Genomic DNA, 278542 nt, shown 5'->3' on the forward strand with positions numbered 1-278542 from the left:
AATTCCTACTTCATAGGTTGTGAAAATGCAAGCTATTTGTGAACTCTACAAAATCATGACACATCAGATGTGGCAATCACCCCACAATAAAAACCCAGACAATGGAGGAAGATTAAGAACATGACCGCTGGTCAGGCCAGCTCCCTGCTCTGCTTGAGGAATCACCTGAGATCTTCCACTGGCATCCACCCCCAGCCACCCACCCCGCAGGCCGGAACTATAACGGAGCCTCGGTGGGGATTGAATAAAGCGCCTCTCCAGCACCCCGCCCAGCGTTCAACTGACAAAAACCAGTCTCTCCAGGTTGGACTAGTTTTACTGCCCACCTTAGGTGGGAATAACAGATTTACAGTCCTGCTCCCACTCTACTGGAAAGTGAAGAATTAATAACTTTACTCCCATCTTCCTTGGAAATCACGAAATGACAAGGTTATAATTTTACTTCCACTTTTGTCTGGAAATTCTCATCTTTATTATAAGGACGGAATCGCTGATGAGTCAGGGTGGGGCACTAGGCTAAGCAACCCGCCTCGGGTCGCCAAAACAAGCGTACTACTGCAAACCCCCGCCCTCACCCTCAGGCCGCTCCGACCCGGTCTAAACAGGATTTAAAACCAGCAGCTCCATCAGGAAGTGAGCTGCCACTGGCTCCCGCTCGAGGTGATGCTAGCTAGCATCCTCGCTCTCAGGAAAGAGCGAGCAGTCCAGGGCGGCTAGACCCCGCCCCAGTGCCTCACCCTACTGGACCCCAAAGGGGAGCCAAGTTCCGGAGGGCCGAGCACCCGTCCCGCAGCCCAGGCCGCCCGGGCAGCAGCCTCCCGAGCCGCAGCCGCAGCCGCAGCCGCAGCCCCCGCCCTCGCCTCGCCTCGCCTCGCCTCGCCACGTCACGGGGCTAGGTGCAGTGCCCCCTAGGGGCTCGGCTCCTCGGAGCAGGAAGCGCCGGTCGCTCCCGCCGCCGGCCCGTTACCGGCCCCCGCCCTCGGGAGGAGCTGGCTGCTGCGGCCCTGCGTTCTCTCCGCATCATGAGCGCGCGCCTGCCGCTCGTCCTGCGCCAGCTCGGCCGTCCTCCCCGGGCCCCGGGCCCGCCGCGCCGCCTCCGGGTGCCCTGTCGCGCCGCCAGCGGAGGTGGCGGCCGGGGTGGCGGCCAGGAGGGCCTGCGAGGGCAGCAGCGGCCGCAGGATGGCCCGGCCTGGAGCAGCCGCGGCCCGGACAACCCGGCACCTCCCGCTCGGGACTCCATCGTCAGGTGAGTGGCCGGCCGGGCTCGCGCCCGGGCCCCACCGCAGGTGGCGGCCGGAGCCCTCAGGGCTGCGGGGCTCGAGTGCTCGGTGCCGACTCCTCCGGGCGCCCGCGGCCGGCTGGGGAGCGCGGGCTGGCGCGCGGCGTGGAGGCGGGGCTCGGGGAAGCGGGCCCCAAGGGCTAGGCGGGATTCAGCATCGCGGGAGCCGCGCTTCCTGACCACGCGCCCCGCTCCACGTGCGCCCGGCCGCCGGCTCTGATGCAACCGCGCGGCGCGGAGGGGACCGGAAAGGGGCGGCGCGGGCGAGGCGGGAGGTGGGGCGCGGGGATGCGCGCCACTAGGCTGGCGGGCGCCGGGACGCCGCGGCCCCCTCGCCGGCGAGCCGCTAGAACTCATCTCATCTCCTGTTCGGTCCCCGCGTGAGCCGCAGAGGGAGCCCGAGCAATCGCGGCTGCCGGCCCTCTTGCGTCTTCGCGCGGGAGCCTGTGTATGGAAGGTTCTGTCCAGACCTGGAGGCGAACTGTGGGGGCCTCTCGATGAGCCTCCTGCGTTCCCCACACACTCATCCCGGGCGCTCCGGTCCTCACCCTTCCGCTTACGGCTGAAAAACCGAGGAGAAAGAGTCCTGCGTGCATCCTTTGTGCAGAAGCGGGTTCCCGGGACCTCAGATCCTGTGAAGCGATGCACCCACATCCGGCTGGGGGCTTTCTAGCCTGGCTCTGGGCTAGGACCGACCGAGGCACGGGATGCTGTTGGGACAGTCTGCCCCTTCCCTCGTCACCCTCCTCCACCGCCGCCACCCCTTCTCTCTTCCCTCTGGCATTCATCCTAAATTATTACCCCATCCCACTCTATGACTGGTTTTTGTTTTTATTTTTGGTTTTCTGTTGATCCGATCCCTTCCTTGCCTTTGTCCCTCTTCTTGGTAATAACTGGTGACTTTCCCAGGCTCTTTATGATGTGGCTAATGAGTCTAAGATGCCTTTTATTTAAGATTATTTTGTCTAGGACCTTGGATTTACTTTGGGTCATTGGATTTTAAACAGCGCGCTGGTGAGCTCATTTTAGTGGGTTAAGGACTGAAGACAGGACAGGAGGCAAAACAATTCCATGACAGAGCACATTCAAAATGCCCAGCCTCGGTATTGTCACACATTAAGCCCTTAACCAATGTTGTCTGTTGGTTTTTTACAATACTTTAAACCAGGGCCTGTAAAACCTTTTGTGTGATGAGCTGGATAATAAATGTAGAATTAGTGGACCAAGAGGCAAGATCAAAAGTATCCTGCAGGTATTTTGATAACAAAATTTCTATAACCTTTTAATGAAATTTGGTCCTTTTATATGGGCACTGAAATTTGAATTTCATGTAATTTTCAAATGCCATTGGTGGAGTCAAGTGCATGATCTACCAGAAGTCTCTGGCCTGAAAGTGATGCACCCAGGACTTGAAGAAAAGGAGACTCATCTGAGCAGAAGCTACCTGGAATAGATATCCAAGAGCCTGTGCCTCAGTGGCTGTACCATTGAAAACTCTGAAAGGTTCACTGTTACTGGCCTAGGAAGTTTCTGTTGATCCTCAGACACGAATAAGGAAAGTTAACAGAATAAGCTCCCCAAGAAGAAGCACAGTGACCTGTTATTCCTAGTGGTGTCAGGAGACCATAACACCTTGATGTTTCATTCAGCAGGTCATGAGAAGGTAATGATACAATTTGTGGTCACTAGGGTCTGTCAATTTTGCATCCACATCTGGTAGACCTGAGAAAGCACCGGTGTGGGAAGCTGCAGAACAGCAGGTGGTGAAAACCCCATTGCTGCAGGGTAGATGTGGACTATCCTCCAGAGTTTCGAGGCTTACAGGCTTGGTGCCCCGGGAGAAGCTGCTGGGAGCTAGGGAAATCTTCCGGAGGTGGGCCTGGTGGGTGGGTGGGTGGGTGGGTGGGGCTTAGGTAATGGGAGGATGCCCTTGGAGGGGATTGGGGAACCCCCAAATGTTTATTCTCTTATTGCTGGCTCATTCATGATATAAATGCTTTACTCTGCCACACACTCCCATGATGTTACGCAGCTCATATGTGGCCCAGAGCAACGGCCACCCAATTTTGGACTGGAACCTTTATGACTATGAGCCAAAATCGTTCTTCTTCTGTTTTTAAATTACTGGGGCATATTGTTACATAGTAACAGAAAAATAATGAGTACAGCCAACAACAAAAGTGACATGATCTTTTATTTTTGCTATCTTTTAAAATTAGGACATGTTTGTAGTACATCATGTTTACATTCCTTGTAGGGAGTTTGTACATAATTACATTTTTTTAAAATTTTATTTTGAAAGTATACAACAGAACAAGACAGAATAAAGCCAACTAAGATCGTACAGTGAAGTTAGTACAGAACTTCACAGCACGTTCATAATTACATTTTAATTCCCTTTTTTATTCATCTTTCCCTTCCCTCCCCCTCTACCCATCTTTTGATCCCTTTTTTTTTTTTTTTTAATATATTTGCAGTACTAACATTTAGATTTCTTGTGTGGAGTTGGTACTTGTACATAAAACACTTTAATTACTTTTTTTCATCTCCTTTCCCTGTTTTCTCTTTTCTCTCTCTCTATCTCCTGATCCTTTTTCACTTAAAGATCTGTCAACTACTTCTTGTGTCACTTAACATAGTCTAAAGGTGCATCCATTTTCCTATCAATGACTCGTCGTCAGTCGTCTTCTCTTATGGCACAGTGATATTCTATTGTGTGTAAATACCACATTTCTTTATCCATCTGTTTTAGATTTAGCTATTACAAATTGTGCTGCTGTAAACGTGAGTAGGCATGTATCACTGAAATATAATATCTTTAATTCTTTCAAGGAGGATACCTAGAAAGGAAATATCGAGGGTGAATGGAATTTCTAGTTTCAGTTTTTTGAGGAATTTGCAAACTGACTTCCAAAGTGATTGTACTAGTTTACATTCTTATCAACAATGTAAGGGTTGGTGAGGGTTCTTTTTTCCCCCCTCCAGCCTAACCAGCATTTGTTATTATTTGATTTCTTGATAACAGCATTCTTTCTGGGTTAGTTGGAATCTCAGTGTTGATTTAATTTGCATCTTTCTACTGATCACTGATGTTGAGCATTTCTTCATGTATTTATTGGCTGTTTATTCTTCTGTGAATTTTGTCCATTCATTTAGTCTATCTGTTTTTTTGACTAGGTCTTTTATTGAGGGCATCTAATTTTTTTTGACTTGTAGATATTTTCTAGATAGGAGTCCTTTGTCTGAGGAATAGATGGCAAAATTTTTTCCTATAGGATCTCATTAATTCTTGGTACTATTTCCTGTGCAACCAGGGTTCTGTTCAAAAAAGCCTGTGTCTGTGCCTATGATTTCAAGAGTTTTATTTATTTTGTCTTACATTAAGTTGTGTTTCTTTTAACATTTAGTTCTTTAATGCATTTTGATTTTAGTTCAGTACATGGTGAGAAATACGGGTCTAGATTCAATCTTCTGCATGTGGATAACCCATGTTCCCAACACCACTTATTAAAGAGGCTATCTTTCCTCCAATGTATGTTTTTGACCCATTTGTCAAAGATCAGATGGTTGAATGTACTTATGGTTGTTTCTGCTTCCTTTATGCTATTCCATGACATGCTGTTCATGTCTCTTTTTGTGCCAGTACCATGCTGGTTTTTTACCGTAGCTTTGAAATATAACTTCAGTGTAACTTTGGGACTGTGATTCCTCCCACTTTGTTCTTCCTACCCAGGACTGCTTTTTAGATTTTGAATGTCTTGTGGTTCCATATGAATTTTAGGTTGTTTTCCTTTGTTCTGTGAAGAATGCTGTTGGAATCTTGACTGGGATTGCATTAAGTCTGTGTACTAGTTTTGAAGATACGGCTATTTTGCGTATGTTGATTCTGCCTAACCAGGAACAAGGGAGGTCTTTCCATTTTCTGATGTCCTCTTGGAATTTTCTTTGTCAGAGTACTGTTATTTTTGTTTTAGAGGCCTTTCACCTCCTTAGGTTAATTCTTAAGTGTTTCATTTTTCTTGGTGCTGTTGTGAATGGTATTTTTTTCCTTAATTTCTTTCTCAGTGAGTTCTTTAGTAGTGTACAAAAACAGACATAACCTTTTAAGAAATAACACATCACCAACATTCTTGACAGAGGTGACAGTGAGAAAGTAAACAAAAATTGACAAGCAAAAACAAGGGTTTGTCATAGGGAAGACTCAGATTCTGAATGTGAAGTTTTAGAATGTCTCAATTTCCTGTTTCTTTTGTTATATACTTATGAGTGACTTTATAACAAGGAAGTCTAATAGGCCTTCAATAATCTGTTGGTACTTACAAAGTAAATGTTGTACATATTTTAACTCCCTGCATTTTTTCCCTTAATGATTCCTTAGATAATGATGTGTTTCTTGTCTTTCTCAGATTTGGTGGAATGCAATATATAAAATCTTTCTGTTAAGCCCTTGGTTTAGGCCTGATTGTGAAATAGGAAATGGGCCAGGCAGCTCTAATAGACATCTTAGTCCATTTTGTGTGGCTATAGAACAACACCGCAGACTGGGTAATTTATAAATGATAGAAATTTATTATCTCATAGTTGAAGCTCAATATCAAGGTGCCAGCATCTGGCAGAGGCCTTCTTGCTGCCCTGTAATGTGACAGAAGGTGGAAGGGCAGGGTGAACAAATGCATCCTTTTCATTAAGTGCCTCCTCCCACAATGCCGACACTTGCCCATTCTTGGGGCGGGGGGGCTCTCTCCTTTTGACCCAGTCACTTCCTAAAGGTCCCATCTCTCAACACTAACACTGGGGATTGCATTTCCAACACATGAACATGGACATATTTAAGCTAGAGCAATGCCCAAAGCACCACCCAGAGGAGACAGAGCCCAGGGCAGGCAAGATGACCTCTGTGATGCTGCTTGCTATTCTCTCTGTGGGTAGAAGACCTTTGCTTGGGTTTCCTCATCTCCCAGCCAGCAAAAGAATAAAGGGGCCAGTTTGCACACTTGTCCATCCTGCCCATTCCTTGCCTCTCCACTGGCTGGAAGTTGGTTACACGAACCATTGGTTACACGAGCTGCAGGTGAGTGAGCCTGGGAAATGTGCTCTCCAGCTGGGTGACCATGTGCAGCCAACACTCAGAATTTCTCATTAAAGAAAAGGAATGTTGAAGTACCGTCTAAAGGAAGTACCCAGCAGCAGCTGGTTTGAGATTATTATTCTTACTGTTAGATTGAATGTAGCTACTAATTGCCAGTGCCCTGAGTTATTAAACAGCTTGCCGCTGGTTTTAGCCTGGACTGCTCATCTGAACATCAGTGGTTACCGCGTTAGAGGAGGCTGCTTTGGAGACCTTTGCTATAGATAGAGAAGGGCACCTCTTTGGTTTTTGAAATTTCTGAGAAGTTAAAATTTACATTTTATGAGCCTAATACATAGGCTTTATGTTCAGGGGTGTGTTTACACTGGTAGTTTTCAGCGACCAGCAGCTTTCTCCCCAACTGCTAGCGATGGACACAGCTGACCGCAGGGGATCCTGGGAAATGTGGTCACTATTGCAAGGTTGCTTTGTGCCCATCAAACATACTCCTTGCACAGCCAGCCAGGGTGCTAAGTCAGTGGTGGTGGCTGTAGTAATAGTAATAGTGGTAATAGATAGATCCAGCATAAAGTAATAATAAAGCTGGTGATGATGACTTATAATAGCATTAAATTATCTTTAGCAGAACTCTGAGTTCTATCTAGCTGCAGTAACGTATTCCTCCCCACTGTTTACTGGAGTTGACAAAGTCATTCTTCTCTCCTAGGAACATAAAAACCTCTAATTAGAAACATTTATGATACTTTTTAGATTTATTGAACCTGGCGCCTTTTCCTACTTGCTTTGTTTATCAATGTAGGAATAATAAGTAACCCCAAAGAATGAAATATCACACTAAGGACAATTGTGGGAAGCAGGAGACAATTTTACTTATTAGCTTTGTGAATTACAATGGTGAATCCCTTTTATCCACCTATATTTTCTATCCCCTACACCTCAGCTGTTTTGAAAGTTAATTACAGGGGTGTGAGCACATATGTTTCTGGGGGAAATTATTACTATTGGGATGAATGTTTAGAGTGTTCCAAGGTAGTGTTGCCTTACAGAAAAATATGTCTAATAGTAAAAAGGTGGAGCACACCTTTTTTAAAATCAGGCAGCAGGGGTTCATCAAGACCAAGTAAATTGCCTGCTCTGGTCTGTGGAAGGCCTGAGTGCCAGACTTGGCTGTTTTTCTTTTTTCTTTTTTCCCACTGTCTGTTCTAGAACTTCATGGTTGTATTGTCAAAGGGACACTTTCCTGGGTGCCACCTTGACATCCTGAATCTGACTTTCTGGGAGATATATGGACACCTTCATTTTTATCAAACCTCCCTGGTAATTCCCACACCAAGGACTGCTCAGGACCCCCATCCTCCAGTGGTTTCCCAGACCAGGCAGGAAGAAGTGTGGCCCAAATTAGTCACCCCACCAGGCTGGGAGACAGTGCAGAACGTGGCCTTCAGTCACCCATCACTGGACAGTTGGATTGTGGTACCCACTTATTAGGAGATTTATAAACTTTGTTGCATGGTCTCATTTACTCAACACAATAATACTTTGCAGGGAATTAAGTTACTTTAATCCAGGTGTTTAAAAACCAAAACCTAAAGAAAATAACCCAGAACTGCTCACTGAGTCTGCCCAGAAGACAGGAGAAAGGCTGGTTCTGGTGTGAGTTTTGAAGCCGTTGAGTACACTTTACCCTCTTTTACTGGGGGAGGTGATACACAGTGTCCTTTGGTCTCAAGCCCTCAACTACCTCTGAAAACTGGGAGACTTTTTGCTCTTGAGGACCAACTACTGATGGGACTCCCGCTTACATTTTTAGCTGGAGGCTAAAAACCATGTATAAAGTTGGACTGAGCCTGGCACTGTAGCTCAGTGGTAGTGCATTACCTAGCATGTTTGAGGTCCAGAGTTCAGTCCCCAGCGCTACAAGTAGAAGTCTGCACAGAGCCTGACTCAGAAGTCTGCACTGAGCATGATCTTAACACTGAAGTGAACTGCCTTGGTTGAGTTTTGTATTGGAAAGGTGATGGGGGGACTTGACTGTGTTGTCCATTTGCTAGTAAGAACACGTGGTGCATCTGAAATCACCCATCCAGGAGGCTCCAGAAAGAGCCTTTGACCATAATTATTTAGGTCTGTGTATCTGGGCAGGTGTACTTTTTTCTCTTTCCCTTCCATCTCTCTTTTTTTCTTTATTATCTATCTTTTATTTTGCTCTTTATTTGTAATTTCTCATATAAGAGAAACCATGTGATATTGAAGTGTGTCTGATTTATTTCATTTAACATGATAGTTTCAAGATGCATCATTTTCCTATAAATTACTTAATTTTACCCTTTATGGCAAAATAGTACTCCATTGTATATAAATGCACATTTGCTTTATCCACCCATCTGTATATTGATGGATTCATAAGCCAATTCCAAGATTTAGCTATTGTGAATTGTTCTGCTATGAGTATGCATGCATGTACCATTAGTATGATGACTGTAACTCTCTCAAGAAGAGACCTAGGATGGGACTAGCCAGGTCAAATGGAACTTCCTGTTTTAGCTTTTTTTTTTTTCCCTTTTGAGACAGGGTCTCACTATGCAGTTCAGGTTGGCCTTGAGCTCGCTTTGTAGCCCAGACTGGTCTAGAACTTGCAATGATCCTCCCGCCTCAACCTGTCCAGTACTGGGATTACAGGCCTGCACTGCCATGCCCAGCTCATGTTTTAGTCTTTTGAGGAGTCTCCTTACTGATTTCCATAATGGTTGTATATTTACATTCCCACCAACAGTGAAAACAAATGTCTCTCACCCGCTCCTCCCAGCCCCAGTAGCGTGTGCTGTTATCTGATTTCTTGGTGATGGCCTGTTCTTTCTGGAGTAAGATGGAATCTCGGTGTTGTTTTAACCTGCATTTCACTGACGGCCAGAGCTGTTGCACATTTTCTTATCTGTGTACTGGGCATTTGTACTTCTGCTGGGAAGGTTCTGTTCGTTTCAGTTGCTGGGCTCTGACCTCAGGTACCTTTCACCTCCAGGGATGCCAAGGGGAGGGTGCCCGCTGCTGAGGTAGATGTGCAGACCGTGTTGTCCTGAGCAGTGAGATCTTTTCCCAGAGAGGCCTTTGGAGTGCTGTCAAACTCCCCTGCATCCCAGTTCCACAGCTCCCTTTTCCCTCGCCCACTCCTCTCCCTTGCAGCCCCCCTGGAATCTAGCCCTGTCTTCACCATCCCTCTCCCCATGTACAGCTGCTTTCTATCCCTATGCACTTTAGTCTTTTTTTGTTTTTTTTTTTTTTGAGGAAAGTGTGGTGAAGGAATAGGGTTTTTTAAAGCAGAAACCTAGATGTTTCATTATAGGAAGCTTTGAAAATACAAGAGAAAAAGTCTCCTCTAGAATATTAGCTTGTTTCTGCTATTTATCTTAAACACTGAATTGTCTTTTTTGACATTCTGTGTCCTTGTTATCCTGCTTCTCCCCATACTGTACTTTCAGAACCTCCTTTTTTAAAAAAATGTTAAAACAAAGAATAAAAATGATAATACAGATTTCAAAACAATATAATAGGAGGTTAACAATGGTGAATGTATTGTGTATTGTTATCTTAAAGTAGTAGCTCAGATTACAAGATAGAGGCATGAAAAAGTGATCGAACAATGAAAGCAGAACCCATTCTTTTGATGGATTAACCATGATTAATAGTATAATTGCCTATCTTGCACCTATATATATATTCTTCTCACTTCTTTCTTTTCTCTTTTCCCCCATCCCATTTGTTCTTTCCTTTTGAGCAGTGTCTTCCCGTTTCACTTTCACACTATCTATTGTACATTATGAATCTTATTTACTCTTTCTGTTTTTCATACTAAGGAGACAACATGGTATTTACACATAGGAGTCCGATTTATTTCGCTTATGAGTATGATCTTAAATTGCATCTTTACCTATAACAGCCTTGAGTTTATCCTTCTTTATAGCTGACCGGTACTCCATTGTATAAAAATGCCACATCTTATCTGTTCTGCAGTTGGTGGGCGTTTGGGTTGTTTCCAAAATTTAGCTATTACAAATTGTGCTGCTGTACACATGAGTGCACATATGTTGCTGCTGTATAGTGTTTTCAATTCTTCTGAGAAGATACCCAGAAGGAGAATAGCTGGTCAAATGGGAAATGCAATCTTAGTTTTTTGAGGAAACTTCACACTGATTTCCAGAGTGATTGTACGAGTCTACACTCTCAGCAACAGTGGAAAAGGGTTCCTTTTCCCCCACTGCCCCTCCAGCATTTGTTATTGGTTGATTTCTTGATAGTAGCTATTCTTTCTGGAGTAAGATGGAATCTCAGTGTTGTTTTAATTTGCATTTCTTGAATGACCAGCGATTTTGAACATTTTTTCATAAATTTATTTGCCATTTGTATTTCTTAACCTGAGAAGTGTGTGTTCATCTCAGATGCCCATTTTTGGGTTGGATCTTTGAATTTGGGGAGCCAGATCTTTTCAATTCTTTATATGTTTTGATTGAAGTCCTTTGTCTGAGGGGCAGTTGGCTAAAATTTTTTCCCATTCTGTGTATTTGCTCTTCACTTTGTTATACAAAAACTTTTTAATAAGATAAGATCCCAGTTGTTGATTCTTTGAAATATTTCCCGTGCAGTACCTCCTTTTGTTGTCTAATTATTTTTACTTCTGGTAACAAAGGTTGTAAGAAAGTGTGTTCTAGAAAGAAATGACTATGTCATTTTTCTTTCTCTCTATAGAGAGGTTATTCAGAATTCAAAAGAAGCTCTACGTTTGTTACAAGAAAAAAACCCTGCATTTAAGCCAGTTCTTGCTATTATTCAGGTAAGCTAAGTGCAGTGCGGTCCTGCCATTTGAAGATTTTCAATGTAGAAAATACTTGTAAACTAATGACCAGCTGTATTTCTTGTTAAGGAAGACTGGACTCAGAAGTGCCGTCACCTGCCTTTCTTTGGTCGTTTGCTTCTAGCTTTGCCTTGTGTGTCGTCCTGACCCTGAGGTCAGGAGGTAGGCGCCCATGGAAATCACATTACATAGAACGTACAGCAGCCCACGTGCACTTACAAAGCTTATCAAATGCGGTTTGAAGGTGATAGGATGGTAAGCTCCCCTGTGGTTCTGCTGGCGAAGACAGATGACATGTGGGCGTTTGCTAATGGTTTTACCATATCTCTTGCAACCTGTTTATCAAAAGGCATTGCTGTGTCAAAAGGCCTTTGCCTTCCCTGTACGTGTTTTGGCTGCAGCCCTTTAGTGCTAAGCTACTGTTGGCACTGTTACTGGCATCTGTGTGTCGGCAGGTGCAGGGAAGTGCTGAAGTGAGCCAAGCGTGGAGGCTGGCAGCCCATCAGTTGAATGGTTACAGCAGTGCTTGGCACACCTTCAGCGTATCAAATCAGCAGCCTCTGCACTCATTCGTGCGTTGGGTTTCAGGATTGTAGAGCTGTGCTCATGTTGCTTACATTCCTTGGGGTGTGATCTGCATCCCCTTACAGAGAAAGAACAGTTAGACAGAGAGGCGAACTGACCTGGCAGCTGGGGTTTTCTGGGAAGAGTGCATGCTCTTTGACTTTCCACTCACAGGCAAGCTGTTTATACTCCTGTCTTTAGTGTTTTAGTACTGAGGATTAAACCCAGGACCTTAGCACTAAGCTACATTCTCACCCCTTTTTAAAGTTTTGAGATACAGTCTCTTTGTGTTACTAAATTGCCCAAGCTGAGCCTAGACTTGTGATCCTCTGCCTCAGGCTCCCATGGTGCAAGGATCACAAGTGAACACCATCACACTTGGCGGGAAGTATCTTTGTTACCTATTTTTAAAAGGTGACATACTTTGAAATTAACCTTTGTTTTATATCAACTATTGATCCCCACTTCTTTTTCCAAGCAATAAGGTTTGTTTTCTGTATTTTCCATATCATCTTTGTGATTAGATAATTTGTAACTGCAAAACTCAGTCCATGTATATTTCATGCTTTTTCAAGATGTGTTCATGTTGTTACATTTTTCCTATTTCTCTTTTTCTCTAAGGCAGGTGATGAAAACTTAATGCAGGAAATAAACCAGAATCTGGCTGAGGAGGTGAGAATTGCTAACTTTCACAAATGCATTATAATTCCTACCAGTATATTCTGTGATAGTGACAGGTGGCCTTGTGTTCCTTTTCAGGCTGGTCTGAACATTACTCACGTCTGCCTTCCTCCAGATAGTGGCGAAGCTGAGGTAATGTCGCTCGGCATGCGGGCATGCACTCATCTCTCTGTAGACCTTGTTGATCTGTTAGCATCTCCCAGCTGTGGCAGAAACAGGTCTAGCCTTTCTTGTGGCTGAAATTTCAGAAGAGTTCACTTTCCCCCAGCCTCATATTCCTTGATCTCTCTGTCCCATGAAGACTTGAGCTGCAGCATCACTGTTCTGTCCTTTAGGGCTACTATTAAGTAAGGTTACTTGAACACAAGCATTGCCACATCACCACAGCTAATCCAATAACTTGATGGCTACCGAATGACTAAGGGACCAGTCACATACAATGTGGACGTACTGGGCCCAGAAAGAGATGGCACACACCCAAGCACACACTACACGGTACTAGATTTCTTTAAGCTATTCAGAGTGACATAGAAGTTAGAACTAATGAATTGCTTATTTTTGGAATTTTCCATGTAGTGTTTTTATACCATGGTTAACCAAAGAATAACTGGAACCCTGGAAAGTGAAACCACAGACTACTTGTATTGCAGCAGGGAGATGCTCGGCCTGCTGAGCCACAGTCCTCTCCACAGGTGTGCAGAGGTTTTTCTTCTAGAGGAGGAGTGAACAGGGCTAGAAATGGTTTGTGGAAGGCAGCGAAGGATCTCTGTTCCCTGAGGCCAGCAGGAGGAGCTGTCTGCTAACTCAGGCTAAGGCTGGTCCAAAGTTCAAAGACCTGCTGGAAGGAAAAAGCTTGACCAGTTTGGTTACCAAGCATTTCAATCTGTTTAGTCAGTAAGACGAGCAGCTTAGCCAAATATTTGTAAGACAGAGAGCTGGCATTTGTAGTCTGTGTTTTGCCTATGTATTGCATTGACAATGAGTTTTATCCAAACCCTATGGGTAAAGGTGATTTTAGATAGATAGACGATAGATAGATAGATAGATAGATAGATAGATATAGATATAGATATGAAACAGGTTAGGGCAGGATTCTCTTTTCTAGGATCAAATAGGGCTCAGTGAAGTTCAGCATTGTCACTAGCAAGGAGAAAAAAGGATAAATACATGCTCCCACACTCTTCCCTTTAAAGATATTTCCTGAAAGTACCAATTTGGTCCCCATTCCATTGGCTCCAACATAATTACCTGGCCACTGCAAAGGAGGCTGGGAAATGTAGTGTTTGTGCCAGGAGGTCTTAGGCCATTCATTATCCCAGATAAACCCAGTGTTTATTACTAAGGAAGAAAGAACACTAGATATTGGACTGTTTCTGCTACATTTGCTGTTTTTAGTATATAACAAATGCATTTGTTCATTTGCAGGAGACCCACTGCGTGCAATACAATTTGCATTTCTTTCTTTCTTTTTTTTTTTTTTTTTTTGAGACAAGGTCTCCAGGCTGGCCTTGAATTTGCAGCCAAGCCTCGTGGCTTTGCCTCTCAAATGTTGGGATTACAGGCTTTCACCACCACACCTAGCTGCAATTTGTATTTCTTTAGGTTGTTTTTTGCTACCGGTAGTGATAGCACTGGACTTACTTTTTTTTTTTAAGTGAAGAATCTTTCCCACCCGTTTTTCTTGGGTGAAATTCTGATAAGATATATTAGTTTGTTACTACTTGAAACAGGAGCTTAATGTAGTAAGATAGTTTTTATTTTGCTTTGCTTTGTTTTTGTCATTTCTTCCAAATCTGAAGTATAAGTAATAATGGTTCTCTCCCTTTATTTTGACCTCTGCTTAGATGTCACAACCTCTGACCCTCCCTAAGCCCCAGTGACACTTTTAGCTGTTTACCCTGTTTAACCTGCTTTGTTCATACTGACCACTTCCAGAGTTTACATTACTAGTGTTTGAGGAGTGCTCTTGCTTCTATTTTAAATAATCCAGTCTGTGAGAGCTGTAGTTCCTTTACTTAGAACTAGCACGAAGTAGGTACCCAAAACATATTTGTTGGATAAAATTATGCCAAGTGAAGGAAATAAAGTTTGGTTTCTGATTTGGTACATCATACCAACCATACCTACGTCATACCTACCATAGTGACTTTTGCTGAACAAGGAACACAAAAGGATAGCACTTTCTGTAAGTGAGACCCAGCTGCACAGGGCAGAATATTCTTACCCTTAAGGAAACAATTCTATTTAGTGAAGTGAGTGAGAATCTTATGTCCTTGCATAAAATAGAGGTCAACAGAGAGAGGAGGAAACATTGCTTTTTGAGACAATATGTTGCCATTTGTTAGTAGTTATGCATTAGCTTCCTATAGTGTGCTATGGTCTTATTTATTTATTTATTTATTTATTTATTTTTTCCTGTTTAGGCAAAACAGCCCGTAGGAGAAACAAACCCAGGTCTTTTATAAGTTGTAAACTATACTGATGTTTCCCATAACAAGGAGCTGTGTGTGCTTAGTTTTCTATTCATACGCATTTGTGAAGTCTTTCTCTGTGCCACTCAGATCCCGAGAGCCTGAGGGCCTCAGGGCTTTGTCAGAGCAGTAGTCGGAAAGCTTCCGTTGAACCCTTCAACCCTTGGCCTTTTGAGACACCCAGGCTTTGCTGGACCAGCTTGGCATACTTGAGATTCATGCTTCCTGGCCTTCCTGAAAATTTACTGGCAGCATACTTGGGATAAAATGTGTCAGGGAATTATCTTTTGTCTAGCTGAACTATAGTAACAGTTGAGCTCTAGTTTTGTTTTGTTGTTTTCTTGCACAGAGTTAAAGCGGCAAGTATGAAGTCACTAAAAAATCAGTCCAACTTGTTTGGGGTTTTTATGAAAATGAGGAAATAGACTTCATTGTGCTTTGCACTAAGAGATTCAACAAAGAGTAAAAAAAAAAAGTAACATCCATTGTTATGAATCTAGTTTTTAATATAAAGCATTTCTTGTAGGATCTTATTTTCACAAAACTAATTTTTTTCTCTGTAGATTATAGATGAAATCTTAAAGATGAATGAAGATACCAGAGTACATGGCCTTGCCCTTCAGATCTCTGAGGACTTGTTTAGCAACAAAGTGCTTAATGCCTTGAAACCAGAAAAAGATGTGGATGGGTAAGGAAATGTGAAAGAAAACAGTCAAGCTTTGTTACAAAATCACTTTTCCTACTGTGTTTTTTCCTGAATTTTTTTTTACAATATGTTAATTAGGAAATGAAAGAAGTTTAAGAACTTCTAAAGTTCTGTATATAAAAGTTGCTATCTTGGAAAATACATAAGCCCTTTTGCAGGAGTTGCGTGCCATTTTGGGAAATTTTTTTGTTATACTGTTGACCTCATTTAACACATTCTTGTCTCACGGAGTTCTTGGCCTGCTCTCCTTTTCCAACAGTTTTTCTCTGGTAGTGTTACCAGACCAGAGAAGAAGCCTGAGACCTGATTTCCCCAACAGCACCATATTCTGCTTTAGATCCAGGCCAGTTGAGAAAAATCAAATGAATATCCTTAATGACGCAAGGCTTTGTTTGAAACTGGAGGCAGGCATGGGGCAGAGACCATAAATAGCAGGTGATCTGTCTCATGTTGGTCTCTGAGTCACATCATGGTGTGAAGATAGTAAGCTTCAAAGGACAAAAAATACTGTTGGTCTGCAATGAGAGATCAGCAGGTTTCCGGGGGATTAAAGACCCAATTTTCCTACTTAGAAATAATAGTAAATATTTTATACTGTGGCTAAAAGGAACACAAATATATTTTTGGTTATAAACTAAGCAAATTTATAATGACTCCCAATCTGGTATACCCTTCAGGGACTGGTTTGAGAAGCTGCACCCCCCTGAGACACCCAGTCTTCTTCGATCCGATTCTTTTATTATAGTTTGGTAGTCCCAAGTGTAGGTTAAAAAGTTGTTACAAGAACTGAGCGTGTAGTTCATGGTATTGTATGTGTTTAACATGTACAAGGCCCTGCGTTCAATTTGTAGTACTGCACAAAGAAGTGGTCAAAAATCTCTAATCTTGTAGTAGACTCACTTTAAAAAGAGAAGAAGCCCTAATCAATGAGAAAACTGAGCATATGAAGTTACAGCTTTTTAGTTTTCATAAAAAGAGAAAAGGGCTGAAAGCTTTTCTAAATGTCTTTACTTGGTTACTGATCTAGATTGAGACTATCAGTTGAGGCAACTTAATTATCAAATGTTTTGTGTTGCCTAGGAACAAGGAAAGGCACAGAGGCCATCCAAAGTATAGGATCACTCATTTCTTTTCCCCGTTAATTTCCCAAGAAAATGCATACTGAGGTCAAGTGGGATTCCAACGTGTGAACCCTAAGTTTTTCTGGGTCTTTCCAAATTTGCAGGATGGGTTCCGGGTTTTGGAAGTGGACTGCCTGGTTACAGGGTGCCTTTCCTTTGCAGTGCTTCAGGGGTGCTCCCTGGAATGGTGACGCAGAGCCTGAGGCACCTTCAGCGATGCTGTGGTGTGGGGTAGAAGCAGCCCACCCGCAGTGGGGACCAAAGTGAAGTTCCCTGAAGGGCTGCTCTCAAGCTAATCACATTGACTTCCTGCTTTGTTCTTTAACTATTTTTTAATATAGTCTATCAAGCGTTATTTAGGATTGATACGTGTGAATTCCTCTAGATGATTTTTGACTGGGTTTTCACTTACTTGCTCCCTTCTCTGCTGATTCAGAGTGACAGATATAAACCTGGGGAAGCTGGTGCGTGGCGATGCCCATGAATGTTTTGTTTCACCTGTTGCCAGAGCCATAATTGAACTTCTTGAAAAATCAGGTATGACACTCCTTTGCAAATGCTGTTTTCTGTTTATTGATATTTATGTGTCTGTGGGTTTGTTTTGGTTTTGTTTTGTTTCTGTGGATACTACGAATCGAACTCAGGACCTTGTGCTTGCCAGGCAGGCACTGCAGCACTGAGCTATATCCCTGGCTGTTGATATTTACATAATTTTTAAAATAAAGTTTTGAGCTTGGTGTGGTGGCACATGCCTGTAATCCCAGCACTTGGGAGGCTGAGGCAGGAGGATCCTTGCCAGTTTGGGACAAGCCTGAGCTACAAAGTGAGCTCAAGGCTAGCCTAAACTGCATAGCAAGACCTTGTCTCAAAAAGACAAGAAAAATAATAAAATGAAATAAAGTTTTGTTTCTGGAAGAGTTAATTAAAAGCACAGAACTAATGTTGAGCTGTTGACTTTGTTTTCCTCAAATCTTATGGAAGATGCAAATATTGACTGGAAGCTTTTTCCAGAAGGTGCACTGTTATAATTTAAAAGCGAATTTGTAAAGGTGAACGTTAGCCTGTTTTAAGCATTTTCAAAGTCCCCTGTGAAACAGTCAGAATAACCACAGTGAAAAATGTCTCCAGCTTCAACTTCTCAGATGTGTCAATGTGTAAGTCTAGGTAAGACTTACATTTTAGGGGCCAGGATTTAGCTCCGCAGTGTAAGTGCCTGCCTGGCAGGCGCAAGGTCCTGAGGTTGTGAGTTTGATCCCTGGTACCAAAAATTTAGGCTGAAAGGCTGTGGCTGTTAGATGTTACAGTTGGCAGAATCTGTTTTCATTTGTCACTATTCAATTTCCATTCTTCTCCTTTGACCTTGCATTTTCATGCCAGTGAAAGTAGAAATGAATAAAAATTTCTTTCTTGCTTATGAAATCTAATGAATAAATTTGTACTGAATATCTCATATTTAAGGAATTTTTAGTTGATGACATAAAAGTTATTTGCATAAAAGAGGCAAATGCCCCTCCCCTCCACCTGAATATGCAACAAACAAAAATTTTAAAAATAGCAACATTTTATAAAATCATTCAGCTAAAATCTCTTGAGATAATCCATATGTAGAGTGTTTCTGTTATCAAGACCATGGTTTTGAGCTACTTCATCAGAATGTAGTAATGTGTTGTAGAAGGAAACTCAGCAAAAAGATCAAAACCCAGAGATTTGAAAATTAATTATCATACCCAGCTCTTAGCTGATAGCCACCATAGGCTGATGCTAAAAACATCAAGCCTGAAAAGAGTATTTTTTCCTTAAATTAAAACTGAGTGGAAGGAAGGACCTAAAGCTTTGATTGTAACGTGGAATGTTTTTTGGTGGTTAGGTGTCAGCCTAGATGGGAAGAAGATCTTGGTAGTAGGAGCTCATGGATCCTTAGAAGCTGCCCTGCAGTGCCTGTTCCAGAGAAGAGGGTCCATGACAATGATCTCCCAGTGGAAAACACATCGGCTTCAAAGCAAGGTAAAGCATATATGGGAAACATGCGACCTTGAATGTGCTTGGGGCAGAAATGAAGAAGCACCAGAAATGTGTAAGCTAAGGATTTAATTTAACTGTTAGAGAAAGAACAACAGAAAATCTCTAAGAAGGAAAAGAATAAAAAGCAGATATTAATGCAATAGAAAGCAAATATATGCGAACAATTCTCAATAAATCCAAAAGTTGACTCTTGAAAAGGATTTGGAAAATAAACACACTATTAGCCAAAATAAGACAAAAGAGAGCAACAGGAATAGGGGTGAACAAGGAGGTACACCCACAAAAATCATTTTTTATAAAGGAATATATGTGTATTATTCTTCCAGACTTGAAAGTTTGTATGAAATGAAGACTTTCCTTGAAACATGTTGTATGAAATGAAGACTTTCCTTGAAACATGTTGGCTCACCATGTGGATTTAGATAAAACTTAATAGACAAATCCACTTTAAGACAGTGAATCAATCTGCTTATTATCCAATCAATAAACTGTGTATTTGGACACAGTGGATGTGGATGGAGATGGAACAGAGGGAAAAACTTTCATGTCTTTTTTCCTTTTTATAACAGAGTTATTTATTCTGTTTTTCTAATTAAAGGTCTAGCTGGATACCAGTGAGAGGAGAGGGGTGGAGTAACTGCTGGCATGGGGACTGCATGTAACGGGATATGACTTGAGGGGTGGGGGAGGGAAGAGTGCCTCTCCCTGAAGGGAGGCCAGTGGTCAGACCTGTCCTTTTCCTTCCTCATCCGAGATCTCTTATCCTCCTCTGTTCTCTTGTCTTGATCTCTGTCTCAATCTCCATCTATCTTGTGCTCTCTCCCTGAACCACATCCTTGGGTAGCAGTTGTAACTTGGCCATTAACCCAACTCCAATAAGACCTTTAGCTGTCACTGTGCAGTGAAGGCCTTTGTGATGTAGGTCCATGGAGAGCACTTAGCAGACTGCGCTTTGTCACAGGGCATGGTGAAATTAAGTCGATCTTTACGTTGATGTGTGTCTTTTCCCTCTCTTTCTTAAATTTCATTTTAATATTTAATGCATTGTGGTTTGTATTTATACTTACTGAAAGAAAATGCTCCACATTTTTGTTTGGTTTTCTAGGGTATTGCTTTGAGTGACCATTAGTGAAATAATAGCTTATTTTGAAGGAGAAATAAAGCATTGCTGCTCTTGAACATCTGAAGTGTGAACAAGGATGCATAAAATTGCAGACTATCAGCACTTCAGTTAATGCATACTGATTTAGCAAAGGCGAAGTCCTAGATCAAAATAGTCTTGGTAGGAGTTAGCCACCTACAGTTGAGAAAGAAAATTATTTTAGAAATATATGGGAAAACAAGGAATTAATACTTTTGGGTAGTCATTGATACACACAGTTTTGTAAATAAGGTCATTTTAAAGTGTTATTTTTTTCTCTATGGTGCTGGAGATCAGACTCAGAGCCTTGAGCTTCTTAGGCAAGTGCTCTCTCTACTGCTGAGCCCTAAAATTTTAAAGCTTTTTTGAGTTGTTTTCTAACACTGTTGGAGTTCATTATCTTAAGAGAGAAGGTATTGGTCTGTGACTTCTGGGATTTACTCAGGATTGGGAGGTGTGGAGCCTTGGGCCTTTTGTCTTAAACTGGGCAATGAGTGTCCAGGTGTCTTAAATTCTTTTATAGTTTCACATCCGAAATGGTTCACACAGTTTTCCATTTCAGAAAATCACAATGCAAGTCACACATCTTGAGCAAAGTGAATTTAAATAAAATGTGCACATTGGGTATGATAAATTACAGTAGGCTGTGCCTGTTTGCAGTTGTTCTGTCCTTGATTTCAGTTATATGGTGTCAACTGGGGTCTGAACAAATAGAAATAGAAAATTCCCAAATAAGCAATTCATAAGTTTTCGATTTCATGCTTTTCTGGGTGGTGTGACAAGATCATGGGCAGCATGGCAGGCACCCCTTTCTCTCGTGTGTTTGCTCTCCACCCATTATCAACAAGTGACCTTCCTGGGTATCTGAACAGGGGTGACTGCATCACAGTGCTATGTTCAACTCACCTTTATTTTACATTATGAGGGCTCCAAAGAGTAATTGTGATTCCGGCAAATCAGATACGCCACAGAAGCTGTAAAAGGAGCTGGATACTGCTCTCTTTAAGTACAAAAGGTGAAAGTTGATCATGGGTGTGTATGTATATGAATAATCAATATATTTAGGGTTCAATGCTATGATTCAGGTATTCATGGGAGGTCTTGGAATGTATCTGATTGTAAAGCAGTGGGTGTGGAAGGGAACTGCTGTACACAGAAACAAGATCTAAAACTAATGTTTCCCACGCGGCTATGAGAGAATGTTAGTGAGGAGCATGTTGCAGTCCTTCCAGGGAGGGCAAGTGACTGGATGGAGATTTGGAATGCTTGCGTGGCAGGTGGATCTAAAGGGTGCAATGCTTGTTTCAAAACTGCTCCGGAATGTGAACTGGCAAGGGAGTGGAACCTGTGCGCATTTTTAGTCACTACCACACGGTGGCAGCCTATTCAAGAAAATGTTTGAACAATATTTACAGTTTTAAATTTTTTTTATTTTAATGGTATTGAGAATTGAACCTAAGACCTTGCACTTGCTAGGCAAGTCCTCAATTGTGAACCGGCCCCCTCCCCAGACCCTATTCTGTTCTTGAACACCCAGAATTTTCTGTTGGGAAATTTAGTGGAAGAGGAAAATAAACCATGCCCTGCACTGAACAGCTGTGGTAGAAAAGAAAATGCCTTCATTGGCAGTTGAATGTTTTCACAGCTGTCATAGATACTTTCACTAGTTGTATCTGTATTTTTGAAAAACAAAGGCATTTTTCAAAGTACTTTTTTATTATGGTAATACATCACCTTGGCTCTGTACTTTGGGATGGATCTCATCCTAACTTTGAGAAATGAGAAAGATGCAGTGCATGATTTTCTTGAGAACCTAGAAATTGGGAACATTCCCATTTACACACATATGAGAAGTCTCTCTTTAGTGGTTGATGTACGTACACCTTCTGCCGAAGTCCTTAGGGCACACAGTGATACCATCGTGGATCTTAGAGGCTCAGAAATGTTACTGCTTTATCTTTGCAGACAAAACACAAGAGACCGAAGGTTAGAGCTGCCTGTACTTGTCCTTACGTGTTTGGCCACTACCTGGTAGATACAAACCTCTGTATATACCAGGCTCCTCCCTGCCACATGTCACACCTTTGACGTTCTGTTTTCCATACTGGCTACAGAGTGTCTGTAGCCACACTTCCTAAAGATAAACTTCTGTGCTTCAGCCTGATGCTGGAATTATCACGGCACTGTCTCTCATTTCTGTAAGAAGAAATTGAAGGCAATGTTTTTTTTATTTTGTTTTGCTTTCTGAGACAGGGCTTTGCCGTGTAGTTCAGGCTGGTCTTGAGCTCACTTTGTAGCCCAAGCTCATCTTGAACTTGCAGCAATCCTCCTGTGGCAGCCTCACCAGGACTGGGATTACAGGCACGTGCCATCGCTGCAGGCTTGGAGAAGACAATCTTGCTGTTTGTTTTTCGCCCAGTAACTCTGACCTTCCTTGGAGTCCTGGTAATAGGTAAACCAACCTTCCAGGGTCAGCAAGTCCTTCCTTTGGGGCCACAGTGGTGCAGACGAAATCAGGGCATGGGAAAGTGGACAGGGACGGGTTCTGGCTATGTTTTTCACACCTTTGGAAAAAGGTCATGTGGAAAACGGTAGAAGTATATTTTTAACAACAAAAAGAGTTGGGGAAAAAAGAAAACAAGCAAAGAAATGTGGCCACTGAGTAGTATATTACCTCTCTGAGGCATGTGTTACATGCTTGCAGTCATACATTATCTGAAGTCTCAAGAAATGCCTTGTGAAACGATTTCTTTTTGTAAACATCATGTTTAGTCAGTATAATCTTGCAAGACCACTGTTGTATGTGTGGCCTGCCCTTGTGACAGAAGGTTGATGCAGAGTCTTACCACACTTATACTTGACTTGAAATGAGACACCCTGTTGGACATCTGCCTTGGGTTTCCAGAGTTGAGAATGTGAGGGGTTTGGGTATCAGGGTGGGACTATGTGACACTATGGTCCCATCTCCCACCTCCTGAAATACAGGTGGTCTTACAGATGAAAGGTGACCTTTAAGCCATCAGGCAGTTCTGCAGCCATGCAAAGTGTCATGGAAAATTTGGAGTGAGGCCCACTGTGTGTGTCCCATCAGGCAACAAAACCTTGGCTTTGGAGACACAACGCTCAGCTTTAGGCCACTTTCTTCCAGGTAGGAAAGGGATTCAGACACTGCCTCCCCTCCTGGGCTGTTATGAAAATGATACAAAATCATGATGTGGGCCAGTCAGATTGGATATAGTCTGGTATACAGTTCGGAAGCCTGGGTGGTTATGTTTCTGCTGTCTGAACCTGAGGCAGGAAAATGTCTTTCTTTCTTTTTTTTTTTGGTTTTTCGAGGCAGGTTTTGCTGTGTAGCCCAGGCTGACCTCAAACTCTGGGCAGTTCTCCTGCCTCAGCCTCCTAAGTCCTGGGATTACAGGCATGCACCACCATACTTGGCCTGTCTGTGTCTTTTTATCAGTGAGATCTCTCAACAATATGCTAGCCAAGGAAGCCAATCCCAAAGCAAAACTAAGAGATAGTGTCCCAGAGAGCAGAGGAACTGACCAGAATGGGTACCTAGCTTTAGCTCGTCCTCTAAGTCTGCAATAGTAATTTTTCAGTTGTATGTAATAGCCTTTTCCTCCAAAGCTGAGAGCCTCACCCTTCTTGAGATTGCAAGATAGCTACCGGGAAAATGTCTTCAGACAATATCTGCTGGGGGTTCCTGGTGATTTCTAGGTCTTACAGTTTTAAAGAACAGTTACTTTGAGTTGTTAAATAGAAATGGACTTTTTCTTTAGCTGCTTGCTTAAATCTAAAGATGTTGAATGGATACTGCTGTCAATGTAGTTGCAATGTGTCCCCTAAGGATTCAGATAGTAGAAGCTTGGTTTGCAGTGTGGCAGTGTTAAGAGTTAGTGGGACCTTTTGTAAAGTCCCTAGTTATTTTATTATAGTAATGAAAAACAAACCAGTATGCGTCCTGATTATGCCTAAAATTTCAAGGGAGCCTGAGCATGAAAAATTGAGATTTGCCTTCCTGGAGTTCTGTAAAAAACCACACAGAGCTCTGTGTTTGGTGCCTTTATAATTGATGCCCACTGCCACTTAGGAATACGTTTCTGCTTTGTTTCTGTGTGTCACTTGAATTCGGACTTTGGGCTGCATTATGCATTTCTGTGAGTGTCCTAGAGAGGTGGAGGAGAAAGGTGTCTGGGCATTTTTCCGGGTTAGCCATGTGCTGCAGAGCATGAGAGGTCAGTAGGCCACAGCACTGGGGTGCATGTCTTTGGGTAGGACTGACGAATCCTCGCCTTCCTCCACAGCACAGGCCCCCACAGTCAGCCTCCCAGGCTCACAGTTGGGCTGTTGGGAACTTGTCTAGGTTGGTGGTACACTCTTCCTCATCCTGATGATTTTATCTGATGCTGAGAGGATGATTTGCACTTGGTATCTCTGCAGTGATATGGAGCCCTCTCTTCACTAGCGAGAGACTGACAGGCTCTGCAGGGCTGTGTTCCCTCAGGAGTCTGCACAGAGCCCGAGGCTAGGGCACAGCTGGAGAATAGGGCTGATGTGGCCTCCAGCTGGGATGAGTCTGGTTGTCCCCAGCTGCATGCAGGAGAAAGCACCTTGAAGTAAGAGAACCATTTTATTTGGTTTTTCTCAGAGGCTCTCGTTTCTCCTGCTTGAATAGAGAGACCCTAAAAACCGGTACAGCAGCAGGAGAACGAAAATAATAGATCTTTCATTTCCAAAGGATCAAAGTGTATCTAGCTTTTTGAGCAAAGCTACATTACAACAAGGTTGTTTCCAGTTTAAATTTAGCACACAGCATGGCTTAGGACTATAGAAAGTGACCTAAAAATTTGGAAATGTATTGGTGTTCTACGTGTTAAAAGGTTGAGATAGGAATGGGAATCTCTTGGCTTCCCTTTGCTGTTTTATTTTGTTACTGGAGATTGAGCCTAGGGCCTTTACATTCAGCTGAATTCTTGACCTTTTTTATTTTGAGACAGGGTCTTGCTAGTCACTGAATTAATTGCCCAGGCCAAACTTATGATTCTCCTGCCTGTGCCTCCAAGAGTGCTGAAATAACAGGCATAAAACTAGCACGCTTGGCACTTAGTGGCACAGCACTTTCCTGGCATGCAGCAAGCCCTGGGTTTGATCCCTAACACTGAAAAATAAAAATAAAATAAACTGGATTAGTGAGTCATGTGACAGTTCTTTTATAGAAGAGGGTATGCTTAAGATACTACCATATGGGAGCAGAGATCACTGGCATTTGTTGAGTGAATGTGTGTGATCAAGCACTGCTCTGTATCTCACAGCAGATTGTCTCAGTTACACTACTAGGCACACTTACACTATGAGGGATGACCGTTATTGTCCACATATTACAAGCAAGGAAACTGAGGCTCCGAGAAGGGGCTTTCAAAAAAATCATACAGTAAGATATGCTATGGTTTGACTCTCAAGCATCCTCAATTTTTTGGTGCCAGGGATCGAACTCACAACCTCATACTTGCCAGTCAGGCATCTTAGGCATATTGTTCATACGTCAAATATGTGAGCAAAAAGATGCAACAAAAACACCATTTAACTCCACCATTTCCCTACTTTCCTTTCCTTTCAGATGTCCTTCCTGTATCTTCTAGGCAGTGTTTTCTATTTCAGTCTCCAAGGGTTATGCCGCAAGTATTTGAAGGTTCATTTGAACCTGGAACATATAGCATTAGAAGTGGGATAGAGTCATGGGGCTGTGGAGCCTGTTTAACAAATACAGCAACAGGATCGTGTGAGGTAGTCTCAGTCTCGCTTGCAGGAAACTTTATCTAGAGCTTGGTGTCTTTGGGCTGCGGAGTTCAGTTCAGCCTCTGTGCTGCCTCTGTTACTTTGCAGCCATGTGTGGGCCCACAAACATGTATCTTCATAGTCTTCAGGGGCCAGGCAGGAAGTGAGATATATATTTCATGAAAGAGCTGTCACTTGTGCTCTGCAGAAAACAGGCCAGTAACGTGTAACGTCACCCTTTGTCCACTTACATCTAATCTTTTTTTGCTTCTTACTCAAAAGGGAGTGTTTCCAAGGACATAGCATTAGAATCTTTTAAAGGGAAGGTCTTTGCATTGTCTTGTGCATTTTTATTTGTATGGAAATTTTGTTTCCAAGGCTCTTTGTATATGTTGTTCCTGTTACAACCCTGCAAAAGATAGCCTGGGCCTTGGCAGTCTGTGCAGTCCGTGGGTAGGTCGCTTGGAAGGAGGGAAGTCTGAGCTTAAATCCAGGTGATGTGGCTTCAGGAGTAGGATTCTTCACTGGCTGCCTGCATTCCTTGCTTCTCAGGGGAACAGGCCAGGAGTGCTCCTCCCGGTGAGGTTTGAGATGGGAAGGGGTAAGTGCCAGGAAATGCAAAGCTGCCTTTCCCACAGCAGTGTTGATTGCTATAACCATGAGCACCCTGCATTTGTGGAAATGAGTGGTTGACAGCATGCAGAGTGTCCGGGGCCTGCATGCCTTTGTGGAGCAGAGCTTGCCGTTGGCCCTCTAGGAACTGCACCCTGAGCGATTCTTCACCCTGTGCTGCTCCTTGGGGCTGTTTGTCTCACGAAGAAGGGCCCGTCCTCACACCCGACTCCTCTGTACCCTACGTTTTAATTCTATTATTTTTTCTCAATTGTCCAGTGTATGCCCTTACCAGACTTGAAGCAGCGTTTCCTTTTCTCATCTGTCATATCTTTTGGAAGTGTCAGGCTCACTATAAGAGGGATTGGCTGTCTCTGGAGCATTTTGGACACATCTGTGTATCTTTGATATTCTCTTCTCATACATCAAGCAGTTGAATTATGAAGTTAGAACAGAATCAAGGAGCATTTAAGAAAAGGAAGGTCATTTATTATCTTTTGGGGGAGATTTGCTAGACACATACTGAAATCATAGTTCTCAGTTGTCCATTTGGCTTGTAGTTTTACTGATTTATGAAATAACCACAAGAGAAGTCTTATAACTTTAAGAGCTAATAATGTGTTTTACTGATCACAAATGATTGCAAAAAATATACTAGGTTACTGAAAGGAAAAAAAAATTCTCTCAGAGTGAGATCACTGGGTGGGCACAAAACAAGGGAAATACCTTTTACTGCCTTTGTCATCCTCTTATCTTGCCAAAATATTACAGCATCTGAATGAAAACATCTGAATGGCTTGACATTCTAATTTGCAAGCACACACACTGTTACCTTAATGTTCCTATTTGGGAGTATGTTTACTATTTTAGGAAACTATCTGTACCAATTCACAGCTACAGAGCAATAACCTTTTTTCATTTTGTTTTGTTTTGTGTTTGAGACAGTCTCGCTGTGTAGTTCAGGCTAGCCTTGAACTCGCTGCAGCCCAGGCTGACCCAGCCTCTGGAGTGCAGGGATTACAGGCATGCACTACCATGCTTGACCCAGAGCAATAATTTTATGGTTGATGTTCGCTAATGTCATATAAAATGTTAGACATTCTAAGTGTGGAAATTTTCAGAGTAGCTGGAAATGGTGGCACACCGTAATCCCAGCACTCTGGAGGCTGAGGTAGGAGGATTGAAGAAGAAAAATTCAAGATTAAACAGATTTTGTTCATAAAAAATTCTGCTTGGTGAAATCTCCATATTCAGGCAACACACTCATGTAGAAAGACTATAGCAGGCGTGGTTGTTATAGTAAAGTTGCTGATGAATTCCTTAATGCTAGAAATGGATTTTTTGCTTCTTGTCTTGCTTGGCCTGTAGATGTCATGCACACCTGTTAACCACAGCCCTTTCCTTTCAGCAGGTACTTTCACCCCTTCTGCTTTTTCACTCATGGATCACACTGTTGTCTACCTTTTGCTCCTTTTATCACGGAAGAACCGTATTTCCCAAGGATGCCCTTGAGCCCCATTTCCTTTCCATTCCCCACGTTCCCTTTGGGGAACATTAACAAGCCTCTGGTTTTAACTTCAGTCTGTGTGTTGTGGGTAACAGTCTGTACCCCCGCTCCCTGGCCATTTCCTCTTCTAGACCTGTGCATTCAGCCTCCTGCCAAATGCTTCCACTCCGATGTCTTGCCGTTACCTTTTCTCTTCTCCGCTGGCTTTTTTCAGCCCATTCTCAATCCAGCTTCCAGAAGAGTCTCCCAAAGCACCTCTGACTATATGAGGGCAGCCGTTACAGCAGAGCCCGCTCTGCCTGTTTTTAAGAAAATATCAACAAATTTGGAAATTCTGATGTTTTATAAAATAAAAGTGACATTGTCTAAAAAGCAAAACATCAAATTTTTCTCAGGACTTTGTCACGAGGAGGTCAAGGAGCCTCCATGTTACATAAGATTTCCATAGGTACTTCCCATGGCCTTGCGTAATGTGATCCGTAAAGCCACCTAACTGGGCACACACGGTGCCACAGATAGGCCCAGTTTGTTGAAAGTGGAAGGCTAAGTGAGGTGACCTGTGGGTGTGGCAGGCGCTGCCCTCCCCTCAGAACTGCTCTGCATTTTGACTTTTATCAAGAATCCCAGTGTCTGGGGATAAATATCAGTAAAGTTTACTTACAGGTTGTGGGAGAAAACCACAAATCGAAGATTTCATATTTTCTCCCCAACATGGTTTACAGTGTGCATCTGCCTTCACCCCCATCTTGAAGACCCCAGCTCTGAAATCCCATAGGCAGGAATAGATTTTTATTCTCGGGTACCTCCATGTCTGCCACTGTTGGCACTCAAGAAATGTCAAGTGACTGTTTTCACTGAAGGATCTTGAATTTCTTTTGGTGTCTTTAGTTGTTTTAATTTTAAAAGCACATCTTTGCTGGAAAAGCAAATTGTTAATTTTTAAAAGTAATGTTTTTTTTAACTTCATGTTCTTAACTGTGCTGGTAATATTCAAAGGTTATAGAAGCAGTCTTCATATGTCGCAGATAATAAAAACCATGGTTCTTAAAAAAAAAAAAACTTCCCATTCTTTTCCAGTCCTGAAACTCATGCATCTTTAAAAAGCCTGATAGTAGGAGATAAAGTCTGTCTTGTAGCCAAGAGGGTGGTGCAATCCTTGCTGTAGTTAAAAATCTCTTAAAATGCATTATATTTGCTAAATATAAGAGTGTAATGTTCTTGCCAGGTCACATCTGTCATCTGGTCCCTTTTTCTCCATTCTCTGACACTTGCCCCCTCCCTTTAACAATCACCAGTTTGGAGAAGAACAATTTCCATGTTATCTGCGCACTGCCCCTCCTCCAAGCTCCACATCAGTATCCCTGGAACTGTGGTGTCTTACTATTGTTTTAACATTTGGTCTCCTGCCTGGGGAGTGGGTGGTTCACTTTAAGCTACCCTACTCCAGTCTCCGCCGAGAAAGCAATATTTTGTTATGAGGTAAAGTTTCAAGCCAAGCTCCGGCTAGGGCCTTTCCCATGTGGGAATTGGAAAGCAGGAACAGCCAGTGAGATGATAATTCTCCTTGAATTTGAGCTCATTAAAATCTTCTCTTGTCCTTCGAGGGTTGTTTATTGATTTAAGCATCTAGCACTTTTCCTTTCCAGAAAGAATTAGCATCTCTGACGTGATCATGCCTGAGGGAGGAGGTTTTTGTCTTTTCTCTGTGGGATTAACTGTCCCCCAGTTGCTTATTACCCCAGCACACTTCAGAGTTATATGTAGGTACAAAATTGAGGGGCCAGAGTGAGAGTCCCAAGATTCATAGGTAATGAAAAGAACAGATTGTATCAAGGCACCGCGTTTGGAAACCAGAGTGTTATTAGGGAGCTTGTATGATTTGTGATCCTTGGTTTTTTTCCTAAAATGAACATTTCAGCATTGTTCATATGGACCTCCTTTTCTTAGATGTTTCATAGCTTGTTCTGATTTTTGTTGCTGTTGTGCATGAAAATCTAGCGAAATGGTGTTTTGTATCAGCTGATCAGCAGCAATCCTCTGGGGTTGAATTAATGGCAGTCATTTGTGTATGTAAATGAGAAAATACAGTTTTTAAACAGATGTTTAAATTTTACTTGCTGCCAGAACACTTTTTCCCCTAAATATAAAATCACCCAGAAGTCTAGCTGCTTTGCAGATCTATCTGTAGAGATCAGGTTTAGCTGGAATGAGCCAGATTGCTGGAGATATTAATTGCATACTCAGTGTAGTTTTTGGCCCTATATTATAAGAAAAGAACAGTTATTCATGCAGATGTTTTAGGATAGGGATTTCTTTTTTCAGAACGATTAATCCATAGATTCAGTGAAGGATCTATGGATTAATTGTGGCACAATTTCATTGTGTTTTTCCACTTTGGATGCTATATATGCTGAAAAGTGATAGTGTTTTTTTTTCTTATTTGAATGATCACATTGACCAAATATTTCCTGGGTGCTCCCTTTTAAAAGTTGACTTTGTTGGCCATATGAAAAGACATTTTAAGTTGTCATCCTGCTACTCCATCAGGGGAGCGTGGGGCTGTCTTTGATTGGGTTCTTTGTTCATAAAACAGGTTGTACTATCATGGGTCTCCTTCTGTGATTCCTAAAAGATATCGGTGAATGCATCCCCCAGCTCGTTGTTCACAACTGAGGTGCACAAGCTAGTCCGGTTTTCCTGAATATTCAGGCAGCAGCCTAACCAAGCTGAGAATGTAGAGTACATTTGTTTGCTGGATGGCCATGGGAGAAGTCAGTGGTGGTGATGTGGTAGAAGTGTTTTGGGGTTTAATCTTCTGCTCCTCCATTTGAACCTGCAGACTGCAGGCAGTTGGGGAGCAGTGAAATGGAGAAAGAGCTGGTTGTGTAAGAGTGCCTGGGAAGCATGAGGTCCTGAGTTCAATTCCTGATAAAAAGACTGAGTACACTGAGAAAAACAGGACATGCTACCGAGCTTCTTTTTTTTTTTCCTTCATTTTTATCGGTACCAGGGATCAAACTCACGATTGCCTGTTTGCAAGGCAGGTACTTATGCTGCTGAGCTAAATCCCTAGCCCCTACAGAGCTTCTTAAACTCCACGAGCTGCAGTTTCCTAGTCTACAAAATAGCATAGTACCAGGAGTCACCCCTGACTTAGGTAGTTGCCCCTGTTTTCTACATGGGTCTGACAATTCCTTGTGTGACTTTTCCTCTACTTGTGTGTCCCATTTGATATCATCTGTGGCTCGGCAATGCCTGGACAGGTGATCGTTTTTATTTTTATAAAATCACACTCAGCTTCTTATTCTGCTTCTAGAAGTAGCCAGGGATGCTCCTGCAGTGTGATAGGATCAAAATACAAGCAGAACAGACTGATGTGTTTTGCAGTAGTGGCTCCATTCTTACGTCTTTTTAAGGGGGGGAAAAATAAGCAGTTGGACAAAAGGTTAACCAAAGCCTCAAGGAAAATGAGTTTTTATTCTCCAGCTCCTGCCAGTCCTTCTAGGGTTATAGCAGAAGTTCCATATGGGTTTCATTTTAGTAGTATACAACCAAAGCCCATTTTCTCCTAGGCCACTTCATGAATCAAGATGTCTTTGCCATCTCTTGTGGCCATCAGTCAGGGACCCAATCCTTTTCTTTAAGTTATGCACTTAGTGGTGAAAATGTATACAGGTGCTAATTAAAAAAATATATGGCATGTGTTTAAGCAAAAAAAAAAAAAAGAAAATTATTACAGTAAAAGTCACATTGCCACCAATCCCCCCAAAACTAATCCCCTTTGCTTTCACTTGTCCCATTGCTCTTGTCACTTCCTGAAGCAGTTCTGAACGTCCTTCTTCATGAGTATCTTTCTGAGGTGACTAAAAATATGGTGAATGCTGCTGCATGCCATCCCGTGGAAAGGCATTATGAAAACTTTAGTGTGTCCTCATCTGCCACCTTATTCTCTGGATATAGCATGTGTGACTTCTGGCTCCTTCTCCAAAGTCAAAATGACCATGAAAGGTAGACATGTTGTATCAGTTTAGGACACTGAAGCATCAAAATAACAGCAACTAAAGAAACTCACAAAAGAAGACTTCCAGAACCACTTGAGAAAGTGGCAGGAAGACGGGATAAGGAAGTGTGTTTGAAGCAAGGGGGAATGTTTTCAGGGAAGTTAATGGCAATGTCTTTTATTGTAATAAAGTTTTAAATGTAAATATTTACCATGTATTTTGATCACATCTCATGTACCCTGAGGATATTTTTGAGGTTTCATTCTTTTCTTTCTAGGATATCTTAGTCATATTCCGTTTATTGTTATATATGCTTGAAAGGAGACAAGTGATTCCATCCATATCTTCAGTTTGGAACAAAACTCTAAATACGTGATATTCTGTTAGTTACATCAATAATTGGTCATGGCTTTTTGCTACAGATTAAAATGTGCATTTTTTTTTTCTTTTTCCCTTTAGCTTCATGAGGCTGACATTGTGATCTTAGGCTCACCTAAGCCAGAGGAGATTCCCCTTACGTGGATCCAGCCAGGAACCACTGTTCTCAACTGCTTCCATGACTTCCTGTCAGGTAAATGTCCTAACAACGTTGGGGAGGGGCACTGACTAAGGCAGGTGAGATTGTTAGAAGAAATGGTAGCCTTGGTCATTCCGAGCAGAGTGTGTTGAGGGCTGGATTTGATATGAGCATGTAGGACTGGAGACTTAGGCTGCTGGACTTAGCTTGGCAGAGGAGATTAGATGTCCTGGGGCAACTTGCCTCCCCGGCCTTGTTGAAGCATCCTTCTGGCCTCTACCACCTGACCGTTGAGGCAGTTGTAACCTAAAGGAGACAGGTTTGTGTAGAGTAAACCAGAAATACTTATTTTCACAGTCTTAAAACATGGTGGAGTTGTCTCATCTAGAGAAATCTTAGCTGAATCTCAGTGTGTAAAGCAGAGTTGCCGGAAGGGGTGGGATTGAAATTCAGCTTTGGATCTCCCATATTTCCCCTCACAATGACACCTGAAGTACTTCCTCAGGGCCCAAGGTCACCTCTGTGCACCATGCAAATCACCAGTGGAAACAACTGGTTTTAGGGTTGCTGTTGTCCGGTAGTATCTCTCCAAAGGATCCAGTAATGTCATGGACCATGACAGGCCCCCTACATAATCCCTGTATCACAGAGGGCGCTAGAGATAGCGCCAAAGGGAGGCCAAGGCGCCACTTTCCTGTTCTCTTTGGCTTTGACCTGCAAACCATTGTGGAGAAGACTGAGCTTGTCTCAGGGCGGGCAGCCTTTTGTCCCCACGCTGGGTGAAGGTGCACCGCGCAGAGAAGGCCTCTTCCTTTCACCTCCCCCAGGGCCACAGTCTGTGTGGTCTTGAACCTTTGAGGCAATCTCAGGACAGATTCAGCCACACCCGAAGGCTGGCCCTGACCCTCCCCCAGGGAAGCCTAGGAACATACTGTTTCCCAGCGAACCCCCAGAACTGGGAGCGTGGTGTGGGCTGGAAAGGGCCACTTGTCAGGTGTCAGACAAAGCAGAGGTGCAGTTACATGTGAATGTGGGTTCCATGACTCTTTTTAACAGAAATAGTGTTTGCCACATAACTTCTGTGAACTGTGTGACATTTCTACATAGAACTTAGATTTTTCTCCTGAAAAAGGGCTCTAAACTCTGAATGGTGGATGTGGCAGATTAGTATCTCATCGACGATTTCTCTGCTCAGAATCCTGGTGAGGTTAGGAAAGTCAGCTTGGGAATTCATTATGTCTTTTGCATGATTTTTTTTTTTTTTTTTGCCATATTTACCTTTTTTTAAACAAAGGTTTGAAAACCTACTTCAGTGTTCTCTTAAAATTTCTTTAAGCTCATTATTATGTGCAAATGACATATTTTATTTTAGTAAAATGGTCTTATTTCTAAGAATGTTTTCACTCTTGTTTTTGAAAAAGGTATTCCTGAAAATGTGAGGTTTCAGTGCCACAGTGCTCTTGGGAGGAGTGTAAAAGACAAAAATGTTGTATGTTCATTTAGTGATTCTATAAAGTAGACTAATTGTAGTTGACTTCTTGTAAATTCTGGTCCTATTATAGTAGTTTTCTTCACTTTTGAGTGCTCAGTCCCCACCTGGTAGTATTCAGTGAGTTTTGGGGCAGCCAGTATTTTACTTAGCCAGAATTATACTGGTAGTGTTTGAGTGCTGGCACATTGACAAATGTTCCCTGCAGCTGAGGGGGTGGCTCTTGGGACAAGATAAGGTGATAGCCCAGGAATTGTGCTTGAGAAACGATTACATTACCTGCTGAATCTTTTCATTTCACTGTGTCTGAGTTGAAGATGAAGAAATTATTTGTTTATTTATACTTTGGCGTTTCATTTTTGTTTTTTGAGACAAGTTCTCACTGTGTAGCTCAAACTGACCTTGAACTTACAACAGTTCTGCCTCAGCCACCCAAGTGCCGGGAGTATAGGGGTGACCACCACGCCCAACCAGAGTTGTAGATTTTAAAACAGGGAGATGTGAGTGTTCTCTAGCTAAAGGATTTACATTTTATTATTATTTTAGAAGTTATTTTAAATGAAGAAGTTTGCTGTGTTCTGGTAACAGCTTGCATGCTAAGGAGCAGAACTGACCCTAACTAAAACCATTTTCTACTTCACGTATCATTTCCCAAGTGCCGTTCATAATAGCATTACATTTCTAAGCAATCAAAGTTTTTATTTTATCAGCTTTGATTACTGGGAAAGTTTACCCTCTGCGTTAAGTTACAGAAAGGTTTTCTTCCTCTCTTTTCTTCATAATCTTGCCATTAAAAACAAATGAGTAGATTTTTGGAAATATTATTAAAAAGAGAAGTGCTTTTGTTTAAATTTAAGACCAGAAGAAGAATGCTTAATACACTTGTGGCCGTGTGCAGGCAGCGCTATGTAATGAAGTTTTCATCCTCACCGTGATGGTGAAGTCTCCCACCCCGTGAAAGGAGATGGGATGGGGCGGTGTAAGGTGAGGTCATCCGGCAGAGGCGCACTATTGAATACCTAATCTTTGGAGAGCCTCTCCTGATGGCTAATGTCCCAGAAGTTGTGCTTGGAAAACAATTACACCAAGCCTGCTGGGGCTGCACTTCCCACCATCGTCTGAGTTCAGCGTGTAGATTGCAAAGCGGGGAGATGGCAGCGCTGTTTTCTAGCTGGAAGAGTAGCAACATTTTTCTGTTGTTAAAAAATTATTTTACATGAAAGAAATGGGCTGTGATGTTGTAATTGCTTGCTTGCTAAAGAGCAGAATTTGCCCTAAGCAAGACCACTTTGTGCTCTGAAGATTTGGGGCCTGATGTATCACACAGGACAAAGAAGCTAGTCTTATGGTTCAGGTCCACAGAACAGCATCGAGATACTAAACCAGGTTTCTGAGTGGTTTACACCACCATTTTAAGTCAGCTTAGCTCTGTTAATTGTGGGATCGAGGGGGGTAAATGTCAGGCCACATTTGGGGCTCATGGTAATATATAAGGGGATCAGTGCTGGGGACTTTGGCAGTCCCCAACAGTGCCTCCAAAGGGAGACAGCTAATGTAGTGCTAAGGGCATGGATTTCACAGTTACGGTTACCCTGACTCAAAGAGAGGGGCCTGTTTTTGTTTTTTTTTTTCTCTAATTCTTAGTTGTATTTCACTTATAGGCTGTGTGATTTTGAGGAAATACTTAAAATCCCCAGTTTCGTGGTGAATGAAAGGAGAGAGGGAATGTTGGGAGAAGCAAATGAGATGATACCCCAGGCAACGCCTCTTTCCAGTAGTAGTAGCTCTCCAGAAACTGCTCCCCACCGCACCCTCATTGTTTCTCTGTCTCCGGTGCACAAGTAAGGTGACCCCATCACAGCAGAGTATATGGATGTACTCAAAAATCGTGCCCAAGGAAGGGAGAGGCCCAGGGAAACCCTGAAATTGGAAGAAGGCAGCTTTAGAAAACTTGGACTTTAATCATCTTCATGTGTTTTGAATAAAATAAGGATGTTTATGATTTTTTAATTTTAGTTATTCCAAAACCCATCATATTTTTATTAGCTTCTCTTTATTTCCCTAGAAATTCTGAGTGTTATATATGATTGGTCTTCCTTTTTTTTTTTCTCCCTTAGAAATTCTGATTCTTTTAATTAGGTCTCATCTATCTATTTATCTATGCATCCTCAATGCTGAGGATTAAACCAGAGACCTACAACAGGCTAGCAAGCCTTCTGCTCCCGAGCTATACCCATCTCTAACTTTTACTTTTATGCAGTTCTGTATTAATTGCTTTATAATTTGGATTTAGTGGTCCCAAAAGCATACAGGTGTAAGGTGGTAATGTTGTTACGATACATTTCTAAGGGTGATGTGCTTTTGTTTGATGGTGGGGCACAGATGATTTTAAACTAGAAGGGTAGCTCTACACTAAATGATTTATACTGAGTCCATTTATTGCATTTTACGTTCTTATGGTGCTTTTGGGACAGAATCTCATTATGTATTCCAGGCTGCCTCAAATCCATTAGGATTCTCCTGCTTCAGCCTCTTGAGTGCTGGGAGACAGGCGTGCACCACCACATCTGACTATTGAATGTTACTTTTTTCTCCTACAGAGTCAATATTAACTGAAAAACTAATCACTAATGTATTTTTTAAAAGTTTTATCTTCACTGGTTTCTAAACTTTTTTGTTCTTCCTGATTTTGTAACCTCACATTAAGTTTTTGGAGTAACTACCCTTCCTGGGGGGAAGAAGCATTTGGACGTTGGGTATGTGGGTCTTTTGCAGTAAGACGGCTGCCTTCCGCCAGCCTGCAGGAAAGCCCAGCCAGGTCAGGATAGCAGAGAGGCAGGAAGAGGAAGGAACGTGCCTCGGCCCCTCACAAGTCACTTACTCTTCTGGCAAATTTCCCAGGGTGGTCTCAGAACAGCTCGTGTCAGGGAACGGGCTTTCTGCCTTCCGGGACAGCATGATAGCCCATTAGCCTTAAATTTTCCTATTTCAGAAATTTTCATTATCATAGAAACATTTATAAATGAAAGGCTGACTTTTAAAGTGATTCATTGGCTGTCTCTGGAGGAGCCGAGAATTAAATTCCAGTACTTAGTGGGAAGTGAGAAGACCCATCTGCAGGTCGGCACAGGACTCACAGCGTGCTGGAGTCCAAGCCCAGACCTTGGACAGCCCCCAGGTGGGGCTGCCTCACGAGGGCCCTGGTGGTGAAGTAATGATTTCCTTTTCAAGTCCCTTTTGCCTTGAAATTTGCTAAGGATGAATGTGTTCCTGATTCACCGAGTTACCTGATTTACCAAGTTACTGCCTTATACTGTCTGGGTTCAGAAATTTTAATTTGGTTTCAAGATTGGAGGTTGAAGTAGGAGAATCCCAAGTTCAGTCAGGTTGGGCAACTCTTCCAAAAAAGAAAATAAATCTGGTAAAGTACAGAAAAAAATATATATATGTATATATGTGTATGTGCGTGTGTATAGATAGATGGGTAGATATTTAGAGACTGTGGGCTTTCGGATACGTGTTTAAGTTCTTGTTGTTTTTAGCAGAGCAGAAGTTAACTTTGCAGGTAGCAAAGCTTACCCTACATGCGTACAAATGAGAGGGCTGCAGAGGGAGCAGGCCTGGCCTCTGGTGGGCATCCTCTGCTGTCCACATCTTCTGATAGTTATTGATGGTGAGCTTTGAGCTCAGCCAGGGTCTTGGGGGAAGAGAAAGGTTTTCACAGCTTTTTTAGTGTTAGTCACAGGCTTCTGTATTTCCGGCTGCAGATTCCCGTGCGGTGGTCCCACCAGTCAGATCATACTTGCTGCTTTCTCGCATACACATCTCACCATTTTCTGGTCCATTCCCAGCAGCTTTTTACTACTCTGGATTAATTTTCTTTAAGTCACTTTGGGTTGAAAGGAGAGAGAGGCCTGCTCTTGAGCTGGAAGCCTTGCAAGAGTTTTTTTGTTGTCCATGCTTGCTCCTCACGTGGCCTATCCACATTTATTGAAATCACTTCTAGGGTGGTTTAAATGTCTGTATTCATACAGTGTTTCAAAACAGCGTACTTCTCCCTTTTGCTAAGCCCTGTGTTACACAAGTGGGTGTAATTCTAAGAAGAATTTACTATAACTGTGTGGGTGAAATAATCTTCAATCACATGGATGCTTGTGATTATATTTAAAATTGCTGTCAGCTCCTGGAATGTTGCTTTACTGTATTCCCCACCAGTTAAAGATGGAAGAATGACACCTATAATCCCAGCTAGTTAGAGGCTGCGGCAGGAAAATCACAAGTGCAATGCCAGCCTGAACAACTTAGTGAGACCCTGTCTCAAATTTTAAAAAATAAAAATCTAGCTCAGATTTTTAGCTGAGCTCAGTAGATCTAGCTCAGTATTCCCTGGGTCCAGTCCCTAATGCTGGGGGAAAAAAGAATAAAGAAGAAGGTTAAACATATATATTTTTTTCTGTAGTAGTTGGACAAGATTTTAAGATCAGATCTCTAGTGGTTAAAACAAAACAAAACAAATCTCTCTCATCCTCTGACTCTTGCCTTTTGCCTAGATATGATTTATAAAACTGAAGTGTTGTTAATCTTTAAACAGTACCTGAGGGGATATGACTTTCCAACACCCTTAGTACATTTGACAATAGAGCATCACAAAACACATACTCTTTAAGTGTTTTGTGTGTTTTCTTGCAAAGGACTGTCAGCAACATGTATAATTTAGAGTAGCATGATCCAAAGAAAGAAAAAAATATTCTTTCTTAATTCAAAAAAGTTGCTGTTAGAAACATTGCCTTCCCTTAAGGAAGGATATAAGTGAAAGTGTTTTGCGTGTATGTTTACTTTTTATAAATTTTACAAGTGCTAACTGGAGGAAGGAAAAGTAGGATTACTATCGGTGTGTTTCTATTTTGAAGACCAGATGTGCTCCCTTTTTGTTACTCTGAAAAAATACCGGAGAGAATCAACTTAAAAGGAGGAAAGCTTTATTTTGGCTCTTGATTTTAGAGAGTCGGTTCATGGTTGCTTGACCCTGTTTCTTTGGGCCTGTGACAGCATAGTACAACATGTTTCAGTCATACAGTGGAGGAGACCGTTCATGACACCCGGAAAGCAAAGAGGTGGGGTCCCCATATCCTACTCAAGGGCATATTCCTTCCACCCAGTGCCCTGACTTCTCCCAGGCTCGCCCTCTTGAAGGTTCTTCCATCTCCCAACAGTGCCACAAACTGGCACCCACGCCTCTTACAAGTGAGCTATGGGGAACTTTCAGGATATAAGCATAAAGTTCACATCCTAAAATGTAATTTCTTGGTTTCAGTGGGAAATTGATTATGCACTTTTATGACAGGGATGGGGGGGTTGTTTTGAGATAGAGTCTCACTATGCATTTCAGGCTGGCCTTTGAACTCACTCTGTAGTCCAGGCTGACCTCCAACTTGCAGCGATCCTCCTAAGTCAGCCTCCTGAGTGCTGGGATTATAACTATGTGCCACCATACCTAGCCCATAATAGGGATTTTTTAAATGATCAAATCCATTGGTTTGGCTGGGCTTATCCTGTGTTTTGCCTCAGTGTTATGCCTTGTTATGCCTCAGTGTCCACTTCTTTTCTGTGTATACTGTCCAGGAAAGGTTATAAGTCCTTATAAGATGAAGCCACACTGCATCAAAAATCCAAAGTTACATAGTAAGTAATTCTGACAGGTTATGTTGTGGAAAACAGTATGTTTACCTGTCCCTTTTTTTCCAAGCAGTATTTTTACTCTAATAGTTTAATCATACACACTGAATACAAGTATTTCACACGCCACATCCCATTTCATTTCACAGACTTCTGTGAGGTTGATATTACCCGTGCTAATTAACAATCGCCAGTGGGAGGCGGAAGCATGATTTTAATCAAGGTCTAACTCTAAGGTCAGCACCCGATCTGCCACCTCTGCTGCCTTGCACTGTTTTTCACATATTCCCGTGATCTGTCTTGAGCTCCTCCTGTGTAGATCTCTAATAATGCTTCGTAGGAGAGACTGAGCACCTAGATGTTTTGTTCTGGTTAAATGTGAGATACAGTTTCCTGAAACAGAATGTGCACTGCTGAATCACATCTGTGTGTATCCTGGGGCAAATATTAGGTCTGTGATGATAAACCTTTTCGAGACCAAACTGCAACCCAAACCCCACATATTTATTCCAGAGTGCCAACACTGCAATTAAACCTGAATACTCAAGTTTGAGTTTAGAGAAAATATCGTCTAATGCTCTTGGCTGCCGGCATGATTTGGCTCATGTGCTGACAGAGTACGCATGCCATAAGTTAGTCACCATTGGCTTAGGTGAACATTTCTGTGATGTAAAATATAAAACAGGTCCAGTCAGAGGTGATCCACCTGCCATTGTGGCCTGACCTTCCGACTTCTTCAGCTGAAAATCGAGACTATTATTCAGTGCATTGATTTTCGCAAGGAGCAGTCGGTTAAAATAATGGCATTATGCTCAAAGTCTTTTTTTTTGTTTGTTTGTTTTTTCTCAAACTCTGCGCAGGAAAGCTTAGCTGTGGTTCTCCCAGGGCCCATCTGAATGGACTCATTGCAGAAGATGACGTGGGTCTCCTTGCCGCAGCTCTGCGGATTCAGGTTTGTTCAGCACAGCTTTGAGAATTTTGAATGGGGAGGTCAGACTAATTGTTGCTAACAGTTTGAAGTCTTTTCTCTTTACCATGTACAGTATTAGGCACTTCACACACCCACTGGCAAGCCCAGTGATAAATGGGGAATGAGACTCAAGTCATTTGTGTCAGTGGTTGCATGGCATGTATAGGAGAGGGCCCCAAACCAGGATCTGTGTTTTAATTATCTACTGCTGTGCAACACATTAACTCCTAAATGTAGCACCTTAGAGTAACACGCCTGCAGTAGCTCATAGTTTCTGTGAGGCAGAGACTCAGGAGCCCATTGGCTAGGTAGTTCTAGCTCAGGGCCGCTCCTGTGATTAAAATCAAGATGTTGTCTAGGGCTGCAGTCACACAGAGACTTGGCTGGAACAGGATGATGCACTCACCTGGCCAATGGTGTCCGACATTTAACTCCTCCCTGGCTATTGTCCAGATGCTCTGGTTCCTCACCCTGTGGATCTTGCCTGAGGCTCCTTGCAATGTGACGGCTAATTTCCCCAGAATGGGTGGTCGAGGTGGAGAGCTGCTGGGAGATTTGGCTTTCATGCTGACAGCGAGGGTTCTGCGTGCCTGCTGAGGCACGCATTCCGTGGCTTAGCCACCACTGGCTTAGGTGAACATTTCTGAGATGTAAAATATAAAACAGGCCCAATCAGAGCAGGAGGAGGCCCCCGAGTGTTTTATGGTGTATCTCTGATCAGACCTTGCCACTGCTTTTTTTTGTTATTTCTTAGAAATAAGTCAACACGTGTAGTTCATATTCAAATGAAAGAGAATTGTATTTACCTCCTAAAGACAAGATCTTAAAAATACTGGCAGACACGTTAGTGAAACACCATCATCTATGTGACATAAAGCCAAGGTCCCCTGCTTGTTACTATATTTGCTGAGGGTTCTAACAGTGCTGTTGCCTACAGTGGTGGTGTCTCTGGCAGTGACATCGATGAGTGATAGAGAAGCCAGAGGCTCCAGTTGCTTCCACTGCAGAATTAAATGGAAACAAGTTTTAATTCATTTCTTTTTTATGTACAAGGTATACACAAGATTTTTACATTACTGTATTTTAAATTACATTTCAAATACAGCCAAATTTTATTTCCATTTAATTTCTTCCTAATGTTTCATGTATATGTACGCATATAGATGATTACTTGGAATTCAACTTGCTTTTTCACTTCTACCAACAACAGAAAAATGGCATCTGAAGTTCATGTACATTTTGAAAATCGGGCATTCCAACTGATCATGAGTGTAGTCTCCTATTTTCCTCATTTTTCTTTTCCAGTTGAGATGAACAATTTTATCTGTATACTGGATGCCTTCCATGAACACAAGCTATTTTTTTTTTTTTTTTTTAAACTGGTGCCGGGGATCGAACTCACGACCACGCACTTGCAAGGCAGGCGCTTATGCCGCTGAGCTAAATCCCCAGGCCCAACACAAGCAATTTTAATGGTGCTTATAGCTCACATTTTTCTTCTCAAGCAAAACCTGCAAGCCTAATTACATGTGAATAAAATTATTGCTAATATTCTATTAGTTTATCACATGTGCCATGATCGTTTTTGCTCTGTAATGCCTGTGAGTGGTATCCCCACAGTTTTCACCTCTGTAACCTGTTTTCCTCACTTCCTCTTGAAGAACATGGTCAGCAGTGGACGGAGGTGGCTCCGAGAACAGCAGCACAGGAGGTGGAGACTTCACTGCCTGAAGCTGCAGCCTCTCTCCCCCGTGCCAAGGTAACCCTGGTGCTCCCATGTCAGCTCCCTGAGTGCCACAGATCGCCTGTTAGTCCCTGGGTGAGGGCATAACTCAAAAGTATTTTGGTTTTGGAAGGAGATAAGTCTTCTCTGAGCATCAGATTGTCACATGATTGTCTCATCATAAATCCTTTAAAATGAAATCATGGTGAACACATTTTGATATTCTATCAGTTCTAAGGTTTTTATTGTACTATTTAATTTTGTTTAAGTGACATGTCCATAAAGGGAAATGTGTTTTCTTAGTATTCACAAAGCAGTGGTTTTAGACTGGACAAAATATGGGAATACAGTATTTAGAATATGCTTTTTAGGGCTCAAAGCGCCCAGGACCCAGATGAGCTTGGTCTTAAGGGCAAGCAGGTCTCCACTCTGGAAGTAAATGGTCAGCTGAAGCAAATGTCACTCCTCCCAGGGACTGTGCTCAGCTTCAGAACTCTCTGATAGGATACTCTAGTAATCCAGATAGGTAATTTCTACACAGCAGCATTTAATGAGGTATAAGCTGCATATTCTTTGCATAAATTTAGAACCATGATCTGTAAGATGTAATCTCAATGTGTGATCTCGAACAGTTAGGTAGATGTGACCTGAGCCAGAGAAGTGCACTTTCCAGCCTCCTACTGAGTCCTCCCCTCTGCCCCACCACAGAGAATTGGCCCGGGCATCTTACAGGTGTACGCAGTGCCAGTGCCCATCTAGCAGTGCAGGGATGCTGAGAGTGAAGTAGATAAACCCTCCAGGAATTGACTGATTTGTCTCTTGATGACCCAGTGCTTTTTAGAATTGACCTCTATTCCTTGGGCAGTCAGGCATTCCGCTCTGGTTTGATTATGCCACCAGGCTGGGGCAGGTCTCCCTTGCAATAAACAGCTTTGTCTTGCTCTGCTGTGTTCTAATTAATACATAAATTTCAGGGAGGAATATTCTTTGTAACATCCCTATATTTGAGCAATTTGTTTGATAAACTATATAGTTTTTTTAAAGTTATTTATGTTAATGAACTTTAGTTTTTACCAGTAAATCAGTAAGTTGTACTTAGAGCTAAAAAAAATTTTAAAAAATTAGGATAGGTTGCACTAACTTCAGTACCAGAGACTTAAAATTCTACCTGGAAGCAATAAACTTATTAATTAAAAAGAAAAGAAAAGAAACTTGGGGAAAAAAACAAAAATTCTACTTGGGGAGGGATGTTTTATTGTTTAATCAAATTTCAGGAGCCACTAGGGAGAGAAAGAGGCAGGCTGACTAGTTCATGAATCACTCAAAAAATCAAAATGATGTCACTGTGACCCTTTAGCTGGCAACCAGAAAAGCTTAGATTCTCCCAAGATTTGGCTCTTGAGTAAAATGTGTAACTAGGAAAGCAAAATGAAATAGGATTCCAGCAAATAAAGGCAAATGAGCAGAGGATTAGAAGACACTGTGCCAGGTGGCCTAGAGAGGACCTGGTAGGGAGCCCTGAACTCAGCCCGCACAAAGTTTGAGGGGTGTCTGCCTCCCTTCTTCTCACTTCTCTGGTATCTTTTTGGGCAGTTGAAGTGCAGATGCTGTGTCTTCTTCATCAAGATCAGACCCTACTGCTGGGTGTGGTGGCTCACGCCTGTAATCCCAGCACTCGGGAGGCTGAGGCGGGAGGATCGTTGCAAATTTGAGACCAGCCTGGGCTACAAAGTGAGACCCCGTCTCAAAAAAGACAAAAAAGAGAAAAAAAATCAGACCCTACTGTTTCATAGAGGAGAGCATAGGGTCATAGTTGAGCTGAGCAGATCAACAGCAGTGGCAACAGAAAAATATCAGAGCCAGGGGAGCAGCTTGTCGTAGAGAGGGTGGGTGTCCTTTGCCCACCAGGAGACCCTCATGTCACCAGCTTGACAAGTCAGGGAATGGCTGTCCTCTCTAGTGTGTCCTGTAGAATGGTTCTTGGGTGCCAGTTCTCCTGTGCTCAAGGCTCTGGGCTAGCCTTGCTGCAGGGCATAACTACCTCCCCTGTCTTGCGTCATGGTCGTCTTGAGTGAAACTGAAGAGTCACATTAGATGCCCAGCCACACTCCAGAGTGCCTAAAATTCCCTTAACCTGAAGTTGAACGTCAGGCACTTGTACCAACAATGAAGTAATTAATAAAATATTTTTGAAACATAATTTTGGATTAGAAATAGAAAGAGAAAGGGAAAGTATGGATGGAAAAAAACAAAGTAGTATTTCCACATTTTCTAGTAGCCCAGAGATACATGTAGCTAGCCCGCTAGGAGAGTATTGTACAGTAGCCCTCCTCTACTGCAGTTCGGTGCCTGCGCTATGTCTGACTCGCTTGAGGGAGGCCTTTGCACACATTGTAGCATACAGCTGTTTCCCTGTGGCACAGGGCCTATCTTGTGCCTGGACACAATTCTGGGATCTTGGTCAGTATTTTGGAGTCACATCTCTGAAAAACATGTATCACTTTCTCATGCATGTTAATTGTTAGCAGTTGTGCTTAGCTTAATAGCACCCTAGAGAGGGATGGGACCACAAAGCGATTGCAACCACTTAGTCACTGGCATGATGTGTGACTGTTTTTCACTCTTGCAACGACCACCTAAGCTGAGGAGACTTTGTCTCTTTTGTGTTTCTTTCCTCCTAGTGATATAGAAATTTCAAGAGCACAGACTCCAAAAGCTGTGGACATCCTTGCCAAAGAGATAGGATTGCTTGCAGATGAAATTGAAATCTATGGCAAAAGCAAAGCCAAAGTCCGTTTGTCCCTGCTGGAAAGGTTAAAGGATCAAGCAGACGGAAAATACGTCTTAGTTGCTGGGTAAGACTCTGTTCAAAAAACCTACTCTACCAAGGAGACATGTTTGTCAAGCTGCCTTCCATGTTTATTTCTGTCCTCACACCCCTGAAATACAGCCTGTTCTCAAATTTGACATTACTGTGTCTATTTTGCTTAGCATTCCTTTATTTAGCACAAGGTAAGTATTTTGTTTCTTATAGTACAGAGCAAATGAGCCTCCTCATGAAACACAGAGTGTCACAGGTTGCTAATGCAGGTCTTTATTTTCTATATGGTGTTGGGATCACCTTTGCACCTCTCTGGGTAAAAAAGACAAAATCAAAATAAGAATTGAAGGTACTTTGAACTGAGCAAGGGTTTTTTTGTTGTTGTTTTTGTGTTCTTTTAAAAAAGAATTTACAGATAATTGAGGAATTTACATGATCTTATTAATACCCTTGTTATTTCTTTTTTATATTTACACTGTGAAAGCTTATATCTTTTTTTTTTGCATTTCAAAACTAATATGGAGCTATTTTCATTGGTGTTGGTCATCTTACGAAAGATAGATATGTAGCTTTTATGAAAAGGAATGTTTGCATATTTTATCCCCTCTTAAAAAATGCTTTCCCTAGCTGAAATGATGATAGAAAACAGGGGATTTGAACTATTTATTCAATGTAACCCCAGGGAGCATCAAGAAACCATATAAATTCTTTCGTTGTCTCGAAATGTCATTGCACTGACTGTTGCCTGTGATATATGGGCCAAAGCTTGAGGCCCAAAACTCATTTGTTAGTCAGAGACATTTCTTGTAGCTGGATTTGACTCATAGTTAACTTTGTTTTTACATAATTATCAGTGTCAATGATTTTTTTTTCTGGTTATAAAAATAATACCATCTCCCTATATAAATATTCCAAAAAAAAAAAAATCAGCAAGAAAATAAAGCTTCTCAAATTTTATCGCCCAGAGAAAATCACTGCTCAGGTCGGGGGCCACAGTGACCCTGGGAGACTCTGAAAGGCGAATGGTACCTGGCAGACTGCTGTGCCTGCCATTTCACTGAGCACAGGGCACTGTGCGCTGCTCCGAGGGACAGATGTGGGACCATTCCTGTTTTCATGACTGCATAACAAATGTCCCAGTGCTCACATCCAAGAGTCTTCAGTGCATGGGTGTAGTAAAAATGCCTGAGATCCGTGGAATCATTTTCACATGTCTTCCCAGCACCTGTGGTCCATTGAGAAGCACTGCTGTGACTCGCAGCTGATAGGACAGCACATCTGTCATTCTTCAAGGGTTCCAAGGCATACAAATGACTTGAAAATGTGATAGGGATGTCATACTCTACTGACGGGCATTTAACTTGTTTCTAAGTTTTGGCCCTTATAAACAGTTCTAAGATTAAGGACCTGGGGCATGCATGTCTATGCATTTGTCCAATTGCCGCCTTAGCAAAAATCCCTAGAGGTGAATCCAGTACAGTGGTCCCTTGTGTCTGCCAGGGATTTGTTCTGGACCCTGCTGACACCAAATTGGTGATATTCAACTCTATACAATGGCACAGTGTTTTCATACATCCTTTTGTGTACTTTAATCATCCCTAGGTAACTTTTTAATACCTAGTACAATGGTAACACTGTGCAAATAGATGTTACACTGTATAATTTAGGGAATAATCATCAAAAAATACCTGATCATGTGCAATAGAGACATAATTTTTCTTTCAAATAATTTCTTGGAGCATTTCCATTGCCTCTGGCTTGAATCTTCCCCAAGCTTCCAAACTCAGTGCATGGGGGTCCCAACTTAAATGTTCACATAACTGAGCTGCCAGGGGACCCTACAACTGGCCCAACCTGCAGGCGTCCTCTGGGCATTGTCTCTGGAGATGTCCTATGCAGCAGGAAGGACATGGCTCCAGGTCTTGGACTTTGGATTCTTTGTCTAGTCATGATCGCTTTGTAAAAGTATACTTGATGCAGGTTTGTTTGCAATGAATGAACACACTTGGATCTTTACAAAACCTCTTACATATAGATTTTTTCCGCTTTAAGTGATCTTGGTAGATGAGTTTGTTGTTTCCTCGAGCTAAAAGTGGAGGATTTGGAACTGAGGGAGTAGCTCATTGGTAGAACACTTGCCTGGCATGCACGAAGCCCTGGGTTCAATCCTCAACACTGCTGTAAAACATTTTTTGTTTGTTTTGTTTAAGATCAGGATTTAAGGAAACTCAGGAGAATATGTTTGTTCTCTAATTGGAAAGGAAGACTGGTATAAGCAATTTTTTGTATAAATCTAGATATAGTTCAGCCCTGAGCTGGGAACACAGAATGGTACTGAAGATACGATTTTGTTACCAACTTCCCAACTTGAAGTAAAACCGTTTATGCCTGGCTGCCGGCCACAGGCCACATGCTCGGTGCTAGCTGGCGTGGCCCACTGGGACTTTCCCCACTGTCACTCAGACCCAGCACATCACTGGTCCGTGTTGCCCCGTGGCTGGCCAGAACATGGAGGACTGAGCTGAAGCCAGAGTGGCATGCTGTAAATAGAAATGAAGATTAGACCTGAGTTCTCCAGGACAAAATCAACACCAAAAGATCAGTAGTTCTTTTTCTGAAACTGTGTCGTAAGTTTCCTTTCTTAACAGAGTTTGAAGGAACAAAATCTAAGTGCTCTTCCTTTCAATTGCATTGAGAAATATGGCTGGGGGAGGTGGTACATATTTATAATCCCAGCTATTCTGAAAGCTTTGCAGAAGGATTATGAGTTCAAGGCAATCCTGGGCAATTTAGGAATATCCTGTGTTGGATGTTTCAAATTTTACAAAGGAGCTGGAGTTGTAACTAAGTAGCAAAGTGCATTTTCACATGGGGGAAGCCCTGGGTTCAGTCCCCAGGACTGAAAGGTACTGTGAACGTAAGATCTGTATGCATCCATAGCAGAGACAGATTTCTAGAAAATACACACTGTGTGTGTGCTCTCTAAGGGGAGAATAAGCTGGCTCCCCCAACACAGCAGACAATCGTAAACTGCCTTCACTATTTAATCTTTCACTAGCTAGATGATTGAGATCAGTTTAGAACATAAATGTTTTATTTATAAACTAAAATGGAAAGTAAATTTGACGTAAAAATTACCTCCCTGTTTTTACTTTTAGTCAGGTCAGTAGTTTGGGGAAAATGACATTATTGACAATTTCATGCACTTTTGGTATTTTTTCAAAAGTATAAGTGAACTCTTCATGAATGGAGAATTTTTTTGAATGTTTTTAAATGTTGAAAATAATATTGACTTCTGACATAAAGAAAGATTTTAAAAAAGAGAAAACTAAATCTCTCATTACTCGGAGTAATTTTTAAAAGCATTTTCTTCAACTATTTCTAAGATGACAATATATAATCCATTAACTAGTGATTTCCTAGTGTTTATTTTTTTCTGTAAATCTGTATAACTTGTACCCTTTTTCTGCTTTTTTTGCTTTTTCTCCTTAAATAAAATTTAAAAAAATAAAAAAACATTTTCTTCCAGAATTTTATCTCTACATCCATCCTTTTTACGCCTTAAGCTTGTGCTGTACCACTTTGTGTCCTGCCTTTTTCTCCAAACCCTATAACATAAATAAATCTTTTCCCATGCTTTAGGAATTTAGATACCCAAGAAATTTTTCAATAAACCCAAATCACAATACATTTGTGATTTACACATTGAACTTATACATAAAAGCAATTTAAGTTTTTCAACAATGGGATTAAATGTAAAAGAATGGGATTTTTTTAAAGAAAAAACTTTTATTATTAATATCTCAAATGCAGAACAGATTAATTCTTTTTAAAAAGCCATTCTTCAAACTTTAGGCTTTCTTATTCAGTCAGAATCATCTGTGTTTCATCAGCTACACATCGCATGGTATTTACACCTACACATCACTTTATTTGCTTTGCCTGACAAAATGAAAAGTATTGGGAATTGTTCAGGGAAATATGCCAAAAGAATCTTTGGGGCTCTTGAGTTTTACATATTTTCCCAGTTACACTAATGAAAAGGAATTTTGTTTGAGAGCTTGACTCTGAGTGCAGCTGCAGGGCATTTGAATGTGCTCTCAGTCTCTATTAGGCCTTCACTGATTCCCATGCAGAAGGTTCTAGAATTTCTCTGAATTGCTTAGGCAGAGCAATTGAAAAAGAAGCCTAACCTGGTCTGTGACTAGACTGGATTTCATGTTAAAGAAAAAGTACGATCATTCATGTCACTTTATTTTTTTTTTTTTTCCACAGAGTGCCAAATACCTGATTTTTAAAAAAATGCTCTCCCCATTATTTTGGTGGAACATTATTAGTACAGCTGTCACTGAGTTTTCTAACATTTTTCCTCTCTACCTTACATAACTATTTAAATGTATATTTTTATTTATACTACTTGTAGAATAGAACAAAGGTATTTAGAAGGAACCTGGCAGGGCATTTGAGCTATTTATCTTGCTTAATGGTAATGAGAAACACAACCAAATGAACTATAGCATTTATTGTTAGATAACAAAAGGCTTTTTAAAGCCTTCCAAGTCATAAAGATGCCTGCAGTGGATGATATATATTCACACATTGTTTGATCATAGTTTTGGAGCTCATGGTTAGGCCATGGCTGATACCAGTAATACCAATCAACAAGAATCAAAATGTTACCAGTTGTCTCTGTTTAAGCAGTCTCTTTGACCTTTAAGTAATTAATAAAATTCTTTCAGATTGTGTTCAAATTGTCACGGAGCACTTTGATATCACGGAGCATTTTCACTATAGTTGACAGTAAATAATGTTTATCTAGGAAAAGGCATCATTTGGGGTTTGGGGTTTTTTTTGTGTTTTTGTTTGTTCATTAGTTTTGTCTGTTCTTGAATAGAGTACAGGAGTTCAAGAAGGGTGGGCATTGACCTTCACCCCAGCAAGCTTGTGGCCAGAAGACACCCCAGACATGGCAGAAACATTCTTATGGTGACTTCTTCTTAAGTCCTATAAAGATCACAAAATAAATGCAGTAGGGTGGGTGTCAGAAAGGGAGCCCATACATGTGCTTAGACTGTGAGGAAGTTAATAAACAAAAATCACAAATACCTTCCCATAGCTAAGCTTTCATAGGAGCAGAAAGGAATTAAAATTAATTGTGCTGCTTGCTTTTGAAGTCAACTTGATTTAGACTCGAGTTAAGGATACTGGGGAAAGATTTAAACCAAATTTTGATATCAAATGCAAGGATGAGGTGAAATAAATGCTTTTATTGAAGCTCTCCTTTTATAGTTCCCAATAAATACTTCCTCCTTTCCGATTTTCCTAAATTGTATTCATTGGCAGTGAGCTGAGCGGTCCTGTGTTTCTAATTAAGAATTGGATGGCTTGCTATAGTGCTGTGGAGGTCACCGCAGGGCGTGGCTGCTGAGCTAGCTTGTCCTTGGGAATGAAAATGTAATCGTGTATCTGACACCACTGTTCCTTTGCAAACAATACATTCTCACTGGGGTACTGAAACTATACTGTGTGTGATACCATATCTTCTTTCATGAGATTCTGATGCTTGTGGATTTTCAACTGCTTTTGTTTGTGCTTCATCTAAAAATGTAGAACATTGACTCAAGGCGCAAACATCTTTGCATAACTTTGCATCTTCTGTTGACCCTTGCTCTGTAAGGTGCTATGCAGTCAGTTGCAGAGGGGACTGATGATAAGCCACTGCTCTGTGACTGTGGAGTGAGAGTTTCATTTCACCAAGCACTGTGCAGGACGGTTCAGCACACACGCCTACTGCAGAGACACCAGCGACCTGGGCACTAGTACACCCTTCTTGGCCCCTCCTTGGTCCTCACCTGCTTCAGACCTCAGTGCCCTGTGACTCCCGTCATCTCTAAGCCATCCCAGTGCTTTCCTCATTGGCCTCTTCCTGAGCTGCCCTGCCACCCTCTGCCTCCTCTGTTGTTCTTTTCCTGTACACTGCTCCTTTCAGCTCCCTTTTGTTCTCTTCTGAATGCTTATGCCTGTAATCCTAGGCACTCAGGAGGCTGAGGCCGGAGGATCGAAAGTTCTAGGCCAGCCTGGGCAATTTAACAAGGCCTCATCTCAAAATAAAAGGGGACAGGAATGTAACTTAGTGTGGAGGCCCCTGATTTCTATTGCCAGTACTGCATGTACAAGAAAAATGAAAGAAAGAAAGATAGAAAGAAAGAGAAAATCCACTTAACTATTCTGACCTTACCTCTTTCCTGTGTTCACTCTCTAGAGGATCTTACACATTCCGTGCCTCAAATTGCTAATTGTAGTTACCATTCCAACTGCATAAATAACTTAGTGAAATCAGGAAGTTGGATGACTTGCCTCTGTTTCGTGCCCAGCTCTACCGCATACTAGTTGGGACAAGTTACTCAAATTCTTTGTGTCTCTATTTCCTCATTTATCAAATGAAGATACAGATAATTAGCCCAAATAAATACAAAGCACTGTGCCCTGCCTTTTCACTACCCCAAGCCCACTCTCAGTTTTAGCTGGGTAACATTTATTCATTTGTGAGGTCTCTGTTTAGATGTTACTTCCTGTGAGAAACCTTCCCTGGTGTTCAAAATTTAGTTAGATCTTACTTTGATGTGCTCTATGAACAACCTAATTGCCTTACATCTGTATCTTGGTGTTTCTCTCCTTGCTGAGTTACCTGTATCTCCCATTAGCCAGAAGCCCTGGGAGGACAGAGATGAAATCTGATTTCTTCATCATTGTGACCCAGGGTCTAACTCCCAGGGTCTGACTCCTGGAAGTACTCAAACATTTGCTGCATGAATAATTGATTGTGTATGGGGGAGGGGTCTGAGAGAGTTGGGGATGAGGAAGATAGAAGGGTGTTATTACTTCCTGTTTGTGTTTATATCACTAGGTTTTATAGGTCAGAAAAATCCTATTATCAGATCTAGTGGGGTTGAATATCCTAGACATCCTGACTCATTTGATGTAACTCAGAAAATCAATTATAAGCCCACATGACAGTACTTTCAAATTTTTAGTGATTTTTATAAAATGCTAAATAATAGTTTTATGAGTCTTTACTTGAGAGTATAATAAGTTCCTTTCCTGTCACTTAATACCCCGATGATGCTGTGAACATGAATATCTTTGTAGGGTGCCATCAAAATAAGCTTTCCAGAGCAAGGGATTCCCCTTAGTGTGATGTTTGAAGGGCTGTCATATGAAAAGGGTGCAAGCTTAGTGTGCAGGACTCCACAAGCAAGGAAGCGACAGGAGCATAACTGTCTCTCTTTGAGAACAAAGAAGCTTCTAGCTGTGAATGTTGGGTCACCCTGGAGGTTATAGGTTTCTGTCATTGTCTGTGTGCAGTATGATGGGGCCAAGTTCTAGGCCCAGACGCCAGGAAAGATGGATGAGTAGGGCCTTCAGGTCCTTACTGATCCTGAGAATCTGACCCTGTGTCACTCAGGGACCCTTAAGCTAGGTTCTGTGCCCCTAATCTCTCTCGAAGGAAGAATGCCAAGTGGCCCACCAGATGAAAACACTAGCTTAGTTATTGAAGCCACTTTTATGCATGTTTTATGTCATTTCTTGAAATAGATAATGTTACCAGCACCAGTGCTCAGTCCTTTTCCTTTTTGATCTCTTGGTTTTATCTCTTTTTTGTGGGTCTCTGTCTTGAGTTTAGCTTAAACATGGCTTGAGAGATAAGGATAGATTGTAGTGGTCCAAGAAACTGCATTATTGAGTGGATTTGGAAATGGCTTATTCTCTGCCAAATCTCTATCCTTATTAGATTCTGGTATCCTAGGCTGGTTTTGCATAGGTTGTCTTGGAAATATGATTAAATTTATTTCTCCCCTCTCCCACAAATCAGGATCACACCCACCCCACTTGGAGAAGGAAAGAGCACAGTCACCATCGGGCTGGTGCAAGCTCTGACTGCCCACCTGCACGTCAACTCCTTCGCCTGCCTAAGGCAGCCTTCCCAGGGGCCGACTTTTGGAGTAAAAGGTACTTTGTTTAGCCATCAATACATTTTTCAAAGCAAAATTGGCAGAGAGCAGCAGGGAGTTCTGAGAATACCATCTACAGTTAAAACTTTTCAGAAGAACTGGTGCACTTCATCTCTGCACACACACACACCACACATTACATACTCAGTATGTGGTGGTCACCCCAAGTTGATCCTCCAGGCACAAAGATAGCAGAGAAGCTGCAGGGTGGGGGGTCTTCAGTGCAGACCCATTCTGTGGACTCAGTTGCTCAGGCCTCCTGCCTGAGGCAGAGTCTTATATCTCTTTCGTGCCTCCCCTGCCAAGCATTTTGAAACAGTGTCGCTCATGTGGGTGTTTTATCTTCCTGGCCGATGGGAAAGATCTGTCCCTCTGAGAGGACCTGGAGGTCGGCCCCCAGCACTCACCCGTGGGAGTCTCTGTGTGGGGCCTAGGGTGCTCTGGAGACAACCCGGCTGTGTGCAGAGTGGGATGAGATTTCTCCTTGGCCGCGGCTGGGCTGATGTCTGGCAGATTCCCATTCATTACTCCTCCTTCATTTATTTATCATGAAATCACCCCTGAGCTCACTGACACTGGCACTTATTACTGTGTGTTCTTTGCAGTTTGTATTTTTTAACCGTATTATATTTACATTATTGTTATAAATATTAATGACTTCTAACTCATTAAGTACTGATAACACACAAAAGATTATGCATTATCTAGTGGAATGAGCATTAGACTTGGAGTGAGAAGGCTGAGATGCTCCTACTGCTGTGTGACCTGTAGCCAGCCATAGCCTCTCTGAGCCACATCTATGAAAGAGATAAAGCCTAAACTACCAGGCTCAACTGAGATAGCATAGAAAGAATATGGTGAACTACAAAATAATGTGGATGAGATGGGTCTTTTTCACATAATAACTAAAATTTTGAGAGAGAAGCAGCACAATAAATCTTCCCTAGTGTTAGCTAAAATAAATCGGTAAAGTTCTTAATTTATGGTTCAGAGGTTTTTGTAGGTTTTTTTTTTAAACAAAGGATTTTGATACTTCGATGTATGTATGATCTAATAAAACATAGCCACATGGATCCACTGATAAATTTATAAAATGTTCTTATGCCCTGAAGTCTGTTTTACAGTAATGATATTTGCTATATTGTTTTTGCCTTTTTTTTTTTAAGTAACGGAATGGAAATCCTTAAATTGCACAGGAGGATGTAGCGTGAGCTTTGGTTTGTTTTCTGTTCTACTTTGACGAGCTAGCTAATGTTTCTTGCTCCATTTATTTTACTTCCCTTTTGGGTTTGGGAAGCTGTGTCCTAGAGTTCTGCATGTCCTGTGTATCTGTACTTGATGACTCATTTCAAATGCCACTTGCTCTGTTGTTTAGGAGGAGCTGCAGGTGGCGGATATGCCCAGGTCATCCCCATGGAAGAGGTAAGGCCACAAGGGACACGTGCTTCGCTGTGCCTCCCTCCCAGCATCTTTGTCCCTGCCCCAGAAAGACAGCCCCAAATCTCGTGGCCCCAGTGAGTCAAAAAACCAAAGCATCTGCACAACTCTGCAATGGCAAAACTTGGTGACTTTTGGGAACTGTGTATAGATTTTGTATGTACTATTTGGTGTGAATATTCGTATATTTTACTGAGCACTCATAAATTTTTCTATGAATGCTATAAGTGAATCTTATATATGTACTGATGCAGCCACTGGTCAGTGTTCTATAAGTAAGTTATATATACTCATATTACCTTTCTGAATTATAAAAAAATTCTGTATCTTAAAACCCTTGTGGATTTGAGGGCTCCATGAGAAGCAAGAGAATGTTGATGGCCTCTTAGTCAATCATCTGCTGTGCTCCCAAATTTAGGGAGTCTTAGATACTTCGTATCTATAAGTAAGACTCCAAATGAGGGCTGGCAGTGTAGCTTAGCAGTGTAGAGAACCTCCTTAGCATGCCTAAGACCCTGAGTTCAGTTGCTAGCACTGCAAGGACAAAACAAGACTGAAATAAAACGGTTCCAGAAAGTGGACAAAAAGAGCCAGTAGTATCAATTCTCAATTCTCTAAGAATTTTTTGTTTTCATCCTACACAGGCTCTCCCTTGTCCTGGTATCTAACCATTGACCAGTTCTCACCTATTCTGCTCTCTGTGTCAGCAGTGTGGTCAGGTCTAATCCTTTGTCTGAGATCCATCGATCTCCATGGCACCGGAAGCCCAGTGGGCCCCTGCTTCTGCTTCATTTCTGCATGTTTCCCTCTGTACCGAGTTCCTTACAGACTCCTGTGCTGCTTTTTCTCTTATTGTTACTCTATTCTAGTTAGTTCGTTGGTTAATTGAAGAATGCAGGGGATTGAACCTAGGGCCTTGTGAATGCTGAGCACACGTTCCCCAGCCACTTATCTTCTCAATTCCATGAGTTTCCTACATCTAGAACGTCTTTCCCATCCCTTTCTGCCCTCACTACCTAGTTTACCTTTTGTTCTCAAGGTTCTGTTTCATCCCATAAATTCTCCCTCATATTGTAGATTTCTGGCCATCAGATTCAATCTCTTATGGTATTTTAGAGACCTCTGTTAAACTTCCAGGTCCCAGCACTAAGCAGGTTGCAGACACAGAGTGACTGCTCAGTAAGAAAGATCTGTTGACATTGTTGAAGGAGTTGGAGAAGTGGTCACTCCTGGAGGCCTGAGGGTCAGGGTGCTAAATGAGAAACTTGAGATAAACCTTTAGGGGTGAGAAAAAGTGGTCCACAGGCCTGCTGAGAACAGCATAATCCTCACATCTGTAGGGAGATGATGAATCCCATTTACAAGCCAGAAGGGTACAGAACCCAAGGCCAGACAGGGGACAGAGTACAAGGGGCATGCCCAGGGAGCTGCTCTCAATGTAGCCAGCAAATAAGGAATGCACAGTGTGGTGTCCCTCTAGTTTAGGACATCTGCTGCATGACTTGGAGTACACAGGCTGAGAGATTGTCCCGCGAAGCTGGACACCTCACGGTCTCTTTCTTCTCTCTGTCCCCAACTCTGAGCTCAGTGCCCAAAACTGAGTGGGTGTTTGTTGACTGAGTGTCATGCATAGACATGTGTACTGGAAGAAACTTCAAAAGTAGTCATGGGGGAACTGTTAGAATAAATTCCAGATGGACTGACGAATTGGAAGTAAAAATACAAAGACTTGAAAGATAAGGACCCGGCCTTGTGAAGAATGAGAGAAGCTGTTCAAGGCAGTGGGACCTCTGATGGGCAAGCCCTGAGCCCAGGGAGGGCAGCCTGCCCAGAGGACTGGAGAGCACCAGTGTGGCCAGGGCCCAGCGGTCAGGATGAGTAGAGAGAGATGAGCTGGATTTCAAGGGCCATAGTTATCCTTTGCAGGGATCATGACCAAGACAGGGACAGTGCAGATTAGATTTTCAAAACAAATCACTCTGGTCTCTGTGTGAAAAGTAGACAGATGGAGGCCTAATACAGATATTAGGCATCTGGGGAAGAGGCTGTTGGGGAAGGGAGAGGTGTAGGGTTGAACCGTGGGGGGGGGGCATGGAGTGAAGCATTGAGATCCCAATGGAAGAGTCCCTCGGGACTCCGGGAGACCTGTGAGATGCCCAAGAGAATATAAAGTACTAGGTAACTGGAAATAAAGACTCGAATTCCAGTTGTAAAATGGTCAAAGGGTTCAAAATCAGAGAAGACATAGTGGCTACCCAAAAATGCTTGTCTTACTAATCACCAAAGAGATCTACGTTAAAACCACAGTCAGTTACCATTTTACTTGTCAAATTGACAGATTGGGATTTTTATAAATAGTAATAATACCAAATTTTGGCAGAGGTAGACTAAAATACCGTTATCAGGTACTGAAGAATTTTGGAAATACATGTCAGTTGTCTTAAAATCATTGATGTTCTCTGGCCCATATGAGTTTATTTTTAGTTTTATCCCAAGGAAGAATTGGAGGTGCATGTATAGATTTAACTTTAAAATAGTATATTTATACAGTAGCTTTAATAAATTAGGAAGACCTTTAATAAGAGGATATGAAATCAGCAGCAGTTTGAAAATTATTGCATAAAATGCTTGTCATGTTAACATGCAGTGTAAAAGATAGTCTGTTGTAGTGCTATAGTGAATAGACTCTGCTAATGTTGAAAATTAAAAATCTTTTTTTGAGATAAAGTCTCACTGTGCAGCCCAGGTTGGCCTCAGACTTTCAGTTATAATCATGCTTCGGCCTCCGAAGTGCTAGGCTTACAGACGTGCATCACCTCACCTGGCTAAACTTTATTTTTTTTCTGTAATAGGGCTGGAACCCACGGCCTTGGGCATGCTAGACAAGTGCCCTACCATTAAGCTAAAAACCTATTTTATAAGATTTTATGTACATCCATATGCAATTTTTCATTGCTTCTCAGCCTTTTGGCTAAGATCAAGTGTAACTTATGCAATTTTTTATATTTTACCTACTGAATATATTTTTATCTGTTACAAAATTATTTTGGGAAATTAAGTGCATGCATATAATGTATCTTGATCATTTCTAGTCCTATAACTCTTTTCTCCTTCTCTTGCTCCTCCAATCCCACTTCCTATCTCCAAAATTTTAGCTTCTAGTTTGCTGTTATCCATATTTTATTTTATTAGGTTTCTCATATAAGAGAAACAAGGATATTTAACTTTTTGAGTCTGTGTTGTTTTATGTAACACAATGATCTTCGCTTCTATCCATTTCCTGCAGATGACACAATTCTATTCTTTTTTTTTTTTCTTTTTTTTGGTACTGGGAATCAAACTCAGGACCTCGCACTTGCCAGGCAGGTGCATATGCCGCTGAGCTAAATCCCTAGATACAATAATTCCATTCTTTATCTAAATTATATTCCATTGTGAATATCATATTTTAATTATCTATTCATCCATTAATGGGCATCTACACTGATTCCACTGCTTAGCTATTGTAGTTTTCACTGCTGTAAACATAGGAATGCATATACAGTATTAATTATAGTGTAATATCTTTAGTATTTTTTTGCAAATATACTCTGAAGTGATATAGCTGGATCAAATTGTAGTTCTAGTTCTAGTTTTTTGAGGTCTCCATACTGATCATCAGTTGGCTATACTGGTTTACACTCTCACTAACAGTGTAGAACAATTCGTTTTTCCCTACATCTTTGTCAGTGTTTATTGTTATTTTGTATTCTTGATGACAGCCATTCTGAATGGGGTGAGATGGAGTATCAGAGTGATTTTGATTTGTATTTCCCTAATGATTAAAGGTCTGAAATTTTTTTACATGTGCTTATTGACTATTTATACTTCTTTGTGATAAGTATCTATCCAGTTCATTTACCCACTTTAGATTGGGTTGTTTGGGAGGGTTATTTTATTTATTTACTTTCTTTAAATATTCTAGATATAAATATCCCTATCAGAAGAGCAGTGAGCAAAGGTTTTCTCCTGTTCAGAGGTTTTTCTCTTCATTTGTTTCTTTTGCTGTGCAGAAGCTTTTAAATTTGATATAGTCTGTAATTGTCATCGTAGGTCTTTTACCTCCTTGATTCCTATTTATTTTGTAAGGTATTTTGAATAAAATTGTGTTCCTGATTTCTTTTTTAGTGGGCTCATTATTGGTGCCCAGAACTGGTGTTGATTTTTATAACCTGCCACTTGGCTAAATTTGTTTCTAAGAGTCTTTTGGAGGAGTTTTTGGATATAGAATCATATTATCCACAAATAGTGATGATTTATTTGTTTTCCTATTTGTACCTCTTATTTTTTTCTCCTGTGTGATTGCACTGGCTAAAATTTCAAGTACTATACTGAGCAGGAGTGATGAGAATGGACACCGTAGTCTCATTCTTGATTTCAGAGGAAGTGCTTTCAGTTTTTATTCTTTCATAAGATGTTAGTGGTGAGTTTTTCACATGCGGCTTTTTCAGCTCAAGAAAAGATTCTTAGATACCTATTTACTTCAGGGTTTTCATCACAAAAGAGATGTTGGATTTCATTAAAGGCCTCTTCATCTCATGAGTTATATCCTTGATTCTGTTTGTGTGATATGTTACAGTTATTTATGTTTGTGTATTGAACCATCCTTGTGTCCCTGGGATGAAACCAACTTGGTTAGAGTGTATGATTTTTTTTAATGTGTTGTTAAATTCTGTTTGCAAAAAGCATTTTTTCAAATCTCTATACATTAGGAATATTGGTTTGTAGTTTCCATTGTTGTTTTCACTGTTACTTTGTTTTGGTATCAAGTAATGCTTGCTTTATAGAGTGAACTTGGAAGCATTCTTTTTTTTTCTAATAGGGATGACTCTGAGAAGCCTTGGTATTCTTGTTTAAAACCTGGTAAAACTCAGAATCCACCGAGCCTTGTAGTTTTCTTATTTGGTAGTTTTTATCTTTTTGGCTTAATTTTGGGAGCTCATATGTCTTGGAATTTATCCATTTCTTCTAGATTCTCTGATTTATTACAAGTTTTCAAAATAGGGATGTCAATGATGGGTTTCTGTAACTTTATCTCATCTTTTTTATCTCCAGTTTTATTAATTTAGACCTTTTCTCTTTATTTTGATTAGTTTGGCTAAGGTTTTATCCATCTTGCTTGTCTTTGCAAAGGAAGGAATAGAAGACCAAAAAAAACAAGAAAAGAAGGAAAAAATGGAAACAAACCTTTTGTAAATAAGGAGAGGAAAAGGGGCTAAAGAGAGGGTAGGAGAATGGGGGGGATCAAGTTATATCATGCGTGGGTACAAATTCCCTATGATGAATGTGATCATTATGTATACCTAAAATGTATTATATAAACTTAATTAATTTAGAAAAACAAAGAGCCAACTCTTTAATTTTGTAGATCTTTGTATTATTCTTTATTCTCTGTTTCATTAACTTCACCTCTGATCTTTATTATTTCTTTCCATCTACTAGATTTGAGTTTATTTGTTCTTGTTTTTAGAGGGCCTTATCTTGATTACTTTTCTGTCATTGCTGAGACAAAATATCCAACACCTAAAATTAAAAAAGGGAAGGTTTATTTAGCTCAGTTTCGGGAGGTTTCAGACCATACTCAGATGACTCCAAGGCAGCCGGGCCTGAGGGGCAGCTGTCACAGCGGTGGGTGACAGCAGAAGCAACAAGACCAGAAGAGGAGGGGAGGAGAGAGCAAGCCTCTTTCTTTCCTTGTACTGGATGCAGGCTATGTGTCCTAGGGCAGGTGCAGCGCTCACACCTCAACCCAGCATTGGACAGTAATCACTAGAAGCCCACCCCATGACCACATGAGACTTTGGGGGACATCTAGACACAAACTGTAACAGCCCTTGAGATTCATCATTAGGTTATATATTTGGGATCACTATTTTGCTACTGTAGTCACTATAGCTATAAGCCTGTCTCTTAGAACTGCTTTCATTATGCCCCACATTCTGATATGTTGTGATTCCAGTATCATCTGAGTCGAGGAATATTTTAATTTCTCCCATGATTTCTTGAGTGACTCATTGATCAGTCAAATATTATTTAGTCTCCATTCATTTGTGTAGTTTCTGTGATTTTTTTGAACCAGGAATCGAATTCAGGACCTTGCGCTTGCCAGGCAGGTGCTTATACTGCTATATTTCCAGCCCCAGTTTCTTTTTTGTGATCTGAGAGGATATATAGACTATTGGCCTAAGAAGCTGGGGGTGACTTCTCTGTAATCCCAGCACTTGGGAGGCTGAGGCAGGAGGATCTTTGGAAGTTTGAGACCAGCCTGGGCTACAAAGTGAGGTTAAGACTTGCCTGAACTGTATAATGAGACCTTGTCTCAAAAAGACAAAAACAAAAAAACAAGCAAACAAAAAAAATGATTATTGGCCTAAAATATGATCAATTTTGGAGAAAGTTCTGTAGGCTACTGATGAGAATATATATTCTGTCATAGTTGAAAGGAATACTTTGTATTTGTCTGGATACATAACGTAGTTAAACACATTCCCAATGGGACTTGTAATTCGTATGTCCAGTTGCCAGGCAGCTCTTACTTGAATTCAGTCATACCCACTGGCTTGAACCCCTTTGCTACAGCATGACTGTCCCATCAGGTGGCTTGTACTGCTTCTCAAGAATTTTTAGGAAAGGCATTGATTTGGCAAACTAAGTGTCATCATATTACAGTTCATTAAGGAAAACATTAAAATGGCATAAGAAATTGTAATATAGCAAATTTGTGGGATAGCAGTTGTAAATGAATATTACATACACCAGCAATGGGATACTTACAAGATTTCCATGCCAAAATTTGGAAAATTAATTATTGATCAACCATTTATAAATATATCTTTGCATTTAATGAAATAAACTTACTGATTATTATAATACTTTTAATTGTTACAAATAGAATTAATATTTCTATTTGGGCAATAATTATTAAGATTCAAGCAACTAAATTTAAGTCATTTATAGGCTTTTTATTAATTTTATTAGTAAAAAGACTGATAAAAATGATTACGTCTGTTTGTACCACCAGGGGTACAAGCCACCCAATAGAACAGTCATGCGTAAACCACTGGTGGGAACGTGTTAACTCTGATACTTCCTTGATGATATTTACGTAGTTGATCTATGTGTTTGTGACAGTGGGCTTTGGAAGTCCTCTCCGTGATTATTTTAGGGTCTACCTGTCTTGTGTTAAGTAGTGTTTCTTTATAAAATTAAATGTACTAATGTTCAGTGCATGAATATTTAAAGTCATCTGATTGTCGTGAATTTTTCACTTTACCAAAATGTAGTAGGCTACTTTGTTAAATATAATATGACTATTCCTGCTTGTTTTAGGGTCCAGCTTCTTAGAATGTATTTTCCACTATTTCATAATGAGTCTGTGTGTGTCTTTGCAGATGAGGTGCAGGCAACATATGATCCAGTCTAGTCTTGTTTTTGTTTCAGTCTAGCAGTACTTTTTTTTTCTTTTTGCAGTACTAACTTTGAAACTGGGGCCTTCGTACTGAGCTACACACCCCTAGCCCTTTAAAAAAAAATTTTTTTTTTTTGAGGCAAGGTCTTTCTAAGTCACTAAGTTGTTTTAGACTGGTCTTGAGCCTACAATCTTCCTAATCAGCCTCTCAGAGTGCTGGAATTACAGGTGTATACCAGCATACTAGGCTAAGTAGAAATTAAGACTATTTATATTAAATGTTATTAAACATTTATACTCTTCCCATTTTGTTTTTCTAATATTTCTGCTTTCTCACGTATCTATTCTTCCAGTGAAATTTATTCTATCTCTTGATCTTGTGGATGCTGTCTTCTTCACCTGTGTGTAGGATTTCATAAATATTGTTGCAGTGCTGGTTTAGTGGTCATGACTTTTTAAAATTGTATGCTTACTGAGCTGATGATGATGGCATAAGCAACTGCCTGGCAAGCTCAAGATCCTGAGTTCAATTCACAGTACCAAAAACAACAACAAAAAAATTGTATACCTACCCTGGAAGGTCTTTCTTTCTCTTTCAATTTTGAAAGATAACCTTGCATATGTTATAATCTGGGTTGGTGATTTTTTTGAGACAGGATCTCACTATGCAGTTCAGGCTGGCCTTGAGCTCACTTTGTAGCCCAGGCTGGCCTCAAACTCACAATGATCATCCCACTTCAGCCCCCCGAGTGCTGGGATTACAGACGTTGAGCCACCATGCCCGGCTGGTGATTATTTTTTGATGTGGCTTAAAATACATTGTTTCAAGCCTGGAGGGCCTTTAAGGTTTCTAATTTTTGTTGTTGCTATTTTTTGGAGACAGAGTCTCACTATGTAGCCCAGGCTGGCCTCGAATTCAAACTGAGCCTCTTGCCTCAGCCTCCCAAGTGCTAGGATCCAGGCCTGCGCCACCACACCCAGCAAGGTTTCTGTTGAGAAATCTGCTGATACTATGATTGATTTTCCCTTGGTGATTTAGCATTTCTCTTTAAATGCTTTCAATATTCTTTCTTGTTCTGAATGTTTGGCACTCGACTATGTGTTCTTCCTTTGATCATCTCTATGTAGGGTTCTAAATGCCTCTGTTACTAGGAATATCCTCTCCTTTTCCAGATTTGGGGATTTTCTGTAGTAATTTCAGTGACTACATTTGTATACAATTATCCTATATTTTCTTGCCTTCTCTTAGGTCAGTGAATCTTAAACTTTTTTACTTAGAGTTATCTACAAGCTCTTCAATAATCTATATGCTTTTTTTTTCTTTTTTACTGTTTGGATGTTTTGTATGTCTACCTTGTCTTCAAGTTTTGAAATTCTCCTTATTCATCTTGCCTGTTGCTGAAAGCTTGAGTTTTTGTTATTAAGGTTTCTATTTCCAGGAATTGTTTGAATGTTTTCAGACCCTTTGTCACTGAAGGCATCCTTCCTATACGCATTGTGTGTCTTCCTTAATTCATTCAGCCACTTATTTATCTCTTGTTTGATTCATTGATCTTTTTATTGGTGTTTTTAAATTGTTTGTTGGAATTCCATTCGGTTCAGTTTCTATGGGATCAGCTTTTTTTTGTGAGTCATGAATTTCTGGAACCACCTTGTTCTTTTGTTTTCTCAAATGGTGATTGTGTTTTTGCACTGAAGTTTCCAGTGTAAAATAAAATTTTAAGAAGGAAATACAAATGTTTAATTTTCCATGATATTAGAAAAATACAACTTAAAGCAGAATACCACATTCTTTCTATTAATTCTTTTTTTGTCTGCATTTTACTTTGTTTCAGAAGTAATGGATTTTTCAAATTTTATTTTGTATTATTTTTATTATTGGTCTTTTTGAGAAAAGGTCTTGTTATGCAATTCAGGCTGACCTTGAGCTCACTTTGTAGCCCAAGCTGGTCTGCAATTTGCAACAATCCTCCTGCCTCAGCCTCCTGAGTGCTGAGATTGCAGGGGTGCGCCACCACACCCAGCTAAAGTAATGGATCTTTACTAGTGTTTTTCAGATGACACTTCAGCTTTTCAAAAAAACAGTTTTGTGACATTACCAAGCTCTAATTCCTGGAATGTTGCTTATTAGAAATTAAATTTTTAAAGAAAAAGCTATTTGCATATGTTCTTTATAATTGTAGTATTTTTCACAAAAATCAAAATTTAAAAGCACCCTAAATATCCAGGTATAGGGAGCCAAAACTTTTGGTACATCTGCTCAATTATGTAGCCCCTATAAACTGCAACTATGCACACATATTTTTAAAGAACACAGATGAAATGTCCCTTAGCTAAAATACCTGGGACCAGAAGTATTTCAGATACCAGATTTTTTGAATATTGACATAGTCACATATTTATGATATATCTTTGAGATGAGCCCCACATCTAAGCATAATATTCATTCATGTTTTATACATACCTTATACACATAGCCAGCATATACTTTTATACAATATTTCTAATAATTTTGTGCATGGAACAGTTTCATGGCATGGAGTTTTCTACTTACATCATCATGATGTCTGTGCTCAGAACATCTGAGACTTTGAAGCACTTTAGATTTTGGATTTTTGAATTAGGAATGCTCAGCCTGCAGTAATTTTTCAACAAAGAGATTTATAATTAGAAGCATACTGACTATACAAATAAAGATCACATGTGGGTATAAGCATAGAAGGAAAATAGCAGAATTAGTAGTTATGGAAATGATATTACTTTTTAGTGTTTCTTTAATATATATTGATGGGTTGTTACATTTATTGTATGCCTTGTCTTATTCCAAAGTATTTTGGATATTGTACTGTTTTCTTAATAAAATGATTTATGGAAGTGAAAAAAAGTGAAAATAAAGAACCAAAATTAGAGGGAAAAGATAAATCTATCGAAATGTGTCACCTTTCACCTGAGAATGGAAGAATTGGTGATGAGCGACTGCTCAGGATTTCTTTGTAGTCACGTGGAAGGACATGGCATTGCCTTCTGACTAAGGCTGTCTATGGACTCGGTGCATTATAAAGATACACACTTCCCATATTATTTAACTTATCCAGCCAGTCCTTGAATAATGCCAGAGATGTTTGAAACCAATAGAAAGATTTTTTTTCCATTTACAGTTCAACCTGCACTTGACCGGAGACATCCATGCCATTACTGCCGCCAATAACTTGCTGGCTGCGGCCATTGACACAAGGATTTTGCATGAAAATACTCAAACAGATAAGGTGAGAAGAATTCCTAGTTAGCTGTTTTCAGGAAGTTATTCTGGGATTCTTAGATTCTTTAGGCATTCATGGAAAGACTTGTAGAGTCTGTAAACTGAAGTTTTACTGAAGATTTTGCAAATTTTACAATATCCCCATTTATATTCCTTTACCTTACACTCCTAAGGTAAAGGCACACTTTGGTCATATTTATCATCTGGGTTTATGACCACTGCCAAGTTGTTGGAAAATTGTATTATGCTGTACTTTTAAAGCCAAATTGTAGTTGAGTCTTTAGTTTTAAAGGTCTTTGGTGAATCACATCTCTTCATCCTGGCCTTGAGTCCATTCTCTGCTCTGTACCAAAAGGGAGACTGGAGAAATAGTATCTTTTTATGATTAATGTTACAGGCATCTATCGAAGATGGACTGTGAAAGAGGTCAGAGATAACTTTCTGGGTTTCACATGTGTATAGGTTAAGAGCTCAGTCAAACACATGGAAAGACAGAGTACCAGCTGCCAGACGTAGGACGTGGATAGGAAGGGTACTTTTGGGGATGTTTTTCAAGAGTCCTGACTTTCTTCATTTAAACTAATTCCCTAGTGAGTCTTGGAAATAGAGTCTGGATAAATGTTAATTTGAGTTTTAGGACCGTAGCTCAAGAATCATATTTATTCAAAATCTTTGCAGTGTGCATTATTTCATATTTAGGCAGTTTTACTAATGACAGCATTTAAGTCTGCATTGTTTATATTAGCCTCAAAATTTTAATAAGACCTGTAATCTAAATACTTTGGCTCTCAAGGGAATGAACTTTGTCATGTCCTGTGAATTGTCCAGATACATAGTTGACCCTTAAACTTTTGTGTTTTATTTTTGTTTTCTCAGGCTCTTTATAATCGACTGGTTCCTTTAGTGAATGGTGTCAGAGAATTTTCAGAAATTCAAGTTGCTCGACTAAAAGTAAGTTTCCAGTTTTTGTGTTCTTCAAAATGAACAGAAAATACCCTATGAATATGTCAGAAGTAATGCCAAAGCCAGAAATTTTGAACTTGACTTGATTTTGGTTTTTTACACTCTTTGGGGTATTAAAATCTTAGAGAAAACAGTTTAACTAACAGAGCACAGTATTTGAAGCCTGAAACCTGAATCCCACAGCCAAGAGCCAGTGAACAAATAACTAACCTTCTAGGAGTCTTTTTCTTCACGTATGAAATAAAAGGACTGCTTTGCTAGTCTGTGAGTACCTAGTCAAAATAACAAATTAAATTTTCATGCAGCCTCTCTTTAAAGAGAAGTATTGTTGTATTTGTTAAATTTCTAAGAAAAGATAAGGTAGCCTGTCTCAGTTTCATGTTACAGCAAGGTGCCCTCCTCATGCTAGCGGAAGACACTGAGATTCTTCCCCATGTGACCTGTTTTGAGTCCCATTTGCTGCTTCTCACACTGCTTTCCCAAGCACTTTGTCAGAATCTGAAGAATAACCGTTCATTGTATCATTTAGAACCAACTGGTACTAAATGGCTTTTTAAGTTCACTCCGTGCTTGTTCCTGAGCCGTGTTCCATTTGTTGAGGAACAGCTCTCAACCTCTACAGCTACATCATACCCAGTTTCTGCTTCCTGGATTCCTTTCTTTCATATTTCATTAAGATAGACTTTCTTAGGATATTTTCTTTACAGAAATAAATGCATGTTTAAATTTTTTTCTTAGTGTCTTAGAAATAGCTTATTTTGAAACTTAAACATACTTGAATTATTGTTATTTTTGAGACAGGGTCTCACTGTGTAATTGAGGCTGACCTTGAAATCATGCAGTCCTTCTGCCTCAGCCTCCCTAGAGCTGGGATTACAGGCTGCCTTTCAGGCCTAGCCATTTTTTGCTGTTTATACTGACAAGGAGAACTAATGAACTAAAGCATCAATCATGTGGACAGTAGTGCATGCCCCGTCTAAGCATGGGCAGTGCTAGCCACACAGCAGCCTGGACACACACGCACGCATGCACGCACGCACACGCACACCCACACCCAGCAGAGACAGCCAGTAACAAGGCACACTGACTTGGGTTCCAGATCTGCCATGTTAAGGATCTGTTAACAGGTTTTCAGTCTTCCACTTGCAGAAAATATCTGGACGTAGGCATTTATGATAGGATTCGACCTAACCTGCGATTTACTCAAAGTAGAGTTTTTTAAAAAAAAGCTTTACTAAATATGGAGAAAATAAAGAGACAAGAGTATGCTTACTTTTCACCTTCTGTTCCTTCTCAAACCTATCACATTTTTTTTTATCATTAGAAACTGGGGATCAATAAGACTGATCCAAGCACACTGACTGAAGAGGAAGTGAGCAGGTTCGCGCGTCTTAACATTGACCCCACTACCATCACGTGGCAGAGAGGTGGGTGCTGTGGAGCCACGCCGGGGGAGGAGAGGGGAGGAGGGGCGCGGAGCAAGGCCGTGCAGAGTCCGCTCTGCTGGAGCTGGCCAGTTAACTTCATAAACGCACGGTGTTATGTCGTGTCTGTGGCGCCGTGGACTCCCCACTGGGATTTCATAATCCCGCTTCTCTTCCCATTGCTCGTATTTTTACTTCCTCCTTGCCTTTTGTTTAAGCCAACTGCTGTCTGGGCTCCTTCCCCCACATTCTCACTCTTAGCCTCTTCTCTGCTTGTTTGAGACAGGGTTTCACTGCGCAGCTCAGGCTGGCCTTGCACTCACTTTGTAGCCCAAGTTGGTCCGACGTGGATCCCTCCTGCCTCTGCCTCTGCCTCCTGAGTGCTGGGATTAGAAGTGTGTGTCACCATGTCTAGCCTTCTCTTTGCATCTTTAAGGGCCCTGAAGCTACATTTCCAGTCCTTGGCCTGTGGGCGTGTCTTGCACCTGTTTCTTCCTTCCTCGTCTTCCCCATCAGCCCCCAGAGCTCTCTGCCAGGTGTCTTCGGTGCCGCGCTTTCCTTCTGTCCCGTAGGTGCCTCCAGCTGTTGGCCAGGTCTCTCTGATCGCTTGTAGTTGCCGCTCAGCGAGGCTCCTGCTGGGCTCCCTGCCGGCCTCCCTGCCTCCCTCTGGCTGGGCCTCCCCTCCTTGCTCCCACGCTGCGCTCCGCTCCGTACGTGGTCAGTCACTGCGGGGTGGGACTGTGGCACAAGGCTGCTCTCGGGAGTCAGGCCCCAGAGTGTGGGCTGGTGGGCCCCGGCCCCTGCCCCTGCCGGCTGCACGCCCCTGAGCGCATCTCAGGGCATCACTGCTCTAGCCTCTGAGTGCCAGAAACGGGTGATGCGGGGTCCTTCTCAGTGCTGTGTGTTCTTGATTTTCCCGGCATAGCCTTCTCAGTCCTGCCTCCCACTAGTATTCCCCGTTTCTACCCACTTGCAGAATATGTTTACCAAATGCCTGATTTAATAGCTGTTATCTTTAGTGCATTCTCATGTTTGTCCCCTAAAGTCAGGGCATTCATCTTGACAGAGATGCTGACCTGTCTTCCTGAGTGATAAAGTGACCATTCAGTAAAGCAGTTCCATCTGCTCTCCAGTCAGGAGGGCCTGCGCCCGCCTGGCCCCCCTGCCTAGCTGGGGCTTGCCTTCTCTGAGCTGGCCCAGGTCTTACTGGTACCATTATGAAGCTTCTCCCTGGGGAGTCTGTTCAGCCAGGCCACTGAGAGTTGAGAGACAAGTCCAGAGACTTCAAAGGCCTTTAAGATGAAATACAGGTTAAGTACTCTTTATCTCATATGCCTAGGACCAAAAGTGGTACTAAGAGTTCATATTATTTTGTATGTTAGAATATTTGGATATACATGATGCAATATCTTAGGGATATCTAAGCCTAAACACAGAAGTGATGCTTTATAGACACCTTCTACACAGGGCCTGAAAGTGATTTTGTACAATGTCTATACAATAATTGTGTACATGAACCAACATTTCAAAGTGTGAGGTCATGTGAGCCCTCAGAAAGCTTCAGACTTGAGAACGTCTCGGATTTTGAGGTTAGAGATGCTCAGCCTGTAGCAGACCAGCCTCCCCATCAGAGGTGCTACAGAAGTGTGAGCAGGCTTTACAAACCGCAAAGCATTGCCCGTGGATGATCTATAGGGGGGGGGGGTGGAAGGTTTTTGCGTATCTTTCTATGTTTCCAAAAGAAAGTAAAATTTCCTTGAAACTATTGTGGGTTTGTTTTCCACTTAAAAATAAATAATACCATTATGCAGATGTTAGAAAAAGCTTCAGAAGTATGGGAAACTATCTTCTTTTCCTACTAGCACTACTATTCGTAGTTTTTTTTCCTGTTACATCTAGTTCTTTTGTAGTTCTGTTATAATTTAGGTGTATAAATGTTATGTCCTATTAGTTTCATTTATACCAGAAGCATTTTTTGTTTTTTGGTTAGCTGTTACACAGCCATTTTTGTTGGTTCCAAAATATTCTTTTGTGGGTAAATCATACCTTTCTTAGGTTCTGTGCTTGAAGAAGCTGATAGCATTTTAACAACCTGACAAATGTTGAATATTTTCAACAGTTTATTGAGAAGTCTACTGTTTTTTTTCATTTTTTAATTTTAACTAGGAAGGTTAGTTATTAAAATATCATACACTCAAAATGTATAGTCAATCCCAGGGCATTTCTGAGTTTGTGTGATTCTTTAAAACTTTTTTTTTTTTTTTTACAGGTTTACTTGTAAAAGAAAAACCATGCAGACAGAAATTGATATATTTTAAACCATGCATGTGAATGTGCTGAGTGAAATGTCTACACCAGATGGCATTCTTCCCTGTCTGCTTTGAGACTTCAGTCTGGGCAGCCATAGAAAATAGGACAGTGGCTCAGTGATAGATTGGAAGAGAAAGGCAGTGTCACCTCTTACACCTAGGGCCAGCGTGCCCTTGGCTTCTCTCTGAGGAGGCAGAAGAACTGAAGTGTTTTGTGGTTGCAAATCAATTTTAATGAAAGTCACAACTTTAAAAAATCATTCCAGAAAAAATTCTAGCATTGTGTTTCTGCTCAGGGCTCTAATGTGAAGAAAACTTTATTGCGACAGACAAGCCACTTGGGTCAGAGGAATTTGGACTGATATTTGAGAGGTAGTTTGGCTCTGATTACCTTATGCTGATGTGAGCAATAGCATTCTCCAGCAGATGAGTTAAGGACATTTGCCAGCAGAGTTTTCTGGTTTAGAGTTAGTGTAGCCCTTGTGATGAGATTAGATTCTGGGATGACTTGATATCTAGAGGGGGGACTCTCTGTGCACCAGTGAGGGAGGATAGGTTAAAAACCTCAGATGAGATGGGTCAGACCATTTGATGGCCACCCCTTTCTTTCAGCCTGTGTACAAAATCTCTTGAGTGCTTCATCCTGTGTCCCATACAGAAGCCTCTTTCCCCACTGGTCGCTTACTCTACTCCGCTCAGTCGTGCAAAGGACAGGAATTGTGTGTCATTAACTTGGGGCTGCTGGCTGGCATCTGTCTTTTCTTGTGGGTTAGAATTAACTTTCACATTTTCTCGTTTGTGTGTCACTGGCTCTTTACACACTTCTTTCCTTGCATATCAGAATGGGGCAGAAATGGTCGGCTACCTGAACGCGGGCCAGGGCCACTGATTATAACTGACCCTGCTGAGACTTTGTGTTGTTTGTTCTTGCTTGCTTTCTCTTTGCTACACACGCACAGAACAAAACAGACAACAACCACATTCCCATTGTTAACTTCAAGGAAATTTGATGTTTCAATCTGGTGCCAAGATTGTAGATTCTACTCATCAGATAAGGGGGATATTTTTCCTTTGCATCTTGGAAATAAAAGTAGGAGCTAGTGACAGTATTGCGAAGTGGGCCTTTTAGTTTTTAGATCACAAGACAGGTTTATGTGTGCATGAGTGTGCTCTGGGTTCCTGCATAGATGTGGCTTGTGGCTTTGTGTCTCAGGAAGATGAGTGTCATTTACCCTGCAGATTTGTACCATCCCTAAGTACATGGTCACTGTCACCCTTTTTGTCAGAGCCATATTATCCGTTTAGTAAGTTGTGTGTCAGTTGTCACTTTGAGCTGCGTGTTATTTGAAACCACATAAATTATTAGTGAAGTCTCTGGCCTTCTGGCTTTGTTTCCTGCATTGTAAATTTGATTTTTACTAAGCCAAATCTTATTTTCACTGACAAAATCCGAATCATTGCAATTCAAACAAACCAATGAAACAAAGAAAATCAGCGCCAACTCTAATCATGATCAACTGTTTTCCCCCAGGAATTCTCTATATACTTTTTTATTGTGGCAAAATGTACCTATCATCCTAGTTACCACTTTAACCATTTACCATGTACGATTCATGGCATGAAATATTCACCATAATTATGCCATCCCCACTATTACAAAACCCGCATCACTCCCAACCTAAATTCTGTCCTTATTAAGTAGTAACTCCCCCTCTGCTCCTGATAATTGCTGTTCCTCAATCTGTTCGTATGAATTTGCTTATTCTAGGTGCCTCATATAAGTGGAATCATACATCTATATTTCCACGTCTGGCATATTTCACTATTCATAATGTTCCTGACCTTTATTCATGTTGTAACGTGGATTAAAATGCTCTTCTTTGTAGCTGTGTAGTACTCCATTGCAGATACACACCACATGTTTATCCGTTCACCTGTCACTTGACACAGGTTTCTTCTACCTTTTGACTGTTGTGAATAGTGGTGCTGTGAATCTGAGTGTACAAATACACGCATTCAATTCTTTTGGATAATGCATTGGAGTAGGATTACCGGGTCATGTAGTTGTTACATTTAGCTTTATGTGAAACCAACTTAACTTCTTGTGACTCAAATTTCCTGTAAAATATCATTTTAGAAGTACTCCTCCTTGCCGTCAGATTTTAATGGGCATTCTGCCCAACCTCATCCTCACCAGCACCTGAAACCTTCTTTCTGAAACCCCTTTGATCTTCTTAAGGTTCTAGCAGATATTTTTGTCTGTGTTTGATTCCTACGGGGAAGCCAGACCTTGTCTCTTCTGCCTTTTCCTCTGTCCCTCAGGCAGCCAATCCCAGTTTGCTGACTGAATAAGTAATCTGTTCTCTTTCAGTGTTGGATACCAATGATCGATTTCTTCGAAAAATAACAATTGGACAGGCAGGCACGGAGAAGGGGTGTTCCCGGCAGGTAGGTGCACCTTCTTCCGTCCTGGAATCTGCTCTGTTCCTCCTCGCCTCGGTTTCTGCCTTGCCTCAGTTTCCGCCATGTCTGCATTCCTTTTCTCAGTCCATTCCCGTGTTGTCTAATCCCTGCCTGCCCTGCCCCTGGCTTGCCCAGTGTCACAGTGCATTTCTGGTTTAAGAGGAACTGGGATGGGGAGAGAGCATTAGGAGGCAGGGGATCCGGGGTCCCCTTCCTGTGCCCTCTTCTTCGAGATGAGCTGGGGTGGGGGTCCTTGAATACAAAATCTTTGACTATTGTGTGGGAAACCCATGACTTTCTACTGCATCTGCATAACGGCTAAATGAGCATTGCAGACACATTACCTGAATTTCATAAACCAAAAAAAGAAACAGTTATCAGGCTTAATAGCTTGGGGAACATCTCAAGGATAATGGGTTATCATCCAAATACGGAGAACGAGGGGGAAATGAGATCTCCTTTCCTTTTACGGGCCTCGGCTGTGAGTCAGAGGCACTTAGGGAATATAAATTCATTCCATATTTTTTTTAGCAAGGTAGAGCAGGCCTCTGATTTTTTTATAATAAACTTTATATATTTGAAAAGTTATAGATTTATAGTCTTTAAGTTTTTATTAGTGATTGCAGGAAAAAAAGCACTTTTACAATAATATCTAGTCTGCATTTCAAACAGACTTTGGGACCTTTGGAAATATTTTGAAATACATACAGGGATTGACCTAGAAGACAAACTAGGTCCATGTTCCACCTTCCTCCATCAGCCCCTGGTACTTGCTTGTGCTCAGTCCAGTCAGTATCCGACCTAGAAAAGCAGAGTTGTTGCTATCAAGTTTGGGAGGATGCATTTCTTAAGGATGGGAGGATGGAAAGCACTGGATTGATGGGCAGAGGGACACTGCAAACTATGGTAGGACTGCTTGAGGAGCGTCTCACTTCAGAGGCAGGCGGAACCCGAGCTCTCAGGCAGGGAGAGGCAGGTCAGCGTTGGGGGTGGGCGTCTTCCTGTAACACCTGTGCTGCTGCAGCCCGGGTACTCATGTCACAGGCTGGGACTGAGTGTGAGCCTCAGGCCAGTGACAGTCTCCCTGCCCAGCCGCAAGTGAGCCAAGACATACCAGCCAGACCTGTGTCTACCACGTCCCCTGGCCAGCAGCTGTCAGTGACAGTGTGTTATTCAAAGGACACTAGGATATGTGACCCTCTGGGGAAGAGGGTCGGGCCCTTGTCATTTCCCCAGAGGGCTCTCATGGGGACCAGGTAAATACGGAGGTCCTGGTTTCAGTTCCAGGTACCAGGGGAAATCTAAATATATAAATAACCCACACTGGAGCTGGGGATTTAGCTCAGCGGCATAAGTGCCTGTCTTGCAAGCACGCGGTTGTGAGTTCGATCCCCGGTACCGATAAATAGGTAAATAAATAACGCGCATTGACCTGTCCCACTTGGTGGTAATATGTGTTCAATAAATATTAGGTGAATAAATACTCTAAGTAGAATGAAAAAGCAGTCTGCAGGTACAGAAGTGAAAAGCCATCATGTAAAAAGATTCATAAAACAGCAAAACCACAGTGAAGTATTACTGTATTATCTATGAGCTTATCAAAACATAAATAGTTAACGCTAAAAGTTAGCAAAGTGTAAGAAAATAGACTTTTTAGTGGGGCCAGAAATTGCCAAAGCCTTTTTGGATGACTGTTAGTGTTAAAATTTGAAATAACCCTAAAATTACTGCTTCAAAATTATTTTGGAGGAAACAAAATGAGAAGAGAAAAAAATTTAATGCCAGGTATAAGTTGCAGTTTTATTTGTAACAGAATGTTTGAAATAGTCCAGATATCCATCATTAGACACTGTGACACATGTATGGCACGTCCTCTGTACATACATACACATAAGAATTGATCACAGTGATTATATAGGTGAAATGACGTAAATAGAACTCTCACAGTGACTATGAAGTGGAAAAGATTTTAAAAATCTAGTTGCCTCTGAAAAGTGGGTGGGGGAAAAAAGGAGAAAAAAAGAAGGTCTTTCCTCTTGTCAGTACATACGATTTTCATACTGTTTAGCTAATCCTAGAAAGGCGGGAGATTAGCAGCTGCTGTGGTTTGAATGTTTGCCGAGGTCCTTGTATTGATAGTTCTGTTGTATACATTAGCATAGCCAGTTCATAAATCGGATTTACAGTAAAAAAGTAGAAGCATGTTAACTGATTTTCCCAAGGTTATATTTTGTATTGCTTTATACATATTTTTAAGTAAAAAAAGATTATGTTATTTATAAGACAAGTATAAGAGTTTATGAAGAACATCTAGCATTGAATAGAGCCACATCATTATTTTTACCTTGTCTCATAGATGTACAGTAATTGAGCCCACAATTCCCTGCTAATGGACATTTATAGGGCTAGCTCTCCTAAGAAAGTTACAGGGAATGTAAGAGCATGTTCATGTGTATACTTTTCTTATGTCTTTTGGACAAATCAGAGAGGTATAATGCAGAGTTCTCATGGATGAGAATTTCATAGGTTAATGTACATTTCTTCCAGGAAAGCTAAATCAGCTGACATACCAGACAGCATTGTATATTGTCCCTTGTGTAATTTGTGAAAATTTTACAAACAGAAAGAATCTCATTTTCCCTTTGATGTGATTTTGAAACATTTTATTTGCAAAATAACTGAGCAGTCTTCTACTGTGTACATTATTCAGTTAGTAAAATGAGTTTAATGATATTTAAATTGGCTCTGTTTGAGATTGTTTTGGTAATCTAGTTAAAATTTTTTGAAACTGTAAAACAATGACAAATGAAGAATGTATGTGTATTATAAACTGTGCTTCTGATTTACGCTGTTAATTTTTTTTTGAGCGTATTCCCAGTCTTGTGTTTTACACAGTATTCTCACTAGTTTTAGTCATTTTCTTACATGCACTGTTTATAATAGAAAAGAGTCCTAGATTTCATACAATGAAAAATCACTTATGTTTAGAATGAGTTATATTGAGACAGTAATAATTGAATACAGTAGTACTTGACTTTCAGGAAATACATTTTCATTAAATTATGGCTCCTTACTGCTTTCCTCACTTGGCGGTGCTGGAAGTGGGTAATACAACACCCCATGCAGTGACCGCACCAGGGCACAGCGATTTTCCTGTGTGTAAATCTTGAACCCGTCTGGCCGGCATTCCCCTTGGGAAGAAGGGAATTAGGCTGGAGCTTCATGAAGCGGTTTTATCCAGAGAAACTTTTCCAGTGACTGCATCATGAGGAAGGGAAGGCGTGCTTGTGTCCCTTTGAGCTCCCTTCAGACTTCAGACAGCCTGGAGTCAGAGCCAAGCGGGAAGAAGTTCTGGGAACTTTTCAGAGTCGCCGTTCTCTGTGGCTGTGGCTGTGGCTGGGCGCCTGGTGCTCTGACGTGGCCATACCCCCGTAGGCAGCTGGAATTTGCTTCTGTGGCTGCTGTGCTGAGTTGTAACTTTGCGAAATTGGCCTCACATGTGGGAAGCGAGCAGGACTGTCCTATTGTGCCATCTGCTCCATTTCTGATGGAAAGAGCAGTGCAGTGGAGGTGATGGATAGGCTGCTCAATGTTCCTTGAGTTCAGCAGTGAATCACATCGTGGTCACCACTTCGTGGCACTTCAGCAGCCTGCGCAAAGACACATTAGATAGGGAATGATATTACGACTTAGTCAAAGGTCTGAGACAGGCTCCCTAAGCACACTATGAGCAGGAACCCCAGGGAGCTGACTCCTGCTGAGCAGAGCACAGTGGCCAGCGTGATCATCATGGTCGGCTACCCAGATGGCACTCAGCACAACCTGCATGCTCTGCATACTCCAACATAAGTGCACACACACCTCCGCTTCCTTGCAGGAGACCCCGTCCCTGTGGAAAGCACCATCTATGTGGCACTGTCGCTAACTGCTGCTTTTGCTTTGACCTGACAGGCGCAGTTTGACATTGCCGTGGCCAGTGAAATCATGGCAGTGCTGGCCCTGACAGACAGCCTCAAGGACATGAAGGAGCGGCTGGGAAGGATGGTGGTGGCCTGTGACAAAAACGGGCAGCCTGTGACAGCAGAGGACTTGGTGAGTATTCTTCAGAGGCCCCTGAGAGCTGCCTATCCATCGAGACAGTGGAAGTTCAGCGACACATGGGTGGGGATTCAGAGAGTTTCTGCACACAGATTCTTTTCTCCACAAGCTTCTTTGCCTTGCAGCTTTGCACTGTTAAATGCAGTGAGAGCGTTTATCATGTGGTTGCCCCTGGCTGTAACCAAAATACATCACAGTCATTTTGTGAGCTTTCATTATTCTCCCTGGTCTTGATCCCTGCTTCTGCCAGAGCTGAGGTTGTATGTTTGGTGACTTTTTAAAAATGTATAATTTATACCTGCCTTCAATGGGGTGGAGGAGTCACCTTTCCAAGAGATAGAAGTGACTCTGCCCTCAGGAATTGGCACATTTTCAGCACCAACTGCTCCCAGGTTTGTTTTTTAGTGTCATACTTCAGCATTTCATACAATAAAAGCAAGTCTTGGCCTCCATCTGTCTTAGTCTTCTAACTCCTCTGTTGAGTTCAGTGGTCTCTGTAGAACTTCAAGAGTGACAGGTGCACTGATGCCTGTTTCAATGTTTAATATGCTACTCTAACGTCCCTCTTCTTTTTACTAACAACCCTTATGGTGGACATGAGCCCCAGTTGCTGCCACGCGTGGTGGTGCATACATGTTATCTCTGCAATTGGGAGATTGAGGCAGAAGGATCATTATAAGTTCAGGGCCAGCCTGGGCTACATAGTAAGACTCTGTCTCAAAAAAGCCAAAAGAAAAGAGCCTCAGTTGCCCACAGGGGCCAGCTTAGGACAGCCATTACTCTAAGTGGAAGCTTGCTCCCTCTATACCAAGCCACATGGAAGAACAGAACCTAAGACGGAAACACGCTTGAAAAGCAGTTGTGAAAGGGGCCAGGCAAAGTAATGTTTTATTGATTTACTCCAAGGGCTTAGGGTATAATTTGAATCCTCTGCCAAAGTGTCTTGATTACTTTTTGGCTGCTTTTGAAGAAATAAATCTGAGTGACTCATCTCACAAGTGCTGTCAAGTAGATGAAATAAGGATGTTTATGCAGCAACCCTATGGAATCTGTAGTACTATATAAAGCTTAAAGAAAAAGCACAAATAAGAATTACTGCACAGTAATTTGCTGCTTTCAAAAATTACCCAAATCTCACCATTTCTTCCTACAGTAACATTATAGTTTCTGTATATGTTTCTCTGTATCCTTTTCATATTAGATAGTAATAAATACATGTCAGAAGGGTTTGCAATTTAATCATCAGATATTTCCATAAGGTTAAAGTCTTCTCTCTCTCTCTCTCTCTCTCTCTCTTTCTTTCTTTGAAACAAGGTCGTCTTATATAGTTCAGGCTGATCTTGCCTTTACTTTGTAAATGCTGGTTTCAAACTTGCAGTGATTCTTCTGCCTCGGCCTCTGGAGTGCTGGGATTACAGGCTTGTTTCACCACACATGGCATCTTGTGTGTTTCTTGTTTGCAAAAAAAGTGGCTGATTTCTTCAAATTGTGCTTCATCCAGTTGGAGCTACCATTGAAGATCATTACTAGAAAACAGGGTGAATGTTAGAAGCTGCTTAGTTTCTTACAAGTGTGTCGCTCTTTTTTTATTGCCCAGGATTGAACAATCTCACACTTGCTGGGCAGGCACTTGTGCCACTGAGCTAATTCCCCAGCCCTCAATATATCATTCTTATGTACCCAGGAAGATGATCACACTCTACCCCCATGGACATGGGATATGGATCTGGGGGGCATCCCTTACACAGATATGACAGCCTCCATGGGTAAAGCTCTCTTCCAATGGGTTTGGTAACACCCAGCATGGAAGAGGCCACCACAGAGGAGGTTTGCTGTAGGAGGTGAGCAGGTAGTCGTGTAGCTGATTAAGTATTATAAAAGTAGAAACTTCTCAGATAGAAACATTTGACATTATTGGTGATAGGAATCGAGGGGGAAGGGCCTCATTCCAGAGTGATAGAGATACCTTAGCTTGTACTGCTTTACCTGTTAGAGCTGAGGGGACCCACAGTGAAACAGTGCTGTGCGTGTTCTGCATGCGGGCGCAGCAAAGCATAGCACTGCTGCCTTTGCTCAGGTTACGGCCTCCTAGTCACTGCTGATGACCTGGGGAGGGAGCAGTGCTAGGGAATGAACCCCTGTCCTTCACACGGAGCTCCATCCCAACCCTTTTTATTCTGAAACCTATTCTCCCTCAGATTCTCAGTCTGGGCTCAAACTAGCGATCCTTCTGCCTCAGCCTCCCAGGGTGCTAGGATTACAGGTATGTTGTGCCATGCCCAGCCTTAATTTGTTGGATATGGCAGGTGCTGCTCAGAGTCCTTAGCATGAAAAGGAGTTTCTCTGAAAAAAGAGATTAACCAGTGTCTTCTCATTTAAAAAACACTAACCTCATGCTATTCTTGGGCACACTTTTCACCTTAATTCTCATGTATCTTCCCAGGCCCCCCATCTTCTTCTCTCCAAGGGGACTTTGAGGGAAGTTTGGTAGGATTCAAAAAATGCGCCTTTCAGGAGTAGGTGGCTTTAGCTGCACTCTACAGAGTGAGGGATGAGAATGTGACACCTTTCAGATACAAACTAGAAGCCTTTCTGGCACAGCTGTGTAAGCCAGAGTACAGCCCAATGCTTCCCCTAATGTCTCTCAATTCCCACTCTGTCATCTGAGTTTTAGATCTTTCTCTTACTTCTCTGGACAATGAAAATTGAATGTGTCTAAGTGACAGGAAATACGTTTAGAATTCATATGAATACTTAGGAAGTGAGGCATGACATAGTACACACCTGTAATCCCAACACTCAGGAGACTGAGGCAGGAGGATCACTGTTAATTTGAGGCTAGCCTGGACTACATGAGTGAGTTCAAGACCAGCCTGCACTATGTAATGAGACCCTGTCTCAAAAAGACAACCTTCAGCAGATCTGTTTTACAGTAAGCCTCCTAACCACCTTCCCAGCAGGTCTGGAGAGAAGAGCCAGGACTCCTGCTTACCCACTGTCCCGCCATCTTGGATTGACCGCCATCCATTCTTGGCTATAGTAGGGAGAAGGTAGCCAAAGACAGCAGCCCTGTGTCCCCTGAATCTTCATTCCAGTAGCCCAGGGCAGCCTAGGGGAATACCGGCCTAGAATACAGTCTGGTCAGAAAGGGCCCCAAGGTCAGCCATTGCCCATATTTTGTCAGTAATGGAAGTTTCTTTTTCTCTGTCTCCTGTAGGGGGTGACCGGTGCTTTGACAGTTTTGATGAAAGACGCAATAAAACCAAATCTAATGCAGACCCTTGAAGTAAGTGATTTTCATTTGATAGTAGTCATTTCTAGCATTCGTCTTAATTTGCTTGCCTCTGTGACCACAGAATGTGAGCGTGGTTAGCCATGGAGCATCAGAATAACTTCTTGATCACCAGGGTTATAGCTCAGCAGCATAGTGTCTGCCTGGCAAACACCAGGTTATGAGTTCGATCCCTGGTACTAAAACAAAACAAAACAAAAAAATAACTTTTGATCATCTCAAAAAAAAAAAGTTAAAAATAAATGTGTACATTCTTAGGTACGCTTCAAATCTTGGCTTAATTAACTAGAGTAGAATGTCAGTGTGTCTAGTATCTCAACAGCTCGTGTGACTGTGTTTGTGTGGCATTTTCTGTTTTGCATTTTTTTCTTTTGCTTAATCCCCAGTCATTAGGTTTTAGATTTTCTGGTTTGTTTGGTTTTTTTCCCAAGCAAAATACAGTAAATGCCAATGAATATTTTCTTGGAAAGTGTGCTGTGCTTTACTTTTAGGAAGATATTATTATTGTTCTTTCATATAAAAACATTGAACTGAAATCTTGGTCCCGTTTTTATGGAACTGAAGTTTTTGCATCAAGATGACTATTTTGATTTCATTTTCTAGTCCTTGATCATACTCAAGTGAATTAGGAACTATCCATTTTCTTCCATTTAACTAATCGAACCCCAGGATTTGGGCCCAAACAAGGAGGCAGGTTCTAGTTTGGTCTAAACAAAGAGACACATTGGGAACAAAGGGTCCAGTGGGAGCCTGGCCGGTGTTTTCACAGAACTCTCGGGCGGAAAAGTTCCTTGCTTGTAGTATTTGCTGGGTGCCAAGTAAATCTTCCTGTTGTGGCCTGGTTTGACTCCCTTCTGTATATCACCAGACGTGGATTTGAGAGAATTTGTGCACCATCATTTTTCCAAATAGGTTGTTTCTTCTCAAGCTACAATGGGAGAGACCGCGAAGGTGACCCGAGGGCAAGTTTGCTAGGGACACAGCACATATACCAGTGGAATGTTCACCCATTTATTCAGCCTGCAAAAGGCCGTGCTGGAGTGGACACTACTGTTTTCAGCTGTCACCTGACCTTATTTTTAATATGCCAGCCTCAATTTCTCCCATGGAAAGTGACAATAGTGATGACGGCTACTCCCCTAGAGTTACTTTGAAGACTGAATATGTATTTATCACATGACATGGGCCAGTTAGAGGAGTCCCAATACAAAGTCCCAGCCCTTTGAGACCTCCAATGTTGTAGGAAGCAGATAAGAGACAGATAATTATACAGCTCATTAGTTGGTAGAAGGACAGAAGAGAGGCATGAGGAACAGGGTGACCTGTGTATGGAACATGAGGAACAGGAGCTGCCACCTGCCTGTTCATCAAGTGAATCCCAGGCAGAGATGATCTCTGAGGAAGTGAGATGCATGCCCCTCGGGGCAGAGGGTGACCACTGTGCAGAGTTCTGTGGGCAGGAAAGCAGCCAAGGGTCTGCACAGGGAGAGCAAAAAGCCAGTGTGTAGGAAATGATAACACCAGAGCTGCAAGGAACCAAGTGCAGGCGCAGCAGAGCAGCCTCCCCTGAGAGAGGTGGCTGGAGCCGAAGCACTGCTTCGACGGAAACCTGCAGCCCCAGGTGAGTGGCAGTGGGGTATGGCAGGCGCCAAAGGCCTCCCTCCATCTGATCATCAGCGCACAGACTCGCTCCTCGCTCCTCCTCGCATCTGAAAACCACCAAAGCCAGTCCCAAGAACTAGAGCAGTAGCATTTTGACACCTAATACACCCTTTGCTGTCACTGGTGTCCCAGCTGGCTAACACCAGGTTCGGCCTGTCCCAATGGCACTTGTCAAGGTTCCTGTCTCTCTGTGTGACCACATCTTCCTTTCTCTCTTAGTTGACACTCAGCACAGTTGGCATAGCTCACCATGTGTGCTTCGGACTTCTGGTACCTGTCCTGTTAGGGGTACTGGGCTCAATCCCCAGAATCATCAAAAGGAAACAAAACAGGGCTGGGGATTTAGCTTAGCGGCATAAGCGCCTGCCTTGTAAGCAGGCAGTTGTGAGTTCGATCCCTGGTACCGATAAAAAACGAAAAAGACAAAAAAAAACGAAAACAAATAAACAAATTTTTTACAGCAAGAAACTTATTAGACATATTTGGTTGTTTTATTTTTTTTTTTTTTGTCTTTTTTTTTTTTAATCGGTATGGGTGATCGAACTCAACAACCACCTGCTTGCAAGGCAGGTGCTTATGCCACTGAGCTAAATCCCCAGCCCCTTACTTGGTTGTTTTAAATAACTAGGTGCTGTGTGAAAGATTACTTGTACCTCTAAGACATGTCCCGTGCAGAAACTCTTGCATTTAATGAGTGAAACAATAGATTGTGTTACTAAACTCACATTTGTGTCTATTTTTCACTTAAGGCACAGGATGGTTTGAGATTACTTGAACAGATAGTGGGCCTTGTTGAAGAGGCAGAACACAGTATTCACTTTAAAAATGTGCATGTATGAATTCTGCTGTCTTGAATCTGCAGTCACTCTGGAATTAATGTAGCTAATCACTGATCCTGGAAATCTACATTAATAATCTAAAAAATCACTGATGACCTTCGAATTGTGCCCCAGTGCTGTTACTGAACACACCTGATCGTTAGTCACATCGGGGGCTGCCGTGCTGCAGATTGCCAGGAGACCGGTGGTTCCCAGCCTGGCTGCACTTAGCAGCGCCTGGGAGTAGAGAGGATACAGACTGGAACTGGGCCTGGCTACCCCAGGTGGACCTCACGAAGGGCCAGTCTGAGGACCTTTGGAGGACTTGATTAGCACGAGCAGAAATTGAGAGATGTCTGTGGGCTCCTGGGTTAAGTGTGCACTTGCTGGAGTGTGCTGTCCACTATGGCAGCCACTAGCCACATTCAGCTATTTCAGTCCAAAATTTAGAAATTCATTTCTTCATTCATGTTAACCACATTTTATTCTGTAGCCACATTTTATGTACTTGGTAGCTACATGGGTCCAGTGGCTACTGTACAAAGTTCTTCTGGGGTTTTTTTAGGCTTTTGTCATTTTTGGTTGTTTTAGACAGGACGGCCTCACTGTGTAGCCCAGTGAGCTCACTGTGTAGTCCAGGCTGGCTTCAAACTCAGTGCAGTTCTCCTGCCTTGGCCTCCCGGCTGCTGGGATTACAGGTGTGCGCCCCCACATCTGGCTGTAGAAAGTTGTTGTAGACAAGGCTCTGGTGAGTTCTGGTGAGCAATGAACTACTTGAAGTATTAATCTTATGAAGTGTTTGCAAAGTCCATTATAGAGAATATTCATAGTTTTGTCATTTTGAGAAGCCAAGATAGTTTTTGCAGTACTTTTCTAAGTGTTGGGCATGTAAAATAAAACACTGAACTCAAGATAAATATTTTTGTACCTTTGAATTAGTCACAGAATGTCTTATGCAATGTATTTAACTTAAATTACTGTATTTTGTAGCTACATCCATCATTGAATGTATATATAGAAAGAGATATATATATTCTTGTGTTTGAATATGTAGCAATGCTGTTTTAATAACTTTTCCATTAAAACTCCACAGTGGGAGTTTCAAAAACAGAGCTGTAATCTTGAGTTAGTTATTAATCTGCTGTGGGTCTTGAAACATTCCTTTAGCTCTGGAAAGGACCTTAGGCTTCCCATGTGAAGAGGAGGTTGGCCCCTTCTTATATTATATAGTTTTATGACTAAAGTTTTTTTAACTAATCACCCTCCTCCCCACTGGTACTGGTGAAATGAACCAAGGACCTTTATACTGAGTTACTTAGCTCTTTTTTTTATTTTGGAGATAAGGTCTTGGTAAATTGTTAAGCTATCCAGGCTGAGCTAGAATTTGTCATCCTCTTGTCTCAATCTCCCAGAGTGGTAGGATTAAAGGGTGGACCATAATACCTGTCTTGCTAATAGTACATTTTTTTCACAATTAGAAGACGCTTTCTTCAAGTACAAAGTACAGTGGTGGTTACCACAGGGTAGGTGTGGGAGTGAATAAAGACAAGTCAACCAGATGGTACATAGTTTTAGTTAGACAAGAGGAATAAGTTTTCTGAGATCTGTCGTACAACAAAGTGAACATAATTAATAATAATGTGTTATACAGAGTCAGCCAAAAAAAAATATATGCACACATCAACAGTCCACTGTAATAATAAATGTCCGGAAGCTAATAGCCACCACTTTGAGCACGTATGGTAATTGTAGGGGCCAAAGGTAATTTGTATTAATCTCATGATGTCTCAGTAAATATAGTATTAAAATATTTATGCAAGTTTTTCTTTTCCTGATGTATACATTTTTGGCTGACTGTATATGTTTCAGAATTGCCCAGAGAATGGGTTTTATATGTTCTCACTACTAATATTAATATGTGAGATAATGGATTTGTGAATTATTTTGATGTAATCTATCTCGTTTATCTGTTAACTGTAACAAATCCCTGATAAGGAGGAAAGGTTTTCTTTGGTTCTTTGCTGTGGAGGTTTCAGTCTATGACTGCTTGGCCCTCTTGGTCTGGACCTCTTGTAAAGCAGCGCATCATGGCAGGAGTTTGTAGTGGAGCAAAGCCACAGCTGGCATACAGAGAGAAGGAGAGGGGCCGGGGACATAGCTCAATGATATAAGCACCTGCCTGGCAAGCTCAAGGTCCTTAGTTCGATTCCTGGTAACCCGCCCCGCCCAAAGATAAAACAAAAAAGAAGACCAGGGTTGCACATCCTCTTTTAGGAAGACTTCCCAGTGGTGCCAAGCTGTGTGGAAGCAAACACCAGCATGATCACTCCACAGGGTATGCATACATTGGAGCACTGCATTTCACCTCTTAAAGGTATGGAGTGATAAGTATTAACTATAAGGTAATTAAAAATACTTTGCTTACAGACTTCAGAACATTCCACAAAGGATAAAAATCCCTTTCTCTTAAGTCATTTCCATTAAAATGCTGCTTTGGATCTAGTAGCAACTTGGAGTGGTTGTCCCAGGAATAGAGATATTTGAGCTGATTTGACCACACCCATCCCTTGTGTCCCTGGAGAATGGAGCCCAGTGCTTCCCTGACAAATGACTGAGGTGCGGTTCCAGTATAGGGGAAGACAAGGAAGCCAGCTGCCCATCCAGGCTGGAGCCTGTCATCTGTCCTCGAGAAAGCTCGCCAACTCCTCATGCGTCATCGGCAGCAGCACACTCAGATCAGCAAGGAAAGGAGGGCAAGGAGACTTTAAGGCGTTTTTAAAAACATTTCCTACAGACTACACGTGAGATTTCTCTAGATGAAAGTAAGAAATTAGTTATCAGAAAGATGGAGCGGCAGATGCTGAACCCACATATATTTCCATACATATCGGTAAACAGGTACATCTGAGTGCTGTAGGCCCGGCTTTATTTCCACATACAGCACTGTGACCTTCTCAGATACAATTTCCCTCCTGAGGAGCTGCAGAGAAAAAGTAAATAGAAAACTCACTTAGTGGCTTTGAGAAACTCACTTCTTTTATTCTCAGAGGTGATTTTTCTTTCATAACTTTCTTCCTGCTTTTGTTCAGCTTTCTCCTCTTTGAGCCACGTTCAGTTAGCAGCCCGTCAGGGTTCGTGGGAATTTCTCCCGGTTCTCAGCCTCCAGGCTCATGGCCCTTTGCCCTTCCCCGTGGCAGCAGAGGCGCAGCCTGTATTTTCACAGGTGGAAGGAAGCCTATGTGTACAGACTTCAGTGGCCCGGGCTGGCCTCTGCAAAGAGCCTGACCGTTTTGATGCATGAGAGTAAATGCTTTTTAGATGAAGCTAAAGTCTGTTGTCATTAATAAAGACGAATGTGTAGAAATACCATTAAAATTTATATGTTAAAGTTATGTTTAAATAATTAAAATCTGAAGTTTTTGATGATTTCCTTGTATTGGTTCCTATTTTTTATTAATAATAATTACTGTTGTATTTTACTACAAGTGAAATTTGCCATTTCTTTTGTTATAACAATGTATGATAGTTTAACAAGAAAAAAACAGAAACAGAACTTTTAAAAATTAGAATATAAACTTTATTATCAAAATAAAAATGGCCTTTAAAAAAAGGTCTAAACTTGATCTTAAGGTAGTTGGTATGCCACGATCCCTATATTTGATTTGTATCCTTGAGATTTTTCTTAAACTGATTTCTTAATAGGGAAGCCTCTTAGACCAGCAGAGTGTAACTCCATTTTTTTCAAAAATACAATGCAAAGAAGTATGAAATAAGATAGTTTATTTCATGGTCACTAGACAGCTAACAGTAGCTAATCAAAATTACAGCAGGAAATGACTGTCACAACTTCAGTATCTGGTTCAGCATTACATAAAATAGCACTGTATTAAGAATTTTGAGGAACTGGGAATTTAGCTTAGTGGCATAAGCACCTGTCTGGCAAGTGTGAGGTCGTGAGTTTGATCCCTGGTGCCAAAAAAAATAAAAATAAAAAACAATTTTGAGTAGGGAGTGGTGATATATGATTATAATTCCAGCTATTTGGGAACTGAGGTACAGGGTCATGAATTCCAGCCCAATTTCTGAAACTTAGTGACTTTAGTGAGACTCTATCTCAAAATGAAAAAGGTCTGGGGATATATAGTTCAGTGCCACCCACCCAGTGTTCTTTTGAGTGACTCAGGGTCTTTTAACTGTTTGCAAGCTCTTATGCATTGAATTTGCAGTGTAAAGAAAAGCAAAAAAATACCCAACAGTGCATTCCATTTTACGTGCTCCAAATTGGTGCTCACTTCTGTTTTTCTGCCTGTCTTTTGGAGCTTTAATTTGTCCTTTTACTTCTGTAGGGGACTCCTGTCTTTGTGCATGCTGGCCCCTTTGCTAACATTGCTCACGGCAACTCTTCAGTGTTAGCCGATAAAATTGCCCTGAAACTGGTTGGTGAAGAAGGATTTGTGGGTAAGTCACTGCTGCTAAGCTTATTTGTAGAGTGTTGATGCTATTTGAAAGATTATGACCCGGCTATAGTGCTGATATGAAATGTGGTTTTTTAGACCCACCTTTTCATAGGTGGCCTCAGTAGTTGGCAAAAAGCCTTAAGGTGTGATCTAACTTAGTAAAATTATTTTATGGTTGAGCTGTGGGTTCTGAGTTCAAGTATATTTGCATTTGAATACAGCCTCTAACATTTGTAAGTTGAGTGACCTTGAACACATTTTCATTAATGCTTCTCAGTTTTTTTGTCTATAAAATGGTAAAAATGGACTATGGTGGGAAGGACATGAGGTTATTTAGTCATCTTGTGGAGGATGTAGCAGCCGATGTAAACCATGTCCCTCAGAGCTGGGGATGCAGCGGTGAGTGAAATAAACATACTTTCTGTTGGTGTGTGCAGGCTGAAAGGAGAGTGTGCTCAGTGAGCACAAGTCCTCAGTACAGCAAGGGTAGTACTACAAATAAACTGAGTCCCAGTTTTCTCTTCTCGGAGTCTTGGTGTGTTTTTGCAACTGAATGGAAAATGTTTCCTGGTCATTGGACTTGGAAAGTTTTATTTGGGGGGGACTGCAGACGTTTTGCTGCTGTCAGAAAGGGGCACTTGCTATAGAGTTCCTTCAGATATACAAGCCCCAGTTTCACCCATGATGGTAAGGTCGTGGGAAACAAAAACACAGACTCGTGGAAGAACACCTTTATTATACATAAGAGAGTTTATATGGCTGGATTTGTAGATAGCAGCAAGTAATTCCCATCCACATATCATCAATAATAGCAATTGAGGGGCTGTGGATATAGCTTAGCAGCACAGTGCCTACCTGGTAAGTGCAAGGTTGTGAGTTCAATTCTCGGTTTAAAAAAAAAAAAAGAAGAAGAATAGCAGTTGTTCTATTCACAGTTATCAAGAACCTTGTGTCAAACTCAGAAATGAGTTATATTAGTGAGAGCAAAAAGCTGCTGAACAGAAGACCCTAGCTTTGTACTTTCATTTTCCAACATTATAAAGTTCATTCACGGTTATTGAAACTGTTGTAAGAGTTCCTTATAGATATGAAATCAGGATCAAGTGAAGATTTATGTAATTCCATCCCTTGAAGTTCTGAATAATACAATAATCATGCACTTTCCTGCTTCATTACCAAATCCACGTTAAGAGAAGCTAGACATGCTGTCTAAGTGAATTTGCTCAATTTATCACGTGTCATTGCAGAGCTAATGCACAAGGAGGTGGGAGAAAGGCGGGCATTGAAAAGTTGGCCATGTAAGTGAAGTGGTGGTTTTAATGCATCAGCTCGGCAAGTGAAAGAGCTCCTGCAAAAAAGCTCTCTATTTTATGCTGACCAAGCTCTCTGCCGCTGTACCTGTCTTTACTTCATCAACATGTATTTATAGCATCCTGTGGAAGCAAATTATCTTTAAAGATAGTTGTCCATGATGTATGAAAACTATGTTGGCTCTTTGTATGACCTTGGATGAGCCTTTGAATGACCATTGTATGACTCTGGATGTGTCCTCTGTAGACATTCTCAGGGGAGAAGAAGGACTTGGGCCAGATGGAGAGTGGCTGAGGGTGTAGCCATGGACTCAGAGTTAGAAGCTGGGGGGTCAGAGCTCCCACAGTGTGGTCTGAAGCAAGTTGCTCAACTTCCCCTGGCTCCCTTTCTTCTTTTGATAAAAAATACCTCTGCAACAGTAGTTTAGCAAGCAGTATCCAGGGAGCGTGAAAGACAGGAAGCCGTGCAGGTGTCAACAGTGGTGCTAGTGGTTTTTCTAACCCTTTCCAGTCCAGTAAGCTTGTCCATGGTTGGAGGGCTCGGAAGGCAGGCTGCAGTGTCAGACTACCTAGCCCGGCTCCTTTCAGTCATGCAACTTTAGACACATTAACCCTTCTGTGCCTCAATTTTCTACCTGTAAATACAGGTTTTAATAGGTTTGAAAGGATTAAATGAGACCATGTATGTGTAGCCCTGATATAGCACAAGATAATTTGTAACTGCTCTTTGCTGTGATTGTTCCCTCATTACTGATACATGACTAATGAAGGTTAAATCTTTTGTTATTGTTGTTTAACTTAGTTGGGGGGGATGAAAATACACACCTCATAATTTTATCTTCGAAACCATTTAAAATATATGGAGTTTGTTTACATGTTGAACAACTGATCTCCAAGCCTCTTTTCATCTTGCAAAACTGGATTTTGTGCCCATCAAACATGCCCAGGGCATCTCCCTGGCATCTGGCATTCAACTTTCTGTCTCTGTGAACTTGACTCCTCCAGGTACCCCATATATGGGAAACTGTATTGTCTTTGTCCTTCTGTGACTGGCTTATTTCATTTAGCGGAATGGCCTCAAATTTCACCCACAATGTGTGTCCAAATTTTTTTTTAAGGCAGGATAGTAATCCACTGTATGTCTGAAACATGCTGCTTCTGTCCAGTCATCTGTCAGTGGACACTGGAGTTGCTTCTTGGGTTTTGGGAATAATGTTGCTAGGAACATGGGTGCACAAATACCATTTATATTTCTTTGCAAGCCCAATAGTTATACCACATGACATCCAAAGATGCGACTTACATAAACATGTGCAGCCCGCAGTCCACCCCTGCAGTACTGAACTCTCACAGAGCTGTTGTATTGATACCACGCTCCACTGACACAGGGGCAGCAAACTAGAATAGGGTGCAGTCAGGAGGGACCATTGTCCCCTGGTGCCTGGTCAAGCCTAGCGTTGGGAGCCTGGTTTCTTCCCAGCCCTTTGGTGAAATTTGTAGTAGTTCTATTTTAGCCAATATCAAGTCCATCTAAAAAAATTTTTTTTTAATTCCTCGTGTCACCTTCAGGAGAAGAATGTGGCATTTTAATAAATAATGTATGTAGTTTTTTAAAAATTCCAAATGTCACTGAGATCTCAACTCTGCCCCTCCCCCATCTTGTGCCTCCTCTGGCAATTGATGGGAAGGGAGATCTCAATCACCCACATTCACATTTTGCTCTTGGCTGCCCCTGGACCCTCAGCCTGAGCCCCTTCCAGCTGAGGCCCCCACACTCGGGCAGTTCCCCTTTACATAGTCCTACCACTGCCTGCATTCCTGGTCTTTAGGCACCCACACCCTTTACCCTGGCTGTCGTTATGACATACTGAGCCTTTCCAGTGGCCTCCTGAAGAAGCCTCACTAGCCACTGGATGGCAGGAGGGCAGCTAGATTTGCTTCACTGCATAGTTTTCTTTGAAGAAGTCTTTTTTCGGGTATTAACCTTGTCAACTCTTTGAAACCTTGAGATGACTGTTGGGTGAAAGGATTTGAAATCTATTTCCAGACAACTTTGCTAGTCCTACTAGGTCAGCCAGCATTGTCCTTTGACACTTGAACAACTGACACCATTTGGAGGCCTGAAAATAAAATTGAGACCAAAAAAGCCTCATTTTAACATCTACAGAAGTTAAATGCAGTAAGTGTGTGGTTATCTGAAGTCTCAGATGGAATGTACATCCTTGGAAACACTACTGTTTATAGGAGGCTATCTTTATGACATACTAGGGAAAATGTCTTCAGAGACCCAATGTCTTCCCCAAATAAGATTGATAATTTGGGTTATATCAAAAAATAATTCATGCGTGGTGAATGATAGCATATAATACAAGGTAAGTAACAGATTGAGAAAATATTTGCAATGATAATAGGCAAATATTTTATTTTCAGAATAGTATGTAAAATACTAAGGGCTATAGATAGGTAAAAAAAAGATGAATAATCCAATAGAAAAATAAACAGATTTAGAAAGGCAATCTAGAAGAATTTCTGGGTAAAACTAAAGATGAGCAAGTGATCTAACACTTTGATTTTCAGGTAAATAAGAAGTAATTGAAATTACACCCTCCAAAATATTTCAGTACACACTCACTGGGCCTGTGCTGTACATCGTGTTATATGCTAGAAACTGGGAATCAAAGAGGAGTGATGCACATTTCTTACCCTCCTATAAATTAGAACATGGAGCAGAGACTAACCAACAGATGGTATGCTTATAAGATTGAGCATTGTATTGATTAACAAAGAACCTTAAGGAATGACTGACATTTTTTAGATAGAAGTTTCAATATATTACTGGTTTTGCTAAGGTTTATGTAGTCTGATTTTTAGTCCTATTCAAACACATGCAAGAAAGGAATTATTTTGTCTACTCTAAATAATTATTCCAAGATAACAGAATCAATAGTCTGTTTAGACTTAAAACAGTGGCATTTATTTAAGTATCATCATGAATTTGTCAGACAAGAGCAAAATGCTGATTCATGAGAATTTTTGGAAATGTACTGTGGTCACTATAATGGCTGTTTCTCATTGAGTCACTGGTCCCTATGGGAGTCCACTCAAGCATCAAACCCTAAGCATGTGTTATTTAAAAGGAGCAAGAAGAGAAAAGAAATATATTAAATTCCTAGTTTTATTGTTATCACCTCATACTTAACTGTTTGTAAGAATCTGAACTTAATACTTGCATCTTGGAATTTTAAATTTTATTTTATTTTATTTTGATTTTATTCTGGTCGGGATTGAACCCAGAGCCTTTGCACATGGTAGGAAAGTGTTCTTCCACTGCGTTACACCCAAGCCCCTAAAACCTGAGATTTTAAAAACTGGTTTTCTCTATTTATTGGTTTAGATTCCAGTTTTTGGATGAAGATTTTGCCTTTCCCGTGGAGTGTACACTTGTACATCCTTGTAGCCACAGGTCCTTAAGTGGGTGTCACAGTAACTGGCGGAACTACAGATAGACTCAGTGGATCCACAGTTTGATGCAGATTGTCTTGTATGTTTTATGGCCTCTTTTAGTACGTGACAGGCTCTGTAGTTCTCCTTAGAGCTTCAAAGTGACCATGGCTCACGAAGGATAAAGATCTGTGGTAGGACCTCTCCTAACCTAATTCACCGTTCAGTCATCGTGCTTTGGTAACTTTCAGGGTTCATCTACATTTGGCCTTAATCACTGCCTTCCAGAAGTGCTTGCCAAGAAGCCACTGACGAAGCCTCCTTGCTCCCCACGTGGAGTTGTGCAGGCCCAGGGCATCTGCACTCATGCAGCAGGGGAGAAATCCCTGACCAGTGTCAGTTTATGCATGCATAGACTTGGGCCACCAGCATCTCAGGGTTTAGGGTTCAAGATCAAAATGAGAAACCATGACAAACTGAGTAGGGTTGGGAACAGAGCCTTGTTGTTACTGTCTGTGTAAGCGCTGCCTTGTTCTAGGCTGCTCCTGAGCTTTGGTGTGTATGTCCTCATTCTTACATCCTGCAGGATCAGTTATTCTCCCTGTCTGTACAGAGGGAAGCTAAGCCAGGGAGTGGCACACACTCAGTCACTCAGACAGCACGGAGCAGAGCTCATTCTGTCAGGCCAACCTGAGGGTCAGTTGACTCTTCAGCCTTTGATGATTTTCTCATCTCTTTATCTGGTTCCTGCCCACTTTCATTAAAACTAGTTTCAAATGAACTGACTGCAGCAGATGGTCGTGTTTAGGAAAGTGCTGGTGTAATTATATTGTGCCAACATAGCCAAATAGTGCCAACAGTAATGGTTATTTTTGGTCCTTTATTTCTCTCACTCTGTGTTAGTTTACTTTCTGTTACTATAGTAGAGTACCACAGATTGAGTAAGTTGTAAAGAAAAGGATGTACTTGGTTCTTTATACTTGCCCAAGGGGCCAGCATCAAGCAAGGGCCTTTTTGCTAGGAGAGCCCCAAAGCAGCATAGGGCAGCACATGGCCAGAGACGAGGAGTGTGTGTGGGTGTGTGTGTCTGTGTGTGACTATTCTGGTCCCCCCTAAGAAGCCACCAGCATTCATTCAAGGGGTTTCACCCTTATGACCCTATCTAATTTAGTCACCTTCTAAACAGCCTGCCTACTGTGTTGGTTCATTTCCACTCTGTTTGACCTCACAATGGGTATTAAATTTCCACGTGAGCTTTAGGGGATCAAACCATACACAAACCAAAGGCCCTCCTACCTTCAATTTCCTTCTCCTCCATGGTAGCTTACTGATTGAGGGGGACCTTGGGTCTCACTCTGACCTCAGTCTTCATGCAGTTCCCCTCCCTCCATTCTCTGGGGACAGTTAGAAACCTTACTTCTTGGGGTTCAGAGGACAGTGTTGGTAACTGCATCCAGCTATTGGCTTATTCTCTGTTTCCATTTTTATCGCTATGAAATTTTAAATATTTCTTCATTTTGACAGAAAACTAGACCAAACTAAACATTTCTATAATTTCATCCGCCTTTTTAAAGTCTGATTTCAAGCCTTCTCCCAGCTTCTAGGCGTAAATCCCCTGGACCTCACCCTGTTGACATTACTGAAAATCACTGATCTCAGCCTAGACTCACTTTTGTTATAACATTTCCCGTGTTTTGTTTTGAGTAATCATATTTATAATTAAATCAAGGCTAAGTGCTGGATTATTAGAAACTGCCTGAGGGTCACGTGCTTGGTTAGGAAACCGCTGACCGCAGGTAATGTTGTGACCTCTACACTCAGGAAATCTAGCTCCACTAGACAGAGGTTCAATCGTTCTTCTTTTCTTTTCTCTTTCTTTCTTTCTTTCTTTCTTCTTCCCTTTTTAAAGAGTAAAATATATTTATTAGGGAAAGAAAGTTTCTGTCCGAGAGAATAGAAGGGGTCCCAAGTGGGTTGCTGATGATCCTGCCTTTTTTAGGGATTTTTATAGAGCAAAACCACAATGTAAGGTGGGCCCAGAGTGGGAGAAAATGGGAAATCATAAGGTGCTCATGAGTTGGGACAAAACCATGGTCAACCCATAAGATTACGAGCACAACTGCTCAGGTTATCCTGATGAAATTGGGATCTAATGGGGAAGCAAATTGTGTAGCCAGCAGGACATGAAACAGACCTGGCTTTTCCTGTAGGGGATTAGTGAGTGGCTCTTCCTGGCTTCCTCAAGGTGATTGATACCTGTTTAGAATATCAGCCCTTGTTGTTTGTCCTTTGGGGAAGTGTGTGGCACATTCTTTTCATCAAGACAGAGGTTGTTTCCTGTTTTCTCTGGAACTCTGATTTCTCTTCTGTAATGTAAGGCCAGACTTTTTCGTCATTGAATACTGGCTGCTCTTTACGTAGAGTAACTCTTTAGTCTCTCAACAGCTGTTTCTTGGCCCTTTAAAGAAATTTTTTAAGTGAAGTGTTCTGATTTTATGCTACTTGGGAAAGATGCACAAATTACAATAGCAAATATAGACATTGTCACTCCTCACCTTTGCCCAAAACCTTAACATACTGCTCTGTATGCTTTAGAATTTTTTGCTTTTGTTCTGTTTTTAGTTTTTTGAGTAATAAGACAGAAATAAAATTGAAGTTCCTCTGACTCCTACTATGGCTTGAAAATGGTTTGTCCCCCCAAAATTCACAAAGAGCTATGATTTTGCAAAGCATCAGTACTGGGAGGTGGGGCCCTCATAACAGATAAATGAAGTGAGTTCCCAGCTAAAAGTGGGCCAGATGTTGAGCCGTGCCTTTGGACTTCCAGAACTGTGAGCCAGAATAAACCTTTTTTTCGTTATAAATGATCCAGTCTAAGATACTCTGTGATAGCAATAAAAAATGAAGTCGTTTGTCATTCCACTGTTTTTTCTGCTTTTTTTCGAGGGATCCTTCTTGATTTGAGGGGCAGTCATTTCTGAATATACATTTATACTTTTACCATATATGTATGTATTCACAAAAGACCTATAACAGTTGTGCAAACTTTCTGGGTTCATAATCCCTTTAGTGGCTTAGCAGATATTTTCAATAACACCCCAAGTTAAAAAAAAAATACCTAACACTTCCCTTTACTAACTAGTTAGATCCAAACAACTCAGTAGGGATTTATATCCTGACAACTTAATATCTGTCTGAAAAAATAATGCATACTGTTGAAAGGAAAAATAATACTTCATTCTTAACCACCATAACTCATTACTAAAATGTGTATCCTTGTTGAATACCAAATAATTTCTCAAAACTTGAAATCAGTCCATACCTCAGCCTCATTTCCTGTCTGATGTTGATTGTGGGAGAGGGTATCAGGAGTTGAACTCAGGACCTTGTGCTTGCCAAGCAGCACCATGCCACTGAGCTATGGCCCTGTCCCATTGATGTTGAATTTTACTCAGTTCTTGCTTTCACTGCTGCAAGCTTTTTGACTTTAGCACAGAAAATACACAGTATCATTGAACCAGTGCTAATGTCACAGTGGTGAACCACTTCTGACTAACAGTAATTGTACTATCTATTCAATAATGTATATTCCCATGTTGCACTCAAATACAAATATCCCACTATTCTGAGTTTACTACAGTCCTCTGTGACACCATTGCACATAATTTGAGAACCACAGACGTTCCTCTTTTCTTTCCTGTGTTTTTTATGTTTTCAAGTTTTGTATATTTATAAATGTTACCATCTGCTTTATTTTATAGCAACCTTTTTCTGTAAAGAGCAAGATAATTATGTCAGGCTTTGTAGGTAGGTCATAGTCTGTATCACAAGTACTCACTTTAGGAAGCAGCCATCCATAGAATGTGGATTCATAGGATAATGTTTGTGAATGAGTGTAGCAGTGCTTCAGTGAATTTTATTTATGGACCATATTTGAATTTTTTTTCTTTTTTGAGACAGAGTCTTGCTATGCAGTTCAGGATGGCCTTAAACTCATTGTGTGCCCAGGCTGGCCTCAAACTTGTGGTGATCCTTATTTATTTATGTATGTATTTTTTGGTACCAAGGATCGAACTCACGACTGTGCACTTACAAGGCAGGCACTTACACTACTGAGCTAAATCCCCGCTCCCCTCCCCCGCCTTTTGAAAAACAAACAAACTTTTTTTTTTTTTTTTTTTTTTGAGACAGGGTTTCACTATGCAGTTCAGGCTGGTTTCAAACTCACAACAATCCTCTTGCCTCAGCCTCCCAGAGTTCTGAGATTACAGATGTGTGCCACCACACCCGGCTGGATATTTTTTTTAAACATTACATTTTTCCATTTATCCATGCATGTGATAAAGAAGCCTCATTTGCCTGCAAGGTCTTCTTCCTTTGCATGGACTGAGCACATGCATTTGTGCATTTTTGTTGAGGGGCTCCTAGATTGATTCCAGAAGCTGCTGTTACAAATAATGCTGTTAGATCATTCTTATCCATGTCCCTGAGAATATACACAAAAGGTATTCTAGGGCATGTACTTCGAAATGATTTGGGGGAATTAAATGGGATGCTCAGCATCAATTTGATAGGTAAAGCCAAATTGATCTCCAAAGTTGTACCAATTCATATTACCTGAGATTTCTAATTTCTCAATATTCCTCCCAATATTGGCTAAGTATTAATGTGTTAGAGCTTTTTTTAGATATTGAGTCCAATAGGAGTGAAGTAGTATTGCTTTATTGTCGTAGGATTAGGGCCACTTATGGATATTGCATTAGTCAGCTCTCCCATCACTGAGACACACCATACCTGACACTCATGACAAAAGCAGAAAAGGTTTAATTTGGCTCGTGGTTTCAGTGATTTATTCCATGAGATATTCAGCACAGCCCTACTTATGACTTACATACATCCTGACTCTTGTGCTCAGAATATAGTTCTGCTTATCATCATAGAGTTAAAATAAGACCTTTGTCAAAACACTGTCATGCCAAACTCAGCGTTATGAAAGTTAATATAAAATGGTTTTAAAATGCAATCCATATGGTTGAACTTACATTTGACATTTACACAGTATGTAAGATTGTGTGTGTGTGTGTGTGTGTGTGTGTGTGTGTGTGTGTGTGTAAAGGACTGAACCCAAACTTTTGCACTGATCTATATCTCCAGCCTCCTGCCCCCCACCCACGTCCTTTTTTTAATTTTGAGACAGAGTCTTGCATGTCCGGGCTTGAACTTACAATCCTCTTGCCCCAGTTTAGAAATTCTTCAAGAGTGTCCATTGCTGAGGGACTTTTAAAATTATGTTGTATGACTGCTGTTTTACCCTATCTTAGTCAAGAATATTCAGCTTGAGGTCAAATACTCAATTGCCTTTCCCATACATAAGCTAGAATACAGAAAATTACAATTATATTAGGTTGTTTTTAAGCTTTATAGGAATGTTTAATTATAATAGTGTGCTAGTCTTAACTTTTTTTTCTTTTTCTTTTCTTTCTTTTTTTTAATACCGGAGATTGAACTCATAACCCTGCACTTGCCAGCAGGTGCTTGTGTCACTGAGCTAAACCCCTGGCCCAAGTGTGCTCGTCTTGTACAAAGAAAATATATTAGAATTTAGAGAAAGGAATATTGAGAATTTTGAGAGAGGAATAAGCTGTGGTAGTTGTTGCCAGAAAAGTATAACTTCATATGTATGTTTATAGACCACTTTACATCTATTTTGGGGGACACATTTATATTTTAAAAGTTTCAAACCACCAGGTATGGTAGCACACGCCTGTAGTTCTAGCACTAGGGAGGCTGGGGCAGGAGGATCACTGTGAGTTTAAGGCCAGCCTGGCTACACAGTGAGCTCATGGCCATACTTATCTAGTTCAGAATAAAATAGAGTGAATAAGTACCCTGAGACAAAAAGACAGGCCTCATACAATAGAATTTAAGTTGAGAACTTGAAATGACCTGTCAGCAGCACAATGCATAATGTGTCCCTCTGGGTATAGCTAATGTATTCAGAAATATGACAGAGGCTGCCTCTGATCAGCACAGCTTTGCATCACTTCTGGAAGTCTTACTCAGTGGACTACAAGGAGAACAATAAAGAAAGCAAGATATTGGGGAGGAAGAAATAAATTTTTCATTATTTATGTATAATATGATTATATAACTAGAAAATTAAGAGAGCCAACTCAATTTATATTAAGTAATAAAAGTTTTAATTTGCTAGTTAAGTACAATATAAATATGTAAAATCAATGATTTTCCTTTATATCAGCAATAAATAGTTAAATACTGTAATGGGGGAAATTATTCTATTTACACATGCCTTCCAAACTTTAAAATAGCTAGGATAAATAAATTTAATAAGAAATAAGAATATTGAAAGAAAAATATAAAAATTTTTAAAGACAATCAGAACAAGACGTGCATAAGTAATGAAAACATACATCACATTCTTAGATGTAAACAATTAAACAGTCACCATCCCTCTATTCAACTAACATGAATTACTATGCCCCACTGCTATTTCTATATACTATATTTTTACTTTGTATTTATTATGGAAGCAGTGAAGATAAGCTACTTAATAACATTTGTCTAGATTCTGAATGGATAACATCATTAGAATAGGTGAGAAAAGACTTAAAAGGGTACTGATGGATGGCTTAACTCTAGACATCCAACAGAATCATACCCTATCAAAATACAGTGATACAGCCACAGTAAGAAAGGATAACAGAGAACTGATAGCAGGTAATACTTAAGAGTTCTTAAGTGAATTATTACATTACGTGCAGAACATAATTTGGTAAAAGTGATTTTTCAAATCAGTGGTGAGGGGGTGGATTACTAATTAAGTAATTTTGGGTCATTTGGCTAATAATTTTTTAGAGTTCTATATCACAGTGTATTCCGTACAAACATAGATTATATTTTTAATGTGAGAATCAAAGCAAAACTTTAAGAAAAGGCAAAAAAAAAATTGTCTGTGTGACATCCAAGATATTGAGAGAATAAATAATTATACACAGAAGACATGAAAAGATGTTCATGATATATAAATTTTTAAAAAGCAGGTTGCAAAACAATATTTTAACATATCTGGTTTTTAAAATGCAATGAAAAGACTAGAAGAAGGGTTTCAAATAGTTCATTTTATTTGCCTGTAGAGAATGAGACCATGGTACCTTCCACTTTTTATGTTATCCAGTTTGGTATCCTGAATTATTCACAATTAATGTGTGTTTTCTTTGTATTTTTTTTAAATTGATTTGAAAACTCTATGGTACTTTGGCACACCAGGCAGGGAGAAAGCATCCAGCAGGGAGTACAGAACAGAAGAGAGAATGGGGTGTCCTGGGGGTGAATGAGCTGGAGGATGAGCTATGTGAGTTCATCTCCAATGAGGTCCCATGTTGGAGAGGAATAAATGCTGCCTTTGATTCCCAGTGGAGATAAATTGATAGTAATCATAGCTGTAGTGAAAGTGTCTTGAGAAAATGGCACTTGAAGTGCACCTTGTAGAACAGTTAAGATACAGCCCAGAGAAGGCAGAAGAGGCGGAGACCAGTCTGTGTTCAGTGAATCACTTACAATTCCAGACAGAAAAGTACAAGCACACACAAAGTTCTGTGATCTTGGAGACAATGCAGAGAAGACAGATCGGGGTCAGATATTTGATGTCTTTATAAGTCCTGCAGAAGAGTTCATGCAGTTCCTAGACCACTTCTTAAAAGTGTTTGCAGACAAAGTGATTATTACCAGGACTCCACTCTGAGGCCACATTTCTTCCAAACCCCACTCCCCACCCAGTGAGTCACTCAACCTTCCTCAAGCAGAATGAGTAAGGAGAAGGGAAGAACAAGGGTTTTCTAATGGGCTCCTCCCCAGGAAAGGACTTCCTGACCACTGGGTGTGGCGTGCATGCTGTACAGCCAGTAGTGCCACCACTGAGACAACCGGGAAGCCAGAGTTTGCGCAGGGCAGGAGAAGCCCTTGGGGGAATCATGTATTCAGATGCTCTCACAGGTCCTGATAAACACATTGTAGGCTAAGAAGCCTGTAGGTGGGAATGCATTTCACACACCTAACTTGCTGCACGTCCTTAACAACACAGCATGCTGCAGGGTGGAGGTGCGGGCTACTTCTCAGGGAGCTGAGAAGCTGCACCTCCTCTTCTGTCACTGCCCAGCACCAGCAGATGATAGGATGATAGGCAACCTGTGGCCTGGGAGAAGATCCAGGGTCTAAGGACTGTCTCCCTTAATGCAAACTTACACCACTGCAAAGTTGAACAATTCTGTCAAACTGGAAGTCAGGGACCATCTGTGACGTCTAGTACATTTTCAAAACGTGTGACACAGTGCTGTGTGTGTGCATGTGCATATAAGAAAAATACGAAAACACGGTCAAGGGAAGCCCAGATTCATAAGACTTGTTACGTGGGAAGAAGGGAGGCAGCTAGACAGGGATAGGAGAACAGAAGACCTCAACTCTGTGCTCTTAAATTCTCTGGAGGAAAAAAAAAGGTAACAACATATGGCAGAATGTTAAATTTAAGAGAGATAACGAGGCTCTAGCCAAGACTGGCAGCTGTGCATTATATGTGATAGAGTCACTTTGTTTGTTTTGAGAAAGGGTCTGATCAAGTCACCAAGTTGCAGAGGCTGAGCTCAGACTTGTGCTCTCCCTGCCTCCCAGCGTGCTGGGATTACATGCCTGTGCCACCATACCGTGCTTGCTTTTTTAGAGCTAAATCTGGGTATCAGCAGTGATGTCTAGTGGTTCAGTTGCTTTACATTACCTGCTAGCAGCTGCAGTGTTTTAACTACACGGCGGACCCCGGCCTTGGATTTCCCCTGCCTGAGCAGAGGTGAGACCCTCTCTCCCTACACAGTGGGCAAGTGAATCTGCTGGGAGCATTCTCAGGGCTTTCCAGTGTTACCTGCTTTCAGGGAAGCAGTGAAGGTGCCTTATTCAACCCCTGACAGCTCCTTATTCAGCACTGAGATACTCGGTGACATTCTAACAAGTTTTTAAATCTGGCGCATACACCCAACACTCTAGACTTCAAACGTGAGCCAGCCATCTTAGCGCATATCTTCTTGGGACACCACCCCTCCCACATTGTTCAGTCTGGTTTGTTTGTTTGTTTGTTTTCTTGTTTGCTTGCTTTATAAAACTGCATGAAAGTTCTAATTAATTATAGATTGTTTTTACTTTTTAGGGGCTGGCAGCAATTTTATGATGTCACTTCTAAAAGCATTTAAAACAACTATAAAGTTTCTTTTGCCTCCAAAAAACAATTCTTGCAAAGGAGATAGAATTGAGTCAGAGCAGTTTTTAAAGTCATATGAACAGGAAACCCTCTGGAGTCCTACACATTTATTTTGTGCTCATCCAAACTGACACATGTACTGGCTTCTCTGTCTTGATTTAATTTGGTGTCTGGAGCCTGTGATCCATCGGCTCTCAGTTACCTTCAGCATGTAGCTCTGGCCACATTGAGCATCTGAAAGTTCAACCCTTTCATCAGCAAAACTTTGAGCAAATCTCACATCTCTTCGAAATTAGAAATGTAACCTTGACTTCAGTCCCAGAGCTAATGCTGTGCAGAGAAAGAAAACACTGCGTAATGCTTAAGCAATGTGCAAACTGAGAAAATAGGAATGAAAAATGCTATAATGTTTCTAAGTTGGCTCTGTTTTCACACATGAATCCATTAGGATTAGCTTTGCCCACAAATAACAGGAACCATGAAAAAAAAGTGATGCAAAGATAATAGCTTTGTTTCCTCTCTCATATAAAGAAGCTGAAGGTAGGCACGCTGAGCTGTTGTACCAGCTCCTCTGTCTTGGGGTTTTTGCTGCCCAGTGATCCCATATGGTTACAGAAGCCCTAACTATCACAGCTACATCCCAACGAGCTGAAAAGAGGTCCCTTGTAGGAGCCTTCCTGGGTCATATACGACATTTCTATTTATTTCTCATTAATAGCTGTGGTCACACAGCTTTACCTAGCTGCAAGAGAACACATTTTGTGATTTGATGTAGTCTGTTTCAAATATGACCCAGAATTCTGCTAATGCACATGTCACCTGTTCACTTCCTTTGGACAGTTTCTGCCAGATGTTCAGAGAGTTAATAGGGGGATAGGCATCCAGCCCTTCTCCATGCATGCGACCACGCGCTCTCTCCATCAGCCATGGCCAGCACCCTTCCACTCCCACGTACCTCAGAGATTGCTTTTGGAAAGATGTAGGACATGTCCAAAAGTGATCAACCATGACTGCTAGTGGGATACTGTCTGATAAAGTATCATTTTTAACAATGTTAATGACATGGTTAATGACAATGTTAATGAAATGCTCCACATGCAGATAATTACAAGATCAAGATATAAAAGTATTTTTCCTGGATGGCATCCCTTATGTTGATACTGAAACATAGGTGGGAATGACTTTGCTGGGGACAGGATCTGCTCTTCAGGAAACTTCCCTGAGAAATTTTCTAAGCCCAATAGCCATTATGAAATTCTGTTTTAAATGCATTCTCTTTTGCCAGGATAATAAACAGAATAATAAAAGCTTCCAAAGCACTTACTGTTCTCCTGTACAATACAACTAGACATGGTTAGACCAGGCTAGGGTTACCCAAGATGAGGGAGGAGAGAGGGATAGCAAATATTTTATATATATATATATATATATATATATATATATATATATATTCAAAATGAGAACTATAACATACTCAAGTCCCAAATCCTTCTAGACTTGGGAATGGAGACCTGTGATTATTCCTGACTCTTTGCTTCCATGTCCTTGTGAAATACGGTACCTGGACGGTCATTCCTCTGTCGGTGCAGAATGTACCAGGAACATAGATGAAGATAGTTTCTTTTCTTCCTTCCCAATGATTCATTGCTAGTAGTAAATTTCTAATATACTAATTTTATGAACAAAAGTTATTTTGGGAGTAACCCAAAGAAAAAAATATGCTCATGGGTCCTCCAAGGCTGTTCGCTGTTCTCTGTGGTTGATTTTCTAATAAGCGTAAACATGAACTCCCAGGATCTGGTAACCTCCATGCTTTAAGGGTCTAGATCTCTGGAACAGGCAGGGTACTTGCCCACCTCTGTGCCTGCCTCAGAAGTCTAGAAGAAAACAGGAAAAGCAAGATAAAGCAGGCTATTCTGCCTCCACCACAAAAGTGGGCAGGCTACACCAGTTGACAGGTGAGAGCTGCTGCTATGGGTTCAGTTGAGAGGCTTTGTTCAACCAACACCTCCTTCGTCTCTCTCCATTCTTAAGGTGAACCAGAGCAGCAGTAGAGAAAACAGATCTCCGATCTTTGGTGTGTATGTATATGGCTATTTGTTTTTGGTACTGAGATTGAACCCAGGCCTTTGCACTGACCTGTGTTCCAGCACTTTTTTGTTTTTACTTTTTACATTTTGAGTCAGGCACCTGCTGAGTTGTTCAGACTGGACTTGAATTGAAATCCTCCAGCCTCAGCCTCCCATAGTGCTGGGAATGCAAGCATAAATGCCTCCATATGGCAGTTCATCTCCTCTCCCCTCATGTCTCTTCCTTTCACTCTGATTTTTGGAATTCTGTGCCTTAGCCCTGGTCTCTCGGTTGGAAACCAGAGACTTATGCTATGGAACTTGTGTGTCATATCCCAAGGTAGGTATTTGCCTGAGGGACCCCAAAGAGCCAGTGTGACCAGTCACCATCCTCTGATTGCTGAGTCCACAGAGGTCAAACAGTGAGAGGAGCCCAAGGCAGCCAGGGACCCTGTTCATCTTGGTGAACATCTAGAAAGGTGTGCTGCTGTCATCTGCCCCTCCCTGAGGTGGCTTCATGTCTTGGTGTAGTGGTGGCCATCTCCACTCCCAGGACCCCTTCAAGGATGGAACACTGCATCCTAAGCCCATCCCTGAGGAGCTTTGGTGGCAGGAAGGGGCTCCGAACTCATCCAGCGGTGCCTGAAGCCATCCTCAGCCTCATCACTACCCTGGACTGATCTGACCTGGGCTCTGGGCTCAGCTATGTGTGTGTCTCCAGCCGGGCATGCTGGGCACCCCGAGGTGCTTTCCTTTATCCTCACCCAGGACGAGATCTGTGTCGTTCCCCTCTCCCCCCGCCCTGGGCAGTGATGCCACAGACCAGCTTCCAAAAGGGCAGGTCATTGCACACCATAAGCCCTGGACAACACTGTAGGTCACTGTAAAGTAACAACTTCCCAACATATCCCACAAAGTAAAGAAAATGGGCGAATCAAATCAAGCTTCTACTGCAGATTTGCTCTGCTTCATTTCTTCCATGTGTCACCTTTCCTGCCCAGTGCCAAGTCGGGGGAATGAGTGGCTAAGGTAATCAGGGAGCAGCATTGCCTCAGCCCTCGCTGTGGAAGAGGTTACTCGTCATCCTTCCAGCCGGGACTGGGCTCTGTGACCCTAAATATAAATTCTGTGGCTGGTGACCCTGAGACCAACGCTTCCTGGTAGCTGCCTGTGCCGTAGACACCAGCTCTGCACAGGATGGGGCCAGGACTCAGTAGTCATCACAGGGATCGGCTTGCGACAATCAGCAGGACAAACATGCTGCAGGACTAGTAGGTCCAGCTCTTCCCTTCCTAGATGAGAAATCATCAGACGTAGGGTCTGTGCTTGAGTCTCTTGAAATCCAAAGCTGGAGGTACATTTTATAACATGACTCAGTGTGTGTATGACCCACAACCAACTCTCATGAAACAGTATGCTTTTACTTACATATGTGGATGGCATATTCCAGTGTCTTCTATCCTGTTTATTTTATAAACTTGTTGCAAGTCAGTAAAATGATATGTAAACTGGTCTCTACCTCAAGTCTGTGCCCTGCGTACTTATTTGAGTCAATACTTTGTACAGTTTTACAGATTTCAAGTTTACAATACTTCTGTCTTCATTTCTCCTTAACCTAGAAATTGTGGAAGACATATCAGGAATGCTAGTGTATTTACTTTGTTTTTAAATTCAAGTAACGGTTTCTCTTAATGAAGTGTATTAATGGTCTCTGAAAAAGTTATTGCCACTTTTTTTATACTTTACTCTCCTGAGAAGCTAAAGATAGAATCTTTTTACCTCTTGACATTTGTACCAATTTTCCTGCTGGGATATGTTTTCATAAAAGGCTCAGGAAAAACTGCTTTGTGTCCTGTTTGTGTATGGTGTAAAATTAAAAAGCACGTTAATAGCCAAGCCTGTTTCAAGCTTTCTAGTGTCTGCTTCCCAAGAACAACAAGACAACCGCTCTACCCATGCAGTCCTCCAGAATCCCAAGCCTGCAGCCGCTGCTCAAAACTCAGCAGTTCAGGCCTGGCATTGTATAAACGCTATGTTCCTTTCAAGAAGATGAGGACTCTTCAATTCAATTCAATTGAGTTTTTTAAATGCAGTTACAGGGTAAAAAGAACAGGTTTAATTTAATTTTTGTCTAGGCATTTTTTTTTCTCAAAATTACTTCAGTTCAAATCATTTTACAAAACAAGATGATTAATGATGGTTTCAAATAAAATGAACTGGTATCTGTATCCAATTAACCGTCTGGAGAGAGGAAATTCTGGGTCTCAACACTCAAACACGCTGAAGTGGCATTATCGCTATTTTCAAAGTTTTCCTTCTCATACCTCCAAACCTGTGTCCACTTGTAACTAATCTTACGTATTCTTGGCTCATATTCTTTTCCACTTCCAGATACATCCCCAGTAACTTTGCAGTCCTCTCCTCCCCTAATCTGTATAAACACAGTCATCGCCTAACGGTAAAGAGGGAGAAGAGGCATGTGCCTGTGTCAGTGCCGGAGCCGACTGGTTTCTTCTTCCTGTAGTTCTCCACAGGATGTGTCCAGTTGTTTCTGTGTACTCCATGGAAATCTAACTCTAATACACTTAATAAAACCAAAGAGGATGCTGCAGTAGACAAACCCTAAAGAGCAGAAAAGATTCAGTTTCTAGTAGACTTTCATAGACTTAAAATGACTTAGATCTTCAAAGTTAATATGTTCTAAATCAAGTTCAGTTTTTTTTTAAGCTGTAGTAATAATTCCAAACTTCCTTTATGGTTAATTTAATGATTCATCCTGGTTTTCTTAGTCTTCTAACCACTGAAAAAATAATTAAAGTCCTCAAAAGCAAGCCCACCTTGAGCTCATTCAGAATTCAGTCTTCCTGAGTTTTATCTGCAGACAGCTGCATCTGAATGGGCATGTTTACATAGACCAGAAAAGGACAGTGCAATGAGTGGTTTGCCTTTCCTTTAACATTGTTCAGGAATTATAGCCCAGACTACTTCAGAATGAATCCTAGCCCTCCTGTGCCTTCCTCCTTCCTGTAGGAGGTTTTACTTTTCTTTCTGATTTGCAGTGAGAGAGCAGTGTTGGCTGAATGAAAGGTATAATTTTATTTCCCCCTCTGCTTGCAAGAAATCTTTTTGAGGATTAAGTTGGCCAGATCTGCTCTGTGCAGATTTGTTTCTTATCTCAACCCATTTTGAGCTGAGCTGGTCGAAACTAGTTCTTCTGTGAGACTTCTAACAGTCCATAAATTAATGTTCATGTCCAAAAGTAATAGAGAATTTAGTATGTTGTGTAACTTGATATATATACATTTGTTGCATGTAGCATAGAGAGAAAAAACCATTACCGTTATAAAGTGGCTAAGAAATCTGTCATTCTCATTCTTTATCTTTGGAATATTCATGAAATAAAGGAGCCCTTACTGACATAACAAGGTGGAAATTGAGTTTGCAATTCTGGCAACAACATGTGGGTATTTCAGGTAGCCAAAAACTCGAGGAAAAATTATCTCAGTGCCTCAGTGAAACTGAGTCCAAGGAGGAATCCCCCAATGGAAGAGAGAGAAAGAAAGAGAAATATCAGAGCAAAAGTGATTGTTGCACACACACACACACACACCCAATACAGGCATTTGCTGGTAATAGCGCAGTTTGGTAAAGGAAATCCAAGCTAGAGGGTAGGAGTCATTTATTTTTCCAACCACTGGTGGGAGCTGGGACCTGGTGGGGAGGGAGGCCCTGGGGTTTGACAGCTCAAAGCCAGTGGATAGATACCTCTCAGCCACAGGAGATGCTTTGGAGTTCAGGACACATCAAATCTAGTGAGTGTTCTCTCCCTGCGTGGCCTCTTTCTGCCTGGGCTTGGGTACCAGGCCCTAGGCATTCTGCCCTCTGGGGGCTTTCTTTGTTGTCAGAATCCACCCTGCCACTGCCCTGAGCTCATCACCATTGCTGCAAACCCCAGAGCAGGACAGGAAGTGATCAGTAGTCCTTGAGCAACTTGTAAGAGTGCTGCATGGGCCTTCTGAATTCAGTAAAGGAAGAAGGAAAGAATGTCATAAAGAAGAGAATTCCATATTGCATATTTTTATGCTCACAGCAAAGTAATCTGCAACTATAAAACAAGTCTGGAGATACTCTCAGCTCAGGAAAATAATGTAGAACTACTTTTTTAGGCTTTTGGCCTGTCAGGACACAAGGTGTTAAGAACTAAAAGTATAACTGGCAGAGAAATTCAGCTAGAGATGTGCTGTGTGATTGTCTGATGGACTGGTAAGGCAGGGTAGCCTAGGGACATTGACAGAATGAGTCACACTGAGCTTTGGCACCAGCCCAGCACGATAGCTGTGTGATTGTCAGGATTTTTTTTTTTTTTTTTTACTTTGCATACCTTAGCTTAAGGTATAAGCAGAAGAAGAAGATATCTCTCAAGTATTAAGGGTGAAGTGACACAGTGTGCCCAGTACATTGCCTACCACATAGAAAATGCTTAATAAATGCCATGTACCCATCTCTCTGTGCCTCAGTTTCTTAGAGTGGACTTTCCTGCATCATGTAAATTTGTAAGACTGACAGCAACTTTCGCATGTACTGTCCTTTCCTGAGGGTTTTCTCCCAATCTTTCCCTTCTTTTTTCTGTGGTTAAGTCACCGCTTTTCAATTGCTAGAAATTGCCAAGTGGTACTGGAGCCACTGTTGACACAGCCCATAAAAACTGTGCTAAGCAGGATTTTTACTGGGATCATTCATATTTCAGAATCTCATTGTATATGGAGTTCATGGTTATTAACATAATGAGCTTGTGCAGTCTGTTAGTCTGGCCTCTAATGCATTTGTGATAAGAGTGTGTAGGGAGCTGGACACAGCAGGCTGCCTTGGCTTTGAAAGAAGGGGGTGGGAGCTTGGCTGTCCTGTGCATGAAAAGATATTTAGCAGCATCCCTACTAAATGCGGGTGACGACCAATACTGTCTCCAGACATTGCTAAATATCCTGGACAGTGGTAGTGCCAAAATGACCTGCAGGCAAGAACAGCTGAACCATTGTCACATAGAAATGTCACATACAAAGGCTCTAAAGCATGAGAACATCAGGAGTAAACATGAAATAGAAATCAATTTAGATTTACCTGCATACAGGTAATTGACTAAAAATTGTGAAGTACCAAAGGAAAGAAAAAAGAAAAAGGAAAGTTCACAACCATGTTGGTTTTGTATTAGGTTAACTGAACTTCCTGACCTTTGATATGTTGAACATATCTTGCTGGCTCGGTCCTTACTAATGAAGATGCAGGCACACACATGCTGAATAGCGTGGGGGTACTGTCAGATGAGAAAACTGAAGGTCGGTTCTAAGTTTCGTGATGCGTGTGTTCTAATGAAGGGTGGTTCTCAGTGGAATGGCAGGTGGCAGTGTGTGGCACACAGTAGAGCACACTGCCCCCAGCAGCAGAGGGCCCTGGACACCACCATGGGCTCTAGGTCCTTTCTCAAAAAGGTGACTTGTCTGGGGCTTCAGAGGCAGAGGGAGGTCATGGGACTTTATTCCCAAAATTGCCCTTGTAGTTCTAGAATTTTAGTATCTCATATTGTAGAAGGCATCTCTATGAAGGGATGATACTCCTACTTTTCTTTTTAAGTTTGCAGATGGTGACAACTTTAAAGCCTGAGTACTAACTGTCACTAACCTTCTTATATGTGCACAGTAGGCCAAGGAGGTGGTAAAATAACACTTGTAAACCACTTCTCTCCCATGTTAAAGAATTCCACAGCTACCATGTGTGTCTGGCAGTAGTGTTTCTGTAGTGCAGCGTTTTTATGATTGTCACTGTCCTTGTTTCTATTTAATTTTTACATAGAAGTCTGGGTGCCCTGTGTGTCTTCAGGGACAGTCACCTGGTTTTCACAGGCCTTCTGTAGCCGGAGCCCCATTTATTGTGTAGGTTGCTGACACGCTTTGTCCACATGGATGGTCCTTTCCCAGCTCAGATCCCCTGACCCTTCTTTTCTGAGTTGATTATGGGTTTTGAAGTCTGAATCAATTACAGAATCACATCTAATGACTAATGCGCCTTCACAATAAGAATCAGTCGGCCCTTCCTGTTTTCATTCATGTCGTAAGTTGAATAGCTGCAAGGGAAAGAGTGGAGATTGCCAAAACAAATAATTGTTGTGGCTTGCGCAAACATTTTATTGCAAGTCTCATTAAATATGCAGCTTTCAGGAGTCTACATCCCATGCTTTTCAGGAAAGCTAAATCGTCAGTACGTGGACTTGCTGCAAGATTCAAAAACAAGGCTGTGTTGAATTTGACATTACATGAATTGTTAGTCTGCATCTCTTAAAATTTCACAGCAGCAAATATAAGGGAACCAGTTGTTTGTTTCAAGTCACAAGGAAAGCTGAACGTGGAGATTTATATGTTGGCCAGGGGAGTTCCCAGGAAATGGAACCTGGTGGTGAGAGTGTCCTGTGCCCCTGTCCCACAGAGGGTCTTCAGGCCGCCACCCCTGGGATGCTCCTGCGCAATCTGCAGAACTGCACCGTGTCTGTTGCCAGTTCATCATTATCGGCGAGGCCTTGTTAAAGTGGTTTTTTTCTTTTATAAATACAGACTACACATCAGACTCCCTTTTCCAGCATGTTTTCCTTGGCAGCCAGATATTTGAAAACAAGATAAAAGTGATTATATGCGTTGTTTCAGAACAGCTTTCAAAGTATGAGAATTTGGCACTTTCTTCTGTTTTCTGCACAGTATTTGGCCCCATATTTCCTTTGCATTTGACATATAGAATCGCTGGACCTTTATAACCACATCCTGTTTCTGACCCTTAACTGATGTTCTCTTCGTGATCACTTTTTTGTTTGTCTTTCAAAATAGTAAATTAACCTTGTTACCCTGTGTTGACTTTTGATCATCAGGTATGGCATTACACTTTTGATTAAAATTTGAGTATTTGAGTATTGTCATGTAAAAAGGAGAGTATGATAGGACTAAATGTGTTTTAATTCTATTTAATTTTATTTTGTGTCTGTCTCTATTGAATTGTCAGCCTTTGCTTTATGTTGTCGTTGGCCCCCAAGTCCCACTGTGTTAACTTGAACTTACATGTGCCCAGGACTGTGTTAGGTACTGGAGAGACAAAGGTAAGCCAGGTGTGCTTCCTGCCTTCTCAGTCTAAGCAAGATGCTGTATGCACTGAGAGGTGACCTGGTGACTGAGCAAGCCTGGGACAAGAGAGCAGGAGGATAGGGGCTGGGGATTTAGCTCAGTGGCATAAGCGCTTGCCTTGCAACAGAGCAGAAGGACAGGCAGGGCGGGAGGGCAGGAAAGCGAGAGGAGAAGGAACATAAAGGAAAGGAAGGGCAGCCAGCTCTGCAGGGAGTATCAGGACCGCTTCCAGGAAGTGGGACTTGGAACTAGGGTTTGAACAGTGGGTTAAAGAAATGGAGAAGAGAGAGAAGAAAGACTGTTCCTGGTGGAAAGAGAAAATGGAGATGATAAGTCCCACAGTGTATGTGGGTCCTAAAGGAGGAAATTGGAGGCAGAGGTTGTGGTAGGAGATGAATGCACACAATGTCCCGAAGCCCATGGACTACAACGAAATGTGTAATTCCTGTGTATTTGTGACCCGTTGTTTCAGAACTTGTTGTTTTACTACGGTGTTACTTGCTGTGTTATGTGGTTTGGAAGTATCTGTACCTTCACCCAGTGCCTTCCGCATGCCTTGCTGATAACCTCGCAGATGCAGTCCCTGCCCTCCCGGAGCTTACAGTCTGACGGGAGCGGCTCATGTAAACCCTGAGTCGACTGAAAAGACCCAGAAGCTCTCAGTGGGTAAATGGGACAACTCTGCCTCCAGTTACAGGACAACATCATTAAATAGTTTTTCAAAATACTACAGCACTGAAAAAATACATAAAGCTTTGGCTCCTTGAATTGAGCTGTGTTCCTTAGTACTATTCAGAGACCTGCTGGTGGAAGTAACAGCTTCCCCAGTCCGGGCAGATCCTTCCACTTCTTCTTGACAAGTCCACTTTTGCTCTTGCTTTAAGCTTTACTTGTGAATCTCTTCTTTCCTGTCTCCAACTCTGTGGTTCTGCCTCCCCAGCTCCCACCTCCCTACTTCTGTGCTTCAGAACATTCTGTCTGCGGGCACAAAGTCCTAAGTTTCGTTTCTGGTAGAAAAAAAAATCTGTCTGTCTCACAAAACCTTGTTATCTCCCCCATAATCCCATGTAGACCTCAGCCCTCCATCTCAGCCCTGTGGTGCCTTCTAGTTGAATAGAGATGGTCTTTTCCCCTCTTCCTGAGGCTTCTAGGTGGTGGTGACCCCAAAACTGGATTCTCTGACTGAGAAAAGTGCCTCGACATTGCAGAATTCAATGGATGCTTAAGAATTAAATCTCATTTCTAGCAAATGAGAGAATCGTAGTCTACCAAGATACCAACCATCTTTGTGAGGGCTCACAGAGTACCAGTGGACAGCAACGTGGTACTTCGCTGGTTATCTCATTTCATCTTCCCAGTAAATCAGATGATGACATGAAGGCTCAGATGGGCCCAACAGCTGGGGCCCACTCAGGATCCCATCAGTGAAACGACGCGCAAGGCATTGTGTGCATCCCTACCCCTCCGCTGCCAAGGTCACCCAGAACCTGTTTCCCTGTGTGCATCCCTACCCCTCCGCTGCCAAGGTCACCCAGAACCTGTTTCCCTGTGTGCATCCCTACCCCTCCGCTGCCAAGGTCACCCAGAACCTGTTTCCCTGTGTTGGGAGTGGGTTGGGAGCCCACTCACTCTACACTGACCTTTGGCAAAACCAACTGATTCCTTCCTCTTCTAGTATCCACAATGCCACCAGTGTGATAAAGTTTATGTTTGCTCTTCCAGGGGTACCACTAATGTAAAGCGTTGTTGCTTCTATAGTTTTGACCACTATTAATACAATCATAAAAATAGTCCCAAATGCTGTATAAAAAGCATTCTCCATATTGTTCTAAGTTTTTTAAAGAAAATATGACGAAGGATAAAATGCCTTTAAAGCTATATTCATTCCAATTTCACTGTGTTTTAAAGAAATATCTTATAATTTGTCAAAAGATATCAGTGGACATGAGTGTTTTATATCCTCTGGCCTTGTAAACTCACCCTCAAGAATTTATTCCAGGAATTTACTTTGAAGGAGATTAAAGCTCATATGCACAGATATTTTCAATTGTGTGTTGTTTATACTGGAAACAACCCAAAAGTTCACTAATGGGGGAAAAATTTTGTAAATCTTGCTAAATTAACTCAACAAAATTATACATTGCCCTTACAAATACAGACTCTGAAAATTTGTAGTATACCAACAAAATGATAATTTTAAAGTAATGAAAGAAACTACAAAATCCTATCTATACAATGAAAATTATATAGACACATGAAATATCAAAAGGAAACTAAAGAATCAGGTGTATCTAGAGTTTGAAATTATATGTGAAATGCTATTTTCTTTAATTCTTGTTAAAATCTATATTCACTAAATGCTAGGTTTAAATATCTTCTCTATTCATTTATATTTTAAATGGTTTGATTTATACCATAGTAAATATTTTTACTGCCAATTCCTGTCTATGCCATAAATTAGACCTTACTTCTGCTGTCAGTATCCTACTCCATAAATATTTATGTTTTATCACATCAATAGTATTCCTTTCCTACAATATTGTCTTTCCCAAATTACTGTGGACATTCGTCATACCTAGGGGTCTAACTGAAATGTTGATTTGGACTCAGTAGGTCTCATGGGGACCCCAAACTCCATGTTCTTGGAAAGCTTCCAGATGCTTCAGTCCCTGCTCCATGGTCACACAGTGAGTAGCAAGGCCCTAGAGCTCTCCTTTGGGTGTGAAGAAGAGGCTCTTGGCACATTGACTAGCACTGTCTAGGGAACCAGTGGCGATATTCTGTCTGCCTCCTCCACAAGTACTACAGTAACATTTCAGTGACCGGAGCAGGGAGTGCGTAGAAACAAGCCTCCTTTGAGATTCTGCAGCCAGTTTCATGATCAACAGCTATCAGCCACACAACTAACTTGCACTTGTGTTAATCAAGAGAAATGCCCAGGTGTCACTGAAACAAATAATTCTGAGTCTATGATAAAAAGTAAGAAGGAATCTTACATATAATTGTGTTCTTGTTGTCCCTTGGTACAATTGATTACAGAGTTGAAAATCCCACCTGTGTCAAGAAAGGTTTGTTTTGAGTTACAGTACTGGAGGAAACATCTGGCTTTAGCAATGAATCCTTTAGGCCTGGCCTTGTGAACAAGGGTAGAGATGTCATATAATGAAGTACGACAACATCCACTGTTTATGTGGGAAAGTCACAGCATTTTGCATTGTAGAGGCACAGTGTCTGTTGTCACTAGACATGGTGAGAATTTAAACTGTGAGTTTGAATCACTGTTCATCTTTACAAATAACTGCTAGAGCCTATGTTTATTTTTGGAAGGTAATAGCGGCTTTCCAACTTGTTTCCCCATAGTGACTGAAGCTGGCTTTGGGGCTGACATTGGAATGGAGAAGTTCTTCAACATCAAGTGCCGAGCTTCGGGCCTGGTACCTAATGTGGTGGTGCTGGTGGCTACTGTCCGAGCTCTGAAGATGCACGGAGGTGGACCAAGTGTAAGTTCTGCACTTCCTTCTGAGTACCAAAAAGATAAAAAACAATTTAGCATTTAAACCATTCCTGCCTAACAGCTCTGGTTATCTGTCTTCTTTCTGTAATCTGTTTTCACCAATGGTCATATTAGGGCGCTTGGAGTATTTAAAGAAAACAGCAACACCCACCATGTGACTTCTAAGCTGCATTTCCAAAGGAGCATCCTGTAATGTTTAAGTTTTAAGATCCAGTCCTGATACTTAGACCAAAATGCAAAAACCACATGGTAATTGGAAGAAGGCAGCTCTTGCTCCTAATCGAAGAACACAAGGATCAGAGTAATGCCTTTCATGCTGGAGCTTTTCATGTTTTGTACAGATAGTTTTTTTGGTTCATTGGTGTTACATCTCCTCAGATTTCACCTAAAAGCACTTCCCTTCTGTTACTGTTTATTACGACTTCACCTTGTGACTCTTACAGTGCTGGGTTGTTTCTGTGTGAGCACTCTTTGGAAAACAGATTTAATTCAAATAATTTGAAGTTCCTTAATCATTGTAATATTGATATATGATAAATTCCCAAACTCAGCTACTTCTTCTTATACTCTCTACAGAAGTCACTTAATGAATGACAGTACATAGTAAAGACTGCAGATGACCACCAGGGACACTGAGCTGTGCCCTGCGAGGTTGTCTTAGCAAGTCTTCATCCTGTTGTTTATTTCCTCTTGACAGAGGAAGTGGAGGTCTGATGGGTTTAGGGAACCGAGGTAGCCCCAGGCCAGCAGAGAGCCAGGTGTTACATTTAAACCCCTTCCCTGCCTACTGTGCAGCACTGTCTTTTAACAAAGGTGGGGGATATAAGCCTAAATCCTAAACCAGTGCTCAAGCACTTCATTTTTGCCTAAACCTTTACCATCACATATATTTTTAATTTGTTTGCATTTTAAAAAGAAATCTCATCAGGAATTTACCAATCTTGTTAGTCTTTTAAGGAACCACCTCTTGGCTTTGGCACTACTTTTTTGGCATTTGATTGTATGTTCTTCTTGCTTAAGTTCCCACACACTGTCATAAGGAATTTTTTTTTTTCCTAACACAGCGGTTATTTCTTTTTGTAGGATTTTAGGTATTTTCAAGGCTTTTTGACTGAAAGTAAAAAATTATTGCTATCCTATGTAGTACGCTGTAAATCAAAGCAGGGAAGAACGGTGGATCCGTTCGCAGTTGGGCTTTTAGAACTCGGACAAACGCCCTGGCTGTCCTTTGCCTTACAAAGAGAGGCAAAGCGGGTTACATGCTAGTCCTCAGTGTCTTCATCTTTAAACTCCCATCCCAACACCAGGAAACCAGGGAAAACTAGGAGGGGACAAAAAGTAGTGGCAATAAACATTTTTAGTTTCATTTTATGTGAGGACGGGCTATTAACAGCATGAAGATTCTGAGCACTGGGCCAGATTACAGTCACACTCAGAAAGCCTGACCTCGTTGGTCTGGGGGTGTTTTCAGAGGCTTCTCACCAGACTTCATGTTTAATTTAAACCTGCAGCCAACACTGCTAGCTGCTCTTTGAACAGTAGGAACAGCTTCCCAAAAAGTGACCACGATTTGAGAACTTTGTCCTTTATAGTAAGTATTCTCTTATGAGATTATTTTTAATTTTTGCCACTTTTTATTTCAGGTAACTGCTGGTGTTCCTCTAAAAAAAGAATACACAGAAGAGGTAAGAGGGCCTATTTAGATGTGTGTGAGGAACCATTCAAATCAGTTTATCCCCGGGTTCCAGTTGACAGAATATACCTTCCACCAGTGGCCTTTAGAAATGTTTTTCCAGCCAGGTGTGGCGGCAGGTCCCTATAATCTCAGTGCTCTGCATGCTGAGGCACAAAGGTTTCAAGTTCAAGCCCAGCCTTAGTATGACCCCATTTCACAATTTTAAATTATCAAAAGGGCTGGGAATGCAGCTCAGCTCAAAGGCCCTGAGTTCAATCTTCTGGATAACAAATAAAAAGGAAAAAAAAATGGCCTTTTCTAAAAATCAAAGAGAAAACAAGTGAATAAAAGGGGAAAAAGCTCTCAAACCTCAAGAAAAGGGGCTGGGGTTTAGCTCAGCAACGTAAGTGCCTGCTTGGCCAACTCTAGGCCATGAGTTTAATCCCCGGAACAACAACAAAAAGAACCTTCAAGAAAAGATTGATATAGGTGAATCAGCTTTTTTTTACTCCCAGGACATACATCTGAGCCATCAGAACTGAAGGTCTCCAGGACGGAAATAAATAAATGTGCAGCATATACCCATATCTTTTGGTGTGGACAAACTTGACTTTTGGAAGACAGGCACTTGGTTTTGTGATGTTCCCATAGACTAATTTTCTAGTAGCAGTACCTCTTAGTTCCTACAAGTGGCGCCAGGGATTTAGGCCGGAAGTAGCTGGAGAGGGCTCCTTGCTGCCCTGGGACCTTGTGGCGTTTGTCTACCAGCCTTCATTGTGGGCCAGTTGCTTATGACCCAAATATGTCGTTAGACCCAGTATAATTTTAGAAGTTGTTGTGAAAATGCACCTCCTCCTTGCAGCCGTCTGTCTTAGAGGTAAGAAGTGAAAAGCTTCTAGGACAGTAAAGTGAGGGACAGTGTAGGCACAACCTGCTAGTGTGGCAAGGCCAGTTTAGTTTGGCAGGTGCAGTGGACAGCACCACATGGGGGTCTGGTTTTCTTACAGAACATCCAGCTGGTGGCCGACGGCTGCTGCAATCTGCAGAAGCAAATCCAGATCGCCCAGCTCTTCGGGGTGCCGGTGGTGGTGGCGCTGAATGTCTTCAAGTGAGTCTGCCTCCTGCCTGTGGTCATGTCGAGGGGCCACCTGTGAATGATAGTGGTGTCTGAGGGTCTTTGGTCTTTCTCTGATTCATCTAAAAGTAGACAGAAATACTCTGCTCTTTCCATTTGTTTGGTCTCATTTGGTTTCATTTTCGCAAATGTGTTCCTAAACATTGTTAGCAAAATGAAATTTATATAGTAAATTACCATTTCCTGGGTTTTTTTTTAAATTCCACTGAGCATTTCTGTCTGAAAGACTGAATGATCAAAGGGAGATGTTGTGGAATTTTCTCGATAAAAGCCTTTAACAACTTGAAATATTTGAGTCATGTTAGAGGGGATTTTTCCCCCATGCTTTTCTTTAAGTCTGATTTATTTAAACATGATGTGACCACTTTTGATGTTTAAAATACATTCAGTGTTAGGGAGCGAGGTTCTGTGTAAACGGTTAGTCTTTCTGTAAAAACATCCCTAAGTGAACACAGATGCAAAACCACAAACATTTTCATCACCAGGACCGACACCCGTGCCGAGATTGACTTGGTGTGTGAGCTGGCGAAGCGCGCCGGTGCCTTTGACGCGGTCCCCTGCTATCACTGGTCGGTTGGGGGCAAAGGGTCGGTGGAGTTGGCTCGGGCTGTGAGAGAAGCTGCAAGTCAAAGAAGCCATTTCCAGTTCCTGTACGACGTCCAGGTAAGGTATATCTGCGACAGCTGTGTGCCTGGCGGCGCTCACATCATGCACTGGGCCAGTGCTGAGAGCTCTGCCCTGAAGGAAGCTGAAGATCACCTGACAGGTCCCTGGGCCAGGGAGACCCCAGCCCTGGCCCCGGAGCCCACGCTCTTGAAGGCCCTGCTCTGCTTCTGAATACCAGGCCCAGGGGAGGAGGCTCCTTGCAGAACAGGAGTCACTGCTGACTCCTGCGGGGACTGACTGCCCAGGAACTGGGCTCGGAATGGTGTCATAAGGCTTGTGACAGCAGGAGGAATTTGCCTTGTCCGCTCTGCCAGGCCACTTTCCCTCATTGCAGTTTTCTCGAACTATATCTTGTGAATGCATTTTTGGTTTCCACTGTGGTAAAACACACATACTGTGAAATTTACTAGCTTGACCATTTTAGTGCGCAGCTCAGTAGTGTTAAGTAGGTTCACAATGGGGTGAAGTCAGTCTTCCCAGCTCCTTTCATCTTGCACACCACAGACTGTTACTGTTTAACACTCACTCCACGTTGCCTACGCACAGCCCCACCAACCACCATTCTACTTTCTGTCTGTACAGTTTTGATTTCGTTAGATAAGCTGTGTAAGTGGAGTCATAAGAGTATTTGTCTTTTTGTGAGTAATTTATTTCATTTAGCGTAACGTCCATGCGTATTCTAGCATGGGTCAAATTTTCTTCCTTTTTAAGGCTCAATAGCATTCCCTTGTATATATGAGTAACATTTTGCTGACCCCCTTCATCTACTGATAGATACTTGGTTGTTTCTATCTTGTGGCTATTGTAAACAATGCTGGGTCTAAGCATCTGTGAAAAATACCTGTTCACAAGCCTGTTTTCACTTCTTTTGGTTGTATCCTTAGAGGTGGGGTTGCTAGATTTCCTAACCTACCACATCTAGGTGATGAACCATAAGCCAGAAGGTCTGCATTTCCCTGGACTCACTCTCAAGCAGTGTGGCGCCCATCTAACATTTCTGTCCTGGATTTTGTGGTCCTGTTGGCCAGTGGGTTTGCCCTTGGAGGCCATCTATGACGCTCCGAGTGCCAGCCTTGAAGCTGACAGCTGCTCCTCCTCTTCCTCCTCCTCCTGGCTCCCTGTTGGTCTTGAGCTGTGTCTTGTGAAGTGCTACTCCTTTCCTGATTGAGCACGTGGGCAGAAGGCAAAAAGATGAGTGCAGAGAAGGCCATGAGTCTGTAGAGTCCAGCTTTCTGTCACCCCCAACAGGGGTTCCCTTTCTACCATGGGGGCCACTGAAGAATGGCTTCCTTAGGGCTGGGGATTTAGCTCAGCGGCATAAGCGCCTGCCTTGCAAGCAGGCAGTCGTGAGTTCGATCCCCGGTACCAATAAAAAGGAAAAGGACAAAAAAAAAAAAAGAATAGCTTCCTTGTGCCCCCTGTTTGGGCACAGGGCCAGTGTCCATGCTTTTTGTTTGGAGGTGGGGTTTGGTACTGGGAATCAAACTCATGACTTTATGCTTGCCAGGCAGGCGCTGTGTTGCTGAACTAGATCCCCAGAGTCCACTTCTTTAGTCCTGACATGCCTGTGGAGCAGGAACTGGCAGCCCCTCCCATCCTCCACATAACACGGAAGCACCCAAAGATAAGTGGCGAGCAATGTCCCGCATGGGGCACAGGCATAGCTGGCAGCACAGCGAGGCAGTCAGTAGTAGTCTTCAGCATTCAGGACTTTGCTCGACGTGGGAAGGCAGGCAGTGACCAAGCGACCCACCTTAGGCAGAGATGATAGGGAAGGAAACAGCACAGAATCCCTGCCAAATGAGGGGCTCAGTGAAGGTTTGTGGAAGGAAGCACTTGAGGGATGATTTGAGAGAGTTGGCGAGGAAAGGTTTGTCACGTGGGAAGACCATGTGATGAAGGAAGGGCTCGGATACCCTGGGCATCAGCAGTGGTCACGATCCTCACACGAGAGGATGTGGGGTTATCATAAAGAAAATGCTTCTGACCGGAGGCTGAGTATTCTCTGGCACTGAGTGTAGAACAGAAGTGATGTACAGTGGCTTGGCACAGTGTTCACAGCCCCCTCGGAGTGGAGTGATAGGGTGGCCCTGATGCCCTGCACCTTGGTCCTGGCTTGCCAGTGAGGCCACAGTGCAGCAAATTCCCCACCGTCCCACACCAGCCACCTTCCTAGACCACCGCAAGGGCCCACCATTCACCCCACAGCAAAGGTGGTTTTCCCTTGAGTGACCCAGTACAGTGGCTGTCTACAGTGAGCACTGTCACAAGAAAGATTTCTGAGCCATGCCGTCTCCCACGTGCTAACTCTAAGAAGAACCCCATTCCTTTCCATTGATCTCATTTTTTTCCCTATATGACCATTTATTCTTACTAATTAGCAAATTATAAGTGTAAATATATATGGTACAAATTACTGTGATTGAAACAGTATGAAGTGATTAACTCAAACTAAGCAATCCATCACCTTGAATATTTAATATTTTATGGTAACATTTGGTACTTACTTTTTTTTAAAATTTATTTATTTTGTCTTTTTGAAACAGGGTCTCACTATGCATTTTGGGTCAGATTTGAGCTCACTCTATAGCCCAGACCAGTCTCGAACCCACACTATCCTCCTGTCTCAGCCTCCTTCCTGAGTGCTGGGATTATAGGCCTGTGCCATCATGCCCAGCTTCTAGGATTTCCTCTTGATGATATTGAAATACAGCATTTGATTATTAGCTGTGCTTACCGCACTGTACAGTAGATCCCTCCAGAAAAGACTTCTTCCTGCCATTGGAGGCCTTTGTGCCCTTTATCACCTCTGCATTCGCGTGCTTCTTGGGCAAAATGAGATGTCCACCATCCTGGAAGAGGGAAGATAGTGATATTGTAGGAGTCCAGGAGGTGCTGGTGGCTGGGGGCCAGGGCTCCCCTTACACCAAGTGCTCCTCTCCCATTTCTGATAACACTGAATTTGAGCAGCAGAGTTGTTTTTAGGAGACCAGCACCTCAGCCTGCTGCAACAGGACAGCTCACGGACAGAGTACAGGTGCTTCTGCTCCCTTAAATGTCGTGACAGCCGAGTTCCTCATCTGGCAGAATTTCAGCTCCTGTGAGACCCTTTATTTGTCACCTTGTCTTGAAATCTGAATTCAGGGGTACAGTCAATCATGGGGCATAACCCCCTCCCCCTGGTTCCTTATATTACTCAATGCAGAAAGGTAGATAGCATAGCTGAAAGAAAAACAACATATCTCCACTTCACCAGCTAAGAATCCCTTACCCCACATGCTTTCCGGTGCGCCCCACTGAGTCTGCCTGGAATGTAGGTTCTGAAGTATACTTAGGAGAGTGACAGACTTGCCCCGGAGCAAATAGACAGTAGATGGGAACAGTGCTAGATGACAGTGCAAAGGCTAAAGCTTGGAGCCACATAGAGTGGAGTTCAAATCTTGACACGGTTTCTGTGTGGATAGCAGCTCGGGCAGGGTCATTCATGGTGTGAGCACAGCTTCCTTGCTGCTCTGTAGCATCCCCAAGTGAAACTCCACATCATGGTAGCTGGCTGCCCTGAGTGCTATCTGTCCCTTTCTTTACAAGGAGAAGAGCATCCTGAATGCACCTTCAGAAATTGTCTTGTGAGGCCAGGCAACTTCGGCAAACTCTCGTGGTGGTTTCTTTTTTTCAGTGGGGTTAAAACTAGAGAACCAGGGTTAGAACCAGGGATTTAGCTCAGCGGTATAAGCGCCTGCTTGGCAAGCACAAGGTTGTGAGTTAAATCCGGCACAAAAATAAATAAATAAAACTAGACATTAGAAACCAGAGTTCCTAAATGCACCTTAAGAAAAAGGCACCATCAAGCTAAACCAAGACATGTGGCACATTTCCTTCTCTGTGAGGATGGGGAGCCATTCGTAGTATCAAAAGAAATCAGCCCTGTTTGCAAGGTAGGAGGGTAGCACTGAAAAACTGACTGAGAATTCAGAGTCAGAATGCTGTTTGTTCAGTCCGGGTGAAGGTTGAAAATCATCTCCATGTTCTTCCTCTCGTCTTGCAAACATTTGGAGGTGTAACCTTGACAGCAAGACAGGGTAGTGATTGTTTTGGTTAAGAGGGCTTTCCTGTGGCCTGCCCAGAGCATTTCCCTTGATCACAGCAGGGTCTGGAGGAAGGCTGCAAAGCCCACCACGCAGACAGCAGGCACAGCCAGCCTCGGTGCTGTCTCAGCTGGGCGCGGTCCCTGCCCTTGGGTTTTGGGGTGCTTCTCCCCTGCTGGTCTTTTTTGAGGCAGGGTATGTTTTGATCTGTTGGTTATTGAGAAGTAACTTCATATTTCTCTAAAGACTCAAACTTGAACGTCTTCCAATTGTTGGAGATTTGTGAGTTTCCTTTGAAATTAGACTTTAGACATTTACAACCAAAGCCCCAAAGTTTAAGTAAATAAAAACGCATATATACACATATATATGATTGTATCTGTGTGTATATTATGGGATTTTTTTATTGTGGTAAAAATGTATATAACATAAAAATTTCCACTTACATTTTTGAAGTATACAGTCCTGTGGTATTAAGTACATTCACAGTGTAAATTCAGGGTTGAATTAGTGAATTCTAAATTTAAGATGCTCAATCATCTTTGTATGTTTTTTATATATATTTCACAATAATTTTTTTTAAACCCTCTGAGGAAGAAAGATGTATGCCTTCTTTTTGTCCTGTTTGTCCCTGGATGCCTGCCCTAGTTTTGTCCTCACTGTTAACCAGCTCACCCTTGATCAGCCTGTGCCTGAAGCCGTTTCCTCAGCTCGCCCCTTTCTGTGCACCAGGCTGACTGGTGGATGCTGTAGGTAGCAGCCCCTCAAATTGTCCACTCAGTTAAGAATCTCATTTGTAAATCTGTCTCTCTTCCTTCTACCCTTTCATATTCTGCTTTATTTATAACTGAGCTCCCTTTAAAGATCTTTGGTCGTTCAACCCAAGAGCATCAAAGACCTTTCATAGCCTCTCTTTCCTGGCCTTCTTTCCTAGACTCAACACAGGTTCCTCTGTCACCTCCCAAGAACATACTTCCGCAGATACACCCTGGATGTGGATAAAACTGGGAACCTCCCTGACACTGGCTTCTGAGTTCTCCACCAAGTCTCCACTTGGCCCATGGTATAGAACTTACCTCCCACCGCACAGGTGCCCATGAGATCTGAGCCTCATGTGAGAACCAGCACAACTTTCTGAGCATCCTCCTGTCCCATGTGGTCCTGTTTCTTATACACTAGAAAGAAACTGGTTGCTGGACTTGTACAGGTCTTCCCTACTGCAGTAAATGGGATGTCACTGAGGTCTCCAGAAATGCATTATTTTCTCAAAAATTGTAAGACAATCTAAAATGAGGAACCACAAAGTTGCATAACCACAAGTTAGCTGCCTCCTCCCCCCTACCCCAGCTTTTCAACCTAAAGTTACATAGATGAGACCCCTGTACTCTCACTTCAGGTAGAATATCCATTTTATCAACCTGAAGGCAGGCACTTCAAGAACATGACTTAAATATGATCTCAGGAATAAACAAGAAAGGCACCACATACAATAAACCACTTCAGGAGAGAAAATTGGAGCCTTGGGATTCAGGAGGGGAAAACAGTCACCCTGATTTCCAAGGAGCTCGGATTTGGTTGTGAGTAATAACATCTTATCAGGAACAATTCCTTTTTTGTCCCACGTAAGTGGTTTCCTCTGCTCTTGAGTGACACTTAACCAGGCCCCAAGCAGGAGCTTTTCCCTGGGAAGCACATGTCCCATAGGCCATTGGGTGACAGTTCTACAGCCAGGAGAAAAGGCCACTTGTAAACACAAGGGTTCCTTCCATGCAAAAACAGCCGAACCCTGGGTTTGTTCGTCTTCCTCTTGTAACATGAGAAATTTCCCGAGTCAGGTTGGTTAGAAAGGAGGAAACAGATTGCTCATAAAGATACCAGAACGCTCACACATCATAGTTCTTCAGCCACTGTCAGCCCTCTCCCTTCATTTTGGGTGAGCTTTTTAAAACTACCTATTTCTATACAGTCCTTTCTCTGACATGGCTATAATTTTCCCCATGTGAACTCATTATTGTCTTCTCTCAGGGATGAATTCAGATTTCCTAGCAAGGAACCTGTGTGCATTTCCTAGACCCGAGTTACCCACCACATACCGTGCTTAAGAGAATGTGACTCCCTGGGTGTTTCCAGAGTTTGCCTGCTACTCGGTGCTGAGCCGCGGGGACCTGGTACTAGGAGCAGGCTCCTGGAAGTCAGCACGTACGCCTTTGGTAGCTCGGATGTGCTGGGCTCCAACCAAGGGTGTTCCCGTGTCCGAGATACAGGGGCCTGTTGTTCTCAGCATGTGGCACAGCTGGTGCAGCTCTCCGGGACACCAGGTGCTGTGTCCACAGCGTAACCCGTGCACCGGTCAGTGGGCTGCGGTCAGTGCACATGAGCATCCACCATTTCCAGTTGCACTTTTATTTGAATCGCAGCAGAGGCTCTTTGCCAGACTGTACTTGTACATCATTTAAAATTTATGCTTCATTTCAAATACAAACAAGCAACTGAAATAATTATTGTACACCTAGAGATTTCTATTCCACTTACGAGTTTATTAATTGATCCTTCTCTTTAAATATTTTATGGGTGTTAAAATATGTGGGGCCAGTATCACAGCCTAGGAATGTTTAAACTGTGTGAATTCAACTCTGTGGCCTTGGAGAACCAAAAGAAAACAGTGTATTTTTGATTTAGTGTAACCCCAGAGCCAGCCCTTGATTTCATTTGGGGCCAGCTAAAGAAGCAGCGGTGTGAGCTGAGGAAGAGATGGGCAGTGAAGGGAGTAGAGGATTGTGTCGCATAAATCATGCCTCTTAACAGATTGTCAGGGCTGCCGACTTCAGCATCTGACCTCTGAGTGAGCTGGGACATCACGACATTATAAAGCTTTATATTATGTATCTTCATATTATTTCTAGCAGCTTCATTTTAAAACTTGGGTTCAGTTTCACTTTATTTAGTCCATTTTGGGGGAGCATCAAAAAATAATTTAAAATTTTTAAGTAATTTTTTCTGGACTTTAGAGATCCATTTTATTCCCCTAAAAACTAAGTCTTTTGGATAATTTGATTTGATGACTTGAATGGGCATTTCCAGAACCTTTTTAACAATAGTATCCCATCTAACTTTGAGTAACTCAGCTTCCACAAACCTGAACCACCACATTTGTACCGTTTGTAAAATAAGACATAAAGCTCACTGCCTTCTCCAACACTCCTTTATGATGTCACTCTGTTAATGTTAATGGTGCACCCACTGCATGCAAATGACTGTACAACACCAGAACAGCTGGTCATAGTTATTTTCTACAGCTCCAATGCCCAGGACCACAGGTAGCTATTTAAATGACCTAAAATGAATAGCATTAAGAATCCAGCTTAGAAAAAAAAAAAAAGAATCCAGCTTAGGGGCTGGGATTTAGCTTAGGGGCATAAGTACCTGCCTTGCAAGCAGGCGGTCGGGAGTTCAATCCCCGGTACCGATGATAAAAAAAAAAAAAAGAATCCAGCTTAGTAACTTAGAACTTAGTGAGGCCTTGCTAGGGCTAAGAATTGAGGGAAGAACAATGTAGTCCAATGCAAAGGCCCTAGGTTTTATATGTATATATGCATTTCCTGAGTTGCAATAGTCACATTTCAAATACTTTAATAACCACCCAAGATATATGGCTACTGGGCTGGAAAACAGCTATAAACATTTCCATTCTGGCACATAGTCCCATTAGACAGCTGCATTCTGGAGTATTTCAGTTTTTGAAACATTATTTCAGAGATTTGGGAGGGAATGAATGTAGAATGTGTTCAGCGTTACATTCTTGCTGGATATGAAGTTTAACATAGCATTAGTTCAAAATGATTTTAATACTAAGGTGGATACAAGGATTCATGAAATCACTGATTATAATGTTACCTAATTGTACTTTACTCAAACAGAAAATTCGCTATTTCCCCACCAAGTTTTGTGTTTACTACCATTCGCACCTGCCTGTCTCTTCCTGTGGAACCGCCGTGACTTCAGGGCTCTACTCAGGTTCCTTTTGATGTCTTGCCAGTCCGTGCTGTTCTCTGCCCTGCTCTGCAATCTTCGTTCTCCCAGCTTGAATGAAATCGTTTATGCAGAGCCTCGATCGCACACCCGGTCTGTCATGCTGTTTACCGTATCTCCTGGCTCCCACTCCATGCAGAGGTCTCTGTATATGAAGCCCCCCGCTCTCTGTGTGACGCAGTGGGGTTGTGCAAGTACTTGCCGGAGATGGCTGTTTGTTCATGCAGCACAGGCATGTGGGAGGCCTGCTGTGTGTGAGCCACTCTGTTACACTCTGCGTAACTCACAGTGCTGAGTTGTGAGTAAATAGATTAGCCAGTGTTTACGGAGGTGGGGGCAGCAAAGATGAGTGTGCAAACACTCATAATTTATGTTGCTCTTGTCTTTGATTTATAAAACCTATCCCTTGACACAGAGCAGCTTAAATGAATCTAAAGTTCGATTCTGATCACTGGACTGAGCCTAGCTTTTTTCTGTTTTTTTGTTTGTTTGTTTTATTTTGTTTTGTTTTTTTGAGATTATACTTATCCCCAAATTCAAGCAGAGAAACAACAGGACATTCCTTCCCTATGGGTACAAAGTAAATACATCACACACAAGAGAAGCACCTTATCAGGCCAGATTCTGGGTTTTACACTAAACCCCAAAGATAAGTGAGCTGAGATATTTTTATTTATTTGCTTGAACTTGTAAGTGAAAGAAAAACATTGTAGGGATCCCTGCTTGCTCCCGGGCTTCCTCCTCGAGGTAAAGCACTTTCTTTATTCAGCACTTGGCCACACAACCCAGGCTCAGGGTCCTGCTTGGAATTGCCTGCTTTTTAATAAATGTTTTGGGAAGGAGCTCAGCTACTCACAACAGGTACATATTTCCTTATGCCCAAGACAGTTGAAAGCTGCCTCTCTAAGAACTATTTGTACACCTGTGTTGAGAACAGCATTGTTCACGATAACCAAAAGCAGAAACAACCCAAATGTTTATTAATGACAAGAAAATAAGGAGAACATGCCATGTGCACCCTGCAGAGTACTGCTCAGCCCTAGGGAATGCGGTTGTGAAACAGCCTGTAACATGATGACTCTGAAGGACTGTGTGCTGAGTGAAATGAGCCAGGCGCAAAGGACATGTATGATTCCCTTGTAAGAAGTCTGCAGAGGGGGCTGGGGAATTAGCTCAGCAGTGTAAGTGCCTGCCTTGCAAGCAGGCAGTCGTAAGTTCGATCCCCGGTACTGATAAAAAGGAAAAAAAAAAAGAAGAAGTCTGCAGAGTGGTCAGATCCATAGAGACAGAAGAATGGTGACTGCCAGGGGCTGGGCATGACTGCTGTTTAAGGGTTGAGTACAGTTTCAGTTTTGCTAGATAAAAGCATCCTGGGAATTGGTTGCATGATCTTACAAATGTACTCAGCACTTCTGAAATGGTTAAGTGATAAATTATGGGGGGGGGGTGATCAAAAAATACGGTAATTGTTTACTTTTAAAAGTTAAAACAGTAAAAGACACATAGCCATTACTCCACTTCAAAACCATGCTCCTTATTTCAGACATATGTATCCCATCATCCTTTCTGCTTTCCTGAGGCAGCTCTGAAGTCCTCTTTCCTGAGTGTCTTTACTTACACTGTCATGGCTTCCTCAGTGTCCTGAATCAATTTAAAATGCTTACCTTTTGTGGTCTTTTTGACTTTGGGGAAGAGTAGAAGTTCCACAGTGCAGATCCAATGACAGGTGGGTGAGAACACACAGTAGTGTTTCACAAGCCTGCCTGTCTGCTGGATGGCACTCAGCAGCAGCATTCATTATATTTTTGATTACAGATTGGAAGGAGGCAAAAAAGGACTTTTAGGACTGCTTCAATAAGGAAAGCACAAGGAAGAGTGTTTTGAGGGGAACTAATAGTATTGTGTCTTTTCTGTATTGAAACTTTTAAGTTTCCACCATTTATTTTTGGTCACATCTTATATATGTTACATGTATTTTACTGCAATTATTTTTTAACAATTAAATTTTTAAATAGAACTATATTTCTTAAAATATTTTCATGTTTAGAGCCAAATGTGACCACAGGCCTGTAATCCCAGCACTTGGGAGACTGAGGCAGGAGGCTCACCATAAGTTTAAAGCCAGCTTGGACTGGTCAATCTGAACTACACAGTGAGACTCTGTCTGAAAACGAAAAGAAATATATATATATGTATGTATTTTTTTTTTCATGTTTAACTAGTTACAATCATTATGGAAATAAGTATTGAAAGTCCTCTAAAAGCTAAACATAGAAATTCCATGTGACCCAGCCATTCCTCTTCTAGGTTTCTTCCCAAAAGACTTGAAGACACCCATATCACAGTGATCCATACGTACCCATGTTTATAACAGCACAACTCCTCATAGCCACATTTTGGAAGTGGCTTATGTGACCCTCAGGAGATGAAGGGAAAAGAAAACATATTCACATACAGAAAGTACTGTTCTGTTGTACAGAAGGATAAATTCCAGTCATTTGTAGAAATGTGGATGCACTTTTGAGACCCTAGTGTTAAGTGAAATAAATCAGACATACAAATTTAAATACCTCATGATTTCTCTTATATGAGAAACCCAAACTATAAAGAGCAAAATGAATGATAAACAACAGAAAATAAGGAAACAGAAGATGTTTTACACATAAGAAAGGCATCAAGAGATGGGGAGGGGTGAGACAAGAATTAAGATGTGTCATGTCCGTGTAACCAGCTCCCCACAAGAAATGTGATTGTTATATACTGCAGACATGTACTACTGAAAAATAAAAATTGAAAGAAAAGGTGATTATGAGAAAACGGTTGCTTGTTTAAAACTAAGAATAAGTTAGATTCTCATTCTTCATAACTCCATTTGTGATCCATTTGCTGTTTGTTCCCACATGAATTTTTCATGAATTATTATCTTAATATGCACTAAGGAGTCTGCTCTTCATTTACTGTGTTAGGAATAGTGAGTGACATCTGTTCTCCCGGTCGCAGTCTTGCTGACCACTGGAGCAGCACTGTATTGCCTGGTGCTTTTCCACGCCACTTCCCCACGTGCAGCCAGCTGATGTTCAGTGTCCCCTCTCCTACCCTAGAGCATGAGAAGAAGAAACATAGTCAGTTCATAGACTGTTTAGCCAGGCTCGGGCAGGGCCTGGCTCTCGAAGCTCTCCCGTCCAACTACCCCTTGGTGTAGCATCCATGGGAACTGGAATGGACACAGTAAGGGAGAAGGTCACCCCAGAGCCTGGCTCTTCCCTGCTCAGGGAACACCAGGGACTCAGGAGGGAATTTAAATCCAATATCTAAACTCCCACAAAGTGTTGCCATGGTCTTTAATAAAAGTCAAGTTAACAGGTTTGTTGTCTTTTGTGTTTCTCCAGCTTCCAATCGTGGAAAAGATAAGAACCATTGCCCAGGCTGTCTACGGAGCCAAGGATATTGAACTCTCTCCTGAGGCACAATCCAAAATAGATCGTTATACTCAACAGGTAAAAGTGCTCCTTTTAGGAAAACGGTTCACCTCAGCGCTCAAAATACCTTGGCCTGAGGACTGGTGGCGTGTCTTACTAGCTGAATGTTACTTAATCTTCCTCAGGATCAACAAGAGTGAAGAATTAGCTCAAGCAGCGTACAGACTGTGTTTGGGTGTAGCCTCTGACCTATGCATCACTGACATCTGAGATTACCAGTGTATCCAGTATGGAGGTGCTCGTATGTGATGTGTGGTCTGTAGTTACGCCCACTCTGCCAGAAACTTTGAAATGGCCTTTGGTGTGCAGCTGTAGACTAGGTGGGCCAGGGATATGGCTCAGCGTCACAGTGCCTGCCTGGAAGAGGAAGGTTGTGAGTTTGATTCCCTCCTGAGTCCCTGTGTTCCCTGAGCAGGGAAGAGCCAGTTTAAAAAAAAGAATCTGAGATAGATGATCTGTTCTTATTTTTCTGTGGTATTGAGGGTTGAGCCCAGGGCCTTCACCGTGAGTTTCATCTCTAACCCTTTTTTTACTTATTTATTTTTTTATTTTGAGACAGGATCTCGCTAAAGGGCTCAACTGCCTAGGCTGGGCTCAAACTTCCAAACTGCCTGCCTCAGCCTCCCAGGTAGGGGGATTCCAGGCAGACACCTCCATGCCTAGCTCATATACAAATGGTTTGCAGTGCTTCCTCCTCCTCGTTGTGGGTCTTGTGCTGCCTCAGAAGTGTGAGTACACAGATTAGGCAAATAGGGATGCAGAGTACAAAGCAGGGCATTTGCTGTCTCTTCTGCAAGTGGCTCATTGGCTTCTTGGAGGTCGAGGCTCCGCGTCTTCCACTGCTGGGCATGACAAAGCCAAGTGGAGAAGGCGCCATAAAGGTGACCTTGATGCAGCCTCAGGAGCCACCACCTAGCCCTGTCCCAGCTGTCACCAGTCTACTCCTTGCAGAGGGTGCAGCCACCCTGACCAAAAGGCTCAAGTGGCCCACAGAGCTGGGCATGGGGAGACAGACGTTAAAGCTTCCTTAATCCTATTTGTAAATCTTACTTGACATTTTGTTACTATCAGTGCCGACTCAGGAATTTTCCCTGGTTTGGTCTGAGTGTCAGCAGCTCATACTTCTTGAAAGTTTCCATATATGTTCGTGGCTTATCCTCTAAAAAAAAAAGTGTTTCTAAATACTGCTGTGCACACTGGCATGGTTCTGTGCTGAGATTTTCATGTGTGTGTGTGATGAACATAGTAAAATAAGGTGACTGTCATGAAGTTTGGGGTGTCCTCCCCCTTCATGAGTTTTTAGTAATGCTATATAGCACTGTCACAAACTCCAGTATTAAATCTTTGTAGTTTTTGTTTTGTTTTTTAATCTTAAAATGCTCTTTCTGAGATAATATGGCAGTGGTATATGGCACTTAAAATATTTCTACTTGCAAATTTTCAAATGGTAAATCTTTATCAGTTCATAGAAATCATTTCAACATTTGACCTATCTCCAAAATCATGAGCACCATTTATGAAGAACATTTGTGATTATTCCCTGAGCAAAATTCTTGTCAGTACATAAGAGCAGGGCTTTCAAAAAGAACTTGATAATGCAATTGGTAATACTCTAAAATGTTCCAAATAGTTCTGGGTTGAATCATAAGAACTCTCACATGGGTTACCTCTAAAGATTGCATTCCTTTTATGTGTGTCTACCAAGAGAATATTTCCTAAAACTTATGTGTCGAGTATGTGATTGCAGTTAATTAGCAAAGTCTCCAAAGGAACACTATGTGCCTTTTAATCACAAGCAGCCTTCGGAGACACTATCGTTTTTGTGAGGCACTGCATGTGACTTCCTGCCCTTTCACCTTTAGAATTCTTGGGTCAAGCATAGACTTTAGTCCTTAAAAATAAGAGGCTTAGAAAGTGACCTCATCTTAGTTACTATAATGTAATTACAGATCAAATAGCCATGATTCATAAGCCAGCACAAAAGGCTCTTTGCTTCCTGCAAGACTCCAAGAATGAGTGACCGTCCTGACTAAGAGCTTCATTACGGAGCCTTCCTCCAGATTACCTTTCTAGTCTCAGATATTAATAGCCCTAGAAAGTGGTTTCTACAGCTGTTCCCCCTGCTGTGCCTAAAAATAGCCCTGCATGCCCCACACAGAGCATAAAGCCACCTCCTCTTAAATGAGAACCTCCAAAATAAACAATAGACCCCACAACCTCCCCAGTAATGACTGTGTCCACTGGAGTTCTTACCCCAAGTTTCTTGCTCCGTGAACCAGGATAAACAGCATCTCCTAGCTGACATGTGATTACTACAGAGATTGTATGTTTGGGGTTTGGGTTTTTTGTTTTGTTTTGTCCTTTTGAGACAAGGTCTCGCTATGCAGTTCAGGCTGGCCTTGAGCTCACTTTGTAGCTCTGGCTGATCTCGAACTCAACACTACCCTCCTGCCTCTGCCTCCAGAGTGCTAGAATTACAGGCATACGCCTCCACACCCAGCTATACTGCGGAGATTATATGAAACACAAAAGAAGCAAGTGCAGGAGAGCAGTGCTTATGTCTTTGAACACATTTCCTTTCATTCTTACAGGGCTTTGGAAATTTGCCCATCTGCATGGCCAAGACCCACCTCTCTCTGTCTCACCAACCCGAAAGGAAAGGTGTGCCGAAGGACTTCATTCTACCCATCAGCGATGTCCGGGCCAGCATAGGTGCTGGGTTCATTTACCCTTTGGTTGGAACGGTGAGTAAGAGGCTCTGCAGCCTTCATGCTATGATATCATGTTGCCTGGAGTCCTTACATTTTGCCAGTCCTTTGCAAATCAGGCACCAAAGAATCATGAATGGTGTTTGCTATGTTTCTAACTGCTCTTCCACCAAAAGCAAAACAAAAATCCAGTTCACCTCAGCAGTTCTAGGTTTATCTTGTTTTCCAGAAGATGTGTTCAGAATTTGTTGAGTCAAAAAACTGATTCCCCTCCTAGGATGGAGAAGAGAACAGCATGGAAGGATTGGGTCGATTGTTTGTCTCGGTGGAGTGCTTCTCAATCTTTTTCACACTAAGGCCTTCAAAATCATTGTACTGTGCTGTGGTGAGAACAGTGGAGGTGGCTGCTCATGCTGGGGGATCAACAGCACACCCCTGTTTACCTCCTTCCTCAGCATATCAGGTGGGAAGCTCTGGGCAAAAATGCTAATGAACCCCAGGACTTCCCATGATCGACACAGTGACAGCAGGACTGTGTTGCTTTGGGTAATCATTGTTGTTTCAGCTATGGAAAGTATACCTTAAAGAGCAAAATAAAGGCACGTTGTGGGAAATAGGGAGACCTTTTGGCTTCTTTATCACGGGAGTGCTTCTGGATTAGGTTTGGAGCCAAAAAATTCTATCTTGTCATCATTATCATTGTTGCTACTAACTGATCTGAGCCCAAACAGAAAACATGCTACATGTTTTTATAATGAACCATGTGGCTCTATTAGGGAAGTAAGTAATGGCTAGCCACCTTTGATATCTTCCATTGCATCTAATACTGTGCAAAAGGTTTTCATCATGCGAGTTTTGTGTTCTTCCTGAACATGAGGGGTGGAGATTCTGAGAGCAGCAGGTGCAAGCAGCAAAGCTTTGACTGGCACAGACGTATCAAGTGACTCTGCTACCTTCTGGACCCTCAGCCAGGAAGCAGTAGGCAGTTCTGCCCAGAGAATGGGCTTGGAGAGGGGACTCAGAATGTTTCTAATGTACACCACCTCAGAACTAGAGAAGCAATGATTTCAGCTCAAAGGCTTAAAGTACACGGTAACCTTGTCCCGCTGCTCCAGTGAGGCTGAGGTGTGGGAGGGGACCCAGTTGTTAAGGGTCCCCGAGTGCTATCATCCAGTGCCCACAAGGGAGCCACTAGAGGGTGAGGTTTCCTTACCAAAAAGAATGTGGTCTGATTTGTATTTTAGGAAAATAGGTCTCACAGCAGAGTGGAGACGGTTTAAAGGCAAAAGAACCAGACCAAGCAGATGGCTGGGACCAGAGGTGATTAAGGTCCAGACATGGAGAGTGTAGGCAATCTGAGACATGTTTTTAGAGGTAGCTTGCTTTAAAGAAAGATCAGGAGAACCACTCCACTTTGGTGACTATATGTACGGTATTGTCAGTTATGTGAAAAGCACAGGAGGCAGATTGCAGGAATAAGAATGCACTGGTTGGGCAGAGTTTGAAGGGTTCACAGGATAGGTAAAAATATGTTTTGCCTCCTTTAGAAATGTAGACATAGTTTAGGAGAAAGACACAGGGAAGTGACCTTGTAGGTTGTTCGTTTACAGTCCTGGGGGACCCGAGATGTGAAATCTAAGGTCTCACAGGTGCTAGGCAAGTACTCTCACTGGAATACACCCCCAGCCCAGCCTTGCGTGTTTTAAGGATATAGGGAAAGACTTGTTAGGTGAAGGAAGAAACAAGCTAGCACAGGAGGGGTGAGCAGAGGATGAAGGAAGGTGTCCCAAGAAACACTAGTTATGCCTCCAAAAGAGTAACAGCCTCCTGTGGAGTCAGCAGGAACTGCTGAGGTGTGGCAGCTTGCAGGGTCCAGGGGCACACAGAAGCTGGGCACCTGAGGTTCTGGGTGAGAGGAATGCTAGAAGCTCACAGCATGGCTATAGGAGAAGGCCTACGACAAACAGACCCTGAATAACGTTCAGGGGTGCAGTTCAGATTGGTGGTACCAGGACCTGGGCATCAGGACAGGGAAGGAATTGATGACAGGCTTTTAGGGGTGATGGGGATCCTCTGTTACATTTTGATTATGATAGTAGTTTCATGGCTGTGTATATTCACCCAAGCTCATAGACATTTTATTGTGCGTAATTTGAGTAGACCCTAATTAAGAAAAATTGGCCCAGCACAGTGATATATACCCGCAGTTCCATATGTTTGGGAGCCTGAGGCAGGAGGATCCCTTGAGTCCAGGAGTTCAAGGCCAGCCTGGGCAACATAGCGAGGCTCCATTTCAAAGCAAGAAAGGACTCAGATATACTTGTTTGGCCTGCATCCTGGTCTGGCCTGTGTCTCTCTGGGCAGATTCAACCTCTTGGAATAGTTCACCCGCAAATTCATTCATGCAGCCAATGTGCATACAGCACTGGGCTCATAAACATTTCCCTGCTGTTGGCAGCTCAGAGCTTATCTTAGATGGGTAATTGTGAAACCACAAGGAAATGGTCCAAGCCTCTTATAGCCATTAAATAAAAATCATAATATAATTTAAAATCTCACCAAACAAATGTATCAAACCAAGCACCTTGCATTCCAGTTACTACCAACACGCCCACTGCCGGATAATGACCAAAACCATTCTGTAAAAGCAAAATTCCGTGTCTAAGCCCCAGACGGCTACCGGTTCCAACTCATCCTCTGACCTATGACTGACTAGCTAGAAGTGAATGTGTGAAGTGGCCCTGGAGGTGTGGCCATCAACCAGGTTCCTGGCTTGGGCCTCCTGCGTCATTATCTCACCTCTCAACACGCAGGAGGTCCTCCTGTGGCCTCACAATCAGGACTCTGTGAGCGTCAGAGCACTAGGGAGAAACCTTCCAGGAACAATGGGCTGCGAGCAGAGGAAGGAAGTAGGGGCTGACCAGAGAAGTTCCTGGAGGTCAGGAAACCTTCACTTGGAGGCAGTAGCCTAGCAGGCTGCTTTCTATGACAAAATCGGAAGCCACTTGGGGAGCGGGCACATGCACCCCAGAGGCCAGGATCTCCTAATAAGGGTTGGTATACTTTGCCTTGATTCTGTTCTCAGCCCTGCCACAGGCTGCTGAAATGCTTCCACCATGCATCACCCATGTGAAAGACAGGATAGCTATTTCCTGCTGAGATGAGTGAGGGGAAGGGGAATGGGGACGCTGGAGGGTCTGGCTCCTGCAGGTGGGAAAATTCAAGCCCAATGAATCAGTGTTGTGCTTAGTCACTCTCCGTGTGCCCCTGAGGTCATAGTTATCTGCCCACTCCAAAGGAAAGCCCCAGTGAGCGCTCCCAGATAGGCTCTCAGTTCTGTAGTGTCTGCTCATCCATTCATTCACCAAACCAAAGGCCATAAACCTCATGGTGACAAACAAGATCTCATTCTTCTCTCACAGCCCTTGTGACAGATTCTGATCATTAAAACCAGATAAGTACAGAGTGCTATGGGCTTTCTAACAGAAGGAGAAAGCCCCTCTTGGCAGGTCTATCCTGGAAGGAGACAGAGAGCTCTTTTCTCCTTGACTCCCACATAGTCCCAGCACCGGCAAGGCGCTCCTGGAGTGACACACAGCTCAGCGAGGCTGACTTTGGGAGAGCCCATGGAGTGATGTTGCAAGGTTCAGCTTTTTACCCCCTCCAGATGTAGCTTTCAAAATACTTTTATTGGCCATCTTCACTACTAGGTCACATCTTTTTCTAGCACTGAACAATTGCATTGTGTTTTGTTTGCTTTTTGCTTACATTGGCATCAGTCAACTTAACACAAGCTAATCATAATAATTAATCCATTAGCTAACATGACATCTGCTAGTTCAGTGCCTCCCCCGAGCTTTTCCACAGAAGCCCCTGATACCTGTTTTTTAATATGCTGTATAGTGTTTTCTTGTTGCTAAGTTTTCCTTCTTAAAATAATTTTTCTCATTCCTACTAAGTTTCCTGTGTAATCCTGCCTCTTGGATGACATTATCCTTACATATGCTCTCTAGCATCTTACTAATAATTACAAAATACTACAAAATTCTTGACTAGCACTGTGCCCCTTAGTACATCTCTTTGTAAAAAACTTGATCAAAGACAGATCTTTGTGATGGGAAGAAAAGAACAAGTTTTTCATTTTGTGTTTTAGATCTTATCTTCTATAAATTATGGCATATTACTAAAATTTTTTCAAACCTGATGGCTTGTAGTATTCAGTAAAACTAATAGTTAATAAAATTCCAAAAAAAGACTCACATGAAGAAAAAAAATTAGTAGGTAGTCTTTGTCTTTGTGATGACATTGTTTTAGTATTGTCTTTAGGTTGCTATAATTCACAAATTCTGTTGACTCATTTGGCATACACTTCAGGACATAAAAACACTGATCTATAAGTAAAGTGCATGGGATGATATCACTGGAAAGTAAATTATGTGCCACATAAAAAAAGACAAGCTCTGAAGCCTTAACAAAGGGCAGTGGTTTGATGAAGACTCCTTCATTTTGCATTTCAGCATGTGTCACTTTTGTAACATGAAAACACAGTGTTTGGGGCTCTGATACCCTGCAGCACAGGGAGTCCAGCTAGGTACCATCACCCTCCCTGCCCGGGCTGCCCTGTGGTATTTCAGCACCCAGACAGCTGGGGCAAAGAAAGACAAAAACCTCTGGGGTGTTTCTGTGAGAGATGCACTCCAGGGTGTGGTGTGTCTGGCGCTGCTGAGTATTTGCTCACACCAGGTGCTGCAAAAGAAAGGCAAGATTTTTTCTTCTGTATTCCTTAGTCCTGAGTCCCTTCTTGCTTTCTGTTTTGGAATAGAGAGAGGATGAGAGATCCTTTCCTTCTCAGGAGATTTCTTTTACAGTGTTATATTTTTAAAACAGTTGACAAGGAGAGGTGTCCAACCATTCTTAGCAGATGACCATTCAAAGTTAGTTTTTGGTGCAGCTGTTTCCCTTTGACATCATACTGCAGCCATGAGGGATTGGAAGAATTTAGGACATAACTCTTTCTTTTGGCCAACATGGGATACATAGTTATGCTGTGATGGCCAGTTACAGCAGTCAGCTAAAATCTCAGGACTGAATAGTCCCACGGTTTACTCAGAAGGGATTAACCTGTCCTGTAGCGTTTATGTGGTGGTCAGTGCTGTATAGGACATTTCTGGGGGCAGAGGAGCTACTGGACCTGTAAAGGTGTAGACTCTGCTTCTGTTTCACACCCAGAGGAGGAGAGAAGTGCAGTGGGGCTGCGGTGGCTGGGACCCAGTGCCACAGCTCCCGGGCCTGCCCTTTCTGTGATTATCATGCAGAGCTCTTTCTCTGTCTTCAGGTGCGCCTTGCCCCTTGGCCCCATGTCCTGTCCAAGGGCAGAGACTGATAGGCAGGCACTGCACTCAGATACACAATTTTTTTTCTCCTGTTGGGTTTGGTTCACACTGCACCCATCCCAATTTGAAGTCTGTCCAGGGACAAGGGCAAAAGATCAGCAGTAAAACAGGCAACTTTCCAGCTGCCACAGCCTTCATCTCCACTGGGAATGACCTGACAGCCACATCCCTACCCACATCCACCCGATGCCATCGCCTGCTATACTCGGAGGAGCAGGAAACAGCAGGCAGGCATGCATTTAGGGAATAGACAGTGTCATCCTGGCTGGTGCTGGGTGGAGGAGACGGCTAGACCTGCCGAGGACGCTGGGAGGTGAGAAAGAAAGGTCTCACCCCCAGGAACCAGGGCCATTTTGTCCTTTCTCATCTGGCTCAGCTCACTTTGTTTTCCCTCCTCCCAAAGTGTGTGCTGAACGTTGAGCTGCCTGCTGGGGCTGATTCAGGTCAGCCGTGATGGGGTTCTTTTGAGCTTAGTGGGGCATCTTTTTCCCTCTACTTCGAGTTGAAGCACATGACGACACAGGCGCTCTACTCAGTTAACATAAGGTGACTTCATTGGGACCTTTCAGGCATAAATCTAACGATGACTCCTCACATTTCACAGAGACTTACAGCCAGTTATGCAGTGAAAAAAATTAAACATTCACTCCCAAAGCTGCATTTTACTTGAGCCGTGTAAGCACTGAGCAAAGAGCTCACTGCGCTGGGAGAGCATGCGGAACTCCATTAGCCCAGTGTCCATCAGGAGCCCAGCAGCGGCCTGTTGCTAAGAAGCTACCTGCACCTCCTCCCTCTCTCCAGATTTCCTACTCACCAAATAGAGAAACTTTTAGCTTCATGTACCAAAATCTCTGCAAATGGTCTTCCCATCTCCAGCATTTCTTAGCCCTAAACCAGACATGGTGGCGCATGCCTGTAATGCCAGCACTCAGGTGGTTGAGGCAGAAAGATTGACATGAGTTCAAGGCCAGCCTGGACTACAAAATGCCTGAACAACATTTCAAGACTCTGTCTCAAAGAAAAACAGAAAAAAGAGTCATGCTCTTTGGCCCCGATTTGGCCTGACACCTGCAGTCTCTCAGATGGGTTTAAAATGAAGCAGGTTTGGCTTTGGCTTCCCTTGTTTGTAGCCCTGCATCCTCTCACCCCATTGCAGAGCTCCTGTGGATTTCCTTTTTCCCACCCGGCATGTGTCGCTCTCCCCACAGCTCTTGCTTATCTCTTCATCAGAATTTCCTGCTTTCTCTCAAACATGGCCCCGGCATCCTCTGCTTCCTCTGAGCATGACGTTTTGCAGCAGGTTTCCCAGTAGCTTTGTGATCATGCCTTCCTGCAGGGACTCACAGGGTCTGGCCAGAAGAAGGAGTCACTCCTGTCCTTGCAGTGTGGCCTGGTCAGGGGAGAGGAAAGTGACTGTCTTCTTTCTCCACTTCCAGAAATTCTTTATCATACTGACAAGAGTAAAAAGCTTTGTGACTCATGAAGATGGTATTTTCCTCACTGCCAACATAAGGTTATCTAGGTCCAGACCATTTGTGTAGAAGATCTTTTCTCTCCTACTTTGATGCAAAGTTATTTTTAGCATAAATATAAAGTTACTGTAAATTAAATCAGCCTCAGCCAGGAAAACAGACTGAGCATTGATGTTATGAAATGGTCCTACTTTTGACTTGAATTTTTAATTCACTGCCATTAACCTCCATGTATCGGTTCCATCTTCCTTACCTCCTATCTATATAGAAAAGGGTATTATAACACTTTTGTGTCTAACCCTACAAGCAACACAACTCACCTGTTGTTTTTTCTAAGGATTCATGCAGTATTGCCTTAGTTTTCCACTTTCATCTACAGCCGGTTTGTTTTTTCTCCTCTTTTTTGGCTTAGATTCTTAGCATTAAAATGACAGCACATCTATATATCTCAGTTCAGAACTTCTAAAAGGTGCTCATAAAATCCTTTGGCACTCACGCATTTTCTCTGTACTCTGTGCCTCTTTGTTACATTCCTTACACTTCGATATCCCAGTCTTTGCTAAAAAGCATATAATCAGAAGCAGCTAAGCAATTTATGCCACAGAAAGGAAATTAATACAAACTAAAATACCAGTTTTCCAGATTCAATAATCAGGTCACCATCAGAGTCAGTGTGAGGGTTTAGTGGGAAAGATAAATAAAACGAGAAGCTAAACTTTTAAGAAAAATGTCATTCTTTGAACCTGAAATTATAACTTGTGGACAAAGATAACTGATAATATTTGGAACTCATGGCAGGTTTGCATATTATCTGCCTATGCATATCCATGTAAATGAAAATATATGTGATAAATTGCCGTTGAGAGAATTAGTAGTCACCCTTTCCTGAGCATCACTGAAAATTGAAAATGTTTAATTAAATGTGACTATGCATGCTGGTATAAAATCAGGGAACAAGTGTATAGTACATTTAAGGAGATCATTTATATTGAGTTAAATGATAAATGAGGGAATTTTATGAAGTCCCTGAGAAGCCCAACATGAAAATTCATAACCTATTTCCCAACCCTCTGTGAGAATTTTCTAGATGTCAGTATTAAACAGGCCAAGTATTACAAATGACAGTTATTTGTAATAAAGGTAGCACAGTGTGGTCAGGAAGAAACCAAGTGCTGAGAACAGAAGTTGCTGAAGGCATCGTGTACCTCGGTCTCCATCTGAACTTGTCCTGGTCTCAGCAATCAGCTGTGGCAAGCACAGCACCCACATGGACCGTGCTTGTTCGCACCTCCCATGATGCATCATCTGTTTCCCAGCTTCTTTGTGTTTCTTCTCTGGTTCATAGTTATTCATGCTGCCGAGCCTTCCCAGGGACTAGTAGGTAGTACAGTGCCCTGCTATACCTGTGCACCTCCAAACTGCATTTCTTGTTCACACATCCACACTTGTGCTGCCAGTTCCACCCACCTGAATGCCTGTGGCAGGTACGTTTTTGGGTACACTCTTATCTTACCAAGTCGCTTTACTCAGTATCTCTTATTAATCCAAGTGTCAATCAGTGTGTTTCTATAAAACAGATGTGACACAGGATATACAAATGTATAAGAAAGGACAAGATTGGCTTATGGTGGCCACCCACAGAGCCAGATGAAGAAAAGTGCAAGGTACTGAGTGCAGGAGGCTGAAGGGTCAGCTCTGAAAGCCAGGAGATGATATCCAAGGGGAAGGCAGAGACTGGAGCTCCTCTGAACAGAAGCAGATCATCCTTCCTCGCTTCTCCTTTATACCATCCCAGCCTTCAGCCACTGCAAGGTGTGAAATTACTGAGCCAATTTATTTAGGCTTCTCTAAATAAACTTCTCAAGTTGAGGTAGTCAGTCAACCATTCCTCCCAAACAGCGAGCTTGCCTTCAGTCCTGTTCACCTCCCCACGTGGAAAGCCCAGTGTGGAAGGTACCTTAGTAACTGATTCAGGGTGCTGTTCCAGTGGCCTGCCAGTGTGAACTCATCAGGGATAGAGTGCAAGACTCAATGCTGCTCTAGAAGTCTTTTAAGGGGCTACAGGAGAGGCTGAAGGGCCCACAAATCCTTTGTGTTCTAGCCTTTGGAATGAGTACCCTGGCCTTTTTTTGTCTGATGAGTTCCAGGTCACCAATACTGTAAAAGTAGGTCTAAATACATTAACCCTGTTAAACATGCTTGGATACGGACCTATGAGAAAATAGCCCACTGTAAAGGAAAAACCAAATTATCATAGTCCATCCAAGACTTTGCTAGGTGCCAACTGTAAGAAAATTCATAGCCAAGCAGCTCCCTAGTAAACACCAGTCCATTCTGATACTGTCTGCTTGTGGATGTCATATTCTACCAGCTAAGTGCTCATCCCACACCACTGTCCCTGCTCCAGATGCTAATTGCAAACCTGGGCTGCCTGTGCTTCTGACCAACTGGTTGACACAATGTCTCATTATCTCAGTTTCAATCTGTGAGGCAAACTTAAGAAAACACTTTGCTGGTTCGTTCTGGAAGTTACTCTGAAAGACGCAGATGAACAACCTGATGCAGTACATAAGGCAGGGTCTGGAAGGCTCCCAGATACAGGAGCTTTTTTAGAATATATGGGTTCACCAACCCAGAAGCTCACCAAATCTTGGCCTAGAGTTTTTGTAGAGCTGAAAAATTCTAACCTTTTCATCTTTGTTTTTATTCCCATTCTTGATGCATGTTGGGGTGGGGTGAGGCGGGGGGTCCTATTCTGGGAGTTGAATCCCAGGTCTTACACATGCTAGGGAAGCACTCTACTACTGAGTTACACCAAGGAACTCCCAGCTCTCATGTTCTGGGGTTACTAAGGCCTGTTTTTGCCAGCTGCCCAGAAAGTGAATCTCTGAGATGAGGTTTGCAAAAGAAGAAGAATTTAATTCACAAGACAGTCAAGCATAAAGAGACAGGAGTCCCTGGACTCCAACTTGCCTTCCCACGGTAGGATTTAGGGTATTTATGGAATAAAAACAGAGTGATGTGAGATGTGGGAAACAGTGACTGGAGATAAAGAAAAGCGAAGTTATCAGTGGTCTGTGCATGGCTGGCAATGTCATGGCTTTTCATTGTCATCCAGCAAATGGCAGTGTTAGCATGAGGTGAGGGTCTATTTGGCTCTCTGATGTCAAAGATCATCCATGGTGCCACACGTGGTGATGCATGCTCCATGGCTGAGGCAAGAGGATCTCAAAGTCTGGGCAATTTGGCAATTTAGTGAGACCCTTGTCATAATAGAAGTTAAAAAGCGGCTAAGATTTAGCTTTGTGTAGGAGGTGAGTTCAGTTCTTAGTGCCATAGACAGGATAGAGGGATGGCCTTGTGCTAAAGCCTTGTGTCCAATCCCAGACTGCCACCGAAAGAAAAAAAGAATGAAAAAGGAAGGAAGGAAGTCACCTATGGAACATGTTTTGTAAGTTCTTTAAGGGAGGTTGTTTCTACCAGTTTTAGCCAAAGATTCCTCAAAATCCCTTTTTAAAAGCTTAAAGCAGTCATTACCAAGGTGTCATAGTTACTCTTGCATTAGGACAGAACACCCAGTTCCCACGAGTTGAAGAAGGAAAGGTTTCCAGAGGTTTCTGTCCGCAGGCAGCTGACTCCAAAGCAGGGCACCATGGCTCAGGGACATGGCAGTGGAGAAATAGTCCGTGGCAAGACAGACAAAAAGCAGCAAGCAGCCACCTTTCCCTGTGTCGTATCCAGGCTACAAGCCTTTTGGGTGGTGCCACCTATACCCAGGCTGGAACTTCTGTCTTCAGGAAACCCATTCCGCCACACCCAGAACTACAGTGGGCTAATTTAGTACCACACTCCCTTAATTGCAGTATCATACACCCTATATCCAGCCAACTCCAAAAACCCCACCAATGAGCGTATGAAGTTTGGGGTGACAGCTAGATACAAGAGGTGATATGCAGCTGAAGCTATCAGGGGTTCACTTGGGTTTTTCCTGAGTGAGTTTCAGAAGAAAAGATATCACCAGTCCTAAGTCGGTCTGCTCACCACTCAAAGGCCAATATTCAAAGAGAGTTTGGTGGAAAGGAAATCGGGTTTATTCAAGGGCCAGCACCTTGAGAAATTAGGAGAACTATCATGCCCCACCATGCCAAAGGAAAGTCATCTGAGGGAATTAGAATAAATGAAAGGGCTTTTAGAGGGCGGAAAAGGAGAGGCGGGCTCTTCCTCATCCAGAGCCAGTGTCTTCCATCTTCTTTCTGGCATCTGTGGCCTAGAATGTGGGAAAGGACCGTGACCTTGTAGGGCTTATTCCTGTAATTCTGCACACATACTCTGCTGTTCCACGGGTTAAACCTCACTGCAGTTTACATGCTTTGTGTCAGTGTGCAGGATTAAAGAGTAAATAAGGAGGTTTACATTCTGATGTTATCTGAAGTCACAGATACTCTGGGTTCTGTAAACCTAAGATTATTTAGCAGTTAACATCCTAATCATTTAGATGTGGCTTTTCTTTAGGATGTAGAATGCAGGCAAAGGAGAGGAAGTGAAAAGTCAGTTTGCAAAGAGGCATACACTTTTATAAGGATGTGCTCTGGCCTTTCAGAGTGTAGCTGGGAAGTGAGAATTTAAACCTGTTTTTTGGTTTGGTTTGGTTTGGTTTGGTTTGGTTTTGGTTTTGGTTTTGGTTTTGGTTTTGGTTTTTTGGAGATGGTCTTTCTCTAGTTTGCCCATGCTAGACTAGAATTTTTAATGCTTCTGCCTCAGCCTCCCACAGTGCTGGGATTACACCACTGAGCACAGCCCCAGACCTCTTACAAGAGAAAAAATTCTTAGTTTTATTATGGGAACTTGATTACATAAGCATCTGGGGTTCTTCATTTGTTTGATTGTTGAGGATTTTTTTTTTTAATGTTATGTGGGTATCTAGGAGTCTCTACTTAGTCATCTCATTAGCATAATCTCAGATGTGTTATCCAAGGGGTTTGTCACTCAATTCCAAGTGTTTTAGGAGCGCTTTACCTGGAACTAAGGACAGATACCAAATATATAGCAGGCACTTTGCATCCCTGAATTCAGCCAACCATGGATCAAAAATGCTTGTTAAAAAAACTTGTACAGACTCTTGTTATTCCCCAAACACAACAGTGTAATGGCTATTTACGTGTTCTATTGCCTTAGGTTTTATAAGTAATCTTGACGTAGTTTATGTGTGGGGGAGGTTTGTGTAGGTTATATGCAAATACTATGCCATTTATCAGCTTTTTATTTGTATTAGTGCCCTTTTATATAAAGGGCTTGAAGGGCCAGGGATTTAGCTCAGCGGCATAAGTGCCTGCCTTGCACATGCACATTGTTGTGAGTTTGATCCCTGGTATCAAAAACAAATAAATAAAGGGCTTGAGCATCTGTCTGTGGGTTTTGGGGTCCTTGAGTGGGGGTTGGCTGGGGCAGCTGCAAGCCCCTGAGATACTGAGGACTGGCTGCATTTCACAGTATTCCATACCCCTCCCCCAGGGGCTGCTGGGCAGTACAGCCCCTTGTGTGGAAACCGCTTGTCCACCCACGCCTCTTACCCTTGGGTTCAAGTCCTACTTGAGGCTGCATCCGATCATCATCACAGCCTGTTCCTGTGACAGCCACTCTCCAAATGCTCATTGTCACCCCAGCAGCCCAGGGAGTAGGATCTGCTCTGTGCGAACTGACAAGAATTCTGCTGCTCTGTAGATGTTAAAGCTTATGAGATCTCTGCCCAAGAATAACGTAGATTTTACACATACTGATTTCTTTTTTCAGTAGGTTAGTCAATGTGTGTTGTGTGTTTTCTGAACACATCATTGCGCCTACCATAACAAAGCTTAAAACTTGCTGCTCGGCAGGTGGCCTCGCCTATAGTTCTAGCATTTGAGAGGCTGAGACAGGAAAGAGTTCAAGGCCAGCTTATGCTATGTAGTGAAACTTTGTCTAAAAAAAAAAAAAGGAACAAAAAATCTGGTGCCATCTTTAGGAAGCAGCAGGATGTTAGATAAATTAGATGCAAACATCTGAAAAATTAAGGCAAGTAAGGTTAATTCAGATTGCTTGCCTAAAGCAGATAAAAATGTTGTCATTAGCATTCAAAGATAGCAAAGACATATTCAGTGAAGAGGTCTAGAATGGTTGGCTGAAGTGGCCGGGGCGTGGAGTGGCATCCCAGGGCACTGGGAATTCTGTGGGCTGCGGGCTGCCCAGGTTGCCCTGGCGGCTGCCCCATGGAGCAGGCAGTAACTCTGGAGGCCTGAAGGGAACTGGGCCATGGCTAGGTAATGAACCCCAGGGAAGCGGTGACAGAAGTGGAGAAGAAGGTGTGTGTGACCAGGAGACTCAGTGAAAGGGAAGTAATGAGCTGACAAGTGGGGGAATGTCAGGAAGAAGTCTGGGTGACTCCAAGGACCCAAAAGAGGGAGCAAGAGAGTGAAGGCAGCCAGCTAGCCTTCTCTTGTAATTGCTGCTGGGTGCCATGTTGTTTGAGTGCCATTTGGTGTCTATGTCCAGTGATCCATCAGACAGGTTGAAATTCATTTCTGGAGTTCTGGAGAGAGGTCTGAGCTAGAAGCCGGAGGATTAGTTACAGTCTCTAAATTTCCTTCCAATTCAAAACGTTCTTCAGTGTCTAAACAGACACCAAGTTACTAAGCCTGAATGATCCAACCCCTTTTTCAAAAGCTCCACGTTGGGGGAACAGACAAACTTAACGTCTTCAACCAGAGTGCTTCCAGGAGCCAGGACACAGGAGCAGTCATTTGTGTGCCCAGTACCTCCCCAGAATGGTCCTAAAGTGTTCTTTAAAATGAGCAGTGCTCATGGGAGGAAGGACGGGGCAGTTTGTTCAGGCAGGAACATGACACAAGGCGCCTGAGAGGTTATAGCTGGGAGTTGAACTTGACCCCAAAGCAGAGGGCGAGAGTGGGTCTCAGAAGCCTGCACCAGAATGAGGAGATCAGACAGTTGCATAGCTTCAAGGACACTTGTTCACAGCAGCCCATGTGAACAGTGGCCCCAAGATGCACGAGCACTCCCTCTGTCCCCCCCACTATGGGGAAATACTACTGCTGAAATATTATTTCAACGTTCAGCCACTCATTAAGGCTGTTATTTGTTATAGGTCAAAGAAAGTTGTTTCAAACTGTATTACACACATAATGCAATTATCCAGCAAATAAACGAGGAAATCTTGAAGCTTCATGCTGATCGATGGCAGTCTTCTACTTTCATTGCTGTGTTCTGTTGTGATAAGGCCGTTAGGACCAGTAACCTGAGTTTCCGTGGAGTTCGCTATCTTTCATGTGGCACGATTGATGTGAATTCCAAGAGGCAAAGAATTAACTTATCATCAAAGCTGTAAAATCACAGCGGTAGATGAAAGTTGTGTTTTGTACTGTTACATCCCCTGAGTGTAAGTCTCTCCTACAGTGTCCTGTTAAGACAGATTTTAGTTAAACTTGAGTGATATTTATTGTCTCTTATAACCTTTCAGATACATAGACAGACAGTCGGACAAATACTGTCCCTACAAATAGCAATGTATATGAAGGTCATCTGTCCCCATTAAGGGTGTTAGTGAAGCTCCCAAGCCCTTAATGTCATTGGTATCCCCTCCCAAGTTAATATGCAGTGAACTGAGCAAATTACTCACTTGTGATCCTTTGTACCACACTACCATTGAAGAATTTAGTTACTAATACCTTTCCCATGTCTGAAATCAGTCACATAGGTAGCTGTGAGTTCTTTATTTCTGATCATCACAGTTGTCTTTTCTCAGAGCTGTTTGACAACTGAAGGTTATTTTAGTTTTGATAAATTTGTCATAAAGACTTGAATGTGCTCCTATTTGGAGGTGTCCGAGTGTTGGCAGAGAAACACTGTGCCACCCCATAGGAGTTCCAATCAGAAACCCGCTCTTCCTCCCTGGAGCACGCTTGGTTTGCCTTCAAGGTGTAATGGGGAAGCTCACGTCTTTGGAGGAAGAAGTGTTTCAGACTCCATACTCTGAAATAGCTGACTTCAACCACACCTCTGAAAAAGGGAGGGAAAAAAAAACAACAGATGGCTTCATGAAGAATAATAAAGCTAAATTTATGAATTAGGACTTCAGAAAGAACTCTTGGTTTACTTGGATCCTAAACAGTAAATGTACATGAAAACCTAGTGGGGAATCTCTGCAGCACTTAAAAACAAAAAAGCACATGCCCATAAATCCTCCTGAGCACTTCTTGCAATCACAGATTGAAGCCGAGACAGTGATGGGGTGTCCAGTTCACATGAAGTGCGCAGTCCACGGTGGCGCTCTCTGTTGTCCCCAGCCTCCCCCGCAGCCTGTGGACATGCAGGCTCTGCTCTCTGTGTCATTCCAAAAACAAAACCCTGCCTGCAACAGTTCAGAAAACCCTCACAGTCTTCCACTGTAATTTGCTTTTTCTTCTTTTCCCCCCATGTCTCTTCTTTACTAAGCACAAAAGCTGGTATCTTTCTGGCCCCAAAATAATTAGTTCTTTCTCCTAAAATGTCATGTGCAATCCAAAAATAGACTCATTACAAAGGTTAGAGATAGTGATGTCTAAAGAGTTTCAGGCTAGAGTGCTTGTCTGTCAATGTATGTAGTGATTAAATGATATCCAAAGTGTTTGATGACTGGTGTGTGGAGAGGAGGTACATGAGATCTCTTAAGATATAATGTCAGCAATGTAAAAATGCATAGATGGGCCGGGGATGTAGCTCACTGGTAGAGCCCCTGCCTGGCATACATATGGTCCTGAGTTCCATCCCCAGCACAGACCAAATGAAAAAGATAAATGTAAGCAAGAATAAAGGAATGTTAAAATAAATTATAAAACTGTAGTCAGGCATAGTAGTGCAGACCGGTACTCTCAGCACATGGGGAGGCTGAAGCGGAAGTTTGAGCATAGCCTGGAAAAATTAGTGACTTAGCTGAGATGAGACTCTGTCTCAGTCTTTTTCCCTTTTTTGAAACAGGGACTCACTATGTAGTTCAGAAATTTCCAATTGGGAAATCTTAATTGTGTCTTGAGATTTTCCTACAGCGTTTCTGATTATCTAGTAACTATTTATGTTGGAGTCTTTCCAAGACAGAGTGGCACAGTCATGTGTAGGTTTTGGAGACTGTCACCCATTATCGTGCTCTAGGTAGGTCCCAAATTGTTTCCTGAGAGACCTCCAGCTGTCTTTCTGTTTGGGTGAACTAATCATCTCTAGTCAAAACACTTCGAATTCTTGCTTTGCCGAGTATTGTCACCCGGCCCCCGCCCACACACACACACACACACACACACACACACACCCTGCCAAGTGATTGAACTGCTAGACCTGAGACACACCCATCAGCGTGGTGGAGTAGATGCCATGGCTAGCGAATTTGACCTGGAACTGTCAGCTGTCTTTTTACCAGGGGAGAGGGGATTTCTGTGAATTTTTAGGAGAATCTGCAGCTGCCATCTCTCTGGAAATGATCCAGGTTTTTCTGCAAACCAGGCTGCACTTTAAGAAGCTGCAAACTTACTTACTTCCAGGGTGGAACGGCTTTCAACTATGTGTCCTTTAACATTGTGTCCTTGTCATTTTTAAGTAGGTCCTCTTTTTTCCCACAAAAATTTGAATAGAATCTAGAATGTGATCCCACCTAGCAGTTCTTACTGTTATTTCCTAAACTATTGGAGTCCTGTTGAGGAAATGGTTGTCTGTGTCTACACCTTGAAGTATTTCCCATATTTTTTTTCCTGCAGTTTCAACATTTTGAGTCTTACATTTGGGTCTTTGCCCCATTAGGAGTTAATTTTTTGTACAGACAGGGATTTATTCAGTCTTTGTGTGGAGGTCCAGTTTTCCCAGCATCACTCAGTGAACAGTCTTTTCTCCAGTGTATGATTTTGGCACCTTTGTCAAGAAGCAGACGGCCGTGGATGTGTAGATTTATTTCTGGGTCTACACATCCATTTTTGTGACAGTCCCAACCCCGTTTGTTACAATGGCTCTGGTGTACTTTGAAATTGAGTAACCCAATACCCCTAGCATTACTGTTTTTGCTCAGGATTGCTAGACTATTCTGGCTCTTTTGTGTTTCTGTATGAACTCTGGTATTTTTTTCTAAGTCTGTGAAGAATGTGATTATATTTCAAGGGGATTGCATTGAATCCACCCTCTGGTCTTTTGAGGGACGCTGGTACTGTGAGGAAGAACTGGAGATAAAGATGTAGCTCAGGACAGAGGGCCTACCTAACATGCATGAGATCCTGAGTTTGATCTCCAGCACTGCCAAAAAACAAAAATCACTCTGAGTGTAAAGGATGGAATTTTGAAGATGCTTTGTTCAGCTGTGTATGGTGTGATGGATGCCTTATGAAAAAAAGGTATACATCCTGGGGGGACTGGCTTTTACCATTTGCTGTGAGTGCCAAGATGCTCTACAACTAGTTCTGTGCTTAGCCTAATCTGTGGGGAACCCCAGCTCTATCTTTTGACTGTATCTTGACTTTTACTCCATATACATTTCCCATGATTCTGCCCACCTAAGCTTTAAATGTGATAGTAAGCGAAGCCTCCTCAGGTTCTTTGCTATAAACCTCCCCCTTCTGAGAGAGAGACAAGGGACAAAGTAGAAATGCTGGTGCCACCTCAGAATGCTTTGCTCCCACCCACCTCCCCCTCTCCCTCGGGAAGCTACATGCGTGCACAGTAAGATGGGATTTCCACTTCTTATTAATTAAAACACTCCAGGGAGAGGTCTGATCTCTGAGGGAAGCAGGACACAGCATCTTAATTTCATTACTCTGCAGGGAGAACCTATGGCATGTTTATGGAGGGTTAGCAGCTGACCTCTTTACTTGCTTCATTTCCATGCATAGTAAGAGCTTAGCTGATTTCCCACATTAATATTTTAGTAAAATTCAAATTACTTCTTGCCAGAGAGACAAGAGAGGGCCTGATGCAAAAGGCACTCGGTAGGTGTCAGTGTCATGGGACCCCAGAACCAAAAGCAATTAGGGGCGTGGATGGCCCATCTGCTGGTGGCTGCTCTTCTGATCTCTCAGAAAGTCTGTCATTGCCTTGGCAGAAATGCACACTTCCATTTTTCTTGCTTGTAAGAATGACCTTCAAGCTAGCAGCCAGCCATAGTCACTAATTCTATTATAAATCTGCAAATTGTTCAGTATAATACATGGTAATTAGTCCACAGAAGCCTGTGTAAACCCCAGGAGATGGCCATATCATGAGAATTGTGATTTATGGTGGTGTTGTTATTCGCCCTGATAAGGGACAGCCATGGCCCAGGCACACTCTGGGCCTGCACTGCAGACCAATGCTGGTCCTGTTCTTTGTATGGCTCCTGCTTCGGCCATGGCTTAGCCTAGGGCCTGAGGGTACACTTTAGTAGTCAGGGACAGCTGAAGGTGTGGCCCCTGGGCTGCTTTCTATCATTTTAATTCATTTGATTCTTCTAGCTAGGATTGTGCATGTCACAAAGCTTCTAAAGGAACATCTTTGAATCTGAGTGAGACCCACTTTTGTGGGGCAGGAGCAGGAAGTAGAAACTGTACTCATTGCAAAGAGAATCGGAGCATCCCTGGGCTCTCTACCAAACAGCTCCCTCTGCCCCTAGATGTGATGTGTCTTCTGGGCCCTTTTAGCTCCAAGCTTCTGTAATTCTTTTGTGTTTCGGGGTTTCACTGTGTTGTTCAGGCTGGTCTCAAAATCATGGCAGTCCTACCTCAACCTCCCAAGTGCTGGGACAAGATTCTGTAAACCTAAACTGGGTATAATTGTTGCTGGGGTTTTGTTTTGTTTTGTTTTTTGTTTTTTTCTTAGGGGTGGGGGCTCATTATGTAGTTTAAGGTGTTATATCCTTCTGCCTCAGCCTCCCAGAGTGCTAGGATTATACTCGTGTGCCATCACACGCAGCTAACTGGTAGTTTTGTAAAATATGAAGATGAAAAGTAACAACTACAGTTTCAAAATGAACCTCTACTCTAATGCTTTGTTATATAATTTTTACCCCTGAAAACTCTTAAATATTAGGTGCTGTTGCTGATTAAGCCACATGGAGATTGGCTGTCCCTCAGCTGTTTCTCAACCTTGCAGGAGACAGCATTTCACACCCTCCCAGCCTAGAGATGCAGGGCTCAGTTTGGGGGTGGGAAGGGAGGCTCTTGCTGGCTGTTACGCAATGCACTGGGGACTCATCCATTTTATTTACAAGTAAGTCAGTGCCTTCAATGGATTTTGGCTTTGCTTGACTCCAGACTGAAATCTTTCCTGTGTTGCTGGGAGAGTATAATAAACACTGGAGGGAAGACAGGATTTAAGTGAAGAGCAGGGCTGGCCCAGGTCAGCAAGGGGACAGTGCTAGACGAACAGCACTGATCTGCAATGGAGTGAAGAAAACTGCAGGAAACAACTCAGGCAATGTTTACATAGTAAAGACTCAGTGCATCGCCTTGGCATCAGACATGGAGAATCACCTGGAATTTAGAGGCAGCGCACTGGAAAGTGAGAATTTTTATTGTCACCAAGAGAGGCCAGGTGATTGAACCATCTCACTGGAGATAACCAGCCCTCTGTCCTTACACATGCAATTCTCAGGTGAATAGCGATTGTTCAGTAGCCCATGTTAGCATAGGGAACGAGTCACTACACTGCCAGACCCATGCCAACTTTCTGATTCATTCATTCCAGGACTTACTGAGGAATGGTGCATATCAAGGCCTGGACCTTTCCCCCTCCCCAAAGAGTTCACAGATAGTAGAGGCACACGTTACATTAGTCAGCTGGAGCAGGGGGAATCTACTGACCTGCTCCAGGAGTGCATGGCGTAGATGACAATGAGGGCTTGAAGGTCAGGGTGGGAACCAGAGTCTGACAGTGAAGGACTCAAGAACAAGTCAACAACTTACCAAGGCAGAGAGGGCAGCAGGTATCGCGCATCCAAGACGTGCAACAGCGTTGCTAATGTCCTGAAATGCAGCAGTCACGTGTACAAGCAGTTGTGGCACTATTGGGAAAGCAAGGCCCAGGACCTGGGAGAAGTTGAGGCCCAAGCTAAGGAGTTAGAGGGCCAGGGATTTCATGGAGATGGATATTTATGTTTGCATTTCAAAAACATCACTCAGGCAGCAGTCAGGAGCGGGATGGAGTGGAGAAAGGAGACATTAGGGGCACAAACACCTCATTTGGAGGTGATAATAATAATGAAGGCGAGAAATGTAAGACCTAGCCTGTGTGGTGGCGCACACCTGTAGTCCCAGCACTCAGAAGCTTAGGCAGGAGGATCTCCATGAGTTCAAGGCCGCCTGGAATTCACAGTGAGCCCCTGTCTCCAAAAAAGCCCCCCACAAAGAACTGGGAGACCCCGACTGAGATAGACAGAGGAAATGAGGCCGAGAGGTCTTACTGAGGGATAAAGTGAACCCAACAGACAGGAAGGGACAAGAGACAGTTTTTAAATAGCCCTGAAATCTTCACTTATTTTCCTGGTGAGCAGGGTTCTCAGTTACTTAGGTAAGCAATAGAGGAAGTAGGACCAATTTTAGGAGGAGGATAACCCTTTTGGGGGATCACAAGCCTCAACTATGGCATACTGTGAGTGCGATTTATCACAGAGGGGTCCACTGCAGGGAGGCAGCGAAGTGGGGAGGAACTAGGCATGCGCTTTCTTCTCTCTAGCTTCTCTCCTCCTACAGGCACTAAACGGGCAGCACCTGAAATGCTTTTGATCAGGAAAGCTCATTAGGAACTCAGTCCCCAGGGTTTTTATTGGGGCTGCTCACATGGGTACCCTCTGCTTTTCATGTACCAAATTTCAAATTCCCAGCAGAAAGCCTGTGCAAGGCATAAACTGTGTGGTGGTACAAACAGTTGAGGCACAGTGAGCCGCTCTTATCATTTAAGGAACACTGGGTTCCTAGACCCCAAACTTCTAATCAGGGCTTTTGAAGGACAGACCTGCAACATTGTTCCTGCCTGCATGGTAGAGAATTTTGTTATGAACATGTCAAGTCCAAAGCTGTAAGTTCGTGTGAAGCTGTCCGCTGGGTGTTGGGCCCAAAAACAAGATCTGTGCTTTAAGCTGAAAGTTTTGGAGTTAGAAGCACCTCATTGATACCATTAATGGTCATTAATACCATTAATGGTCATTATACCAAAGTCACAGAGAAAGCCCAACCAACCCTGTGTTCTTCAAGCCACCACGCTGGAGATCAAAGCTCTTGATGACCCAGTGAGGACGCCAAGGCCCCACAACGTGGCTCAGTTGCACATCTGTCTGTTTCCATCACACTGACTGCCTCTTACAATGATCAAATCTACACTGCCCATCACAAATAGAATCTAGTTTATCAAACGGGCCCCGTGATGCAATTTATTTTCCAAGAACCTGATCCCCAGGCTTTCACAAGTGCAGTCGATCATGTCAAGGCTTCTACCTGAATGGAATTTCTAAGCAGCCTCTAAATCAGCCATTCCTGTTCAGTCAACCTAGGTTATCAAAGGGCAATAAACGAAGACATTTCTATCTCCTGTGTCCACGCAGCACATTTGTACATCTACAGGCGTGTACAAAGGTCAGCGTGCAAAGCCTTTGCCCTCGACTTACTTGTAGACTAAGACCAGAAAGGTGCCGCGTGAGCCCGACTGTACATGAGCAGTAGTTGGGGGCCAGGAGAAGACAGAGTGACCCCTGAGTATAGGCAGTGAAGATGAGTGAAGGCAAGGTAATTGTTTGCTTGAAACTCTGTTGAAGGGTGAAGTGGAACATGAAAACTAGAAAATGAGGTTACAACACATTAATTCACTTTTGGGTTTCATTCTTGGGTGAACTTTAACTTGGATGGAAGAATACTAAAAAGCTATATGACGGTTACTCTGGAATGTGTCCTTGTCACTCAACACCTGTCATGTGGCTGTTGTCTTTAGAGTTAATTTTGGTACCTAAAGAAGTGACCTCCTTGTAGTCTCAGTTACTCCCAAGCCCCAGGGAGAAGGATTACAGGCTCCAGGTGAGCATGGGTAATTTAGCAAGACCTTGCCTCTGAATATAAAGTAAAAATGGGAAGAGAGTGTAGGTTAGTGGCACTTGCCAACATGTATGAGGCCCTGGGTTCAGTCTCCCTTATGGGAGGTGGGGGCGACCTTCTAAGCCAAGCAACAGTGGCACACACCGAGTGGTGCACTCAGCTACTGAGGAGGCTGAGACAGGAGGATCACTTAAGCCTGGCAATATACGGCCGGCCTGGGCACTGTAACAAGGCACCTCCCACCCCCACCCCCCGGGAGGTTGGCGGGGAGGAAACGAAAAAAGACGTAACTTTCTTCATTGAACCCTTCAGCCTTTTAGGACTGGGTACGGATGCGCTGTCATGTGTTTGCTGCTGCTTTGTTGTGGCTACACAACCTACCCTTAATAATAGTGGGCAGTTTTGTATTATCCTGAGTTATCGCAAGGGATTTCATGAACTGTGTGGTGAATCAAACTTACTAGTAGAATGTAAATTCTCAAGCAAGTTAAAGATCATTTGTATAGTCTCTCTCTCTCTCTCTCTCTCTCTCTCTCTCTCTCTCTCTCCTCCTCTCTTTCCATATATGTGTGTGTGTGTATATATGTATATATATATGGAAAGAGACAGATTTTTTTAAAAAAATTTCCCCCTTGAATCTTTACTCCTATCTCGGTGTCATTTACTGCCTCATTTGTCATCCAAACAGTCTTTGTTCTTCCAGCTTTCAAACATGATTGATTGCTGCAGTGCAGCCTCGCATCAGGAAAAGGCCGAATATTTTGTCCGATGAGTAATCTACTCGCAGGCCCATCTTTTCTTTCTTTTCAACTTTACCAACAAATATGCCTTATGCAGATGTAGGGGCAGTTTGTTTATTTCCCTCTTCAAATTTTTGTGCTTTTAGCATAGCATGTTTCCTTTCCATTAAGCTAGCCAAAAATAATATTGACAAACTCATGAAGGCTTCCATCTGATACTGTTGCAAACTTATGCAAATATATTTAGACAGTTAAGCGAATAGAATCATTAAACAGCAAACTTCAAGAATGGCATGGGGGAGTAACACCAACTGCCGCCTTGCCGTTTCTGGCCCTGCGTTGAAAGTGAATGAAATGTTTGAAAATACACCTTTAAAACCAAAGATCTGAATACATTTGGTGGTTTTGGGTTTTTTGTGTTAGGGGATTTTCTTTCAGATTTAAATAAAGCACAGCATATTATAGTTGCAGGAAGTTGGAAGTGTTTCTGGTTGTGCTCATCTTTTTTAGCACACGCTACTTGGAATTTTAAGACATCCAGCATATCTCTAACCTGCATCTTTCCTCTGGGGCCAGGCTACTCCTAGATGAACTGACCCAGACTGAGTTTCTTGTGATACATAATCAAATGATTTCTCTTTAAAATGTGCTATTTTAAATAAGTAAAAAATTCTTTCATATATTTGTTTAGTGTTGGTAGTCTTTCTGCACTGGAAATACTTGATGGATCCTTGAATGAGTGTGAAAAAGGCTTGCATGACACCTGTTGCCTGCTGTTCTGTCCTCACCTTATCACTCAGGCTTCAACACCCCAAGAACTGCATCTGCCTCTGAGCATGAGAACTAGATCTTAGAAATTTTGCAGTCACTGCAAAATCTCTTATATTGTTAGATTAATTCTTTATACCCTTCACTCAAAAATGCTAACTTTGTAAAAAGCCTAGCTACAAGTAACAAAATATATAGAAGTCCTATGCATGAAAGAAATAAAATATGCTATTTTAAAGTCCCCCAAAATCAAAGAATGAAAATACATTAATACTTGGCAAAAATAGTCAGTTTGAGACATTGTCTCTTCAAAGACTGATCTCACTTTAAAAATGGATTTTCAAAGTTTACTTTGTACGTCATAAGTCTAAAAATTTCTTTTTATGCTCTTTCAAATTCCTGATAAAAATCATTACAGAACATTTGCATACTGTCTCTCTCTCTCTCCCCCTCCCCCGTTTCCAAAACAGTATATACATAAGGAAAAATAAAAACTTGTATAAATATTTTAATACTAAGTTTATTGGGATATCATGAAATTAACACAGGTTACCTTTGGCTTCTACAATTACAAGAAGTGCTCAAAAAGAAGTGCTCAAAGTGGTGGCCATTAGCTTCAGTATAGTGAACTGCTGAAGTGGGTTACATTTGGCAGCCTCTCCGTGTGTGTGTGTGTGTGTTTAAGTAGAGATTCTTTTCCTTATTGGAAATACTTTTTTTCCAGTTTCACAAGAATTATTTTAATTCTGTCATTCCTCAAAAAAAATGTTAAAATATATAATCTTAAAATATATGTCTATAATTTACTAAATCATAGCTTGTAAGTTTTCAAAGTGGCAGATATTCGCTTCTTGAAAACAGTGTTAGTGTTAAATGACATTTTGCACATCTTGTCACAGTTCTGTGCCTGTGGTGTTGTTTGATACGGAATATCTGAAATGCCACCCCAGTCTGAAATGCTTTACTAACAAAGGATGCACATTTCAGTGGTGCTGACCTCTTCCCTGTTGGAAGGGCAGCCTGGTTGGGTTGAGGCTACCCCGTCACCCTGTGCCCCTAGCCCACTCTGTCTCTTCTCCAGGCTGAAGACACTGGGTGGGAGGGTAGAGCCATTCCTGGCCGAGCAGCCCTCAGCTTGCTGTATTTGTTTGGATTCTGCTGTGATTGCACACAAGACATACTCAGTGCTGGACAGTGATACACAACTATAATCCCAGCACTCAGAAGAGTGAGGCAGGAGGATCACTGAGAGTTGATGGCCAGCCAGGGCTACAAAGTGAGACCCTGCCTCAAAAACAAAACAAAACGTGGATAAAAGAGAGCTTTATTGACCCAGATAATACAAAAGTTCTTCAGATGGGGGCTGGGGATTTAGCTCAGCAGCATAAACGCCTGCCTTGCAAGCAGGCAGTCGTGAGTTCAATCCCCAGTACCAATAAAAAGGAAAAAGACAAAAAAAAAAATTCAGATGGTGTGGCTTCAGCCACTACGAGACTCACACTTCTGGTTTCACTCTGCATGCTTGAGTCCAAGGTCCTTCCAACCGACATGTTGTATTTGTGTCACTCAGGACACTTGGGATGCCGTCTGCACACCAGGAGTCAGGAATCCCTGCACAGCCCTGTTTGTCTCATAGACCCCTCCCCAGACCACCACTGTGGCCTGCTGGTGACAGGACGGGTCAGTATCATGAAGAGTGGCTTGCATAGTCACAGGAGACCATGCCAGCTCTTGGGACCCCAGTGATCACTGCCCACACCCTACCTGGTCCGTAGTGCACTGATCAAGGGAGTCAGAGGTCTCCAGAGCTACTGTTTGTGTAGCTCTAGGGGATACACGAATGCATAAATACAGTCACTTGAAAGCATAACTACATTTATAGTCATTCCTGCTCTGCATACTTCCACATTGAATAGATTCTGGTCCAGAGGAAGTAATACCTTCTTAAAAGATAAGTCCCCATATTCTCAAAGCTTGGGTAGCCTTAGGTATTTTAAAATAATGTTTTAGCAATAAAAGTCACAGGAAAAGTGTCCCTAGTCTGTTGCCAGCTCTTCCAAAAGAGTCAGTGACCACAGTGCAGCCTTCTCCCACTCTGGGCCTCCTCTCAAACAGGTTTTCTCATCCTACAGCCCCAACGTTCCTTCTGCTACTCATATTCAGCCCGTTAAAGCAGCGTACATAGGTCTTTGTATCCCATACTGGTCAGTGTTCATGTATCAATGTTATCATTATAAAATCAGATTGTACTTGACAGTTAAAACACCACAAATTGTTTAATCATTTTATCACAATGTTGGTTATGTTCATCAGTACAAACAGGAGCTTACTGCCTAAAAACACTAGAAAGGAGATGGTAACTCATCAAGAGCACATACCTCCAGGCACTCGTGAGGTGAAAGCTCTCCACGCAGTGCCCCAGGCTCACTACAGAGTTGATTCTTCTCCAGGAATTGAGACATGTTGGCAGTCTGCCAGCCTAGCATCACCATCCGTTCCTTTTTTTTCTGCTGATGTCGTGGGGACCCCAGCCAAGCGCTCTCCAGCGTGGCCCATATATTTTTTTGCATGGACTGATGGTGTGTATAAACAGTGGGTGGTTATTCTTGATAGCACATTTGTAATTTTTAGTGAGATTCTAAGGGAGATCTGAGAGGACTTGAAAGTCACATTTGAATAACAAGTTTACTGTTAGGCATGGCTACATGAAAGAGATCAGTAATGCTAACCAGACAGCACAATTCTGATTCCACCTGTTGGCAACAGAGGGGACTTCTGGATAAACAAACCAAAACTAACAGCAGGACCACAGATCTGATAACGGCCCTGTGTTTCAATTAAATCTGAAGAGGGCAAAGAAAAGTTTATGCTAGTCCTCCTATCTGTGGCCACAGAGGCCTCCTATCTGTGGCCTCCCTGGCCATGGGGCAGTGGAGAAGCCACTTGGTGATTTGAGGGGCAGCAATTCCTTTTGCCTGGTGTGCATTGAAACGACCTTCAGGTTCTTCCCAGTGGTGGAGATGGAGACACCTCAGACTTCCCAGTATCTTTTTTCACTCTGTTCTTGGACGTGGTTAGTAATGCTACCAGATCTCAGCTCCTGAGGCACTTCCACATAGCTCAGAGGAGCAGCTGCTGGTCAAATTCTTCTTGAACTCAGGCTTCAGTTACAACACCCGCATACTCTTCCGCCTACTCTCTGACCGCCGTTGTTTTTCAGTAATTTTTCAGGCTTTTCATGTTTGTCTGCTAATCCCTGGAGACTCTAAAGATTCTGAGTGTACAGCCTGATCATTTTTTTGAAGCTACTTTAACACAAATTTCTTAAGCTCCGTAAGTACATTAAAAATCGTTTACTCAGAACTTAAGTTAAACTTGACAGTGGATAAAAGACAGTAAATTTAAGAACTTAGATAGTTGAGAATAGGACCATTTTGCCCAAATTTAGCATTTTCAACAATGATTCATTCATCGGAGGGATCATCAGTATCTTTTAAGAATAGAATGAAGTCCTGTCCACTGCCCTGTTTCTTTTGAACTCAGCTCGCTTTCTTTGAAGCACTGGTCATGGCATCCAGCTTTGATTCCTTTTCTGTGGACTTGTGCCAGTTTGCCTGATTTCATTAAAGTTTTGGAAAGGACTAACACTATGGTATCGTTTTATTGCAGTCCTCACATCAATCACAATTTGGGGCAGTCTTGGTGAAAGAAGAGGAATTCAGAGTAGGAGGCTGGGAAGGCGGGTCCGGGCAGGGGGATGGAATGCAGTATTTATTTCATAGTTCAGCCTCCTCGACCTCATCATTTTTTTTTAGCTGTGGCTTCATCTAAAATGGCTATGGTCAAACAGCCCAAATCAAGGACGAGCAATTGAGTTATCCCCTTGTTAGCTCAGTGGTCTAGAGGACTTTTTTATGTTGGTAATTTATGGCAAAACCTAAATGCAGAATCCATGTAGTAGATCCTTGCTTACTGTACTTTTTCCCTTCAGTGTTCCTCATTCCTGAACCAGACATCACGGCACTCTCCCCTGGATTTGCAACATTGATCTGTTTCATCTTTGGAAAGCACCCCTTCCCACTGTGAGCTCAGCCTAAATGCTGCGGCTTTCCTTCTCTCCCAGGGCCCAGTGTTGCTTTAGGGTGCATCGTGTGTACTTGGTTGTATCCTCTTGTCTAAGAATCACTTGCCTGTTAAGGTCTCTCTGGTGCTCCTTTCCTCTGAGAGCCAGTCAGGGCATTTGAGGCCACCTCCCAGAAAAGCCCATGGACAAAAGTGTATGTAAGGGACACTGGCAAGCACAAGCTCACCCCAACCACTTTTCAGGGTTCTTTTGATTGTAGATCCCTCAGCAAGTCCTGTGTGTGTGTTGAAGATGCCACATGACCTGTTATTTCTGTTCCAGTACACAGTAGCATGCTACTGTCTAAATGTCAACAGGAATAGAAGACATCAGAAAATGGAAGGATATCCTGATAAGCAGAACCAATACAGTGAAAAAGGCCATACTTCCAAAACTGCTATACAGAGTTAATGCAGTCCCATTCAAAATACCAATAGCATACGTCAGAACTAGAGAAAACAGTCCAAAAATTCATATGGAACCAAAAGAGACTTAGAATAGAAAGCAATTCTGGGCAATAGTAACAAGGCAAGGAGTATCACATTCTCCAGTTTGAAGTTATACTACAAAGCTACTATAATAAAAACAGCACATTGGTGGCAAAAACCAGACCTGAGGATCAGTGGAATAGATACAGGAACAACTCCAAGCACACAACTACATTATATTTGACAAAGGAGCCAAACACCTTCACTGGAGGAATGATAACCTCTTTAATAAATGGTGCTTGGAAAACTGGCTTTCCACATGCCAAAAAATTCAAACTAGACCCACAGTCTCACTATCTATTAAACTAAAATTGAAATGGATCAAAGAGCTAAATATAAAAACAAACATTTAATTTGCTGGAAAGTAGAGTGAGTAAAACTCTAGAAGACATAGGTGTAGGCAGAGATTTTATGAAAAAATCCCCAGTTGCACAGAAAATATTACAAACAACCAGCAACTGGGATCACATCAAATTAAAAAGCTTTTGCACAGCAAAAGAAAGTACCAGAGTAAAGAGACAACTCACAATGTGAGAAAAAATTTTTGCCACATACTCTTCAGACAAAGGACTAACATCTAAAATGCATAAAGAGCTTCAAAAAAAAATCAAATCAACCCCCCTGCCCATTTAGAGAGCCAATCCATAACTGGGCATATGAAATGAACAGACACTTCTCAGATCAAAAGTATAAATAGCAAATAAATACATGAAAAAAATGCTCAACATCACTGGTCATTGAAGTAGTGCAAATTAAGACAACACTGAGATTCCATCTCACCTCAGAAAGAATGACTGTCATCCAGAAATCAATAACAAACGTTAATAAGACTACAGAAAAAAGGAACCCTTCTCCACTGTTGGTGAGAGTGTAGACTGGTGCAACCACTGTGGAAATCAATATGAGATTCTTCAAAAAACTAAAGCCAAAGGTTGCATTCAACCCAGCTATTCCCCTTCTTGATATCTTTCTGAAAGAATTAAAAGCATCATCCCACAGTGATATTTGCATATCCATGTTTATAGCACACCAGCATACAATAGCTAAATCTTGGAAACAACCCTTATGCCCATCAAAAGATAGATTTTAAAAATGTATTTCTATACAAGAGTTCTACTCTGCCATGAAGGATAAACTTGATTCATTTGTAGGAAATTGGATGGGCCTTGAGACCATAATCTTAAGTTAAATAAATCAGCTACAGAAAATAGCGCATTGTTTCTCTCATGTGAGAAACTCAAAGGGTAAACAAGGAGCATAATGGAGGACAGATACCAGGAAGTAGGAAAAATATGTTCAAATGGGAAGGGGAATAAGGGAGCGGGGAGGAGGGGACAGGAAGGAAAAGGGGAAAAAAGAGAATAAAAGGGGGAAATTGGAAACAAAGCTTTTATAAATGGGGAGAGGACGGACGAAGGGTTAAAGGGAAGGGAATGGGAGAAAAAGAAGAGATAAGATATATTATATACAAATTCCCTAGGATGGATTCAATCAGTATGGATCACAAACATGTACCAATTTTAAAAAATAAATGTCAACGAGAAATGCTGCTCCTGGTGTTGACACAGAAGACCTTGTTCTGCATCAGTTCTTAGCAAGGTCATACTTTTCACCGCAGCTGACTTTGGAATCAGCAGGCTTGTGCCCTGTAGCCAGGGTGAACAGAAGGTAGTACATAGCCTTTATGCAAGAAGACATCTTGTCTCGAAAAACTCAAGTGTTGCCAGGGATCTAGCTCAGCGGCACAGCACCTGCCTGGCAAGCATTAGGTCGTGAATTCAATTCCCAATACAAAACCAAAAAAAAAAACCCTAAAACTCAGGTTTTCATGGAGTCACAGACAATCAGGTTCCAAGTAAAACTTGTATCTTGGATCTATCAAGTAGTGTTATGAATTAATCTAAGGGAAAAGCTATAAATTAAAATACTGTCACTCATGTTTTTAGTAGCTCTTGAGCTGAGAAAGACTACCACAGCACCCTCTTAAAATACTGCTGTTCCCTGTTGACATCCTTCACCTCCTGCTTTTGGGGAAAATGTGCATTCATTTGAACCAGTATTTAAACTCAGATACCATCAGGATGCTCTCAGGTTCAGTTGACATCTGCACCTCTGGTTATAAGTTGAGGACATTTTCATCAAGTCCTTCAACTGCCTTGGTTTTTATTAAGCCCTTTCGTCACAATACTCTCCAGCAGAACAGAAATCAACAAACATTTTTAATAAAGGGCCAGATAGTAGTTTACTGGACCAGGTGGACCAGACCTTTCCTGTGCTAAGCCCTGGTATGCAACTTAAAAAATAGCCAGACCCAATAAAGACACAGATGTCTTTCTGTGTTCTGAGAAAACCTTATTTTACAAAAATAAATAGCCTTGCCCCAGAGTCACATGCCTGTAGTCCCAGCTACTTTGAGGGTCAAGGCAGAGGCTCGCTAGTTCCAGCCTGAGCAGCTGTCCCAAAACAAAATGAAAAGGTGAAGCTTAGCACTTTCTGATTTCAATACTCAGTTCTGGGAGTAGTGCTGGGAACAGGCAGTTAAATTAGCCAGGTTTAGCTGCCGACCTTAGCTTGCCAACCCCTGATTTAGAACAAAAGCCGATTTAGAAGAAGAGAGAAATTCATGCGATTTTATGTTTCAATACAAACAAGTCACCTCAGGAGTCCCTAACCTCTTCCTCGTTGGCAACTATTTTTGCTCTCCCAGGGTCCCCAAGCACTGGTGGGAAAGAGATGAAAAAGGCTAAGAATGCCCTTTCGGAAGCAGCCAGCCAACCCGGGTCCTTTCCCCTGGAAATCCCCGTTGACTGCAGGGGAGGGGCGGGGGGACACGGCTGCTGAAGCTCTTGCGGGCCTGCACGGTTTACTTGGGCGTTCTAAGCCCTGTACCTGGTCACTTTCACCCGGCTAGGAACTACAACAGCACGTAAAGTAAATGTGGTTTGTAAAATTTTGTGCAAGCAAGGGGTTTGCTGTAGGTTTTTAGGAAGTTGTGTTTCAGCAGGTAGGATGGTTGGGGAGAGGGCAGGAGGTGGTGCATTAGTCAAAACCAGACACCACTGGGTCGCAGTCCCCATTCGTGCTGTAGCAGTGTTTGCCGCTGGAAACCGTATCCATACTCCTGTTCTAGGAGGCATTCAAGCTTTATTGGCTGGGTTTCTGTGGGAAAATAGCTGATGGGCCGATGGGCTGACTGACTTCAGCGTGCTAGAGAATTAGTCAGAGGCTTGTCAGATACCGGAACCGCGTATTTATTTGAGAAAGCGCCACCATGGGAAGCTGGCTAGCGAGGTCACGGCCGGGGCAGTGGAGAGGGTGCGCTCGGCTTCAAACGCTTCTTGCGGCTTGGAGCAAAGCAGTGAGGAGCCAACCTGCCAAAAAGTGAAAGTCAGAGAAAAAGGACCTGTTTTGTGTGGAGAAACAGGATAACTGAGCAGTAACTAAAGAACTCATTCTTTTTTTTATGATTATTATTGTTATTGTTCAGCTTATAAAGCCAAACAAATGTGTGTGGCCATGTTTCCTATTCCTTTCAACCCACAATTTCCCTTTTAAAGTCATATTTGCTCCATTATAAGTACAGAATTGTTCATGTCCCCTTTTAAGTATTTTGCACAAAAATGTTTCTTCCAGCTGGGTGCAGTGGCCCACGCCTGCAATCAAAGCACTCTGGAGGCTGAAGCAGGAGGATCGTTGCCAGCCTGAATTACATAGTGAGACCCTGTCTCAAAAACCAAGAACATAAAAGTTTTTTCCTGTTTTTATTTTGTGTATTAGTAAATGAAAAATTTGGCTCTAGGCTTTAAAAAGTGATTTATTTTTAACACCATTATATTTTACTCAGTGTTGTATATTGTTCTTTATTACTATAATTTTATTCAAGAACTACTTAAGATCAAATTTTGTGTATATAAGTAATATAGTGTTTCCTATAACTTGGCTGTTTAGGTAGAATAGAATCCATCTACCTATAAAATTTATACTGACATGTCTTTTACATGTATTATCTTACCCAATGAGAAATAACATTTTTAAAAATTTTTATTTTTATGAGCACATGTTTTCAGCACATAATGATTACAGTCCTCATGGGGAGGTGGTACGCATATGTAACACATCTTCATTCTTTTTACTCCCCAACCTCCTCCACCCATCTCTTAGTCCCCTTCCCATATGCATAAAAGAGACAACACTTTCTGCTTTTGGTTTTGGTTTTTTGGTTTTTATTGCTTTTGTGTTTTTCTGAGGCAGGGTCTTGGTATGTAGTCCAGGCAGTCCTCAAACTCAAAGCAGTCTTCCTGTCTCAGCTTCCTAAGTGCTAGGATTACAGGTGTGTGCCTCCGTGCCCAGCTCCAGAGGTAACAATTTTATAAAGTAAATTCTAGGGAAAGTGGAGTAACACAGACTGGTTAGATTACTAGCAAAAGGTTTCCCTCAGTAGCAGGGAGAAAAGTAATCCTAGAGTACACACAGCTCTAGTTTCACCCAACAGATTTTAAAAGCAGTACCCCAAAAGAACAAATTGTTTCTGAGTAAACTGTCCCAGAACAAGATACAAAAATATTTACAAAAATAAATAAAAGGTAGTATCTAAGATGGCTGACATTGGGTGGGCGATGGTGAAGACTGCCTGTCATCTCAGCCCCTGGGAGGCTAAGGCAAGAGAATCACTGAATTCAAGGCCAGCCTGGGCTACGTGAGTTCAAGGCCAGCCTGCACTTTATAGTTGAAACCTTGTCTGAAAAAGACAAAAAAAAAAAAAGATTCCTAACTTCCTGTAAAGTTTGAGCTGAACTAATGACTGACAGCTTATACAGTACAGAAGAAAAGATGAGTTAACTTGAGAATGCAGCACTAGAAACTGTCCAAGATGGAGCACACATGAAGGGCTGACCTGAATGACGCTGGGATCAGTGAACTTTGGGATCAAAATGCACATAGTTAAAATCCCCCATGAGAAGGAAGTGAAAAATACTTAAGAAATAATAGCCAAATTTGCTAGAAACTATAAACCTGTAGATCAAAGAAGCTTAATGAGGGCCAAGGGTACAGCTCAGTGGCACGGCACTTGCTGACAGGTGCAAGGTCCTGAGTTTGATTCCCAGGTCAAAAAAAAAAAATAGACAATCTCCAAGTACAAAAGCATGAAGGCCCAGTTCTTTCTTACGCCATTCCATCTTAGTATATGTTGTTTAAAGCCAGTGGTAGGAGCTAGGGTGTAAGCTTAGTAGTAAAGCTCATGCTTCTGTTCTGCAAGGCCCTGGGGTCGATCCCAGCCATCAATAAGTGAATGACTAAATAAGTAAACCTAAAGAATATTCAAAGTAGTCAGGGGATAAAAGACCCATTATGTACGGAAGAACAAATATAAAGTGACAGCGGATTTCTTGTGGGAAATAACACTGACTAGGAGATAGTGGATTGACATTTTTAAGTAATGAAAGACTAATCGCAGGCTACAAGTGTTTATCTCTTTAACGTATGTTTCAAAAACAAAAGTGAAATAAGCATGTTTTTAAGCAAGCAAAAGCTGAAGGAACTCATCACTAGCCAACCTGAGATACAGAAAAAATTAAAGTCCTTTGGGTAGAAAGAATATGTGAAGGAGAAGAAGGGGTGGGAGAGGAAGAATATAACAAAAAGCTATAGTTAATAAGCCAACAAAAGAGATAAAATGCAGTCACTAAAAATACTCTATCCAAAGAAGTTAGGTTGGAAAGGCCACATACCTGCAACTCTAGAACTCAGGAGGCTGAGGCAGGAGGATCATGAGTTTGTGGCAAGTCCAAGCTACATAGCTAATTTAGCACCAGCCTGGATGTAGTGAGAACTTGTCTTTAAAAAGAAAGTCACTAAAGGGGGAAAATAGAACAAAGGACTGTTAGGACAGCAAGGAAAAAAAATAGTAAAATAGTAGATTTAAACTCAGCTGTAGCAATAACCACATTAGAAGTAAATTATCCACACCCCCATTACAATGTAGAGGTTGTCAGATTGGCCTAAAGATGTAAGTGCAATCACATGCTGTCAGCAAGAAACTGACTTTAAACATAAAGACAAAGTTAGGCACAATAAGAAATGAATAACAGTAATCCCAGTAATGTAATAGATAATTACAGCAATGTACTGTAATAAAAATTATGTGAATATGGCCAGGCATGATGGCACACACCTGTAATCCCAGCACTCAAGAGGCTGAGGCAGGAGGATCACAGTGAGTTCAAGGCCAGCCTGGACTACATAGCAAGACCATGTCTCAAAAAAAACCAAAAAGTTATGTGAATGCGGACTATGCATGTGCATCTGATTATATCTTACTGTACTGAACGGTATCTTTTGAGCCACAGATGACAGGCGGTAACTGAAACCATGGAAAGCAAAACTACTGAGGGGGAGGGCATTGTAGGTTAAAGGTACAAGCATGGGAAAATGCTAACACGAGTACTAACTGGAGGACAACTGAAGTAGTAGGTTAACATCTAAGTAAAATTAGAGCAAAGAATAGTACCAAAGATGAAGGGGGTTACTTTTTAACATTAAAAAAAGACCATTTCATCAACAGATATGATAATCTTGTGTTGGTGGATAAAATAGCAGAGCATCACTTTACAGAAAGAAAGAAAAAAAAAGATAAAAATCCAAGGAAAAATACAATGAGAGATTTAAAATCCCTTCTCAGCACAAGTAAAAAGAAAGTCCTAACGACATGGAAGGCTTGCACAGTACTGCAATCCAGCTTGACCTATTTGGCATGAATAGAACACTCCACCCAACAACAGCAGAGTACACATTCTTTGCGAATGTACACAGAGCATTTGCCAAGATATAGACCATCTTCAGGGCCACAAAATAAATCTCAATAAATTTTAAATGATTCAAATCACACAAAATATGTTCTCTAACCACAATGGAATTAAATTAGAAATCACCACTGAAAGATACCTGGAAAAAGCCCAAATATTTGGGAACTAAGAAGCTTCACGAGAAGAGAAAATACTTGCCACTCGTCTGTCGGATAAGGTTGTATATGCAAAATACAAAAGGACTCTTAAAATTCAATTTTAAAAAACTACTCTTTAAAAATGAGAAGATTTTACACAGGTGTGGTGGTACACACCTATAATCCCAGTATTTGGCAGGCTGAGGCAGAAGGATTGCCACAAGTTTAAGGCCAGCCTGAGCTACATAGTGAGTCCAAGGCCAGCCTGCACTGCGTAGTGAGACCCAATCTCAGTACCGTCTCCCCCTTCCCCCCACAATAAAAAGACAAAGCAGTGAGGAGAAGAGGACACAGCTGAGGGTTGGTGGTGGCTGCCTCTCATTGTAGGCAGTGCTGTCAAGGAGAGAGGTGTGAGAAGGGGCAGTCATTTTTTACAGTAAGCCTTCAGGAGGGTCTGATCCTTTGAGCCATATGTGTGATTTGTCCTGGCGGACATTAAACTCGGGTGGGGAGGACTCCTCGCGCTGTTCTCTCAGTGTCCCTCCTTTTCCTGGCTGTGTGGGGCTGCGCTCTAAGCGTGGGGTCCAGGTCCCTGTGCATGCCGAGCACTCACTGCACACCCAGCTGCACCCCTCTGTTCAGTTCGGCTCCATCATGTATGTGCAGAGGTGATGGGAGTAAGGATGCTCGGTCCACAACTTTCTTTTTCTTCCACCTCTGCCATTTGTCAAGGAAGTCAGCCTGGCCACCAGTGTCCCCCAGCATGTCAGAGGCTTTGGAAAGCCTGGAGAAGGGAGGGGAGCCAGCGGCCACCTCACTCTCTGCTCCGGTGTCCTGATCACGGAAGCATTTGCAAGCAGTGTGTTAGGAGTCAGGCCAGGACTCAAGGAAGTCTGTATAGGGTGGAACAGTGTCCACAGGAGCAACTCGAGGCCGTCTGCTAGGGTTGACAGCATGAAGCCCAGGCTCGGGGGTTGAGACCACAGAAACAAGATCAAGGTGGCGTCCACAGCTGGGCCCTTCTCCCTGGGTCCTCCCCTGGTCTTTCCTCTGTGCGAGGTCACCCCCTCATGTCTCCGCCTCTTCTGCTATACACACCAGCCCTGTGAGAGCAGGGTCCACCTCTGTGGTCTTGTTTGGGTAATTACCCTTGAAAGGCCCACCTCTAAACATGGCCACATTTGGAGGATTAAGGCTTCAGCGTGTGAAGTTTATGAGGGACACCATTCAGTCCACAACATAAAGTAAATCACCTGTAAAACTGGTCTGATGTCCTGAGCGCGCAACTGGGATCTCGTCTGAGTTACCTGAAGGTCTGGATATCATAGTCAGCTTGGTGAGCATGAGTGAGGTCTTTACTAACCCTTCCCCTCCTCTCTCCCCATCACCCCATTCCTCCTCAGGGACCCACTCTGCCCCTGGCCCAAGAGAAGCATAAAGGAAAACTTTAATAACAGACCTGATTTCTCTCTGCCTTAATGTTTTGCTGCACAGCACTTTGTTATCTCTGGAAAGAAGAGATGCAAAACTAGGCTGCATAGGGGTATGGCTCAGTGAGAGAGCCCAAAGCTCTGGATTTGGATTTGATCCCCACTTTGGAGTAAAATCCATGCCCAGAGCATCAGTTAATTTTCAGGGGAGGAGCTTCTCAAAAACCAGAATTTAATTACTTATTATTAAGCTTTGAAATCATGAGCTAGTGAAGTCCTCATGGGGAAGATTCTTAAGACACTGACAGCAGGGATGCTGTGAAAATGCCAGGGAAGCAAGAGCAGTTCACACTTCTCCTGTGCGCAGCTGTCCAGATCCTGCAGCCAGTGGTCTTCTCTCCTGACCACTGACTACATGGTGCCCGGCTCTGGTCGCTAGAGACACTTCTGGGTGTCTCGCTCTCAGAGCAGTCTCTGTTCCTGATCCCAGCTGCTTCTGTTTACTTGAATGCTTTGGGTCTTGGCTCTTGAGGCTGACTGTGGATCCGATCGCCTTAAGTAGAGACCACAGAATATGGCTTACGTTCTGGTTTGAGGTCTTTTGCTTTGGTTTTGGGGTTTCTGTTTTGTTTTGTTTTGTTTTGTTTTGTATTTGGTACTAGAGAATTAATTCAGGGCCTCCCACATGCAAAACAAGTGAACTACCACTGTACCGCATCCCCACCAAATGTGGCTTTTTTTTTTTTTTTTTTTTTTGTCATTTTCGTTTTTTTATCGGTACCATGACTGCCTGCTTGCAAAGCAGGCGCTTATGCCACTGAGCTAAATCCCCAGCCCCCAAATGTGGCTTTTTAAGGTAGCTTGTCTGGCTTTAAAAAAAAATTAGAGAAAGTCTCATAAAACTGGTAAACTGTTTATTCCGTAAAAGAGGCATAATTAGTCATAGGCCAGATTTGCTTTGAAGTTCCTGTTTCTGTTTCTGTCCTACATAACTTACTTTCTTTTAGGTAATCACACATGCTATAAGAGTGAATATTGTGAATGTGATTCTAGAGTCCTTTATTTATCGCACTTTGATTCTGAAACAGTGTCAATGGTCATGTACATTGTTATGCCGTGTTTACAAAGAACCAGTGCTCCGGGAGGCCACTAACCAGGGAGCTGCACCAGGAAAGGGAGGTGCCCACCGCCCCTGATGAGGCAGAAGCCTTGTTCATGCCACACCTGCAAGGCCGACCCATTCCTGTTACCCTGAGATGTCTGGCTCTACCTTGAGCGTTTGCACACACCTGTGGAGTCTTCTCCCCTGGGGGTGGGAGCAGGAAAGCCCGTCCTCTCTCACCTGTCTCATGGGGCTGTTGACAGGCACAAGTTGGTCCTCATGGGAAAGTGGCAGAAGACACAGAAGACTCTCCATAGCTTGTGGAAATATGAAGAATAAAATCTGAATAACCAGGCAGAGGGGCACGTGCCTGCAATCCCTGCTGCTGGGGAGGCTGAGGTGGGAGGGCCCAAAGTTTGAGGCTAGTGAGGCAAGTTAATAAGACTCCCTCAAAATACAGTAATGGAAAAGGACTGGGGGTGCGGCTCAGTGGTACAGCGCTTGCCTGCATGGGGGAAGCCCTGGGTCCCATCCCCAACACTGCAAAAAAAAGAAAAGTGGTGGCTTAGGACCTGCGCAGTGGCAGCCTTTCCGTACCTTTTTGGGAATGAATAAAAACAGCCTGTGGTTGTACAGTGGTGGCACTGCTGTGGAACTGTCTGTCTGGGATTTTTGTCCACCTACTAGAGTTAGTTACCGCAGCAGAATTTCAAATATAATTGTTCATTTTCCCTAGGATTTGTTGTTGTTGTTCTTTTGTTTGTTTGGGGGTTTTGTTTGTTTGCAGTACTGGAGATCAAACCTAACGCTAAAGCTAAAAAGGAATCAAGTCTAAAATTGTGGGGGGAAACCTTTTTCTTTTTAATCTCATTCTGAGCATTCAGACTCCCTGGCTTCACATCCTTTTTCTTTCCCTCTAGCGAGCTCTCATTTTCCAAAAAGCAACCCCCACCACTCTTGCCTTGTTTAGAAACTGGGTTCAGTTACCAATTTTAAAATTGAATCCCCCTAAAATCAAATTCCAGAATGATACTTTCCAATTTCTATGCATGACCATAGAAGTATATTATTCAGCCATAATGTGTACATAGGACTAGAAAATTACTTGGGAGTTTACACAAGAAAGTGTTCACAAAGGTGCCTCTGGGAAGCAATATTAGGAAGAGAATCTTTTTACTTCTGTACTGGAAATGTTAGTTCTATCAAGTAGACAAGTTAGGGACAGGCATCCCAGTAGTAAAAAATGGATAGACTCCTTTTGGTCCAAGAGAAAACAACTGTACTTGTTCAGTCTTTCATTCAAGGGCATTGACGTCTATTGGAATAATTTTTTTGAATGGGGCGGGGGTTGGGAATCAAACTCAGGACCTCACACTTGCCAGACAGGCACTGTACCACTGAGCTAAACCCAACCCCTATTGGACTAATTTGAGCTGTGTTATACCAGCACACCCTGGTAATTTTCATAGTAATCAAACATGATTTCCACTTTAAGGAGTAGTAAACTGGGACTTTATTCAGTTTGTGCTTTTCATATAAAAGTCAAGAATGGAAAACTTCTGTTTAAGTTAACAAGCAAAGATGGCCTGACCCAAATGTCCCAGGGTCTTGTCTATAAGGGCTGTTCCCCACCAGGTCCTACCACCTCGGTGTCCTCAATAGTGCGCCCTTACAAAGGTTGCTGAAGTGAATGCAGAATCACTGTCCACTCATGATCACAGAAAGAGACAGCCCATGTAGCAAAGCTGCTTAGCCACCCTGAAAGATGTGTGAACCTATGCGACCCACTTCCGGCTCCCCAAGGACTCCTGACTATAGATCACTTAGGTGCTCAGAGAAAAGAACATACCATCTCTACCAAGTCACAGAAATAGGAATCCCAACTGGAGCTCTAATCCCTCTCCTTCCCCCTCAGTTACTTGGCAGTTTACTGGGCTGGTTTCCCGCAGTCATCATCCCACAGTTTCTCATATCACTGCCAAAATGTCCATAGGCTATGAAGTATTCTGCCCCTATGGCCAAAGAGGAATGGAAGAAACACAAAGGAAAAGCCTAATTCCCAGAAAGTTTTCTCTTTGTTTGCTTGTGTCTTACTAGCTAATCATCTTCCATTTTTACTCATCTATTTTAAAAAATATTAAGGGGCTAATACCAGGCATTTGTATTAATAATTCAGAAAATAGTCTTGCTTAATAAAGATGTTGTTAGAAGGCAAGTGTGGTGTTGCACACCTGCAATCCCAGCACTTGGGAGGCTGACACAAGATCAACTTGAATTCAAGGCCAGCCTGGGCTACAAAAGTAAGTTCAAGGTCAGCCTGAACTGTGTAGTGAGACCCTGTCTCAAAAAAAGCTAAATAAATAGAGAAATATGAGAATGTTAAATTTTTAGCCATTTCACTAAAAAAAAAAGTATTCTTTTTGCTTAAATCCTATGATGATGTAGGATTTAAAAGATAAACTGGGCAAAACAATTTTTAGAGAGTTTATTTGAGCAAATAATGGTCCATGAATTGAGCCAGCCCCACAACAGAAGCACTCCACAGAAGGACACAAAAGTAAAGCAAAGAAAACGTGGCCTTGAGTTCAGTTACATAGTTGCCTTAGTTAATTTCTTCTGTTGGAAAGTCTCTAGTTCTATAAGCAGGAACTTCTGATTGGTTGAACATAATTTCTATTTTTCTTTAATATAGGCATTTGTTTAAAAAAATTTGCTCACATTCCATCTCTCTTGTATGTAGTTGAAGCCAGGCTTAGGCTCCTTGTTATTAGTTTTATCTGCTCAGGGATTTTTCCAGCCTGGTCTTCATTACTTGAACAGTTGCTAACTGATGTAAGAGTTTGGGGTTAAGTTTTCATTTTTGCTTTTTTTTGCAGTGCTGGAAATTGAACCTAGAGCTTCCACAGGCAAGGCAGATACTTGATCACAGAGTGAGATCCTCATCTCCTGTTAAATTTTTATTTTGACACAGGATCTTAGGAGGTTACCCAGGCTGGCCGGGAACCTTTGATCCTTCCACCTCAGCTTCCCAAGTAGCTGCAGTTAGAGACCTGCGCCACTGTGCCTAGCAGTTGTTCAGTATTTTTTGAAAGATCGTATGTATCACTCATATGTATCACTCATCTATTGGGAGAGGAGAGAAAAGTGCAGAAAGATTTCCTTCTCCTTCAGATCATGAACTGTAGGGGAAAATTGAATGTGCATACAAATAGTACTTTTCTGAACCAAAATAAAACTTAAGATGATTTATTCAGTAAGAAAACATTAGAAAATTTAAGGAGAAATAAGAAAATAGACTTTTTTCACAAATACAACAAAACTAATTACAATGATACTTTAGCTAAGTAGAAATTAAAATTCTATTATAAAACAATATTTTTTCTACTTACAGCAAGAGTATTTTTTTTACTTCTTAGTGACTCATTTTAAGTATATAGCCATTATCTTTACTGGTCTTTATGCTCATAAAGGCTATTGATAGGACTCCTCATTTCCCCAAAATAAGTTATGTTAACCCCAAATCAGTAAAGATTTGGAAGATGCATTGTAGTTAAAATAAGGGTCAGGACAAAAGCCCATGTTTTTTGGCCTTTGTAAAAGAACCCAGTAATGCCATATGACAAGCAAGTACAATTTAGTGGCTCCTTAGCTATTTTAAGCAGGAGGCCTCTGTGGAGGGCACACAGATAAAGTCAACACACAGCCCCAGTGACCCGGGCGTGTGGCCAGAGATCAGCTCCCAAGGGCTCTCCGGACTTTTTTTCCAGTGTAGTGCTGTTTGGAGTCCTGTGTGGGGGTTACAGTCCTGGGTTAGGGCATTTTATTGGTAGAGAATTTGATTGAAATATATACAGTCTTCTTAACATAACCCCACATTGCATTTGCTCAGCAGAAATGGTTTTATTTTTAAAGTGGACTTATTGGAGATGACTGTTTATCCCCAGGTCAGGGAGACTCTCTGGATTCTGTGTGGTTTTTTTGTCTGCTCTTGTTTATCCCAAATAAAGTAGTCCTGATTCTCAGAAGTGATTACTGCATCATCAGGAAAGAACGGGGGCATCGTCTAAACAGTTCGTTTTTTTCCTCCCATTTGAAAGAAAGGAGTTGGAAATGAAGGAAAGATTTCTCGCACTTTTTACACTTAGCATTTTCGCTCCCAGTTTTGCGACACAATCAGAATGACCAAAGAATGATTGTTGTAATTTGCAGCAGCTGGTAGATCTGCCTTTGGGAAACGAGTCATTCCCTGGCTGTGTCATTCTGGGCCTTTCACCAGCTGAAAGTCATAGGTAGAGAATAGAACGTTCAGGTCTGAGGAAACGGTGCGAACAAGCACGTGCGCAGGACAGTCGGGCTTTCTCCGATAGACTCCTCCCCGGCAGCTTTGTAAGGTGGCCCTAATCCACTGCCTTCAGGGCCTACTTGGGTTTTGTCACCGGACGTGGAATTCAGCCTTACCTGCCTGATACTGCACTCTGCCCTGTGCAGACAGTGTGGCAGCCTCAGGAGCTACTTAGTAGCTCCCTTACAATCCACATGACGTAAACGGTGCTTTACCCCAGAAAGCTAACAGACGGGACGGTGTCCATATGGCTGAATGCGATCATTCATTTCTTCCTCTTGATAAATTTTGTTTCTCCAAATCCAGAGCCCCACACAGATTGCACGGCTATATTAAGATACCCTCTAGAATGCCACATAATACCTTAAAATGTCACCTCAAAATGCATCTAGGCAGGGAAATTGCTATAGAAACCTGGCATGCGTTGTAATCCAGGTGCATTAATTAGCTCTCCTGTTGCTGGAACACAATACCTGACACCTACAATTTGAAGGACAAGTTTAATTTAGCTCCTGCTTTGAGGACATTCAGCTGGCTCTAAGGCAAGAACATGATGGAAAAGGGTGTGGCAGAGAAAAGCTGCTTAGATCATGGAGGCCAGGAAGTAGAACAGGGAGCAGAGCCGGTCCCCAAAACCACGCCTCCGTGAGCCAGACTCACGTGCCAGGCATCTTGCTCTACTAATCTGCAGGGCATTTCTTTATCCAGTGAAGGTGACAAATCAGGATTAATGGTCCCATCGGGCCACTGGGAAAATAGGTGAATGATTCCCACTTGCCGTACCTGCAGTGTCACTTGTGTAAGATGTCTGAGCAGTAAAACGCTAAGCATGGTTTTCTTTCTGGTGTGTCTTCAGCTGTATGAAACTGTTAGCCTCCAGCTAGGAGCAGTCATGGTAGGAGGATAAGGGAACCATGCACATATTAAACTTTTAAGTATAGAAACTCCCCACCTTCAAACAGGTTGGGGATCAAAAGTGTATTTATAGTTAACTATTTGGACCCAGACTGCCTTTTCTCATAGTGTGTTATAAATGAGACCTGTATTCCAGGCAACCCTAGAAGCCTCTTTAGGCATCCCAGACACCTGAAGCACAGTCCTGTGCAGTACAGAGACAGCAGCCTGCCTCCACCTGCTTCCTCTGCCTCTGCTTGTTCTGCCCCACCCCCACTCTCCAGGGCCAGCCCACCCAGCAGGTCAGGGAATGCGTGACTCTGACACCTGCTGCTCAGGTGGCAAGGAGAAGGCGCCCTGTGGGAGTTTCCCGGAGCCAGAGGGAAAGGGCCACTAGGAGCCACATTGTCTGGGTCAGCACTTCTCAAACTGCAGAGAGCATCTGACTCCCCTGGAGTCTTGCTACACCTGTAGAATCTGACCCAGTACCTTTCTGACAGGTCCCCAGACACATCATGGAGCAGGGGAGGAAAGTTCGGTCCCCACAGAAGAGAAGTAGAGAGGAGAGCCGAGTCTATGACCCTGGCAAGGTCCCATGTCCCCTGAGCACACTTGGCTGGGTGGGAAGAGACGGTCCAGCCGGGGTGCCGATCAGCCCTGGCTGCACTCACTGCAGCCCCGTCCCCTGAAGAGCTCTCAGCCAGGGGAGACATTCTACATGGCACAGTGCTCAGCCTTGGTGGAACCAGGCTGAGCAGAGCCCCAGCCTCCGCCTGCAGGTGATCAACACCCCTGTGATTTGTAAGCAGCACTTAGATGAATGTGGCGAAGGAGTGGGCCATCCAGGAGCCTCGAAGTCCAGATCCTGGGGCAGTGTGGGACACCTGGGAGAAGCAGTGCTTCCCACCAGGCACACTGGTTTCTGATTCATGTGACAGAGGACACACTGAGAAGCCCTTTCCTCCAGACTCTGTGCAGTGTAGAACTGGCTCTCATCCTGTCACTATCACTGATGAGCTGTGTGCCTGTCGTTAGTATTATCTATAAAGTGAAGCTGAGTGGGGTGACCCATACCTATAATCCCAGGCTTCTGGGAGGCTGAGGCAGGAGACTTTGTCTTAAAAATGAAAAAAAGGGGGGTGGGGCGCGCAAAGGTCCCATGTTCAGTGTTGAGTGCTGCAAGAGAAACTGAAGTAAAATAATGTGAGGCGAAAGGACCTTGCTCAGAAGGTGATAGGGACCTAAATGCAGTCACCCTTATAAAAGCCAGAGTGCCACAGAGGTGCGGGCAGTGAACTCAGTCGGGTGACTTTCCAGGCATGTGTCAGATTGCCTTTCTGGCAGTTACTACCTGTGTGTGGGACTGGGGACCACTGACCCTGTCTACACCTCAGTTTCCTGTAAAATGAAGATAATACAGAGGACCCCCATCGTGGGCTACTGAGCTGATGAAGCAGGTGGGCACTTAGTGGGTTCTTGTGCAGGTGGGCAGGTGACTGTCATCCAGACAGCAGGAGCCCTCATGCCGAGCTCCAAGAGCTGTGAGTGGCACAGACACAGGTACCGCCTCTGTGAAGGAGGGAGGAGGAGGAGGAGGAGGAGGCAGTGGCTCACTGCACCAGCACCCGCCACCCCTGTGGCTGGGGGCTGGCCTTGTGGGGTTCAGATCAACTGAGCAGAAAAGAATTAGACCACTTGGTACCTGCAGTGTGCCGTGGGACCATGGAGAAGCTACATGGGCTAAATTTACACGCCATCAGCATCTGCTTCTTCTATTTAATTTCCTTAAAGATTGAAATAGCAGATGGTAAATTTAGAGTTGCATGTATACAGAATGTCAAGTCCTACAAGGCTGTACTGAATGATATGATTTGTGTCATCAGAAATACAGTGTTCAACACGATTGCTTTGTAGCATTTGCTAATGTGTAACGCTTTGTTTTCTTCCCCAGATGAGCACCATGCCAGGACTGCCCACTCGACCCTGCTTTTATGATATAGATCTTGACACAGAAACAGAGCAAGTCAAAGGCTTGTTCTAACGTCACAAGGCCCTCACAGGACCTGATCCAGGTAGGCTGTTGGGTTATTACTCCTCCCCCATACCCTTTGGCAGTTCAAATGCTTTTCGTTTTGTTTCTCTGAAATTTATTATAAAAACGAGCCAATCAATGGTTTACTTCCTTGGTCACTATGCACTCCTACCTAACAGCTGCCTGTGACGCGGATCTACTTCCAAGTGTGGACGTTCGATTCAACAGTCAGTCCAGGGCCCTTAGTGTACCCAGACTTCAGTCCAGTTGACATCGAATCATGCTCTCTCCAAATACAGATGTATTTAGAGCATCCGTGCCCTAAACAAAGGAGCCCAGTGAAATCATTGTTTTTATTCCAGATAAAAGCAGTAACTTTTCCCTTCTACCTCTCATCTCTGGTACAGTTAGAATCATGCTAGAGGAATCCTAGTGTACTTGTCCCCTAGGTCTGCCATAACAAAGTACCACAAACTGGGTAGCTTTATACAACACAAATCTGTTCTCCTGAAGCTCTGGAGGTTGGACGTTTGTGGTCAGGTTGTTACCTGAGCAGGTGTTGTACTCCCCTAGGGATGTCCAGGACCTTCCCTGTCACTTCAATCTGCCTCTTGGTCACTGGGCTGTCCCCCTGTGTCTCCATTTTCACGTGACCCTCCCTCTTTCTTTGTTTCTTTTTTGGGGGGGAGTGTTTGTTTTGCTTTGGTTTGTTCAAGGCTGGCCTTGAACTCATTTAGTTTATGTCGACCAGGATGGCCTCAAACTCATGTCAGTCCTCCTGCCTCAGCCTCCCAAGTGCTGGGATTATAGGTGTACACCACCTCACCCCGAATTCTCTTTTTTATAAGGACACCAGTCAGATTAGTTTCAGGCCCAAGTCTATCTTAACCTAATTACTCTGCAAAAGACCCTATTCCCCAATAAGATCACCGTGGCAGGTGCCCAGAGTTATTTGGGGGCAGAGTGACATTCAACCCCCAACACTTGACTGTGGCAACATCTGGATGAAAAGACACATCCAGCTAGGCAGATCTTCCTACTCAGGGCCAGAGGAGAGACAAGGAAGCAGATACCAGGGCCTTTGCAGTCATGGTCCCCATGGTTTAAGAGGGCAGAGCTTTTTACAGAATGTTAGAGACAGGGGATGTAGCTCAGTGAAAGGGCCCAACCCTGTAGGGTCCCCATCTCCAGTGCTGTCACTTCAGTTGTCAACATGGGGAGCGTCCCCCCTTTAGAAGTCTTTCTTACTAAAAACGCTGCATACCTAACCTGGGTGGAATTATATTAAGACAAGGTGTGGGGCTGTTGGTTTCATGTTTGGGGAGGTAGTTCTGTGTATTTGTTGCTGAGGAAAGAGGTTGAATTAATCTGAAGCCACTACCACTGGTTTTATCTTCATTATTCCTGAAAAAAAAAAAAAAACTAGAAAATGGAAAGGATGAGGAGTTTCACAAAGAAACCCATAAAATTACACTTTGATAACAGTGCTTTTTTGGTCTTTTGTTGAGACTTTGTGTTGTGAATGTCTTGGATTTTTCAGGTAGGTTTGGAGAAAATAGCAACAAAAATCGAGCCTTGGCCTAACTAATCTCTTTTCATGTCAAGAATCTTGAATGGTACATCTCTGTCCTTTGTCTCCGGAACAAGTGTGTACAATTCTCATCTCTCTTGATTAGTATTTTTCCAGGCTTTTGGTCAATTTTCATTTGCTCTCTAAGGAGGTCATATTATTAGCCCAATTATGCTGTAATTATTGCAGTTAAGACTCTGGTATTGTCAAGGGACATGCCCTTCACTTCACTAACACACACATCCCCGTCCTTTATTGCTGAAGATACTCATGTTTCCTAACATGCGCTCCCCTAGATTTTTTCTACAGATGGTAGGAGCTATGGTCAGGACGCCAGGCAGCGGTAATTACCTCCCGTGCCTTCCAGGACACTTGCCCTCTTCGAGGCAGGTATTGTCCCATGAGGCCACTGAGACTTGCCCTGTGGCCCCTGAAAGGTGCTGGCTGAGGCCCACCCGACCTGTGGGGCTGCAGAGCTGCCTGCCCGCTGTGTGACACTGCCTCTCTTTTCCGGTAACACATGTCATTACGTCACCTCCACCATGACCAGTGCTGGCATCAATCCTGTGAGCCGGGTGATGTTTAACTAACAACATTTATTGGAGTATTTAAACTCTAGCTCTGTCCAAATTCTTCTCAGTCAAAATGTAATGGGCATCTTTTATTTACTTAATTCTGTGTGAGTGAGGAAACACACACACGCACACGCGCACACACACACACACACACACGCTCCATTTATCCGAGACTGCCTCTTTGTCAGCTGCTAAATCCTACTCCAAGCTGGCAAGGTAGCAGTTCCAAACCCATTATCTGACCCTGCTTAAACAATGGCAGAAAGATCCAGGGTGTCCTAAGATAAAAACCATCCTACAAAACAAAATCCCACTTAGTGACTCCCTGATATAATGATCGAAGAAACATTCTATTTCCTGTGCCCCTCACGGGAAAGCAAAGACCATTTCTACTAATAGCCAAAGGTTTTTAGACATTAAAAATGCATAAAATAAAACTGTTAAATGTTGGGCAGCAGTCGGCTTAGACTACTTAGATCAGAAGAGGAAATGCCCGGTCCATTTCCTCTGTGGATCATCCTGGATCTCGGTTCCCAGGTGACACATTCGTGACTCCTGGAGAAGCGAAGGGAACCAGAAGAGGAGACCTGTGCACAGCTGATGAGCACTTCACTCCCCCCGCCCCCCTCTTTCCTGCCCACCTCACCCTCGAGGAAATTGCTTGAGAGCCAAGAAATCACCAGAACTTGAGCCCTGGCTCCTTGTCCCGCCCTGGCTGCTTTCACTATTGTTAGAATACAGCATGAGTCATTCTTTGGATGTCACAAAATAGAACTCATTAAAACAAAGTTTCCCAGTGAAACCATTCTGGCTGTTCAGCCTCTTGTTTGAAGGTGACTGTTTTGGGGGGCTTGTGTCTCTGTGTCTTATTTCTCAGTTTGAACCTTCATCTTTCTGAGCCCTGGCAGGATTCATTCAAATGAACACACAATAGAGTCTGGCCAAATTCCTGAAAAATTCAGGTGCTCCCTTCATTCTGGTTGGTCCAAAGGTCTATTTAGTATGAAATCCGGTTACTGTGGTTCTGTTATCATTGAGTGTTATTGACCAAAGAGTGGCCATTCTAGAATCGGGCTTACAACAAAACATACCAGCTCGTTTCACCCCTAAACTGCATTTAGGATGGAAATGATCAAAGATGCTTCATAAGCATAAATTAATGTTCAGTTGGTGGCTTCGTGCCAGCCCCTCTCCAGACAGGGCCTCTCCCACCCCAGCAGGTGCAACGCCAAGAGCAGTGGGCCCCACAATTCAGGTCTTTTCCACACAGCAGTTCCAAAGCTGCTCATCCGCATTGTGCTTCAAGGAAGAGGGCAGTGACCTGAGCCCAGAGCACAGCACACCTGGCCCCTGGCCCCTTTCCAGGCCAGTGATAGATAATTAACCCTCTCCTATTAGATCTCTTGAAGCTTAAGTAGCAGTTTTCACATCTTAACTCCCCTTAAATTCCTTTCCAAGGATGGTGGTACACACCTGGGTCCTCAGCTCTTCAGGAGGCTGAGGCAGAAGGATTCCAAGTTTGAGCCTGGGCAACTTAGCAGAAACCTGTGTCAAAATAAAAAGGACTGGGGATAAATGAAACTCCGGGTGAGGCCATGAGTTCAATCGCCAGTACTGAAGAAGAAGGAAAGAAGGAAAGGGAGGGAAGGGGAAGAAAGAGAAGGGAAAGGGAAGAACAAAGAAAAGAAATGTTTTGATTTCTTAAAGTTCCCATACCAAAATAGAACTCCATATAATCTGTCTTCCATAATACTTCCTACAGAATAAACTTCTTAAAGTGATTTCCCCCCACTGGATAAACAATACATGTTAATATGTTCTCACCTTAGCTGTTGTATCTGAGTTTTTTTTTTTTCATCTGTAATCAGACTTGCAGTCCTGGGTTTCCTCGCAATGGGGGACAGACAGACAGAAGCCCCTTTAAGCACAGGACTGCGGTGCTGTGCTCTCCACACAGCAGTCGTGTCTGCTACCCTGCTGCACGGAAGGCCCTGTCCCAGCCTTGCCTTGCCAGGCATGGGGTCCTCTCTGATCCCCAGAGCCCACCCTGGGGATTCACTGACCCTCTTGTTCAGGGTCAAGGGAGCCGCTGTGGGGGCCCGGTGGGTGTCAAGGTCTGTACCCGCCAAACCTCCCCTCTAACATCTAAAGTATTTTCCTTTGCTCAGTTGTTACACTTGCAGTAACTGTTTTGTGTTTACTCCCCTGACTTGAGTCAGATGTTAGGGGAGTGTTTAAAGTCCCCGTCACCCACTGTGACAGTGTGTTCTGCTTTTAAACTAATCAAGCGTCTCCTCTGCGGCCGGCCCTTGCAGTTTTCCACGGGAGGCCCACACGCTGGCCAGCACGCTGGCAAAGTCTTTTGGCTGCAGATAAATCTTTCCATGTATAAGTTCAGGTGCGAGCCTACATCCTTACAATCATGTTTTTCCTAGAGTGGCAAACATATTTGTTTATTGTTTTTAAAATGTACTCTGATCACTGTCTTTCAACAAGGTTGCAGGGTTAGAGGTGGGCATGGAACCTTCTCTGGGAGAAGCAACAAAGCTTTTAGATAGCAACAAGCTCAGGTCCATGTACCCCAACATGGTCCCAGGGTCCATCGTCAGACCTGCTCCAGAAATCCAAAGCAACCAGACTTCTGAGGCTGCCTGCAGGGGCCAAGCTGACTCCAGGTCGCAGAGCAGATCAAATCTGAACCCACATCTCACAGTAAAACCCCAGCCTTGCCCTGCAAACAGTCATTTCTCTGCCCTTGAATTATCTTTTGGCCTCGGAGTTTAGAGCTACAATATAGTTATGGTTTCACACCAAAGGAAAAAGCACTTCTTAAACCACTGAGGAAAAATATTTTTTTTTCTATCTTTTAGGCTCTCAAACACAAACATCTCCTTGCCTTTTTGCTGCATTTGGAGAAGACAGCGAATGTGAACTATGCCTGTTATGCAGTGCTGGAGAAACGGTGACACAGGCCAAAGACGTCTTCATTCGAGTCATCGTGCTGATTTTATTTGCAGCAGAGTGTAGTGTTCAGCAGAAGGACCTCCGCTGAGTTTGAAAGGAGCTAATTTATTTTGGTTCTGCAGAGTTTACATTATTTCCCACTGCTTATACTTTAGAATGTTTATTTTATAGGACTAAGGGATTATGAGAGTGTGAACTAAAAGGTAACATTTTCCACTATGGTGTTTCCTAGTGTGTTCTCTCTCGGGGTGTGTGTGTGTGTGTGTGTGTGTGTGTGTGTGTGTGTATAGGATGTTGCACATGCTAGGTTACCACCTTACCGCTAAGCTACACCCCTGTTTTTTCTTTGAGCTGAAAATAAAGATGGATCTAGAAACCAACCAGTAGGCTTCCAGTGCCAGATAAAATTACCCTTGAATGTCACCATCCATGTGAAGTGGGTGGGATTATTTGTTACCTGAAACTAATATACTTTAACTTGTAAGTGAAATCAGAGCTTTATAACTGTGGCAAAAAGAAAGAGAAGAAAGAAAAAGAAAAGGAAGGAAGGAGGGAGGGAGGGAGGAAGGGAAGGAAAAAAGAAACAACAAACACATAGAGAAATATCTGGTCAAGTGTGAGGTCCTGTAGCTGCTGGAGAATTGTGAGGTTTCTTATTACAAAGTGCATAGTATACCCTCTGCTGCTCTTGGGTGCCAGTGGAATTTACATCACTTACAGAAAAACAAATATATTTGTATTTGTTTCTTCCACTGTAAATGAATCTCAATGGCCTTTACTCTGTAAGGCCCACGGCGACAGGAAAAGGAGCCCGTAAAGGTCAGGTGTGTGTCAAATGTCTTTCCTTTTGCCCAGCCCATAGTTCACAGTAGAGAATGTTCCGTCCTCCTCCTGAGAGCTGGTGGCCCTTCTGTATTTCCATTTTCCCCTACGATAATATAAAATTATATCGGAAACAAAAGCAAGGATTTAGGAACAAACAAGGAGTGATTGTCCTCTAAGCAGTATAAGTAAAATAGTCACCATAAATACCCCAAGGACCCCAGGCGCCTCCTGCAGGACCTTCCTGCCGTGCTCATGCCTGTCCCCTGCCAGTGACCCTATTTGCCCATAATACATCTTTATGCACAATTTAGTTTGTTCCAAACACTGATAGCTAAAAAGCCTCCCCACTCAAAGGCTGTCTGCCCCAAGTATAATTTCACTTGGCAATTCTCAAGTGTCCCTCTGGGTCCTTAGCCTTTCCCTGAGACCACACCTCTCTGAAAATGCAGTTCCTGGTATGTCACATGAATCTGTTTGACAGTTAGGAGCACTCGGTGAGCTTGTTCCCCACATCATAACGTACTCAGGAAGTAGTTTGTCTCCTTGTGAACCAATTTTTTTTTAAGCCATTGCCTTCTGCTGTACAGGTTTTTACTAATTTCCTCTGTCATTTAAAGTTTCCTCTTTCGTTTCCGGAAACGTTTTCATTAAAAGCATATTTTAGAAGACACGCTGTAGGCCAGGGGCTTTGTTTCTTACTGGTTTCACCATCATCTCCAAAATCAAAACACTTCCTCTCTCTCCGAGCGCTCACCTGGAAGCCAGTGTACCACAGGTGTGGTGGGGACTCCAGACTTCTCCCCAGTGGGGTCATACTAGCGCCAGGTGTCTCCTGGGGCTCTCTCTTTCCTCTTTCACTGCCCTACTGCGGGTACGTACCTGTTGAGGTTGTGCTGTCTCCACCAGGAAAAGAGCCCCATGGCAGCCTAACAAATGAGCTTCCCACTCACGGTGAATTGTTTCTGTGAATGGGTGGAAGGAGAGTCAGTCCAGGATATAGGCACACAGGCTTAGCATTCATCCATTCAACCTTCTGTATAAGGGTGAGAGGAGCCAGTGATCAGCTGTGTCTCCTGAGGCCCCAGTGAAAAATAAAAGACACACCCTTTTGAGCCAGGTATGGTGGCACACACCTATGCTATGGGTCCCGTGTGGCTCCACAGCTGAGTTTGAGACCAGCCTGGGCTACACAGTGAGTGCAAGCCCAGCCTGAACTGCATAGCAAGACCCTCCCTGTCTCAAAAAATAATAATAAGCATCCCCTTTGCTCGGTGAATTATCTTCCCAAAAAGGATGGACTGTGATTGCTTTTGGACTGTCACTGGATATACAGAAATGGTGAGGGGCCCCCACTCCCCACCAAGGCACACAGAAGAGTGGTCACACCCCTCCTCTGCCTGATGATCAGTGGTGAGCACACCTGCAAGGGCGAGGTCACAGACCAGGAGAGTCCCTTCGCAGAAACCCACGAAGAACACGCTGTGAGGGTCAGCTGGTGATAAGCAGGCAGTCAAGGCCTTCACTAATCGTGGGTGCATGTGTGTGTGGCACAGGACTTGATCCAGAGCCTTGGCATGCTGGGCACACGCTGTGCCACAGAGCTACACCCCCTCACCCTGATGAACACTGTCCCCTTCTTGCCAGTGTAACTGGAAGGTGCTGATTCCGCCACAACCCTATGGATATATGTGTTTAAATTAAAAAGTAGCTGTTTAAACTGGGCGTGGTGGCACATACCAAAAATCCTAGCACCCGGGAGGCTGAGGCAGGAAGATTGTTGCAAATTCAAGACCAGCCTGGACTACAAAGCAAGCTCAAGGCCAGCATGAACTGCACAGCGAGACCCTATCTCAAACATTAAATAAATAAATAATAAAGTAGCTGTTTAAAGAGCTCCTTTCCATCCGATCCTAGCCAGAGTTTAATTTTTGTCATCATGTACACATGCCTGCAAATAAGTTGTTAAATTAAACTTTATTTCAGAAGAACCTATACTCACATTTATATGTTTGCTTTTGTATGTATTTGTATGCACAAAGGAATAAATATACATGCATTCACATAGCATCATCATTTAACATTCCAGCTGCTGCAAAACAGTCGAGCATCTTGATTGATCAATAAACAGATCTTCGAGTAGTGTCTTAATTCCCATGTAGCTGGGACCCGTCCCCCCCCCAAAAAAAAGCTGTGATAGCTACATAAAGGTGTGTACTAGCATTCAGGGCTCTTTGATTTTTAATAGCAAAACAAATGAGCATCCTTATTTTCCCTGCCTCCAGTTGGAATGTACCATTTCCTTCTATTGTGAATGTCAGCAATGAACCAGAGTAATGTTAGCAGCACCTGTCTGCTGCCAGTGTGCTGTGTAAGAGCTTCTGTAGATATTCTCAGCATTTATGCTCATCACTACCGCAAACTGATGGTAGTTATCAGCCTACCACTTGCCTTGCTTCATCTGTAAACAGCATCACTTGGTTCTGCTGTCACCAAATCTATTGCCTTTTCCATGTGTTAATAATCATGCTTCACGATCTTCAGTTTGTTCCCATTCATTCACTTTTAAGCCCAGGTATTAAAAATACTATTCAGGGGTCGGGGACTTAGCTCAGCAGCATAGGCACCTGCCTGGCAAGCGTGAGGTCGTGAGTTCGATCCTTGGTACCAAAAAACATACTATTCGGAGAAAGGATCCACAGGCTCCCAGCCTGTTACAGGGATGTGTGAAGCACAGGTTACCACATCCCGCACAAGATGAAAATCCTGCAGCCTGGCTCAGGGGCCGCATTGCTACCTCTACATCTGTGCCTCAGGCTATCCCTAAGGTCCACAGGTCCCTCCTTACATCTAGAGTTTCTTGGGTAAGCAGCCCTGTTGGCAGTTTCCCCAGCCCGGCTCAGCCAAGTAGCAGGACCTTACTCAAAGTAGATCACAGCTTGGTTAGCAGCCCTTCCCGGAGCCAGCTCCACACCCCACCCCATTGGGGAGGGGGACTCCCTATGTGACTACGGATTTGTGCAGCAACCAAGTCCTCCAGTGGCCTGGCCCCCACCGCCAGCTCACAGGATCACCGCTTGCATCTGAGTTCTGGGCATCGCAAGTTTTACCACTGTATATTTGTGTGGTAAAGGATCTCACCCTTGTTGAATAACTTTCAGTTCACCCATTCATTCTACAAATGTGCAGGGGCAGCTACCACACATGAAATAGAATGTTTTAAGAACAGGAAGCTGGGCGTGATGGCACACCTGTAATTCCAGACACTTTGGAGACTGAGGCAGGAGGATGCCACCCTCAAGGCCAACCTGGGCAACTTTGTGAGACCCTGTCTCAACATTAAAAATAAAACAACTGAGGGCAGAGCTCAGTGCCAAGGCCCTGGGTTACATCTCCAGTACAACAAAAACCCAGGAAGTCAACATACAAGTTCTATAACAGGAGAGAACAGCTTTTTGATGTTCACTGTATCCCCAGCCATTGAATACAGTGCTGGAAAGTGGTGGTTAGTCAATAAATATTTTCCAGTAAATGTATCCATTTGTTGCAAATGCTCCTGCCACTTGGGCCTGAAGGGAAGGCACTGTTGTTAGGGAGTCTGCCTGCTAATGTGTGGGCTTTGTGCTGACAGTCAGTGTCAGAATTGTCAGTCACGCTGGTCCCTCTGAGGAACTGGTGCTGATGTGGGCACCCCTGGAGGGCTTCATGAGCAGGATTTGGTTCCTGAGAACTGAAACCTCTGACATAGGACACACAGTGAAAGTTTCAGAAATCACAGGTCAGATGCCATGGCCTACAACATGCCCCTGGTGGGTTGCTCACAACCCCTCCCCCTGCCCCCGTGCAATATCTGTTTGTTTGTTTGTTTGTTTGTTTTAGACAGAGTCTTGATGTGTTGTCCAGCTGGGCTCAATTTTTTTTTTCCAGTACTGGATGTTAAATCTAGAGTCTTGACAGTTAGCTACATCCCCTCTCCTGCCTTCCCTTCCTTCGTCCCTTCTCTTTCTTTTTTTCTCCCTCTTTCTTTCCTTCATTCCTCTCCCTCAGTCTCCTCTTCCCCTAACCTCCACTAACCGTAACCTGAAATACTTGTTTAAAATGAAGGTTTTTATCTCTACTTAGATGAACTCCATCAGACTCTCTGGGGTTGATCTTGGGAATCTATTTAAACAAACTCACTAAATTGTTCCAAATACTAAAATTTAAGAATTAATCTTTCACCTTTTTAAGAATCACTTTGTGCTATCCCGGTGCTAAATGCATAGCAGCTACTAAACAGATCCTGGTGAGAGGACTCATGAGCGCCCATGGCAGACGATGTGCTGTCCCCGTGTCTCCCATGGAAATGGGGGACACCCACCAAGTTCCTTTTCATAAAATTGCACTCAGCCATTATGCCCCCTTTAAAACTATGAACTTGTAGCTACATGGTCAGCCACACTCATCCCACTATTAAAATGAGACTAAAGGCAGCTTTGCTCCAAAAACAGCCCGTGCCCCTTGGGTTTGGCACAGCCAGCTCCAAGGAGGGCACTATGATTGCTCCGATTGAGTCTGAGGTTAGAATGTTTATGTAACAAATCAGCTCAACTTAAATATTTCTCATCGCGTGGTCAGGACTGCAAGCCTCTGCCCAGCCCATCACCGTGAATGCCGTCTGTTTTCTCAACCCGAGGGCATCTGGATTTATGTGAAAGGACCCCAAAAGTTTAAAGCCTGCTCACATTTTCAACCCTGCTTCACATTGCTTACGCACTCTACAACAAGGAGGTGGAGAGGCGATTCTTTTTGAAACTATCAGCCTGATTGCTTTTTCCAGTGTGCTTAGCAGCCCGCCATTTATGAATGCTCGTTTGGCAAGGTTTCCCCTTAAGGAATGCTTCCTCCTCAGATAATTGCAGGAGCCCTGGTAATGTCCCTGTGAGCGGCCTCCTGGTGACCTCTGCCAAGCAGAGACAAAGAGCGGAGGAAAACACCCTGGAGGGCTGGGCAGGCTCTCCTGGGCTCTGGGCTCTGAGAGGAGGGACGGCTTCCAGCTTTCCTTGGCGCTGTCCAGGAATGGGGACACTGGAGAAGCTGAATAACAGCCCCACCACCCGCGGGGCGGGGGGGGGCCACATTGTGCTTCGTTACTTGGTTTGAAAATCAGAATTCCCAATCACAGAGAGCCCCAAACTCAAATGTAATTTTTAAAATATCCATTTCAAAGCCAAAACCATTTTTAAATTATTTTTTAAGTTTTAAAATTATTCCCATTAGCCGAGTGTGGTGACACACACCTGTAATCCTAGCACTCTACAGAGGCTGAGGCAAGATTGCTTCAAGATCCAGGCCAGCCTGGACCACACAGACCTTGCCTCAAAAATACAAAATAAACAATTCATGCCAACATTAAAGCACAAAATTGAACTGTAAATGCATGTAAACAGAAGGGACAGGAACAGAGAAACCTACATCAAACTGCAGATGGACAGAAAAATCCACTTACATGCTACATAATAGGCCGACAGGGAGCCTGGAAGGCGGAGGCCTCATCCTGGGTGAAGGACCCCCCTCCCTGTCCCCAATAGACCAGAAGCAGCCAGGCAGCCCAAGCGCCTGGGCGAGGAGCGAAGGTTCTGCCAGGGAAGGGCACGGCGAGGGCAGAGGAACTGCGCTGGCACCAGGAGGCATTAATTTGCAGTGAGTTCTGTTTTCTGACCACTCTGAACTCAGCAAGCAGGGACAGATGGAGCCTTGGCCACCATGTGGAAAGGAAAAGATACACTGTGTGTATGAGAGGCTTGAGATCCTCCTGGAACGGCGAGGTGGACAGAGAAGCGGCTGCAGGGACCGTCCTTGCTTCTCTGCACAGTCAACAAGTGTAAACTGTTCTGGGGAGAAACAACCCCTAATGCTTTATAATACGCCAGGGTAACTGGGGCAGCGCAAGTGAAGTGCATATTTCAAAAAAGGTACCAGAGAGGAACATCCCCAACCCAAAAAGATAAATGTGTGAGGTGAGCGATACCCAGTTACGCAGTCTGATGGGTCATTGTGTACAGGCACTGAAATGCCACACAGTATTCCCTAAGTATGTACAGTCGCTCTGTGCCCATTAAAAATTAGCCAGGTCTGCCGCACACCTGTAATTCTAGCACTGCAAGAGGCTGAGGCAGGAGGATCACAAGTTCAATCCCAGCCTGGGTGACTTAGCGAGACCCTTATTCAAAATGAAAAATAAAGAGGGCTGGAGGGTAGCTCAGTGATGGAGCGTCCCAAGCTCAATGACCAGTACTAAAAAGATAAGCAATTACACTGTACCGTCCTCCTACACAGGCAATGCAGGAACAAGGCAATACCAGCTGGCAATGGCTTGGGGTCCCCTTATTAAAAAGAAAAGAAATAGAAGGTTCAAAGCAGCCATTTAGAAGGCAACAAGTTTCCAGGAAAGGGACCTCACTTCTCTTTGGGCCTTGGCACCCCTCTAGCCCTCAGCACCCGGTGCTCTGGGTCAGGTCAGGCGTGGAGAGGAAAGCGGCAGCAGGAGGGGACTCCTGCAAAGCTCCCAAAGTCAGCAGGCAACCGAGGACGAGTCCTAAGTTAGCGGCACTGATCCGCCCTAAGGAAAAATCAAACTCGAGGCCCAGCTCGTGCCGGCTTAAGACTGAAAGCAGAGACGTGGACAGGGTCATCAGCCTCTCAGGAGCAGCTTGAGCGCAGGCTCCCGAGACTGGGGACACCGCCGGAACCAGACAGTGGAGATAGCGGCTGTGCACACAGCAACAGTGAGCGGTTAGTGAAAGGTCACTGTCTGCCAGCTACTGTCCTGAGCATGTAGGTCACGTTGTCTTATTTAATCCTAGGAAGCAGGTATAGCTCATTCATAGTTCTTCTGATTTCTTTCCTTTTTAAAAATTTTATTATATATTTTTTGAGGCAGACTCTCACTATGTTGTCCAGTCTGGCCTTGAACTCAAACACATCCTCCCACCTTAGCCTGCCCAGTGCTGGGATCACAGGCATGCACCACGATGGTTATTTATTTATTTATTTATTGTCTTTTTTTTTTTTTTTCTTTTTTTTCATTTTTATTGGTACCAGGGATTGAACTCACGACCTCCTGCTTGCAAGGCAGGTGCTTATGCCGCTGAGCTAAATCCCCAGCCCCTCTTTTTCTTTCTTTCTTTCTTTTTATTTTTAATATTGGGGATTGAACCCAGGGCCTCTGCATTAAACTACATCCCCAAGCCCTTTTTATATTTTTTGTTTTGAAACAGGGTTTTACTAAGTGACTGAATCCCTTGGGCTGGCCTTGATCTAGTTAGGGGGAGGTCATAGCCTCCCCTGTACCATGTACCATGCTGGGCACCTTTTCCCACTTCACAGTTAAGAAAGGTGAGGCTCTGAGAGTTACAGGGACATGCTAACACCCCAAAGGGGCACTTCTGGGACTCAGCCTAGTACTTCAACTCCAGAGCCATGCTCCGATCCCCTGAGCATTTCTGCCAGGTGCCATCATGGCACAGATTGTGCTCAGAAGGAAAGGAAGCTGTGACAGCTTCTGGGACCCTGGACCGACTCAGCCAGCCTCACGGAGGGTTCCGAGGGTGTAGGTAGAGGAGAGCTTCAACTTGGAGCGGTGGGCTCTCTCCCAAGGCCTTCCCCTTCAGTGACCAGAGAGGCGAGTGTCCCAGGAGGCCAGCCTTGTTAGGTCCCCATGCACAGTGAGTGCCCATGTGTGCAAACCTCCAAGTGCCAGACTCCACACAGAAGCCACAAGCCCTGACACCAGTCCTAGAACTGAAGTGTGAATCAGAACAGAAGTTCTAGGAGGCTGAGGCTAGAGGATCACAAAACAGTTGAATTTGATAAGCATCCCGAGCCTTGTATGCCTGAGGGGCAGAATCTGGCAAGTGCTGGAGAGTACAAGGCAGAAAGAAGGGTCTTAGCTGAGAAACCAGACAGAACTGGAAAGTCGTGCCTGCTCTGGGCTCCCCTCCAGAGGTAAGCAGGAGCTGTGAGCACAGGTCCACCAGAGCCTGTGTGGGCAGGAAACTCCACAGCCACCAACACCCCATCTGCTGGAATCACAGCCCAAGACCATGGTGAGAGCCACTCCTTGGCTCCATGGAAAATAGCTGACCACGGCACCCTCCCTGAGGCCACAGACTCCAGAACAACTTGTCTTCCTCCACCTTAGAAACGGCTGCAGAAGCCAGTGATGGTGGCACACACCTTGCAATTCCAACACTTGGAGACTGAGGCAAGGGGATTGTTGCAAACTCAAAACCAGCCTGGGCTACTAAGTGAGCTTAAGGCCAGTGCACACTGCATAGTGAGACCTTGTCTCAGAACTAAAGGAATAGAGAGCTGCAGAGAGCTGCAGAGAAGCTCATTCATGGGGAAGACCTTTACTGATAACTCGAAGTCAAGATAACTATTTTCCACCTGCAGAGGGTGTTTCCATTTTAATATAACAGAGGAGAAGGCACCAGGGGATGGAGGTTACAGCTGTTCCCGCTGCCTACACCCACACACTGAGGCAGCCCTGACCTTGTGGAAGTGCACGCAGGAAAGGTGCTTTGAACTGAGCAGAAAAAACAAAGCTCCGGCCAGATGTTCCAGGAGACGTGGAGGGCTCGGTGGAGCCGGCAGCTCCGGCTCTGGCTGAGCCTCACTCAGCTGCCGTCCACAGTGACTCTGGGCTGTCCAGGCTGCTGTGCCCGCAGGCTCCAGCCACCTACAGCTCGGAACCATCCCCTTGGAGCTGCGTGTGACCTTCCAATGGCCAGCGAGTAACTTTAGACAGAAGCCAGGGTTTTGAGCTCACAAATCCCCGGCCCTGAGCCAGCATCCTTCTCGGGATCTCCCTGCCCAGCACACCCCTGTCCTCCCTCGATCTGCCCACAACTTCTGCTGTTGGCCCGTGTGAGACCTCACATCTCCGTACAAACCCTGCTCGCAGCAGACAGGTTCTGCTCTTCAGTTGTGTCACCTCGGGAATAGAGACTCTAAGCTGGGTGCCACGGTGCATGACCTGGAGTTTCAGCAGCTTAGGAGGATGAGGCAGGAGGATCACGAGTTTGAGGTAGCTTAGTTGGGACCCTATCTCAAAATGTGAAAAACAAATAAATGGATCGGGCGCTGGAGCACTGATAAACCACTCATTCAGCACACAGGAGGCCCTGGGCCCAATCCCCAGTGCCCCGAAAAGGAAAGACAAAACCAAACCAGAGGTGTACTGTTCTTTAGAATGGAATCAAATCGATGCATTTTAGTTAGACTGAATTTTAAACACATTTTCCATGATTCCATTATTTCTTATTTTTATTTTAAAAAATCAAATCTAGAATTACCATAGATCCAGTGATTCCACTCAAAGCAGGGGACCATACCCATGTCCATAGCAACATTAGTCACGTCAGCCAGAGGCACTAACAACAGATGGAGCCATCAGCAGGTGCATGGCTGAAGAAAATGCGCCCTGTCCACACCTCGGGAAGGTCCTGCTCCATGCTGCAAAATGGGCACGCCTTGAGAGTGAAATAAGTTAGAAATGAAAGAGGAGTCAAATGTACGATTCCACTTGCATGGAATAACCTTTAAATAAGGCGAATCCACAGAGATAAAAAGTAGACTGGAGATTCCAGGGGGTGGAAGGAGAGGGAACAGGACAGGACAGAGTCTCTGTGCAAAAGTGATGAAAAAGTTTTGCAATTAGACAATGCTGCAAGTGTAATTAAAGACACAAAGCTGGGTATGTTGGCACATTCCCATAATCCCAGCATGGAGAGGCTGAGGCAAGAGAATCACTACAAGTTTGGGGCCAGCCTAGGCAACATAATGAGCTCAAGGCCAGCCTGAACTGAATTATGAAACCTTGTCTTAAAAAGACAACAGCAAAAAAAGACATGAACTGCATACTTCTAAATGAATGGCCTACTACATTTTAGGTTATGTATAGCTTTACACTAAATTTTGGGGGGAGCTGAAACAAGGTCTCACTATATAGTTCTGGCTGGACACGAACCCCTTTGTATCTCAGGCTGGCCTTGAACCTGTAGTGATCCTCCTGCCTCAGCCTCCCAAGTGCTGAGATTACAGGTGTGCACCACTGTATCCTGCTACTCTATAGTTTTACAAAGAAAACTTAAGGATTTTTGTTAATATTTCAGTTTGTGGCTATTAGAAGGGTTGTTATTTTTACTGGCTTTTCGTGTGTGTGTGTGTGTGTGTGTGTGTGTGTGTGTGTGTGTCTGTGTGTGTCTGTGTGTGTCTGGATGGTGCTGGAGATGAACCTGGCACACGCTAAGCACATGGTTTCACTGCCCCAGACCACCACACACTGCCACCTGGCTTATATTTAAAGGCAATATCAGAATGTTTATCTCCAACATTCTACACTTTTATTTGTTTGTTTGGTGCTGCTGGGGATGGAACTCATGGCCCTGTGTGTACTGGGCAGACTTTCTACCACTGAGCCACATCCCCAGCCCCATCATGACTTCAAGAGCTTTTATTTTTTTTTTCCAAATAAATTTTATGTCAAAGAGAAAAAGATTTTTTAAAAAAAGCTAAAACAAAATTTCAAAACACATCAGGGGCAACAATGGTCCATACATTGCGCATTGTCATCCCCAAATCATTCACCCAGAGCACAAGACATCTGCATTCAACTGTCTGAACAACACCAGCAAAAATCTCCCTCTTAGTGAACCCAGAGAGATCAGCAGTATATCTTAACTATTTTTATAGTCACATATATACATATATATACATACACACATATGTTGTTTCTTTCAATCAAGCATTTTTAGAATTTAACTGGTGAGCCAGGCGTGGTGGTGCACTCCTGTAATCCCAGCACTCAGGAGGCTGATGTGGGAGAATCATTGTGAGTTTGAGACCAGCCTGGGCTACAAAGTGGACTCAGGCCAGCCTGAACTGCATAGCGAAACCCCGTCTCAAAAACACAAGAAAAAAAAAAAAGAATTTATCTGGTGAGACCGACATCCCAGCAGCCTGGCCTGAAACGCGCTTCTCATGGAGAGTGGATCCAGGTCAAGGGGCGGCACCAGGTGGCCCAGGCCACTACCTGCCCGCCCTGTCCTCCCTGCCTGTTCGACCACAGCCACTTGTTTACCCTTCAGATGCCTTGTTTTCCACACCACCCGATGGCCATGTTCTACCGGGCTGTCGTGAAGGTGAAGCAGAAGTGTGGCGTGATTGCCACAGTATGAGTGCTCCTAGCTGAGCTACTGCCCTTCTCAATATTATTGTAACAGAAGTGTTCCTCAAGATGAGTGGTGGCACATACCTGTGATCCCTGCACACAGGAGGCTGAGGCAGGAGGAGTGCTGTGAGCTCAAGGACAGGCTGAACTACATAGCAAGACCTTGTCTCAAAAAAAAAAAAAAAAGATTAAAATGAGTGATTGAGATTCCAGTCATTTTAAATGACTAAGAAGCCCTAGTGATGGCATAGGAAGGGACCGGAGAAGTAGCTCGAAATCCTGTGAGGACCCTCAGCCCTCGGCATTGAGAAAGGGCGTGGAGCGCTCCTGGCCCCCACCTGGGGGGCCTAAGCTTGCCCGTGGGCGGCCCCTTCAAAGCAGGACACTGGTGTGCAGCAGCTGCTACGGGCAAATGGACCTGGCTTCTCTTTATTCCTTTCCTTGCACTCGGTCGTTGAGCCTTCCAGGCATCCAGGCTCTAAACCCGATGTCAGCTGCTTGCAGGGCATGCTGCGAAGATCCATGGACCTTCAGACAGTCCTATGTCTGTTCGTGGTTGTGGCTTTGGTTTTGGAGTGTTGTGAGTGTATATGTGCGTATGTGTGTGTGCATGTGTGTGTGTGTGTGTGTGTGTGTGTGTGTGTGTGCATGTGTATGTTGTACTGGGGGTTGAACTCATGACCTTGCACTTGTCACTGAGCTAAATCCCCGGCCCTTAGTTTTGTTTTGTTTTATTTTTGAGTCAGGGTCTTGCACGTAGGCTGGGTTTGAACTCATGGCGACCCCCCTGTCTCAGCCTCCCAAGTGCTGGGATTAAAAGTGTGTGCCACTATGCCCGGCTCTAAGTCAGTTTCTAACCATTACATCTCCTGTCTCCTTGAACCTCAGTGATAACTAGGACTCTTAAGCAAGAAACACAAATGGGCATATCCATGTGCTGCCAGTAACCCTCAGCCAGAAAACAGGAAGAGATTGTGATTATTAATCTCAATTGCCAGGTTGACAGGCCTGGGAGATGTCCAGGAACTAACAAAGCACACTTTTGGGTGGGTCATGGGGTATAACCCCTTCCTTTTGGCTTTTCCACCTCCTCTCTGTGCTTTCCAGATGCCAGAGGTAAGCAGCTGTCCCTGCCATCCCCTTCTGCCATGATGTTTCCCTCAAAGGCACTCAATCATGGACTGAGTCTCATGCAACTGTGAGCCAAAGTGAATCTCTTCTCCTTTAGACTGCAGGTGTCAGGTATTTTATCCTAGCAACAGAAAGCTGACTGATACAGCAGAAAGCAAGAGGGCGACTCAGGACTGGCTTTCCAGGAGGTACAGTAAAACAATTGAGAACCTTCGATGGCTAAAACTGTTGGAAAATCAATCTAAGAATTAGTTGACAACAATAACAAAAAAATCTTAAAATACCCATCTGAAGACATTACATAGTTCTTAGGAATGAATCAGATGTTTAATGGAGCAAATCATTATCCAAACCTGTGGACGAAACTGTGGAACAAAAAGCCAAATTGACCAAACACCCTGCCAAGACTGAGACTGTCTAAAAATGCAATTAAGATTCTTGCTTTTTTTTTTTTTTTAAACCTAGGCCATGTTCTTTGGTTATACATGTACGAAATGATAACCAATGTATTTGTCAGTTGTGGTTTTGATTCACTGTTACACTTTTGGGCATGCTTTAACAAATTACTTTTTTTAGGTTAGAGGGTCTAAAGACTGCTACGAAAAATCTGAATTTTAAAAAAAGAATTTTTTTTAAGTACTGGGGAGCCCAAGACCTTCACACCGAGCTATATCCCAGCATTTTCTACCTTTCTTCCTTTCTTTCTTTTTGGGACAGGATTTCACTAACTGGCTATGTTTCTCAGGCTGAGCTCAAATTCTCTTCGTAGGCAGAGTGCTGGGATTACAGGTGTGAGCTGTAACACCTGGCTACTATTAACATTTTCAAATGAGAAGTAACCAGTGCTACAACAAACAGCCTGAAAAAGAAGAGCAGAGAAGCAACTTAAATGCAAATGACAGGAATCGAAGTGCACCCAAGCCTGCCTCTCTCAGCGCCACGTTAGCTGCTGCTCCTCAGCAGAACTGGCAGAGTCTGGACTGATGGTTGTGATCAGAACTCCACTGACTGGCATTTGTGTTCTGTTGTATTAATTTACGCTTAAACTACTACACATGTAACACACACATACTCCTCAACGCTTCATCGGGATTCAAATGATCTCTCTTTTGCCAAAAACTTTAGGTTGAAAAATCCTTTAGATGCTCCTTTTACCTATAGATTCCTGCATTCATTGCTATCTATTGATAATCAAGATTTGCTATCTGGAGTAAAACTGGACCAGCAACACTGTATTGGTCAGCTTCCACTGGGTAACAAATTACTCCGTATCTTAATGGTTTAAAGTAGCAGTTGTCATTTTTTATTTCTCATGGTTCCTGTGGCTCAGGAATTTGGAAAGCCACCGAGGGGCATAGGTTTGTCTCAGCTTCGCCTACGGTCTGTAGGGTAGGCATGGAATTATCAGCAGCCTGTTCCCTCACATATCTCACCACTGATACTGACTGTCCCCTGAGGGCCTAACTGGGGCTGTAGGCTCAAATACCACAATGGCTTCTCCAAGTGCCCTGGAGTCCCTGGCAATATGGTGAGTGGGACCCATGGACTAGCATCTCAAGAGAGACACTCAGGGAAGCTGTGTCCTGGTTATGCCCGAATCTGGACTGGGCGTCAGGTTGCATTGTCTCAGCCTGGGCATCTACCCAGCTCCAAAGGGAGGGGCATAGACCATGCCTGCGTGACACAAGTGTCAGGCACACTAAGAAGAGCACACCGGGTGGGATGCATCTGTAGGCACAAGCTTCTTACAGAACTGTGCTTCAGGGTTGCTTTCTATAGGAACATGCTCCATGGTACAATGGCTTTGTGAATGAAGAGCCTTAGAGAGGAATGTTTGGTGTCTAGTGGCAGTGACATGAAGGCAGATGGAATTATAAAGGTATGTTAGGGACAGATTTAATGAATGACATTGAAAATGTAGCCAGGGTTGTAGCTCAGTGGCACAAGTACCTGCTGGGCAAGTACAAAGTCCTGAGTTTGATTCCAGGTACAAAAAAGAAAGAAAGAAACAAACAAAGAAAGTTGAAGAAGTGTAGCCACTATTCCAAGAGCACTAGGAGCCAAAGAAGTATTTTCAGCAAAGATGAGCCTCGCAGCCCTGGAGACATGGGTTAGAGAAATGAGAGCCAAGAGGCAGAGAGACGAACTGGGAGCTGGTTACTGTGCTCAAGGGGACAAACATCAAAGTCTGACAAGGGCCCTCGTTTGCATCTCTGAGTTGCCACTCTGCAGCTCGTGCCCATGCCAGGCGATTGTTCTGCCAGCAAGCTACATCCCCCAGCAAGCTACATCCCCAGCCCGACTGGGAGGTTCTGATTCGAGGCTTGATCCTTTATTGTCTAGGCTTTGGTGATACAATTAGATTTTTAAAAATATGATTTGCCTTCCAACAGGGAAGGCTCATGACTCACTGGGAGTTTGGTCTGCTTAGTAGTTTTAGAAATCTAAATTATCCAACTAGTGACTTTTAGTGCTCTTTGAGAAGCAGCATTTTAGAAGGACCACTGAGACATCTCCGCAAAGCACTGGTCACTTTATTTTGCTTTTGTGCATTTGTAGAAATGAGGCAGGTTTCCATGGTCTTCAGTGAATTGGGTCTGGGGCCAACCAACCATTTCTTCCTCTTACAGTAACTCGTGGTTGGGAGTCCTGAGTTCCCAATTTGTGGTGAAGTGTGAAAAACTGAAGAAAATGATCTCTTCTCATGTCTAAGGGAATTGGTTGGCCACACTGAACCTTTGAAAGTTTGTTTTCTGTGAGGGGCTGGGAGGTTTCCAAATTCGCTTTACTAAATATGTGTATTTTAATTTACATCCAACTAGATAGAGCTTCTGGGTAGAACCTGGAGCCTTGATATTAACTCATTAATTTGGGCGTCAGGGTGGGGAGCTATGCACAGACATGGCTCAAGCAAATGCACTTAAATCCCTCTAATCTGCAAAGTGGAGCACATTCTCTGGAGTTTGGAAGCTGGGCAATGTTTCCATTATGGTATATATTTTCTGAAATGCTCAGAATTAGAGCACTGATGCAGGCTCGCTTTTTAGAGGTTTGCTTTTAAAGCAGGAACCATGATGTGATCCATTTCACCTTGCAGAAAGATCATCCTGCTGCTGCCCAGGGGTGGACTAGAGAAGGGCAAATGAGGCATGGAGACAAGATTAGAGATAAGCAGACCAAGAAATGCAAGAAGGTGACCCAGGGTCATGACAAAGGATCCCCAGGGAGGGGCATTTGTTAGCAAAGTTTCTGAACAGTTGCCTCCAAAGAGATTTCCACCAGCAAACTCTGAGCATGATCTTATTTAGAACCAGGTCTTTGCAGAATTCATGAAGCTAAGGATCTTGAGGGTAAAACCATCTTGGATTGAACAAGCAGGACCTAAATCCAGTGACAGTTGTCCTTATGAGACATGAGGGGGAAGTTCCAGAGAGACATACACAGGTGATGGCCACAGAAAGACAGAGAGCATGGGGTCACCATCGCTGAGTGATGTGATCACTGCCTCACCAAAGGTGAGGTGACTGTGTATGCCAGGCAATGCCCGAAGCCCGGGGACACAGGAGAGGGGCGGTGTGGATGGCTGCTCCCCTCAGAACTTTGGTGGCAGTGTCGTGGCCCTCCTGGAAACTTCACTGCAGACTTCTGGCCCCTGGAACTCAGAGAGAACACCCTGGTCTCCTTTTCAGTCATCAAATCTGTAGTAACTGGTGCAGTGGTCAGAGGAAGTGAAGGCGGCTGCGGGGACCCCTGGAAATGACGCGTTGGACTTCCCCCACCTTACCGGCTGCTTTAGTAAGTAAAAGTCAGCATGTGAAGCAGATGCACCTTGTTCTATGAAGAGAGAAAGCTCCTCCCATGGGCCTAAGGGAGAACTTTTTGGCAGGGAAAGGACATGAGATTTAAGAACACTTCTGCCCTGTAGGGAAGGCAGGGAGATGGCGGCCCTGAGTCACACTGAGAATCTGCAGTAGTCTACCCCACTAGTCCAAGGAGGACTCTTGTGGCTACAAGAGACAGAAAGCTAGACTTGAGGAATATTTGCAGTGCTAGAGACTGAGCTAGGGCCTTGCACATGCTAGGCAAGGGCTCTGCCATTGAGTTCCTTGCCAGGTTGACAACTAGCACACAGAGACTGATTGACTGACACACTCCACCGCTTAAGGGCATCACCACTCCCACCATCTCCTAATTATTGAGACAGGGTCTTTTTTCAAAAATTCATTTATTTATTTTTGGTACCAGAAATCGAACTCAGGGGGGCTGGGGATTTAGCTCAGCGGCATAAGCCCCTGCCTTGCAAGCAGGCAGTCGTGAGTTCGATCCTTGGTACCGATTAAAAAAAAAAAAAAAAATCGAACTCAGGACATTGTGCTTGCCAGGCAGGCACTGTGCTGTTGAGCTATATCCCGGGCCCTTGAGACAGGGTCTTGCTACATAGCCCAGGCTAGCCTTCAACTTGCAGCAACCCTAACCCTGCCTCAGCCTACCTAGTACAGTGATCACAGGCTTGTGCCGCCGCACTTGGCTGGTCCCAGCACCTCTTAACATTACCACAATGGGAACCAGGCTTTCAACATATGAACCCATGACACACAACCATAGGAAGTATCAAAGGGCTTCTTTTTATTGGCCACATGGCCTTCTGCAGTAGAATCCAGAAGGAGGAGAAGACTCCCTGCAACGGATCACTTAGCAAGATTGCTCTAGCTACTGCTGCAGATGGCGACGAGTCTGTAAGTGTTGACGTAAAGCAGGTGAGGGATGATGAGGGTCTGGCTAGGGGAGAAAGAGGAAAGGAAGGAGTGGAGAATCCGCAGAGCCCGGGAAGAAGCCAGGGCCGAATCCCACCGTGGCAGGTCGGAGGCATAGTGGCTGTGTTCTTGTTTCTCGGCTGCCTTAAACAGGTACCAAGAGCCAAGTAACTTAAACAACAGGGATGTTCCTCAGGACTCCAGAGGCCGAAAGGCCACTCTCCAGGTGTGGCAGGCTTGCTCTCATCAGGTCCCTCCCTGTACCCTCTGGCACCAGAGAGTCACGTTCCGATGATGCTGGCAACCCCTGGGGTTCCTCGCTTTCCAGGCGCCACGCTCTGCATCCTCATCACCCAGATTCTCCCTCATGTCTCATGGCTTTTTCCCACTCTTTCTTTCCTTTCTTTTTTTGTTTTGTTTTGTTGAGACAGGATCTCACTATGTAGTTCAGGCTGGCCTTCAGCTCACTATGTAGCCCAAACTGACCTCAACTCAAGATCCTCCTGTCTCAGCCTCCTGAGTGCTGGGTCACCTGGCCTAAGCCACCATCCCTGGCTATCTTTTCTTGTTCTTAAAAGAATAACACTGTCCTCTAGTTTAACTGCATCCTAACTCATTAGATCTACAATGAACCAATTTCTGAATGGAGCCACATTCTGAGGTTCCCAGAAGAACATGAGTTACGAGGTGACAGCCATCGGACTGATGGGGACGTAGCACGAAGGTGTGGGCAGAGGGAGAGCTGTGTGAACAGGGAACTGTAGTCCAGGCCCTCCAGGGAGCCAGCCAGGGGCCCCAGGAGAGTCACTCAGAATCAGAGAGCAGAGAGAGAAAGGAGCCTGAGAACATGGATCTCTGGCAGCGAAAGTTGCCCAGAGTGTGAAGGTGATGACATAAATTCAGGCAGCCGTGGTGGAGCGTGATGCAGGATCCTGGTTGCAGCAACCGGAGGACCACAGGGAGGACTCTGAAGGTGCAGAAAAGACCATGATGTAAACCACCTCTTCACTCACAAGGGAAAGAGGGTGAAACAGCGCAGGAGTTGGAGCAGGGTGTGCCAGCCCTGCCAGCCTTTGTGGAGGGCTGCCTGATGCCTGCCTTGCCCTGCCAAGACGGTGGCAAGGAGAGGGCTGCGAAAGCATCCGTCCTGCTCCCTGCTGCATCCCCGCACCCAGCACTGCCCACCTGGAGGAGACCTGAGCATGGCCACTTCTACTCGTAGCTGGCAGCACTGCGGGACGGGACAGGAGGCCCCCACACTAAAGTGGTCACAGAAGCTACCGTGTCACTGCGGAGACCCTCAGCCCTCACCTCGCTTAGTGAATACACACCAAGGACTACAGTGTTCTTCCCTAACAGGAGAGATGTCCATTTAATTAAACCCAAAGGGTATAAAATTGGGCAAATTCAGCTCAAGCAGGGATACTATTCTTTGCTTGTCCTCTAAATGGGATTCCTACTGTCACAACTGCACTTGCTCCCCACAAACAAGAAGAAAGGAGGACGAAGCACTAGTAGCTATTGCCAGACACACAACATTGCACCCCTAAGAGAAAACAGAGCCAAACCCCTTAATCTTTGGAAAGCTCCACATGAAGAGGCGGGACGTGCTTTCTTTGCCACACTAGCTCTTCTGGCCACATTTCCTTTTATTTCCTCCAAAGTTGGGGACCAAAGGCCAGAGATATAGGTCAGTGGCACAGCACCTGCCTGGCCAGTGTGATGTCCTGAGTTCAATTCCCAGAACCCCCCCAAAATTCCCAAGTTGAGGACCAAGGCTGCGCTGATTGGAATGAGACTTGAAAGTGGCCATTGTCCAAAGCTAAAGCTGTTTCCAGCTGGGCTGCATGCTCCAGATGTTTTCCGCAATATCCCAGAGACAGGATCAGCCTACATCCTGTGCTCAGCAGCTCCGACAAACCTTCCCAGTGGTGTCTCCTTCACATACTGTGCTTTTCCCTGAAGGTCCCCAATGAGAGATGCAGCCCCAGGGCCACAATATCTACGACGAGCAGTATTTGTTGAGCACTTACTATGGGCCAGGCACAGTTATTCATTCAATGTTCACATGTTCCCCAAGGAAGGTTCTGTCATCATCGCCAGATGCAAAAACTAGAGCGCAGATGGGGTGTAGCTCAGGGGCAGAGCACCTGCCTAACCTGCCTAAGTCTCTGGGTTCAGTCTTCAGCTCTGAAATAAACAAAACTGAAGTGCTTACAGCTTAAGTCGCCTGTGCAAATGTGGCAGGGCCTGGACTTGATGCCAAGTAGTCCTATGGCAGAGGGCAGCATCCTAAGCTGTGACCCTGTGCTGTTCTTGTCCAAGTCTTGCCTTTTTTTTGTCTGTTAGTCAGCTTTCCATAATGTCCCTGAGAGGATTGATTGAGAGAAAGGTCTTATTTTGGCTCACAGTTTAGGAGGCTCCAAACCACGATCAACTGGCCCTATTGCTTGAGGCCTGTGCCGAGCAGGACATCAAGACAGGAGCACAGAGTACAGCCACACTGCTGACATCAGAAGGAACAGAGAGACGGGGAGAGGCAGAGCCCAGGTCCCTTCGGGGCACAGCCTCGGTGGCCTAAGACCTCCTGCCGGGGCCCATCTGCTAAAGGTCCCACTGCCTGTGGTCTTGGGAGGCTGCAGGGCTTTCGCCATCCAAACTACAGCACTGTTGTTACGGTTGTTCTTGTTTTGCTAACATAGAGAACAGTTCGGTTTTTGAAAGGCATCTGAAGTCACTCGGTTCCTTCAATGTAGAAAACAAAGCTGGAGAAAATGCCAACCAAAGCAGCCGCTGCACACAGACATCTCCTGTTCAGATGCGAGCCCCGCGGAGGGAGGGACTCCCGCCTGGAAGGGAGCCTCTATCTGGATGCTCAGGACTCTGTAGGGGATGGAAGTGGGCGATCATGAAGTATTTCTCCAGTGAGAGGAGACTGGTCAGTGTTCTCAACAGAAATTATATGAGTAATTGTGTAAGGGGACTTGTTAAGTAGGCCACGGGAACAGAGGCAGGCAGGAGAGTCCACAGTGGCTCTCCAGGGTGGGGCAGCCAGAGGATCTGGGAGCTGCTCAGTCTGAGAGGATGGAAGCTGCAGGACAAGGACCAAGACGCCCAACAGCCTGAGGTCGGAGGCCTGGAGCGCACTGGAGAGTCACAGTGAGTATCTGCATTGGAAGACTGCGGAAACTGGAGACCAGGGTCCAAAGGAGGCAGAGGCAAGCAACGCAGCGTACACACGGCAGCCTGGAACTCTCCCAAGCAGCAGGCACACTTCTCCTCCTCCTTTCCCTTCCTTTTTTTTTTTTTGAGACAAGGTGTCAAGCATGCTGGTCTTTTTTTTTTTTTTTTTTTAAGAGGGAAAAAACAGAAAAATCAAGAAGCAAACAAACAATCAAAAGACAACAACAGCAAAAGCAAAATGACAAGAAAACAACAAAAAATAATAGTGATATAGGATTTCAAAACATGATGATAGAAATTTAACAATGGTTGTTATACTACATATTGTTATCCACAGAATAGCTGCTGAGGTTACCAGATACAGGCATGCAAGATGGATCAGACAATATGGTTTCCCTTTGAGCAGTTTCTTGGTCTTGAACTCATTATGGCTGGCCTCAAACACAGCAACCTTCCTGCCTCAGTCTCCTGAGTGCTAGGATTGCAGTGGAAGTGCAGCTGGCACTTTCCTTACGTTGTTATTCATCCAGGCTGCCAACCCATTGGTTGGCGCCATCCACAAACAGGCAGAGTTCTCCTGCCTCAGCTTGCTGGCCTGTCTGCCCATCAACTCTGGAAACACCCATGCACATGTCCAGAACTGTGCTTCCCTAATTGGCTAGGCATGTGTTCCACTGATATATTTCAACTAATGTCACAGGGAGGAATTCGTGGCTTTGTGTGCATTATCTTTTTTTTTTTTTTTTTTTTTTTTTTTTTTTTGTCTTTTTCTTTTTTATCAGTACCGGGGATCGAACTCATGACCACACACTTGCAAGGCAGGCGCTTATGCCGCTGAACTAAAGCCCCAGCCCCTTGTGTGCATTATCTTAGGAGACTGACTTTTACTGATGATTGTCTTGTCCTTCTATCCTGCTAGGCCTTAAATATGGCAAAAAACAAAAACAAAATCCAAGTCTGTGTCCTATGGGGATTCCCAACCTGCTGTTTGGAGAGACTAGAAAGCAGATGACTTGGGAAAAATGAGGCTGCAGCGGGGAATGTGCAGCGTGAGTCCACAGGTGCCTGTGCAGGACATTCCTGCCCAGGGGAGGGCACATTAAGGGGTTTCAGTCGACTGGGCAGCTGGGCTCTGCAGTGCAGGTGAGTGCTGGGAGAACGAGGGGAGGGGCTGGAGGAGGCTGGAGGAGGCTGGAGAGATCGGGACCAGCGGGGTTACACAGACAGGGCACACATCCAGACTGGCCAGGCACCCTGCTTCTTCTCACAGCGGCCCACTCCATGCCAGTGCGTTCCAGCAACACACAGACAAACCGTGGCCTGAGCAGTTGCCTCACCCAGCCAGCTGCACTGCAAATAAAGGAGGGAGGACGCGTCTGAGAAATAGGAGACAGCAGAGAAATATGGTTTAGATCCAGCCTGGGGAGAGGGGAGGAAATCAGGTTGGCTGTGCCGTCTGTAACTGATATCCGCTGCTACCAGGGGTCCTGCATTGAAGTCACTCGGGGGTTTCAAAACCTGGGGATTGGGGGGCACCCTCAGTTGCGCTGCTTTGGTGGGGAGCCAGCTGAACAACTGCCCAGGGCCTTTCTTGTGCTCTGAGGGATGGGATTTGCACCAGGAAAGGAGCCGGAGGAGGTGGGGCATGAGGTGGACGATACAGCTGTGCTCTTGGGCAGGGGAGTAAAAACCCAGTAAAAGCCTCTGGGTGGGGTAGGGGTGGGGAGCGGGGCTGCAGGGAATAATTCAGCACCTTTGCCAAAGCACCTATGGCTGCCCCACCCCCACCCAGCTAACTGTGCGGACAGGAAGGCCCTGAGCCGAGGGAAGGACAACAGGAAGGAGGCAGGCAGTGAGGCCAGCGCTCCACGCAGAGCAGGCCACTGGGTCGCGGGGCAGGAAGTTAAACTCCAGGAGTGACCCACCAAGGCAGGATGTCCCCTCACATTCCTCTCGGCAAAGGTCTCCCTGTATCCTGTGCAGGCTGAGAAATGACATCCAGCCCCTGCTTGTTCTACCCTCTTGGACTGAGATGCAAATAGGGTTCATGCCTCCTGATTCCTAATGAGAAAGAGAAAAGAGGGAGGGAAGGTATTTAACACTCTGGGCAACGTGGGCGGGCGGGAAAGGGCTGCTCACACACACGTCTCCCTGTCACGGAAGTGTGCAGAGGACGTCTGGGATCATCTCTGAGACGCTGAGGGGCACACTCGTCTCCATGATCAGAGATGACAACTGTTCTAACCCCTGGCCAGTAGCAGGAAGAGACCCATTTCCCATTTCCGGTCTCTTTTATACACACCAGCTCCTGAGCAGATCAGTTCAGGCTAAGGGTGGGTGCCTCGCAGTCCTTTTGTTCATTCTCTCCACCGTGACCTCATAGAATTGTTAATGGCCACAACATTCAGGAGCTCAGGATAGGCTCTAGGGGCTCCCAGCTGGTTACTTGTCTCCCTGATCAGTGTTTAACATTGCAGACACTGTTGCGTGCATTTGGTTTACAGCTCACTTTTGCTCATATTTGGTGTGGAGCAGCCGGGCTTTCTCAGCAATATATAATCTGAGAACATTTTTCCTCACGTCATATCAGGATGGATTGCTCTTAACTCAGTTGAGCTGGTTTTTGTCACATACTATTCCCAGACTTCCCAATCCACATTTCTCAGAACAGAAGTATTGTGACGTGATCCTGGCTCTATTATCAAACAAGAAGGGAGGGAACTTATGTGTCTCTGGAGAATTACGAGGATGTCAGCAAACAGAGGGCTCTGAGAAGTCATGCAGGTGTCTGATCCAGTATTCCTCTCCTCCTAGCCAGCTCCTGACAACTCCATCTCTGTCCGGCCTCTCTTTCTGACTTCCAAGAGCTGCCTGGTGCTCCCTAAATCAGCACTGCACTTGGCAAAATAATATTCTCACCATGTGACTGGTGACAGGCTTCAGAGCTTTTGCTTTTTTCTTTCTCTCAAATTAAATGTTTTTGCTTATTATTACAAATATTTTTATATTATTATAAGTCATACCATTAAGGACAACACAGAGAAGCAAAATAACATAAAAACTACTCTTTTAAAGAAAACCACTGTTAACACTGTCTTCTAGGTTCTTTGTATGTATGCATAGTACCTGCACCTGTTTTGTGATGAGATGGTACCTGTTACAGCTTCTGTCTAGCTATGTCCCCAAAGCCTCCAGCACTGGTAGGTGGGGCTTTTCAGAGCTGCTGGATCTATCGTGTATGATGCTAGGTTAAGTGTGCACCACGCTAGGTGTAGGTGGCACTGCCCGAAGGGTGTGTCGCCCAGAGAGAACACAATGATAGGCTTCCTTGCTTATGTGCTGCTTCTGATATGAACACTCCTTCCAGAGCACACCTCTGCCACTCTGCCATGTCACCTGCCTTGGAGCTGGCCTACTGCGGACTGAAACCTCTACAAACTGTGAGCCAAAATAAACTTTTAACTTCGGTGTTGTGTGTTTTCTGTCAGCAACAAAAAAAAGTAACTAGGATGATACTGTAATTTTTTTTCTTGTTTTAGTTTCTTAGGCTGACTCTGAATTCACAATGTACAGCCTCCTGAGCACTAGAATTACAGGTGTGTGCCACCATCCTCAGCCAAAGTATGTTTATACATACAGATACTTCCACATCAATGATTACATTTCTTTAATATTATTTTAAATATTATACAGAGTTCTTTTGTTTTGTTTGGCTTTTTGAGACAGAATCTTGATATGTAGTGCAAGCTGGCCTTGAAGTCTCTATATAACCTGAGTTGGCCTCAAAGTTGCAGAATCCTCCTGCCTCAGCCTCCCAAGTGCCAGGATTACAGGCATGCACCACCATAACCAGCACATACGGTTCCTTTGCATGGCTGCCCCTTCACAGATTTACTAGCTCTACTGTGACAAGACTAACTTTTCAGGCAGAACTCTGATGCATGTTTTTAGAGTTAAATCTTTGCATGCTTTCTTAATTACTTCCTCTGATAGACTTCTGGGAGTAGAACTGTGCTATTTTTTCCGACACGAGGCTAAGGTATCTAGTGAGCCCCAAGTGTGTCTGGGTCCCAGGAAGGCTCCGGGATAGACAGGACTTGCAGGTGCCCTCCACAGACCCACTCAGATGCCTTCCAGTATTGCTATTGGCATCCAGTAGCTACTATGTCAAATTACTCGCGTGGTAGAGTGTGGGTGCCCACACTGAAGGTATTGGCCGGGGCACACACTCTCTCTAAAGGCACTGAGCAGAATCTGTCTCCTGGGCTCCCAGCTCCTGGTGACTCCAGGTGCTCCTTGGCTTGTGGCTGCATCCCTTGGACTCTGCCTGTGTCTTCCCATGACCACCGCCTCCACCTCCCCCTCCTCCTTCTCCTCTCCCTCCTCCTCCTCTCCCTCCTCCTCCCCCTCCTCCCCTTCCTCTCCTCTTCCTCTTCTTCCTCCTCCTCCTCCTCCTCTTCTTCTTCATCTCATGAGGACTCTTATCCTTGGATTCAGGGCAACCCAGGGAACCCAGGAGGATTTCAGCCCAAGATCTTTAACTCTAGTATATTTGCAAAGATACTTTTTCCAAAAACAGGCACACTACAGGCTCTGGAAGATACAGCAAGGGCGTAACTTTTGGAGGTCACCATCCACCTCCTATCTTCTCCTGAGCCATTGAGAGTAGTTTTCAGGCTGATACACACACGGGTCTATATGTTGGCAGTGTGCTGTCGAATATGATCTCCTGTTCCACTCTGCTGAGGTGCTTGAGTGGAGCTATTTTCCTGGGGTGGGGCGCAGGGACACCCAGACGTAGCACATTGGATCAAGGACTTGTGAGACAGGAAGGGAGCCAGCCTGTCAGGCCCTGCAGTTCTTTTAAGGAGGTCAGAGAGGACCATGCTGTACTTGCTGTCCTGGGGAAGCGTGTCCCAGGCCCTCTTTTTCTGGGTCTGATCACCCCAAGGCGAGGACAGCCAGGCGCCGGGAGAGGCTCGGCACACATCAGCAGGGCAGGGCCGAGGATCGCACGGAGGTCCTGATGTATGGTTTTTTGAAAAGCAAATCATTCGCCTCTCTCAGCACAGTCTTCCCAGGACATTCCTGCCTGCAGTGGGAGGAAAAATGAGTTGCTTTATGAGCGCTTTCAGCCGTGTATCTGGACTGTTGAACGTTACGATCTGCTGCGGAGTTACAACCTTATCTACAAACTGGGCCCACGGGTCCAACGCAGGCTGTCCTGAGAGCACAGATGAGTGTGCAGCACGCAAGTTCACGCGTAGGTGAATCGTTTGCATCTCAGGCCCTCCCCGTACACATCCCACGGGGATCCCGACCCCTGCTCGTGGCCACGGTGAGCAAGAGAGAATGATGGTAGCTCCCTGGCCCGAAGCCTGAGCCTCACAGAGCCCCTGGCTCTACGCCCAGGCAGTGCTGGGCCTGGAACGGGGAAAGAAGAGAAGGAACAGTGTGCCCAGAGGGTGTCCCAAGGGTTTGCCCCATGGGCATTGCTGCCCAAATCTCCAAGGACAAGAGGGCGAGGGGTGAGAAGACTGTCAGATGGCTGAAAGGAACATGTGGGAAGTGGTAGGAGGCATGCTTACCTTCACGCTTGCCATCTGGCTGGTAAGGCCTTGGAGGCCAAAAATGGCAATTTTGCAGTATTTATTTCCTCTGACCGCTGTCGCAGGGTGCCACCAACTGAGTGGCTTCAAACAATAGAACTGCAAGCCTGGTGTGGAGGAGCCTGCCTGCAATCCCAGCACTCAGAAGGCTGAGGCAGGAGGACTCCCACAAGTTCAAAGCCAGCCTGGGCTGCATAGTGAGTTCAAGGCCAGGCTGAACAGTATGGTAAGACCCTTTCTCAAAAAAAACAATAGTACTCTCTGACAGTCCTGGACCTGAAAGCCTGCAATCAAGCTAGCAGCAGAGCCGTGCTAACACCTAGCTTCTGGCTGTTGCCCATAGTCCAGGAGCTGCACAGCTGTCTGCCTGCTGCCTCCAGGGGAGGCCACATGGCCACCTCTCTGCACCCCAGCATCCTCACATGGCTTGTGTGTCTCATCTCTTCTTAGAAAGGCACCAGCCATACTGGAATAGAGCCCACCCTAACGACCTCATGAAGTATAGGGAGTTAGGACTTCAATCTATCTTCCTGGACGACAGCTCATCTCATCTCATAGCAGAAAACATGTAACCTATCAGCCTGCCTCCAATGCAAACATAACTTATAGTTTAAGGCCCTGACTGTGGCCACAGAGCCTCCCAAATTGAAGTCCTCTCTCGCTGGACCACACAGAATAAAACCCATCACTCTTGGAAAAATGCTTTCACATATGTGGAGCCCTCCCAACCGGCTTCCAAACATTTCCATAAGACTAACTTCTCCAGAGCTTCCTACGATAAGGCTTTAAGACCCTCTTTGGATCCTGGTCCCTGAATTGTGGACGTGGCTATTGGTGGAAGCCATCCTAAGAGGCTTCATGCCAAACACATGGGCTGATAGTCCAGGAATCAGTGGGTGCATTGCCTCCTGGGATATGAACATTATTGAAACTTGAAGTTGTGTTAAGATGGGTTTTGTTCCGGTCTAGTTTGGATGTGTTTCTTCTGAGTTTAATGGCCAAGCTAGACGGTTCACTCAGATCAGGTTCACAGTCAGGCAAGCCCAAGCTTTTGCATGCCAGTTGCTCAGAAGGCACCCTCCCACTGTGACTTGTGCAGTTTCCCTTTGAACCTTCTGCAAACTGATTCTTGCCAAATTGTCACAGTACTGCTCTCAGTCCCTCAGTGTGGCACATACACAGCGTTAGCTCTAGTCATCCACCTTCCACTAGGAGATGATGAGGAAGAAAGAGAACCAATATTCATAACATTATTAAGACTCCAGTAAGCTGACTAGACAACTCCTTCTGATCTTTCTGTGATGCCAACTCTTACACAGAAAAGTGCACAAACATAAATATACAGTTCAGTGAATTGTCACAGAGCAAATGCCTGTGTATCCACCCATGTCAAGAAAGAGTAAGCCAAGCTGAGAATGTTTTAATAAGCATTTTTCCCTTTACGTCCTGAGACTTGTTTGGCAATGATTACTAACCCTAAGCTATGGCTGATGACACAGGCCTGCAAAGGTTAGGTGATCCGCCTGGTATCTCACAGCTGGGGAGGTGTAAAGCCCAGGACCCCACAGGGTGTGTTCCCATCATTGGCTCTGTGATTGAAGAACAAGGGCTGTGACCATGCACCCAGACAGCATGGACCATTGAAGAGGCAAGAAATGCCACAGCAGTGCATGTGGAGACCCAACACAATGGCTTCGAAGAGTCCCTTAGTGACCAGAGTATCTGAGCACTTGTATCTCGGCTGGCGCGGAGACAAGCACTTTCTCTCCTGACTATGGAGTTGATCTAACAAAGGAAAGAAATAATTGAGTATTTCCTGAATATATAAAAAGCAGGGCCCTGCAATACAATTATTTTGCTGATTGTTCTTTTAAAAGTTTTGCAAATTGTGGTAATAAAGACCAACCCAACAAGAATAGCAAACTGTTCAGAACTTGCTAATTAGCAAGGGAGTTGGACTAAACAGGCAGAGGAATGGGCCAGCTTTCAGTGGAAAAAAGGAAGACTTTTTCATCTTTGATGAGACCTCTCTCTCCCCTTGTATTTTCCTCTGCTCGATGAATTCCTCTGGTGGATCTTGCAGGAGGCTGCAGGCCTAGGGAAGCTGTATATTGTTAATCACAGATTGTCTGGCCATCTGGGGCCAACTGTCCAGGGCTTGCTGTCAGCCTCCTGGATCATCCCTAGAAATAACAGGCTGGGCCCTGCCAGGCTAACTCACAGCGGGCGGATTCCCAGGGTCACTCACTGTACATAGCAACCAATTTCTGGGCAGGTTGCTAGAAGATGGAGGTCAGAATTCTAATTTTATATATGATCTGATCATTGCCCTGTTTATATTCAGTCTCTCAGAATGAGTTTGGTGAACATGTCCATTTTTCTAAATGACAGGAGGCAAGATAATATCAGCAGGCGTGGGGAGACAGAGATCTGCAACATGTTAGAGGGGCCAGCCTTGGAGAAGTGAGAACACAGCTCCTCCAAACCAGGGTCATGGATCTCCTGTGGCCAGAGCTGTGGATGCAAAGTGACAGACGACAGCCATGGAGAGGGCCAGCTCACAAAGATCCTCAAACATCACACCAAGAAGTTGGGATGTGACGTGGGCAGCGGGGAGCTCTGGCAGCCTCGTGGACTCTAGTGTATGATTTAAGAGAAAGCTGGACACAGACCTAAACCCCAGTCTAGTCGTCTTCCTCCCCTGCTTAGCTCGGTCTGGAAAGTTCTCTCCTCTCTCCTCCTTATATTTTCCTCTGCTTGGTGAATTCCTTCTCATCCCAAAGTCAGCATTGCCTGTGTGTGAGGCCACCTGAGACTTTCCAAGATGGAGTCAGTCAAATCCACTTTGGTTCTTCAGTTGCTTTCTGTTCTCCCGCGGAGCACCTGGCTCACCCAGAACTTCCATTTCCTGGGTCAGCTTCCTTGATAAAGAGCTGTCTAGGAGGAAAGGCCCGGCTTATGCAATTTGTTCTTTCACTGTTCCATAGAGACTGGAGGACTGGGCATGCTCCTGCGAGTGTTGAAGCCCCTGAGTGGGTCTGGGGAGGTCTTGAAGCCTGGGGACACTGAATGCAGGGCAGGCTTGGAGGGCTTGGGGGCCACACTGGGGCAGCCACAGTAGAAAAGGAGACACCGGGACAGTGTCTTACTTACTTTCGGTCACCAAGACACAATAGTTGACCCCACACTTAAAGGAGGAGAGATTTCTCATGGTTCACAGTTTGTAGAGGTTTCAGCCCATGTTCTGCTGGCTCTAGGGTGGGAGAAGTGCGGCGGAAGGCCTGCCTCAGTGGAGAGCTGCTCGCCTCATGGAGGACAGGAAGCAGAGGACAAGGAGGAGCCAGGGAAGGAGATACTCCCCTGCAGATCACAGCAAGGTACCTCTTCAGACAAAACCCCACCTCTCAACACCCACCCAGCTGTCACACCCCATAATCCAAAAGCCCAGCCTCCGAGGGCCTGAGGCTTTAGCTATAAACTGAGACAGACAGACTGCTCAATTCTGATACTTACCAAATCACCCTAGTGAGATGTGTGTGGGAACTATAAGATGCTGGTCCTCAGACCTTCCAGATTACTAACTCAGCATCTCCAGGAAGAAGACTGAATTCACTGAAAAGCCTCTCAGCCACAGTTGGGGACCACGTCACAGGTTGTGCCATGGGTGATACTTGGATGACTGTCAGACGGCAGGGACACGGGGAAGGAGAGGAGCTGGGTCCTAGACCTGACAGGCAAGTCAGAGGTGGTGCTAGTGGCTGAGTGGGCAGGCTGGAGAGGACATGGGGTTCAGGGGTATTGCACAGCTGGGGATGAGGGCCTACTGCATCCAGATGAGGATGAAGGGCAGCTGTAACTCAGGCCTGGGGCACAGGAGAGCTGTCGGTCACCTATGATCTTGAATTTCTATGCAAAGATAGGAAAAAAAACATGTTTTGTAATCACTTTGTTCCTGGTATCTTGGGAAATTGCTTTCACTTTTTGTAACTCATTCAGACAAAAAGTCAGCAGTGATTATCTAGAAAAAGGTAAGTCCATCAATGTGCTTGCTCCAGGGCCAGAGTGAATTAGCGCTTGCAGTGCTGCCTGTGTCTCACAGTTAAACAAACAGACTGAAATCAGAAGGTACCTCCCGGGCATCGGTGCCAGAGAACACACGACTGGACGCTGGTCAGTGTGACTGACCTGAGAGTCTGTTTTTTGTAAACACCTGGTTCCATCAGAGGCTATAAAAGTTCTTCTCTACCCAAAAGGGGAAAGCCATGTCTGCAAGAACATCTGACCTAATCAACTTTCAAGTAAATCTGAAATTACTATTTGAGTTCAAATTGAATAAATGTCATGGGTCATGGCTCTGGAGCTCAGATACAAACCTGATCTACTAATGACAAACAAATTGATCTGTGAATATGAACAAGCATTGGAGCCCATCTGGATAATTTGCATAAAGATTGGACTTTTTTTTCCTTCAAATCATCTTTTTATAGTGGGTGTCCATGGTATCCTGTTCGGTCCCTTTTTCTGGTTGTTCTCATCTGTGAGGCTACTGAACAGCCTTATGTTCACAGTGCTCCACCCACTAGCCCGAGTCCATCAGGCTATGACCAGGACCCTGTCCACAGGGCTGCCACTCCCCTCCTCAGGTGTCTGCAGTCAGGATCAGCATGGAAGGGGTCCTGCCAGAAAGCTGAAGGCTAAAACCTGGGAACTGACAGCAGCCAGGTCACTTAGCACTGGGAGGAAGCTTTTCAGCACAGAACAGGACGAAAGGCCCGGGCGTGACTCAGTGGTAGAGAGCTTGCCTAGCTTGTGGATTCATCTCCTGTATTGAAAGAGGGAGGGATAGAGAAAAATAAGAGAGGGAGAGAGAGAGAAAGAGCCAGTTTTCCTTAAAATCAGGTTTCAGTCAATCTGGATCAACATAACAAGAAGTCCTCTCTGCTTTAACTTACAAAAAAGTAATCTCAAGTAACCTGGCATTAACCAGTCAGTTTTCTTCCTATAGTTTTCGTATTACTTATAGATCCCTTTAAAACTCCACTGCTGTAGCCAGGCATTGTGGTGCACTCCTGTAATCCCAGTACTGGCAAGGCTGAGACAGGATTGTTGCAAGTTCAAGACCAGCCTGGGCTACAAAGTGAGCCCAAAGCCAGCCTGAATTGCATAGTGAAACCTGTCTCAAAAAGACCAAAACAAAACAAAGCAACAACAACAAAAAAACCACTGTTGTAGTCAGCAGTTTACAAAGAGAACAAGACAATTATATTCAGGGCACAGAATTTATAGTATTTACAATGGTAACCCAAGGAGTCAAATACAAAGAATGTGCAGGAATCTTTCCACATACTAAAGACATAGAGAATCCTGCTGAGAGCCTGGATCCCACACCAATGTCCTGCATGAGTTCAGCTGAAGACCTAGAGCCCATGACAGTGCCCCCCACAAGTCCAACTGGAGGCCTAGAGCCCAGGACAATGACCCATGCAAGCCTATTTCCCAGATCTGCACTGGGAAGGCACAGAGGTCAGTGATGGAAGCTAGAAAGTCTATGCCAGGGAGGTAAAGCATCTGTGCCAGTGGGTTGAGGGTTCTGCACTGGAACCAAGAAGCGATGCTCAAAGTAAGGACCAGGGCTCCCCTGAAAAGTACCACAGCCATCCTCAGTGACAACAAGGTCCCAAATTCCTCTGATGATGATAACAGCTGAGTTCATACCAGGAAGCCAGCATGACAAGCTTCCCCTGGAGATTGAACAGCACACCATCCTCCCCTCTGGAGCCAGGAAGTGATGCTCAAAAGTAAACAACAGAGCTCACCCAAGGTGAACTGCAGCCATTCTCAGCAACAAAGTCCCAAGCTCCTCTGCAATGAGAACAGCTGAATTCATACCAGGGCAGCCAGCATGACAAGCTCCTCCAGGAGAACCAACGGCTCAAACAATAATAACACGGAGAACCAACAACACTACTCTTAGTCTCCAGGTGTCGTTTTTATGCTGGCAACAGCCCTCAGGTGGGCCTTCTATAATCAGCACCACACTGATTCAGTTCAGCTGGTGTTTAAGTTGATGATCAGTCTTCAATCCACCACACTCACAGTCCTGCCGCTGTCTAACGGGAAATCTTACTCTATTTCTTATTATTAGACAGGATCTCACAGCTGACCTGGCTGGCTTTGAACTTGTAAACCTCCTACCTCAGCCTCCTAAGTAGATAGGATTCCAGGAGTGAGCTACCACTACCCTCAGCTCCCATTCTATTTTGTAGGATGAGACCTGCCCAATTCACAAAGCTAGAATAAAAGCCAGTTAGATCTTTAAATTGGTTGTCACACTGTCTTTTGACAGAGCTCACCCTAACAAGTTCATGGTAACTTAATTAGTTCTTTAAAGAGCCTCCCTCCAAGTGCAGTCATGTTAAGGGAATGAAGAGTGTGAATGAATTTGAATTTGGGGATGGATGCCACACAATTCAGCCCATTATCAGAGGTCCTGTAACAGTTTAAGACTGAATCTATTTGAACAACAGCAAGATGATTACAGTGAAAATTCTGGCAGTTTCAATAAAGTAGAACTTGCTCTTTCAGGACAGGTTGATAAGGGCAACCCCAAGACCAGCGCAGGCCCAGGGCCAGCTCACCTTGGTTCCATGTTGAACGCTGCTTTCGTTGCAAAGGAGGTGCAGAGCTGTGACCGTATTGCTGGGCAGGAGTGTGTCTTATTGAAAATAAGTCAGGATCCCCAGACCTCTGGGAGGCTGAAGCAGAAGTATCACAAGTTCAAGCCCACCCTGGACAACTTAGTGCTTTAACAGGACCTTGTCTCAAAATAAAATATAAAGGAGGGACTGGAGATTAGCTCAGTGAAAAGGCCCTGTGTTCAATTCCCAGCACCAAATAAAATGTCAGGATAATTTATGAAAGAGGGTGGATTAAATATATGCTAATATGGATAGGGTACCGTAGTAGGAAGCTACAACAGTCGCTACAGTGAAGTAGTAGCAATGCCATTGTGCATTTTTCTAGCTCATTCAAGAATATATAATTTACTATCGTTATACACCTGCATATGAAGTCTTAGAACAAAAAAACCAAGGATACCCATCAGGATGTTTTTATAGTGTTGGGAGCTCACTGCCACAGATCCAGACATATCGGTCAGTAGTACCCAAGTCCCAGTAGTCTCCAGGTGGTGAACAGCCATGATAGGAACTGCCTGCAGGCACATCCACATGGAGATGGATACCACCTCCCCTGCTGGTGCTCTGAGTCAGCAGCATTCAGGGACCCAGGACTCAAAACCTGGTCTGCATGGGGTATGGTGACACACACCTGTAATCCCAGCCCCTGGGGAGGCTGAGGCAGGAGAATTGCTGTGTATTTGAGGCTATCCTGGGCTACACAGTGAGTTCAAGGCCACCTGAACTACATGGCTCAAACAATAAAGACCACTGTCCATAAAAGACCCAGTCCACACCCTGGTTGTGGCGAAACTTCCCGAGTTCATTGGTTGCATACTTGCAGGTCTTCACTCAACTTGCTTATTCCATTTTGCCCCCATCTGCCAGCCAAACACGTCTTTCAGCTTCAAGCCCCTTGCTGCCCTCTCCAGGGAAGCCTTTTCTGACTTCTACTCCACCAAAACACCTACTTTAAATACTCTTTGCCTCTCCTTAATACCTTACACCCTGTTGTAGTAACAGTTTACAAGGGCAAACATTTAATGCAGGACACATAGTTTACAGGATTATTTTATAATGTTCACCCAAAGAGTCAAATACAAAAGTATACAAGAATCTGTCCACTCTAGAGACCCAGAGAATCCAGCTGAGGGTCTGGATCCCATGGCAGTGTCCTGCATGAGTCCAGCTGAAGACCTAGAGTCTACGTCAATGCCCCCCACAAGTCCAGTTGGAGACCTAGAGCTCATGGCAATGTCTCATGCAAGTCTGTATCAAGGATCTGCATCAGGAAGCCCCAAAAGTCAGTGGTGGAGGCTAGAAAGTTTGTACCAGAGGGAGGAAGGATCCCCCAGCAGGCTGAGGGATCTGCACTGGGGCCAGGAAGAGATGTTTAAAGTAAGGACCAGAGCTCCCCTAAAAAGAACCACAGCTATCCTCAGTGACAGCAAGGACCCAAGCTCCTCCGATGATGAGAGCAGCCCAGGTCATATCAGGAAAACTATCATGACAAGCTTCTCCAGGAAAATCACCAGCACACCATCTTCCCCTCCAGTTCTCTTTTTATGCTGTTGGCAGCAATCCTCAGATGGGCCTTCCACACCAGCACCGTGCTGATTGAGTTCAACTGGGTGTTACAAATTGATCATTAGTTAACCCACTACATACTGAACGTAAAATCATGTTCCCCCCATATATAGGTAAAATCAAAAGTTCAACACCTGATACTCCAAGTTAAAGCAGGAAAGGTTTATTTGGCTCAGTTTATAATGGTTTCAGTTCATAGTTGGCTGGCTCAAAGGCAGAGTGACAAGACAAGGGGACATTGGAGAGGAGAAACAGTTCATGGACAAGCAGAGCAGACAGAAGACAGCAAGCAACAAGTACCACACTAGCCCTCTTTCTGTCCTTTATATCCAGGTTACCCACCCTTAGGGTGCATAGCACTCACAGGGCTCACTGAATCCTACGAGAACTATGCCAAATCTATCAGTGGACTAATTTAATATTCACACACCCTTGACCTCACCCTTATACACTCTAGATCATGCCACCTTTGACAATCGCCACCTGTGACCACATGAGGCTTTGAGGGGACATCTAGACATGAGCCATAACACCATCTATATTTCCCATCTATGTTGTGAACTCCTTGAGGTCAGGGATAATGTTGTATTCCTCTTTTTACCCCAACTATGCAGTAGCTGCTGAATAAGTGCTTCTTATAACGGAAGTGATCCATTATACCGCTGGTCACAAGCAGTCACTCAGCTCTCCTTGAATCCCAGCAAGGATGCATTACATCATGATCACTTTTATTGATCAGGCCAGTGGTTGTTAATAAGCGAGGAAATAAATTATGTCTCCATTGACCAGTATTATAGTTTAGATCTAGAATGCCCCCCAAAAGTCTCATGTGTTCAGAAGTGAGACTTTTGGAAAGTGATTGGGTCATGGGGTGCTAATACTCATCTGTGGATTCATCCATTTATGGGTTTGTAGCTAACTGTGCTGACCGAATATGGGGCCTGGTTGAAGAGCTGTGTCACTGTGGACATGCTTTGGGAAGGTGAATTTCCCTCCTGGGGTCTTCCCTGATCTCGATTTGCTTCCTGGATGCCATGAGCTGAGCAGTTTTCCTCTTCATACCCTTCCACCATGATGTTTCTTCTTTGGAGCCCAGCAACCATGGACTGAACCTCCAGAATTGTGAGCCAGATCAAACCTCTGTTTCTTTGAACTGTGGGTCTCAGGTACTGTGTCACAGCTGACTGAAAAGCTAACTGATATCAACTGGGTCTAATTTTATGCTAAAATATGAACTTTTATTTATACAGCAGAGGTAAAAAATACTTGAACTGTATTTTCCTAGAATCAGAATAAACAACCAAAGAAACACATTTCTAAAGCTTTGCTTGCTTTTTAGTCATTTAGTAAATATTGATAAAGTACACACAAGTTAGGATGCTGGCACAGGGCTGTAATCACAGCACTGTAGGAGACCGAGTTTGGCAGATCATTAAGTTTCACTCCATCTTGAGCATTTAGTGACTTTGTATGATGTTGTCTCAAAGTAAAAAATAAAAAGGGCTGGGGCTGTAGCTCAGTGAAAATGCCCTGGGTTCAATCCCTAATCCTGGGGAAAAATTAAAGCTGATTTGTAGAAATTAGAGTGGGTCTAGAGGACTCAGCCACGAGAGATTTAAAACATTCATAACACAAACAGGATGTGGCACTCAGGAGGCCGAGGCAAGAGGATTGTTAGCCTCAGCTATAGTGTGTACAATGCCAGCCTGAACTACATAGCAAGATCTTCTCAAAACAAAACAAAACACACAACACAAGTGATAAAGGTGGGAAATATAAAATGTTTTGGTCACTTGGTGTAGAGACACATGCCTGTAGTCCCAGCACTCTAAGAGGCTGAGGCAGGAGAATGCTGCAAATTCAAGGCCTAGTCTGAACTACATAGCAAGACTCAAAAGACAAAAAACAAAAACAAAAAAAATACCATACAAAAAGAGGGCTGGGGATTTAGCTCAGTGACATAAGCGCCTGCCTTGTAAGCACATGGTCATGAGTTTGATCCTCAGTGCTGATTAAAAGAAAAAAATGGGAACTTTAAAAAAATGTTTTAGTCTGTATTATGAGCAGAGTTAAATGGAGAAGTTTCATGTTGCTGGGTGAACTGTGCATTGATATCTAGTTAATATATAGCTTTAGTACAATTCCAATTTAAATCCCAGTGGAAATTTTATGGAACTTAATCTTTTTCTCAGGAAAAAAAAAGTCTAGAATAGAGTACTAAACGTAATATATAAAAAATATTGGAAGCTATAATAATTCACAGTCTACAATACTTTATAATATAATACTATATAATTCCTATGCCATGTTACTAGCTTTCATAATATATAACAAAGTGATAATGCTGTGCAACCTGACAGATCAAAGGAACATTGTGTGAAGTTCAAAGGTTAGCTTTCATATACAAGAGAATTAAATATATGATAAAAAGTCATCACAAAAATCAAAGAGAAAGAAAGAAAAATGGAATTTTCCTTGGAAATAATTAATAGATCATCTAGAGAAATAAATCTCTTTAGCTATTCCTTACAATCATGCACCAAAATGAGTTCCAGATGATTTAAAATTTCATTGCATTTTAAAATATAAAAAAGAATTTAAATTAAATATGTAGTAAACATCTGGGTAGGAAAATGATATTCTACATGAGAAACAGATGAAATCAAAAGAACAGACTTTAACAGCTGTATTGTTAAATTGGTCTATATCAAAAATAAAATAAAACCAATGGACTGTGGAATAAAATGTAAGACAGAAAAAAATTAAAATAAAACCAATATCAAAAGTAAACACCAACAGACTCTAACAGGCTTATAATGAGTATGACACAAAATTAACAAATTTTTCCTGTGTGTTCGTAAAGGAAATAAGAAAAACCGTGATGGCCATCAATCTAAAAATAATCAAATGATCCAGCAAATAAAACTAGGGAACATATATATGAAAAGATGATTAATATTCTAGCGGCCCAAAGAATTCAGCTTTAAAACAGAAAAATGAACTCAGGTTGAGACTGCCTCTGTCACTCTAATAATTAATAACTCACTTAGGTATGTATCTATCCTAAAAATAAAGTAACACTAAGCTATAAGAAAAGCTTGATGCGCTAAGACCTTCAGGTCAGTGTAACTCACAGTAGCAAAAGGCTAATGTGGAAATGGGTGAATAAATTAATCCCCAGTGACGCTGGCTAAGTAAAATGAATGCAAATTATACGTTCAGTTACATTTTTTATACAAAAGCCACGCAAAGTGACTTTTCGTTGAGCAAAGGCCGAGTTACAGAGTGTCCCAGCAGTACATTCCCGGCACTTGGGCGGCCCATGCCTGACCCACAGTACAGACACCATAGAAACTCGGTAACTGGAGAAAATTGCACAGGCGCTGTGTGATATTTAGTGCTATGGAGCCACATCCACTTTTACAGAAAAGAATGGAAATAAATATAAATAACAATAAAAGTATAGAACTGTATTCTATCATTACATTTTTTTCCATTCTTTGGAGAAAAAAATATCCAAGAGGTGTATAGGAGACAAGTTTATCACTCCTTAGCTGACTTAAAATTTAACTAGGTGTCTTTTATTTGCCAAATCTGAAAGCCCAATGAGATATCAGACATCCTTTTAATTAATTATTCTGCTTTGGAGCAGAAAGGTTTCTTTGGTAAACTGTAAGTATATTTTTTTTCATATACTTTTATTTTTGCTTTTTTCTGTATAGAAAAATATGGAGCGAGAAATATTGCCCCAAATCCCACTACCAGAGAAGAGCACTATTTACATTGTTTTGTTTCAGTTTTGGTGTTTTAAGACAAGTTCTCACTATGTCATTAAGGCTGGCCTCCAATTTATAGCCATCCTCCTGTCTCGGCCTCCCAAGTGCTGGATTATGGCCATCCTGCTGTCTCAGCCTTGGAGTGCACCACGATACCTGGCCATTATACTTCAAAACACTGTCTAAATGTGTGCATTTAGTTAAGTATGTGATTTTGCATACTCTTGAAATCATACCATAGATGCCTTCTTGTAACCTGCTTTCTGATATTTATGTTTTTCTTGACTGACAATTCCACCACTTGTTCAGAGGTCTAACTTCCATAAAATCTGATTCGCTCACCATTCCCAGGGACCACATATGCACATGATTAACTGGTAGTTTGTTTGTTGTTTTTATGGCCAACCACACAGTGCAGGTTTCCAGAGGGGCACCTCAGCGAGGGCAAGTCCAAAAGCAGTCATCCAAGCCCTTAAGGAGTCTTGGAAAAGATACACACAATCTGTGAGAACTACATTCATGTTGATTGGTATTTACTAAGCTTTGTGTATTTCATCACTTCACTATCTTTGTTCCAGAAACTCATTCAATAGCTGTGGAGACCTGAGACAATCACCAGCAGATTTAAGAAAGCTGATGGTCTTAACAGCTGGGTTCAACTTTTATTGAGCAGTTACTATCAGCCAGAGACAGAGCTAGACACATAGAGAGGACAAAGGCCAAGGAAACGTATGCATGCTCAGAACTGAAACTTACCCAACATAAACTAACATGACCACTCATCCACGATTCCACCACTTAGGAATGCTACTATCAATACACAAACGGAAGAGCTAACACTTAGCGTTTGTTGTATACTAACTTTGTGCTAGCAGGGTTTATTTTTCCTTTTGGCACTGGGGATCAAACCGAGGGCTTTGGAGATGCTAAGGATGAACTCTGCCACTATACCCCCAGCCCCTCTGAGAGTTTTCATTCATGTAATCCACAAATTACAAGGAATATTACAAGCACTATTCCTCTTCCTACAGATGAGAAACTGGCAGAGAAAGATTGCCTAACTTGCTTAAGTTAAACAGATACAAAAGAGCAGGGCCAGGTTCTAACCCAATCTCTTAGGTAGACAGATGGACAGACAGATAGGTAGATAGACGATAGGCACACAGGTGGACGGGGAGCAGGTCATACTGTCATATTGTTTTGGAAATCAGACTTTGAAACAAACAGTACTTAGTACTATGTTCTGACCACTGTTCTCAGTGTTTATACATATATATATATAATATATATATATATATATCTTTATTTTATTATTTAATTCTTCCAGATAATTAAGTGACTTGAAGGACCTTACAGGGGTGGGGACACCATGCTTACAAGACCTGGGAGCCCTGCAATTTATCAGAGCCCCTGACTGTAAGTTTGAGGAGTTCTGCCTCACCTGAAAATGACACTGCTCCAATGCAGCTTTTCAAGTCTGTGTCCCAGCTCCAATTTCGCAGTCCTGTCCTGTCCGAGTGAGCTTTTCTCTGGACCCGTCTCCAGGGAGGCTCAGGCCTGCACACAGGTGAGCAACACTCCCGACCCTTAGATGAATAATTACATCCATGGATGTGAAAATGTGAGCAATTTGGCTTCAAGCAAGGAGGCAGTTTGCAGTGCGCTGATTCTCAGGAGAGGAGAAGGAGCTTTTTAGACACGATCGCCAACCTCAGGAGAAGCCAGCAGCCCTTCCAGGGAGATGGTCCCGAGGGACGCAGCTCTGCAGCGCCCTGGATTCCAGAGATACCAGCTGCTACCACCAAGGCTCCGTGAAGCCAGGGCACAATTTTAATTTCCTTTTTCTTTTCTTCCCCTTGGACAAAATGAATCATAAAGTTTATATTCACTTTAGTATGTACATTTTAAATATACCCTATAAAACCAAGAGTATAATGAATTCAAGATGCCCACATTATAGCAATTCTGCACACACACTGCTGAGTGTTAAGATCTGGCCCCGCCTTTCAGGATTCCTCAGTAGGAACAGACTTTAGACTACAAGGAAATAACAAGAAAAATGACATGATCTTGCGAATAACCACTAAGTTTGCAAAACATAGTTGTTTGCATTGCTTTGTGCAGACATGCAGATGGCTCTGGGCTACGAGGTGGTGAAATAAGCTAGATGTGGTGACACAAGCCAGGAATCTCAGCACTCTGAGAGGCTGAGGCAGGAGAATCACAAGGTCAAGTCCAGCTAATGCAAAGGCAAGGGGTCCAGTCACCAGTACCAAAAAACAAGGAAAGAAAGGAGAGAACCCACCAAGGGCCAGGGCCAGGGCCTGGTTGGGCACAGTCAGCTGGATGCACTCCCTGGTAAGCAGCAGGATGGTCCAATATGGAAAGCTTTGTGGCAAGGAGCAAGCCTGCACTTTCTCACGAAAGCAAACCAATTGTGCACCAAGGTGGCCAGGACACGTGCTTTTCACTCCAAACGCTCAATGTAAAGATCTCTTGTTCTCTGTAACTTTAGATGAGCTTTCAAAACACAGAATCCACCCAGAACCACCCAGCCAGCAGCAGGAGGCGGCTGTCTTCGAAGCAGATGGAACAAAGGATTGGGTTCCCAAGTTCCTATGTTAAGTCAAAAGGGCAAGATGTCAGCCCAGGACCACCCAGGGAGGATGAAATACAGAGCGACTCTCCTAGGCTCATGTTCACAGAGGCCAGACGGGAGGTTTGATCTCGGGAAAAGCAAACATCACAAACTGCTCCCATAATCAGGATCTCACACCCTGCGGGGGTGGGGGAGCCCTCTACTCCCTCACTCCCCCATTCCGCGCCCCCCCCCCCACAAGTGGAGTTGGGGCTTCTGTTTCTTTTGTCCATTCGTCTGTCTGTCTATCTGCTTGCCTGGGGAGCACCAGGCAATGGCAAAAAAAAAAAAAAAAAAAAAACAGGATCCTTGGGTGTTCCAGCTGCTGAATGCAAATGAGAAAAGGGTCTCCTTTCCTTTCCCAACTCCAGATCCAGGGTCAGAGGCCACCCTGGCTTGGCCTTGGACTGGGGGTGGGGCAGCCCACCCACCCTGCATAACCCATCTCCTCCAGGCTCCTCCCTGCCGAGATTATAAATTGAATGTGTGCTGAGGATTGAACCTGAACCTTCACGTTGAGCTGCATCTCCAGCCCCTTTTTAAGATTTTATATTTTGAGACAGGTCTCACTGGTCACTAAATTGTCCAGGCGGGGCTTGAATTTGCCATCCTCCTGCCTCAGCCTCCCAGAGTGCTGGGATTATAGAAGTGCACAATCATGCCCAGGCAGAATAAACTTTTCTAACTTAACTAGCAACCCAAATCTTTTTTTCAACAGTTATCTTTTTAAATATGTTATGAGCATTCTCCCACCATCTTAAAGGTAAGGAGCATGTTACAGTGGATTCCAGAGTCAGAGTTTACCAAGATTCACCACATTTCCTCTCTCTCTAGTTTCCTCTCTTTATGACAAACTAGGGACCTTGTGTGTTAGTCTTTTTTTATTTTGAGAAAAGGCTTCACTAAGTCATTAAATTGCCCAGGCTGTCTGGGTATGGAAGAGCATGTCCATGATCTCAGTTCTTGGAAGGCTGAGGCAGGAGGATCACCACAAGTTCGAGGCAAGGCTGGGTAGCATAGTGAGTTAAGGCCAGCCCAGACATCAAGACCCTGTCTCAACCCTCACTTCCCCAAAAAGAATAAAATAAATTGCCCAGGCTGGGCTCAGTGGTTTTTTGGGTTTTTTTGTCTTGTTTTGGTTTTTTTGGTCTTTTTCTTTTTTATTGGTACCAGGGCTTGAACTGACAACCACACACTTGTAAGGCAGGCACTTATGCCACTAAGCTAAATCCCCAGCCCCTGGGCTCAGTCTTGCCGTCTTCCTGCTTCAGCCTCCCAGAGTGCTGGGATTACAGGTGTGTGGTACCACATCCAGCCTTCGGCCCTAATTTTTCATTTACTTCTATAATTTCCATCCTTATCTCTTACTCCTGAACAGAAGCTGAACTCAGCTAAGGAAGCATTTGCCTGCACTGCATGCTGCTACATCCTGTTCCCGCAAGGAACTTATCACAATCTCGCCCTTATTCTCTTCCCAACATGGGGCTCATGATCCCCCACCCACACACCCTACCTTCTAACCAAACAGGACTGCTCAGCCCCTCTCAGCCACCCTGTGCATCTCCCTGCAGCTTTTTCTGCTTTTCCTGTGTGCCCTCCCCAAGAGCTACTTAACATTTGCGGGTGAGACCATACCAGAGTATGGCAGGGCATGGCTCCTAGCTCTCACACAAGTCCCCCAATTCTGACCAGAGCCACAGTCTCCCTCCACAACCTTGTTACCCAAGTCTGCAACCGAATCCAGACCTCTGACCCTGGAGGTTCTCTAGCCCACGCCACTCCGAAATGGCAAATGTTCGGGTTAGGCCAGCTGCCGCATAGGTGCTGTGCTGGGTGTAACTGAGCCATGCCCAGGCCTCGGGCAGCAGCAGGACCTGCCCACCGCAGAGGCATGCGCTGGGGATCCTCTGCCCGGATTCTTGGACACTCGGGGACACTCTGGTAGTGAACAGTATCATTTCATACATTCTTTTTTGTTGTTTTAAATAACAACAACCTCCTCAAGCCTCCTCAAGGTTTGTCTGTTTTGAGACCAGCCTGACTAAATTGCTAAATTACCTGACTGGGAAAGTGAGTTTTTGGTCTTTCTGTCAATATTCATATGTATAAAGTTCCCTCCAAGACAGGAGACTGGCCTGAGGGGTTGAGTGCGGATTAAATGCATTACAAAGCAAGGCTATGTCAACCACAGTCTTTCCTAGCCAAGAAGCCCCTCTAATGCCCTCCCCCTGTAGACCCCATGGTGCCCTGAGGCTACCGCTTCTTGGAAACCTCACCCCTGACCATGCGACTTAATGCTTTCCCTCCTTCTGCTTTTTGATTGTATACCTCCCTAAAGTATTTCCTTAAGAAAGAGGCATATTTTTGTTTTTTAAAAACGTGTAAAACAAGCTGGGTGTGACTTGTATCCCTGTAATCCCAGCACTCAGGAGACTGAGACAGGAGGATCACCCTAAATTTGAAACCAGCCTGGGCTACATAGTGAGTTCAAGGCCAGCTTGAACTACATAGTGAGAGCCTGTCTCAAAAAACAACAAAAAGGCCAGATGTGGTGGTAGCGAGTACCTGTAATCCCAGCACTCTGGGAACCTGAGGCAGAAGAATAGCAAGTTTGATAGACCTAGATAGATCCTCTTGAAATTTAAAAATTTTTTAAAAGGGCTGAGAAGGTAGCTCAGTGCAGAGACACAGGTTCAAATCCCAGTACTACAAAGATAGGTAGGTAGGTAGGTAGGTAGATAGATAGACAGATACATAGAGACATAGATAAATACACATACATGGAGGAAAAGAAAAGTAAAAAAGATATGTAGAATGTATGTACCATTGTTACCCCTGATTGACGTATTTTAAATTTTTGTTGTAGTTTTCTTCTGTTTCTTCTTGTTCTTCTGCTTCTTGTTCTTCTTGTTCTTGTTCTTGTTCTTGTTCTTCTTCTTCTTCTTCTTCTTCTTCTTCTTCTTCTTCTTCTTCTTCTTCTTCCTCCTCCTCCTCCTCCTCCTCCTCCTCCTCCTCCTCCTCCTCCTCCTCCTCTCCCTCCTCTTCTTTTCTTTCTTTTTATCAACAAATACAATAGATTTTGGGGGAAAAAAGAAGCGTAGCAAAACTAAAACCATCTCTCTGCTGTCTTCTGGTGCCAGCACTGACAACTACCAGCTAACATACATAGAAGGGAGGTTTATTTGGCTTGCATGGTTCCAGAGGCTGGGGCGTCCCAGAACACGGAGCTCAGCATCATTAATGGCCTTCTCAGTCACATCACACACACAGACACCCCATGGCAAGACAGACCCAGGGTGCTAGAGAGAGCTCAGCTCGGTTTACAACAAAGCCACTCCAACACTGACCCCCTGCTTCTCAAATGGTCCTTTCTCCAAATACCATTAATACTGAATATGGCTTTTAGGGTTATGGTTCTAACACATCAGTTCAAAGGCACAAACATTCAGACCACAGCACTCTCTTACTCAGGCCATTTGTCTCTCAAAAGACCGTGTTACAGGGCTGGAGATTTAGCTCAGCGGCATAAGCGCCTGTCTTGCAAGCAGGCAGTCGTGAGTTTGATCCCCGGTACCGATAAAAAGAAGTTCTGTACAGTTATGATCAGAAACACGCACACCTTGACAGCAGCACGCTTCACGCTTTCTTCCTGCCTGTTGCTTCTCTGATGTAAGAACGTATCGTGAAGATGGTTCAGCAGCCGAGCATGCAGAGTGGCTTTGTTTTGGGAACACAGTCATCTTCCACTTCAGTGTACAGTCACTGATAGCAGTAGTTCTATCACAATGGACTATTATTTTCAGTCTCTTGCTATTAGAAACAGAGCTCCAGTACCTATGATCTAATACGCAGGTCAGCGGTGACACACAGGCAGAAGTAGGGGAGAGACAGTGTCTCCTGTGTTACCCAGGCTGGCCTCAAATTTGTGATCCTCTTAGAATAGCCAATCCTCAGAGAGCACAAGCGACCCCAATGGGACAGCTTGTGCTCAACCCCCAGCCCTCAGCCTCCTGCTCTTCCTGCTTGTCTTGGCCTGCAGAGGGACGCACCATCTCAGGTTGCAGGAGGGTGCTGGTCATTCTTCTTCCTGGTCCTATACTACTGTGGAGAGGTGGGCTAAAAATGCTGAATATGTTATGGTTTAAATATGGAGTGTCCTACAAAGACTCTTGTATGGAGGGCTTGATCCCCAATACAGCAATTTTTAAAGAGGTGACTGGCTCCCAAGGGTGCTCACCATCAGTGGATGAGTTCACAGTTGAATGGGGCCTACCTGGAAAAAGCAGGTCACTGAGGCTAGGCCTTGGAATGGACTAGCTCCTCTCAGGCCCTCTTCTCTCTGGCTTTCCCTTTCTCTGCTTCCTGGTTGCCGTGAATGGAGCAGCTTCCTCCACCGTGCCCTTCCACCATAACGTTTCTGCTCATGTCAGGCCACAGCAATGGAACTGGCTGACCATGGACTGGATCCTCTGAGACCATAAGCCAAAATAAACTTTCTTCCTTTAAGCTTACTTATGGCGGTTATTTTTTCACAGCAATGAAAAACACAACATACATGCTTGTAAGCAGATTCCTTCCCATTATTTGAGCCCTGCTGAGTTAGGTCAGAGCTCTCTCTCCTAAAGCTGTGCTGTCTGGAAAGAGCTAAAACCTGACTTTTCCAGGAAAAAGCGAGTCCTCTCATAGTGAGTCACAGTACCATAATCATTCGGATATATTTTGGACATTCTAAAATTTAACACTTTATACTAGAGGAAATTGAGCAACTGGAACTTTCATATTTTGCCTTTGACAACAGAAAATAATGCAACCACCATGCAAAAAAATTAACACTTTAAAAGAAGTTATAATGCTATCTGTATAAAAGGTTAGAGAGGAGAATTATTTTCAGCAAACAAAACAATAGCCCAGTGTAGTGGTGCACATCTATAATTCCAGTCCTTCAGAGGCTGAGGCAGGAGGATCACCAGGAGTTTGAGGCTAGCCTGGGCTACATGGTGAATTCAAGCCAGCCTGAACTACATGGCAAGACCCTATCTCAAAAAAAAAAAAAAAAAAGAAAAAGAAAGAAAGAAAGAAAACCTAAATAAAACATAAATTGCAGTGTTTCAATGGCTAAAATTTCCTGTAAACTGCTTTAGGCACAGGATAATCTCTTCTTTAAAACACAGAACTGTGATCCAAAAACAAATCATTAGGGCAGTATTTCCATAAAACAGAATTTTGCTTTCTTATTATGATCTGCGTGATTGTACAGGACTTAGTTCTACTTATAAAGTTTATCCCTTGAATAAAAGGCAATTGCATAACCCAGGAAAAACACCAAGTTCTTTGTTAATGTTTCTGGTTCCCTTGTGGGTCACACTGTGAACACTGCCCCGGGATGAGCAAGGGGCGCTGGCCCTGGGAGTTCAGCAGGGATCCCCGCTTTCACTCTGCCCCGTCCAGGCAGTGTGGCCTCCCATACGCCAGAGGCCTTCCCTGCTTTCAAGGAGGGCAAAAGCATGTTTCTGTTTTCTCTAGCTTTCCTTTCAATTTGGTCTTACAAACTTCACTGATTGCAACTGGCTTAACCTTTTTAACAGTTTTCATACATCTGTTCCTTAATACAAGAGATAGTTTCCCTTGGGTTGTTTTATTTGTTTGCTTATTTGATTTTTGGTGACTTGTTTTACTCAATCTAGAACTTTTTCCACTTCAGCTGTCTTTTTAAAATGTTCTCAGTTCTCTTTCTGGAATATTTCCTTAGATGATAGATACATAGATAGATAGATAGATAGATAGATAGATAGATAGATAGAGATGTAATTTTTTTTTTTTTTTTTTGAGACAGGGTCTCAATCTGTAGTCCAGCTAGCCTTGTACTCACTATGTAGCTCAAGGTATTCTTAAACTTGTGGCAATCCTCCTGCCTCAGCCTCCCAAGAGCTGGGCTTATATACATGAGCCACCACCCAGCCTTACCTGATTCTTGGCTTCAGTGGAAAAGAACATAGTTTGGGTGATTGAAACATGTGGTGAATGTTTAAATTTTTTAAAAATTTCTTATAGTTAAAGACACGTTGCTCAGGTACGGGGGAGGCCTGTGATCTCAGCACTGGGAGGCTGAAGCAGGAGGAACACTATGAGTTTGAGACTAGCCTGGGCTACATAATGAGTTCAAGGCCAGCCTGAACTACCTAGTGAGAACCTGTCTCAAAAACAAAAACAACAACAAAGATACACTGCCATTAATTCCCTTCGAAATACTCCATCTTGCTTTGAACATGGTTAACCACAGTCCTCACCACTTTCTCAGGCAGCTCTTAAAGTCCACTTTTGTGTCTTTATGAGATGTAATAAAAAATGGTTGTTGCCAAGAGCCGTCCAAAGACAGGGAGACTTGTAAAAACATGATAGTGTGTCATTATCAACCTCTCCCTAGCTCTGATCCTGTGCCACTTCCAGCTTTTCTGCAAAGTCAAAATGACCGTGAAAGGTAAATGTTTTGAATCGACTCAGGACATGGATGCAGTCACAATAACACAGTTACAGACACTCACAAAAGAGGACTCCAGAACTGCTTCAGAAGGACAGGACAAGTATGTTCAGAGTGAAGAGGAGTGTGTGTGTGGGTTCTTTTATTGTAATAATATATTTTGAATTTAAACATTTGCTGTATTTTTATCATATCTCTTGTTTATAGAAGTAATCACAATTAAACTGGGGGTGGTGGCGCATGTCTGTAATCAAGCACTCAGGAAGCTGAAGCAGGAGGAGTTTCTTGAGTTCAAGGCCAGCCTGAGTTAAATATTGAGTTCAAGGGCAGTCTGTATATACCCTTTGTCAAAAACACAAAACAAAACCAAATGTGTGTGTGCGTGTATGTGTGTATTCTCAATCAAAAAAGCCCCCTTTTTTTTTAATGTTTTATTTTTTTAGACAGAGTTTCACCATGTAGTTCAAATTAGCCTTGAACTCACTATGCAAACCAGCTGGCCTTGAATTTGTGATATTCCTCCTGCGGTCACCCTGGGAGTACAGGCATGAGCTTCCACCCTCAGCTGGCCTTGAACTCAGAGTTCCCAGCCAAACTCAGTTTATAGTCTCTGTGGCCCTGGTCCTAGGCAAGAAGAGCAAGCCGGATCTTCCCCCGAGAGCATTCTCGGCATGTTGGCATTCTCCCCATAGCAAGATCCATGAATGTGTCTTGGGGAATGAAGGACACTGGTCAACAGGAGCTAGTTCTTCGAGGTGAAGAGGACGCAGGGCTTCATGTTTTGTTGTTTGTGTTGTGGGGTATGTGTGTGTGTGTGTGTGTGTGTGTGTGTGTGTGTGTGTGTGTGTAATACTGCAGTTAGAACCCAGAGGGCACTGACCTACATTCCCATACTTTTTTTTTTCCAGTCTCTCATGAGCCTTCGATGTAGCTCAGTGGCATTGTGCCTGCCTGGCAAGCATGAGGTTGTAAATTTGATACCCGATACAAAAAAAAAGAATACTTAAACAGAGTCTCTCTATGTAGCTCAGGCTGGCCTCAAACTCTAGGTGATCCTCCTGCCTCAGCCTCCCAAGTGCAAGGATTACACACATGCACCACTATACCTGGCTTTCATTCCCAGAACCTTTTATTCTGAATCTCACTAAATTGCCTAGGATGGTTTCTAAATTGTAGTCCTCCTGCCTCAGCCTCTTGAGTAGCTGGGATTACAGGTATGTACCAGTACACCTAGCTAGGCTTTGTAACTCACTGCCATGCTGGGGTCATCAGGGTAACAGAAGAGCAGTTCCAAAGTAAAAATGATGCTGAAGCCAGGCATGGTGGCTCACACCTGTAATCCCAGCACTCGGGAGGCTGAGGCAGGAGGATCATTGTGAGTTCCAGACCAGCCTGGGATACAAAGTGAGCTCAAGGTCTGGGCTACATAGAGAGACCCTGTCTCAAAAAGACCAAAAAATTGATGTGGGGGCAGATTAATTTTAAAAGAAGGAGGGAAAGAGGAAGAAGGAAGATGAAAAGAAAGAGAGATGTCTATGACCTCCACCCAGCATCATCCTCCTGACAGAACCCTTTGCAGGCTGGTCACAGGGTGCTGAGATCAGAGAACAAAAGCCATTGAAGGCACCCTGTCACTCTCCGGGTCCACGGGCTGACATTTCCAGAGATGAAAGAAGCAGAGACAGCACAGGTGGATTCCGGAGAGCTGCCGGGACATCGCTCTGGACATGCATGTGCTGAGTGAAGTGAGCCTAAGGCATTCGGAGGAAAGAGGTCTGTGGTGGGAGTGGCTGGGGGAGTGCAGGGCACACTTATCTGTTTAAACGACTTTGGCCACCAGCTGAGTCTCAGCAGGAACGCTCTGTGAGCGTGTTGCTCTGCCAGTCAAGGACTTTCTGGCTGTCTTCTGGATAGAGACCAGCTTGTATCAGATTCATATTTAACAGACATAGCCCTGACTAAAACACGGAAGACATGGGCTTGACACGGGAACAAAAAATCATTTCTATTTTAGATTCTTCTAGTTGCATGAAAAAAACCCTCTTGGATCCTAGAGAAACTTTAACAAGAAGGAAGTAAAACTTCACATCATTCAGAGGATATAGCTCAGTGGCATAGCACCTGCCTGGCAAGTGTAACTTGATAAGTTCAATTTCATACCAGGAATCAAAAAAAAAAAAAATGCAGACTACATGTTGATCCTATTACAATTCTGCTATCTCAGGACTCAAGTTTCCCATGGGCAAACTGCAAAGGACTTCTAAATAACTTACCAGAAGTCTCCCAGTGAATAACTTGCGATGTTACAGAAGTGGGAGGTGCAAAGTTACTGGGGCCATCTCTGGAATGTTCCTAAGCAACTGAGTTACAGCTGCTACTTGCAGATCACCGCAGGGGAAGCTTCCAACAGCACTGTTTGCTTGGTACTGGTGCAAAGCTAGGTCCTGCTTCCCTTGACACTGTGATCATGTTTGGCATCTTTTATTTTGTTCTCGAAGGCCAAAGATTAAGTCCTAAAGGCAGCAGTTACAACAAGAGAAGAAGACACATTTCTCCAGGCCTGCACAGCACCTTGCTGTGGATTGCTGACTCCTCTTACCCTTGCTGCAGATCCATTTATTATCATCAAGCTGCAGTGTACACGCCCAGGAGCAGGGGCAGCCAAACAGAGTTGTCAAATTGCCTGCCAGGAACTCAAAGATTGCCTGAGAGAGAGATCCAAACAGGAAATAGTAAACAGCCCAAGGTGAATCTGAGCTCCGTCTGCAGCTGGGCTGAGACTCCCAGTGATCCCACAACACCTGTCGCCCCTTCTCTCCCCAATCCCTTTTTCCTCCTTCTCAGTTTTGTGAGCCAGGATCTCACTGTGTAGTTCAGAACAGACTTGAACACATTCTATAGCCCACATTGGCTTCAAATTTGTAAGAATCTCCTGCCTCTGCCTCTGGACTGCTGGAATTAGAGGTGTGTATGTCACACCCAGGTCCCTTTTCCTCTGTAGTGCAAAAAAAAATCTCTGCCTCTTGGCCCTAGCTAGGACCATGGGCACCTGGAACACAGAACACAGTTCTCAGCTTTTCTTGGAGCTTAGTGTGGTTATATCCCATGGTATCTTAGCCAGTTTGCTGTTGCTATAACAAAATACCTGAGACCAGTTAATTGATTTTTATGGAAGTTTATTTGGGGTTGGGGATATAGCTCAGTGACATAAACACCTGCCTGGCAAGTGCAAGGTCCTGAGTTTGATTCCTAGTACAAAAAAAAAAAAAAATACAGCTGGGCATGGTGGCTTACACCTGTAAGCCCAGCACTCAGTTGGCTAGGACAGGAGAATGCTTGCAAGTTCGAGATCAACCTCTGCTAGAGTGAGCTCAAGTCCAGCCTGAAATGCATAGTGATACCCTGCCTCAAAAAGACAAAAAAAAAAAAGTTAAATGGTGGTTTAGCTCGGTGGCATAATCACCTGCCTTGCTAGTGCGCGATCATGAGTTCGATCCCCAGTACCAAAAAAATTTTTTTTAGATTAAAAACAATTTATTTGGCTCACAGATTGGAGACCAGGAAATGGAAGAGTACAGTGCTGCCATCAGCGTGGGTCCTGGTAAGAGCTTCAGGTCGTCATAACCCAGCAAGGGCTGGGGGCGTGGCTCAGTAGTAGAGCGCATGCTCAGCATGGGTCAGGCCCTGGGTTCCATCCCCAGCACTAAAGAGAATAAACCGGCAGAGGGCATCGCATGCGGACACAGAGCAACCTTGCTACCTTGCTAGTTCAGGTCTCTCTCTTTCTCTGAAGCCACTAATACCACTGTGGGAGCCCCACCCTGGAGACCTCATCTAACCCAAATGACCTCCCCTTCCAAGAAGCAGCAACATAGGAATCAGAGGATTCACTTGCTAATACAAGCCATTTGGGGGACACAGTCAAACCAGAGCAGACAAGATAAAAGCAGAGGCTGGGGATTTAGCTCAGTGGCATAAGCGCCTGCCTGGCAAGCGTGAGGTCATCCCGGTACCACACACACAAAAAAAGACAAAAGCAGAAATGGCAAGCACAGCGCCCAACAGGGTTTTCCAAGGAAGCGAGCCAATCTTTCCCTCCTTGCTGGCTGAAACTTCGCAGGGAAGTGTGGCTGGCGCAAAGGCCCCTCACAGAGCGCCAGAGTGACTGCCCCATGTCTCCCTGATGCCCAGGGGCGCCACTTCTACCACGACTGCCAGCCTCCATCCTTTTCTGTGAAAGAGAGATAAACTTGTAGCTAATTGAGGCCGTTTGTATTTGCGGTGTTTGTCACTGCAAGCAGACTGAGTTCCAACCACCGAAAGAGCACAGTTCTGCAAGCCCCTGTCCTCCCGGCCTTACCATCTGGCCCTCAGTGACCTCAGCTTTCCAGTGTGGCGGGGAGAACGCATTGAGATAGAGCTGGAGAAAACATGTAAGGAGCTTTAATTGGTCTGTCATTGATACGGGGAATGAAACTCCCGGCCTACTGGATGTCCGGCCTAAGTTTGTGTTCTCTAAATTCGAAGAATGAATTTTAGGAGCCAACAGAGCTTAATAGCAGAATATATTTATTGAGAGAAAGAGAGCTTCTATCTGAGAGACAGAAGAGGTCCCAAATGGGTTGCCAGGGACGGTGCCTTTTCTAGGGACTTTTCTAGAGGAAAATCATGAGGTGAGATGGGTCCAAGGTGGGGGAAAATGGGAATTCGCAAGGTGGGCACATAAGGCGGGAAGGAACTGTGGTCAACCAATAAGATTAATTGCTCAGGTAAAGTGGATTAAATCAGTAACAAATGGGGAGCGAGTCACATAGTAAGCGGCAGGCTTAACAGCAGTGACTCTTCCTGTAGGAGCGGGAGGCTGACTCCTGACTGCCTCAGGGTGATAGGGAATAATTGACTGTCCATCCTTAGGATGTGGTTGTATGTGCTTTGCCTTTTGTCTTGAGATCTAGCTCACAGCAAGAGGCACCAGTCTCCTCAGAGGTCACAAGGTATCTGAACTTCTGCACTGGCTCCTTTGAGGGCTCAGCTCTGTCTGACTGTGTGTAATATTTCTAACTCAGCGGCCTGTAACATCATGATTCAGTACAACTGCGATGAAAACAAAACAGCTGAGTTGGAAGTGGTAGTGCCTGCCTGTAATCCCAGCATTCGGAAGGCTGAGGCAGGAGGATCTCAAAATGAGCCCAGCCTGTAAAGTTAGCAATGTGACACCTGCCTCAAAAAAAAAAAAAAAAAAAAAAAAAAAAATTAGCTCAGTGTGAAAGCCCTGGATTAAATTCCTAATATACCATCCAAAGATAAAGAAGAAAAAGAAAATGGCTAATACACAGGACCAGTCAACTCTTACTTTCCTGAAGTTCTTAAGGAGTAGTCGCATCTGAAACCAAGTAGCAGAGACTTTCAATTCTTTGTGTATTCGGAGGTGGGAGAGTTGACTAGCCCGAGCTAGTAATTACAGGTATGCTGAAGAAGATGTAGTATGAGCTGGATTTTGGGAATGCATTCCATTATCAAGCATGACTGACTCTCTCTCTCTCTCTCTCTCTCTCTCTCTCTCTCTCCCCACACCTTTAGCTACAAACTGTGTTAGGTTTGTAAACACAACCCAACCCTGCTTTTGAAAAAAAAAAAAGTATGTGAAAAGGGCATTGGTGGCTGGATTGTGTGACTAAAGAGGCGACAGGAAAACCTGGGGGAAACTGGATGGAAACCAAATGACATCACAGGGTGTGGCCTCCGCACTTTCCACGGGTAAGGGGCAGTGGCTGGCAGTGGAATCTACCCTCTCTCCTTAGCAAGCCTCCTCCTTCCATCTGCCTGGGTCGTCACCCAGCACAACCTTGTGTGGCTCTGACTGTGCAGACCTGGGTCTGTCCCCACCTCTGGAGGGGCAGTGGGCAGGCCAGAGGAAGCCTTTGTCCTGCCCAAAATGCGTGGACTGAGGAAGCAGAAGTGTTGGCAGGGAAAGTTCTCGGTCCTGCAAGCAGAAGGGAAGTAGGTGCTAAGAAGCATATTTGTCAAGTTTTAGGGCAGAGACACAGAATCAGAATGGGACGGGATGGACTGGATGGAAGAGAAAATCCATGTAGGCAAGAAGCGTGCTGGCAGGGACCCCTTCATCCTTACCGCTTAGCACGTGGGCTGCCACCACACAACTGGCAGCTTAGCCCACAGACACCAGTTCCACAGTCTTCGTCCAAGGTCAAGGCGTCAGTAAAGCTGGTTTCCTAGAGATTTCTGTCTGTGGCTTGCAGGTGGCCACCCTCCTGCTGTTTCTCCACATGCTTGCCCCCTGGGGTGGTACACCTGGCCCTGGTGTCTCTGTACAATGACATCAGTCACACTGCATTCAAGCCCTGCCCTACAACCTCATGTAACCTTAAACACCACTTCAAGGGCTCTGTCTCCAAATATAGGTACATTCTCAGTGCTGAGGGCTAAGGTTTAAATGTGATTTTGGGGAAGAGGATACAAATCAGTTCAGGACACATAATGACCATAAAATGACAAATCTGGGGTTGCTGAAAATGCCATGGTCACAGCTGAATGGTGTGGGCAGCACATTCTCAGCTAAGCTTCCTGCTGCCTGGATCAGGAAAACCTGCTGTCTTCAAGGATAAACCTGTCACCTATAGAAACTTCTGCAATGCCTCAGAACCAGCACACAGAAAAAAGCAAGCAGGTGAACAGAAGAATCCCATGGAGGGACCCACACTTTAAAGGTACACATACACAGGTGTGCTGCTGCAAGCTGACCACCTGTGGAAAGGGCAGTGATGTCTCACCCAGCACCCAGACAGGTAGAGCCAGGATAGAGCAGAAGACCTGGCACCTGTATAGAGTTCTGCCTGGACCAGAGCCTCAAGCAGCCATGGCTGGATGGAAGGTATGTGTAAAACTGCAGGAAAAGCAACAGAGACTGCAAGATGTTGCTGTTACGATAGACACAGGGTGGGAGGAACCTCCCGTCTAGGGCAAAGGTGGGAAGAGAGGTGCAGAAGCCACCTGGAGGCCTGCGCACAGCGTAAGACATTTGCAGCTGTGTGCTGTGGATGGGTGACAAGAGCACTAGGGGTCCTGCTCCTTGACCAGCTGTTATGGTTTGTGTGCAGAGGCCCCCCAAAGCCTCATGCCTAGTGCTGGGATTGCAGGGTGAGTGTCCAGGGGTGGGAGCTGGCATACAATATAAAGGAAGAAAGGAGGTGTGCTTTTTCCCTCTTTTGCCTTGTTTACTCTTGTTGCTCATAGCCACCATAAACAGCTGCCCCTCAGCCATGCCACCCTGCCTTGGAACCAGCTGAGTATGCACTGAAACTTCCAAAAAACTGTAAGATAAATAAGCCTTTCTTTGCTTCACTTTGGGTATCAGGTATTTTGTCTCAACAATAAGAGAAAAGTAACCAAGACACCAGCCAATCACATGGCTGGGCACGGTGGCACATACTTGTAATCCCATCCCTCTGGGAGATTGAGGCAGAAAGTGGGCAAATGCAAACCCAACTGCAGCAACTTAGCAAGACCCTCCCTCAGAATAAAAAAGGCAGGGGGGCTGGGGGTTTAGTTCAGTGGCATAAGCGCCTGCCTTGCAAGTGCGCAGTCCTGAGTTCGATGCCTGGTACTGATAAAAAAGAAAAAGACAAAAAAAAAAAAAAAAGAATAAAAAAGGCAGGGCATATAGGTCCGTGCAAAGGACCTGGAATCAAGCCTCAGTATTGCAAAAAAAAAAAAAAAAAAAGACACCACCAGCTTCATCCTGTGCCTCCTACTATCTCCCCACCTTATTTATTTCTTAGTGCTTACTAATATGTGACATTATCTACATAATTATTTCATTGCTTTTTCAAAGTCTGTCTGCCACCATCCCTAGAATATAAACTGTACAGCAGAGGTGACTTGCCTATGCTCCCCATTGTGACTTTCGCATGCAGAAAAGTATCCACCACATGGGCACTCAGAATGTTATTGAATTAATGCAACAGAAAGAACAAGAGAAACCAGAGCCTTGAAAAAAAAAATAAAGGTAATAAAATGAATGTCCGAGTAACTGCTCTGTGGAAAGCTTGGCCTCCAGGATGATTCATTTCATGAATATTGTGCATGGTCGGTTTATACTTTTTTTGGTCAAAATATTTGTCATGGCATCATGAAAGATAAGCCTTGTTTCCTTGTTCTTTTTTCTTTCTTCCTTTTTTTGTGGTACTAGAGATTAAACCCAGGGACTTCTTACTTAACTACATCCCAGCCCAGTTTATTGTTTTTTATTTTAGACAAGTTCTTGCTAAATTGCCCCAGCAAGGCTTGAACTTGCCTTCCTCCTGCCCCAATCTCCCAGAATGCCGGGATTACGGAGAGAGGCCACCATGCCAGCTCCCCTGTTGTTTTGCTTTGTGATATTAATAGTAAAAACCCAATCTCCTAGTTGGTTTCCTACACCTTCATGAGTGAATCTGCTAAGCACAGTTTTACCGCCCAGCTCTGACACACAGGAGGGTCCTGCTGACTGCCCTGCCCTGCCCAGGCTTAGCCAGTTCTGGGCTAGCTAGCTTAGCCAGCTAGCAACGACCCATCAGTGAGTGCTCTGCACAAATACAAAGGAAGCAATCCATGGCTTGCTCCCCAGACACTTTTTCTGTGGGTCTCCCACACTCTGGGACATTAACCACCTCCCCCTAATCACCCCAGGGCCAGGTGCTGGGCCACGGGGAGAACCCTGCCACCTGCAGCCCACAGAAGTGTCTCAGACTGACTAATCCTGAACTGCTCATTGTGCCTCTTGGGTTTCTTGCCAGGGGACCCACAGGGAAGTCTTTCCCCTCAGGTCATGGGCTCCCTGTCCAGCCCAGGTAGTGCTGCCCCTGGGCCCCAGGAGAGGATGCTCTTTCCTCTTGCAGACCATGGAGTAACAAACTACCTTTCCAAACTACCTTACCTTACCAGTCCCTTGGCCGGCCTCTCTCTCTCTCTCTCTCTCTCTCTCTCTCTCTCTCTCTCTCTCTCCTCTGTTTCTCTCTCTCCTGTATTGAGGAACAGTCCCGGGCCTTTTTATTTCATTATTGTTATAATTTTGATTTAGGGCCTGTATGTTTCGATTCTTGCTATACTGACCGAGTTGCTCTTGAACTTGTGGCCTCCTGTGCTCCTCCTGCCTCTGACACTGCAGGCAGGGTGTGGCAAAGCTGGCAGGGGAAATGAGCCGGACCTGTCAATTACAAGATCCCAGAACCAGTAATTCTCAGACCCGGTGTGTAGAACTTCTCGCAGGCTCCGGCGGGCCGTGGGCAGCATGAAGCTGGGACACCCGGGAGCGGCTGGCCTCCCGCAGGAGCCCCTGCTGCCTTTCTCAGACACAGCGTGTACTTCTATTTTTGCATTCATCTTATTTTTCTCTTGTTCTGTCCAGGTTCGCGCCACAGAGCTGGTTTTCTCATACCTGTTCATCCTTTCAAATAAAACTTCTGGCACCGCTTTTGGCTTGTCTCATCCAATTCTTTGTTCGCGGGGAGAAGGACTGGAATATTTGTGATTGGCGAGCCATTTCTAAGGGAACCATCGGACAGCACCCCAGACTCCTGAGCAGCTGAAGCTACAGGCCTGTGACATCTCTTAGGAGACGAGAGCCAGGGCAGCCTCCAGGGCAGCTTTCACCAGCCCAGGCTCCCTCGGCCTCTCATCAGCACCTACCAGATCCACCCCTTGCTCCCAGGAGCACAGGCTTCCCTGTCAAGAGTGTGGAAGGACACCGGGCTGAAGCTGCCTCAGGAGAATGGGAGAGTCCGTCGAAAGGCAGCCTGTGTCCACGCTGACCAGGACCATGAAGACTAGGGGTGATGCATTCGATTCCCTGGACTCCTGGGCCAGCCAGCTTCCTAGAAGCACTAACTGTGAGGGGCAAATGCGAGCATCTGACTGGATCCTGATCAGCAGAAATGAGGAAAAACGCAGTAGGACTGCACTGTGATACCCTAGCTGCCATAGATGTGCCCAAGACGAAGCCCTGGCCTGAGACAATAGTCTGGGTTGGTAAGTGGTGAGAGAACCCCGTATCAGTGCTCAAGGAACCATCTTTGCAAGTCAGATCTGTCTTTGGTGGTTTGTACTACAATTAGACAGGGAAACTTCTCCTCTTTATGAAATATGACTCTGATTTCGAGATGGCCATATAAAGAAGTCATTAAATTTATTTTTCATTTCTATTTTACACTGGCCTGCCTTATCTTTAAAGGTTGTAAAGTTGATGAGGAAAAGGTCCTACATTTTTACTGCGTACTGGTATTTAGAAGAGCGAGAAGCAAAAAAAAGGGGAGGAACCATTTAGCTGTCGATTTTTAATGCTTTCCTTCACTCGTACCTCTCGATTCACGCATGCGCGCAGCTCTGCTCCTGCATCCCTTAGATGCACACAATTAATCTGAGGATAGAGCTGGCCTTGAACGGGAAGCGTAATTCTTACTAAAAAGCCAGTGATAAAAGAAGGCTAATTTAATTAGTGTTTAGTCTGGAAGCAACGTGAATGGCACCCATAATGTAGAAAGGTTATTTGTGATTGCTTCGTGAGGAAAAGATAATCTGCTTGATTTGTACCTTTCTGCTGCTCTCACAAGAGCAGGCTGTTGTCTCTACCCCTCCGTCCCCAGGCCCTGCCAGCCTCAGAGCTCCTGATTTATACCACAGCCTCCCAAACGCCAGGTGCCTGGTAGCCTGAGAGATAGAGGATTTGATAGATGTCCTGCAACCACAGATGCGATTTATCACCAAATTAGGCATAATTGGGAATACAGAAGAAAAACGATCAAATTCACAAAGTATGCCATGGACAAGCCCGACCACAATTGTTTTTAACCTTTGCCTTCTGTCTGGATGTTTGCCTTTGTTGGAGGTAATACATGCTGCAAAGCCCGGGCTGGTGGTAAGCAACATTTCATTTGTTACTTCTCACAAAAGCAGAGCAGGAAAATGGATCTGATTATAAATAAATTAAAGAAAAAACAAATGGTAGATAATGGGAAACAGGGAAATAGATCTTTTGCAAATAAATAGGAAGGGGACCAAAAGATGGAGGGGGGCAGAAATGAAAAGACTGCATTTGGGTTATGCATATGTGCCATCTCCACACAAGGGAAGTAATCATTGTGTACTGCACGCACGTGGTAATAAAAATAAGAATTAAAAAGAAAGGAGATCCGAAAGCACTTTTAAATCCTAAAAGCACCACACAGATGCATTATTGTTTTTTCATTGTTATACTTAAAAGAAAATAGTTAAGAAATAGTGTAAATTAGCTCCTCTGTCTTTCTTTTATTCCAAAGCATTTTCTAATGTATTCTAAATGCAGTAGAATTTGTTTTTGTTTTCTATGTGTTGTAACATATTCAAATGGTAAATGTCACCCTGATGAGGTTTTCTTAGACCAAACAGAGATCTGCCGACACACTTTAAAACACTATTTTATCATCACTGTGGTCTGCGTGAAAATGTCTGTGTCCCAATCCTGGGGACCTGAATGTTTACTTTATGGGGCACAAGTATGATTAAATTAAGGATCCTGAGATAAGGGGATTGTTCTAAATGATAGGAGTGGGCACAATCTAATCACATAAATCCACCGTTGTGATCAGAGAGATGTCACAATGAAGAGAGGACTGGCGACCTGAGAAGAAAGGAGGATTCAAAGCCACTGTTACTGCATTCGACGGTGGAGCAGAATCCACGAGCCAAAGAATGAGAGGTTTCTAGGAGCCGGGAAAGACTCTCAGCTGAAAGCCAGCAAGAAAATGGGAACCCAGGGCCAGCAATTTAGCTCAGTGGTATAAGTACCTACCTAGTAAGTGTTCAATCCCGGGTACCACCAAAAAAAAAAAAAGATGGGAACCCAATGCTAAAACATCAAGAAACAGAATTTGGCTGGGTGTGGTGGTACATGCCTATAATATGAGGAACTGAGGCAGGAAGGTTGCAAATTAAAATCCAATCTGGGCAATTTAGAGACTTTGTCTCAAATTTTTAAAAAGTGAGGCCAGGGATGTACTTCAATGGGAAATCCTGTACTGCAAACAAAAAGAAAAACAAAACAGAAAATTCTGCCAACAATTTGAACAAGCAAGGAAATGAATCCTGCCCTGGAGCTTCCAGAGGCAAACACCATCCGGTTGATGCTTGGCTCCAGCCTGGCTGGGATGCTAACCCACAGGTGGGAAACTGGGAAATGCACCCTCTGTCAGCCTTGGAGGGTTTCTGAAACAATAAAAACAGTCAGTACTCAGTAGAAAAGTGTACCTGTGTGCACCAGGGAGCCCCAAACTGGAAACAACCGAGCTGGCCATAAACAGGAAGTTAAAATAAAAAAGAGCAATGCAAATCGAGGAAGGCAGGGGCAGCCTAGTGGAGGAGCCCCCAAGCACGGGCGGAGTGTAGAGCAATCTAGTCATCCTGCACTCGAAACCCATCAGCAAAAAGACAGACCGTAGAGCTCCATGTACGTAAGTTTGAAGCCAGGCAGGGGAAGGGGTATGCAGCTCAGTGGTAGAGCACATGCTTAGCATGCATATGGCCCTGGATTCCCCCCTCAGCATCAAAAAATCAAGCCAAAATATTACAAAACACACACACAAAACACAGGGCAAAAGCTATTCTCAGGCCAGAGACACAGTTCTGTAGCACAGTGCCTGCCTGGCAAGTGCAAGGTCCTGAGTTTCCTAATACCAAAAAAACAAAGTTATCAAGACTTGGGAGGCTGAGGCAGAAAGATCACTCTGAGTTCAAGGCCAGCTAGGGATACAAAGTGAGTTCAAGGACGGCCTAAACTATGTGTCCAAAAGCCAGACCCTGTGTCAAAACAAAACAAAACAAAACAAAACAAATGTTATTCACTTAGGTAGCTTTCTGTTATTGTAACAATAGGAGGCTAGCAATTTACAAAGAAAAAAGGTTTGTTTAACACACAATTCTGGAGGCAGGGAAATTCATGAACAGGCAGCTACACAGTTTTGGAGGGCACAAACTATTCTGAAACCACAGCAGCTTCTTACCTCAGATGGAGCTTACAATGGTGGTGGCCTGCCGGGAGGGCCGAAAAGGGACCACTGGAGCCTGGTCCAGGGAATGTTCTAGATCTTTGTGGATCTGCAGCCCCAAGTTCACCTCGGTGTGGTGGCTCAGGTGATGGGTGCTTATCTGCACGTATGTTCTGCTCTGGTTAAAAGCTACTTAGTTTATCAAACTTATTAAAAATTTAAGCTAAAGCCCACTTTGTAATGCTGATTTTTCCCCCTCATATATTATGTGACCACTTCATGTTTTTCATCACAGATTCCTCCCCTGAAACCAGAAGAACAGAAAACTCCATTGAAATGCCACTAGACAGCACGATACATGGGAGTGAATTTAAATGCACACTCTTTCGTTCATCTGTTTTAAAATTGTGTTTATTTACTTAGAGAATAGCAAATTCTTTCTCCCAAAAGCAACTAGCATTGCATTGTTAGCATTTTTCTGTTGCTTTTCAGTATTTTTGTATAAAATCATACACATATCACTTTATTGTTTTTTCCACGAGGTAAACAATTTCGTTCCACCAAGATTTTCTGCTATTATGTTCTGCTTCACTTCAGGCTCACAATGGAGCCAGCTGACCATGGATTGAAATTCCTGCAGTTGTAAACCAAAATCAACATTTCTTCTTCTAAATTGACTTTCTCCTGCATCATATTATGGAATGGAAAATTAACACACATCATAAGGAGTATATATAATATTTAAATATATGTAAGATACCAAGGTAAAATATGAAGTGTGATAAAATAGTCTAACTTTATTAGAAATATATAAAACAGCCTCACTATAGGGGCCATGTTAAAAAATATTGACCTAAGAAACTTTAAAACTAGGTACAATTTATGAGATTGAAGGCAAAGTCAGTGCACTATGTCTGATAAATATTTCCCCATAGGACACTATTTATAAACTACACCTAAGAATGTATCCCAGGATAAAAGTTAATGTAGTGTGGCTAATGGTGGGAGCCAAGTTTCACACAGTTATACTATGACATTACAGATACCAAACTACACCTATGGGCCTGTATTTATTTTCCTCTCTCCTAGGGCAAAGTCCTCAGTTCCGTTGGTGGAGACTGGACAGTTCCTCTATGAATGGACACTTAAGTTAGGGCCAGGCTTTTACCATCATAAACCATGGTACAGTAGGTATCACAATCAAAGTTACTTCTCAGTAAATTTACTTTAAGTAAATAATCATTGATTTGAAGCTAAGGTGATTGTTAGCATTGTTTTCCATCTTTAAAAAGGACCTTTTATGGAGAAGGACACACCTGTAAAGGAGTCTATTCACCCAATAGATATGTCAGTGCCTGATTAAGGTTCAGCCAAAATAATCTAAGAAAATCATCACAGAGTTGAAAAATATTATTTTAATGTTTTTCCTTAGGGCTGCTATAACAAAGTACCGCAAACTGGGTGGCTTTAAACAACAAGAGTCAAACTTCTTTTTTTTTTTTTTTTTTTTCTTTTTGAGACAGGGTCTCACTATGCAGTTCAGGCTGGCCTTGAGCTCACTTTGTAGCCCTGGCTGGCCTCGAACTCCAGAGTGCTGGGATTACAGGCATGCGGCCCCCCCACCCCCTCACCATCCTGCTAGTCAAAGTTCTTGAGACTAAAAATCAGGAAGTTAGAGGTCAGCTGGCCATGCCGTCTCTACAGGCTTTGGGACCAGTCCTCCCTGCTCCACCTTTTGGGTACCTGTAACTACCTCCGGGTGGCTCCTGTGATGCTTGGTACCCCTGGCTGGTAGATGCATCTGTCCCATCTCTGTCTATGGCAGCCCCTCTCTTAGGAGCACACCAGTCAGTGGGTAAGGGTCTCACTTTAACCTCACCTTGGTTACTAATATACACAATGACCCTGTATCCAAACAGTATGACTTTCTGAGGAACTAGAAATTAGGTTCCAGCACCTTTATTTCTGGGTGGGGGCACAATTCCTCCTGCAACAAATGTTGCATTCTGTTCTGTACTATTTGAACATTTCACCTTGTTCACCTATCTATTTAAAAATAACTTTTTATGAGTAGTATAAGTCCTCTGTAATCACTGTACTCTGGGAGGCTGAAGCAGGATTGCAAGTTCCAGCCAAGCTTGTAACGTGGTGACTTAATAAGATCATCTCAAAAGTAAAAAGGAAGCCGGGGATATAGCTCAGCAGTACAGTGCCTACCTGGCAAGTGCAAGGTCACAAATTTGATCCTCAGCACCAAAAAATGAAATGGAAACTAGGAATGCCAGACATGGTAGCACAAGCCTGTAATCCCAGCACTCAGGAGGCTGAGGCAGGAGGATCGTTGCGAGTTTGAGACCAGTTTGGGCTACAAAGTGAGCTCAAGGCCAGCCTGAACTGCATAGCGAAACCCTGTCTCAAAAAGACCAAAAAAAAAAAAAAAAATAGTATATAGTTGGTACATGACTAAGGAAACAAATGGATATTATAGGTAGTTTTGTTGATAATTGATGTTAGCATCACATAAATACTTGACAACTGCCACAGACAGGGTATAGCTTCATGGTAGAACAAATGTTTTGCATGAACAAAGCCCTGGGTTCAATACCAGTGTCTTGGTTACTTTCCTCACTACTGAGAAAAATACCTGCCACCCACAAGTTAGAGGAAGAAAGGTTTACTTTGGCTTGGTTTCTCCATAGTTTGACTGGTTCCCAGACAGAGCGGCACTGCAGAAGGTGTCTCAGAGAGAAACAGTCTATTGAAAAGCAGACAGGAAGCCGCAAAGAGTGAAGCAGCAAGCAGCCCTCCTTCCCCTTCTGCCCCATCCAGGCTACAAGCCTTTTGAGTGGTGCCACTCGCACCCAGGATGGGATTTCTGTCTTCAGTAAACCTGTTCTGCCACACCAAGAACTGTGCTAATTCTAATCAGTAGGTGAATTTAGTACCACACCCCCTTAATCCCAGTATCACAAACCCTAGATCTAGCCAACTCCCAAAAGCCGCATCTGAGCCTGGATTGGTGGGGAACACCTATAATCCCAGCACTCAGGAGACTGAGACAGGAGGATCTCTGTGATTTCAAGGCCAGCCTGGGCTCCGTAGTGAGATTCTGTCTCAAAAACAAAAAACAGTGCTCACTGGGCTTGGTCTTCTCTGCTAGGATTATTTCCAAAAGATGAAAAATATTTTCAAAAGATGAGTAATATAAAATAAAAAGCGGCCTTTATTCTGAGAACACGGAGAGAGATGACTGGCACCCCCACCGCTGGGGTCCGGCGATGTCTCTGGAGGACACGTGGCATGGGGGCATGTAAATAGCCTCAGTTTGGGGTGGAACCTAAGGCGGGCATTAGGGATGCACAGGTAGCCCATTGGTCCTAGGTTTGGCGCCATATGTAAATTTCCTAAGGGTGGGAAGATGGCGTCACAGGTAACTTCCTAGGGGCGGGGGAGATGGGGGCTTCCTGCTTCCGGTTGAGGCTTTCCTGGCTACAGTGTCCTATCTGGGCCAAAACCCTTTCATTCTCCATGTGGTCCTGACCTGCCCACTTGTCAGCAAGAGAATTGGAAATGGTTTGGGGGTGTCCTATCTGAGTGAACATTGGACACCACGGTTTTCAGTACAACAAATGAAAAAAAAACAAAAACAAAAAACAAAAAACAAGGCCAGGGATATAGTTCAGTGGCACAGTACCTGCCTGGCAAGCATGAGATCCAGTATCCAAAAAAAAAAAAAAAAGGATTGATAAGTGCCCCCGAGGAGTCAGCCCTTGTACTAAGTGCTGGAGGTACAACAACAACAACAACAAAAAAAAAAACAGCAAAAGTCTTTACTCTCTTGGGTAGAGAGTACAAACAGTGATTGAGTAAGTAACTGTGTCATTGTCTAGACAATAATGATGGTGGTATGTTAGATGTGGTTTCCCCAGGGTTCATATGCCCAAAGCCCAGCTGGGTGGTAGAGTTGGGGGACAGTGGAGTACTCTGAAGTTATGGGACCAAACGGGAGGTTCTTAAATCACTGGAGGAGCTGCCTCTGGAGGACTTCAGATTTGGAAAGTTTTTGTTGACTTTAGAACTCAGATCGCGTTGGATGGAAGAAGGAATGGGATGTGAGTGGTAGGGGGATATTATCTTCTGACTTAATGATATGTTGGAGGTGGGCAAATCAGGGCATTGGCCTCCCTGTCCTCCCATTTGGAGAAGTCTGGCCCTCATCTGGCACTTTCCCTTGGAGGCCACTGGTCTCCCAGGGCTGTCCAATGCCCGGTGCTGAGTGGGCTCTGCCCCGTTACAGCCCTTGTCCTTCATGGGCTCAGTGCAGACCCAGCTCAGCCCCTAGCCAGAGCCGTCTCATCCCTAGGATCTTCCCCAGCTGCTCCTGCTCTGGATTTCTAGTGTTCACCTGGACATCTCTTGAAGTACGTGCTCCTTTAAACCTTGCTTGCTTTCATTGTAATTGTGGTTTTTTCTTTCCTCTTTTCTGCTAATCTAAAAAGTCCAGGCAGGATCCATGGCAGATTCACCTCGGTATTCCCAGGGAGGTGTATTTCTTCACATTTCTACCAGATATGAACCGAAAGCATGCTGACTACACAATAAAGACTGAGTAAATTCACCAAAGGAGATGCCTAACTGCATCAGAACACAAAATAGTGGCCAATGATCTGACATGATGTGTGTCTTTGGGTGAAACGCTCTTTGTAGATAAATAACAATTTTGAAGTCATCAGAAACAGATTAGATGCCAAGTAAATAAGGGAAACCAAACCATCCCATAGCCAGAAAACATACCAGTTCAGAACTTCAACCATGTGGAAAACTACAGCAATAGAAAGGCACATGGCATGGTAGGGGAGGTTTGGAATGAGACGGAGGAAGACCCCATCTATCCGCGGGGTATGGCTTTGCACATGTGTGATCCCAGCACTTTGGGCAGCTGAAGCAGAAGCATTGCAAGCTCTAGCTCAGCCTGGGCAATTTAGCAATTTAGTGAAACCCTGTCTCAAAATAAAAAAAGAGTTAGAAATGTAGCTCAGTGCAAAGCCCTGGGTTTTGTCCCCAGTGATTTAAAAAAAAATTATAGGATTTAGTGGGCGTTGTTCTTGAGATGCAAGGAATGTTCAACATACATAAATCATTCACTGTGACACCACACTGACAAGTGAGATGCAAAAACTGCATGATCATCTCAACAGATGCAGAAAAAGCGCTTGCCAAAATTTAACATCTACGCATGTTTTTTTAAAAATTTCAACCACAAAGGTAGAGTAGGAATATATTTCAGCACAATAAACACTGTATGTAAAAAACCCATAGATAAACCAGGTATAGTAGCGCACACCTGTGATCCCTGTACTTGGGAGGCCGAGGCATGAGGATCCTTATGAGTTCGAGACCAGCCTGAGCTACAAAGGAGCTCAACACCAGCTGAACTGCATAGCGAGAACCTGTCTCAAAGACACCCCCCCCCAAGAAAAAAGAACGTCGATAGCGTCATATTTCATAGGGGAAAGTTGAAAACTTTTCCACTGAGATGTTTACAAGGGAGGGACACCCACTCACACTGCTTCTACTTTACACATTACAAGTCTTGGTCAGAGCAAGGAGATGAGAAGAAAATAAAAAGAGCACACAAAACAGAAAGGAAAAGCTCAAATACTTTTGCAGATGGCATGAATATGTAAAAAGCCAAAACAGACAAACAAACAAACCCCTAAGGACTCAACAATAATAGCATTAGAACTACTAAATTCAGTAAAGTTGTGTGATACAAAACCAACATACAAAAATCAGTGACATTTCTACATCTAAGCAATCATCCATGTGTAAAGGAAATTGGAAACAATTTTATTTGCAATAGCAGTAAAAAGCATAAAATATTTAGGAATAAATTTAACCAAAGAAGTAAAAGATTTATACACTGAAAATTGCAGTGCATTGATGAAAGATATTAAAGAGAATCTAAGAAATAGGTGACTAGTGTTGATGGACTGAAGAATTAACCTGCTACAGCGTGCATACACCCAAAGTGACTCATTGCTCCCATGCAACCCCCACCCAAATCTCAATGGCATTATTTACACAAATAAAAAGCCTATAATCCATAAAAAGCCTATAATCCATAACAGAATACAAATAGCCAGAGGAATCTTGAGCAAGAACAAAATACATGACATCATGCTTTCTGATTTCAAAATATGTTACAAAGCTATACTACTTAAAATATACAGATTTGGCATAAAAACACATAGAGAAAAAACACAGTACTGCTCTTACAAACAAATGTGTGTGTTTATACTCTACTGATTTTTAGCAGCGGTGCTAAAAGTATGCAACAGGGAAGGATGGTCTTTTCAATATGGTTCGGAAAGCCAGGCACATGGGAAGCTGGGGGAGGGAGGGTCACAAATTTCAGTACTTCCAGGTCAGTTTATTAAAATCCTGTCTCAAAAGATTTGGGTGGGGGTTGGGGATTTAGCTCAGCAGCATAAGCGCCTGCCTTGTAAGCAGGCAGTCGTGAGTTCGATCCCTGGTACCGATAAAAAAAGAAAAAGACAAAAAAAAAAATGTTTTGTGTTTTCCTTTAAAATAAAAATTTTAAAAACCTAAAAGGACTAAGGATGTAGGGAGTGGTCTCAAAAAAAAAAAAAAAAAAAAAAAAAGATACTGGGAACACTGAGTATCCTGGCTATCCACACGCAGAAGGATGAAATTTGACCCTTATCTCACACCATATACCAAACCAACTCAAAATGAAATTAAAGGTTTAAATGTGCTGGGCATGGTGGCACATTCCTGTAATTCTAGCACCCAGAAGGCTGAGACAGGAGGATCGTTGTGAGTTTGAGACCAATTGAGTTACCAAATGAGGTCAAGGCCAGCCTGAACTACATAGTTAGACCTATCTTGACAAAGAAAAAAAAAATGATTTAAATGTAACACCTGAAAACAAAAAAAAATTAAAAGAAAACAAGTAATTTTTTTTAACTTTTTATTTTATTGGTATATTTTGTTTGCTTTGTTTTTCTTTTTTTGAAAAGACAGGGTCTCCCTATAGTTCAGACTCCCTATAGTTCAGTGAATCCACTGTAGCCTAGGTGGTCTTGAACTCGAAGCAATCCTCCTGCCTCAGCCACCTGAGTGCTGGGATTAAAGGCATGTGCCACCACACCCCACAGTACTGAGGATCTCCATACTGTTTTCCATAGTGGCTGTGCATCTATAGTCCCACAACAATACACAAATACATTTTATGAATACATAATGATAACAGAGGGGCTGGGAATTTAGTTCAGGCCTAAGCGCCTGCCTGGCAAGCGCAAGGTCATGAGTTTGATCCCCAGTACCAAAAAAAAAAAAAAAAAAAAAAAAAACCATAATGATAACAGTCAACATAGGAAGTTCATATCTATATGTGATGTATCTTGATTCTTTTTTCCCCATTCCCCTCCCCTCTTTTCAACCTCTCTTTATTTACAAAACCTATCTTTCTATTTTTTCCTTCCTTTTTTTGGTCTTATCCCTTCTTTGATTTCTCCCTCCCTCCTCCCTTGTTTCCCTTCTCATTTGGAAAATGCTTCTTGACACTGGTCTGTGCAGTGGCATATTTTGGATGGGAAACCAAAAGTACAGGCAAAAGAAAAAGCAGATAATTTGTATTTCATCAAACTGAAAATCTTCTGCACAGAAAGAGAAACCAATAGAGGAATATTGGCAAGTCACATATTGATAAGGAGTCAATATATGAAATACATAAGGTGCCCAGACAACTCAATAGGAAAATAAATAAATGTATACATAAAACAAATAACCCAAATGAAAACGTGGCTGAGAATTAAAAAGATATTTCTCAAAAGACATCCAGATGACCTCAGGTATATGAAAGGGTGTTCAACATCTTTAGTTGTCAAATCAAAACCACAGTGCATTTTCAGCTCTTACCTGTTAGAATAACTGTTATTGAAAAGACAAGACGTTGGGGCTGAGGATTTAGCTCAGCGGTATAAGCTCCTGCCTTGCAATAATGCAGTTGAGTTCAATCCCTGGTACCAAAAGAAAAGAAAAGACAAGAGGTAAGTGTTGGAAAAGGTGTGGGGAGGGGGTTATTTGCGTATTGTTGGTGGGACTATAGATGCGCAGCCACTATGGAAAACAGTATGGAGATCCTCAAACAATTAACAATATAACCACTCTATGATCTGGCTCTCCTTTTGGAAAGGGAATATAAGAAAAGGAAATGAAATCAGCCTGTGGAAGAGGCCACTCCTGAGGCCACTGCAGCATTTTTAGCCAGACACGGAATCAAGGTAAAGGTTCACAGATGATAGATGAATGAATGAGAAAAATAGACAGATTTGGATTGCATCACATTAATGGATATTGTTTAGCCTTTAAATCGAAGGAAATCCTACACTTTGCAGCAGTATGGATGAAACTAAAAGACATTAGGCCAAGAAAAATAAGCCAGGCAGAAACTCAAATATTGTGTCATCTCATTTTTATGTGCAATCTGAAATAGTTGAACTCAGAAGGACAGAGTGGAATGGTGGTTGCCAGAGAAAGAGGGGATGGGTGAAATGTTTCAATTATGCTTCCATTCTTACAAGTCGAGGTAAAAAAAGAAAGAAAGAAAGAAAGAAAGAAAGAAATGTTTCAATTATGCTGAATAAATAAGTTCTAGAGATCTAATGTAGGGCATGGTAACTTTAGTAAACAGTACTCCATTGCATAGTTCAAATTTGCTCAATGAATAGATTTTGTCAGCCAGAGAAGGTGGCTAGCTACATCTGTAATCCCAGAATTCAGAAGGCTCAGGCAGGAAGATTGTTGTGGATTTGAGGCCAGCCTGAGCTACACAGCAAGTTCACAGCTTGCCTAAACTACACAGAGATTCTGTTTAAAGGGAAAAAAAAAAGAAAAAAAGAATAGCTCTTATCTTTTGTGTTAGCTTTTCCATCACTGGGACAAAATACCCAACACATTCAACTCAAAGGCCCAGAGGTTTAGTTCATGGCTTTAGATTAGTTTAGGGCTGGGGATTTAGCTCAGAGGCATAAGCGCCTGCCTTGTAAGCGTGACGTCCTGAGTTTGGTCCCTGGTACCAAACAAAACAAAACAAAAACAATATGCAATAGATTAGATGGGCTGGCTTCACCGCAGAAAAGGTAGTGAAAAGGTTAAAAGACCGGAGGTGAAGAGGGAGCTGAGCGAGGGGAAGTGGGGGATGTAATATAACCTGGCTCTTAGGGTTAGATTTAGATTTAGCCCCGCCTCCAGAAGAAGGCTCCGCCCACAGAAGGCCCCGCCCATAGAAGGCCCCGCCTCCAGACACGCCTTCTCATAGTTGCTTCCCTCAGCACTTCAGTGAACCATATAGTGTCCTGAGATCCATCCGCCTCTCAAAAGCCCCAGCTCTGAACACCTGACACTGCTGGGAACATTTTAAACCCAACTCTAAAATCTCACCACAACCCACATAGAAATGTAACTAAGGTGAGATGAGGGAAACGAAACGGCATCTGGCTTGGTGTGATGAATGCCTCTGTGTGTAGCAGTCAGCAAGCAAGCTGTCGGTCATGAGTACGGATGATTTCTCCGATGAGGGGAGTGAGAATACAGTTGTTTAGTGCTGAATCAGTTAGGACTCTCTTAGAAGGGGACAGAAGAATGAATTTGAACTAACCTAGGCCCAAAATGGAATGTATTTGCTGCCAGCTTCCAAGGAAGGGTTGAGCAATAGCTAAAGAAGAGTGAGAATCCAGCTGGCTCGCTGGAACCGGGAGCAGGCGTTTCGACATTTTTCGACATCTGGGGCTCTTGCCGGCCTTAAGCCTGCTCTCTGCAGTCGGCTTTGTGTGTACAAAGACAGCAGGCCCTCCCTGACCCTGTGTTCCTCTCTGAAGAGGGTCTCACCGTGTCCTCCACTCTTCAACTGGGCAGGGGGTGGGGGAGTGTGTTTCCACCCACATGCACTGCTGTCCGTGGTTGCCATGGATATTGACAGTCCTCCTAGATATCAAAGAGAGGCAAGTTACAGCTTCAATCAACCTTTCCTTCAATGGCTGGGAAGAGCCTGGTGCTCCCACCGGAAGCGGGGAGAGAGGAGAGACGATGGGAGCGCCTGACTACAGAAGGCAATGGAAGTGCTCATGTCTACTCTAAGAGCCAATGTGGGTTTTGTTTCCAAAAGTTTTAGGACTAATCACCGTTTAAAAGAAAATAAAGCATTTTTGGCACTAAAAAGACCCCAGCAACACCACCACGTTTTACTTAGAATGCCTTTCAGCATCTCTTCTCTGATTTCACCGATACACTGGATACTCTCGAACTATCAGGGCTATAGTGTGAAACTCCGGTAGAGCACTTGCCTTGCACATGCGAAGTTCTGGGTTTGACTCCCAGCTCTGCTAAAAGACGTGAAACAGGGTCCAGCTTAGAGTTACCTAAGTGCATCCTGATTCGGCAACAAAATAAGTCACTTGTTTGATATTAGAACAGGTTCGTGTTTGATATACCAAATTTCCTCCAAAATGACCAGTGTTTGGGTTAAATTTCATTCAGTTTCTTGAGGCACTGACCAGGAAAAACAAAAACCAGGCCCCTGTTCTTTGCCTCGATGTATGTAAGGAAAGCTCTTTTTAAAAAATCATCTTGCACATAGATACAGATCATCTACTTCCAGTTTGGGGTGCAGACTGTTAGCAAGAGCTTCCAGATTCTTGCTTTTGGACATCTCCTGACAGCATGAGCTGGTTTGCAGGACAGCATTCACAGAAGAGATGAGGAAAGAATGATTAATTTCCGAGCATGTTTAATTTCATAAACGCGTAGGCTCATGATTGAGTGGTGGATTTCCAGTTCTTCCAGGTGCAACCACACCATGGAGAAATGATTTTAAAAGATGAAAATTTAGTGAGAGCCAAATACATTTTTCAGGCCAGCTCTCAGGACTCTCAACTTTCTTTGTGCTGTTACAGAGCAGCACATGTCCAGGGACTAGGATGCCATGGAATGCACCTGGGGACAGAAACATCTGGATCATACAATGGAATCTGCCTAAAGTGTCCAAACAGCCTGGAAACAAAAATAGGAAAGGCAAACAGCTGAGCACAGTCACTCCGGGGCAGCAGCCATGACCAAAGCAAATCAAGCCAGGAGGACAAACAGCACAGAAACAACCAAAGGGTGTTGAAGCACATGTCACAACAGAAAATGTTTGGCTCTTCGTGCTTTGCTTCCTGCTTTGGGTCATAACACTTAGAGCGGAATCACCGATTCCAAGCCTTTTCAGGCACTGGAGTCAGATGTAGTGGTACATGTCTGAAATCCCAGCAGTCAGGAGGTTGAGGCAGGAGGATTGTGTGTCTGAGATCAGTCTGGGCTATATAGCAAGTTTAAAACCAGCCTGGATACATAGTGAAACCCTATCTCCAAAAAAATTGGTTTTTGTTTGTTTTTTGTTTTTACTGGAAACACTGCCTGCCAGTTGGTAGGGCATAGCATGGTTGAGAAATACCCTATTGCATATTACTATCATTAAATGAAGGCTATCCTAATAAACAGGCAAACTAATGAGCAAAAATTAGAAATCCTTAACACCCAGGCCAACTTGCCAGAGAAGTAGAACCCAAAACATAATGCACTTCATAGTTAGTTTGGGATCATTTTATAAATATTGGTTTAGCCGAATGTGATAGCACAAGTCTACAAACCTAGCACTCAGGAGGCCAAAGCAGGAGGATTGCAAGTTTGAGGGCAGACTGGACTACAGGACAAGACCTTGTCTCAGAAAAGAAAGAAAGAAAATAGATTTGAATTTTCGTTCACAGATAACTAACTAGTCCTAGGGCTCTTAACTGTCTATTCAGTAGCTGCGTTTTACACTGCAGCAGGCCCTGGCCAGCTCTCCACAGGAAGGGAGGTCTTGCCCTTCCTGGGTCAGAAAACAGTGCAGATCTCTGCCGAAGGAGCCAGCCGGCTGCATCCAGCCATGCTTACCGCAGAGCACTGGGAATCACAGTCACTTATCTTTTCCTTTCTTTCATTTTTTAAATCACAAGGCCCTACTACATGATGATTACCAATTTGGGCTTTTTTTCTCTCCCTAACTCAGCTGCAAGTAAACAGACACATGGAACAGCTGGGAAGACCTTGCCTATTTTTGCTTTTCATTCCATTGCCAAAACAAAATTCCCTTTTAGACAGAATTCTCAATCATGTTTATCCCCTCACTTTCCCCATCTCCTTATTCTTTCTTTCCTTAAACATTGCTGTCAAGCCAGGCGTAGTGGCTTATGCCTGTTATCCCAGCACTCGGGAGGCTGAGGCAGGAAGATCGTTGCGAGTTCGAGACCAGCCTGTGCTACAAAGTGAGCTCAAGGCCAGCCTGAGCTGCATAGCGAGACCCTCTCTCAGAAAGACAAAAAAAAAAAAATTGCTGCCTTTTTCTTCATGGACCATTTCCTTGTGTTTATTTATTTAACAAATATTCATTACAGGTCTAGCACTTTGCTAGACACTGTGGGGCCATATGAAGATAAACTAACTGTAAGCACTGACATTAAAAAGCTTCTTGTCCTAAGAGATGTGATTGGTACACAAGTATAATTGAAAGTAAAAAATAAATAAATGATTGCTAGGCATGGTGCCACATGCCTGTAATCCCGGCACTCTGGAAGGCTGAGGCAGGAGGACAGCAAGTTCAAACCTAGCCTAGACAATTAATGATTTACATAGAGCCTGTCCAAAAAAAAAGTATAAAGGGAGGATGTAGCACAATGTGAAGGTCCTGTGTTCAATTCCCAGCGTTGAAAATGAATGACTGAATTAATAAATGAATGAATGGCTAATCTAAATTCCTTGGCTCATATTTGGGCTTCCCCCACTACCTGTCTTTCAAGGCTTTCTCTTCTCTCTCATGAGTTATACTGTGCTCAGATTACATTAACTTCTTTCCTTTGAGCTAAAGTTGAAAATGGGAAGTGCAGAGTACATACTGCTAACTCCACTGCCTCCTACTCTCCAAGCCTGTTTTGAAGTTATCTCTAGGGAGACCATACTTATAAGTGAAATAAATGGTAAGTGAAATAATCACGCACATGTAAACATATTGCCTCCCACTGTGAGAAGCTGAAAGAAATTATATATATATATATATATATACATATATATATAATAGTTAATTATACTACTAACTTCTCTTAGTTCATTGAAAAGAAAGTTTTGTGCTAATATTGTTTAGACAATCAAATGCTGGTATCGTACTCTGAGTAATTTAAAGATAACAACATGCAATGTACTAACCATTGTCACCCTCCAATATCTTGTTTTGAATTTTTTTTCCTCTTTAAAGAATAAAAACAGTTATCTGTAGGGAATCTGGGAGTGCAGCACATGTCTGAAATTCTAGCTACTCAGGAGGCCAAGACTGGAAGATTGCAAGTTCATGTCCACCCTGGACAACTTAGTGAGACTCTGTCTCAAAATGAAAAATAAAAAAAAAGAAAAAAAAGGGCTAGAGAAGTAGCTCAGTACTAGGGTGTCCCTGGGTTGGAACCCCAGTACCACAAAAATAAAAAAATAAGCCAGAGGTAGTGGTGCAAACCTGTAAGGAGGCTGAGACAAAAGGATTGCAAGTTCAAGCCTAATTTGGCGACTTGGCAAGATGCTGTCCCAGAATTTTAGAAGCGTGCTGGAGGTGTAGCTCAGGGGGAAAGCCAGGTCAATCCCTATACTGCCAGTCAACCGCTCAATAAAAATAAAGTTCTGCTGCACCAAACCTTCAGATTCCTTTTTCTAACAGGTCCCCTTGGCATTTTTCTGACAGCTCACTCCGGTCTTCCTCACAGATCTTTCAAGGCCATTTATTTGATACAAAGGGAACCTGATGGCTCAGCCACTTGGAGTCATTCGACCTTGGACCAGGAACAAGGGGTCCATGTCACACAGACCTCCCGGAGCTCAGAAAGAAGAGAGATTGTTCTGTGTGTGCACAGTGAGAACTTTACAGAGTCCAGCTATGACCACTGGGGTATAAAATGCATGCATTTAATTTATGCCTTCTCATTGAACGTGCACTTGTTTGGGTACCAAGGACAAACTTTTAGTAAGTGGGACTAGAGCCTAGTGCAATGATCTGAAATGCGAGCTCCAAAATTTGTATTCCTAGAATTCCTAACCGTCATCAGGTGGCATCTTTTTATAATTTTTATTTTTTCTAGTACATGTTAGCAGTGCATAATGATCACAGGCTTGTGGGTGTTGGTACACGTATATGACACATCTGAATTCTCTTTTCTTCCCTGATGCTCACCCCCTCCCCCACAATGGATGCCACTTGAAGATGAGTCTTTGATGTACTCAAGTATAGATGAGGTCCTGAGAGCCAGACATGGTGCACAACCTGGTAGACCCAGAACTTAGGAGGCTGAGGCAGGAGGATCATCATGAGTTTGAGGCCAGCCTGAGCTACATGGTGAGTCCAAGTCCAGCCATGAATATACAGCAAGACCATGTCTGAAACAATAAAAAATGTAATAAGTAGATGAATAAATAAAGAAGTATTCCATGACCACGTCTGACGTATGGGTCCAGGCATAACAGCTTCAAGTGACCAATGGTCGATGGCCAAATAAATCTTTGGATGCTGACCGCTCAGAGGGAGCAGGAACTTGAAGGAACAGGAGGGGTAGTGGGGTAACCTGCATGTCCTCAAAGTCACCCTGACCCTCCACAGCCCAAAGCTCTTTGCTGGCCTCTGGCACACGAAGACCAGGGCAGCAGCTGTTTCTCAGCTAGTGGACAGGCGAGGAGGTCTGAGCTCCGGGGGTCCTGAGCTGCTTGCATAGCCCCTCTTCTGGCAGGAACACAGAACGGAATTCTCCACGGGTCACACCAGCAGAGCCACGTGCTGGACGGTAGGCCGTACACCTCTGGCCACAGGGGGGACACCCCACTCCTGATCCAGCAAGTTCCACCTACCTGACACGGCACTGTCCTCAAGACTCCACTGTGCCTCTCTGATCCTGCAATGCCTGCCTGTCCCCTTCAACTGGCAGGAAGAATGCAGCTGACAAGGGGGAGCCAGGGCAGTTTCACTAATTCAGTTTGCTGTGGTGTTTTGTTTTGTTAAGACCGGGTCTTGCTATGCAGTTCAGGCTGGTCTTGTACTCACTTTATAGCCCAAATTGGCCTCAAACTCAGAGTAATCCTCCTGTCTCAGCCTCCTGGGTGCTGGGATTACAGACATGTGCTTCCTTGCCAAGCCACTTTGCTGTGTTTCTAACAACACAATGAACCAGTGTTGTTGAAGTACATACATCCCTTCCACAAAGTAGAGTACATGTGGGTTGAAACTATAATTCATTTATGAAAGAATAAACGTTCCTGTCAGTTCAAGGACAGCTGGATTTAGAGATTATGCTGATTTAAAGGGAGTCTGTATGCTGGTCATGGTGGTTTACGCCTGTAAACCAGCACTCAGGAGGCTGAGCTCGGAGATCTCCAGTTCAAGACTAGCCTGAGCTACACAGCAAGACACTGTACCTGAAAGTAAACAAAAAGGCCACAAACCAAAGCAATGACAATGAAAGGAGAGCACCGAGGTGTGGTGGCACACAACTGAAACTCAGCCCTCTGGAAGGCAGACGTAGGAAGACTACAAGTTTGAGTTCTATCTGTGCAAGTTAGGTACAGCCTGTCTCAGAAAAGGAGAAGAGGCTGCGTGGGGATGTAGCTCAGTGAGAAGACTCTAGGTTCAATCCTCACACACACACACACACACAAAAGCATAACACAGTCATTGGAACTTCATACTCATTCTTTTAAGTATATTACACATACTTAAAAGAAAAAGCTTTGCCTTGTGTTTTTTATGCATAACTAAGATAATTAAAAAGAAGGAGGAAGAGGAGGAGGACTAAGAAGGATTCTCTAAAGCAAGAAAAGTCAGTTTCCACCTCCCTCTACCACCGAGTGTCCCTTATTGACCGTGATGCTTTGCCAAGGCCCCACAGGCTCTGGCTGGAATTAACTGTTCACATCTCATGAGGTCCAGAGCACACAGTGAGACTGCAGAACCAAAGATAAAACCAAGACGTAGGGCCAGAGATATAACTCAGCAGCACAAGAGCCTGTCTGGCAATTGCAAGGTGATGAGTTCAATTCCTGACACACACACACACACACACACACACACACACACATCAAGAAGTGATCAAGGAAGAGGGCCCATCCCCCACCCTGGGTAGAGGAGCCGTCCAGCCTGGCCTGCTCCACTGGCCGGGACAGCCCAGGCAATGCCCACGGTTGGGCGGTGACTGTGACCTTGACAGCTGGAGGGACATTTCGCTCCTTCCCCTCCTTCCTGTCCGGCCATGGAGTGAGGATTCCTGAAGACAACTGCCGCCTCCGGAAAGGGGTGGCAAAAGAGGGGTGGCACCTGGAGGCCTCATCCGCGCCCTCAGAGCCACGGGGCCCTTCCTGGAGCAGGATCCAGAGAGGGGACCGAGAGGAGTACAAAGCGTGAAACGTGGTGTGCGCGCGCCACTCCCTGCGAGGAACGCCTCGCTCTGCACTGCACATGCGTACTCAGGAGAACTTTAAATTAAGAAAAGGAATCAGGTGGGCGGCGCACCACCTGTGATCCCAGCTCTCTGGGAGACTGCCGCAGGAGGACTGCAAATTCAGGCCCAGCCTGGGCCAGTTAAACACTTAGCGAAACCCTGCTTCAAAATAAAAATTTAAAAAGGGCTAAATGCTGGGATTACAAGGATGCACAACCACACCTACTACCAATTTTTCTTTCTTTCTTTCTTTTTTTCCTTTGTGCTTGAGACAGGGTTTTACTATGCAGTTCAGGCTGGCCTTGAGCTCATTTTGTAGTCTAGGCTGCTCTTGAACTTGCAATAATATTTCTGCCTCGACATCCTCTCTACTGGGATTACAAGCATGTGCCACTACGCCTGGCTTTCACTACAAAATTTTAATAATCAGGCTGGGGATTTAGCTCAGTGGCATAAGTGCCAGCCTTGCAAGTGTGCTGTCATAAGTTCGATCCCTGGTACAAAATCAATCAATCAATCAATCAAACAAACAAACTAAGAAATGGTCTGTCTAAAAAAAAGATAAATGATCTGACAAAATAAATTTAAAAATTTGATTAAAAAAAAAAAAAGGTCTCCATAAATTTCCCAAGCTGGCCTCAAACTTGGCCATACCCTTGTTGTTACGGTTTATGTTTAAAAGTCCTTCCAACACCTCATGAGGTCATGGGAGGTGGGCCTCTTTAGGGCAGTTGAGTCTATCGTTTGTGACTCGTTCCTTGTCTAGCACTAGGATTGGGGGTGTGAGTGCTGCACCCGCACACGGGTGGGTAACCTTGTACAATATAAGGGAGGGAAGGAGGTGTGCTTTCCCCCCTTTGTCCGTTAGCTTTTGTCACTTGTGGCCCCAGTGAACAGCTGCCCCTCAGCCACACCACCCTGCCTTGAGCCAGCTGAGTATGGACTGAAACCTCCAAAAACTGTAAGCTAAATAAACCTTTCCTTCTTTCATTTTGGTCATCAAGTATTTTGTCTCAGCAGAGACAAAAGTAACCAGGACACCCTGCCTCAGCCTCCATAGTAGCTGGATTATAGGTATGAGCCACCATACCTGGCTGGCCATGATCTTTTAAATGATAATTAATTACAGAATGTAGATAAAATTTATCTTATACTGGATCTGCCTTGCTGAAAATATAAATGACAATATTATTATAAGAGATAGTAAAAAAGGCATAATAATGAGGGCCTGCCTCAGTGGCTCTGGAGACAAGGGAACAAGTACCAAAAACACAAAGGAGACAGAATTAACTGAGTCTGGTTACTGTGTGAGGGGCTGAGGCCAATAGATGGTGGAATTATTCTAGACAGCTAGTTAGGTAGAAACATAGTGGGCAGTCAGACAGGGCTTGGACCCTCTAGAGAGTCAGTGCAGGAGATGAGAATCCATCAGGACTCCGGCTGGAGGGGCATCTGATGATTCCAGTCACAATGTCAGCCAGATTTACATCTGAGACAAACAGAAGCCTGAGATTATCGGTATCATCCTTTTAAGATTTCCCATTATCTCATCCTTTCCCACTTACTAAGACCAAAGATAAAACTAAGACTACAGATTATTGACCAATGTTAATGGTATTACCCGTATTCCCTTGCTACCATTGGATCAATATTACCCAAGCAACTATACTTGCAGTCTTATTGGTTGATCATAATTTTGACCCACGTTGTACTGGCCTCATAATTTTGCTCTATAAAACTTCCTTTGAGCAGTGGAACTATTGGCAAAACTTTGGGACCCCTCCTATTTCTCAGGAGCTATTCCTATTCCCTGTTCCTTTTCTCCAATAAATTTTCACTCTTAACCTCCGTTGTTCTTAGATTTCATTCTTCAACTTCAAGGAACATGAACTTGGTGTACCTGACATCCAGCATTTCCCCTATATCAGAATTATGCAAGACTTGAAGCTTTCTGACTTAATGCCCTAGCAAGATATAAAATACAGTTTGAGGAAAACAATAAATGGGTGGGGAGTTGTGTTGAGACCGAATCTCACTGTGTAGCTCAGGCTGGCCTTGAACTCATGATGTAGTCCAGACTGGCCTCCACTCACAGCGGTCCTCCAGCCTCAGCCTCCTGAGTGCTGAAGTTACAGGTGTGCAGCACTGCATCCAGCTTACAGTCACCCTGGAAATCAGAACTGAGAATTTGGGGTGGGACTGTAGCTCAAGGGGCACTTGCTGAGCATGATAGAGCCATAGATTGCATCACCAGCATCCGAGAAAAACAGACAAACGGAAAACCATGAGGCCTCAAAGCTTAATCTTTCACAAAATTATATCGCTTTTGAGGTCCTTTGAGAGCACACAGGAATTTCAGGGTGAATTTTTCTTGTTCTCAAAAACTTTCCCCTGGGATTTTTGACAGGGACAGAATTGAATCTCCAGGCCAATGAGGGTGGTGCTACACAGACAGAGCAATTTCATGTTTCCCAAGCGTGCAGAATGTTTTCCATTTACTCTGTCTTCTTTAGGCTTTTTCAGCACTGTTCATGTGGAGTCTTTAGCGTACTCGTCTCTCACCAGCTTGGTTAAGTTGATTCAGAAGCATTTTATTTTTCATGCTCTTTAGTTGATTTCCTGTTTGGATTTCTCACTGTTCATGTATACAAACACGATGGATTTGTGCCTGATTTTGTATGATACAATTTTACTGAACACATTTATTAATTCCAACAGTGTATGTCTACACGCACGTGCACACGCGCATGTGAGTGTGTGGTGTAGCCATTAGACTTTGCTTCACATAAAATCATGTCTGATGCCCAGCAGTGGAGGAAAAAAATGTTGAGACGGGGCGAGGGGAAGGAGGGTGCTCAGTGGGGAGCACCAGCCTCACAACCACCAAGCCCTGGGTGCCACTCCCTGTGCCAGGCGAGGGGGGTTAGGACATTTATGAAAAGAGATAAGAGGCACTTTCACGTCTTTATTTCCAATTTGGGTGCCTATTTTATGGGGTGGTTGTTTTGTTTTGTTTTGAGGCAGGGTCTCACTGTGTAACTCAGGCTGGTCTTGAACTCACTGAGAAGCCTCAAACTCGCAGTGATCCTCCGACCCTGTCTCCCATGTGCTGGAATTATGGGTATGTGCCATCACATCCAACTTGATTATTTTTTAAAATGCAAAATAGATTTTTTAACTTTTGTGACACTGAGGATAGAATGGGGGGCTCTGCCACTGAGTTATACCCTCAGCCTTTTCATTTTTTAACCTAGAGTCTCACTATATCGCACAGGCTGGCTTTGAACTTGGGATGCTCCTGCCTCACCTTTTCAAGTGAGTAGGATTAGAGGTGTGCATCACTGCTCCCAGCTTGATTCAAATGCTTGTATGAGAGAAAAGGCCAACAGTGGAAGCAGTGGAGGATGGGGTAGGAGTGTTATTCTAGTACTTTCTATCACGTGAGAGGTGAGAGCAAGGCCAGAAGTCACCTTCGTGGCTGACTCGGAGGGGCAGTGGGATCTGGGAGGCCAGGAAAGCCAGGAGCTGTCCTCTGTTGGACTAGAGAGCCAGGAAACCAGGACTGGCCCTTGTCTGGGGTTGACAGGCCCCGGCTGAGGGAGAGCTGCCTGCATGTAGATGAGGCCTGGTTTTCTGCAGTGACGGGGAGCCTTATGTGACACACTGACATGCAGTGCTCGGGGCAAGCTGACAGATGGCCTCCTCATCACTCTGCCTACTGTGAAAGAGGCAGGGATGAAACACAAGGCACAGCCCTGTAATCCTAGCACCTAGGGAGGCTGAGGCAGGCGGACTAAAAGTTTGAGGCCAGCCAGGGCCATTTATCAATTTAGTGAGACCTGGTCTCAAAAACAAATAAATAAACAAAAAAACCTCAAAACTACATAAAACAAAAATCCTGGGAATATACTGCAGCACAAAGACTTTAGCTCAATTTCTGGTACCAAAACAAAAGGCTAGGTGGTATATACCTGTAGCCCCAGCACTTGAGAGACTGAGGCAGGAGGATGACCGTGAGTTCAAGGCAACTACATAGCTGCCCGTTTTTTTTCTCAAAAAAGAAGGCTGCACCTCTGAGGTTCTAAAAAATCATCTTCTTTACTCCACTGTAAAAAAGGTTTGTTTGTTTGTTTGTTTGTTTTGAGACAGGGTTTTGTTGTCTTGCTGTGTAGTTCAGGATGGCCTTAAACTCACTCACCCAGGCCGGCCTTGAACTCCTCTTACCTCAGCCTCCCAAGTGCTAGGATTACAGGTCTGTGCCACCATGTCCTGCAAGATTTTCATTTAGAAGTATTAGGTTTCAACATAGGTAGTTTTAGTGTTTTTTTTAAATTAAGTTTATTGGTACAATTTAGGTATATATAATGATCACATTCATCATAGGGAACTTGTACCTGTTTTTCGGTTTTTTGAGACAAAGTCTTGCTATTCCAAGCTGGTTCTGAACTCACTATGTTGCCCAGGCTGACCTATAACTCCTATCAATCCTCCTGCATCCAACTCTTGAGCGCTAGGGAGACAGGTGTGTGCCACCATGCCTGGCTGTCATTTTGTAAGAGTTGGAGCCATTCAAACAGTCCCCAGTGTAATGACAAGGCCATTGTGCCTGAGGCTCTGAAGTGGCCCCCAGGGCGCTTCATCCTCTCTCACTGGCACACAAGATGCGCACAGCGACTCTGCACCTCACAGGCCCTTTGTAGGGGCATCTTTGTGGAAAATGTCTCAGGCCTGCCTGCCCACACAGCTGCCTGTAAGAGCTTGATTCTGATCATGTTCTGAAATCAGCGGCCTTGCAGCATGCTTTGCCAAAGTGTGACACCCAAAACATGAGGCCTCCACCAGGCTGCTCTGGGGGTCCCCAGGGCCACGTTACCATGGCTGTGTGTGCTGACAATGACCAGAAGCTGATGGGGCCTGGTGGGAGAGGACAGCCTGGCACATGCAAGCCCCTGGGCTCCATGGCTGCAGCACACATGTAAGACTCACACCTGTACCAGATTGTCTCCCTTTTTCTTTCTTCCTTCCTGTCCTTTTTTGTAGGTCCTGGGGACTGAATCCAGGTCCTTTACACCCCCAGCCCTTATAAAATTCTTTATTCTGAGTCAGGGTCTCATGAAATCACTAAATTGCCCAGGCTTGACTCATCATCCTGTCTTGGCCTACTCTGAAGGCCAACTTAATTTTTAATTGATAAGGTACATAGTCTAAAAGACTAAGAGGGAGGGCCAGGAATGTACTTCAGTGGCACAGTGCCTGCCTGGCAAGTGCGAGGTCATGAGTTTGATTCCTAGCACACACACAAAAAAGAAAGAACACCTAGATTTGGAAATGTTTCCTAGGTTCCAGACACTGATCTCAGTCCTTTGCATGTGACAGCACCAGTTTCATTCTCCACTGAGTAGGAGATTAGGACACGGCCAGCCCACTGGGAAAGTGGCATGACCTGTTAATCACTGAGATTCAGGAAACCCATTCTCAAAGCTCTATTTTCTGGGACCAATCAGAAACTGCTAGGTCAGTTCTTCTCAGGTGAGCTTAACCAGGTTTTTGATAGGGTGGCTAGATCTGATGTCAGTCTGAGTATCTTTTGATGGCCGCCATTTTCCTCCTGGTCACCGTGCTCTCTCTTTCCTGGTGATCTACTCTCACCATGTAAAGCGAAATTTCTTTTCCTACTTTTAATAGGTGCACACTTGCTCTGCAGAGCATTTTTCTTTTCCTGTCTTTAATAAACGTAAAACAGTTTCATTTTTCTCTCTGAAGTTACAGGCTCAAATCAAGAACTGGTTTAGTCTTTTCTTTCTTCTCCGTCCTGTTTTCAGTCGCTCACTGCAGAATGAGTCAGTTAAGAGCTTTAGAGAGCCTGTTATTAACCTAGTCACAGAACAGATAGTTTAGAATCCATGTGTATTCCTAGACTTGAATATAGTCCCCCCCATATTTTTGTTCCCTGCCATACTTTGCTCAGCTTTCTCACCCTTACAGAAATGACTGTAACTTGGTCTCTAGCCTGAGTAGCTGCCCATCCATTTATCCCTTTTTGCATTCAGTCTTGTCTGCACTTTCCCCAAATGGCCTTTTATCTCTAGGTATACTTAGGAAGTTGCTTTTTTAGGGCCGAGTTTCAACCCTGTCTATCTGTCTGCCGTGTTTGGTGGCCATTTTGGTGCAGCACATGAGTCTGTCATATGGTTTCAGCAAGTTTGGTGGCCATTTTAGTTCATTATGTGATTGGGTCATGTGGCTCCACCACATTTGTTTGCCACTCAGGAAATATCACCTTTATAGGTAAAGCCAAAGCCTCCATTTGTTGCAAACATATGGGCCTCTTCCCTTCGTCTCTTCTGAATGTTAGATCCCCTCATATCTTTTAACAGAAATTTAAGTAATTTAGAAACACATGCCTGTGGGCCTGAGTAGGATAAAGGGACAGACAGCAAAGGTCAAGTATGAAATCCTTTATGTTCAGGTTTTTATGGCTCTTTATCTCTATAAAGGGCCAAGAACCAAGGTATCTAAAGAGGCCTCAAGGAAGAAAAAAGTTAATATTGTTGATGATTCTGTCCTCAGAATCATCTTGTTTCCCAGAAGGATTTGCCCATATGTTTGCACAAAAGGCTAACTTCCCAGGGAGAGCCAGTGTATTCCAGAGATCCTGGTAGGTTTGTGGACCTATGACCCATTGGTGGACCAGGATTTTTCTGTGCTCAACAATCAGGATCTACATGAGGATAAAAGAAAAAGGACCAAAAAAAAAAAAAGGTCAAAATTATGGCTATCACAGCTATAGTGCTGTGTGTGTGTGTGTGTTTGAGACAAGATCTCACTATGCAGTTCTGACTGGCCTTGAACTCACTTTGTAGCGCAGGCTGGCCCCACACTTGCAATGATCCTCCTGCCTGGGATTACAGGATTAGGATTTCAGGAGTGCACCGCCACACCAGGTTTGGAGAAGACAATCTTACACAGATTGCATCAGATGCTGGACAAGGAGCTATGGGGTTTAATGTCTGCCCTGCTGGAATTGGAGTCTTGATGTGGTCTCATTCTTTTCTATCCCTCTCTTTCTAGTTTTGAAATGGGACTCTTTATCGTATGCCATTGAATGCTAAAAGTGTTTAACTTTCTTTTCATTTTCACAGGGGTTTACAACTAAGACTTTGCTTTCAATATCAGAGAAAATTTTGAACTTGGTTTCTGAGCCATATGAAACTGTAAAGATTGGCAATGCTCAGAGAGGGACTAGATGCATTTCTCAGAGGGGTACAGGAGTCTTTTTGAAGCCAGGAGAGCGAAGTTGGATAGCTAGGACATCGGTGGTATACTCACAGTAAACGAACAGGCAGGGCCTACTCCAGTTAGCACACCGAACTGAATAGTGTAATTCAAGGCTGGCCTGGACTATGCAGTCAGGCTCTGTCTCAAATAAACACATAAAAATAAAGCCCTGTGCGGTGGCACACACCTGTAATCCCAAAAGAAGATTTGCAAACTTGAGTCTCACCAGGGCAAATTAGTGAGAGCTGTCTCAAAATTTAAATAAATAAATAGAGCTTGGCCAAGTGTGGAGGTGCATGCCTATAATCCTAGCACTCAGGAGGCTGAGGCAAGATGATCTCTGAAAGCAGATATTCTCCTGGTCACAGGTAGGCCTTTGATGTCTGGGGAGCAAGCTGGTTCATTTGCATTTTTCTTGCTCCAAAGTTTCCCATTGGTTAAGGATCTGCTTTCTGTCAGGTACGCAGGTCCCAAAAGCTCTATCAGAAGCCAATGGACTGCCAGGTGTGATGACAAATGCCTGTGATCCCAGTACTTGGGATGCTGAAGCAGAAGGATTGTTGTAAGTTTGAGACCAGTTTGAGCTACAGAGTGAGCTCAAGGCCAGCCTGAACTGCATAGTGAGACCCTCAAAAAGACAAGAAAACAAAACAAAACAAGAAAACCAATGGCCATCAACATCTATGGTGTCTGCCTTATGTAACACCCCCTCTCTGACCAGCAGAGAGTTCTTTTTGGCCATTCTCCTCCTCTTGCTTTTTGTCGCTCAAATTGGCTTCAAACTTGCTATTCTCACGCCTCAGCCTCCTAAATGCTGGAACTGTAGGTGTGCACTACGATGCCCAGCAAAAGTTTTAAAAAGTATGTTTTGATTGCTCTTATCTGGGATACTGACTGAGATCAAAGTGAGTGAAACTGCAAAAATTATGAAAAACACATTTGTGAGTCAGGAAGCAGTTTTAATTTTCTTTTAGCAACAATAATTCTGTACTTTCTGCTATTGATACTAATTATTGCATTTAACTACAGAATTAAAGTATCATAGCTATAATTCCAACATCATTTCAACTTTAAAAGGCTAAAAGCTGAACTATTTGGATAGATAGGTAGAGAGATAGACAGATAGACAGATGATAGAGTTTTGGGTGGGGATGGTAGTGGGACTTAACCCACAGCCTTAATACTGAGCTCCATTCCATCCCTTTATTTTCTAGCCATTTTTATTTTTTATTTTTGTTTTGAGAGAAGGTCTTGCTAAATTTCCCAGGCTAAGCTTAAAATTGTGACCCTCCTGGCTCTCAGAGTGCTAGGATTACAGGTATGCGCCATTATCCCCCACTTATTTTTTGTATTTTTATGTATTTATTTGCAGCGCTGAGGATCAGACTCAGGCCCTTGTTCCTGGTAGGGAAGTATTCCGCCACTGGACTGAGCCCCAGTACCGTGTGTGTGTGTGTGTGTGTGTGTGTGTGTGTGTGTGTGTGTTACTGAAGTTTGAATCCAGCAGCTCATGCTTGCCAGGTATCTTAGTTACTTCTTTGTTGCTGGGACAAAACACAAAATACCTGACACTAGGCCGAAGATTTAGCTAGTGGCATAACTGCCTGCCTGACAAGCTTCAGGTCATGAGTTCAATCCCTGGTGCCACAAAAAAAAAAAAAAAAAAAAAAAAGGAAGGAAGGAAAATACGTAATACCCACAAGGGTGGAAAAGGAGAAAAGGTTCATTTAGCTTACAGTCTATAGAGGTTTCAGTCCGTAGTCTGCTGGCGCCAAGGCAGGGCGGCTGGCAGAGGAGAAACGATCATGGTACTGCAGCTAGGAGGCTTCCTCTCACTTTGTATCCCATCCAGGCTCCAAACCTAGGAATTGGTGCCGCCTACTCCCAGGGTGGGCCTTCCTATTATACACATCCAGAACCATCCTAAAACCATCAGTGGGCCAATTTATGTATCAAACATCCTTTATCCATATTCTTATACCTTATCTTATGGTTGATACACTGTGTCAACTTGAGCAGTTTAACTGAGACTCAGCAGGGAGCCTGGGTTCTTACCTTGTAAATATCCTCATCCTGTGCAAAGGAGGGCAGGGAGATTTTGTGAGCCTACACTGCCCTGGAGGGAGGTGGCTTGTGTAAAATATAAGCCAGGAGAAGAAGCTTGTTTTGCTCCCTTTTGCTCTGGCTGCTGCCTTGAAGTGCTGTCCTGGTGCCATGCCACCCTGCCTGGGAGCCAGCTGATTATGGACCGAAACCTCCACAACAGTGAACTAAATAAACCTTTCCTTCCTTCATTTTCGGTGTCCGGTATTTTGTCCCAGCAACTAGAAAAAAGTAACCAAGACCTCTCAGATCTAGCCATCACCACAAAACGCCACCTATGGGTTTGTGAGGCTTTGGGAGACATCTAGATACAAACCGTAACATTAGGCAAGTCTCCATTTCCAGCCCTACATGTTTCAATAAAATTTAATGAAATATATGTGTGTGTTCATACCTATAGAAAACTGAAGTGTTATAATAATGTTCTCTGAGTGACAGAACTTCTTTTTCTTTATCTTTGGTCTTTTTTTTTTTTTTTTCTGAAATGAGTTGAGCCTCCCTAAATTGTCTAAATTGCCCTGAATTTGAAATCCTCCCTGCTCAGCCTCCCACCTAGCTGGCTGGAGAGACAGAGGTCACCACACCCAGATAGAGTAACAGTGTTACATTTTCTCCTCATTATGCAGGCTTGCTTTTCCCTGCAAAATTCTCTATGTTGAGCATGTGTTACTCTTGCTGGGAGAGTAAAAAAAACGTTGGAAATTTTTCACTTAGCCAAGGAACTTGCACTTGAGAGGTACATTTGTTTGTGTATTATGTTTGTGGGTACATTGTATTCTCCGCACTGGAGGATAAACAATAGGAACATTCTTTACAAAAGAGTCCAACCCTTGAATAGTAACCCCTTAACTTTGGCCGCTGGCTGAAATCACTTGGTGTGAGGCTTATGTCTAGATGTCCCCCCAAAGTCTCACGTGCTTACACGTGAGGCTTTTCAGAGGTGGCTGGATGTAGGGTGCTGAGATCAAGAGTGTGATGCTGGGATTAAGTGTGATGCTGGGACCATATGAGCCCACTGATTGGCTTGGCATAGTTCTGGGTGTGGATAATGGGAAGGCCCACCCTGAGTGTGGATGGCACTACCAAAAGGCGGTCACCTGGGAAGGATAAAACGCAGCTGCTGTTTGCTTCTTTTGCTGGTTGCTTCTTTCTGCCAGCCGTGCCTTGGACTGTTTCTCCTCCGTGATGCCTTCCACCAAGCCTCCCTTCCCTACAGCCAGCTAATTTGAGGGGTTTTTGTTGTTGTTTCGCCTTTTTGAGACAGGGTCTCACTGTGCAGTTCAGGCTGGCCTTGAACTAACTTTATAGTCCAGGTTGGTTTCAAATTCATAACTATCCTCCTGCCTCAGCTTCCCAAGTGCTGGGATTATGGCGTGTCACCTGGCAAACCAGTCAATTTTGAACTGAAATTGCTATAAACTGTAAGTTGAAATAACTTCTTCCTTCTTTAACTTTGGGAGTTGTGTATTTTGTATCAGCAACAGGAAAAGTAACAAAGACACCTAGAAACTTTACAACAAATTACAAGGCCTGTGTCCCAACCCCAGACCCTTGAACTTCATCACGGAGGGGAGGGCAGCCTTTCTCCTGGGGTGTTAAAAACACCCTAATGATGCTCTTGCACAGGTGAGGCTAAGGCTAGTGTCCCAGATTGGACTCACTTTGCTATACTGTGCAGCTTCTGTGTCTCTTCTCAGTGGAATTAGCAAACAGGGAAGCATACAGGAAGCCGCCAGGGAAGCAGTTTCCTTTTGACCCAGTTTCTTAATAGTATTAGAGGAAAGAGCCTATGTTCTAGAACAATCAACATGCCATATATGCAGTGTGGACCTACCAGGAAGGTGTCTAAACCAGGGCCTGGTAGCAGTGAAATAATGACTTTGTTTTACAGTGGGAACATCTGAGACTGAATTTAAAATTATGCCAAAGAAGATAATTATTCCAGTACCACATGTACTTAGAGATAAATATAGAATTCTCCATATGCAATTATCAACTACTTATTGTATTCCTAGGCAGGAATATGGCAGTGAAATACTGAATATTTGCTCTTAAGTATGGAGTTTAATAATTACAGAAAATACGTGGTCAGTTGAAACCCACATGCCTTCAGTCAAGAAACAATTAAGTAGTGAACTGATAAGTATCTTAATTAGGAGTAGATTGAAGGAGGAAGATAATTTGACCTAACATTTCTTTTGTGGTCTTTTGAACTGACTTGCTAAATGCTTATAAATAAGTGTAAAGTAATTTATAACAATAACCCCATACTAACATGCCCAACTGATTGTTTTCCAGTGATGGAGATTAAGCCAGGGCCTCACTAAGCAAGCCCTGTCCCTCTCAGCTACACCTCCAGCCGTTTTTGGGATTTCTTCTCTATTTGGAAACAGCATCTGACCATCATGTTGCTTAGGCTGACGTTAAACTTGTGATTCTCCTGCTTCAGGCTTTCAAGTAGCAGGGATTACAGGTGTGCACAGGTGTGCGGTCCCAGTCCTGGCATTGTTGTTTTTGTTTTTGAGCCAGTTTCACTATATAGTTCCTACTGATTGTGAACTCATTAGTAATGCAGGGTGGCCTCAGACTTAAAATCCTCCTGTCTCAGCTTCTTGAGAGCTGAGATTACAGGTGTGTTTGCTACTAGGCCCAAATACCAATTTTGAAAAATTTTTTTGATACAGCATCTCTGTCCTCATTACTTTTCTCTCATTGCTGAGACAAAATACCCGACTTTCAAAATTAAAGAAGGAAAGATTTATTTAGCTCACAGTTTGTGGAGGTTTCAGTACACAATCGGCTGGCTCCGAGGCAAAGTGGTGTGGCAGAGGAGCAATAGTTTCGTGGTGACAGAAGACAGCAAACGCAACAGGAGCAAAAAAGGAGGAGCTCACAGACTCTGCCCCTTATACTGTAGGTAGGCCACCCACCTAAGGTGGGTGTCGCATTTACTCCCATAATCCCAGCATTAGACCATGCATCAATCACAAATTCTAGAGCCTGCTCCAGGACTGTGCAAAGCTTTGGGAGGACATCCAGACACAAATCATAACAGTCTTTCTATGGGTTTCAGGCTGGCCTCAAACTCACTATGTATTCCAGGCTGACTTTGAATTTGTGTTGATCCTCCTGTTTAGCCCTAAAAATGCTGGGATTATAGACATATGCCACCATACCTATAGTACCATACAGTTTTTATCACTGTAGCTTTGTGGTGTTTTTTTTTGTTGTTTTTTTTTTTTTTGTTTTTTTGTACTGGGGATCCAACTCATGACCTTGCATCTGCCAAGCAGGCACTTATGCCACTGAGTTAAACCCCCAGCCCACTGTAGCTTTGTAATATAACTTTTTTTGTGTGTGGTCTTCTTGAGACAGAGTCTCACTATGCAGTTGAGGCTAGCCTTGAGATTACGTCATAGCCCAGGCTGGCCTCAAACTTTCAACAATCCTATTGCCTCAGCCTCCCTAGTGCTGGGATTACAGTTGTGTGCCACCACACCAGGCTGTAATATAATTTTAAATCTAGAGTTGTGTATAAAAAATAAAACGTTTATTTTGGCTCACAGTCTGTAGAGGTTTTAGTCGGCTGGCTCCTGGGCAGGGTAGTGTGGCAGAGGAGCATCACGGAGGAGAAATAGTCCATGGTGTGGCCAATAGGAAGCAGAGAGGGATCAAGAGAGGAGGAGGGACATACATCTTTCCAGGTCTCACCACCAGTGACCCCCTCCTCCAACTAGGCTTCACCTCCCAAATTACCTTTAGCTATCAACTCATTAGTGCCAGCACTCAGGAGACTGAGGCAGGAGGATCTTTGCAAATTGGAGATCATCCTGGGTTACAAAGTGAGTTCAAGAGTATTCTGAAAAGCATATCGAGACCTTGTCTCAGAAAGAAAACAAACAAACTTATCAGTGAGCTAATCTAGTGATGAGTGTCACATCTCCATGATCCAGTCACTTCTCAAAGCCTCATCAATGGCTTTGGAGGGCCATGGAGACTTAAACCATTACAGAAAGGAAATACCTTCTTTCATTGAGACTCCAGAGCTGGCTGACTTTATTCTTTAAAACACACACACACACACACACACACACGTATGTGCACACTCGCACGCACACGTATTTATTTACATTTTGAGACCAGGCACTAAGTTTCTAAATTGCCCAGGCTGGATTCAAACTTGCAGTCCTATTGCCTCAACGTCCCAGAGTGCTGGGATGATAAGTGTGAGCCACACTGGCGGGCTGATGCCTTCCCTTCTCTTCCCCTCCCTTCCCCTCTCCTCTTCCCTTCCCACTTCTCTTCTCATGCCTGTGATTGAATCAAGGCTTTGCACATGCTAAGCACATGCTCTGCCCCCAGCCTACATACCTTAAATCATCTCCCTTGCATATTTGCTGTGGTCTCTAGATTCCTCCAAGTGCCGAGTACCATGTCAGTGCTGTGTAAATAGCTGTTCCATTGAACAGTTTAAGGATAAGAGCAAGAACAATGTGCATGGCCAGGACAGGGCAATTGTTTTGTTCACACATTCCCCAGTTTGTATAAAATTCTAGAAAATTCAGACAAATAGATACTGGTAGAAAGCAGGTTAGGGCTTTCAGGAAGGCAAGGTGGGCCTGGGCAAAGGGTGGAGCAAAACTACCACACCCAGGGAGACCTGGGGAGGGTCAGCGGTACTCACAGTTACTGCCCTGACTGTAATGATGGTTTCAAGGGCTACAACATTTGTCAAAAGCTATCACAGTATATGCTTTCAACGTGTGTCCTTCTTATTAGGCAACTATATCTCAATACAGCGGTCCAAAATAGTCTAAATCAGCCACTTGGGAGGCTGACGCAGCAGGGCCTTAAATACAAAACCAGCTTGGATAACTTGAGACCGTTTCTCTAAACAAAAAAATAAAAATGCTTGAGCATGTAGAGCAGTGGTAAAGTTATTGCCTAGCTCGTGTGAGGCCTGGAGCTCAATCCCCGTTAACACATACACACACACAAACCCAAGGGACTGTTGAGAACTAGCACTTAGGAAGATAGTTTTATATTGTTTCAAGTAGTAGATTTTATAATCATTTGCTGGATATTATTTTCGCTAATGAATTGTTTTTCCTTGGGGGGGAAAATCATAATTTCAACACAAGGCAATGTTTTGAATGCTCCCTTAAGAAGGGAAATTCAAATAATTTACTCAATGTTTGTGTACGTGTGTGTGCGTGTGTGTGTGTGTGTGTGTGTGTGTGTGTGTGTGTGAGGCAGGATCTCACTATGGAGTTCAGGCTGGCCTTGAACTCACTATGTATACCAGGCTGGTTTCCAGCTTTCCTCCTACCTCAGCCTCCTGAGTGCTGAGATTACAGGTATGTGCCAGGTTTGTCTTTTTTTTTTTTCATTTTTTTATCGGTATCAGGAATCGAACTCATGACCGCCTGCTTGCAAGGCAGACACTTATGCCGCTGAGCTAAATCCCCAGCCCCTCCTCTATCCCTTTTGAGACAGGGTCTTTTGCTAAATTTCCCAAGCTGACCTTAGGCTTGTCATCCTCCTGCCTCAGCCTCTTGAGTAGCAGGGATTACAGGCACACACCATCACAGCCATTTCTTTTATAGAATTCTCAAGGCACAACAACATTAAAAACAACACACCCAAACTAGTATTTCCCTTTTCTTCTATTGTTTCTTGTTTTTTGAGACAGAATCTTGCCAGACAGTCCAGGCCCGTCTCAAACTAGCTGCAACCCTCCTGTCTCAGCCTCTAGAGGACTGGGATTACATGTCTGCTGGCTGTTGCACTTTTCATGCCAAAGTTTTCAGTGATTTAGCAGCATAAACAGCTGCAGATTTTGGAGCCCTTTTTCATGTAATGAATTACACTTTGGGTGACATTGTAAAGGAGGAACAGGTTGGGAGGAGGAAGGGAGGGGCCAGGGTATCTGGTTCCACTATGAATTTTCTCTTCTTCTTGTGGGAGTGACAAGAAATTGTTTAGGGGAAAAAAAACTCAGCAGAAAGAAATGAGATCAATCTTTGAAAACACAGACTGCCATTAAGACACGTGAGATTTGAGTGGGACGGGTATGAGGCGGGATCGGCACCCTCTGGGGGGATGTGTGGTCCTGGGGACTGAGCCAAGGCCTTTCCGCTGGGCTATATCCTCAGCACTTCGTATTTTTTATTTGGAGACAGGATCTAAGTTATTGCATTACCCAGGTTGGGCCGGAACTTGTGAGCTCTCTGCCTCAGCCTCCCACAGAACTGGCAGTAGAATCCTGTGCTGCCCCATCTGACTTTGTGCACGGTTTTAATAACTCTTCAGGTCTTCTTTTACTGGTCTTTTCATTGGGTTCTTTGTTTTTCTGAGACAAGATCTTACTGTGTGGTACAGGGAAGCTTTGAACTCTGAATCTTTTTGGCTTGGCTGGGAATGTAGGCTGTGACACTTTTTGGCTGGCTCTTTACTAGGTTGTGTGTGTGTGTGTGTGTGTGTGTGTGTGTGTGTGTGAGAGACAGGGTCTTGTTATGTAGCCCAGGCTGGCCTCGAACTCACAGTGATCCTCCTCCCTGAGCTGGGATTACAGATGTGCCCCACTACAACTGGCCTGGATTTTTAATCATATGTAGAAATGCTGACGTAAGTTTTGGGTTTTATCTTGTTATGTTTTACTTTTACACTTTGGGATAGAACTCAGTGTTTGTACTAAGCTATACCCCAACATGTTTTAAAACTGGCTTTATTTTGAGGTGGGTGCTAAATTGCCCAGACTGGGATTGAGCTTGTAATCTTTCTGCCTCAGCCTCCTTGAATTCTGGGGTTACAGGAATGCACCACCACACATGATTTACAGGATTCTTGTGTTTTGGTTTTGTTGATGTGAGGATTGAATCGGGACTGAACACAGGCTGTGGTACTGAGCTAGGCCTCCACCCCAGAAGCAGTCTGTGACAGCAGAGGCAGTGTGCAGACTTGTGCAAGGGACCCACTGGTCAATCTGCCCCCACCACCCCGTGCCTCTGATGGTGTGTCTGGAAACTTGCTGCTGCATGGACCTGAAGTGCATTGGGGATGCTGCATTTTCTTGGTGAGGCCTGGCTGGCCAGTCTTTCTGGAGGAGGAGCCTAAGAAGTACAAGTCCAGCCCACTACACAGGCAGCGGCATGCTTTGCTTTTGAGACATCCCAAACTGTTTGTGTGAGAATTAACCCTCTCTAGGGAATAGCGTCACGGAGGCCACCAGTGGGACAGTGGTGAGACACCTGTGGTTCCTTGGAGCGGAGGAGACAGGCAGGGCTGTGGTCAGAAGTGAGGAAACCCACGGGGCCCAGGGGAGATACAACAGCTGCCTGGGATTCTAAAGGTGGCCCCCACCCCCTGGACAGAAAAACTGGGGTCTGGAGTATGAAGTCCAGTAATGAACTGTGAGCTTAGCACATAACAGACCCTCAGTAAGAGCTGGGTACCGTGACCTGTAACTATAATCTTAGCATTTGGGAGGCTGAGGCAGGAGGATCGCTGTGTGCTCAAGGCCAGTCTGAACTAAATACTAAGACCTGAGATCCTGTCTAAAACAAACAAAAAACCAAACACTCCCTAAGGGCATGGAATGAATAACTGTAATTGCTTTTTTTTTTTCTTTTTTTGAGACAGAGGCCCACCATGCAGTTCAGGCTGGCTTTAGACTTACTGTGTAGCCCAGGCTGGCCTCAAACTCCTGGTGATTCTACTGCCTCCTCTTCCTGTGTGCCGAAATTACAGACTGCACCACTATGCCTAACAAATTTTGTAATATTCTGAGCTATAAATAACATATCCATAGCTGTGGGGCTACCTCTTAGTGAAAGATAGTTAACAGTATAACCACTTTTCTAAAACAAGCAAAAAAAGACAACCTTCAAAAAGTAACTTCCAAAAAAAGAAAAAGACAAAAAGTAACTTTGAGGCTTTGCAAGGCCCTGGGTTCAATTCCAGTATCAGAAAAACAAAATAAACTGTAACAAAACCCAGAGTAACTGGCAGGGCTGGGAGGTGGCTAGTCTTACAGGGCCTATTTACCATGCAGGAGGCTCCAGCTGATCTCTGCAAAATAAAACAAAAAAGAGAAAAATTAATTCCCTAGTTCTACTAGGATTCTTGGTCAATCCAGAAACCAAAGGCGTGAGATGTACCAGGGCTGTTCCCCCACCTACATTCTCATCCCTTCTTAGTATCCTTTTTTTTTTTTTTTTTTGTCTTTTTCATTTTTATTGGTACCAGGGATCAAACTCAGGACTGCCTGCTTGCAAGGCAGGGGCTTATGCCACTGAGCTAAATTCCCAGCCCCTCTTTTTCTTTTGTTACTAGGGCTCAAACTCATGGCCTTGTGTTTACCAGGCAAGCACTTGAGCCACTGACCTAAATCCCTGGTCCATCATTTTCAATTTTTGAGATAGAGTTTCTCTATTGTAGTTCAGGCTGATCTGGAACTCACTGTGTTGTCCAGGCTAGCCTTGAATTTACAGCCATCCTCCTGCCTCACCTTCCTGAGTGCTGGGATTAGAGGCATGCGCAACTACTGCTGGCTATTTTTGAGTCAGGGTCTCATAAACTGCCCAGGCTGGGTTTAAACTCTTGATCCTCTTGACTCAGGAATCCCAAATTCAGGAAATGGGCCAACACACCTGCTGAGCTTGTATTCTTATTATCTTCCTGTCCTTAAATGGTTTCAGGTAGAATACAGGAAACTAAAATATGCTTATTTCTTACATACAGTTTTGGTTTGGGCTCTTGGTTTGCTGGGGATCCAACCCAGGGCCTCAAGAGTGCCAGGTGCATACTCTTCCACCAACCCTCAACCCCTTTAGGTGCAATTTTTCTTTTTAAAAACAAGGAACATGAGCATTTTCATAGCCTGGAAAATCGAGACACAGCAGCAGCTGGAATCCAAGCAGGCACCTACAACCCACCAAGTTTGTTTGCACTGTTGCCTTGTAAGCTCTGACCTTGGAACCCTTTGTAAATGTTGAAAGACACTGGTTATGAAGAGCTAGTTGTCAAGAATTTCCCGAGAACTGAATGAATATAATCTCCAGGCCCGGGGAAATTTTGATAGCGTTTGTACTCCTTATTGATACATTTTGAAAAGTGCTGACGGTAATCATTCTGAAATGGGCTTTCTTCTTTGTCTTGAAATTTCTGGGAACAGAACCCAGGCCTGACACAGAAGTTGTGCGCACCGGCCTGCAGGTTCTAAGCTCTTATCCTAAGTGACATCTAAATGGCCCTTCCCACTAACGTCTCCAAGATGGGAAGGAGGACAGCAGAAAACTTCTCACACGGGGCCGGGCCGAGGTGCCCGCAGCCAATCTGTGTGCCCTGTGGAGTGGCCTGCCCTCTCTATCCCTTAATCTTCCATAGCTCTGAAGCCTTGGGGGTGTAATTTGACTTCCCTTGGGGGGGGGATGCCAATGAGTAAACCATGGAGTTACTCTAAGGATGATTCCTAATCTGTATGCAAAGTGCTTTCAACAGTGCCAGCTACAGAATGAAATGATAATGTTTCCTAAATACTAAAAATTTAAATTGAGTTGGTTCCTAAGACCAAGTGTTTTGCAAATATACTGTTTTTTTTCCTTTTTCTTTTTTCGACACTGAATATTGAACCTAGGGCCTTCACTTTTGAGTCACATCCTTAGTCCTTTTTATTTATTTTTTGAGACAGGGTCTCACTGTTTGTCAGTGCTAGGATAACTGGCATCTACCACCATGTCCAGTTCACTGTTTCTAAAAGGGATAAAGTCCACAAAGACTAGAATTTGTGAGAACGTGCAAAGAAAAATGAGAAACTCACAAAATAGATTTATGCTGGATGATTGGCCAGTGACACTCAAGGTACAAACAATGAACAAAGCACAAAATATCCCACTGCTAAACTACAGTAGTTCATATTAATTCTCTGCTAACTTGTGCTATATATTTATGTGGCATCTAGTGTCAATATTCCAAGTTTTTTCTTTTTCTCATGAAGGCACTGGAGAACCCACGCCTTGAGCATACTAGGCAAGCACTGTGCCACTTGAGTTACAGTCCCAGCCTGAGCTTCTTAAATTTGTAATGTAGATTCCAATTACTTGTGCAAATGGAGGCCCTTATTGCCAGTTATACACAACTGGTATAATTTTTGCCTCCCAGGCTCAATATCTTTATGCTCGTGTGCCAGATAATTTACAAAAAAATTTTTTTAATTGAGTTCACATTTATGGACTGTCTGCTCCTCATGTTATATTCACAGGGAGGAAGAGAAAGTAAACCACTTAGGCAGCCCGAATGCCAAGCCTTGTCTTTTGAAAACACTGATGGCGAAGGAACAGACGCGTGCCACGGTGTTTCAGCATCATGGAGACAAGTGGCCCGGCTGGGTGGCCTCCAGCGTCAGGCCCTCCAAGAGGGCCAGGCGCATTTCCAGTAACGGCTTCATTTCCCCCCATCTCCCTGGGGGAAGGAGGGCTGCAAGCCTCGGATGGCGTCGGCTGACATCACCGGTTCCGGACGGTGGGGGAGCAGGGCTGCCCAGCCCACCTCGTCCGCAGGCTGCCGCAGGAGCCCTGCGTTCCCCTCAGCCGCGCGAGCCACCCTAATATGGCCAAGCCTCGGGAGGAGCTGG

The 278542-nt window shown here is 43.6% G+C and overlaps 1 protein-coding gene and 1 non-coding gene across 4 annotated transcripts; both read left to right on the plus strand.

Annotated features, from left to right (window-relative positions):
* The first annotated feature begins 460 nt into the window (after window positions 1-460).
* Mthfd1l (methylenetetrahydrofolate dehydrogenase (NADP+ dependent) 1 like) lies at window positions 461-181457 on the plus strand. 3 transcript variants are annotated; one of them, XM_063232907.1, is made up of 28 exons: window positions 461-1246; window positions 11109-11193; window positions 12400-12450; window positions 12538-12591; window positions 15494-15618; window positions 17194-17294; window positions 18625-18761; window positions 32278-32389; window positions 40361-40452; window positions 42132-42229; window positions 44875-45048; window positions 52888-53024; window positions 54402-54448; window positions 65069-65176; window positions 66046-66120; window positions 67457-67559; window positions 72237-72313; window positions 76280-76420; window positions 79644-79712; window positions 86545-86656; window positions 113258-113397; window positions 115055-115096; window positions 116094-116194; window positions 116707-116884; window positions 128391-128498; window positions 131072-131224; window positions 175888-176008; window positions 178651-178918. In XM_063232907.1, the coding sequence occupies exons 1-27, from the start codon at window positions 1023-1025 to the stop codon at window positions 175975-175977; spliced, it is 2934 nt and encodes a 977-aa protein (XP_063088977.1). In that variant the 5' UTR covers window positions 461-1022; the 3' UTR covers window positions 175978-176008; window positions 178651-178918. The 3 variants fall into 3 exon arrangements, with proteins under 3 accessions (XP_063088977.1, XP_023420315.2, XP_023420314.1); XM_023564547.2 differs by lacking the exon at window positions 178651-178918 and adding an exon at window positions 180984-181457 and having other exon boundaries at window positions 463-1246; XM_023564546.2 differs by lacking the exons at window positions 461-1246; window positions 178651-178918 and adding exons at window positions 1595-2942; window positions 180984-181457.
* Window positions 181458-245463: 64006 nt separating this feature from the next.
* On the plus strand, window positions 245464-245591 carry LOC111756370 (small Cajal body-specific RNA 23). Its single transcript, XR_002790858.1, has one exon. It is a non-coding gene; the product is annotated as a small Cajal body-specific RNA 23 (non-coding RNA).
* The last annotated feature ends 32951 nt before the right edge of the window (window positions 245592-278542 follow it).

Source organism: Cavia porcellus, unplaced genomic scaffold, assembly GCF_034190915.1.
Source record: "Cavia porcellus strain 051 isolate PalLab524CR breed Dunkin Hartley unplaced genomic scaffold, mCavPor4.1 scaffold_22, whole genome shotgun sequence".
Classification (NCBI taxonomy): domain Eukaryota; kingdom Metazoa; phylum Chordata; class Mammalia; order Rodentia; family Caviidae; genus Cavia; species Cavia porcellus.

Coding starts and splice junctions, on each gene's coding strand:
- Mthfd1l (XM_063232907.1), top strand. CDS start 1,023: ATGAGCGCGCGCCTGCCGCTCGTCCTGCGCCAGCTCGGCCGTCCTCCC. Junction 86,657..113,257: donor TGGTGAAGAAGGATTTGTGG/GTAAGTCACTGC, acceptor GTTTCCCCATAG/TGACTGAAGCTGGCTTTGGG. Junction 131,225..175,887: donor TTTACCCTTTGGTTGGAACG/GTGAGTAAGAGG, acceptor TTTCTTCCCCAG/ATGAGCACCATGCCAGGACT.